The sequence below is a fragment of the Leptopilina heterotoma genome, unplaced genomic scaffold (assembly GCF_015476425.1).
Source record: "Leptopilina heterotoma isolate Lh14 unplaced genomic scaffold, ASM1547642v1 Lhet_316, whole genome shotgun sequence".
Classification (NCBI taxonomy): domain Eukaryota; kingdom Metazoa; phylum Arthropoda; class Insecta; order Hymenoptera; family Figitidae; genus Leptopilina; species Leptopilina heterotoma.
In genome coordinates this window covers 584,079-788,316 of record NW_025111016.1, presented here as the reverse complement: position 1 = coordinate 788,316, position 204,238 = coordinate 584,079, and the positions used below count along the sequence as shown (strand labels likewise).

The window sequence follows — 204,238 nt, the reverse complement described above, 5'->3', positions numbered from 1 at the left end:
TTTTGTGGTGCAAAGGGAATAGATACCGATGGTGGTCAAAGGTTGTAAGACTTGGATTCGCTGGTTACTCTGACATCGCATAACCTTAAAGCTTCCACGTTGGGCTTGATCAATAATAGGGCTTCACAGGACGCTCGTTCACGGAGATCGTAGATTGGGGCGCCTTGAAGGCAGGCGTGAAAAGATGTTGTTGTTTTACACAAATTCCATTCCACGCCCTTAACAAGAGTATGTTCGTTGATCCTCGTCAATTAGGTAATCGTATGCAGATGTTATATGCTCTTCCGGTACCATTCTCGAGCTTTCTTGAGTGGGTCGGGAGTGAGTGTAATTTGAAGGCTTGATAATTATATTTTTCTAGGAGTGGTATGTCGATGAGGACCTTAAGTGATGATTTTCGCACAAATGGTGTGATGGTGGAGATACGCTACAGTTCGTCGATGCTGATCCTAGGCCCGGTCAATGGAAACTGACCATCCTTGAGGTTGTCCTGCACTCTCGCAGAATTGGTTCCAGTTGTTCTGCTGTTATGAGGCGGGGTGTAGATATCCTTTCCTGGCTTCATGAACTGCTTCTAACATAGTGGTAGTGGCCTGCTGTTGTGATCGAGGCCCAATCTTAATGCCTTGGCGATGGCATATGTTAGATTTTTCTCCTCCATTTCAGCCTTCGACTTAGTACTTCCTACGGCAGTCAGACTTGGAGTTGTTCCTGCAGTTCCTTCGTAAAGATCCATGTTGTTGCAACTGGGAGTGCAGCGAATCGAGTTGTGATCTCACTACGTGGGTTTTTTTCCCACCAGGTGTGACAAGTTGGCCTGGGCTTCATTGAGATCTTGAATGGCAGCACTATATTTTTCTCCGTCGTCATAGGTCAAAACGCCGACGATGGTCTGCATCTTTCCCAGGATCCTAATAGTGGAGACTGAACGCCTTGCTCGTAGTTGGGTGGTCATCTTGGTTGGTAAGGTCTTTTTAGTATTTTCAGTTCTTCGATCTGGACTCGAAACTGTTTTTGAAGTTCTGAGGCCATTTCCCATTTATCTTCCCAGTCATAGTATTCGACTAATTCGTTGCACCATTCTTCCTCAGGTTTACACTGCTGTTTTAGTCGCTGCAGCCTGCTCCTTAGGTCGTCAAAGAATCGAGTCTGCTTGCCTACGTCCAGGAATACGGCATCCTCCAGTTGCTGACGGACCTCCTGACTTCTCTCCGATATATTCGATATATCCCGCTGCTGGACTTGAAAGGAGAGTGGATCTGGTAACGATCACTGGAGGTAGTCATCTCCACATCGTGGGAATGGGTCTGCTTCGTTGTCATCACTAAGGTTAGGAAGAGGCATGTCAAAGTTAGATAATTGGTCATCATCGCTTGTTCGTCAATCTAAATCAGAAAGACAAGTTAATATGGGTTTAGAATTTAGTCAGGAATTTCACCAATTGGGCAATCCTGACCTATCCCTAGTTTTGCGAACCTCTCAACCGTTTTGTAGTTTCAAGGATCCCATTGTTATTTTCTGTGAATCCTGCAAGAGTTATGGTCCTTCCTGCTCGCTTGTCGAACTATTAGACCGGACTTCTTTAAAGACATACACCTGGCGCCTTTTTGGCATTCAAAGGTCGTGCCTTACGATCATAGATTTCTTTTGACCGTTTGTTTTGATCGAACTAAATATTTAGCAGCTAAATTTTGTAGTTCTTTCATCCGTGTAATTAAGTCCTTCAGATAGGATCCATACGTTTCGACTTCGGGTCCCTGAGGTAACGAACTAGGTGCTTTAGCTAAATGTCCAAACACGAGTTCGTATGGGGTAAAATTGGTTGCCTCATGAACGGACGTATTATAATTAACATCGCGAACGGAGCAAACGATCCCAATCGTCAAAATCCTTCGCATAATGTTTAATATAATCCGTCAGTTCGATGTGACTTCTCTCAAGTGCCCCGTTAGTTTGTGGGCGGTAACCAGACGTCGTAAGTTGCTTAACACCAAGATTTTTTTCCACTTAGCATCAGGTGCTAACAAACTTGCTCCTCTATCCGTTAAAATGCACGGGGGGTGCTCCAAACACTGAGAACAAGTTCGTAGCTACCGCATGGGCAATTTTTTTGTTTCGATATTCGGAATGGGGACCGCGATAACAGTATTTAGAGAAATTATCCTGCATTGTGAGGATGTGCCGATTTCCGTTTGGGGTGGTTCGCAATTCCCGACGGTTTCTAAGGATACCTGTCAAACGGCATTGCCGGAGTGTCAGTAATTATCATCGGTTCTCTTGTACGGGCCCTAGCGAGTTTGCTTTCGAAACAACTTTCTTGCATCCTCGAATAAATTTGGGTAACGTCGTCACGCATTCGGGGCCAATAGTATCTTTCCCTTATTCGTCGGTAGGTCTTGCCTATACCCTTGTGTCCACCTATCAACCTAGAATGAAATTCGGAAACGATTTTACCGCGTAATTCAACAGGGGGTACTTCAATTTTTTCCGTGGCACAGGGTGATGGTTGCGTCGCCACCGCGGAAAATTCCTGCGACGAGTTCCGACATTTTATTTTGAGGGAGTGTACCTAACAGGTCCCCGGAATTGCCATTCGACAAGAATTTTGATTGTTAGATGCTAAGGCTTTTCTTAAATTTTTTAGTCCGATTATAACATCTTTCAACAAATTTCATCAAAATGACGTCTCTTAACAATGATCGAAAAGACCTTGTATTTACCGTTAGGGGAGATAAAAATTTGTCCTTTGACGGGTCTACTGTCCCTGATGTCCTGTAAGTCGATATTTTCTGTAGCGACTAATAATTTCGAGATTGGATCGATCGGTTCGCAATCTTCAGAAAGGAAATGGGCATAGTTGTCTCGTCTGTACGTTAAAGGTTCTGTCCATTGGTTTGTTACACTACCAAGGTGCTTGCTGTTGTTTGGTTTCAATTCTTGGGGCTCACTGTCACAATCACGATCACTTTCACTGGATGTCCCGGAAGATGATGGAGGATCAAAATATGAATCCTTGAAGTTTAGGAACGAACCGCTAAGAGGCGCGCACTTTCTTTGCTGCATCATTGTCTGTATCCTGTATTCGTCTAGGTTTCATGCCCTGGTTCCTCGCGGTGATTTCCTGGTTAGAGTTGATCCTTTCATCCTTGAATCCCGTGAATGGGGTGGATTGTGCACGTGGGATAGTTGATGGTCCTGGAGTAGATAGTTCGGTTTCCATCTCGAGTGTTTGATCATTTACAGAATGTTCAAAGACTTCTGGGATGTCCTTGAATCTTACCGTACTTTGTCTCCTTGGTTTGGTGGATTACTAGTTAGAGGAGTTTCCTTTTGTGATCCTTCCACCGTGGTGGGCAATTCAGGTTGCTCACTTGAAAACTCTTCTGATTCGGTTAATTTTTTCGCTCTACTCCGGTTGAAGTCGTCCAGAAATTTCTTTACTCTTTTGGAGAGTTCGTCATCGGTTCCAACGGCAGGATCAAGAGTTTCTAAATAGTCCAGATGTTCTTGATCTTCTTCACCGTCAGAAACATATTGTCTTCGTGGACTGTGGTCTAGGCCTTCATAATCCCAAAGTAGAGTATTGTTTGTTGGATTAGAGAGGTTTAATCCAGCATTCGCAATCGATCGATCGAATCTATTGACAGATTCTGATACACTCTGGATCAGTTGTTTAGCGTTGGACGGTGATCGTTCTTCCGCTTTCTGATCATCCGATTCGCTGGTTTCGTTGTCGCTGTTATCAATTTTGCGTCGACCTTCGATGATCATTTCTTCTAGAGGTAACTCTTCAGGTTCCGATTCCGATGATGGCGATGAATCCGGTTCTGGGTTTTTCAGAGCCCCTTCTCTAGCAAGACGATCCGCGTTCTCGTTGCCAATGATTCCCTCATGTCCAGGGATATGCTGCCAAACAACGTCAAGAGGTTCGATAGCCTTAATTAATCGTTCGTAAGGCTTTCTATTCTTCACTGGTTTGTTCTCTGTTGTCCTCCAATCGTTCTGTTTCCATTTCGGTATCCATTCCTCAACGATCTGCACCAAGTATCGGGAATCTGTTTTGATCCTTAGTTTTTTGATACCCGCCTTTTTGGCCTGTCGAGCTGCCATAGTGGCTGCTTCGATTTCGGAAGCGTTATTCGTTTGACGTCCGTTATAACGTCGAGAAATGTTTAAAGGATTGTTTGGACCAAACCACACGCCAATTCCTGCTTTTGGACTGGATCCTCCATTTTCGCAGCAGGCTCCATCAACGAAGACGTCCGTGTACGGGTCGGGACCTTGATTCTGAGGGGCGTTGGTTTTGAGTTTAGGTGATTTAAGTGGAGTAGTATGGACAGGAAGATTAGGGAAAGCACTATAGTCCTTCTCGGAACACCGGGGGATCCGAATCTTCATCTGTTCCTTCCTCCGATTCTTCTTTAGCACTTTCATCACTTGATGATGAATAGGACGGTTCCTTAGTTGTTTCCTCTTTTGGAGCAGTGTTTCCTCGGGGTCGTAGTCTGTTGGCAATGCAGCTTTCGTCCGCTTCATTAACGGGAATGTCCTGCGGGGGTCGATAGGTTTCGTCACTATCAGCCATTGCAGATTTGGTGCTTCCAACAGGTCGCCCTCGACGAGGAGGTTCCTTGGCAGCCGTCTTAGTGGGATTTAACTTAGGTTTAATAGGAGGACCCTTTGAACTGCTTGGTTGTCCCGAGCTGGTACTTGGTTCCGGATCCTTTGGACGTTTTAAGATTGTTTTTCTTGGTTCCGTTACCCCTTTTGGTGCCGTGGTAACGGACGGTCGACGAGGAGGTTCCTTTCCTGAATGTTTTGGGTTAAACAACTTTTGCGTAGTCCCAAGGTTGGAGGAAGGTCCAGGTCGGGGCTTAGTTTGTTTTGGTTTGAGTTTTTCTTGTAAACTACCAAATCGTTGTCGAGTTGTTGACGCGCTGGCCTTTTCAGTTCCTTCGGACTTTCTTTCTTTCTCCTTCGGGTTCACTCGTGCAGTTTCTTTCGCTTCGCTGGTTGAGGAACGCGTTATAGGTAATGCCCGACATGTCTTTACCTTTTCGCTCGGCTCGACATCACTGGATTCCGTTTTACGAGTGATTGTCCTTTTCCGAAGTTTGGGCTTTTCGAGATCCGAGGAGAATGATTCTGACCAACTGGAATCTCAATTCGACCCGTTCTCTTCGTCAACAGGATTTGTTGATAACGCCTCAACAATCCTATTGATTTTTCCGGGCTTATATTCGAACTTATATTGATAATTCTGAAGACGAATTCTCCATCTTTGAATTCGTGGTCCCGGATTATCGATATAGGTCATCCAGTGTACTGGCTCAAAATCACAGGCTAGAACGAACTCGCGACCATATAAATAGGGTTTGAAATGTTCGGTCGCGTACAGTATGGCTAAGCACTCCTTTTCAGCTTTGGGGTAAGATTGTTCTGCACTCTTCAGTACCTTTGAGTAATATGCCACTGGCAAATCAATTCCGTCCCTTGCTTGCGTTAGAATTGCACCTACAGCGTGTTCCGAAGCATCGCACGTTAATTTAAAGGTTTCGCTAAAGTTCGGATACTGCAGAATAGGTTCACGGCACAAATATCGTCTTAGGTAACGAAAACTTCTCTTCTGGGGTTTTTCCCATTTCCACTCGGTGTCCTTTTTTAAGAGTTCAGTCAAAGGTTTAGCCCACTTCGCGTAGTTTTCGATAAACCGTCTATAGTATCCAGAGAGACCAAGAAAACTTTTAATGTCCCTAGGGGTTTTTGGGAGAGGGAATTTTCGAATTGCTGTGATTTTATTTGGATTTGGTTTTATTCCCTCTTCACTAATTATATGTCCAAGATACGCGACTTCGGTTTTTAAGAACTCGCATTTATCTGGCTGAAGTTTCAAATTAGCATCCCTAAGTCGATTGAAAAGTCTACGTGCTCGTCTGTCGTGTTCTTCTAGAGTGTCAGAGTAAATAATAATGTCATCTAAGTACACAAACGCTTCATCATCGAGCATAGTACTTAAAACATTATTTAGCAATCGTTGGAATGTAGGTGGGGCGTTCTTTATGCCCATGGGCATCCGCTTATACTCGTAGTGACCGTTGCGAGACGAGAAGGCAGTTTTATGCCTATCGTCAGGGTGAGTTTCCACCTGATGAAAACCACTGGCAAGGTCAAAAACTGTGAAGTAACGTGCGGTGCCCAACCGGTCAAATATTGAGGTTATGTTGGGCAGTGGGAAAGCGTCTCCTATGATGTTTTCGTTTAGGACTCTGTAGTCTACCACAACACGCCACTTTTTCTCACCCGACGCGTCGAGTTTCTTTGGGACAATCAGCAGTGGCGAATTGTATGGGGAATTAGAATGTCCTATAATTCCGCTATTAAACTGCTTCGATAATTGAACGTCAATTTGTTCAAGGGCCTCGACAGGGGACCTATATTGTTTCTTGTGAATGACCTTATCGTCGATGGTCGGAATTCTATGCTGGATAAGGTGAGTGCACGATAGTAGTTCACCATTTAAATGAAATATATCAGCATAGTCTTCCGCCCATCCTATTACGATTTTCCGCTCGTCTGGAGCCAAATGAGCCAAGTATAACGCATTCTTGACCTTGATGACTCTCTCTGAATTGGTTTGTTGCGAATCGAATTGAGTGCCTTCTGCCTCAGAATCTGTAAATTCTTCACCGGGGAATTTACAGAAATCGAACGGGATTAACTCCTGAGGCTTAAGGGTTATGTCAATGTCATTTTCGGTAGTGTTAATTGCCATGGCGTGGCATACACCGTCTTTATTTGTGACAATGGCCTCACCCAGGTAAAGTCCTTCTGGGGTTTCGATTCGAGGAAGATATCCTTCCTTTAACCCTGTGTTAATTATATCTATCGCGACTGGGGTCTTTGTGCGGGATTTGATGCGTAGGACTCGAGCAAACGGTTTGATTTCAGACCTTAAGGCTTTTTTAGCCTCCAGTGATTCCTTATCAACAAAATTGATAGGGGTCACTGGGGAAGATATGGTCACAAGGGTGTTATGCCTAAAAGAAATTTGGGCTTGGACCTGTCGTAGATATGGTCTTCCAAGAATACCATGAGTCGAAATGGGAAAACAGTTTTTGACAACGTGAAATTCTACCGGAACATTATCGATAGTTAACTGAATGGTTCCCATTGTTCTAACAGCGTGATTAGTTATTCCTGTAATCTCAAGACACTTGTCTGGGACAAGTGTGAGCACGGGATTTAATGCACACATCTTCACGAGGTTAGTGTCCGACCCAGGATCTACGAGGAACCTTATTTTATCATGTCTGAATTCAGGGGCGTTTAATTGGACTACTGGGGAGTCCTCGGCCTCTGATTTTGCTCTAAAGATCCTATTGAGTGTTCCGCAAAGTGCACGTTCTTCGGACGCTGCGGAAGGGGACTCGCTGGTGCGTCCGGACGGCGAGTCTGCTGGTAGTTTAAATTACTAGCAGGTGCTGGAGATACAGCCCGTGGTGGGGTTGTACTAGTCCGATAGTTCTGGGTTGGTCTAGGATATTGGTTCTGCATAGGTGTGGGATTAAGAGGAGCCTGGGGCATCATTTGCGGGTATGCAAAAGGTGTTGGATATTGTGGGTTTTGAGGTGGGATCATGTGGGAAGGTGTAGGATATGTGAAGGGAGGGGGATACTGGGGCATGATGGATCGATAGAAATTCCCAAGTTGCTCTGGGGTAAGATGCAACATGTCAGAGGAAGTAGGCTTAGAGGGATGGTTGACATAATTTGTCTCTCTGTCGGAGTCCGTTCTTCGTCTCGTTGCAATGTTGGGTTTCTCGATTTGTCGCGAGTACGGGCTTGGTGATCTTGTCCGTTCCTCGATCTTGGATATATGATAAGATGACGAACGTGATCTTTCACTGTAGCTTTCGCGATCTTCAGCATGTTTCGCAAATTCTAGGGCTTCGTCCAAGTCACGTGGATTTCTAGCATCTACGAATTTCGATACTTCCGTGTAAAGCCCTCTTACGAATGAGTCTAGGGCGCATTCGCGAATGGGTTGCAAAATAATATTGAACTCCGTGAGTTCTACAGCGTTGTTACCCTCTCTAACTTCCCTAAACGTCCTATTATATTTTGGTTCAAGGGCATGACGGGCGCCTGCGATTAGGCCCTGCAAACGATCATAATAATCACTAGCAGTTTCCGTCTGTTTTTGCCTGAGGGTTATTATACTCTCGAAGTACCATTGATATTTTTTATTCGGGGCAAATCGCTTCCTTAAATGATCAAGCAGCTCGTCTAATTGATCAAAATCTTTGTTTTTACAGCTGTCCCATGCTGCTCCATGCAATCTACTTAAAACGGCCCTAAGAAATTCGGGTTCGGCGGTATCCGTGACGAAAATTCCCGCACGTTGTACGGCTTGTAGGAATTCTTTTAGCGAGGGGTTTCGACCGTCAAACAGGGGGATGTCACTTGCGCTTGTTCGTAAATTTAATCGATCTAAAGCGTTTGCCACGCTAACGTCAAGGTTCGCCGGAGGTTGCTGACCGTTGGGATTTTGGTTTGCCATGTTTATGCGGGGATATTTCAGGTGCATAAAAGTGTTATAACTAAATATATATATATACAAAATTTTTATACTTACGATTTTTATATTTATACAAAAGTGTGAGTGGTTATATATATGTATTAGAAGCAATTGTGATTGTAACTTTTAAAAGAGCGGAAAATTCGCCACCGTAGAAAATTCCTGCAACTTGAGCCTTTTAGGGATTAGATTTGTTTTCGTTGAGGATGCGGTTTCTAACCAAGAAATGGATTTTGCTGAATTCAGGATTAACTTCCGTAAAATTGACAACGAATCTACCGTTTTCTCCTTTAACAACTTTAACTAAGGGTATAGAAAAAGGGGAACGGCCTGTAATTCTTATATTTAGATCCATATTCTAAGGTTCCAAATTTAAATTTCGCGTTAGTTGTTCTAATTCACTTAAGGATTTACAAAAGTCTAATTGCCTACGTTTTGCTTCTATAATTTGGGATTTCAGAAGTACGATCCTAGTTTTGAGTGACTCTATCTTAGTTCTCAATTCAGATTTTGATCTTCTCAAATTTCTACTTTCACGAAAATGGAATGCTAAGAATCTGTTTACGCGTTGTACGTGTTCTTCGGAATTATCAAAAAGTATATTCTTCCATTCAGGCGTCATTGCTAGAACTTAATCGATTTTTAAATTCTCAAGTTTCTTAGTTAAAAGGTCGATGATAGGTTTCATTGTTTTTACTCTTTCTTCGAGACCAGAAACTAGTAAGGCTTGTGCGAAGTTAGCCTGTGTAAACGCGGCTAGGGAACTATTAAGGAATGTTACCTGAGTCTCTAACTCGGACGCTTGTTTGGACAATCTCGAATTTTCTAAAACAAGAAAGCTGTATCTTTCTTCAATCAACTCAACTCCCTCGATTAACTCGGACCATTGGTCCTGGGAGAACCCAGTAACAGTTGCGCTCCTTCGAGGAAACATGAGTTATTCAAAAGGTTACATTTACTTTAAAATTTATTAAATTGAATTTCGTAAATTTATTTAGCCTGTCAGAGTGTTGCTTTGCATTTAGCCAATAATCATGACGTCGCTGTCGTAATCGAGTGTGCTGTCAGAGTCGCCGTCAGGTTGATGGACGTTTTGTTGCTGTACGGGGACAAGTCTCACAAGATTCTCTTGTGCGCGAGCGATCTGTCTCTGTGCTAACGCCTCCTCGATATCGAGGTCGATTTCGATAATTTGAATTTGTGCTAATTGTACCGGAGGTGGTTGGACCGGCTCTGGTTGTCTAGGAGTGGGTGCAACCTTGCACGTAGGTCTGAACTTTGTTAACGTTTTCGTGAGACTGTAATAGATTTCAGATTCTGGTGCCCTATTCGTTCCTTGTTCGATCAAAATGCGTCGCTTACCGGCACGTTTTCCTCTTTTTGTTTTCTTTGGATCGGAAGACATTTAGGATGTCATTTTAGTTAATTTTATTTGGATTGGATTATAATAGTGCGATAAAATACAAGTTCAGCCAGAGATGCTCTCCTAGGCGGGACGATCAGTACTCACAACGGCGCTTCCTAGTGTAAGGGAAAGAAGAAAATAAATTTTCTGCTTTCCGAATTCCAATTGGAACTCACCAGGATTCGACCAGAAGTTTTTCCAATCCTGCGGCCTTGTACCCACAAAACGGCGAGGTTGTATTGCTAGTCGTTAGGATTAGTCGAAACTAGTCCCAACGATTATGCTTTTAAAACACTATTGATAATTAATTTTGATGGATACTTAGGAATTAGGATGTAGTAGGTGGTGAAAATTTTTTTTTTGGATTATTTTAGAAGAAAGCCAAATCGACGCAACTAGTTCGCCCAAGGATAGCCGGGGTGATTATCCAGGTATCTGAATAGAATGAGTCTACGACAAAGAAACAAACTTCTTGATTTTCAATGTGAAAATACACAACGCCTAAAATGTCCACGTAGGTGTCGTTAACGTAGTCTGCAGTCGGGTATCCTAATATGGGGCAGTCTAGTTTTAAAACAGTTTGACAAATGTAGTTATGTTTGTAGAAATTGTTTAGTGATACATTTATTACTTCGTTTTGTAAGAACTCGGAATTAATAACAATGACTCCGAAGTCATTAGAATTTTGTAGGATTGTCATACGGATGTAAAGTAAACTAACAATACACAAGCAAAATTTAATTATTTAATTCGCGTAGCTCTAGGGCTAATTCTTAACTTTCTTCTCTTGTTCTCGCGGGGCTTGCCTCAACGTTACCTTTTCATTGTTAAAATTCTCAATACGTCTAACCCTCAGTTGTAAGATGGGGGTATCCGTAAGAAGGTCAGCAGATTGTACTAACGTTAAGGAGAGCCTTTTCAAGTCGTGATTATTCACAACTGAACCCTTATGAAACGGGAATTTAGGATTGAACACCACAAAATAATGTAATTTATTCGAAATTTCCTTTTCAGAAGTTAAAGTGTTTTGTCGGGGAATATTAGTTCGCCCTAAAGGATGTTCAAAAGAAACTGTATAAGAAGTTTCAAAGTTTAGAGTTTTAGCTGGATTAAGGTCAGAAACCTTACTAGTGCGGTTTCGTTTCGTTGAACGATGACCACGCCGCCTAAATTTATTAGGCATTACCAATGAATTCCATAATCACTAAGCAATTTATATTTCATTCCAATCAAGCTCGTTTCTATTTTTCATCAGTTGTCTGAATTCAATGTTTCAATTATTCGAGTCGTCATCTACAACCTTTCGGTCGGAGAGCCAAGATAAATTAGAAATGAGTCATCATCAACGACGAGTCGGAGAGCCAAACTTCCAATTTATTTAAAACAAGGAATTCTTATTTTCTGATGAGAGACGGAAGAATAAGCGAATAATTAAAATACTAAAAACCAGTGTCTCAATTGATTAAGTCGTCATCAACAACTTTTCAGTTGGAGAGCCAAAATCGAAAACATAGAATAAGTCATCATCAACAACCTTTAGGTTGGAGAGCCAAATTCGTAGTTTCTCTAAGACAGAGATCCTTTATATATTTTATATTTATTATTCTTGTGTTTAAACAATTTTAAGATTCGAATTAAATATTGCTTAGAAACAGTTTAGAGATACATACACTATTTCGTTTTTTTTTAAACGATTACCGCGCCGTCTAAACTTGTTAGGAATTCAAAACCTGACTCATAATCACAAGAAGATTTATTTCTATTTTAATTTAACTCATTTCTATTTTCGATCAATTGTTTAAACTTAATGCTTCAGGAATAAATTAGAATTAAGTCATCATCAACGACTAGTCGGAGAGCCAAATTTCCAATTTCGTTTAAAGCAAGAAGTCTTAATTTTCTGATCGGAATTAGGAGTATAGAAAAATAGGTAAAATACTAAAAGTCAATGTCTTAATTGATTAAGTCGTCATCAACAACCTTTCAGTTGGAGAGCCAAAATCGAAAACATAGAATAAGTCATCATCAACAACCTTTTGGTTGGAGAGCCAAATTCGTAGTTTCTCTAAGACAGTAATCCTTTATATATTTTATATTTATTATTCCTGTGTTTAATGAATTATAAGGTTCGAATTAAATATAGTTTAGAAAATTTTAATAAAGAAAAGACAGGCAAGATATAAGAGGGGAAACAGAGACCCTTGATTTAGCGATTATGTTAAAATTTTTAATTTTGAAAAATGTGAAAATTGGTGCCACTGGTAACAAATGTTACCAGGTAACGGGGCAGGGCGGTAACGCGTAGGAAAATCCCACCGCTGCCACCATCAGCTTGTTACAAACCAGAAATAAATTTATAAATTAGGCTTTTGAGATGGCCCTTTATCTCGATTTGGGGAGGCACCAAGCTGCCAGAATGTTTTATTATTCTGTTTAATTTGTGGGGACGTTATCCTACTTTTAAAAGTTACCTTCTGATTCGTTAAATGCACTATTTTTAAGATGATTTGAATTTAGGGTTTAGTTAGGTAAGTAAAGAAATTGATTCTATGAATACATGATTTATTTTAGAATAGAAAAATACCTTTTTAATACAGAATGATTATAGTGTGTTACAAATAGAAAATGTATGTGTGTTAGAATATGTAAATTGAAACGATACTTATTTACTTACAAACTACCGGCGGAGCTATTCCTCTTTTGAATCACAAAGCATCCGTCGGGCGAAAATTCTTTTGTTCTTGTTTCTACCGAAAATCGCGACGTAAGATTCGCGCAATTTTCTTTCGTTTGCGAGATTGCACTTGTGGCGAGTGGACGCGGGCAATATCTATGCAACCGGCCGTCTCACGCAACTGTGTAAAACTCACTGCGGATCTACCGTTTACCGAATTAGTCCGGGCAATATCTATGCAACCGATAATTCGATAATTGGTTTTGATCGCACTCGTGGGCCACCGATATTTGAGACGGACGCGGGCAATATCTATGCAACCGGCCGGTTATAAATAACAAGATTTTAAAACTGCTAATTAGATTAACAATTCCAAAATCTCACCAAAATCAGCCCGCACTGGACTCCACCGGCTCAGAGAATTTAAAAATTTTAACGTCTGCCCTAATTCATGCAAATCGGGTTCCGGGTCGCGGACGGGCTTTTTGTCGCGAAATTTCTCTGTCCCAAAACACTTTCTAGGTTAGACCCAGGAGAGGTGTCTTCGAGAAGAAGCGAGAATTCGTACTGCGATGATTGAGATTTTGCGACAAGCCTCTAACCCTTGCCTTTGGTGCAAAGCGGGGAAGATTTTAGGAGTAGGAGTTAGTCAGGGGCCCATTGGTCTATGCATTTTCGCTGACGTTTTGGATCTCACGGTAGGTCCGTGAGAACGGAAACAGTCTGTTAACATGATACTTTTTGAAATATTATTTGAAATAACTTAGAATTTAAATAATAATTATATTGTTTAATTAATAAAATTATTATTTATCTTAGTTATTATAATGTATATAATTTATTTATTGTAATTATATTGTTCCTACTTTTTATAGATTGTTTGTATATGCATTTTACATATTGAGCAACATATATACATATACATACAACCTAATGTCCTCCGGCATTTTGTTGTAACAACAATGTTTACAACAAAATGTTTAACTATTGTTAATTGTTTCTATGTGCATCTGACTTGATTCATAAATTCAAGTGTCATAAGGCATGCCGCCTTGTTGTTTACGTCAGCTGTAACGCACGTGCGTTTGTTTTGAAGCTGTAGTCTACAGCTTATGGGCCCCGAGGGGAGAGGAAAGTTCTACGCACAACCAGGCAACGACTAGAGGCAAGCATAGCGCACTTGTATTGGTATCCGTAGCATAAAAGCCGTCAAGGTATTAGTTCTGTAGCCGGGGAAGCCAGTGAGTGTGCTAGTGTTCACAAGCGGCGGCCGCGCAGGCATGTGTGTGTTGCCGCCGACCATCCCCACACACGCGCAACCTCACAGTGTATTTCCTTAGTTGTAGACAGTAATTGACAAATGGAATATATATATTGGCTGCAGCATTGCGCCTCCTTTTATGTTTTACAGAAAATTTTGAAAAGAATTTTACATTTATTATTTACCGCATAATATTGTCGCAAGGTTCGATGTAAGCAGTATTGACTGCGCTGGTACAATTATTAATAACTATTTATTATATTTATTATTTAGTAGAAGGAGAAAAGAAATAATAATTTCTTTTGTCCTTCTAACTATTTTTTATAAGCATTTCTCAGTTAAAGGCATTCTCTCGGTAAGATATTTAACGTTATCAGGGTGTCAAATATCCTCAAGCATAGCGTCGCTGCGTTGCGATGCTTTTATATGCTTGGGTTGATTTGAAATTAATATTTATCGTACATGGTTGCCAAATAATTTATCAAGATTCTAACATACATTCCAAATTGAAAATACTAAAAAATTTTTTGGGGGATTCCAGAAGAGATTACTGAGTACACTTCTTATGAGTTTCATTGCAATAAGGGGGGTAACACACATAAATAATTCAAATTGTTTATAAAATTTTTTTAAATATGTGGAATTTTTAAATTTACAATCATACAAATATTTTTATTTAAAAGAGTGAACAACTTTGTGTAATCAGTATAAGTTTCATTTATTTATTGTAAACGCATTTTGAGTTATTAATTATTTTTAAGAACGTTGTAATATTCTGTTATAATGCAAAAAAATAACAACAATTTAAAATTTCAAAAAACAGTTAAGTGTTTTTTTGTTTTATTGTACACTACAGATTTTTATACAAGTTTTAAGATTTTAGAAAATCAATAAAAAATTTTAACACAGTAAAGCTGGTAAGGCCCAAACACTTAAAAAAAATTTTATGAAAATATGTTATAAAGAAAAGTTGTTTGTATTTTCCTAATCTAAAATAATATAAAGTTAAAAATTCTAAAATTTGAAAAAATTGAGTTTTCAAAATTTTGAAACTACTGTAGTTTTTGTAGTTTTCAACGAAAATAGCTGGTTAACGAACTTAGTCTTCATTTTTACACCAACTTTAAGTGTGTTAAATTTAAAAACAATCCGATAAGTTTTTCAAGAGTTATCGGTGGGAACAACATTACCGTCTACAGACGGACAGACAGATGCACTCGCCGAACCATGTTATTCGTACTCAGAGCACCTCAAAACGTAAAGATTTCATAATATTAGCAAAATTTGACCAAAACTAATACCTTCTCATGTGATGAGAATGTAACAAGTGATACAAATTCAATTAAAAAAAAAAAATTTCTCAAAAAGGACTTTTTTTTTCTTTTTTTATTTGTCCAAGTTGTGAAATGTAAACAAACCAAAAGGTAAACAAACCAAACACAAAAATCGCACTTTTGTAACAGCCATTTCTCCAACAAAAATTAACATTTTTACACTTTCTTTATGAAAATGGAAAATTAGAGTGTCAAAGTTTTCAATGAAATCATTTTTTACTATAAGCAATAAAAAGCAATTAGTAAAATATGTAACTAATTAAAATGACCTGTGAAAAAGCATTTTTGACGCGTCGCAAAAATAAAACTGTTTGACTATATCAACCGCACTGACGATGAAAAAGTTCCAGAGAGCGATTGGACCTTCAACATGTGGAAGGTTTTTTCCCCTTTCCTCCTTGTAATTACAAAAGAAAGGGTAAAAACTTCTTCATCGTCCGTGCGGTTGATATAGTCAAACACTTTAATTTTCCGCGACCTGAGACTCTGTTGCTCTCTGCACTTGCGCAGACCGTAGTAAGAATGCATTGACAGCACCATGTGGAAGTGCACATTTTGTTTTGAATGATACTTAGTTGTTTTCTCGTGCTTTCAGTTATGCAAGGTTTAGTAACCAAATTCGATACTTTAGTTCACTATTTCCATATGGAAAATTTGAATTTATATTTATTTACGCAAATGGGAACCGCGAAAAAATGCTTCATTATAGACCTAATAGTGGAGCATTTTTTCGCGGTTCCCATTTGCGTAAATAAATATAAATTCACATTTTCTTTATGGAAATACTAAAGTAATAATAACTTAATAATAAAATTATAATATATATTATAATATTATTATAATAATATAATAATAATAATAATATAATTATTATTATAATATTATTATTATTATAATATAATACTAAAGTATCGAATTTGGTTACTAAACTTTGCATAACTGAGATCACGAGAAAACAACTAAGTATCATTCAAAACAAAATGTGCACTTTCACATGGTGCTGTCAATGCGTACCTAGTACGGACTCCTCATGCGCAGAAAGCAGCAAAGTTCACGTCGCGAAAGATTAAAGTGTTTGACTATATCAACCGCACGGACGATAAAGAAGTTTTTACCCTTTCTCTTGTAATTTCAAGGAGGAAAGGGAAAAATTTCCCTTTCCACATGTTAAAGGTACAATCGCTCTCTGGAACTTCTTCATCGTCAGTGCGGTTGATATACAAATTAAAAAAATTCAAAATGTCGGATCCAATATGACGGACGACAATATGAGTTTATTATAAATTAAATATAATATTTATATGAGTTTATTTATTTATGAAAATTGTAGACGTAACTCTAATAAAATTCAATTTTGAAATTTCTAAGTAAAACTCTTTATTAAATAATTTATAATGTATAGATTTAAATTTTATTTTTATTTATAATAATTCATATAAACCTACAATATTTATTTTTGAACGATTCTTTAGATTGACTAAAATATTTTATTCAATTTTGAAGTGACAACCCATTGCGCATGTATAAATTCAAAGATGACCGACAAATCGGGGACTAAAGTCTTGATTGTACTTAAAAAATTTTGAATTCTAATGATGCTAATGAAGTCCCATATTGCATACAGTTAGACAGTCTAGATTAGACTGTCCAGATAAATCCCATATAGAATACAGTTAGACCGTCCAGATGCGTCTAGACTGGACTCCAGACTGCCCCGAAATTTTTCTACACGGGCAAGATTTTAAAATTTCCTTAAAAAAAATGATTTCTAAAAAGTCAACGCTATGCAAAATACGACGCACGTTTCTGTTTTTAAATTCAATGAATTATAAAAATGTTATAAATTTTTAAAAACAACACTTTTAGCAAATTTTTTAAAATCTTTGCCATGGACAATATAATTCATTTTTATTTTAAAAATGTCTAAAATCGCCTGAAATCTATTACTCGGGGGTTTTCGGGGTCGCTGATTACAAATATGATGTCAGTTTATCAAAATTCAAAATGGCGGATCCAATATGGCGGACGACTTTTTTTAAAAATTGATCCAAATTACCTGAAATTTGTTACTCAGGGGTTTTCGGGGTCTCTGATTACGAATATGATGATGGTTTTTCAAAATTCAAAATTCAAAATGGCGGATCCAATATGGAGGATGACTTTTTTAAAAATTGATCCAATTTACCTTAAATTTGTTACTCGGGAGTTTTCGAGGTCGCTGATTACAAATATGATGTCGGTTTTTCAAAATTCAAAATGGCGGATCCAATATGGCGGATGACTGTTTTAAAAATTGATTCAATTTACCTGAAATTTGTTACTCGGGGTTTGTCGGTGTCGCTGATTACGAATATGATGATGATTTTTCAAAATTTAAAATGGCGGATCCAATATGGCAGACATTTTTTAAAAAAATTTTGGATTCGCTTGAAAATTATCATTTGGGGGTTTTCGGGGTCGATGATGATGACGAATCCGATGTCAGGTTTTCAAAATTCAAAATTGCGGATCCAATATGGCATACCGTGGAGATCCACTTCACCCATGAACTTGTTGGAAAGGTGAAATGCGTTTGGACATTTCAATGGAATTTTAATTTTTGCACTTTCTTTATAGCTGTTCTATGAAACCGGCATTTGTAAAATTTGTTCTGCTTTTATGATAAAAATAAAATTAAAAAAAAAAATGTCCGCCACATTGGATCCGACATTTTTAATTTTTAAAAACAGACATCCGATTCGTCATCAGCGACCCCGAAAACCCCCTAATGATAATTTTTAAGGGGTTACCCCCACTTGTAGCGCAAAAAAATAAGCCTTTTTTATGAATTTTTTTAAAGAAAACTACAAAACCTTTTTAATCTATAACTATATCATCTTAAAGAACACATATTGAAGAACTTTTAGTAATTTTTTTGTTAAAAAATATTACATAGTTAAGTGTCAAACTGCCGTCAACGAAATAATATTTTTATTTATACGGTTTGCGGTGACCAACATTGCGGCAAAGTGAATCATCGGAATCAAAAAATGTGGATAAATTTAGTCAAATATGAGTATAAACTAGTCTTTAATCGAAGGATTTAAAAAAATATTTATTTTTCACAAAGTGGCTGACAGTCTAAGTTAAAAGTTCGATTTTAACGAAAAAAAACGTCCGTTTTTTGGCTATAAAACGGACATTTTTTTTCGAAAAAGAAAATCGAACGATTAAAGACTACATTTTTATGTATTAAATAAGCCTGCAAAATTTCAAGAAGATCGGTTCATTAGTGTTTGAGTAATCTTGGTCACCGACTTCAGAAATGCCATTTCGAGAAAAACGCGTTTAAAGTTTCAATTTCAGTTTCCACGAAGAAAATAATTTTTTTGTAAAGTTACATAGAATCAACTCCGGTAAGTGGGAGTACGTAATAGTTTGGTTTCCAGAAGTAGGCTGAAAAGTCATGGTGGTAATTAAAAAAAAGATATTCATTTTATCGATGCATATATGTATATACAAATCAGTATATATCAGTCTCTTTCGTCTCTTTCAAAGCTCATATCTCAGTCAATTTTGTTGGAATTGACTTGAAATTTTCAGGACATACTTTCAGTTACTTATGCTTCAAAAAAATGCAATAAAAGAAAAATCGATTTTTTCAAAGTTGCAAGTGGGGGTAACCCCTTAAGCGAATACAAAATTAAAAAAAAAATTTCCGCCATATTGGAGCCGCCATTTTGAATTTTTAAAAACCATCATCATATTCGTAGTCAGCGACACCGACAACCCCCGAGTAACAAATTTCAGGTAAATTGGATCAATTTTTAAAAAAGTCATCCGCCATATTGGATCCGCCATTTTGAATTTTGAAAAACCGACAGCATATTCGTAATCAGCGACCTCGAAAACCCCCGAGTGACAAATTTAAGGTAATTTGGATTAATTTTTAAAAAGCCGTCCGCCATATTGGATCCGACATTTTGAATTTTGAAATACCGACTTCAGATTCGTAATCAGCGACCCCGAAAACCCCTGAGTAACAAGTTTCAGACAAATTGGACGATTTTTTATTTTTGGCATTCTAGGCACATTTAGTGTTTTCCAGCCGGCAGTTAAGGGGTTAATATTTCTGTTCCAGAACACACTTAAAAGTCCCCGGGTGTCGCACACCCAGTGTGCGGTTTAAGGATTTAATCCTTACAATAAAATTAAAATTTGAAATCTACGGGGATTGAAACCTAGGCGTACTTATTTAGCCTAAGACTCTTAACTCTGCCGTACTAAAGAAATAGGAAAATCAAACTACATCGTCAACGGAACCGACTTATTTTATCTAAATATTTTTTTATTTGTTTTCGTTAACTACTTTATTTGCATTAAATAATCCAGTATTTTCATTAAATAATTTAACTAAATAGGGGAGACTGGGGTAAATCCGCTCATTTTTTTTCAAATCGGTAAAAATCTAGGAAATTATTCTCTTAATTTAAGTTAATTTATATCATTTGAAAGCTAATGATTTCTATAAAAAAAAGAGTTTTTGATTTATCATTTTCGGTTTCATGAATTACAACTATGGATTTAAATAATGTTGTATTTTATTTAGAGAAAGTGAAATGTAGTTATAATTTTGGTTTTAAGAATAGTTATAAATTTTATTATTTTATTCTAAATTTTAAATTTAAAACTAAGTGAGCGGCTTTACCCCGAATGTATACCTCTAAAAACATTTGATCGGCTCTGATTCTATGTTGAATTCATAAAACTAAACTAAAGTTCGTTAATATAAGTTGAATGTTAAGTACTATTTGCAGTACCATAATATGAGTTCATAGCGACAAATCGCTAATTAGCGGGATTACCCCAGTCTCTCCTAATGTATGAAAATTATTAATTTTTCTTGAATATTTCAAATATGTAATAAAAATAAAGTTAAAAAATCGAAAACATTAAATAAATTGAAATTTCTTCTAAAAAGTGACTTGTCTCATAACCGAAGTTATCGATTTTTCTCTTTCATTAGAACCTCTCATAAATAAAGAAATTTTTCCAATTTATGCCAAAGTGGTGTTTTTTAGGGTTAAAATGATATTTAAAATTATGTTAGTCGTTAATTTTCTAGCAAGTAAATAAAACTGTTCAACGACTGACATAATTTTAAATATCATTTAAACCCAAAACAACACCTATTTAGCATAGGTGGGAAACATTTCCTTAATATCAGTGATTGTAATGAAAGGAAAAAATCGAAAATCGATAACTTTGGTTTTGAGAAAAATCACTTTTTAAAAGAAATTTCAATTTATTTAATGTTTTTGCTTTTTTAACATTATTTTTAATAACATACCGTCAACTGAGGCTATTTTGTGCACCAAATAGCGTTTTTTGGACTCAATGATTTATTCAAATTCAGAATTAAATGAAAAAAGAAAATCAACTATTGATATATGTTGTAGACATTCTTCTAAAGATTTCCTATGAGTTGGGCAATGAAAATTTTTTTTTGATTAAGTTGTAGTCGTTTAAAGTCGTGCACAAAATAACCCCCGGGATGGGACTATTTTATGCATTAAACTTTGTCTTTTTATAATTTTGCCTAAACATTTTTTTAATTGTTTCTGCTTCAATAAATTTTTTGTCTAGATATTTAAGACATATATTTCCCACTTATAAAATTTTATGAAATTCTTATAAAAGTTAACTAATTAATTTGCGATAATTTGCTTTCTATGTCGAATAGATGCTGCTGCAATTTAAAAAATAGTGAATTACAAAAAATTGTAATATTTATTTTAACCCCTTCGCAGTCCAGTTAAAGACCGCTTATGGTCCAACAACGATCCGAATAAAAAGTTTACAAAACAATATGATTTCATGATATATAAGGTTTTTGGGGTCGCTGAATTCGAATTTGAGGTTAGATTTTTTAAATTCAAAATGGCGGATAATTTTAAAATTGATGCGTTTCAACAGAAATTCATTTTTGGGGGTTTTCTAGGTCGCTGATTACGAATCTGATGTCAGATTAAAAAAATTCGAAATGGCAGACCCAAAATGGCGACTACAAAAATTAAAAATATATTTAGATTCGCTTGAAACTCATTCGTTATCGAATTCAGCGACCCCTTAAACCCCCAAAAAACGAAACCAATATATTCTATTTAATTTATTTCAAATTCGCCGAATTCCAATTTTATCCAATGTTTTTTCTTTAATCTATTTTAAATACGTCAAATTCCAAATTCATCCAATATATTTCTCTTTAATCCATTTTAAATAATTCAAATTCCATCCAATATCCAATCAATCGAAATTTCAATTTTATCCAATATTTCTTTTCTTATCTTTTAAATAAAAAATTCAAATCTTTTTCTAAACAGGAAAAAAAATAAATGTCAATTTCTTTATCCTCTAAATTCAAAATGAAAAAAACTGTATCAAATGATAATATAATATTTAGAAAAATATAACTATACCACTTACGAAACACTTTAATTAACTCTCTACAAATTGTAGAGAAATTATATAAAAAACAGAAAATATCTAATGTTATCCAAAATAAAATAAATATATCAAATAGTAATGTGATATATTCAAAAAATGAATATACCACTCACGAAGCACGATCGTTAACTCTCTACACTACACTGAAAGAATTTTGGGGATACTGCAGGCTTTACATGAGTGCCCCAAGCTCGCAGTTAACCTTAAAAAGGCGAGAATCTACTCCCGAAAGGTAAGCAGCAACTCCTCAGAGGCAGCAGCTCACCTTTCTGGAGTAGATGCTCGCTTTTTTGAGGTGAGCGCGAGCCCTGAGCAAGGAGCACTAATTTCGGACATGAAAATTCAGCAGCCTCCCCAAAAATCTTTTAAAAATCTTTTTTTTTTATTTTATCTTTTATTTTATACAGTTCAAATTGTAGAAAATTAAATTAAAACCCTGACCATCGTGGGGCCCTTTTCTTTATAGTATTATTAATATTAAATTATTATTATTATTTTTTTAAATTTATTTGTTTATACACCCGTCTTAAGCCTACAATCTTGGCTATACAAGTGTTTTTACAACCGTAGAACATTTGTTACAAACATTTCTTAAATTTTACTTAATACTAAATTTTTGCGCCTACAGAGCGACTTAAAAATTAGGAGTACTCGCATTTGCCTGGATCACCCGTCTAATGGGTTTTCTCGCCAGTGGAGAGGGAAACTGTAGAAAACCTCTCCTGAGTACAACCGGTTTATCGACAGTCGAGTTCTAATGGTGTGTACCGGACAATAATCGACGGTGCACATCATTATACCTCGACGTCAAACCTCCCGCTCAGATTGTCTCACGTGCCGCAAAAATACCAAGCCAAAAGGGCGCGAACCAAGGGTACTTACCCTTGGTCCTTAAAACGACCGCCAAGCGAGGCATCTATCCGACTGAGCTAATCTGTCGGTATATTAAACTATTATTATCAATATTAATAATAAAAATGGAAAAAATTGTTTGATTCAATTAAATATTTTATTTGTCTATTATCTATTACTTAGTTATTTTTACCAAATTTGCATTACTTAGGTCAAATAAATGGAATAATTCAAATTAATAAATATTGCTTCAAATCAATTATTATGAAAATTGCTTAATTCAGTAATTCATGTTCTTTTAATTCAAATATTTATTTGACTCAAGAAAATAATTTTTCCAAAGAACTACAGATTTGTTTGTATCAAATATTCATAATAAATCATTATTTTATTTGAGACTAGTATACCATTAATTGGGTAAAATAATTAATTATTATTTATCCCAAATGCTTCTAAGGACTCACATGCTTGAAAATATTAACATTAACCCTTAAACCGAACCCTGGGTGTGCGACACCCATATTCTAGCTTTTTAATCTAATATCTCATTTAAATTCGTAAAAATTGAACATGTGTTGATATTGGACAGTACATTTTGTACTTAACTTCATGTTTCGTGATTGATATTAGTCTGTCAAGTGTCTTTGTGTATTTGATAACTTTATGAAGTTGACGGCGAAAAATTTCTGCTTGTCTGACACCCAGTTTTTGGTTTAAGGTGATTTCAGTAGTTTAAAAAAACTCTTTTTTAATTATTAATATTAAATAAATCATTATGAAACCTATTTTCCTTCAAAATAGATGTACTGAGCAATATAAAATAATTTTTCAAAAAGATAATATCCTATTCCAGCTTAAAGAACACACTTAAAAGTCCCCGGGTGTCGCACACCCAGTGTGCGATTTAAGGATTTTTTCGTAAGTGCACTGAGAAAAAAAAGGGGGCGTTGCAGCACATTTTCGATTCATGTTGCGCGACTCAACCTGATTTCAGATTCGTAATCAGCGACCCTGAAAATCCTCAAGTATTCAGTTTCAAGCCAATCTGATCAATTTTTTATTTCGTTGTCCGCCATATTGGATCCGCTATTTTGAATTTTGGAAAACTAATGTTAGATTCGTAATCAGCGACCCTTAAAACCCCTGAGTAACAAGTTTCAAGCAAATTCGACAAATTTTGAAAAAATTTCCGCCATCTTGGATCCGCCATTTTAAATTTCAAAAAACTGATGTCAGATTTGTAATTAGCGATCCCAGAAACCTTAGGGTACCAAGTTTCATAAAAATGCATTAAAAATTTTTTCAAGAGGTTAAATACGTCAAATTCCAATTTCATCCAATATATTTCTCCTTAATCCATTTTAAATACTTCAAATTCCATCCAACATCCAATCAATCGAAATTTCAATTTTATCCAATATTTCTTTTCTTATCTTTTAAATAAAAAAATCAAATGTTATTCAAAACAGGAAAAAAGTAAATGTCAATTTCTTTATCCTTTAAATTCAAAATGAATAAAACTATATCAAATGGTAATATAATATTTAGAAAAATATAACTATACCACTCAAGAAACACTTTAATTAACTCTCTACAAATTGTAGAGAAATTATATAAAAAACAGAAAATATCTAATGTTATCCAAAATAAAAAAAACTATATCAAATAGTAATGTGATATATTCAAAAAATAAATATACCACTCACGAAGCACTATCGTTATCTCTCTACACTACACTGAAAGAATTTTTGGGAGGCTGCAGGCTTTACATTAGTGCCGCTAGAGCTCGCTGCCTCAAGCTCGCAGTTAACCTCAAAAAGGCGAGAATCTACTCCCGAAAGGTAAGCAGCAACTCCTCAGGGGCAGCAGCTCACCTTTCGGGAGTAGATGCTCGCTTTTTTGAGGTGAGCTGCGAGCCCTGAGCAAGGGGCACTAATTTCGGACATTAAAAGTCAGCAGCCTCCCCAAAAATTCTTTCAGTGTACATACAAGGAGAGATGTCCCAGTTAGTCCCGTGAGGGGAAGTAGCCTTCCCCCACCATACGGCACACCAAGTTGAAACTGAGTCCCGAGCAACCCTCACAGAGGAGATCGCTCGGACCCTTAAACCCTCATTAAGGAAAACTGTTAATGACTTTTTCTATAAAATATAATTTTTTTAAATAGTAACATTTTTTATTTTTCATTAACATATTTAAATTCCTTACTTTCTCACGATTCTATACATATGTTGTTTACCAATAAAAAGTTGAAATTAAAAAAATTAATTATTTTTACTAGATACATAGAATGAAGTTAACTCTACCAAAAACCATATACCTATTATTAAATAAATATTTACTGTTTCACATAGGTTTTACCTAAATCACTTTAATGCTATTTGACCCAATATTTGCAGTATTTGAAGCAAATACCATTTAACTTAATCTTTAAATTTTAACATTTTTTTGGTAAACAACATATGTGACTGTCCACGAGAAAACAAGGCTTAGGTCCAAAAAATCAATTTTGATTTTTTTATGGTAATCGGCAGATATTATGTTGCTTTTTCAAATGCAAAAGTCAAAAGTTAAAAATATCAATTATTTTCGACAATATATCGTTTTAAAGCTGGGTATGTCAAGCGTAGTTAACTTCAATCGTCGACTGTCCACGACAAAACACGGCTTGGTTCCAAAAAATCAATTTGAGTTTTTTATGGTAATCGACAGATTTTATGTTGCTTTTTCAGATGCAAAAGTCGAAAGTTAAAAATATCAATTATTTTCGACAATATATCGTTTTAAAGATGGGTATGTCAAGCGTAGTTAACTTCAATCGTAGTACTTTAATCGCTCGCCCTGTGAAATTCACGTTTGGGAGCTAAGCCGTGTTTTCTCGTGGACAGTCAAATATGTATAAAATCGTAAAAAAGTAAGGAATTTAAATATGTTAATTTAAAAGTTAAAAATGTTACTATTTAAAAATTTATATTTTTCATTATTAATAGAAAAGTCATTAGCAGTTTTCCTTAATGAGGGTTTAAGGGTCCGAGCGACCCCCGCTATGAAGGTTGCTCGGGACTCAATTCCAAGTAGCCCTCGCAGCGGGGGGCTCTATGTCCCTTCTAACGGCGAACAGACAAACTAAATGCGAACAGACAAAATATATATATGCAAACGGAATACGGACTTTAATATTGTTAATTTACTTTTGGAGTGCTCAATTATACAGCCTCTATTATCATTATTACTAATTGAATTAAAATTATTATAATTCTTTTCATTCAAAGAACACTTATCCTTTGACTGCTCCATTGTTACAATTTTATTATTATTTACATTATTCCAAGGGTGTTCCTTCAAAAAATTATAAGAATTTGTTTTTTCATATTTCAAAAGACGCTTCTAATCACACTCTACAATCGAATGTCTCATATTCGATCTTCTCATCTCTGAAAACTGACATAGACGATTATCTTAAAACATTTTTTAAATGCTGCCTCATTTTGTTATTTATGCTTTCGTAATTAACAGTGTTTGGCATAACATTATAAAATAATGATATTGCAAATGCTATTGCATATACTCCGCATTCAACACTACCCATTGGTTGTTGATCAACAGTAACAAAAACTACTGGTGGCTTAAAAGGATATAATCTACTTAAATAATTCAACTGATCTCCATTCAGACATTTTTCATTAAGACTATCAAAAATATAAATTCTTGTTGTAATAAATTTTACGAGGCCTTATACGGTGTAAACAATTTTATTCATTTTGACGACGTTTCGATACATTGAGTATCCTCTTCAGGTCAAATAATTGAAAATAAAAAACAAACAGTCGTTTAGTCATTTCATCGAATAAAATAATAATAATAATAAATTAATGGAAACCCTCTTTATGAGGTGTTTCTGTTTTCTTTTGTTTTTTCGATGAAATGACTGAACGACTGTTTGCTTTTTATTTTCAATTATTTGACCTGAAGAGGATACTCAATGTATCGAAACGTCGTCAAAATAAATAAAATTGTTTAAACCGCATAAGGCCTCGTAAAATTTATTACAACAAAATAAATGAAAACGGATGTAAAATTTATCAAGGAATATAAATTCTTACTCCATCATAATACGTACAAATCCAATGACCCCTCTTATTATGACCACTAAATAGTATTTGAATATGTTTTTCGCCTACTCCAATAGGTCTAATATATTCAAGCAGATCTTCATTTACAAATAAAGTACTTTGCATTCTAAACATAGAATTTGATTCTCTTTCCAAAATTTTTCCAAATTCATAAATATGATTATCACTTAACATTTTTTTATTATTAAGTATTTCTCTATATTCTCTAGCACTTAAATTAACATGGCCTTCTATTCTTGACATTTTTTAATCAATATTTTCTTCTTAATCTAATTTTAATTCCAATTTGTGGGTTTTGATAATAATAATTACGTTTTCCCAATTTATATTTTCTACATCACAATTTCATCAATTCTTACAAAATCATTGTCTCCTATATCAATAATACAAACCAACCAATATTTAACTCATAAAACAATATTCAAGATTTCAACTAATAAAGTGTATTTACTCCATTTCAAATAAGCCACATTCCAATTTTATCCAATATTTAATTATTTAACCAACATATCAATATTTAACCAATCAAATCATATTTAACCCATAAAACAATGTTTTTGAATTCAACAACCAATATTCTATTTAATTCATTTTCAATATGTCAAATTCCAATTTTATTCAATATACATATCCAATAAGCCCTAAATTCAATTTTATCCAATATATATTCTATTTAATATATTTCAAATTCGTCAAATTCCAAATTCATCCAATTTACATATCTAATAAGCCTAAATTCAATATTATCCAATACATTCTATTTAATCTATTTCAAATTCGTCAAATTCCAATTTTATCCAATATATTCTCTTTATTCCATTTTAAATACGTCAAATTCCAATTTCATTCAATATATTTCTCTTTAATCCATTTTAAATGCATCAAATTCTAATTTCATCCAATATATATATTTCTCTTTAATCCATTTTAAATTTTAAATACTTTAAATTCCAATTTCATCCAATATCCAAATTTCAATTTTATCCAATATTTCTTTTCTTATCTTTCATTTCATCCAATATCCAAATTTCAATTTTATCCAATATTTCTTTTTTTATCTTTTATTTCATCCAATATCCAAATTTCAATTTTATCCAATATTTCTTTTCTTATCTTTTATTTCATCCAATATCTAAATTTCAATTTTATCCAATATTTATTTTCTTATCTTTTAAATAAAAAAATCAAATGTTATTCCAAACAGAAAAAAAATGTCAATTTCTTTATCCTTTAAATTCAAAATTAAAAAAACTATATCAAATGATAATATAATATTTAAAAAAATATAACTATACCTCTCTCAAAACACTTTAATTACCTCTCTACAAATTGTAGATAAATTATACAAAAAAAGAAAAGAAAATATCTAATGTTATCCAAAATAAAAAAAAGTATATCAAATAGTAATGTGATATATTCAAAAAATGAATATACCACTCACGAAGCACGATTGTTAACTCTCTACACTACATACAAGGTTAGTGTCCAAGTTAGTCCCGTGAGGGAAAGAAGCCTATCCCCACCATACGGCACACCAAGTCAAAACTGAGTCCTGAGCAACCCTCACAGCAGGGATCGCTCGGACCCTTAAACCCTCATTAAGGAAAACTGTTAATGACTTTTTCTATAAAAATACAAATTTTTTAAAAAGTAACATTTTTTATTTTTCATTAACATATTTAAATTCCTTACTTTCTTACGATTCTATACATATGTTGTTTACCAAAAAATGTTAAAATTAAAAAAATTTATTATTTTTTCAGATACATAGAATGAAGTTAACTCTACCAAAAACCATACCTATTATTAAATAAATATTTAACTTAATCTTTAAATTTTAACATTTTTTTGGTAAACAACATATGTATAAAATCGTGAGAAAGTAAGGAATTTAAATATGTTAATGAAAAATAAAAAATGTTACTGTTTAAAAAATTTATATTTTATAGAAAAAGTCATTAGCAGTTTTTCCTAATGAGGGTTTGAGGGTCCAAGCGACCCCCGCTGTGAAGGTTGCTAGGGACTCAATTCCAAGTAGCCCTCGCAGCGGGGGGCGTTTTGCTCCCTCTAACGGCGAACAGACATACTAAAAGCGAACAGACAAAATATATATATGCAAACGGAATACGGACTTTAATATTGTTAATTTAGCGAACCTTCAGATCGCTGGTCAACACTATTATTGTAAACATAAGAGGGTGATACTCGGTTTATCATTTCATGTCCAATGTCATCGCGAGTTCCGGATTTTCAATCTTCGGGATCACTGCTGAGAGATTGCTTCGTATTCCAACAAGTAATGTGTTTACTTGTAATCATTACGGGTCATACGAAGTGGCAAAAAGGCGAAAGTCCATTGACGAGGACATCAGCTGTCAAAACACTGGCTGCAGCCATCTTGCGAACAGGACGTCGTCGCGCAGTACCCCTCGCGGAGACTAAACGAACTTTCATGAACCCTTTTTGACGGTCGATAAATGACCTGAATGCTTGGTGGCCAAAAGGCTAAATTGCCATTTTGCTAAACCACGCACAGCAAAACTGTTTTACCGACTGAGTGTTTCGAACCTAACCTCTTACTGTGTAAAATTTTAATTTAGCGAAATGGCAATTTAGTCTTTTGGCCACCAAGCGAATTACTTACTGTCGCGCATCGATTACCTACCGAAAATCTTTGTATCGAGTGCGCGTAAGACTCACCACGAAGCCGAGATGTGCGTCCCCGTCGGCCATTTAATTAATTCTCAGTTTGGCGTTCATAAGAGTGACAGGTCGCTTAAGACCTGTCACCTGTTCATTTTCCTAAAAACTAATTAATAAATTAATTTTAAGTTTGCTCCTTTGAAGATGAGTCGGGGAACAAACAGGGACGTCGGCGTATCTCCGGTGAGTCTCGTAATAATTAAATGTGTTGTCTCCTGACAAATAATCGATCAAAAGTGACAATTTCAAATTTGAAAATTTCAATTTTCCTTGTTTCACGACATTTCTGTATTTTTGAACAGGTCCCGTCTGGACCTGTAATTTTCTTGTTATTAAATTAAAATTTTAAACTAACTGGTGATTTCTCTCTCCCCGCGCTCTCCTTGAAGAGATTGAGCTAGCGTAAAATTAATTAAATTATAGGTTTGAATATTTTTCCATAAAATATCTCTGGCGTTCGGGCATAAATTCAAACAATAAAGTAACGTGTGTTTTTATTTAGTTTGTTGATTCGGAAGTAAATAAAAATAAATTAATAAAATAAAATAACCTCATTTAGAGTAATAAAATTAATAATAATTTCACAAATATTAACAACAATAGTAAGACACCCGTTATAATGTATTTTATACTTAATTTAATTTTATATTACTATTGTACGATATGAATACTATAAATAATAGTAATAAACAAAGTTTAGAAAAACGATAGTAAAAATTTTTTTTTAAATTATATAACAATGATAGCGAGAAGGGGGGGATATAACGATTTTGTTACATAGGAGGTGGGTGGGTTCAAAATTTCAATAAAAACTTTGTTACATAATTTATGGACGGCCCCTAATGGAATTTGAATTTTAATGAACCCATGGTAAATTACGATTCTCGCTGTAACCCGGTGTTTTGTCACTGCTTTTCTTAATTTATCAAGCGGGAGGTTTGACGTCGAGGTATTATGATGTGCACTGTCGATTATTGTCCAGTACACACCATTAGAACTCGGCTGTAGATAAACCGGTTATACTCAGGAGAGGTTTTCTACAGTTTCTCTCTCCTCTGGCGAGAAAACCCATTAGACGGGTGATCCAGGCAAATGCGAGTACTCCTAATTTTCAAGGCGTTCTGTAGACGCAAAATTAGTTAAGGTTATTAAAGTATGCAAAGAAATTTAAAAGAGAAAATTGTATAGAAACACTTGTATATCTAAGTTATGTAGGCTGAAGACGGGTGTATAAACAAATTTTTTAAAAAATTTGAATTTTAATGCATCTTATTACCAAATTACTAAAACTATATATTAAATTATTCATACTTGTGAATTTGGTCCCTTTGTTGTTCAATACTTTCTAGTTGAATTACAGTAAAAAGTTGCATTTCTCCATCTCTTCCAAACACACCTCCAGGAATTTTGCGTAAAAACTTTTTTAGAGCACTAGCAATTGTATAAACACTAAAATTATCCATATTGATAAGTCGACCACTCTGTAAAAAATATATGAGCTTCTTCATATTTCCTTGATGTCCTGGAGCACGAAATATATCTTTCCTTAAAGGTGCTTCTTTATTTAATTTTAAAATTAAAACCTAAAATAAATATATGTTAACATTTTTAATTCTTATGAGTAAAAACACTAATAAGGGGGATTACCAGACATTATGTTTAAAAAAACTAATACTTTTCTAAAGTGTAGACACTAGGATACAAACATTTAAAAATTATTATTTTTTCTTATATTTTGCAATTTTATTAATTTATAATTTTCGTATTTAACAATAAGCAAATATGTACATTATTTCTTCAAAGATTTAAGTTTCTGAATTTTTATAAATTATTTATAATTTATTCCATAGTTTCTATATTTTAGTTTTTAACCACCATGTCTGGTGATCCCCTTGTAAGACAGAAACTGAATGATTTAGAATAGAATAGAATAGAATAGAATAGAATAGAATAGAATAGAATAGAATAGAATAGAATAGAATAATACTTTGATTTACAAATTATCACAGCAACTCACATACAGATGACATTTCAATAAAGATACACTCTATATACTCTATACATCCAGCGAAAATAAATATTTATATAATTGTAGTTTAAATGTTTTTGGACTTTCAATATTTGTCATAGAACGAGGAAGAGAGTTCCATAAATTTATGGTAGTAACCATGAACGAGTTTTTATATTTTTCTGTTTTACATTTTGGAGCCCTAAGAATGCAAGGAGATCTTAACTCCCTAGTAGTAATTTCCTCTCTAAAAACAAACTTTTCATACAAGTACGAAGATTTTTTATTGTTTAAAATTACATGTGTAAGACAGCCGATGTACCAAAGTCGTCTGTTACTAACACTAAGCCAAACTAGCTGTAACCTATATGGAGTTACATGTTCATCCCTCTTTAGATCAAATATAAATCTTATACATGAATTCAGGAGTTTCTCAAGTTTATAATTTAATTCTTCAGTCATATCATTATATACAACACAACAGTAATCAAAATGAGGGAAAACCAATGACGTAACAAGTTTCATCTTTAATTCAACCGTAAGGGCTTCCTTATTTGTTTTGAATTGTAATAAGGTGGCATAGAGGCTCTTGCATATTTTGCTAACCTGCTTATCCCAAGAAAGAGTTGGCGTAAAGAAAACACCCAAATTTTTAACTAAATCAACAAAAGGGATGGTATTAAAATTAATTTTTATTACAGAGCAATCACTCAAATTTATTTTATTTACATACCAAGTAGAGCCGATTATCATAGAATAAGCTCACATAGCACAATAGTATGAGGTAAGGTTATGTTGAGTACTAATCGTAAGGCTCATAAGGTTACACGATATTGCTGTGGTAGACCTGAGGTGAACTAAAAACTTCCGCCATGGAGGTAAGGTTACATGTTAGAGTGTAGTAAGTATATATGATAAGGCTATGGTAACCTTACACATTAAGGTTGAGATAACCTTACACGTTAAGGTTGAGGTAACGTTACACGTTAAGGTTGAGTTAAGGTTATATTTCAAGGTTAAGGTAAGGTAATTATTAAGTTGTAAGGTTGAGGTAAGGTTAAGGTAAGGTTGTGATAAGTTTACCAGTTATGGAAAATATTGACAAAATAATTAATAATATAATAAATAAATATTAAATTAAAAAGTTAAGTTTGTTGCTCTTCTCTATTTTGGAAACCTGACATGAAGCAGAAATTTTTGAAAACAAATTTAGGGGGACTGGGATTCGAACCCGGGATCGACGCGCATAAACCTAACAGCCTAACTAACTGAGCTAAGTGGAGAACTGGTAGCAAGAAAATTAATTTTGCCAAGGAGTTAATCATATTCTTGGTTCACCTTAAAGGCAAAATTGATTTTTCTTCTGACAGTTCTGTACTTAGCTCAGTTAGTTAGAATGATTGGTTTATGCGCGTCGATCCCGGGTTCGAATCCGAGTCCCCCCAATTTGTTTTCAACATTTTCTGCTTCATGTCAGGTTTCCAAAATAGAGAAGAGTAACAAACTTAACTTTTTAATTTAATATTTATTTATTAATTATATTATTAATTATTTTGTCAATATTTTTCATAACTGGTAAACTTTTCACAACCTTACCTTAACCTTACCTCAACCTTACAACTTAATAATTACCTTACCTTAACCTTGAAATATAACCTTACCTTAACCTTAACATGTAACGTTACCTCAACCTTAACGTGTAACATTACCTCAACCTTAACGTGTAAGGTTACATCAACCTTAACGTGTAAGGTTATCTCAACCTTAACGTGTAAGGTTACCATAGCCTTATCATATATACTTACCACACCCTAACATGTAACCTTACCTCCATGGCGGAAGTTTTTAGTTCACCTTAGGTCTACCACAGCAATATCGTGTAGGTGTAACCTTATAAGCCTTACGATTAGTATTCAACATAACCTTACCTCATACTATTGTGCTATGTGGGAATCTTGGTGCGCAGAAACTGTGCGCACCAGTCTCAACAATTCTCACCGTCAGTAAGACTTGCGTGCCTTATATATTTATTTTATGCTGAGGTATTTAACTCGCCTGTTTAGCTCAGCTGGATAAGACGCCGGACTTCTATTCTCGGGTACGCGAGTTCTGTTCCAGCCGCCGTCGATTTTTCGCTAATATGGTTTTTTCTATTTCAGAAACTTAATAAAAAATAAAAATTGTATGTAACCTTCAAGGATAAATGTGTGTGTGTGCACACGTGTCAAGGAGGGGAAGTGGGAGGGGGGAAGCAGAATCCATCGAATTCCTCGAACTTTTTTTTTCCGTGTATTATATCTCGTACACTTTAAATCTAGTACAAATTGAACCGTCGGAAACCAAAAGGGCATACGCGTGACTTTCGTTGGCCCCGCGTACAGCGATTCTACGGCTGCGCAAGGGGCCAACGAAAACCGTGCGCATGCCCTTTTGGTCGCCGGCGCCGGCGGTTCAATTTCAAAACACTTTACAATATAAAAAAAATTGGACAAGTGCGAGTTGCACTCGCACTGCAATGGCGGGTCCCGTACACAAATATTAAAACAATACTTGCAACATTTATCGGTAATTAGTAGAATTAAAATAAACAATTAAAAAAATATATTAAAATCATTTGATAAGAAGAAATAACTAAAAAAAATTAAAGTATTGTATATATCTAATATTGTAAACAATAATAAGCAGAGGAACTATAATTTTGAAAATTTTGTTCCTCTGCTTATTATTGTTTACAATATTAGATATATACAATACTTTAATTTTTTTAGTTATTTCTTCTTATCAAATGATTTTAATATATTTTTTTAATTGTTTATTTTAATTCTACTAATTACCGATAAATGTTGCAAGTATTGTTTTAATATTTGTGTACGGAACCCGCCATTGCAGTGCGAGTGCAACTCGCACTTGTCCAATTTTTTTTTATTTTTAGTTAAGAAATTAAAGTCAGAAAACAATCTCTCATTTATTCTCTTAAAATTTCACTCTTCCTTAACATATTTAATGCCACGTGTTTAAATTTAAACCTTTAAACTAAAAAAATTTAAAAAAAATTTTTTTTTTTTGAAAGTTTCTTAAATAAATTTTTTGTCGTCAGACTGTAATAATACACCAGGATACCAATTTCTAGCTCATTAGGTCAAATAATGTAAAAGTTAGGGAAAACAAATTTTTTTTTAAAATTTTTTAGTTTTTCCTTGACAACGCTATGGCCATCATTACATATCAAGTTCTATATATTTTTCCTGTAATATTCGAGTAAGAATACACCAGCATGCAAAATTTCAGCTCTCCATGTCGAATAGTTTAGAAGTTAAGGGGGGGGGAATGGTCACTTTTTATGCATTTTTGGCCAAAAATCTTGTTATTTCCTTGACAACGCTATGGCCATCACCTCCAATCACATTCGCTATATTTTTCCTGTAATCTACGAGTGAAAATACATATCTGGACCAAATTTGAGCTCTTCAGGTCAAATAGTTTAGCCGCTAGGGGGGGGGACACGATTTGGCTACGGACAACAGAGTCTCACCAATAGGGTTCCGCCGATACACCGTAGGTGTACGGAACCCTAAAAACGAGATATCGTAGTAAGCATTTTTCATTTTTAAAATAATCGCATGTAGAAGCCGAAGTTTGAACTTGAATAGTTGAAGATTTTGCATAGCAAAGAGTTATAACATTTTTACCACTTTTAAAGCGTACTCGAAGAAACATTTTTTCAAAATTTAAATAAAATTGTAAAAAAAATCGATTTTTTCAAGAATAGCATCCGAAGAAACACTTTAAATTGTTTATTTATAAAACATTAATAAAAAATGGCGTTTTTTATGTCCCATGAAAAATATAAAAATATTTTCATATTTTATGTAGGTACCTTTTTGAGTTTAGCGTTGAGAAAAAAATTGAATCAGTTATTTTTAAAATTTTTAGGTAACAATTTCGCAAAAAAAATTTGATGATCTTAAAAATTTCAAAAACTTATTTTGATCACAACAATTGTAAAATAATTTATAACATTTAAAATAAATTGTTTTTAAGTTTAATTGATTCCTAAGAGAAATCCTGACTCAGTTATAATATGTATGGTATTAGAATGATAAAAAGTTTTTATATTTATATTTTTTAAGCCACGGGAACGTACATATTGGTATGCCATTCAACAATATGCGAGCGAACATGAACCGGTGGAGGAGGGAGAATTTACCACCAAATCCAGAAAATATGGAGTCATTTGCCAGACTGATAAACAGTAAAGAATGGAATCATTTAAGAAACTACGACAACGGTTCCCTTCAATTCCACTTAACTAAAGACGAAATAGATCCATCAATTGTCTTTCTTGATCCCAATTTTGTCGCAGACCTTTTATCAAACTCAGAGTTGTACATCGATATTTCAAAAGAGGCCATTCCGACCAACATTGGCTGCGAACAAATCCTAACAATTATGAGCGTCAATAACGGCTACGTAAGTAATAATCAGATTATAAATTTTATAACAAAATTTAGACTCTTTTAAATTATATATTAATATTTTGATTTGACAGGGTTGCCGCAAAAATTTAATTTTGCTTTTCCCTGATTTCCATACAAAATTTTGACTTTCTCTCTGACCCTAAGAAATATTTTGTTTTACTCTAAAAATGATCAAATACTCAAAAAATGTTCTATTGTATTTATTAATGAATTTCTTTAATTGGAAAATAATTCGAAAATATCAATAACTTTTTTTTCAAAAAACATTTTAAAAATTAGACTTTTTTTAAAAGTCAAAATTCAAATTGCTCTAACTTTGTCCCTAATTATTCGATTTTGCCCATTTTCTGGATTTACACTCTTGGAAAGTATATAAACCGAACCGACGAAAAGTTGTTTTGCATTTTTATTCATGCAAGGTTGCACACATATTTTTTTATAACATTTTTTCGAATTTTTTCTCTAATTTTGTCCCTAGTTGTCATTTGTCTTATTTTGTGCATCCATACTCTTCTTTTATTTAGAAAGTTAAATTTTTTTCGACAAAATGATAAAAATTATTTGCAAAATGTTTTGCAACTTTAAAACAAATTTTAGAAAATTTTTTTTTATTATTAAAATTACATAGGGTGACCCCCAGAGACGTTTCAGTTCAAAGGAGTTTAAAAAATATTATCTAGTTAAAAAGTTATGGATAAATTTAAAAAAATGACGTCACAAGTTATTTTTCAATTATCCGATTCGTCTCAGCCTTAGTTTTTCTCACTCGTTAGGTTTTTTCTACAAATATCTTTTTTTGTGAAAATTCTCTAAAAAATTTTTTTTATTTTTTGCAAGAAACATTTTAAAAATTAGACTTTTTTAAAAGTTATAATTGAAATTGTTTTATCTTTGTCCCTTATTATTACATTCTGCCCATTATTTTTGGATTTACACTCTTGGGAAGTATAGAAACTTAGATCAATAAGGGCGTCGCAGGGAAAATTTTTTTTCTATTTTTTTGCATGCATTTTTTTTGACAAAATTGGCCAAAAATGGTAATTTTTAGTCTGCAAAAGTACACTTAGCTTATTGCCATCTTTAACCCTTTGAAGCATGGTGGGAATCCCTATTCCCACCTAATTTCTTTCAGATTTTGGCTTATAAAGCATGCCAGAAATAATTTATTTCTAATATTTTGTAATTTTATGTTGCCCAAGATGTTGGCGGATATACCTAACAATACAAAAATCAATATTGTTTAAACTGAAGATTGTTACAAACAAATAAAACATTAAAAAGTGCGTATTTTGCAGCAAAAATTCATTTTTCACGTTGAATTGCATTGAAAATTAATAATAAATGATCATGTAGGTTTTCGGGGTCGCTGATTACGAATCCGATGTCAGTTTTAAAAAATTCAAAATGGCGGATCCAAAATGGCGGATAATTTTTTTTCGAATTCATCGGATTTATTTGAAATTCATAATAGGGGGGTTTTCGGGGTCGCTGATTATGAATTCGAAGTCAGTTTTTAAAAATTCAAAATGGCGGATGATTTTTTTCAAATGTATCGGATTTATTTGAAATTCATAATAGGAGGGATCTTGGGGTCGCTGATTACGAATCCGATGTCAGTTTTTAAAAATTCAAAATGGCGGATCCAAAATGGCGGATAATTTTTTTTCGAATTCATCGGATTTATTTGAAATTCATAATAGGAGGGATCTTGGGGTCGCTGATTACGAATCCGATGTCAGTTTTTAAAAATTCAAAATGGCGGATCCAAAATGGCGTCTGATTGTTTTTCAAATTCCTTATATTCGCTTGAAACTTGTTATTTGGGCGTTTTCAAGGTTGCTGATTGCGAATCTGGAATCAAATTTTTGAAATTCAAAATGGCAGATCTAATAGGACAAAATAGTTTTTCTAAAATTGCTCATTTTCGTTAGTCTTGTTATTTGCAATATTTTGAGGTTACTTGTTATTTGTCGCTCTTAGCATTACCCGGAACTAACGACGAGGACGTGGCGAAATTCTAGTTCCATATTTTTTTTGTATTTTTTGTATTTTTTAAATTTTTTTTAGTTTTAAAATTTTTTTTTTTTATTTTTTGTGTTTTTTAATTTTTTGTTGTATTTAAAATTTTGATGTGCTTTTAGGAATCCAAGCTTTGTTTAATTTATATACAACCACAGTAGTTAAAATCTTTTACAAATTATTTGTGATAATCAGCGAAACAATTTCTTGTAGGAAGTAGACATAAATTCACTTTGCAAATAGAACAACTCCATAACGTCCTTCTTTCATCTTTTTTTGTACTGCACAATGCGCAACGCTTGTAGTGCCCTTTTGGATTGTAAAAAGGCATATGAGCGGACTCTGATCTTCTTTTTTCAAGAGAAATTTGAGGCTTCTGTGGACCTACAACTTCTACTTTCCGTTTTCTACCTTTTGTAGAAGGTAAGTTTTTTGCAACAAGTTTGTCGACAATGTCCAACCTAAATTTTTTTAAAGTTAAACTGGGCTGAAAGTTCTTCTCTTTGTATATAATAAAAGCATTTGTTACAGAAAGATCCAAAAAATGCCAGAACAGTTGTAGCCACCATCTCTTAGATTTTCTGTCAATTTGGTACGCAGATACTAAACGGTCTGAATTATCTACGTAACCCATATGCTTATTATAATCGGAGCACATAAACGGAGAACTAACTTCTTTGAGAGATCCATCTTTTTGCCTTCGAGTAACAGTTATTAGATCTTGAGGATTGTGATAATTCGAGAGAAAATGTACAGGCTTCTTATCAATCCATTTCACCCATCTAATTCCGGTGTTCGATGTTTGAAATTCGCTGTCTCCTATTTTCATATTTTTATCTAACAACTGATTTTTTGGCAATCGCTTTCGATTTTTTTTCACAGTACCACAGGCAAAAATCCTTTCACTTTTTAGCGAAACCATGAGACAAACAGAAGTGAAATAGTTGTCAAAATATACGTGGTGATTACCGTTGACAAGTTCTCGTGTAAGGTCTTTCACGACTCGTGGATCTAATAATTTTTCTGTACTTGCAGTTTTACCCGTATAAATTTGAAAATCACAAACATAACTAGATTCATCTGCACGTACCCAACACTTATAACCTCGTTTTACCGGTTTCGCTGGCATGTATTGCTTCATACTGCTTCTTCCCTTGAAGTTAATCATTGATTCGTCAACAGCCTGGTTTTTTTTCGGTAAGTAATATTTCTTGAATGTCTCATTCAACGTTGTCACCAAAGGACGTATCTTATAAAGTTTATCATATTCTGGACTTCCTCTTGTAGGTTCCTTTGTGTTGTCGCTTAAATGCAAATGGCTAAGAAAAAATCCAAACCGATTTACTGTCATTAATTCACTTATATAATGATCATGCAATTGAGGATTCATCGACCAGCAATCGCGATATGATTTAGGTCTTTTAATTCCCATTAAAATGTTAATTCCTAAAAAAGTTAGTAGTTCGGTTTGATTTACTTCTTTTTGCTTACCTCTTTTTTGCAACAGGTAAATATTAGTTTGTTCAACTAGGAGATTAATAAGTGATTCGGGAAATAAGCAAAAAAATATCTCGATTGGAGAACATACCGCATCCGGAATATTTGGCCCACAATCTTTCGTAAACGGTAGATCAGCTCTCGGTTTACTTACTCTTTTCCATTTTTCTCTTACTTCTAATGAATAATCGTCATCTTCATCAAAATCATTCTCGTCATCAACATCATTGTTGTCAACAGCATTTCTTCTACGTTCCTTACTATTAGTAAGGTCATTCTCTTCAAGATCATCATCGGAGCTGCACAATCCATCAACTGACTCGTTATCACTTGGAATTTCTGCTAATTCGACTTCCATTTGTTTCACTCAATAAAACGTTTTTCTATTATATGTTACTTACAGTCGAATATTTTACAAACACAAATAAAAAATCCTGCGTTTATATCAACCAATTATTTGAGCATTATAATAAAAACATAATATAGACAGGACTAAAATAACAAGGATAAATCGCCGTTGTGTCTGTTATCTATTCGTATGCTTACTTTAGAAGCGCTAAACAATATAAAAATTCAACTAAACATTACTTACCTACACAACATGCAGCAACAATATTGCATTACTTTTGCTCGATAGAAGTGACAATAGTGCAAAGTGAAGAGTGGAAAGAGGAAAGTGGAAAGCAGGATGTAGAAAGTGTGGCGTGGAAAGTAAGAAGTGAAAATTGTGAAGTGAGAATAATACAAAATCATCCAAGTTTTGTAATTTGTTAAAATGACATTCGATATGCAACTCGTGACCTAGAAGAACTCTAAGTAACAAGTTTCTAGTAGAAATGAACAATTATTGCAAAATTCTACCGCTATATTAGATCCGACATTTTGAATTTGAAAAATGTGATTCCGGATTCGCAATCAACAACGTCTCCAAATCACCCACATAAAAAATTTCAAGCAAATCCAATGAATTTAAAAAAGCATCCGCCATTGTGGATCTGACAATTTGAATTTTGGAAAACTGACATCGGGTTCGTAATCAGCTACCCAAAAAACTCATCTGTTATGAATCTTAAGCGAATCTGATAAAATTGAAAAAAAATCTTACCCCATTTTGAATCCGCCATTTTGAATTTTTAAAAACTGACCTCGGATTCGTAATCAGCGACCCCAAGAACCCCCCTGTTATAAATTTCAAGTAAATCCGATGAATTTGAAAAAAATCGGCCGCCATTTTGGATCCGCCATTTTGAATTTTTAAAAACTGACCCCAGATTCATAATCAGGGACCCCAAAAACCCCCGAGTAACAAATTTCAAGTGAATTTGGCCAATTTTAAAAAATAAGTCCGCCATATTGGATTCGCCATTTTGAATTTTGAAAATATGGAAAATCCGACTTCAGATTCTTAATCAGCGACCCTAAAAACCCCCTAAAGTGTACTTGGTTATTAAATCTCTTTACTAGAAAAATGTATGCTTCAAAGGGTTAAATTGTAATGAATTTTTTTCAAATTATCCGATTCGACTCAGGTTACTTTTTGCTCAATCGTTAGTCTTTTCTGCAAAAAACCTTTTTGAAAAATTGTGAAAATAATTTCTTTTTGTTTCTTTTAGTCAAACATGTCAAAAATAGGCATTTTCTCGAAACTCAAATTTTTGAAGCTTTTCTTTAACTTTCGCCATCTTCAAATTGCTCTAACTTTTTTGCTAATTATCCGATTAGACTCAGCCAACGTTTTTCTGACTCGTTAGTCGATTTTTATTAATATTTTTTATTTTTTCCACTTGCGTTCATCAAAACTTAAAGTTTTGTTACCAGAGATTTTTTCTACGATTGTTTAACACCAAATAGAAGCCTTTAAGGTCTGAGGTCTTTAAAAAGATGAAAGAAAAGATTTTTTTTCAGATTCTATTTTATAGTCCGTAACTTATATCATTAAAACCCTTATTTCTAGTCCTTTTTATATTACCACATCTTATACGAGGGCATTGTTCCTTGTTCTTGTAACTTAATTCTTTTATTTCTCAATAATCTTCTCTACCCATTTTATTTTTACAACTCTTAAAACAGGGAGGCCACATGTCAGTAAAGTCAGGAAAAAATTTTTTGGCTGGGAAATTAGGAAAATTGAAACTTTTTCATGTTTTCCTATAAAAAGAATCTGGCACTGATGACTTCAGATTCTCGTCAAAGTCTTCTGAAAGTTTTTTCTTCTTTAAATTAAAATTTTATTGCAATATTATTGCGTTAATTATTAAATAGATGCAAATTATAAAGATTGAAAAATTAAATTTTTTATAACAATCAGTAAATGTCGTTCGATTAAACATTCACAATATGTGGATTATCATAAAATTAACTAATTTTACGATAATCTTTTAAATTTTTTCTGTTTCTGTAGGGACAGTCGAAAACTTATGTCGACTTTTCAAAGAGGATTTGTATTTTGCGCAGGCTTTAACGACGAAAAAATGAGCATTAGGTTTTTTTACAAGGTCGTAACTTATTTTCCCTTTCAAAATACTGACTAAGTGAGCTGATGTTGATAATATGTACTGCTTAACGCAACAATGGAGAAAAGCGGAAAGCAAAGGTACTTTGTGTTCATTGCACGTGACGAAATCCATAAATATTTCTTTTTGTAAATAGCTCACAATAATCCGCTTGATTCCAATCAAAGAGTATACGCTACCCATAATTCTGCGGAGGATGCTTTTTACATCGTTATGTACCTGTTGTAAGCGAGACATCCCTTGATCACCCACTTGATTAGATGAATTGGAAACAACGTTGTTCATGAGACACTTACAGGAAGGACAGGAAGATAAGTAATCACACTGCTTTAAAAGGTGATTAATAACACTAGCAGTGGTTGTTGGTACTGTTCCTTTTTCCGGCAGAGGATCGGTGTTACAAGTTGTAATTTTTGGACGAGATGGTGATAGATTACATGCTGCTTGAGTATGAATAATCGGATCTTGTCCATTTCCAAAACCGAAATAATTTTGATAAGATAAAACAAAATTGCTTCCATCTTCTGCACAGTTTGCACCATCAGAGTGGGTTTTCGTCATATTGTTGACTACCAGTGTTTTAAAAAATCCAATAAATTGGAAACAAGTTGGTTTTCGGTTTGACGTGCCGCAAGATCTAATTCTGCAGAAAAAATTTTCCAACGGGTCTTGGCTGATATGCTTTGTTTTTAAATTTTGAAAACCTAATGTTTTTAGAGTACTCCACAAAATTTTAAAGCCCTTTAAGGTTAAAATTAAATTTTTAATAGTAGGTGGTTGCTTTGTAGGTTTCTTCGTTAATGGATCCACATATCTCATAGACTGTAAATTTCGAATTGCTTCGTTGAAAAAAGAAATATGAAATGAATCATCATTTAAGAGAGTTCTGTACGGACTATTTGGATCAGTTCTGACTTTTCCGTTAAGGGGATCCCACTTATCGACATTGCAGATCTAAAATGATTAAAAATCTGCAACGACCGTTTCTTGGAAAATATAAAATATTATTACCTATAAATTTGGAAAACTCATTTTTTATCATGAATACACAGGATGAGTATTTTATTTGTTGTAATTATTTGAAAAAAATTATTGTTAGAAAGTTAAATATGGGCAGTTTCCCTGTAACACATCTTTGACTACTAGCTCAAACTGCAACGACCATTTCTCGAAAACAACGAAACAAAATAATTTTTCCATTTAGGAAATTTAATTTTGTAGGAAAATACGGAGGATGAGACTCATTTGCCATTCAGGAATAAATAAAAACTTTATTTTTTGTAAAGTGTATATGTGACAGCTGTTCGGTAGCACTTGATATTTAATTTACTAGCATTAACTTTTCTTTAACAATTTGAACAAAATAAATCTCTCTCATTGTGTGTCTTTCATCACTAATGAATTTTTACTCAAAAAGAAAACATTATATTTTATTGTTGTTAATTTAAAGCTAAAAATAATCAAAATTTGTCAGTTTTGGAACCTTTGGCGCCATCTCTTGGTTCTATGAACTACTAAAAGCTGTCACATGTGTTCTTCTTGTTGTAAATTGCTATACAAAACAGTTTACATAAATTAAAGTTTTTTATTGTTGTTTTCATATGTAATGAATCTTATTATGTGTATTTTTTATTAAAATTAAGTTTGCTAAATGGGAAAATTATTTTGTTTTGTTGTTTTCAAGAAAAGGTCGTTGCAGTTTGGGCTCTTGGAAACTGACCATATTTAATTTTCTAACAATATATTTTTTTTAATAATTACAACAAATAAAATACTCATCCTGTGTATCCATGATAAAAAGTGAGTTTTCCAAATTTATAGGTAATAATATCTTATATTTTCCAAGAAACGGTCGTTGCAGATTTTTAACCATTTTTGATCTGCATTGTCGGTATGTGGGATCCCCTTAAACGCGTCGGCCAATTTATTGCAGAAACACAAGAACCATGCAGTGTTTTTGGCTTCAGAAGGCATTTTTCGTGGACCCAATGAAGTATTCCGTTCTGGAAAAGATGTATATATATTATAAAGCTATACATATATAAAAATATGTAAAAGTATGTTGCATAACTCAGGACTGAGTAGAGCAACGTTACTCCAAAATGTGCTGCAAATCGTTCTCTTTTTTAGTGTGTATGTGTATTTTACTGAGTATATTTTTTGTGAAAAATAGAAAAAATACCAGCTCCTCCGGCAAGTCCTTCGATGCGGCTGGCAACAGACAAACTTAAAGTTTGAATAGCGTTTTTAACGCTCATTTTTTTTATCTTGTTCGGATAAATGTGTCGTTCTGTCAATTTCGGGAGAAATCGCTGCTTTTGAAGTCCGTGAACATCAATTTCATACGCAGTTATTATATGGTCCCAGTTAGCAAAAGTTCTATTTTTCTCCTCTTTTTTCGCATGGAAATCAAATTCCAAGTTCTTGTTGAGTAAATTGTTACGTAGTCCTTTAATTAAATGCGGTGCATCAAACAAGGGAATTATTTCAACTTCATGAACTACAAATTTTCCACCTGTAAAATAATTTTAATTATTTTAATTAAAAAATATTTTTAATTTGTTTAGTTGAATATAAAGATTTGTAAATTTAATAAGTGCTAAGAATAATTTTTTTTCAATATTGTTTATCGCTCGGAAGTTAATTATGAAATAATATAAAGAATATAACACTTACGAGTATCAAAGTAATCTTGACCTTTTACTTTGATTGTGTCTTGAATCAATGTATTGATTGCTGACTGATTACTCGATCCTAAATCGCAAACTGTAGCCACGACATTTAAACCAGCATCTTTAACGACTCCAATAATTTCCTTAATGCAGTATAACAATTGAGGTGTCTTGGTTTGTTGCTCGCAAAAGTTAAAAGATATAGGAATAGTGTCGCCAGAATCTATAAGCATTCTTTAACAATTTTTTTAGCGTTGTCATGCTTGGTAAAGGGAGAAAACTTCTTAAATATCTATAGCACTTTGCAGAACTCTTGTAAATTGAGAGACATAGAATTTCTTCTTCTGGAGTGTATCTCCTACCAGTTAAATTCCGATCGCTGTTTCTAATTATCATGTTTATGAAACTTTGTTGAGTGAAAGACAATTTATTGAAAATCTTATGGAATTTTTTAGAAGAACAACATTCACTGGGATTCTTTAATTTTCTTTCGTACCTATGCCGAAGAGGAAGGGGTTTCATCAAAGTGAATAAACATTTACATCAAGTTCTTATTAAAGTAACGTTTATTATCATAGTATCTAAAAAGAATTTTTAAGCATGGAAAAATATTTTGCAATGATCGCATCAATTAATTACAGAATTATGACAAAATATAAATATAGACGAACAGTACTAGTATAGCGTTGATACAATTAACTTACAGCTAACAATTTTCTGGCCTGTATATAATTTTATTCATAAAAAGCAAAGTAGATTGTATATCATCAAAACCTATATTTTTATTCATTTTAAAGAAAAAAATTCATGCTTCTTTGGTAAAAGTAGAAAAAGTCTAATAAAAATAAGTTGTATAAGTGTACTAATTTTATTTCTTCGAAGCATATATATGTTTAAAAATGTTTTAAAAGATTATTTTATAAATATTGAAATACAATTATTTTAACAAAATTGTTTATAAAACTGACCAATTGAACTATTATTTATTAAATTATTTAAAATCCAATATTGCTTTGCGTAGTAATTGCACATTTTCATTGAATACAAGTGCTCTCATTATGGTCATCAAAATTGCCTATGAAAACACTTTATTTTAAAGACAGCGATTGGAGCACAGGAACTGACACAAGTGCGCAGCAATGGTATACATATTTATTATTATTTAAATTAATAGTATTTATTTAAATAATTTACTTTTAAAGGCTTTAAAATTTTTTATGTACAGCTGACTATAAAATACTTGTGTCATAAATTGCAATTTTAATTGCCAAATTAATTTTTTTTTATTGTGAATAAGTAAATAGATTTTAAAAACTATTTATATTTTTGAAAAAATATATTTAATTTATATAAAAATCATAACTTTGATGATATAAATCTTTTCATATTAAATAAATTAATAAGCACAATACTATTTTAAACTACTTTCAATGTGAATAAATTTACTACAATATAATTTAATATTTCTACAAAGATATAATTTTTTAACTAGCATTTACATACAAGCAATGTGTGCCATAGTCATCGTAGATTGCAATTGAGTAAAATCCGATTTTCATAACATGATACCTCTTAAATTTCTTTGACATGTTGTATACCACTTCCCGTTTGTTCTGCAATTCATCGTAGAGCTTACGTTTACGTGGAGAATCCAGATCACTCTGCCTCCAACGTGACCGATTGTTAGGTCTGCTTTTCGGACTTTTTGGAGTAGATGTGAAGTCCTGTTTTGCAGAATCCTCAACAGGAGTTGTCACTCTGACAGGATTTTCTACTGAACGATTATTCAGTTCTGCTGGCAGAGGAATTTGTAAAACAGGAGTTGACACTCTGACAGGATTCTCAACTGACGGATTATTCAGTTCTGCTGACAGAGGAATTTCTAAAGTTTCCTACATAAAAAAATTATTTTTTTATTATTATTGTTATTTTTATTATTATATTAATATTAATTTATATATATATAATATTTTTTTAATTCTATATTTTAAACAAATATTTACAGAAAAATTCGAAAATAAAATTTTTTAAATTGTTCTTATATATAATTTTACTGTATATTTATTTTATATTTATTGATTGAATAATTAATAATAATTGAACAAAAAAAAGAAAAAGAAAAGAAAAATAAATGGACTAAAAAGAACTAGTGAAATCGTCAGAATTAAATTTATATCTCACATTCGTTAACACCGGTGGATTAATTTCTCTAAATTCACTGTCGAATTTATGCAATTCGATTTCAGTTAGTTTCCTAAACCATGGTGATGTAACACTTTGACTTTCGCACAGAGAACTTGGCAAACACAATCCATTATCTATGTCAAGAGGTATATTCTCCAATGTGACATCTTCGGGTAAATATAATGTCGGTACTGCATCGTTTCTTAATCGCAAGGAATCGTTTTGCGTTGTAAAAACAGACTCAGGAGAGATATGTTTTCTGCAGACAAATAATCGCCTTCTTGAAATTTCCTTGTCAGGCAAAGTTCTTAAACCTGCGTGTTTAATGGCATCCATCCATTTGGATCGAATCGATGCTTTTATTGGAATACGATGTCCAAAGTGCTTATTCGTATTATTCTTGACCGAATCACATCCGGGAACAACACACTTCCTGTTGTCGATTTCGAGGTTAACCTCCGACATAATTTTAATCAAACAACACTCACAGCATGTGATAAGGTACTTAAATTTAATTTAATTAAGTGTATAAATTAATTATACACTACTATTTAAATTCTTCATTCAAATTGACAAAATGTCAAATTGAAATTATATTATAAACACTAATTGACACTAATTCAAGCTATAAACATAAACAGCCGGTTGTCACATGGCGACCGTCGCGTTCCACTTACGTCGACTTTCCCCTCGCCCTCAAGATAGCAGCGCTACCTGTGAGAGACCCCGAACTAATCTGAAATTAAATTCGCCATATTTTCTAGTGGAGTTGACCGAGCCTGCTCTTCGCTGAAATCTTTAGTTAACAAAATTTCTATTTCATAGAACGTATGAATATCATAATTTCTATCCAAGAGAATATCAATTTTACAAAATCGTTCCTGTCATCAAATGTTTATTTATTTAAATATTTATTTACGAGAATTTGGATTTAATTGACTATTGTTTTGAAGTTGGTTATCAAAAAGGTTATTTTCAAATACGAAAAAGAGATTAAATCAAAGTAATAGCTTTCTTCAAATCACCAATTTCATTTAAATACAAAATATGTTATTGACAGTTCACAGTGTGACTTGAGGTAAAGAAATAACATTTAAAGTTGTTAAAAATGTTTCCGTTTATTAATGAACAATTAGATTTCTTTTTGGAAACAATGTTATTCTATAACAAAACAAGAGAAACTCACGAGTTATAACATGGAATGAAAATGAGATATTCTATGCTGTGAAAAGTATAAAAATATGGTTTCACTTAAATTCTATTTTATAAAATTCAGTTGAATAGAAATTCGGATTTATGAATTCCGAAATAACAATTTTTACAGGATATTTATGTGTTCCATTATAGTCATTTCATAAATCATAACAGGCTCCTAAAATTTTTTTCTTCTAAATCTCTTATTATGAAACTGGTTATAAAATCTTTAATATTGTTATTCTTTACTCTTCTTTCCAAGGAACTCTATAAGAAAGCTCATCAACTTGGACTGAAAAGAGATTGGGAAGAAGATGATGAAATTCGGACGACAGTTCTTTCGCTAATGGCCTTACCGTTGCTGCCGAGAGAACGAATTAGAATTGCGTTAAATCACATTCGAATTAACGTTAACACCGAAAATGAAGGTGTTAATAATTTTATAGACTACGTTTCGACCACGTGGTTGCAAGGCGTACAACCGCATCGTTTATCAGTAAATCGTCAATTTCGTCGCATCATCAACGTCTTCCAGCCATATAGAAACTGTATAGCATCAAGAATTGGTAGCTTTGTAGAAATTTGGAGTTTCACAAGTAAGTATTATATATTGATTATTAAGTTCAGAAAATTTACACTAATACTTTTCGTATACTCTATTATAGAGTTGCTACGGTCAGGGAAAACCTTGAAAACCTGGAATTGTCAGAGAATTTTTTCTCGGTCAGAGAAAACCTGAAAATGTCAGGGAATTTTATAAAATACTTTTTTTCAAAAATAAATTTGACGTATGTGAATCGCGTAAATTTCAGTTTTTAATTATTTCCTGAAATTTTAATAAATTCTTCAAAACAATACACTTTTTTTCTTAATTCGTTACAAAATTTTTCAAACAAATTCAATTAAAATTTAAAGAGTTTAATTTTCTAGCAAAAATTTTAATAATTGTTTGCAGTATAATTATTAATTATAATTATATGTTAAAAAATCGACATAATCAATAATTTTCTAGAAATTTTAATAAAATTCAATTATTAAGTGTTTCATTTTAATTATTAAAAAACACGATTATTTTAAAAACTTGAAATAAATTGTTGATATTTTTTATTTTTATATTATATGTGACGCGCTCCCAAGAATTCAATTATTTTCAAAAAATTTAATAAAATGCCACACAGACATTTAATTATTCTCATAAATTTTAATAGAATTTTTTTTGTAAAATTTAATTACTTCAATATCTACTATTTTCATAAAATTTCCAAGCAAAATTCAATTATTTAAAAAAAATTTTGTAAACATCTTTGTAAAAATTCAATTCTTTTCATGAACTATCGTCTCAGACTACAAAGAAATCTCTTTGTGCGAATAAAGAGAAAAAATTATTTCTTTGTTTCTTTTGAAAAACATGACAAAAATTAAGCATTTTTTCTATGATCAATTTTAATCAACAGTTGATTTAATCAACTCGTTAGGTTCTTCTGCAAAAATCCTTTTTTATGAAAATTCTATAACAAAATTTTTTTATTTTTTTTGCAAAAAACATTTTAAAAATTGCATTTTTTTCAAAAGTCAAAATTCAAATTGCTCTAACTTTGTCCATAATTATTCGATTTTGCCCATTATCTGGATTTACATTCTAAGAAAGTATAGAAACTCAGATTTATAGGAACGTCACAATTAAAAATTCAAATTGCTCTAACTTTGTCCATAATTATTCGATTTTGCCCATTATCTGGATTTACATTCTAAGAAAGTATAGAAACTCAGATTTATAGGAACGTCACAATTAAAAATTTTTTTGCATTTTTTTCATGCAAGATATGGAAACTTATTTTTTTTATAACATTTTTTTCAATATTTACCCTAACTTTGTCTCTATTTATGCCAATTGGCCCATTCTGTGCGTCTATACTGTTGATTTATTTAGAAAGTCAAATTCTTTTCGACAGCGTGATAAAAAAAAATTTTTTTTATTTTTAATTCACGTAGAGTGGCCTCTAGAAATGCTCCAGTTAAAAGGATTTGAAAAAAGTCTAGTTAAAAAGTTATGGATTTTTAAAATTTTCAAAAAATTTAGGAAAATGACGTCACAAGCCTCATAAATGGCCAGAAATGGGTATAACAATGGTCAATTTTTAGTCTACAAAAAGTGAACTAACAGATAGCCATCTTTATATTGTTACAACTTTTTTTCTAATTATCAAATTCGACTCAGACTACATTTTTCTGACTCGTTAGGCTCTTTTGCAAAAATCCCTCCTTATGTAAATTCTGTAAAAAAAATTTTTAGCTTTTTTTCAATAAAATTTTTAAATTCTTTTAAATTTATTAGCAGGACAAGAAAGAAGTAAATATTTTTGATGAAAATTAGGAAGAAGTCAGGAAATTGAAATATAGAATTTGGTCGTCAAGTTAATTTTTTTGATATTTACTCTTTTACTACTTTTTTTTAGTTTGAAAGATACTTTTTGCTATTTCTTTAAAATGAATTATCGAGTGCGAAGTCTGCAGTTTTTATTAAAAATTTTGGGTGATGAAGAGTTAATCAACAATAATTTACCTATATGGGTGATTCTCCCGAAATACTCCTTTTTGTGAGTTACAAACAGAAAAGAAAAAAAATTATTATTTATGGATTAATGCAGTCAATTATATTGAGCTTTCAAAAATCTACCACCTCTATAGCATGATCATGCTAACTTTTAGCTTTTAAAGTATATATTTTAAATTAAAATTTACAAAAAAATTAAGAGGTTAAAATTTGGCGCCGGCGTTTTTTATTATATATATTTTTCTATTTACAAAAAATTATTTAAAAATTATAATTTATTAATATTATCTGTAAATTTTATAGATTTTGAAATACTTACAGTTATCAAAAATCTCTTTAAACAATTGTCAAAAATTATTTTTCATACATTTTAGGTTCACTTTTCACTGGCAGTTTGTAAACAACCGACAATCATATCAATTTTTAATTTTTATTCAAAAAAGTGAGAGGAATGACGGGTGAGAGGAATGACGATTTCAACATTTTTTAATTTTATTTAATTGACAAATAATTTTCCTCCAGCTTAGAATGCCCTATCATGTTTATAAAGGATAACTTTATGTGAAAAAAATTTGCGATCAATTTATATATATTAATATTGTTTTTATTAGGGGTGAGAGGAATGACGCTTTAGGTTGTGAATCTCTGCTTATGTCTCAATTTTAATTTTTTTAACGCAAAATAATGACATTTTTTAAAAAGTAACTTAAGAAATTAATATTAGAGATGTTAATTTAAATATTGATCACAATAATTAAGCAATATCTCTACCCACAGCAAAAATATTGGATAATATTCAACGAGTGAGAGGAATGACGCGGTACTACATGACAAATTTCATTTTCTATATTTAAAAAAACTACACGACATATTTTATTTATATTTTTGAAAATTATTCTTAAATATCATAACTTTTAGAAAAAATTAATAAAGTACCAATTTTCATGTTTTAAATAATTGTTTTACCTATTGAAAAAATGAAAAGCACTTAGATGACAGGTTAGAAAATCGATTTTGAGGTGGTAAAATATTTTAAAAATGTATTAAACAATAAAATTTTACAACTTTTTCTTGCAGAACATTTAGAAAAAGTGATAAAATAGGGAAATATGACTTGGTATTTTCCCAAATGATTATAATTATTTAGAAAATCTTGATTACATGCAAAATGAGGTTTTTTGGAGAATCACCCATATACTATTTCGTATTTTAGGAAAGTGATTTTACTGCAGAGTCGACTCTTTCTGGACAAGGAAAAAATAACCGGCAGAAGGCATTATGGAATACAATGTTCGAAAGTGGAAAATCGAGGTCTAGAATCTAGAATGAACAACGCATGAAACAATTTAGAGTCAAGAAGATTGTCCATGGCAGAATTTATAGTCAACGCAAAATATATTGTCGTAGAACCTAATCTCGACTTCTTGGGAGTCAACATTCAAAATGATGGCCTAATTCATCTAATTGGTCCAGGTGAAAATGGTTTCAATTTGAAATTTTATATAATTTCAATTTTCAGTTAATTTAATCAGAAATTTTAAAAAACTTATATTTTTGAATAATTTAAATAATACAAATTCTTCCGAAATTTGGTAATTTTTTAAATATTAAATATATATTTCATTAATTTTAAAAAATAATGAACTTATAGGAGAATTTTAGTTAAAAACATTTAAAAAAGTTAAATTTTGGAAAATTTTTTACAGGAATTCAATTAATAATTTTTTTTTACAAATTTCTTTGTAATAATTTCATAATTTTTTTAATTAATGAAATTGTTTACAGAAAATCAATTTTCTTTTGTAAATAATAAAATTGTGCTTAAATTAAAAATCCAACTATTTTAATTATTAATGAAACTCATCAAAAATTTCGAATGTTCAATAAATTATTCATTTTTGTATTCAAAGAAATGAATTCTTTTAAAATTTTCTAATTAATATTGATTTAAAATTTAATTTCAGTAAAAATTTTAAATAATAATTGAATTTTGAAAACATTATAGCGTGAATTTTTATAAATAATTGAATATTGAAAAGGTTTCAAATTAGGGTCTTTGAAAATATGAATTTCTAATACATTTAATTCACAATTCTGTCAAACCTTGGAGTGCGAAATCAAAGGTATCTGTAGGCAGATTTCCCAAAATTCCCTAAGCAAAAAAAGAAAAAATATATATCGATATTATTTCAGAAATAATTGACAATGAAGCCGATCCTGTTGAAGAAGGAGATACCGGAGGTAATTACATTTCTTTGATATAGCCTGTTAATATTTATATTACCCTAGCGGGTTTGGTGAACCGAACTCTGACCAAGTTTGGTCGGAGTTTGGTTTGAGGCAAAATAATTTAAATATTTAGTGAAATATGATGTAAAAATAATAAATAATGTCAAAATAGGCATTCACACCGTGCAGGAAGACAAATATTATCAACTTTCTTTGTGGCAACTTTCTGTTACTATTTTATGATTCTACAAACCTTCCTGATGAAAATGCTACTTTGACCAAAATCGTAAGAGCTAATTTTTCAAAAATATTTGAATATTTATATAAATTTTCGATGCAAGTTAGCGTAGAATATAAAATTATATACATATATATGTTTTTTAATGTCTTTTAAACAAACAAACGTCTCGAATATCGATCGTATCGTTCGTCAAATGTTTCTTTGTGTTTAGACAAAAAAATTATGGTTTAGTTGTCAAAATTAAAAATGGCAATTGCTGTAGTTAATTAAATCAATTTGTGAAATATTTTTGAGTAGCGCTCGTTTAATTCTATAAAGTAGCTAGTTCTAAAATAGTTATTAACATGTCTGAGTTTCTTGGAAAAACTCATGAAGAAAATAGAGGGAAAGTGTGCGCTCCGTGTGGTAAGAAAATCAAATACGGAGGAAAAAGTGCAAATCGTTTTCTTATAACTGATAAAATTTGTGAAAGAATAAAATGTTTCATCGATCCTGATTTCTCTACTCAAAACAGTAAATTTCCAATTGGTATTTGTGCAACATGTTCTACAACTTTGGTTGAACACGAAAAAGGTATCAATAAAAGGCCTCTACCACCAAGGATAAATTACGAGGATATTCATCTAAAAAAGGATACGCGGTCGGGAACTTTTGAAATTTGCACATGTTACATTTGTCTGACGGCAAGATGTAATTATCACAAAAAACCAGAATATTCTCGTCATGAAGGTCGCCAATTTAATACAATAATTGATGAGCATAACGGAAAATACGGAAAAGAAATAAATAGTAAATTATCGATTGCTTCATTTGACGACAACAATCCCGTTAAAATTGATAAAATTTCGAAAAGTATATCACTGTGTAGTAAATGTTATCAACCATTTGGAAAAGGCAAAATGCATTCTTGCAGTGATAAGAGCATGTCTGTAGCCTCGATAAAAAATATTTTAGAAAATTTACCTCAAAAGCAAGTGGAACAAGTGGTTAGTTCAGTTGTGAAAGACTTAAAAAGTAAGGAAGTCCCAGAAAAATCGTCAATTGTGCTGAGTAATGAAAGAGGTAAACCGACAGTTCTTTATACAAAATCTATTTCAAATAAAAATGACTTGTTCTCTAACGATGATCTAGACAATTTCGCAGTTAACTCAAATTCTTCAGTCCGCGGACTCAGAAAATTAACCAATTTCATACGTTCTAAGGTAGGCCGTAATTCAGTTCCTAAAAGATATGCCGAGCATTTTACAGAGAAGCAAAGAAAGTTAGATTACCTCTATAAAAGTGATACGTTTTCTTTTGATACGTCAAAATCAAAAGAGCAGAGGCCTGTAATTTGGGCTGACGCTACAGATTTAGTAGAAGCAGTAGTAGAAGCAAGAAAATTCATTGGATTTTACTCCGTAAAATTAATGGCAGATGGGGGTGGGGATTTTTTCAAACTTTGCCTAACCATACTTCCAGAAGATTATTCTTCTGAAGAATGTGAACAAGATTGCTTCGAAGAACCATCGAAAAAAAGAACGAAATTGTACGCTGAGGGTGGGTCCGCTGGTTGCAAAGCAAAACTGACGAGTGTGAAAAGAACTATTATTCTTGGTATCGTTCCAGACATAAAGGAAACATATGAAAATGTGAAAATTTTATTTGATTTAACGAAAATTAATGATGTTTCATTCAAAATGGTTTGCGATTTTAAATTAATGTTGTTAGTCAACGGAATGCAAACAGCAACATCTACATTTCCGTGTCCGTACTGCTTCGTTACTTTGAAAGAATTGCGCTGTATCGGAGAGGATCATTCTGAAAATGCAGATTGCGAAAAATCGGTTTCTCTTAAAACATACGGAGATTTGAGAAAAGACTTTTATAAATTTGAGAGTATGAAGAAAGTTAAAAAATTTGCTCCTGAGTGCCACAGCACTGTAAATCTGCCTCTTCTCACCGAAGCTGATGATGTATGCGTTCTTGAGAAATGCATTATACCCGAATTACATGTTCTTCTGGGCTTTGTTAATCATTTGTTTTGGGATGGACTCGTACCCATCTTAACAGAACCAGTGGCACTATTATGGCCGAAAAAACTTAACCTTGTTACTAAAAATTACCATGGACGCCAATTTGAAGGTAACGCCTGTCGTGTTCTGCTTAAATCGGCTGATATGCTTAAGGACAAGGACATATGTGGCGAAGTTGGTGAGCTACGTGTATTACCATTCATCAACGCTTTTAAAGCTATGGATAAGATAGTTGGCAACTGCTTTTCAACAAAGAAAATCGAACCAGAAACTGTTCAAAATTTAAATAAATTAAACAAAATTCTACCAGCAACGGAAATTTCGAAGACCTTAAAAATCCATGTTCTGCTAGATCATTTTATGGACTGTGTCAATTTTTTGGATGGAGATGGACTGGGAAATTGGTCTGAACAAGCCGGCGAATCGATCCATCATGAGTTTTTAATTCACTGGAATCGCCGAAAAGTGTCTTCCTTTGATAATCCATCCTACATTAATCAACTAAAGTCCGCTGTCATTTCATTTTCATCTTTAAATCTGTAAAATTTGGTAAGTTTTTTGTAATTAAAATAAAGAAAATAACCTTTTGCAAAGTACAAATAGTAAATATAATTAAAATACATTTTTACGCAATCTTATTAAAATAAAAGTCATTCATATTCATTTATTTTCGATAAATTAGCTCTTACGATTTTGGTCAAAGTAGCATTTTCATCAGGAAGGTTTGTAGAATCATAAAATAATAACAGAAAGTTGCCACAAAGAAAGTTGATAATATTCGTCTTCCTGCACGGTGTGCATTATTTAATTGATTTGGGTGAAAATTATGTTTAATGAAACCGTAATTATGGAATAATTAAGATTTAAAATATTTTGTGTTAATCTGTCAGTTGAAATAGTGTGCAAAATTCACAAATTGTCGATGAAAATTAGTTTAAAACGTCAAGAAAAAGAGCGAATATATATTCTTTAATATTTAAAGTAATTGATTTATTATATAGTTTTGTTAATTACTGCATATTAACAAAAAAAACGTAAATTAAAGCAATAATTTTGTATTCTATTATAAAGTGAAAGTGTATAGTGTCGATAACAGAGGTGTGCAGAAAAATAGCCGCGCTCAAAACACGGTTGGTGGCACTAGTAACAATTTCTCAATACTTAGAGTAGTTGTAATTTAATTATTAAATTTTATTAAAATAGAATATACTGTGAAATAAACTAAAGTTTCAACTATTGAATATATTTATAACGCACCTTCCAAAACCGTCACGCCATCTTGGATTTCCCGACTGACGTTCTTTTGGCGCTTGAATCCCTGGCGCAAGCTTTTGAAGATTCCCGGAATAGCCACGAACTGGTCTGAGACATTTGTCTCATATATTATCGGCTGATTATTGTTTTGGCCCCCCCCAAAAATCCGTGGGGCCTGCGGCGGTGTTCGAAGAGACACCGTCGGGAGTTGGTTGTCCTTTAGTGAAAAGCCCCGCCACCACGGCAAGGTCTACCGAACATATCCAAGATGCCAGTCGTGTCTGGCAGCGAAGCCACTTCTCCCAACTCATCAAAGAAATCAATCATGTCTGGCAGCGGACCCACTTCTCCCAGCCCATCAAAGAAATCAATGATGTTCGGCAGTGGGTCCACTTCTCCCAGTACATCAAAGAAATCAATGACATTTGGCAGTGGATCCGCTTCTCCCAGCACGTCGAAGACATCGATGATGTTCGGTAGTGGACAACCATCGGCGGGGATTATTATTATTATTTTTTTTTTTTTGCTTAGGGACTTTTGGGAAATCTGCCTACAGATACCTTGGATTCCGCACTCCAAGGTTATGTGGGGTTGGTGTGATAAAACAAAAGGAGATAAAAAAAGAAAAATAAATATATAAAATAGTAAACCTAATAAACTGGCGACCCACTGCCAGCCCGACCCACTAAAACCCGTAACCCTTCTTCTGGAGCCCTTTACCCTCCCTCGGAACTGTCGTAAGACTTTAGCCTTCGAGGGTGGCGCTCCAACTCTGTCGCTAATGCGACCTTCTGCTTTTCTCTGCGGTTAACCTGCGTCCATAGTTAAAAAAATTTTTTTTTAACTATTTCAAAGTATAAGCGGAATTTACAGCACAACAATAAAAAAGCAAATTCTAAAAAGTGTAAAAAGTCAAAAGATAAAATTACAAACGGATATATAAAAAAAAGAAAAAATAAACGCGTATAAAATATTGAAAACATAAAACTGTACAAAGATGAATAAAAAACACAAACAATTAAAAAATGTATAAGGACAAATAAATCACAAAATAAATTAATAAAAAACAAACGAACAAAATTAAAAGCTGTTTAAATTACGCTTTTTGGCGGCCGTCGAGATCCTTCCTCGACATAACCCAGATTATGAAGTTCTCGACTTCCCGCCAATTCTCTTCCGACTGGGTCATCAGCGATACCATGTTCTCCGGTGTAACTTGACTGTTTACACCTTCGAACATGGCCCGCCTCTCCAAGTCCCATTTCTTGCATGAGAAGAGGGTGTGCTCCGCGTTGTCCTCAGGGAACTGGCAATATGCACACACCTCGTTCTCGCGTAATTTAAAGCGACACAGGTACGAGTTAAAACACCCGTGACCTGTGAACGCCTGAGTCAAGTAATAGGAAACCTGACCGTGTTTCCTATTTATCCAGGTGGCGAGTGCCGGGATAAGGCGATAAGTCCATCGACCTTTTTCCTCACCATCCCATCTTTCCTGCCATCTTTCTATGAGCCTGTGCCTCGCTTCTTTGCGAATCAGGCCCTTGCTTGGTCTTAATTCCTCATCCAAGGAACTTCTTTCTTTAGAAAAGAGAAACATTTCTTCCCTTTCCCTCGCCAAAAGATCTGCTGGCGGGACACTTGCAAGGACCTGCACAGCACTCGTAGATACTGTCTTATATGCAGAGATGATACGCGTTGTTATCGATCTCTGCGCCGACAGTATCTTTTCACAGATGGTCACACATCTTTTGCACCTCAGGGATGGGGCCCACGCTGGTGCTGCATAGAGCATTTTAGCGTGGGCGACACTTGCCACCAATCTCCGCTTGTGTTCACGGGGTCCGCCTACATTTGGCATTAACCGTGAAAGATTAGCCGCACACTCGATCGCCTTATTTGACGCCGTAGCCATGTGGTGGTGGAAGTTTAACCTTCCATCCAACTCCACACCAAGATATTTAATTTGCTTACTCCACTTGACCTCGAATCCGTCTATCACGATTCGTGGGAGCTCATAACCACGTCTGTCTGTGACCAGCAGTGCCTCGGTCTTTTCCAGGGCCATTTCAAGACCTCTGGTATCCAGCCAGCTTTTTGCTAGTCGCAGACATTCGTTCACCAATGTCTCAAGAGCCTCCTCACTTTCGGCAGTGCACACGAACAACGCGTCGTCCGCAAAGCCGATGATCACCGCACCATCGGGTAGATCCATTCGCAGAAAATCATCGTAAGATACATTCCATACAAATGGACCCACCCTCGAATTTTAAGAAATTCGGATTTTTGAATTTTTGATAATTTTAGATTTTTACCAAAGAGTCGAGACTATTTAATAAGTAAAGTATTTTCCAAAAGCACAAAAATAATGAAGCTAAATCCCATAAAAGAGAAGAAAAAATTTTAAATTTTAAGAAATTTGGATTTTTGAATTTTTGATAATTTTTGATAATTTTAGATTTTTTACTAAAGAGTCGAGCCTATTTAATAAGTAAAGTATTTTCCAAAAGCACAAAAATAATAAAGCTAAATCCCATAAAAGAGAGGAAAAAATGTTGAATTTTAGGAAATTCGGATTTTTGAATTTTTGATAATTTTCTATAATTTTAGATTTTTTACCAAAGGTTGGAGACTATTAAATAAGTAAAGTATTTTCCAAGAGCTCAAAAATAATGAAGCTAAATATTATATATTTTATTATGGAAAAATATATCACATTAAATAACATGACTTTAATTCTGATGTGAACATGAATCAGAATTCAGAAAGTAAATGTTTTAATTTTAGCCTGATGACTAGTAATAATTTTTTATGCTAATTTTTTTGAAAAATTAGGATAAAAAAGAAAGTTTAATATTTTTAATATTAATTTTTTTCCAAATTGTTTAATTATATTTAAAGAATACAGAAAAAAATAATACAAAATTTTAAAAGTTATAAACTGTTGAAGTTTGTAACTGAAAAAATTCTGGTTGACACGATAATTCAAAATCTACTCAACCGATTTACTTCAAATTTTGCAGAAATGTTCTTTGTATATCCCTTTACGATCGGAACTTTGGATTTTGAAAAATATATTTTATTTTATTTTTAAAAAATTCAAAAATGTCAAAAAACACAACTTTTTTCTAAATCGTCGCCATTTTGCTAAAAAAAAATTTTCTCTTTTTCAATGTACCGATCATAGCGAAGCCTGTAATAATCAAGAATTTTTTTTGGGTTTTTTGTTTTAGAGCATTACAAAAGTCTCCACAGTGTCAACCAGTTCGCACTTTCTTTTTTTCAGTCCCCACTTCACCAGTTTATAACTTTAAAAAAATTTTAATTTTTTTTCCTAATTTTTTTCTGTATTCTTTAAACATTAATAAACAATTTGCAACAAAACTAAATACTAAAAGTGTTACACTTTCTTTTTTATCCTACTCGGAAAAACAGACCAGAATACTACCCCAAGAGGTATATTATTTCGGTTGCATTGTATAAACAAATTTCTACTTAATAAAATTTCAAAATTTTTGCGAATAAAAATAAAAGGTTTTTCATTTTTAAATAATTTTAAATCTTTCAATACTTGCTAAAACTGGGTTGCCACAAATATTTAATTTTGTCTTTCTCTGATTTCTAGAAAGAATTTTGACTTTTTTCCTGATCATAAAAAATATTCTGATTCACTCTAAAAATTATTAAATAGGTACACACAAAAAAATCCTGTATTACTTTTATTTACAAATTTTCTTAATTGAAAAATTATTACAGGATTCCTACAGAAATCCGAAATTAAAATTCCATACCTTTTCCATGATTTCCAGGTCAAAGTTTTACGAAGTTCCAGTGGAATTTTAAATCTAATTTCAATATTTTTGGGCTCTTTAAAAACACTTTACTTATTTAATAGTCTCCACCCTTTGGTAAAAATTCTAAAATTATCAAAATTTATCAAAAATTCGAAAAACCGATTTTTTTAAAATTCAACATTTTTTCCTCTCTTTTATGGGATTTAGCTTTATTATTTTTCGGCTCTTGGAAAATACTTTACTTATTAAATAGTCTCCACCCTTTGGTAAAAAATCTAAAAATATCAAAAATTCAAAAATCCGAATTTCTTAAAATTCAACATTTTTTCCTCTCTTTTATGGGATTTAGCTTCATTATTTTTGTGGTTTTAGAAAATACTTTACTTATTACATAGTCTCCACCCTTTGGTAAAAAATCTAAAAATATCAAAAATTCAAAAATCCGAATTTCCTAAAATTCAACATTTTTTCCTCTCTTTTATGGGATTTAGCTTCATTATTTTTGTGCTTTTGGAAAATACTTTACTTATTAAATAGGCTCGACTCTTTGGTAAAAAATCTAAAATTATAAAAAATTATCAAAAATTAAAAAATCCGAATTTCTTAAACTTCAACATTTTTTCCTCTCTTTTATGGGATTTAGCTTCATTATTTTTGTGGTTTTAGAAAATACTTTACTTATTACATAGTCTCCACCCTTTGGTAAAAAATAGAAAATTATCAAAAATTCAAAAATCCGAATTTCTTAAAATTCATCATTTTTTCCTCTCTTTTATGAGATTTAGCATCATTATTTTTGTGCTTTTAGAAAATACTTTACTTATTATATAGTCTCGACTCTTTGGTAAAAAATCTAAAATTATCAAAATTTATCAAAAATTCGAAAAACCGATTTTTTTAAAATTCAACAGTTTTTCTTCTCTTTGAAAGTATTTAGCTTTATTATTTTTGAGCTCTTGGAAAATACTAGACTTATTTATTAGTCTCCACTCTTTGGTTAAAAATAGAAAATTACCAAAATTCAAAAATCCGAATTTCTTAAAATTCAACATAATAATAATAATAATAATAATAATTGTTATTATTATTTTTATTTATTTAATTATTTAAGAAAAATGACAAACAAAAATAGGATGAATTTATTTTTCGGAAATCAATTATGCTATTGCCACTGTATATTGACTATCCGAAAAGCATTGATGTCAGTGCATATACAGAGAATTTTGATTGTTTTAATTTGTTTTATAATAAATTGCAGATAAATGTTAATCACGTATATTAAATAAATATATTCAATAGTTGAAACTTTAGTTTATTTCACAGTATATTCTATTTTAATGAAATTTAATAATTAAATTACAACTACTCTAAGTATTGAGAAATTGTTACTAGTGCCACCAACCGTGTTTTGAGCGCGGCTATTTTTCTGCACACCTCTGTTATCGACACTATACACTTTCACTTTATAATAGAATACAAAATTATTACTTTAATTTACGTTTTTTTTTGTTAATATGCAGTAATTAACAAAACTATATAATAAATCAATTACTTTAAATATTAAAGAATATATATCTACAATTTGTGAATTTTGCACACTATTTCAACTGACAGATTAACACAAAATATTTTAAATCTTAATTATTCCATAATTACTATTTCATTAAACATAATTTTCACCCGAATCAATTAAATAATGCCTATTTTGACATTATTTGTTATTTTTACATCATATTTCACTAAATATTTGCATTATTTTGCCTCAAACCAAACTCCGACCAAACTTGGTCAGAGTTCGGTTCACCAAACCCGTCAGGGTATGAAGAATTTTAAAAACTATTTTGAATAATACAATTTTTTCCAGACGTTATTGCCAATGAACCCGATGTTGTTGAAGGGGAAGGTGATAATATAGGTAAGTGAATTATTTTGTAATTGTAATAGTTATAGTAAAAAAATTTTTAATAACATTTTTCAAATTTATATATTTTTCCAGAAATGATTGTCCTAAATGAAGCTCCTCAAAACATCATCAACAATGCATATAATTGAAGCGTTTTGTGCAGAATCAGCATAAGTCCACAATTTGTAAATGTTAAGATTTTTTAAATTCTGTATTTTTGCATTATATGCTACTAACCTTTAAGCTAAAAAATCCAATGTGAGTAATTTATTATCTTCTTAATATAAGAAATAAAAAAATAAATTAAAATTTGAACTTATGCTGTTTCTGTACAAAATGAAAAACACAGAAAATTGAAGTAAAGTATCAAAGTTTTATTACATATTCAATAACATTTATTACAAATATTGAATTTTGATAGTTTTAAGTAACTACTTTGTAAAATTTCAACCGTGTTCAAAATTTAAAAAAAATTATCGTTAAAATTAAATTATTTTCGTAAATAACAAAAAAATTTCTTCTTTGAAATTTCCTTACTTTCAAAAAATTGAATAAAATTCTTGGTTAAATTTCATTTATTTTCAAAATAATAAAAAAAATTCAATTTTTCTCTTATACAACAGTATTAAGAATTAAAAATTATTTTTAATGTATCGATATTCTTTCAGAAATAATTGACAATGAAGCCGATCCTGTTGAAGAAGGAAATAACGAAGGTAAATACATTTCTTTGATTAGCATGTTAATATTTATATTAAATAAAAATTGTTTTTCTTGTAAATGTTAAGATTTTTTAAATTCTGTTTTTGCATTATATTCTACTAACCTATAAGCTAAAAAATCCAATGTGAGTAATTTATTATCTTCTTAATGTAAGAAATAAACTAACATTTGGTTTTATGCTGTTTCTGCACAAAATGAAATGAAAAACACAGAAAATTGATTGAATCGAGTAAAGTATCAAAGTTTTATTAAATATTTAATAACATTTATTTAAAATATTGAATTTTAATAATTTTTAGTAACATTTTATAAATATTAAAATTGTTTTAAGAATAAATTTAACGAATTTATAATATTTTACCAGATTGAAAAGCTTCATTTAAAGATAAATTTTTAATAAAAAAGTGATTTTTAAAAATAATGGTCTTTTGTGGTTTCTGCACAAACCACTTCAATTTATATTAATATATATTATAAAAAGTTTTAGAAACTATTTTCAATAATAATTCAATAATAATTCAATTTTTTTACAGAAATTATTGACAATCAAAATGGGAACAAAGGTGTAATTTGTTACGAAAACCAGGCAAATTACATTGTTATTAGTTGTGGGCATATTTGTCTGTGCAGGGAGTGTGCCAACAATGAGCATTTTACGACGCCCCCAAACAAAGAATGCCCTATTTGCCGTCAAGAAATTATTATGATAATACGAACTTACAACATGTAAAGGACAAAGGTGTGTTAAAACAATTCTTCTATAATACTAGCGCCTCAGATCGAAGCGAGAAAAAAATTTTCTTTTTGCACGCAAGCTATGCACACATACTATTTTATAACATTTTTCAGAATGTTTCTTCTAACTTTAACTAAATTGTAATAACTTTTTTTCTAATTGACCCATTCGACTTAAATTACTCTTTTTGACTCGTTAGGCTTTTCTGAAAAAAATCCTCTATGCGAAAATTCTGTAAAAAAAATTTTTTTTTCTTTGTAAAACATACCAAAGAGTGACATTTCTTCGAAAATCTTTAACTCGTTAAACTTTTCTGCAAAAATCCATCATTGTTTGAATAAGAAGAAAAAATTTTTTCTTTGCTTTTTTTGTTAAACATTAGAAAAATAGGCATTTTTCATGTGATCAATTTTTGGTTTTTCGACAAATTTAAATTGGTCTAACTTTTTTTCTAATCGTCTGATTCGTCTCAGCCAAGGTTTTTCTGACTCGTTAGGATCTTCTGCAAAGACTCCTCTTTGTGAAAATTCTGTAAACAATTTTTTTCACATTTATTCGATTTGGACCATTTCGTGGCTCTACATTCTAGGAAAGTATAGAAACTCAGGTCTTTAAGAACGTCATAACTTTTTTTATATTTATCCGATTCGGCTCTGCCTAAAATTTTCTGAATCTTTAGGCTTTTCTGAAAAAAACCCTGTATGCAAAAATTCTGTAAAAAAATTATTTAGGTTTCTTTTGGCAAAACATCAAAAAGTGTCATTTTTCGAAAATTTTAATTTAATTTAAATTGCATTTTTTTCAAAAGTCAAAATTCAAATTGCTCTAACTTTGTCCCTAATTATCCGATTTGGCCCATTATTTGGATTTACACTCTTGGGAAGTATATAAACTCCGATCTATAATAGCGAAGCGAGGAAAAATTGTTTTGCATCTTATTGCATGGAATTTTTGCACACATCCTATTTTTTTATAAAATTTTTTGGAATTTTCCTTCTAACTTTGTCCCTAGTTATGACATTTGACTCATTCTGTGCGTCTATTCTCTTGTTTTGTTTATAAAGTCAAATTTTTTTCGTCAACATTATAAAAATATTTTTCGCAATTTTTTGCAAATTTGAAAGACAATTTTAGAAAAAAATTTTATATTAAAATTATCTTTAGGGTGACCCCTAAAGATGCTTCAGTTCAAAGGATTTTAAAAAATCTTATCTAGTTGAAAAGTTATGGGTAAATTTCGAAAAATGAGGTCACAAGTTATTTTCCAATTATCCGATTCGTCTCAACCTTAGTTTTTCTGACTCATTAGGTTTTTCAACAAAGATCACTCTTTGTGAAAAATTTGTAAAAATTTTTTTTACTTTTTTAGGCTTTTCTGAACAAAACCCTATTTGCGATGATTCTGTAAATAATTATTTGCTGGTTTTTTTGGCAAAACATAAAAAAGGTCAATTTTTCGATTTTCGAATTTTCGATTGTTCGAAGCTTTTTTCCAACTTATGCAAACATCAAAGTGTTCTAACTTTTTTCTAATTATCACATTCGGCTCAGTCCTAGTCTTTCTGACTCGTTAGTCTTTTCTCTAAAACATCCTCTTTGTGCGAATAAAGAAAAGATATTTCTTTGGTCTTTTTTGCAAAACGTGACAAAATTAGGCATTTTTTCTATGATCAATTTTTGGTGATCCGACAAATTTAAAGTGCAATAACTTTTTTGTAATTTTTCCGATTCGTGTCAGCTTACGTTTTACTGACTCGTTAGGCTCTTCTACAAAAATTCTTCTTTTTGCAAATTTTATAAACAAAATTTCTACCGTTTTTTTTGCAAAAAACATTTAAAGAATTGGAATTTTTTCAAAAGTCAAAATTCAAATTGCTAACTCTGTCCCTATGTATTCGATTTGGCCCATGTTTTGGCTCTATATTCTAGGGAAGTATAGAAACTCAGATCCATAAGGACGTCACAATTAAAATTTTTTTTGCATTTTTTCTTGCAAGATTTGCACACTTATTTTTTTTGATAAAATTTTTTTTGAATTTTTACCCTAACTTTGTCCTTATTTATGCGAATTAGCCCATTCTGTGCGTCTGTAATCTTGATTTATTTAGAAAGTCAAATTCTTTTCGACATCGTGAGAAAAAATATTTTTCTCAATTTTTTGCAACTTTTAAAAAATTATAAAAAATTTTTTATTTTAAAATTACGTAGAGTGGCCCCAGAGATGCTCTATTTTAGAGGATTATAAAAAATCTTGTCTAGTTAAAAAGTTATGGATTTTGAAAAATTTCGAATAATTTCAAAAAATGACGTCACAAGCCTCAAAAATGGTTAGAAATGAGTAAAAAGATAATCAATTTTTGGTCTGTAAAAGTGCAGTTAACTTATAACCATTTTTAAATTCTTATAACTATTTTGCTAAGTATCCGATTCGACTCAGCCTACGTTTTTTTGACTCGTTAAACTCTTCTGCAAAAGTCCCTTTTTATGTAAATTCTGTAAAATAATTTTTTAGCGTTTTTTTGCAAAAAAATTTAATTGGAATTTAATATATTTAATTTAATAAAATATTTATCAATTGCAAATTTTAATTGAAAAATAAATTTAAAAAATGCATAGAAAATAAAAATATTTAACTCTAAAATTAAATTAAAATTTATTACTGTAAAATTATTGAAAAATATTAATAACTTCTTTTTTCTTTTTTAAATAAAATACAAATTCTAAACAACAGTTTTGACAATCTTGCCATTTCGGAGATATTGACATCTGGACGGTTTGTCCCACTCTCCCCAAATATTATAATATTATTTTAATGATTAACCCATTAACGCCTAAAATAAGAAAATTCTTTGCGCAAATTCAACCTATACTTTTATGAATAAAACAGATTATATTTTATACCGCAAGTATGTTTCTTATAGGTATTGAGTGTGCTCTTTTCGATTCCGGGGTGAAAAAAAAGAATTTCGTTTAAAACAAAAATTAAATATAGCGGTTTTATCTTTAAAAACAGAAAAGAAATTTCATTTTTTCAAGTTTGGTTATTTTTTTACCCATTTACCCATCCAAATATTTGGATTCAGTAACCTCAAAAAGATAAAATATAATGATATCTGGCATTAAAAGAAATAAAAAAATTTAGCAAAGTTGTGACACGAAAACTTTATTTTGACTACTCTGCTAAGGAGTTAAACGTGCGTGAATAATATTCAATTCTCATCCATAGAGGCACAAAAATTGCATACTTTTAAAAAAAGTAAATTAGAATGTAAAATTTAAAGATGGCGGACCAAATATGGCCTAAAATATGAAGGGAACTTTGAAAGGGGTGGTGACTATTTTTCAAAATACTAAAATGTAATTAAATTCGCCTAAGTTTTCCTACTCGAAGGCTTTTGGGGTCGCTGATTACTAATTTAATGTTATTTTTAAGAAATTCAAGAAAGCGGATTTAATATATAGAACAAAATTTTTTAAAATTTATGCAATAAACCTTAATTTTGTCACTCGGGAATTTTTGTGGTTGCTGATTGCAAATTCAATTTTAGTTTCCCATAAATCAAAATGGCGGATCTAATATGGAACAGAATGTTTACTTTATGCAATTAATCTTAATTTTGTCATTCGGTGGTTTTTAGGGTCGCTGATTACGAATGCGATGTTTGTTTTCAAAATTTCAAATGACTAATATAATATGGGAAAGAGAAATTAAAAAAAATTTTCTATACACGCTCGCTGGTCGTGAATCGACGCAAGTGCTAAAATAATTGTCAGTGAGCGCTCCTATGACATTTACAGCTAACTGACTGGTATTAGAACTCTCGAGTAACAAAATTAAGGTCAATTGCATAAATCTAAAAGAAAATTCTGGCATATTGAATACACCATTTTAAATTTATGAAAACTTACATCAAATTCGTAATCAGCGTCCTTAAAAACCACCGAGTGACAAAATTAAGGTCCATTGCATAAAGTAAAAATTTGTGTTCCATATTGGATGGGGGGAGGGTCAAAAATTAATAAAAAATTGTCCTCGTGGTTTATGGACGGCTTATACCTCGACTTATATCATGACTATTAATAAATCTCGGTGTCAATGTTTTGACAAAGAAGGAAGAATACTTCAATAAAATAATTCTTCTGATGTATAATTAATATATATAAAGTTTTTTTATCGCTTGACTGAACTAATCAAAACAAAAACCATTATTTTGTAATTTGACTTGCTTGGTACTTTGAAACGTCTGGCAACACAGCATTTCTTTAGTCGTGTTGCAAATGCTTGGTATGACTTGTTTACATTTAGTTTTGAGTAGAAAATTGTGTGCAATGTTTCCAGATGTTCAAACAGCTGTCCAATATACTGTATAGAACATGAAATTTTTTTACAAATTAATTTATTGCAACTCTCACAGGTACCTAATGACACTTTTTAAACAGATATTTATCCATTATATATCTGTCTCGTATTAAAAAATGTTTTATTAATTTCTTAATTTTAAGTACTTTGTAGTGAGTAAATATGTTTGAAAATGTACTCAATTCCCACAAAACTCAATGTTAAAAGTTAAAAACAAAGACGCTTATAACTTTTTTCACAAGTCCCCACAGGTCTAAAAAATTTAACTACATTTTTTAAAAACTTTTATCTAACAGTGGTACAAATTTCAACAAATTGGTAATGTTAATTCTATTTGCGAAAAAACCTTTCTATTATCTTGAAAAAATCTGTAATTACCTTAACGTTTTATAAACATTTTACAATATAGCTCAGTGTGTTAAATTTAATTTTTGGTTATCGTGTTTTATGTTTTTTAATTCTTCAAAAAAAATTGTAATCTTTTTCCAATATTTTAGAAAAAGAAAAAAACGGATCATAAGGTCTTACATTTTTATATACACACAATAAAATAAGGTCTTGAGCATCCATTTAAAAATGGTCGTCTCAATTTGTCCGTCGCGTCGGTTTCCTGTCACGTCTATATAATCACGTTGTGAGTTTATATTGTGTATGAATAGTGTTATAATTGTTTATTATTTATTATCGTTATTGTCTATTAGTTTTTATGTAAATTCATTTTCATGAAATATGTGTAGAGTATATAAGGAATATTATATGCTCAAATATTGTAGTTGTGTGTATAGTGTAATGGATAGCGTTAGTGTTTAGTATGCGTTAGGTCTAGGGTTCGTGTCTCCCCCATCGGTTAATAATTTATTTCGTTAATATGCGGTTATTCAATAAGTGGTGTGTATTAATTAACAAAAATGTGTATAAAATATCTCAAGTGACATTGAATTTAATTAATTGAGTGATTCCAATTTTTTGTTTCCCATTCCCATTACTATGGATCACCCAACCATAGATCTTTTGCTGCTCCAACAATATACAGCCAGCCATAGAATATGGATGCAGCAACCTTAACTATGGATATCCCGTATTTTTCAATATAATATGGCTGTGATATCCATGTATCTGGATGTGTCAACTATTCCTTTTTCTCCGTGAATAGATATAATATTCAATATACCATTTAGTAAAAATTTCTTTCTGTCTCCCTCTTTCTAGTAACTAAACATAAATCGCTCTCTGTTTATAACGCAGAAGAGTTAACGCATACATATCTTTCTTTCATTCATTGAAAACATTATAAAACTATCTCTCTTTAGGTAACGGTATTGCTTTCTTCCTCTTTTGAAGAGAAATAACATCAGAATGTCTCTCTTTACCTAATTTGCATATCTGCTGATTTCATATAAGGATTGTCATCAAATTTTTAAATAATTATTGAATTCTTTTGACGAATTTTAATACAACTTTAAAGAATAATTACATTTTTCGAGGAATTTTAATATTTCAATTAAATTTTGCATGTTAAAACAGATGTTGTTGTACGCCACTCATTGTTACTACTGCTTTCTTATTACTAACTAATCTACAACGCCCGTTCAACAATAGTTTGGTCTGTCTTCGAAAAAGTGTTTCGTGAAGTGTTTAATTTGTGTTACGATTACCAGACTTTAAGATTATTAGTATTTACGAACTCATGTTTTTACCCACGGTTACATTTTACACCCAACGAGTTATGCGACTTATGCTATCAACGAATCGGAAAACTTCGCTAAAGTTTTCCTCCTTTACGAAAGAGGGGTGTAACAATAGTTAATTTCGAATCAAGTTATTCTGTAAATTTGAAAACTTTGGGTACGCGAATTAATAGTTACGATCCTGCGAATTGCGCGCGCATCGCCCCACCAGACGGCGACGACTAGTCCTGTGTTCCCGACGGCCTATAAAAGCTGGAGCGCAGCACAAAAATTGGGAGACGAAGCGGTTTCTACCGCAGTAAAGGGTTATACCCTAAGTGGTCCTACCACGAGCCGAAGGAGTTCTACTCCAAAATGGTTTTACCATAGGCACCAGGAGACGATAGTCTCAAAGCGGTTTCCACCGCCAACGAATAAAAGTGGCGTTTGTCACGAAACGGTTCTACCGTAATATCCCGATTTACTAAGCAGTTCCACCGCAAGGTAAAAATGCCGTCCCCGCGTTAAATTTCACGAAGTCGCGAATTAAAGAATTCGCGCACCGACCGATAATTACGTTTCCGCTGTTACCGACGTTTCCTTGTTTAATTAGATTCCGTTACGTTTTTCACGCGATTTGACGATTTTTATACGTTTAATTAGTTTCTTTAATATTTGTAAATACTTGTAAATACACGTTTTCTATGTTTCTGTAATTGTACTTGTTAATTTTCAATATTTTAACGAACCCTGACCGACGAGCTAATCCCTCACAATTAACAATCATTACAACGGGTCAAAATATTCTCAAACGGGTTTCTATTATTCGTATATCGGACGGACGTAAAAATATTTCAGAACGGTAACGGAATCGTGGATATATTTTTTTTAAAAGACAACGAAGAATTTTCAATAAAAAAACATAACGTATTTACAAAACTATTCGGACGTAAACGTAAGATATAAATCTTTAATTAACGGTGAACGGGTATCGAAATATACAAATCAGAAATATCGAAGGTGTAATAGACCGAAATAATCTAAACCTACTTCAAAATTTTGCATAAAAAAATGTTTCCTAAAGCGTTACGAAAGTTCGCGACATATTGCTAACTTTTGCCTTCTGTATTCGGAAAATGTTAAGAATCATCATTTCGCGTATGAGGCAAACTATTTTCTTCGGTTCTCAGTAATTACAGAAGTGTCAAAAATCGGAAAAGAGAAACGTAATTCGGATAAGCGAACATATTTTTCAAGGACGTTGTGGATATCGCAAATGATCGGTGCTTATACTCGTAATCGTGGAGTCAAACTAATTAATTAATAACGAATCAATACGGAGGTCTCAAATCAGTAGACGACGTTTTCGTGACAATTAATTTTTCGTTTAATTCGGGTCGTAATAAGGCGTTAATGAACGAACATCGTATGATTAGTTACAAAATATACGTACAGCTAAAACTAATGCTGAGGTTTTTTTGATTCTAGTCGGTTCGATCGCGGGTCAGTTATTTGAGCGGCGTGTAAACAGCTGACGGTGAGTGTACGTATTGCGACGACGTATGCAATAACGTAACTCCGTACGTAAATTTTACAATATGTTATTCCGACGCGGCGGTAAACGTATGCAAAATATCAGTTCGTTGAAATATTTCTTCGACGTTGAAATATTTCTGTAGCGGCGTAGGGTAAGGGAAATGTCTCTTCGACGTCAAGACATCCCTTCGTATTTCGGATTCGTTTTCGGTAACGTTAGATCGCGCACCTGTCTTCCGGTTTGACGATACTAACTGCGTATTCGTGACGTTCGGTGCGTTGAAATATTCTGTCCTTTTCGTAAAAGCAAATCATGATCGTTCGTAATCGTATAAGTGATCAAGTCGAATGAATAATCGCGTTTAAATCCGGTGCGGACAGAACTAGGACCGACGGTTTTGCTATTATTCGATCGCACACTATAACAAATAACGATTCATGTTGCAGATTTATCGGTACGGATACAATAAACGAAAGCCTGGATGTGCGAAAATCTTCTCAAAAATTAATCGCGGCGGTTCGCTTGTTCTCGGTACAGTAACGTAGAAATCGTGATACGGGTCTCGAGGGATAACGAAACAGAAATTCTGGTAAGCGTTGATTTTCATCGTAATAACGGGTACGGGTTTCAATTAAATCGATTTCCAAACATGCGACTTAAAGAAAACGTTAACATGGACGGAACTAAAAATCTTTTTGTAATAACGAAATAATATTTAAAAAAGGTAAATCAGCTGTGCATTACGTGGTCTGTAAACGTGCGCGTAAAAAAGTATAAACATGCGGTATGCGAAACGTTTCGGACGGTTATTCGTAAGTGAAACTGTAAGAACGGACATAAAAATCAAAATCGCGGATATAGACCATTTATTATGTCGCACAATTTTTAAAACGCGTTGATTTTCAAACGAGTACAAAACGAAAAGAACGAAAAACAATAAACCATATTTCAAAATAACAGTGTCTGTTTAAATCAAATCGAGTATGCGTTTTCTTAAAATCATTCGTGAGATAATTGACGAAAAGAAAAACGCTGAACATATAAGACAAAATGACCGAAAAATAAAATTGACTTTAACACGAACGCAGGGTGAATTAAAAATTCAAAAAGACGAAATTACTTTTCAGTCCCTGTTCGGGGAGCCAAATCTGTAATGATTGTTAATTGTGAGGGATTAGCTCGTCGGTCAGGGTTCGTTAAAATATTGAAAATTAACAAGTACAATTACAGAAACATAGAAAACGTGTATTTACAAGTATTTACAAATATTAAAGAAACTAATTAAACGTATAAAAATCGTCAAATCGCGTGAAAAACGTAACGGAATCTAATTAAACAAGGAAACGTCGGTAACAGCGGAAACGTAATTATCGGTCGGTGCGCGAATTCTTTAATTCGCGACTTCGTGAAATTTAACGCGGGGACGGAATTTTTACCTTGCGGTGGAACCGCTTAGTAAATCGGGATATTACGGTAGAACCGTCTCGTGACAAACGCCACTTTTATTCGTTGGCGGTGGAAACCGCTTTGAGACTATCGCCTCCTGGTGCCTATGGTAAAACCATTTTGGAGTAGAACTCCTTCGGCTCGTGGTAGGACCACTTAGGGTATAACCCTTTACTGTGGTAGAAACCGCTTCGTCTCCCAATTTTTGTGCTGCGCTCCAGCTTTTATAGGCCGTCGGGAACACAGGACTAGTCGTCGCCGTCTGGTGGGGCGATGCGCGCGCAATTCGCAGGATCGTAACTATTAATTCGCGTACCCAAAGTTTTCAAATTTACAAAATAACTTGATTCGAAATTAACTATTGTTACAACTGCTAAATAACAATTTTAAAGCAAAATAAATCAATTTTTGAAAAAATGACAGCCACTTTGAATTCTTAAAATCTAAATACAGATTTGTAATCAGAGAGCCCGAAAACCACTAGGTACCAAGTAAAGAAAAAATCTAAATTTTTTTTAATTTCTCCGAAATTTGCATGTAGGGGAAGTGCGCCGGTTGTGGACACCCTCCGGTTGTGGGCACCCCTACGTAAACTTCGACGGCAAGCAGACTTTACTGATCTAAGTATTGCAAGTCGTGTTCGTTGACAATACGGACTTTTCGTATTGATAACGAAACAAATATATGCATTTGTGTAATAGCTGTGAGCATAATAAAGAAAATTTGCATTAAATAAATAAAAAAGTAATTTTGTATTGTTTTCGAAGAGCAACATATGGGTGTAGATTCGTTCAGAAAAAAAGGGTTTAATTTTTTTTTTTCAGTGTTGTCATTATATTTTGTGATTTACCTTCGTGTTTAACCAAAATCCTGCATCACAAAATGTGTTGGTCTTTTTAAAAAATGACTGTCATTCCCGGTTGTGGGCACCTTTATGTTAAGGAGGCTCTACCATCTGACAATGATGAGGACTACTGTCTCATCTGTCTAAACTTTCTGCCAAGGAAAGTGACAGCCGCAAACTCCATTAAATGCGATGAATATAGTCGTTCAGTGCATTAGAAGTGCGTTATGTTATGAGTACTAGCTACTTCACATGCAAGCATTATGCTTTTGTTAGCTATGAGCATAGTGTGAAAACGTGTCATCATTTTTGTTCTTTATCCCAGCAAATTCTCTTAAAATAAAGAAACTTTCATTTCTTCTTTATTTGTGTTGGTTTCCTTTAATATTTTTCCATTTTTAGCGGATTTTTCAAGGGTGCCCACAACCGGGTACAAAATTTTTTTTGTCAAAAAATTCCCATTTCACTAAATTTCTAATAAAACTTTTTTATTTAAAGGAATCAATTTAATTCCTTCACTGACAGTCACCTTAGACCTCTAGCTTTAAATTCGTACACATATATTTGTATAATATGCACATGGACAAATGTTATGAGGCAAAAACAAAAGGGTGCCCACAACCGGAACACTTCCCTTAATTTTTTAAATTTGACTGCAGATTTATAATCAGAGACCTAAAAAACTCATGTGGAACAACTTTCAATTTTATAATTAAGAGGTATTTTAAAAATTACTTCTATCGAATCCCAATCGGAATTTTTTGGAAATTATTAAACATTTGTTCGGAAATCGCACGAATATTGTATAAAATATGTTCGGAAAAGTGGTGGGAAATTATTAAAGAAAGGTACAGCAAACATTACGTGCGGAATTACTATCGAATTCCTAGCAGAATTTTGTCATTTTCGGTAAATATTACGGTTATTCGAATTTTTATGTGGAATGTTTCTTTTATCAATTCTGTGTCCGTTATTCCGCATGAAATTCTGATGAATACTGTTTGAAAGAGCCACACAAATTCCTAACGGAATTTAATACTAATTCTGGGGTGCTATTCTCAAAACCGCACGAATATCGTTCGTATACGAGCAAATTCGATTGGCAAGTTTCGTATACGAATCGTAAGTCTTATTATTCTTAAGCACCGCACGAAACATCGTTCGACTAACATGCACGGAGAAAAATATAAAGTACCTTTTACTACTTTCATAGTGAAAAACTTCCAGTAAAGTATTTCCGGTAATTTTTACTCCAAAAGTAGTAAAAATTACCAGAAATGCTTTACTGGAAATTTTTTACTATAAAAGTAGTAAACAGTGTTGCTTTCATCAACTGATAGTGACTTTCTTATAAATGTCTGAATGAACCAATGAAATTACTTCTGCATGATAGAGTTAATAGTACCAGCTACTTAAAAAAGGCTTTTAGAATAAAATTTTATACAATTTAAGATCAAAAAAATAAATTTTGACAATTTTTTTAAAATTAATTTGTTTAAAAATTTTTAATTTTTGAAAATACAAACGCTCGATTATTCAGAATTATAAAAAAGTGTATAAAAATTGTCAACAAAAAATAATAAAAATACAATTAGGCGATAACTTTAATGACTGTAATTTTACGTGATACTAATAAAAGAATACTTTCTTCAAACAAATTAAGGTAATTTTTAAGAATAGTTTTATTAATAAAGTTGATTTAATTTACTGCACTAACATAATTAAGAGAATTATTGTTTATACATGGACTGTAGAATTTGACTTTAAAATCAAAAAATGATATTCATTTATATTATAATCAGAATCAGTGAAACGTCAAGAAATGTTTTACATGTCTTATACACTTTTTTAGAAAATTTCTCTAAGTTCTTACCTTTATGTCGTTTTAAGTTATACTTGTCTAACTTTGTCTATAATAATCTTTACTTAAAAATCCATTGTTGAAAGAGATTAAGTAATGTCTTAAGGAGAAGTGATCAAATTCTTTTTATTTACTAATTTACTTCGCAATGTAAGTAATAATTAAAGAGTTGTAAAAAGCGTCAAGAATTTTAGACGCAACTACGCTTGCGCTGCAAACGTTCTCTTAATGATTAATTATTAACTATAATAATCGTCGTATTCTGTCCAGTCTGTCCTGGTCTGTCCAGTCTGTCCACACTTGAAGTTAGACTATTGTGCATGCTTTTGTTTTTTTTATATATTCTGATAGATAATATTATACGTCATTATTTTTTCACTAATTTTTTAATTTAATAATATTATTTTTATTTCTCAAATAATTCAAAAATATTTTTATTAATTTAAAAAAATTATTAATGCTATTATATTATTCTGATACACTCTAAAAATGATTAGATACCTACTCAAAAAATGTTCTATTACATTTATTTACCAATTTCTGAAATTATTTAAAAAAAACATCAATAACTTCTTTTCTAAATAAATTTTAATCATTATTATTTTCTCACAGGAATAAATTATTTTTAATAATTTTTGAAAAAAGTTCTTTGAGAATTTTAAAATCCATTTGTTTACAAATCAATTTTACGAAATTTAAATTATTCAGAAATTCTTCAATTAAATACGAATTAAAAAATAAACACTTCAAATAATTTCAGGATAAAATTCAATTAAACTTTTTTAATATAATTAATTTTACAGAATTGTTAGTTATAAGTATGAAAAATACAAATTTTTAAAGAATTTGATTTGAAACCATTTTAAAATTTAATTATTTCTTAAAATTCATGCTATAGGGTCATTTGGGGTAAATGTAAACAGTAGATGTTTCAGCTAAATTTAGAAATTTAAAAATAAGTACGAAGTCAATATTTTTACCTCAGCTCACCTACAAGATGTTCCAATATTTTATTTTGACAATTGGCAATGCCATAGTGTAAGTTATTTTTTAATGCAAAAAAGATTGAAAATCAAAGTTTTACTGTTTCAGTATTTTGTCTCGCATTTGCATAAAAATAAATTTAAAAATCAACCAAAAATATGTAATTATTCCTTATTAATGCACTAACAAAAATTAACTTTGATTTTTGATTTTCGTCAATTTAGTTAATAAATAATTAAGTGTTTACATTTACCCCGAGAATTCAAAAACTCGGGGTAAATGTAAACAGAACTTCAACTACATTTTAAAAGAAAATAATTGAATAAATTTGCTTCTATTTCATAATTTCATTAATTTGTCAATGTAAAATTACATAGAAAAGGAAATTAGGTCCTCTTTAAAAAAAAATTTGAAAAAAAAATTTTTTTTTTTGAAAATTTGATCAATTTTTAAAAATATTTTTAGGTTCATCTGCGATTTTGAAAATTTGAGATTTGACTTCAAATTCGTATTCAGCGACCTTAAAAACTCCCGAGTAGCCAGATTCAAGCAAATTTGATCAATTTTTAACAATATTTTATGTTTGACCGCCATATTGGATCCACCATTTTAAAATTTTAAAATTCGATTTTAGATTCTTATTCATAAAAATAAAAAAAATCTTCTTTTTACCAAGTTGAATGAAAATTTATTAAAATTTGTTAAAGTTATTCAAGTTTTTACATTACTAATTTTGTAATGGTTGATTGTTTATTTTATGTGATACATTATCAGTCAACTGGTTGATTTACTATACATCTACGAAGAATTTTTTTCAGTTTTTCCATCCCTTAAAACAGTAGTATACTTGAAATAACTTGTTTCTTAAACCTCGCTTAACTACAGTGGTGTTTACATTTACCCCGAATTTTAGGAAAATTTCAAAATCTCGGGGTAAATGTAAACAGTCAGTTTTAGGCGATTCAGGTGCATCAATATTTTTTTGTACCTCATAAAATTTTTCTAGGGAAGTAAAGTAACAAGTTCATGCAAAAGAAATCCGTCCGTTTTACCTTTTAACAAAAAAAACTAATGTTTTTGGTCAAAAATAGATATTCCGTTTACATTTACCCCAATTGACCCTAATCCTTTTAATAATCAATTATTATGTAAAACTTTAACTGAAATTCATTTTAAAATAAATTTTTATTAGATAATTCAATAATTTAAATGCAAAAATAAATAATTTATTTAATATTTAAAATTTCTTAGAATTGAAGTCTCATAAAGAATTTTATCAAAACATTTTTAAATCATTGATTTCTTTTAACGATTTTTCATAAAATTTAAGAACAATTTTTAAGAACAATTACATTTTTCGATGAATTTGATTAAAATTGTATTAAAAATAATTTAAACTCTGCCATGAGTTTTATTTATGAAAATAATTAAATTCCTAAAAGAAATTTTATTATTTATAAAAATAATTAAATTATTGAGAAGAAATTTATAAAAATATTGTAAATAATAGATTTCTTATTAAATAAATCTTTAAATAAATCTTTAAATAAATCTTAATTTCTTATTAAATTAATAATTGACATTTTGACGAGACTATTAAAAAATTCTTGAACATAATTGAATTTCTGCAAAAAATTTTATTACTTTTGAAAATAATTGCATTTATGCAATCAGTTATAAATTTTCAAAAATTCAATTTATTATTGGAAGGCTTAAAAATAAATTTTGTGCAAAGTTAGCAAAGCATTCAAAATTTTTGCTCACAAATTTTTTTAGTTTTTTTGTTATTTGTAATAGGAATTTGTCGTAAATTACTGAAATAACATTTCAAAAAACTTTAACTTATTTATTTTTCTACCCCGAGTTAACAACCTGACTCGGGGTGATCGATAATTTCAACTCTATTATTCAATTAATTCATTTTTTAAAGGCACAAGTAAGGCACTTATATAATTTTATGAAAAGTTAGCAAAGCAGTGATAAATTTTGTAAATTCTAATTTTTAACGAAATTTATTTTTCTTACTAAACGAAAAAGTAGACATAATTTGATAATTTCTATTTTATAATCATAATTTTCGCACAAAATTTTGTTTTTTTTAAATATTCGAATTCATTTTTGTGATTACACATGTGTAATCACGTTTTTATTGTTTATAGGCATTATTGTTAATTATCTATTGATACTAAGAGAAACTACACGCGCGCTTTGGCGCGCGTTTGTTTAGCTGTTACATATACAATAATTAAAAAAGATAACATTTTTGTAAGTTTTCATAAATTTTTCGAAGAATTTTTTATTGAAATTTTGTAAAGATAATTTTATTTCTTTTGAGTAATAATAATAATAATAATAATAATAATAATAATAATAATAATAATAATAATAATAATAATAATAATAATAATAATAAATTAAATACTTTATTTGGCGGGCGTGACAGTTGCTACTTATTTATATTACTTAATAAAAAAATTTTAAATACAAATTTCATAAAATTCAAATATTTGTTTAATTTTTAAATAAAAAATTATTCCAAAATAATTCATAAAAAATAATTTTTTCTCGACAGTTTTTCAATAATTAAATTATTTTAAAAAATCAATTTTAAATCTGTAAAGTCTAATTATTGTTAAAAACAGGAAAAGTTTGAAATAAATAAAATCTTTTCAACGCTAAAGAATAACATTCAGAATTTTCTTATGAATTCTTGAAATTGAATATTATTCCAGCACTTTTGACAAAATTCTCTGCCTTTTTTCTGATTTTCCTGAATAAATTTAGAAAAATAGTGATTTTGTGTAGAATACTTCTGAATAATGGAATTTTTTAATGTTAATGACATGAAAATAATATTATTTAATTTTGACTAGAAAACTATTAGAAACAAAATAACAAATAAGTAATTAATTGTAATTAAATGTAATTTATTTTTGATAATTGATAAGTTAAAAATACTGTAATAAACATATCTTCCATTATCGTCTCATTGGCAATCACGCTTTTCTATGAAAAATAGTCAACCTTAAAATATAGCATGCTTAACGGAATAAAAATTTAAGTCTTATTCTCATGTGACATGTAATGTAAAAATTACATTATTGTTATATATGTTAAAAGTAAAACAAGAAATTTCACGCGCGCGTTATTTGTGCTAGTGGTAGAATAAAGCGCGACTGTTTAAAACGCTATACATATATTGTAAGAATACATTGCAAATCATTTTTTTTCTTTCAATATATTATTATATAAAATTTGAAAAATTATTCATAATCATTATTAATTTCTAAAATTTTAAATCATATTATTATTATTAATTAATTATTATTATTAATTTTTAAAATTTTATATAATATTGTATTAAAAGAAAAAGAATTATTTGTTTTCTTAATATTTTAATAATTATAATATATACCGTATAGCTTTTTAAATAGACGCGCTTTATTCTACCATTAGTAGAATGTTTGCAGCGCAAGCACAGTTACGTTTAGTGACGGTCGTTGGCATCTCAGTATCAGGATGTGTGCAATTCTCACGGGACAGTTTGAGCCAATCAGCGGACTATTTGACCCCACTATTCAATATCCTCCCTCCACATCGAACCACAGAGCACCAAGAGAGGAATCGACTATTTACTACATTTATAACTGCCTACGCTTTCTATCGTGTACATATCACCATACTCAAGACTACTTGTTCACATAGGAGACATTCTATGTATCACAAAAATTTTTTAAATTTATATTTTATATAAAAAATTAAAAAAAAATTTTTTCAATTTTTAACCCTTTATGCCCCCTTTGATTTTTTTCAAAATTACCTCAAAATATTCCTGTTTTTATTATCTTTTTATCCCACCAAAAGAAATTTTGGGACAGCAATATTTGTATGAGTTACAAATCAAAAACTAGCTCAGCGCACGCTTTCAATTCGAGAAAATGCTCTCGCGTATAGAATTCTAGTACTCAAAAATGCCACTAGGTGGCACTGATGAATGCTTTCTAACAACCGAGTTTATTTACGCATATTATAAGTATCGCGACTTTTTGTACCTATAAGTCCTATAACATTTTCTACTATTAATGAATGGTAACTTTTTTCCCTGTAAGTAGATTTATAATTTTATTTTTCCTTTCTATTAATTGTCTAAATTTTCTGAAAAATGCCTTTTGTTAAATGTTTTATTCCATTTTAATTTAAAGACCATAAAAATTAAAATGTACTGCAAAATTATTGGAGTACCTCAAAATTTGTGTTTGTGCGACAAATGTCGCAAACAGGTTTCGACAGAAGGTTGACCTGAGATTTTTACTGTTGTACCTAAACCTTCTACTTCTTCAGGAAATTTGAAAAAATCAGCAGAAGTATTACTTTTATTACTAGACTTATTGACCGTATCATACATGTAATCTGAATCAGATTCGTTTTCAGAGTCAAATTTATTATTACCCTCAAATTCGTTTTCGACTTGAAATTCACTCAAATTTCCTGAAGAAGTAGAATGCAGAATGGTAATTCTGCAGAAAAAACTCTCTAAGCGTTTTAAAATCCATTCATTTGGTTTAAAGTTATAGCGGTTCGAAAATTATTTTGGTTAAAAGTTTGACCCCTGACAGTATGGCAACCCCGCATTGCACGGACCTAAAATCATGTTTTTTCTCTTAGTTTTTAGATGTACTAAAAGACATATTATTGCCGAAAAAACTGAGCACTTTTTTTAAGTGGCTTTTTTCAGAGAATGTCTCATACACTGTAAAAAATTTAGGGAGTTAACGGACTCGGGAGTTGGGAGTTAAATTTTTCGAGTTAAAAATCAACTCCAAAAGAGAGTTAATTTCTAACTCCCTTCATTCAACACCCGCGCGAGTTATTTTTTCCATGGGGAGTTAGCATTTGGGTGTGAAATTTTAACTCTCTTTATTTAACTCCCCTGGCATTAACTCTCCAATGGGTGCGACTTTTATAGACCCCCCGGGGGAGTTAAAATTTAACTCCCTTTTTTTACAGTGTATGTGTGTTTATATGTGTGAAAAGAGCCCAGTGTTTGGATACATTTTACTATAAAAAAATAAATGTTGAAAAAACACGCAAAAGTGGTGTACGGTCCCCTTAATATATAAAAGTTTTTTAAGTCAAATATTTTTATTAACCACTTGTTTTACTTAAATTAATAATTTTTAGACGCTATAAATTCACTGAAAAAAAAATTTGACAGAAAAAATTAGAGTCAAAATGTCAGTGGTGTCCCTTGTCCGTACTTCAGAAATCAGAACTTTGCCTATAAAACATGTTGCTTCTAACATTAAAAATATCAAAACAAAATTTTTGTATAGCTAAAAATCTATATTTTTATATAATGATTGTCCTAATAGAATAAGTTTGATCCTGTGCTTGAAAGAAAATTAAAATCGTCCGTCATTAAGTTTAATATTTTTAAGTAAGTGTTACAAATTTTGATTGACTTCGGACAAAGTTTTTTTTGATCGTCATGTACTAATACTTTCGAGTACGTAGCGGATTTTTTTGGTTTCTTTGTTTTTTTAGCATCAGATTTTTTGATAAATTTTCGCCCTAAAAATCGACTTTTTACTTCAAACAACTGCCAAATACACCAAAATTAATATTTTTAAAATATCCTACGTAGTCGAAAGCTAAATCTATCTCAGATTCAGAAAAACTTTGAATTTTTGATTTAGATTAAACGGTCTAACCGATTTGCTCTGCAGAGAAAGGAGACCAACTTCGGCACCCTCTATAGGCAACAAATTTAAACTTTTTTTACGTTTTTGTAAACTTAAAAAGTTAACAAATAAATCCCTCAAAACCAAATTTTGTTTACTTTATTCCCGTGTCTTAAAAAAATTCATGAAATACAGGTTTAAAAGAGGCCTCAAAGGTGTCAATCCCCCTGAAGCAAATCCGATTATTTAAAAAAAATTATCCGCCATATTGGATCCGCCATTTTGAATTTTAAAAATCTGATACGATATTCGTAATTAGCGACCCAAAAAAATCCCAAGTAACGATTTTCAAGCAAATCCAATGATTTTTTTTAAAAATTGTCCATATTTATCAATCAAAACTTTAAGTTCGTTTATCTCAAAATGTCTTTTTTTGATCTGGTAAGAGTGATATCTCGAGTTCTTATGAAGCGATTTTGAAAAATCAAACGGCATTTGATTCATTGAGATCATGTCTATAAGTGGAACCTCAAAAACTGGAAAATTTCCAACTCCCTTTTTATTTATAAGAGAAATTCTTAATAAAAACATGTGTTTTTTTATGTTTTGGGAAAAAAAATACTCTAAAAAAAAAGGAGGGGAAGAAAATTCCACTTTTTTTAGGTTCCACACCTAAAGAAATATCTAACGAAGTGAATGTCACTTCGTTTTTGGTTTTATCTGTTTTAGAAAGTTTCGAATTGATCTTACCATAAGAAATGGACATTTTTGAAAATGGCATATATCGCCGCCATTTTGAAGTAAAAATGAAAAAAAATTCATAAGAAATCGTGTAATATTTCCAAATATTAGGTCTTAGGTTTTGAAGGTATACACACCTCAGCAATATTTACCACCAAAAATTTTGATGAATTTGCAAAGCGTTTTTTTTAAACAAATATTTATTCTCAAAATGAGCCTGTGAGGCAAACCGGCCATAGGATATTTTCATTGTATTAGAGTTTCAAGAAAATTATTATTAATTAGAATGTTTTTTTCATTAAAATATTTACTTTGAATGAAAAATAATTGTCTTCCAATGAGAATTAGACCCTTTAATATTGTTTCCCTGATTATTTCAAACATTTTTTTTTGTTATTAAAGAAAATTATTTATTTAAGGTACTACTACACTTTAGAAGGCTCTTAAAAAACATATTTGGAGAATAAAAATAATGGTTTGTTTTTAATTTTTATTTAATATCATAATCTGCAGACAGCATTCAGATCGAAACTCCAAAAGTTAGTTGTCCAATTGCGGACAGTTTATCTCAATATTGACAAATCGGAAACAAAAAATCCAAACTGGTTTTTAAAAAGGAAGGTGTTTTGCATAGAAATCCACCACCATTAATAAAAAATGGACTAAAATAAAAAAATAGCAGATGTTTCAATAATTTTTGTCAAAATACACTGGTATAAATACTGGTACAAATACACTGGTATAATCAAATACACTATGTTTTTCAATATTTTTCTAGTCTGCATAAATGTTTTTTTTAATTTTTTGACCATTTTCTTATGTCAGACAATGTTACATACATTAGCACCAATGTTTTTATTGGTCGTAACAAAAAGCTGGACCCCACCATCCCCTTAAAGACTTACTTAATTTGTCAATGACTTTTTACATTAATTGAATATTTTTTGAAAAATTTACTTTTATTTTTTACAATTGGTTATGAATACTTTAGGAGGTGTTTTCTGAAGTCATAAGGAGTTAAAAAATACAATAAAAAAAATAAAAATTTTTTAAATTCTAAAGTGTAGGGGAACATAGTCGAGGTCGGCCCACTTTTTGACTTTTGTTTATAACTTTTTTTTAAAAATGAATTTGGACAATTGAAGTATATGGTTGGAAAGTCCTGTTTAATAGGAACATCTTTTCTATACAAAGTAAATTGATTGGTTTTAAAATGAAAAAGTTATAAAGATTAAAAAAAAAAATTGTAGTCCAGGTTGGTCCTTACAGTCAAGGTCGGCCATGTTTAAAATTCAAAGGGCATTAATCGTTAAAAAATAAAATAACATGTTTGGAGTTACGGAAAATTGATTTTTTATTGTTTACAGCTTGTAACTTAATGAAATAATAAAATAATAAAAATAAACAATATAAAAAAATAAATATAAATAAAAAAAATTTTGCACTGAAATATTAATAAAATTAAATAAAAATATTAATAAGATGATCAATTATATTATGAGTTATACAGAATTGCAAATGAAGTAGCTCGTCCTCATCTTTGCGCATTTTAAACACATAGTGGCCGACCTTGACAGTAAGTAACATTACTGAATTGTTGTAACCATAAAGAAATACGTTTCGGGATTCGATTTTTTACTTTGTTTTTCTTTTAACCATGAGTTCAACCTAAAAATTTCAGAGACCTTTAAACACTTTTAACCCTTTTAACTGATAATTTAATAATTATTCCTTTTTAAAATAGCAAATAAAGTCATGAGTGCAGTTATTTGAAAGTAATTGAACATTCTATGTAATGTCAACAATATTAGTATTATATTATTATACTATATTTGTATGAGCATTTGAAAGGATTTGATGCATTATTTTGGTTATGTCAATTACATGCACTGTATTTATCTTATGTATTTTGATATTTGTAACCAAACATTGCTTGAGTTTTGAGGTTTTGATCAGTTTACGTCAAAACACAAGCTCTTTAATGAACGTGTCTGTGTTGTTGCTATGCTACAGTTTACGTGTGACGAGAATCTTGTAACCAATCAGAGCGCGCGTTGGCTCAGTCAAGCCGGCCACAAAAGTCGCTATTCCAGGAAGCAAATTAAATAGGAAAGACCGTACTAGGGATACTAGGCTAGGGATACAGAAAAGTTATTTTTTAAAAACAATATTATAAACCAATGGAGGAAATTTCCAAAAATAGTTTATTTTGCTTGAAATTTGTTACTCGAGGGTTTTTGGGGTTGCTGATGACGAATATGACCTTATTTTTGGAAATTCAAAATGGCGGATCTAATATGGTGAACGAGAAATTTTCATATTATTTTGAACGAGAAATCAATCATATTATTTTAATCCTGGTCACTCGGAGGTTTTTGGGGTCGCTGATTACGAGAATAACCTTAGTTTTACAATATTCAAAATGACGGACTTATTTTTAAAAGTCAATCAACTATTCTTGATACTGATCTTACTTTAACATTTAAAATTTTTTTGAACTGAGGTTATATTCGTATTCAGCGTCTCCAAAAACACCCGCGTGACCAGTATGTGACCAGCGATTTATGTTTATTTACTAGAAAGAGGGAGAAAAAAAAATATTTTCACTAAATGGTATACATAATTATATACATATAAAGCGAAACGAAAGGCCTGCTCGAGTATCTGGAAAAGGGTTTCTTTCAACCAGTGGGCAGTCTATTGAGTAACCAGTGAGCAGAGAAAGAGAAAGAGAGTATGAATTAGTGGTAACCCAAGTGCGAAATGCCAAGACTGATAAAAACGGCCCATCATTGGTCGAGTAATGTCTGACGAGAATTGTCAGTAATTACTGGGCCATTACTGGTGTTCAAAACGTACCATTGCTGGGCCAGTGATGGCGCCGATGGTGAGATTTTCAAATTATCTAAGACTGGGCTGGCTCTCGGCCCAATAATGGTACATTCACGGCAAAATTGATCAATCTTTAATGGCAAAAGACAATTGCCAATGATGTGACGTAGATCAGCCCATTAATGGCACATGAGTGTCATTTTAATGGCAAAAATTTTGTATCTTTGATGGCAAATTACAATTGCCAGTATTGAGGTGGCGCTTGGCCCAAAAACGGCATCTTATTGGCAAAGTTGGTTAATCTTTAATAACAAAATTTAATTGTCAGTGATGCGACGAAGATCGGCCCAGTAATTTCACATTAGTAGCACTTTAGTGGCAAAAATTTTGTATCTTTGATGGCAAATTATAATTGCCAATAATGGGACGTAGCTTGGCTCAGAAATGGCACATTAATGGCTATCATTTTGCATTTATGATCGGCCAGTGTAGTGCAGCTTATAAAACCCCTTTGCTTCCTCGACTTCACGTCAGAGTAGCAGAGTGGTCAGAGTGTTAGGCTTTGGTGCGTCAGGTTGGGGTATCTATCCCCGCGAGCGGCAAGTTTTTAAATATTTATAAGTTTGCTTTTAATTTAGGGAAATATTATTAATTAATTAGTTAATTAAATAAAAAATATATTTATTTTTATTATTTTTTAAATTTTGTCAACACTGGGAGAGTAATAACAGCTAATATTGGGCCACTAATGTCTGCCGAGATATTGCAGCCAATAATGGGCCATTAATGTCTGCGAGATCTGGCTACCAATATTGGGCCATTAATGTCTGCCGACATCTGGCTGCCAAGCCTCGATGCCAGCTTTGCAATAATGGGCCAGTGTTTGGCCGCGTTGGTTTTCGCACTTGTGGAGCATGAGCATGAGTGAGATTCGAACAAATTACATATGGTTGATTCTCCACGTAGCGCCGATAAATGTTGCAAGTATTGTTTTAATATTTGTGTACGGAACCCGCCATTGCAGTGCGAGTTCAACTCGCACTTGTCCGATTTTTTTAAATTTTATTTTTAAATTTTTGTAAAAATTTTTTAAAAAATCTAAAAAAAAAAAATTTTTTTTAATTTTTTTCTTTTTTAGATTTTTTAATATATTTTTTGTTATCAGACTGTAAAAATATACTAATAAACCCATTTTTAGTTAATTAGATCAAATAATGTGGAAATTAGAAAAAAAAAATTTTCCATAAATTTTTTTAGTTTTTTCTTGACATAGCTATGGCCATTATTACGTAGCAAGTTCTCTATATTTTTCCTGTAATATTTGCGTTAAAATACACCAGTATACCAAATTTTAGCCTTCAATGTTGAATAGTTTAGAAGTTAAGGGGGGAATGGACACTTTTTATGCATTTTTGGCCAAAAATCTTTTTATTTCCTTGACAACGCTATGGCCATCACCTCCAATCACATTCTCTATATTTTTCCTATATTCTACGTGTGAAAATACGTATCTGTACTAAATTTGAGCTTTCTAGGTCAAATAGTTTAGCCGCTAGGGGGGGGGGGCACGACACAAAAGCCTCACCAATAGAGTTCCGCCGATACACCGTAGGTGTACGGAACCCTAAAAATTCTGAAAATGTTTATAAATGCAAAAGAAAATAGATTATTGGTTATATAAATAATAACAATTATATTAATAACAATGAGAATTATTAACTTTAAAATCGTTTTTTTACAAAATAGACATACATTACTTAAATAAACATAAATTTGGCTACAAAAAACAATTTAAAAAAAAAGACTTAAGTTATCTATTTGTTAATTAAAATTGTTTTTTTAACAATTTAAATAAACTGTATTATGCATTATTATTTGTTGTGTGGTCATACTAGACTAATTTAAATTGATTTCGATCTTGTGCAAAGGTAAAATAAAAAATAAACAGTATTTTTTACAAAAATATTGCAAATTGTTAACTTTGATTAACAGAAAAATAAATAAACAATTAAAAATTCAAAAATCGGTTTCAAGGGATCTCTTAGAAATTTTATCCCCTTTGATTTAAGACCAAGAACATCAAAATCCAATAAAATTTGTAGGCTCTAGACAATTTTGAAGAGTAAATTATAAAAAATCCCACTGTGAGGCGTCCCGGGTAAAAGATACTGCGCTCGCACTGAAACGTGGTCGCGCTTCCACAAAAATTGCAATATCTCGAAAACTATTGAAATCTCCATCGTTTTCTTTTTTTTTAAATGAAAGGTGAAATTATAAGGAATATTTTATTATATATCGAGAAATACTCAAAAATCGGTCCCGTGCTTAATAAATCGATTCAAAAAATTTTTTTTTACTCTTTTTTGAAAAAAAAATTTTCTTTTGAAAAATTCTGAAAGGACATGATTTTAAGTATAACATATTTAAATTTTATAAAAATCCGTTATATTGATTCGTAAATATTCACATTTAAAAAAATCATATAAACAAATTCAAAATGGCGTAACTTTTACAATTTTGAAAATTTTTAAAAAACCTTTGGTACACTTGTTTTTGTCATCAAATATAACAACTTCACTTAATTGCAGGATAATCCGAAGACCGCATGCAAATTGTAATTTTTTTGACGGAGTCTTACCCAACTGATATTACATTTTTAATCTACGGCATCAATGAACCCCAAGTTACAAGTTTTAAGTAAATCTGATAAGTTTTTTAAAATAGCGCCCGCCATATTAGATTCGCCATTTTGAATTTTTTAAATCTGATATCGGATTCGTAATCAGCGATCCCGAAAACCCCTGAGTTACAAGTTTCAAGTGAATCCGAGGAATTTTTGAAAATGGCGCCCGCCATTTGGAAAACGCCACATTCAATTTTTAAAATCTGATGCTATATTCGTAATCAGCGGCCCCGAAAACCCCTGAGTAACAAGTTTTAAGTGAATCCGATGAATTTTTATAAATGTCGTCCGCCATATTTGATCCGCCATTTTGAAATTTTAAAATCTGAAATCGAATTCGTAATCAGAGACCCCGAAAACCTCTGAGTAATAAGTTCCAAGTAAATCCGATGAATTTTTGAAAATGTCCGCCATATTGGATTCGCCATTTTGAATTTTTAAAATGTAATATCGGATTCATAATCAGCGACCCCGAAAACCCTTGAGTAACAAGTTTCAGGTGAATCCGATGAATTTTTGAAAATGTCGTCCGCCATATTGGATCCGCCATTTTGAATTTTGAAAATCTGATATCGGATTCGTAATCAGCGACCCCGAAAACCCCCGAATATCAATTTGTGGACGAATCTGTGTGTTTTTGTAGCCAAAAATCTGCTTGCGTCTATACACGTCATCGAAAGTTTGAGCCCACATTTTGAGCCCCATTTTCTGTAGATTTACAGTTTTTTACAGGAATTTGTAAAATACCACCTTTGAAAGTCGCGAATTTATAATCCCTTTAATAAAATTACTACTTTCAGCTTGTCAATTTTACAATTTTCTGTAAATTTACTACTATGAAAGTAGGTAATAATCAGTAATAATTTTGTCCTTTTATTACCTACTTTCATAGTAGTAAATTTACAGAAAATTGTAAAATTGACGCGCTGAAAGTAGTAATGTTACTAAAGGGATTGTAAATTCGCTACATTTAAAGATGTTATTTTACAAATTCCTGTTAAAAACTGTAAATCTACAGAGAATTTTTTTTACAGTGTGTATGATATGATTTTAATTTGAGGTTAACTTTAAAGTGCAATCGAGACACAATGTGTGTCATAACGGATATATATATAGAAATAATGTGAGTGATTATTAAATTAAGTGTTATTCAAATAATTAAAAATTCCGAAAACGTGCTGTGTGAAAAGTTGTAACAAGAAGAAAGATAAACACAGCACTATGACTATTACTTTTTGTTAACTTTTAATACACTTCATGCTATAGTTTACACATTTTTTTGATTTAAAAACTTTTTTTTTAATAACTAAAAGATGTTTGAAAATATAAACACTTATATTTCATATTGTATTTGTATAGAATATATTTTCCTGTGTTTACGTGTGTAGCTGCGCAGAAGTCCGTGTGGTCTATTGCGGCAAAAACTTTTTTTGAAAGTAAACGCCTGACCATACATCAGCTGAGCGACTCAGCATTACCATACCCCCACTACCGAAGTTTTACCTCCTGTCTCTAGTCTTCTTGAGTCAAATAAACATTTCTTAACTGAAATAAATCATTCTGGACAGAATTAAATATTTCTTGGGTAAAAAAAATATTTCTTGAGTCTAATAAACATTTCTTGGATCAATTAAATAATTCTGGACAGAATTAAATATTTTTTGAGTAAAAAAAATATTTCCTGAGTCAAATAAATAATTTATATTTTCCTAAGAAATATTTTTTTTCATCCAAGAATTATTTCTTTTTGAGTCAAAAAATATTTATTAGACTCAAGAAATATTTCACAATGATAACAAATATTTATAAGAGTCAAGAAGCATTTATTTGAGTCAAGAAATATTTATTTAAATCAAACAATCTCTATTTGACTCAATAAATATTTATTTCACTAAAGGAATATTTTAGTCAAGAATTGTTTGATAGACTTAAACAAAATTTATTTTAGTCGAGAAATATTTTTCTTTATTCAAAAGTAAAAAAATTATTTATTTGACTCAGGAGATATTTTTTTTACTCAAGAAATATTTAATTCTGTCCAGAATTATTTAATTTATCCAAGAAATGTTTATTAGACTCAAGAAATATTTTCTTACCCAAGAAATATTTAATTCTGTCCAGAATGATTTATTATTATTATTATTATTTTTTTTTTTTTTGCTTAGGGAATTTTGGGAAATCTGCCTACAGATACCATGGATTCCGCGCGATTCCCTACCGATTTTCCTAATTTCAACGTTTCCTAAAAACGAATTTCCTAAATTTGAAATTCCTAAAACAATTTTCCTAAGCGAAAATTCCTAAAGTTATTAAATTTTCCTAATTTCCTAAAAATTTTAATTTAAAAATGAAGTGGAAATAATTTAAAATTAATTACTAAAATTTAGAGAACAATTGTATGTGACAAATTTTCTAGATATTTCAGAACTTCGTCTGGTTTATAAACTTCGTTCTATCCATATTTTTTTTCATACCAATCTCCATTGTTTTTATTTAAAATATAAATTTTTTTATTTTATTTATAAATTACACTTTTAATTTAGACTCGAAATATTAATTTTCATTCAAAATTTTGGAACTTTTGACATTTATATTTGTTGCTATTGAAAAAACAATTGCAGATCGCATATCGTCATAAAAAATATATATTAGGAAAAATGATATTGTTCGGAAAAAAAGACTTTAGTAAAAAAAGACTTTAGGAAAATTGAGTTCGGAAAAATGATTTAGGAAAATAGTTTTAGGAAAAATTAACTATTAGGAAAAGTAGTTGTTAGGAAAATACGTTTAGGAATCTAAGATTAGGAAATTCGTCGGGGAACGATTCCGCGCTCCAAGGTTATGTGGGGTTGGTATGATAAAACAAAAGGAAATAAAAAAAAAGAAAAATAAATCTATAAAAAATTAAATTTAATACACTGGCGACCTACTACCAGCCCGACCCACTAAAACCAGTAACCCTTCTTCTGGAGCCCTTTACCCTCCCTCGGAACTGTCGTAAGACTTTAGCCTTCGAGGGTGGCGCTCCAACTCTGTCGCTAATGCGACCTTCTTCTTCTTTCTGCGGTTTCCTGCGTCCGTAGTTAAAAAAAGATTAAAACTATTTCATAGTCTAAGCGGAATTTACAGCACAACAATAATTAAAAAAAAAAATTTTTTTTAAAGAAGTTTAAAAAGTCAAAAGATAAAATTACAAACGGATATATAAAAAAAAGAAAAAATAAACGCGTATAAAATATTGAAAACACAAAACTGTACAAAGATGAACAAAAAACACAAACAATTAAAAAATGTATAAGGACAAATAAATTAATAAAAAACAAACGTACAAAATTAAAAGCTGTTTAAATTACGCTTTTTGGCGGCCGTCGAGATCCTTCCTCGACATAACCGAGATTATGAAGTTCTCGACTTGCCGCCAATTGTCTTCTGACTGGGTTTAACCTTCCATCCAACTCCACACCAAGATATTTAATTTGCTTACTCCACTTGACCCCAAATCCGTCTATCACGATTCGTGGGAGCTCATAACCACGTCTGTCTGTGACCAGCAGTGCCTCGGTCTTTTCCAGGGCCATTTCAAGACCTCTGGTATCCAGCCAGCTTTTAGCTAGTCGCAGAAATTCGTTCACCAATGTCCCAAGAGCCTCCTCACTTTCGGCAGTGCACACGAACAACGCGTCGTCCGCAAAGCCGATGATCACCGCACCTTCGGGTAGATCCATTCGCAGAAAATCATCGTAAGATACATTCCATACAGATGGACCCACCCTCGAGCCTTGAGGAGCCCCACGCTGCATCTCTTCCTTGAGAGTGCAGGTGTCTCCCTCATATATAACCCACCTGTCGCTAAGATAATTATCCATTATCCGCAACAAGTAGGGCGGCATGTTTTTCTTTTCCATCGACTCGATGAGATCTTTCCATCTTGCGGAATTAAACGCGTTGCGTATGTCAATTGCTACCAACGCGCAGAAGCTCTTCTTTTTTCCGGGTCCCAACTTGTTTTTTCCTGCTTTGGCTATGTCCACAACTGCCTGGATGGCATCAACTGTGGACTTGCCTTTACGGAAACCAAATTGGTGATCCGATAGACTATTCTCTCCGGTCAAGTGGCCTTGCATTCTCTGCAGAACCATATCCTCTAGAAGTTTACCCATCGTATCTAGCAGGCATATAGGCCTGTATGATGAGACTTTATCTAGAGGTTTTTCACCTTTCCTCAGGAGGACTAACCTCTGTCGCTTCCAGTCGCGGAAGAACTCTCCTCTCTTAAGGCAAAGATTGAAGCATCGAAGCACAATCTGGGGTGAAGTGTCGATTACCAACTTTAGGATCTCGTTACTTATCCCATCGATTCCAGGCGCCTTGCCTGTTTTCAATCTTTTGCCTGCTTTTTGCAGTTCACTAAGTGTGAAGAGTTCTTCCTCTTCGACTTTGCAAAAACTCCAGTCCCTTCTAAGGTATGGCTCTGTAGGAGGAAACAAAGAATTTATTATCTTTCTGACCCAATTGGGATTGTCCAGGCCGGGGGTCTTTTGCCTCGTCACTAATTTCTTAGTCACGATTTTAAAAGCCAGACCCCATGGGTCCTTATCGACTTCCTCGATTAGGTCCTTCCAGCTACGGCGTCGCGACCTGCGGATCTCTTTCTTGAAGTCCTTTTTCGCCTCCTTGAAAGCCTCTTTCAGCAAAGGATCTCCCTTAGATCGGGTGTATGTCCTTCTTACTTTGAGGCATTCCTTTCTCAAGGAGGCCAGCTTCTCTGACCACCAGTGCAAGGATTTTTTCCTTGGAAAGGCGCCTTTGCGACGTGGCATCGACGCATTGCAAGCGGTGACGATTATATCTCGCACCGCTCGCACCTCTCCATTTAGACTTTTCGATCTCCTCACCCAACCAGAATCCTCAATTAAGATAGGTTCTTCTAGGGACCGGCTGAACTTCTCCTTGTCGAGTTTCTTAATGTTCCATGAGGAGGTTTTGCGACTAGGAGCTTCCTGTCTTTTTCCTCCTCGTGTGTCTCCCATTAAGACTGAGAACTCAATGTACTGGTGGTCACTTGCTGTATATTCCTCGGAATTTTTGCTTTTATTATTATTATTATTATTATTATTATTATTATTATTATTATTAATTATTATAGTAAAACGACCAGATATTCATAATAATTGTAATAAAACGGCTTTTTTGGTCGAAATAATTTATTTTATTTTGCCAACGTTTCGTCCGTCGGAACTATGTAGACACACAAGTATTGCAATTTCTTTTGTGTTTGTGTTTTTATGTTTTAGAAGAATTTGTTAATGCCCTGAAGATGAACTGGTACCAGTTCGAAACGTTGGCAAAACAAAATAAATTATTTCGACCAAAAAAGCCGTTTTATTACAATTATTATTATTATTATTATTATTATTATTATTTCCGTGCCCGGTTGGAACTTTTGTTCTAATTGGAACTTTTGTTCTACCTGGGGCGCATTAGAGCTGTTCTTTTGCGCGGGGTTGCTGGTCCTCTATCGGACGCTTGCCAGGTGGCGGATAGGTTAGCTTCCTAGAAATAGGTGGTATCGAGGAAATCAAATACTCGACGCGGACCAAAACCAGCAAACAAGAAACATCCATCATGAGCGATTGTAAAAACGAGGAAGAGTACCTGCGGGGTAATGCTACGGCTAAATCCCTCACTGGTTCCGATCGTCAAGCGCTTTCGAGCGTGAGGGCGGTGGCCAGTGGCCCAAGGATGCAGGAGGGCAACAACGCGTTGGTAGTGCCACAGATCATCGTGGACAGGTCGGAGAGACGAGGGAGTACGACCAGCGTGACGAGTCAAGCCAGCTGCATTTCTGTCTTCAGTAATGCCTCGGCAAAGGACATTGCAAGCTGCAACCAAGATCGAGATGAATGCATTAAGCTGCGGGAGGAAGAGGCAACATGCATTCTAGCAATGGAGGAAGAGGTTAACAAGATGATGAAGTCCTGCGAGGTCCAGAAGAATGTCAATATGACAATTAAGGACGGACTCAAAAGCATGAAATCGCTCATACAGGAGATCAAGGAGAAGCACGTAGCAGCTACGAAAAAGGATGAGAGTCTCTACCAGGGATTGACTTGGTCGGAAGAGGCCAGACAGGATCGTAGAGTTAGACGAGATCGCTGTAACGCGATCGTGTTGAGAAACGTCGTCTTGGATGCTCAGAAGCGAAAGAGAAGTGATCCTGAGCTTGCGAAGGATCCAAAAAGGAAAAGGGAGGAGGGACCTCCTAAAAGATCCAAAGGCAAGGAGATGAAAACGGCACCAAAGACAACTTCAGATAAGAAGGGAAGAGCCACAATGGTCGTCAAAGTGGCTGAAGGAACTACCTTTGCCGAGGTGCTGGCAAAGGTTCGAAAAGAGGCTGACTTGGAGGCCAGCCAGACAAGGGTTGTAGGAGCTGTACCCACTAAAAAGGGAGACCTCCTTATTAAGATTGGCGGGTCTTCGAACAGGAAGTTGTTCACCGAGGAGGTGACAAAGGTGATCGGCGATCTAGGTAAGGTGCAGATGGCGGATCGGCAGACTGTGCTGGAGATCCGCGACATGGACACCCTTACCGAACAGGAGGATGTCAAAGAAGCCCTGGACAAACTATCTACGGTGCCAGCAGGAAGCAGAAAGGTGACGGTCCTCGGACCAAATAAGCGAGGTATTAAGCTCGCTGTCGTGGTCACCTCCCAAGAGGACGCTAACAAGCTGGAGGAGATAGGGCACATTAAAATCGGTTTTGTGTCCTGCAGAATAAGTAGAAGAGTTATGGTCACAAGGTGCCACAGGTGCCTTGGCTATGGCCATATAGGTCGAGACTGCCAAGCAGTAGATAGGTCAGCTGCGTGCTTCAAGTGCGGAGAAGCCGGCCATAAGGTAGCAGATTGTAAGAAGAGCCCATGCTGCTTCTTATGCAAGGCGAAGTACGGCGAAAAGGAGAACATCCAACACGTCGCTGGATCAGGTCGGTGCAAGGTCTTCAGGACTGCCTTAGAGGAAGCTAAGAAGACCCTGTCAAGAACAAGGAGAAAATAATGGCCAAAAGAAGAGCGGCACGGAAGAGTCGCGCCAGCGACTAAATGGGACCATCCATCTGCGAAGTCTGAAGCCGAAAGGTAGTTCCGTAGGTGGATAGAAGGTTCGAAACCCAGGGGAATCAAGAAGAGGTTTTAGTCGGTATTGTGACTGCCGTAAAAGCAGGTATGTGAGGTTTCTTTTTTTCCTTGCGTTTTGTGCGAGTCCGACATACCCCAGGTAAGTGGGATCTTCCTGGGCATGCGTTAATGCATTTCCTCTTCTCCCCCGTGAATAAAAAAAAATTATTATTATTATTATTATTATTATTATTATTATTATTATTATTATTATTATTATTATTATTATTATTATTATTATTATTATTATTATTATTATTATTATGGGTCAAAATAAGTGAAACCGGCCACTTGAAAAATTTTTATCTCCAATTTTCAAGTTATCTATGATTTTTAGTAGATATATGAGTACACTTTTTCCCCCTAAAATATTTTTCAAAAAAAAATTTTATTTTTGAAGTAATCAGGTATTGAAGTTTTAGGTCATTTTATTTTCATTTTATTATTACTTTGAAACAAATAAAGATAATTAAGTAATTTTTTTTTAAATTAAAGCTTAAAGTCTATACTTTAAAGATGAAATAAAGCGATTGCTAAAAAATGAAAATTTATAATTGTTATTAACAATTCTTTTAAACAATTGCAAATTGAAGAATGTTCTCAATGTTTTTGAAAGATTAAATTACGATATATTGATGCGCAAAACTATAAGGATTCATTTAAAAAAAAGAAAAATGAGTAACCTCCAATATTATAGAAATTGTGTAGATTTTTCTGCCAAAATGCAGGCCAAAATCGATTTTTAATCTTAAAAATCCGCTTGAAAGCGTGAAGTTTCTAACAAAACAAAAGAAGATCTTATTTATTCGTTTGCAATTTTATCTTTTTCCAGGAACTTGAGTCAATTTTTGCTTGCATTTTGTCAGCAAAATTTACATAATTTCTATAATATTAAAAGTTACTCATTTTTCTTTCTTTTAAATGAATCCTTATAGTTTTGCGCATCAATATATCGTAATTTAATCTTTCAAAAACATTGAGAACATTCTTCAATTTGCAATTGTTTAAAAGAATTGTTAATAACAATTATAAATTTTCATTTTTTAGCAATCGCTTTATTTTATCTTTAAAGTATAGACTTTAAGCTTTAATTTAAAAAAAAATTACTTAATTATCTTTATTTGTTTCAAAGTAATAATAAAATGAAAATAAAATGACCTAAAACTTCAATACCTGATTACTTCAAAAATAAAATTTTTTTTTGAAAAATATTTTAGGGGGAAAAAGTGTACTCATATATCTACTAAAAATCATAGATAACTTGAAAATTGGAGATAAAAATTTTTCAAGTTGCCGGTTTCACTTATTTTGACCCTTATTATTATTATTATTATTATTATTTTTAATTAATTTTTTATAGGACGTTTGTGCACTGCAAATGGATTCTAATGTGATTCGTCTAATTGCCGAATCTTCATCGGGCAATAAGCTTACTGCCTAGGCAAATAGACAAATCTGAACGATTTCGTCATGTATCGTCTAATTACCGGCAGTAAGCTTATTGCCTAGGAATTAAGCTTAATGCCGGATTCTTCTAGTTGCCTACGACATATACACGTCATGCTTCTGAAAAAAGTGTTTTTTTAAAGCACCGAGAATGATAAGTTTATTTAATATACTATTTTGTAAAGGTAAAACATTTTATACTTTTACCAACAGATATTTATGAATTTAATGCAAGGAATTTTTGGTTGTTTATTTGGAGTCCTTTCTATTTATAAAACGTATAAAACAATTTTATTCTGTTCATCAATATGGCCGCCAAGTATTAAGCACGTGTCGTGAGTTGTTCTGTATTCGATCGCATTTTTTTGGTGTTCGGAGTACTTTTTACACCTTATATTTGAGTTTATCTTGTGTAATTAAGTGTTTGGTTTTGATTGTGATAACCGGTTGTGTGGTTTTTCACCTGATTTGTGAACAATTTGTTTAAAGAGGTGTCGCTTGTTTTTCGGTGTACTAACCATTTCAAATTATTCAGACTCGCTTATAGGGCCGTATTCTGACTTTGTTGGTCCCTGTTGTTTTTTGATTTGATTGTCAACAGTCATGTCAGACCCGCGAGTTTGTCGACATTGCAATTTGGCCGTAATTGGTGATGCTTCCTCATGCTCATGTGGTGCATTTTACCATCCTGAATGCTTGGTCTTGCAGTGCGTAAAGCGTCCGGTAAGAGACGTTGTTGTTCTAATAAACCATCAACTAGGTCTTTGTCTCCAAGCTCTGCTGCAGTTATCTCTATCGATCAGATTAGCAAAGTATTAGATGATCATTATGCAAAGGCTAAAATTGAATCTGAGGAATTTATTGGTAATAAACTGGGAGCCGTTGAGGAGAAAATATCTGTATTGACTTCTATAGTATCATCTTATTCTGCAAAGTTATGTGATGCTGTGGAGAGGATTGTGGTTCTCGAAGACAAAGTGCAAGTACTTCAGGATGGAAATAACAACGCTATTGCCTTGAGTAAATCAGCTTCTTCGAATTGTATGACAGAGTTATCTAATAGGCTAGAACGAAGATGCAACCTTATCATGTTTGGTTATCCTGAAAATTTGGACAAAGAAATTGCAAGTAAGAGTGTATCAGATGATTTGGATCTTATTAAACTTAACGATTTTCTTAAATCAATTAATGGCATGCATGATCCTAACTTAACGAAATTTAAAAGATTGGGAAAACGTCAAATCAACAATGTTCTTCCTCGTCCGATTCAAATTAAATTTGCCAACGAATTCCAGATGAGAAAAACACTGCAGGCTTACTGGAAGGGGAAGAAAAATATGATAGGAACAAACAGTACGGCGATTTCGTTGTCCAGAGACTTAACCCCTCTACAGAGAGAACATCTAAAGAAGATCCACATGGAATTGAAAGAGCGTCAGGAGAAGGGAGAACAGGATCTTGTTATAAGGCATGTGGGAGGAGAGCCAACAATTATGAAGAGGAGAAAATCAGCTGTTCAACAGCCGCCAAAGTAGGAATATCTCATAGTGGCAAATCATCGTTCCCTTCTCTTGGGCCTAGTCCAATTAAAAATGTTGTATATATTTTTTTATTGGAAATTAAATTACCTTTAATTTGCTTCAAAGAAAATTGAAATCGATCGACTAGATTCGGAAATAATGGTATATTAGTGAATCCACTTTTTGTCGAAATTCAAAAATTTGAAATTTACCCATATCTCGAAAACTGTTCTACTTTCTTAATATCTGACTTCAGATTCGGATTCAGGAGCAAATTTTACATAAGAAATGACATTATAATACCGCGGATCAAAATCTTTGTCAACTAGTGTAATAAAAAAAAAAATTTTTTTGCAAACATTTTTTAAAATAAATAGTTTTTTGCAATTTTGTGCAAGTTCGGTAGTTTTTATTTTCTTTTTAATAATCTCAAATGAAAGCTTGGAAATTCCCCTAAAAGAAGATATAAGTCTGAAAATGGGCCGAAACAATTTGCCAAAGATATAGTGTAATAAGTAAAATTTGTCCGTCCGCTCGCGCACTCCAGCGCGATGAACAGTGGGATTTTTTTTCAACTTACTATTGAAAATTGTCTAGAAACTACAAATTTTATCGGATGTTGATGTTCTTGATTTAAAATTACTAAGAGATCCATCAAAGTCGATTTTTGAATTTTTAATTGTTTATTTTTTTCTTGTTACTCAAAAATTTGACAAATTACAATATTTTTAGAAAAAAATCATGTTAGTTTTTTTATTTTTCCATTACACATGATCCAAATCAATTTAAATTAGTCTAGTATGACCACCGGACAATTAATAAAGCATAATACAATTTATTTAAATTGTTGCAAACAATGTTAATTAACAAATAGATTACTTCGGACCTTCTTCATAAAAAAATTGGTTTTTTTTGCAGACAAGTTTAAATTTATGTCTAATTTAGTAAAAAACTATTTTACAGTTAAGAATTATCATTAATATTAACAATTACAGTACCGTCCGAAATTGTCAGTCCACCCATTATCAAAGGAATGACAAACATTTTTTAACATAAAATTCATGAAAAGTAAAATTTTTTTTGGTTTATATTTTGAAAGACGATAAAATTTTGAAAAGAATAAGACCTTACAGAAGTCATTTGGCCAAAATTTGTAGAAGATATTCTTAAAAATCGTCATTTTCAATGTTTTACAAAAATTTGAATAACTTCTAAAATAATGAACGCTTTTTAATAATCTTAGGCTTATTTTAAAGACAATTTTCTACAGAATAAGAATTACTTATAGGCATTAACCTGTAATTTTTAACTTAGAATAAGCTTGACGTCAAAGTTGGACAAAAAAATTAAAAAAAATTTGAAATAATATTATTAAAAGAAAAATAATTTTTGAAATTCAAACATATATTTTTATTAAATTTTCTTGAAAAATCTACACCATATCATGTTTATATATGTTCTAGAATAGTTTTTAGTACAAAAAATTGATTTCAAATTTCTACAATTTTTTTGTCTAATTTTGACGTCATGCTTATTCCAAGTTAAAAATGACAGGTTAATGCCTATAAGTGATTCTTATTCCGTAGAAAAAGACCTTTAAAATAAGCCTAAGATTATTAAAAAGCGTTCATTATTTTAGAAGTTATTTAAATTTTTGTAAAACATTGAAAATGACGATTTTTAGGAATATCTTCTACAAATTTTGGCCAAATGACTTCTGTAAGGTCTTATTCTTTTCAAAATTTTATCGTCTTTCAAAATACAAACCAAAAAAAATTTTAGTTTTCATGAATTTTATGTTAAAAAACTTTTGTCATTCCTTTAAAAATGGGTGGACTGACAATTGCTGACGGTACTGTAGTCCTGTTTAATGTGATAGAGGCATATTCATCAAGCTTGTAAGTGGAGCAAATACTTTCAAAAAAATTTGGAAAAATTTAAGGTTTTACCTCTTATCATGTACTAAAAGAACCCAAAGTTAGAGAATTTTAAATAAATTTGTATAAGCTAGAAAAAACTTTTTGTGATTTCTAGGAAAAATTACATGTATTTTCCATTTAAATTTTCAGTCGACTAGAGGCACCTGTTAATATTGTTCGATTTGCTTCAAACTTTCAGGAAAATTTTTTTTATACCTTGATTAATTTTTTGGGGTGAGACCGAAGATTTGGAAACATCGCCCAAATAAGAACTACCCTAATGTATATAAGGCATTTTCTTTAACATTTTAATTTTTGAAAAATTGCAGCTTGGGACACATAGTTACTTTTGCCTTATGGCTTCTTTTAGTTAAAATTTTTTATAAGACAATATAGCGTTATAAATAAATAAATGCTAACAAACAAAATTAATAGATTGTTTCAAAATTATCAAATTTGATCAGATTCGCTTAAAACTTGTTACTCAGGGGTGTTCAGTCCAAAAGATGTCTAAAAGACGTTAAAAAGATATCTTGCGGACGTCCTTTTCAAATCCCTTTAGATCGAACTCTGAAACCTCGGGCCTGAAGTACTGGGCCTTAAACACATTAGCAGTTTAAGAGAGATATAAACCTCTACATAGTTTACGATCTAACTTCTCAATAAAATGAATTTAATTTAGAAAACTTCCAATAACTTTAATATTTATCAGTTTTTAAGTCCAAGTTGAATTTAGAAAATAATATTTTCTATTTATGAAAATTTTTCTATTTTTAAAGGTTTAATCAGAAGGACGTCTTTTAGACATCTTAAAGACATCTAATGGGCAATACATAAAACATTTTTAAGACATCTTTTGTCAGAGTCCAAAAAACATCCATATAACGTCTTTTAAACAAACTTGAGAAATTTTCAAATTTAATGCGATTCCCTTATAACTTGTTACTTGGGGGTTTTTGGGTCGATGATAACGAATCTGAAATCACTTTTTAGAAATAGGAAACGGTGGATACAATATGGCTGATAGTTTTTAAAATTTGATTAGGTTCGTTTAAATCTTATTATTCGGGGGTTAATGGGGTTGCTGGTTATGACTCTGAAGTGAATTTTGAGAAATTCTAGCTTCATATTATTCGTTAATGAAAATAAATTATATTATTATTACAAATTTCAAGCGAATTGCATCAAATTTTGACATTTTTCAGTTATATTATATCCGCCATTTTTAATTTGTAAAAAGTGATTTCAGATACGTAATCAGTGATCTCTTAAAAGTAATTGTTTTAAGTTCTAATAATTATAATGCTTTTTTTGCAAACTACAGTATAGAATATATTTTAATTTTATTGTACCACTACTCAAGAGTACAAATGTAAAATATAAGTTAAAAATATTAAAAAATAGCTGCCGTACCCGTCTTCGACGGGTTTTAGTTTCTACCAATACATTTAACAGTGTGTCTATCAATCTGGAAAATCAGGAAATAACTCGGGAATTTAATTTGACCGGAAAAAAATAATAATTAGTTACTATTAGCTATTTCAGTAGGAAAATATTACCATTTGAATCAGTGATTGACTTTTTATTATCAAATTAATTATTTTAACCAATTTAAATGCAGAGAACAATATTTGTCAATTTGTAGTACTTTAATTAATGTATTAAAAATTTATCAAATTTTCCACCCAGTTTTTGGAGTTATAATAGAGTCTAATTTGAACTAATTGTATCGCAAGTAGACCTTACGTTACGACTGCCAGAACCTAACATAAGACATATATTTTAGGCTGAAATTAGGGCTTAAATTTTGACTTAATTAAAGTAAAAAGCAATTTTTTAAAAGCAAATTAATATAATGAAACTTTTTCTTAATTTGATAGGAAAATTCTCGGTTCGGCATATTCCCAACTTTTTCCAGTTTTTCCCGTTTGGTAGATCCCCTGTTAAATGTATTAGTAGAAACAGAAAACTGCCGAAGACGGGTACGACAGCTAGTAATATAATCTATATTTATATGAACTTAGCTTCCGTTTCCGGTACCGTTTCGGTGTACACGCGCTTGGAAAGAGTTAAGAGTTTTTTGAGAAATATAAAGGTTTTAAAAAAGGGTGGGTAGTGTAGAGTGCTGAGTGTGTAGTGTAATTTGCGGTAGTGTAAAGGAAAGGTATGTTTGGTATAGAGTAGTGAATGTATAAGTAATAAAAAAGGTAAAAAAGAGAAGTGTGTTTTGTGAGGTTAGGTTGCTTGAAGTGAGAGAGAGGAGAGAGAGACAGTGGAAAAATTTTGAGCATTTGAGTGATAAGGCAGATTTCTGGAATGGCTGAGTTTGACTCAAGTAGTGTTAGCGAGAATGAGAAAAAGGCGCGGGTATTTGAAAGGGGAATAGGAAAGAATGGAAAAAAGATGACGTGTGAGGATTGCATGGATTTGTTAGAATTAGTATGGATGATGAAGGACGCGATGGATGAAGGAGCGAAAAGAGTAAAGGAAAATTTGATGGATATATGTGAGGATGGGGAATCAAGGGACAAAGAGATAGTGGAAATTGAAGAGAGGTTGGAGAAATTGCAGGAAATGTGGAATGAATGGGATAGTATGTGGAAAAAGGATAAGGAAAGCATGTGGAGAAGAATGAATGGATTAGAAAAATTTATAAAGGAAGTGAATGAGGGGACAGAGAAAGTTGAGGGAAGTGAACATGATAGGTTGAAGTGGAAAATGGCGGATTTGACAAGGCGAGTGGATGTAGTTGAAAAGGAGAAAAGAAAAAAGAATGTAGTGATCAGAGGTATGAATGTAGGTGTGTTGGAGGGTAAAAGGGCGGTGGAAAAAGTGTTGGCTTGGGTGGGGGTTAATGTCTCGGTGAAAATGGTACAAGCGTTAGGAAGGGGTGAATATGGTTTGCCAAAGTTATGGTTGGTGGAGTTAAGTAGTAAGGAAGAGAAAATGGAGGTGATGAGGGTGAAAGGAAGACTGAAAGGAAGTGTAATAAGAATAGATGAGGATAGAAGTTGGAGAGAGAGAAGAATGATATGGTTATTGAGAGAAAGAGCGGGGACGGAGAGAGTGACTGGAAAAAAGGTAAGAATGGGTAAGGATTGTATTTTGGGTGGATGGGGTAAAGTATGTTGTGGGGGAGGATATGGGTGGAGTGATGGAAGTGTGTAAAGTGTGATAGACAGGGATAGGCTGAGAATGAGGTGAGAAGATTTTGCTTGGATGGATGGATGGATAAAAGTGGATGACTGGAGCGTGTAAGAGAGGTGAGAAAGCAGGTTTTTGAAAAAGGGTGGGCGAATTGGGTTGAAGCCAGCATGGGCATAGAAGGAACTGGAAACGGAAGCCCGGCACTGGCGATGGGTTAAGAGCGTAAGGTTGAGAGCGTGGAGAGAGTTGCGTTTTAGGTTAAGTTGTATGTAGAGAATGTTTAGTTGTAAGGATTTTTGTAAATATAGGTTAAGATTATTATGTATGTACTTGGGAGTCTCGAACCCTACCTATTGTAGGGAGTGTAAATAAATAAAAAAAAAAATATTTATATGAACTTAAGAAAGAGTATATTTTCATTAAATAAGTAAATTTTTATAGCCATTTGTAGATTTATTAATGGATAAAATCAAGTAAATTTAAATTTGACAAAAAAGATAATCCCTGAAAAATTTGGGCAAAGCATGAAATTTTGTTAAATAAAAATAGACACCGTGTTAACTTTTGTCTTTACATTGCTCAAAACATCTCTAAAAGTTAAATCTAGAGTTTAAATAAAAAAACGTTTTAACATATAAGTTTTTGCCTAGTGGCATAATATGCTTGTATTGTATCACAGGTGACTTACAATTCTTGACATCTTGCAATATCATTTTAATCATAAAAAATTTCCATTTCCAATATTTCTGAAGTTCTTGCAAATACTAAATTAATTTGATAAATAATTCTGAATTACATTATTTCAACGTCAAAATATTAATCAGAGACTCCAAAAATACTACTGAATTAAACTTAATAGTAATTAGTATCGATTTTTTGAAATTGAAAATATTTTTATATTTACTTATAGGATCGTATTTTTTGCAAAATAATGCTAAAATATGACTAAATAATATATAATATTTAATTTTAGAAAGTTTAAAAGTTATCCATTAAAAATTTTAAGTTTGGAAATTTTTCATTTTTTGAAGTTTTTAAAAATATTTTTATATTTACATCTTAGTTGTAGGATAGTATTTTTTGCAAAATTATGCTAAAATGTGACCAAATAACATGTAATACTCAAATATAGAAAGTTTAAAAGCAATCCATGAAAAAATGTAAAATTTTGAAATTTTCGACTTTTTGAAAAAATTGAATATCTCCCGTTCTAATTAATATTTTTTAAATATGTAAATTTATAAACCTTCCTTGGGTCAATACCTAATAACCTACAAAGTTAGACTTAAATCGATTCACATGTTTTTGTGTGATTAGGGTACAAAGTTTTTGTGACAGACATACGTACATACATACATACGTAAATACATTAAATTTTTTAAAAATATTTTTGGAATCTCTGATGTCCATAATAATTAATCATGTTAACATTTTGAAGTTTTATTAATAAGGATTACAAAACTACAATTTTTTAAAAATCTAATTTTTGTCGTTTTTCTGAAAAATTGTCTACTTTTAGAATTTTTTCTATAATAAAATATTTATAATGAAACTTTTCTATTGTAAAAACTTATTCTTTAATGTTTAAAAAGTATTAAACAATTTTTTTATGTAAATTGAATGATAAGTTTGTAACGATGGGCTATGTATTAATATATAGAGAAATAGAATACGTCTCACACACAGCCATCGTAGTCGCGTTCAGCGTAAGAGCTACGTGAGAGTAGCGACCGCGCACGAAACTTGCGTCGCCTGCCTCCGCTCCCCCCCCACTCACTCTCTTGCCGTCGCGGCATAGGAACTGATATACCTCGCTGAACGATCCCAGATCGTCAGTTCGTCTACCGTCTTGGCTCGAGGTGCTCTTCGGGGTTAACAGGTACGAACTCACTTTGGGCATTAGACTCAGACAGAGGTGCTCTTCTGGTAAGTAAAATGCTGTCAAGGGAAATGTTCGTTTTACCCAGGTGCTCTTAGGTCGAACGAACTTTCTTTTACCAGGTACAAGGTAACTGACCAGGGGTGCTCTCGTGGAAAGTTGACAAGTACACCTAGTTTAATTAATTTCCTTTCCTCGTAATTCATATTCACTCGTTACCGCATACGGCAAGGATTTCGGCAGCATCCGGAATTTGAATTAACCCCTATGTACTCCTTGGTTAACTCTCAGATGTGCGCGCGCCATAGATATCGTCGGAGTCGCGTAACGTGGAAACCGATTCTAGAACTGTCTCGCGAATATGAATTAAATCCCTGCATCGGAAATGCAAACTGAAGCGCGTATTACTTGTAACTAAAATCTAATGCGAACAAAGTATTAAGACTTAACTCCGCGAGAACCACACAAAGAGATAAAAAAGTAAGCGGCTCTACCTGTCGGTAGAGCGGTTGCGTTAAATGCGAAACAGCCGTTCAACTTGAGGTTAAGCACGCTGCTTACTCTCGAGGGGAGAACGGTTCTCCTTTTTGGGGAAAGCGGGTACACTTTTTGGAAAGTAAGCGGCTCTATTGGAGAAGAGAACCGATACTCCTCAAAAAGTATAACCGTTCGACGTTTGCGGCGCTACTGCTGCGCTTTATAAAGGGAAAACAGCGCTCTCTTGCCAAATCAAACGGCTCTCTTTTTCTTCTCTCCGTGCAATAATTATAAGAATTAGTATCATTTGTTTAAATGAATTTTTAATGTTAACTAAAGTATTTCTTTCGACGAGAAACAAATGTTAAGTTACTTTTCTTACTAATTTATGTTTCACTATTTTTATAATTATATTTATTGTTTTCTTATATTTCTTATTTTTTATTGTTTGTTAAATATTTTCTTTTGTTTTACAATATATTCACTTTCGAAGGTTTAAAATTAAGACTCGTTACTGACTACACCTCTCCTCGATTTCACAGCACAAATCATAATTACGTAATGCTCAACCTAAGATTTACTAATTATTAGTTAAAGAAACTACGATAGGTACCCGGACTCCATCCGGCGAGCGAATTCTGTAGCAAATAAAAATCATATCATTACAAGTTTATAAACGGTACAGTTTTTAAAAGTGACATTTTTCCAATTTCGGTAGTGGATACAGAACAGAAATTTTCCACTCATTTTCTACTTTTTTCGTCGTTTAATGATAAGTTAATAAATATTGAGTTTTCTCATCGAACAATCAGTGAACTGTAAGTTATTTCCACATAATAAATTATAAATTTTTTTCAATTTATATAGATAGAGCAAACAAATATTTCTAGTCAAAATTAAATGAAAAATAATATTACCTCAAATTTTTTTGTTGATTCTGTATCCTAGCCCTATATAGACATATCTTATGAAGAAACGAAAATTGCAAGCTTAGCGCTTTTTTTTAACGACGTCAATTACATTTTTTGATAATTTTTACATTTTTCAACATATTTTATATCATTTTACTTCCTTATAGAGGAAGTATTGTAATACCAAAATTTTTCGAGTTTGATTTTTTGACATATCTTTATGTCGTTCGAACTCAGATAGTTTATCCGGATGTACAGGATGACAATTAATTAAAATTCTTGTAAATAATTGGCGAAGTGAATCCGCATCATCCATAATGCAGCTTCTTCCATTGCCCTAATCAACTCACTATCATCTTCTACAAGTCCTAATGCAAATCAAGCAGTTGTAAAAGATTCATAAACAACTCCATTATCATTTCTCAAACTTTGAAAAGAAGTTGCTCCTTTTACTGTAAGCAACAATAATCTAAGGTGAAATAACTCCAATTGATGTACATTAACTGAATACATTCTGCCCAATACTTTTTCTTTACGAATTCTTGGTTTCCATTCAAGAGATTTTGTTACCCATGTGTAATGCTCTGGTATTTCAGAATAACAATACTTTTGAGCATTACTATCTCGTTGGTTAACTTTAAAATAATCCAAAAAGTTTTTTATTTTTATTTAAATCGAAAGAAATGCCGTTACTATCTTTTTCTTCTCGAATAATAACATTCTGTTCATTTGGTAAATGTATGGGTAAGCGATTAACGCATCATGCTCTTTGAGAATATATTTATATAAATATTTAACAGACTTGATACTCGAAACTATTACTACATTAATATTGCAATTAAATATTTCTGAAAGTTTAGGGCAATACGAAACAACATTAGAATTATCAACAATAAATCTATTTGGTCGTTTATACGCTTTATTATTATTTCTTCGACGACAATGAACATAGCAATTTTATTCAATTGTAGTTTCTTCATGGTAACTTTTTGGAAATTTTTTTGAACATTTCCCATCAATTAAACACCAATCTCCACAAGGTCCGTGAATATTTTTTTGCATCATTATTTTATGTAAAATAGGATTGATATTTTCATAAGGAATTTCTGCAGAAATATAACGATCAACACTTTCAACTGTTAATATTTTAGAATTTTCTTTCAATATAACTAACAAATGAATGTGTGGCAATCCTCGCTTTTGAAATTCAATACCATAAGCATAAGATTTGACTTCTCCAAATAATTTATTATCAACAACAAGTTTAAGTAGATGTTTTACTTTTAATGCGAAAACCCTAGTTACTATATCAGGTATATCAGCAGCAGTTTGATAGGGGAATAAATTTTCCTGTATCTCTTTCTAATTTGTATTACACGTCATTGTGATAAATAAATCTGGTCCACCATGACGAGCAACAATAGCCATCGAATCCTGATATTGTTGCATTATATTGCGAGGTGATCCTTTAAAAGTAGAAGGCAATATAACCGTTTTTCCCACGTGTACATCATTTTCTAACTCATGATTGTGTAAATAATCCATCAGTCCTTTATATGTTTCTCTTCTCAATTGAGCTTGATTATTTGCACAAAATCTTAATCTATCTTTTTCTATTTTTACATAATTGTCAACTACCCATTGTTGAAACAATCTCCCTCCATATAAAAATTGATTAAATTCTTTATCTCTTACATCAATTTTGTATTTAATGTAGGAAGACCTAAAAATAGTATGATTTCTACATCTGTAATCACTATCACTACGAATCATATTAATATTATAACCCTTATTTCCAAGTGGATAAAATATGGGATAAATCCATGGTTCAACATTCGGATCTAAATTACTAACCAATTTCAATTCATTTGTAGATTTATTATAAACCGTTACATAAGATTCTGGTGTTTCTCCTTCAGAGTTTGTATTAAAAATTACAGCAACTTCATTAAAACTTTGAAAATTGTATGTATTTTTATCAATCAAAGCCTTTTTTCAACGTGAACAATAATTGTAACTCATTAATTTCTTTAATTTTTTTGTCTTGCTAATTCAGCTTCTATTTGAATTACCTCTGACATCATCATGTAAGATTTTGTGTATGCATTAGAATTTCTCAAAATATTTTCTATAGATTTTAAAACGTCTTAATCCAAATTTCCGTTACTTTTTAATCTGTATCTGATTGATTCCTCAGGGTCATAAATAAATAATTGACCAAAACATGGATCCTCACCTTTATCCGGATATAAAGCACAATTAATTTGATAGTAAATTTGACCTTAAATTTTGTAACAGAATGGTCCTCTTCTTCTGCCATTAAAATTAATTACATTAGCATTTAAAGATGCAAAAGAAAAAGAATTATTATACAGCCTTATATTCTTTTTAAACTGACCTGATTTTTTTTATGAAACCCTTCTAACAAAAGCATTAATTCATCTGGATATTGTATTGAAGTTAACACAACACCTCCATGACTACAGCAGTTATTAAAACTAACTTTTTTACCAGCAACTAATTTCTTTGACATCGAGTATTCTTTGTTTTTTACAAAGAACTTGTAACACTATTTTTATTTTTTAATTTAAGGTTCTCAGCATATTCTATTTTGGATTCGACTTGAAGTTTTTTCTTAGTTGAAGTGTGTTTTTCACCTAAATAATTTACGTTATCAATTCTACGTTTTAATTTTTGCCTCTTACGATAATTTTTCTGCATTTCAGCCCTACTTTCTTTAAGTGTTTTTGATTCAATATTTCCTTCATTTATTTCATTTATTACACAGCCAAACAAAAAAAATAAAGTATCTTGATCTGGGGTCGAGGCATATGTATTCCGATGTATTTCGATGCGCTGGATCCGAATCCACCATCAGAATTTGGCCAATGGGTCCTGGTTTCGCCCTAACTGTAAAAAATACCCTAATAACGTTAAAATTGTCACTTTTGATTTATCAAAATTAAATCTAACCGCATGTTGATAATTTTTTAAGATCTCCTAATTTAAATAAACTATTCTATAAGCTTTTCAATTGAAAATTCATATAAAACATTCAATCTATCGAACCTAACCTCAAAAACACATCTAAGATTCCAAACAAACAAATTATACCATACAAAGCGCAATAAAAATAGGTAAGCTCATCATGAAAGTTCCAACTTAGGTGTTTCTATGACTGCTGATTACGAAGACGGTGTTAGTTTATCAAAATTCAAAATGGCGGATCCAATATGGCGAACAATATAATTAAAATTTTTTAACCGACAGATTAGCTCAGTCGGATAGATGCCTCGCTTGGAGGTCGTTTAAGGACCGAGGGTATAAGTACCCTTGGTTCGCGCCCATTTGGCTTGGTATTTTTCCGGCACGTGAGATAATCTGAGCGGGAGGTTTGACGTCGAGGTATAATGATGTGCACCGTCGATTATTGTCCGGTACACACCATTAGAACTCGACTGTCGATAAACCGGTTGTACTCAGGAGAGGTTTTCTACAGTTTCCCTCTTCTCTGGCGAGAAAACCCATTAACGGGTGGTCCAGGCGCAATGCGAGTACTCCTAATAAAAGTCGGCTGTAGACGCAAATTAGGTTAATATGTAGAAAATTTATGTAGAATGGTTATGCTTAATCCAAAAAAGTATTTCTCGGGGACTCTTGTCGAAGTGTGTAAGGCCAATAGGGCAGGAGTATAAACAATAAACAATAATTAAAATTTGTTTGGATTGGCTTGAAAATCGTTACTAGGTGGTTTTTGGGGTCGCTGATGACGAATCCCATGTCGGTTTATAAAAATTCAAAATGGCGGATCCAATATGGCGGTCTTTATTATTTTAACGATTTTTTAAAATTTATTACTCGCGGTTTTTCGGGACTTTTGATAACGAATCCTATATAAATGTTTATAATCTTAGTCTTACAAATTGTTTTCTAACAATTTTTTCTAACAATTCGTAAGTCTAAGATTTTAAAAATTGATATACGATTCGTTATTAAAGGTCCCGAAAAACCGCAAGTAATAAATTAAGAATAATCGTTAAAATAATAAAGACCGCCATTTTGAATTTTTAGAAACCGACATGGGATTCGTCATTAGCGACCCCTGAAAACCCCCGAGTAACGATTTTCAAGCCAATCCAAACAAATTTTAATTATATTGTTTACCATATTGGATCCGCCATTTTAAATTTTGATAAACTAACACCGGATTCGTAATCAGCAATCATAAAAACACCTAAGTTGTAACTTTCATGAGCTTACATAATTTATATTGCGCTGTGTATGGTATAATTTGTTTATTTGGAATCTTTGATGTGTTTTTGAGGTTAGGTTCAATATATGTAATGTTTTATATGAATTTCAATTGAAAAGCTTATAGAATAGTTTATTTAAATTAAGGAATCTGAGAAAATTATCAATATGCGGTTAGATTCAATTTGATTCAATTTTGATAAATCAAAAGTGACCATTTTAAAGATTTTAGGGTATTTTTTGAGGTTAGGGCGAAACCACCCTATTGAAAATCCCCATATGGGACACCACATGAGATCCTATGTCAAAAGCATGTAAAACCCTACTTCCATGAAGGAAACCAGGTGGTTTACCATGTGGTTTCCCATGTCAAACCATATGGGAAATTGAGACAGGATTTTAGATAGGATTAATCATAGGAGATTTGAACAGTTTGTCTATACATAAAACCATATCAAATCCCACATGAAATCCTGCATATTTTTCCCAGTAAAATCCTAAACCAAATCCCATGTGAAAAACAGTATCATTTATTTATAATTATTTTCCCAAGTCAATCCCTAAGTGAAATCCTTTTTTCTTTTTTTTAAATTTTCCCATGTCAAATCCTATACCAAATCCCATGTGAAAAACATTATCCGCCTTATTAAATATCCCTACATGGGAATCCACTTGGAATTTTACAAGGGATTTCACATAGGATTTTATATGGGAATTGACATAGGATTTCATGCAAGATTTCACCTAGGATTTAATATGAGATATCACATAGTATTTTATTAAAGATCCAATGAAGAAATTTCCAATGGATTAAAAATTATTTAATAAAAAATTAAATAATAAATAGTCTTAGTGTTACAAGTCATCAAAAAAGTAAAAAAATTGATAATTTGAAACACGTCCTCTGTGCTACAGGTTCTCAGCTCTTATATACTTCCAGAATCGTCTCAACAGCAAGAGAAGTCACTTGCGCCACCTAGCGGTGAAAGTATAGGAGCGACAGTAATCTTTAACATTACTAAGGAAACTATGTGGAATACCACGTAGGATTCCATGTGGTTTTCTATGTGGGGATTTACATGGGATTTTACTTAGAAATTCATTTGGAAATTTATTTCTACGTAAATTCGTAAGTTTAATTCCATGTAAATCCCCACATAGAAAACTACGTGGTATTCCACATGGTTTCCTTAGTAATGTTAAAGATTACTGTCGCTCCAATACTTTCACCGCTAGGTGGCGAAAGTGACTTCTCTTGCTGTTGAGACGATTCTGGAAGTATATAAGAGCTGAGAACCTGTAGCACAGAGAACGTGTTTCAAATTATCAATTTTTTTACTTTTTTGATGACTTGTAACACTAAGACTATTTATTATTTAATTTTTTATTAAATAATTTTTAATCCTTTGAAAATTTCTTCATTGGATCTTTAATTAAATACTATGTGATATCTCATATTAAATCCTAGGTGAAATATTGCATGAAATCCTATGTCAATTCCCATATAAAATCCTATGTGAAATCCCTTGTAAAATTCCAAGTGGATTCCCATGTAGGGATATTCAATAAGGCGGATAATGTTTATCACATGGGATTTGGTTTAGGATTTGACATGGGAAAATTAAAAAAAAAGGAAAAAGGATTTCATTTTGGGATTGACTTGGGAAAATAATTATAAATAAATGATACTGTTTTTCACATGAGATTTGGTTTAGGATTTGACAGGGAAAAACATGCAGGATTTCATGTGGGATTTGATATGGTTTTATGCATAGACAAACTGTTCAAATCTCCTATGATTATTCCTATCTAAAATCCTGTCTCAATTTCCCATATGGTTTGACATGGGAAACTAAGTGGTAAACGACGTGGTTTCCTTCATGGAAGTAGGGTTTTTCATGGTTTTTGACATAGGATCCCATGTGGTTTTCCATATGGGGATTGGTTGGCTAATTGGGCAAATTCTGATGGCGGATTCGGATTCAGCGCATCGAAATCGGAAATCTCATTTTACCTACAAATTTCATAGACTTTCCAACAGTTTTAAAAAAATTTATTGTAAAATGAGAATAACTTGTGTAAGCATTAACCTGTCATTTTAGAAGAAAATTCAATCCTTTAAAATTTTGAGGTTATAAATATGTATAAATTTTATAGTCTTTGATTAACTAAAACGAAAATCATTAACTAAGTGCCAAAAGTTGGAATCAAAGATTCCATATTCCGCAACACTGAAATATTTTATTACAAAATTGACCATTTTAGATGAATTCGGAAACACTCACGAATTATTTCAATTGCATTGAAACGTGCTGTCATAGTCAACGCATGCGCTCACACGTTAAACTTCGACAATACTTGATAGTAGTGACTACAATCAGAGAGTTAACAAAAGTAGGGGGAAGTCCCAGGGACATAACAAGGAACGAATAGGCCCCCCCGCAACATTCCTCTTGAGGCCCTCTTAAGGCGACTAATATTTCAAATTTACAATTATTAATGAAAAAATTAAACGTAATTTTTGAAATATTTTTAATAATATTTAATTAAATGCACTAAAAATATAAAAGTAATTACGAGTGTTTTAAAGTTTCTTAACGTATTTGATGATTTTTTAAGGAGAATAAAATAATCAGCAATTCAGAAGTATAAAATAAAATGTGATAAAAATATTAATAATAAAAAGTTAGACTGCTTTAAAAAATATTTTGAAATATAATATTTTTTTTACAAAATTTATATAATTTTATTATTCGCTCTAAAATTTTCAAAAAAAATTTGTTGCCGAGGCCCCCTGCAACCAGAGGCCCCCTCGCAATGCGGGATTTTGCTGCGTGGTAGTTACGTCCCTGGTATGTCCTCTAGTACCGGACAGCTAAGGGTTTCATAAAATAAAACTACTTCAAAAAATATGACTTCATGTATGAATTAATTAACTCTACAATATATAACATCAAAATCAATTAACAAAAATACAATATTTTCATAAACTTTTTTTAAGTTCAATTTAGTTTTGGTGAAAAAATACTGCAATTTTGATATTGTTTCCTAGTACCAGACAGTCTAAAACTTTTAATTTTTACTATCCATTTCCTTCTTACTATCCATTTCTCACAGTGTAGGATTTAAATATTATATTATTAACTTCTAATAAGCTTTAATTAAATTTTTCAGCAGGAAGCAATAAAAAATTATCTTTTTTACTTTATAAGTCCAAAATATCTGACACATGTCCGACTGTAGAAAAAATGTGTCCGACTACTGAAGCTTTTATTATTTTTTATTAAAATGATTATATTTTATTAAATACTTGAGTATTTGTAACAAATTTTTTTTTTTTTTTTTTTTTTTTTTTTTATTGTTTATACTCCTGCCCTATTGGCCTTACGCACTTCGACAAGAGTCCCCGAGAAATACTTTTTTTTGGATTAAGCATAACCATTCTGCTTAGAAGTTTTCTATATATTAACCTAATTTGCGTCTACAGCCGACTTTATTAGGAGTACTCGCATTACGCCTGGACCACCTGTCAATGGGTTTTCTCGCCAGAGAAGAGGGAAACTGTAGAAAACCTCTCTGAGTACAACCGGTTTATCGACAGTCGAGTTCTGATGGTGTGTACCGGACAATAATCGACGGTGCACATCATTATACCTCGACGTCAAACCTCCCGCTCAGATTGTCTCACGTGCCGGAAAAATACCAAGCCAAGTGGGCGCGAACCAAGGGTACTTATACCCTTGGTCCTTAAACGACCACCAACGCCAGGCATCTATCCGACTGAGCCAATCTGTCGGTCGTATTTGTAACAAATTTATATAGTTTTTATTCTTGAAAGACTCCTGAGTCAGGTTACGTAACTTAAGTGACCATCTTAGAATATCTCGTTTAGCACAATTGTCAACTTTTTGAAAAGTTAAAGATAACTATCGGAAAAGATGACCATCAACCAAATCTATTAAATCCTCATAATGTCAATGAAACCATGTAATCAATTCACAGCGTTAGAATGCTAGAGTGTTAGGACTGTAATCGTTTTTGATAAACTCAGTATAAGCATGAGTGCTTGGATACAACAAGGGGACGTACGCTCGGCGAGCCGCTTTAAAGTCAGTCAAAGGTACCGTAAAGTGTAAAAAATGAAAATTCAAAATTTTGAATTTTGAAAACTGCCATCTTATAGGAAATAAAAATGCGCATCTTTTTTTTCTTTGAAATTTCTTTGAATAATTAATATTTTTATATGATAATGGAAAAAATGTGATTAATTTTCAATGTTAAATTTCATTGAATTTTAAAACATAAATTGTCGTATCTCCGACAAAAATTAATAAATTCTTTTGATTTTTGGTATACAAATGCATTTGGACCTATAGAAGACGATAATATTACGAAAATGTTAAAAGCAATTAATTATTTATTGATTTTTAATTGTTAATACTGACCGGTCAAAAATAATTTTTTCTTATCTTTGGCTGCAAAAAGTATGCGGGGAACTTTAAAATTCAAACAACTTTCAGTGAGACATTTGTTTATTACGATGTGAAGAAGTTTTCTGTAAAATTGCAGAGAGATTAGTTTTATATTTACAGAAATACAATAGTTTTAAGAAAAATGCTCGCGCCGCCAACGATCCCTATACTGCACAGATGTTAAGGTTAGTTGCACGGTAAAGTTTTATTTATGTATAAATATATGTGTGTAATATTTGCATTGAATTATTTATTAACTATTACATACTATACAACATAGGTATAAGCTTTTTTAATAATTTTGTAAAACATTATGTGTATGAATATAAATATTACAAATAATTCTAGCAGATATTTAATTAAATTAAGATTAATATCTGTGTTAAAAGAAATGTTTTTATTTTAAACATTATTAAATTTATAAAACGTTTTTAGATGTTAATATTATTGTTTAAAAACTAGGAAAAATTTTTATTTTAAACAATTTTTGACAATTGTGATATTTTGAACTATTATATTTTAATAGATATTATTAGATTATACTAGATTCAACATAGTATGTAATTAAAAAGGACATTAAGTGTTGTTGCAGAATATTGAGTAATAGTTTTAATACATTATAGAGTCGATAAAAATTGAGTTGTAAATAAACGATATACTAACAAAAATAAATATCAGAAATAATCTTAATTTAATTAAATATTGCTAGAATTATTTGTAATATTTATATTCATACACATAATATTTTACAAAATTATTAAAAAAGTGTATACCTATGTTGTATAGTATGTAATAGTTAATAAATAATTCAATGCAAATATTACACACATATATTTATACATAAATAAAACTTTACCGTGCAACTAACCTTAAAATCTGTGCGGTAGGGATCGTTGGCGGCGCGAGCATTTTTCTTAAAACTATTGTATTTCTGTAAATATAAAACTAATCTCTCTGCAATTTTACAGAAAACTTCTTCACATCGTAATAAACAAATGTCTCACTGGAAGTTGTTTGAATTTTAAAGTTCCCCGCATACTTTTTGCAGCCAAAGATAAGAAAAAATTATTTTTGACCGGTCAGTATTAACAATTAAAAATCAATAAATAATTAATTGCTTTTAACATTTTCGTAATATTATCGTCTTCTATAGGTCCAAATGCATTTGTATACCAAAAATCAAAAGAATTTATTAATTTTTGTCGGAGATACGACAATTTATGTTTTAAGATTCAATGAAATTTAACATTGAAAATTAATCACATTTTTTCCATTATCATATAAAAATATTAATTATTCAAAGAAATTTCAAAGAAAAAAAAGATGCGCATTTTTATTTCCTATAAGATGGCAGTTTTCAAAATTCAAAATTTTGAATTTTCATTTTTACACTTTACGGTACCTTTGACTGACTTTAAAGCGGCTCGCCGAGCGTACGTCCCCTTGTTGTATCCAAGCACTCGCATGATAACCTCAAAATGTACACTGAGAGACCTTTGGGACTATAGCGGAACAATGTATGTGAAGTCAACTTTTTCAAAAGTTAATGTCATCTTTTTGAAAAGTTAAAGTTAATTTGACTAGTATCATTGTTTTCTTAAAATAAAGATTGTAGTTATTAAGAAAAAAATGTTACGAGTCAAAATGAAGTTAACATTTGGAAAAGTTAAAGTTAACTTTTGGAATAGTTTAAGTCAACTTTTTGAAAAGTTAAAGTTAATTTGACTGGTATCATTGTTTCCTTTTAATATAAAGATTGTACATGAAGTTGAATGAATGTTAACAATGAAGTTAACATTTGAAACACCGCGTCAGGATACATTTGGGGCATTCCAGGTCAAATCGGAAATTATTTTGCTTTTCCATCTCAAATTTTTTTAAACATTTTTTTTCTTTTAGTACTCTTTAAAATGAGCTACCTTGATTTTTTCAAATTTTTTCATAAAACGGTTCAGGAGATACAGATTTTTGAAAAATGACGTTTTTTATGTAAATTTTTTTTAAATGCATATAACTCGGTCAAAAATTGATCAAATTGACGTTTTTATAATGAAAAGTTTTGTTTTCACGCGTAGTTTTCAATTAAAATATTTAAAAAATTTTTTTAAATAATTTAAGATAAGATTTTTAAATTTTTAAAATAAAATTTCATTTTTAACAATGTATGTATCAATGAATTTTTTTCAAAATTTTTTGTAAGAAACTAGCACTAAATTAACAATTTTTAAGCCTTGTCCGATCGTGGGCAAACGATGGGATCTATTTATTTTGAAATTTTTAATTTTTATATACGCAGTGGTGGACAAATGACTAACTTGCCATTTGACAAAATCACACAAATTTTTCACAGCAAATGTGTTTTCAGACTAAGCCTCTCCAAACTTAACCTTCTTTCTGTGTAAAATTGTGATTTAGTCAAATGACAAGTAAGGCCTACCGTTTTCACTGTGTACATAAAAATTTTTAAGTAAATAGATTCCATCGTTTGCCCACGATCGGACAAAGCTTAAAAATTGTTAATTTAGTGCTAGTTTCTTACAAAAAATTTGGAAAAAAATTGATCGATACATACATTGTTAAAAATGAAATTTTATTTTAAAAATTTAAAAATCTTATCTTAAATTATTTAAAAAATTTTTTTTAATATTTTTATTGAAAACTACGCGTGAAAACAAAACTTTTCATTATAAAAACGTCAATTTGATCAATTTTTGACCGAGTTATATGCATTTAAAAAAAATTTACATAAAAAACGTCATTTTTCAAAAATCTGTATCTCCTGAACCGCTTTATGAAAAAATTTGAAAAAATCAACGTAGCTCATTTCAAAGAGTACTAAAAGAAAAAAAATGTTTAAAAAAAATTTGAGATGCAAAAGCAAAATAATTTCCGATTTGGCCTGGAATACACCATGTATATGTTGTTTACAAGGAATTCACTCTGCTCCTTCACCCCGGTAAGAAGCGTAGAATAGAAAAGAATTCAATTTCTATAAAATATGCTTGAAAACGAGAATTTTTAATTATTCTGAATACGCGAATTTACCTCGAAGCTCTATTCCACGGGAACTATCAAAATTTTAGAAAAATCAATTCTTCTCTATTGCTCACGTTGATTTGCAGATAGAAAAGAATCCAAATTTTCTATTTTTCTTAATGCGCAAAGTTTTATGGTATTAAAAGTTCTTGAAAAAAATATGGAGTTCTATTCTTTTGTATTGACTGGATTGACTTTTAACGATTCTAGGTAAGTCAATTCAAAAGAATAGAATGTTCGACGAGTAAATATGAAATGTTTATTCTTCTCAATAGACTGCTTCGAATTTCAGAAGCGCATTAAAAGGAATACAACTTTTGACAAACAATTTGGAAAAGCCTAATCTTTCCAATTGTCTGTAGGAGCTCCTCTAGTTATTGTCTTAAAATAAAACGCAGTGACAGTTATGTTTCGCGTCGTGTGAATTTCATTGTAATTTCAGTGCTAAACTATTAAAATTAAATATTAAAACTAATGAAAATATGGTTAAAAAACGCAAAGTGCTTACGGTAAAATATAAAATGCTCTTACTGAAAGGAATTTTCATATGTTCAATGTTTAACATCAAGTTTTGAAACCTAACCTCACTTACTAGTGAAATCTTGAGTAGTAGTGAGTCAATTCAGTAGAATAGAAATTTCTACTGATTTGCTGTAGATTCTGATTCTTTTGAATGCGCGTTTCATATTTTTGTGAAGTCAATTTTTGAATGGAGGATGTTAAAAAAGGGTCGATTTTTGCCTCGAACCGAGAAGTAAATTTCAAGTGAATCCTTATACATGTTGAGCCCAGGAATCGAGTAGTAACCTTCATTTCCCCCCATACCCTCGGGAAAGTGGTGAAAATGAGGAAAAACCATGAAAAGTCCGAAAAATAAGAATTAAGTTGGAATAAGAGCAAGAGGGATAAAAACATATCATAAAATATTTTAAAATATTTTCTGGTCTACAAATAACTGCCACATACTTGGTTACTGTCGGAAAAGTCGGAAAATTTATGGAAATCCCTTTAAAAATGTAAGAAATTCTTTTTAAGTGGTCAGAATCGGTTTAGGGTAGAGTAAAGTTAATTTAGACTAATTACAAAACAATTTTATATCTACAATGATATCTAGACTTTTCTCTGATGTACGAAGAATGTGTAAAAATCTCGGAAAACTCAGAAAAAGTCAAAATAATAAAAATAATCTATTTACGTTGTTTCAGAACTGACAGAAGTAATTCAAATTCATTTTTAAATTATTTTTTTGGACTATAGGAATAACTGTTGTGAATTTTAATATTGACGAAAAAGTCGGAAAATATATGGAAAAATTATGAAAATTGTAACAAATTGAGCTTTGGCAGTCAGTATCAATTTATAGTTGAATAAAGTTTTCATCTTTCAGTTTTTTCTTCAAATTTTTTTCTAAATTATTTCTTGGACTAGAAATAACTGTTGTAGGTTTTTTACTGACGAGAAAGTCGGAAAATCTATGGAAAAATTGAAACAAAAAAAATGGTAACCAAAAATTGAGCTTTGGTAGTCAAAAACAGTTTAGAGTTGAACAAAGTTAACTGAATTTAGTTCTAAAATGATGTTAGATCTACCATCATACCTAGATTTTTCTTTAATATCGGAAAATGTGTGAAAATCGCGGAAAACTCAGGAAAAGTCAAATATTTGTATTGAATTGAAACCTACAACAGTTCCGGGCCAAAAAAATAATTTGGAAATAAATTTGATTAAAATTTGTCATTTCTAAAATAACATCAATACATAATCCGCGATTTTCACACATTTTCCGATATTAAAGAAAAATCTAGATATGATGGTAGATCTAAAATCATTTTAGAACTAAATTCAGTTAACTGTGTTTAACCCTAAACTGTTTTTGACTACCAAAGCTCAATTTTTTGTTACAATTTTTTTTGTTTTAATTTATCTATAGATTTTCCGACTTTCCCGTCAGTAAAAAAAACAACAACAGTTATTTCTAGTCCAAGAAATAATTTCGAAAAAAATTTGAAGAAAAAACTGAAATAGAAAACTTTATTCAACTCTAAGTTGATTCTGACTGCCAAAGCTTCCATAGATTTTCCGATTTTCTCGTCAGTAAAAAAACCAACAACAGTTATTTCTAGTCCAAGAAATAATTTAGAAAAAAATTTGAAGAAAAAACTGAAATAGAAAACATTATTCAACTCTAAGTTGATTCCGACTGCCAAAGCTCAATTTGTTACAATTTTCATAATTTTTCCATATATTTTCCGACTTTTTCGTCAATATTAAAACTCACAACAGTTATTCCTAGTCCAAAAAAATAATTTAGAAATGAATTTGAATTACTTCTGTCAGTTCTGAAACAACGTAAATAGATTATTTTTATTATTTTGAATTTTCCTGAGTTTTCCGAGATTTTCACACATTCTTCAGACATCAGGGAAAAGACTAGGGCTGTTTTCGGCATTCACCCAGGGTTAACCCCGAGTTAACAATTATCCAATCATCAACAACATTCTGTTGGATCTAACCAATCACCGTTAACCGGGAGTTAACCCGGGGCGAGTGCCGAAAACGGCCTAGATATCATTGTAGATATAAAATTGTTTTGGAATTAGTCTAAATTAACTTTACTCTACTCTAAACCGATTCTGACCACTTAAAAAGAATTTGTTACATTTTTAAAGGGATTTCCATAAATTTTCCGACTTTTCCGACAGTAACCAAGTATGTGGCAGTTATTTGTAGACCAGAAAATATTTTAAAATATTTTATGATATGTTTTTATCCCTCTTGCTCTTATTCCAACTTAATTCTTATTTTTCGGACTTTTCATGGTTTTTCCTCATATTCACCACTTTCCCGAGGGTATGGGGGGAAATAAAGGTTACTACTCGATTCCTGGGCTCAAAATGTATAAGGATTCATTTGAAATTTACTTCTCGGTTCGGGGCAAAAATCGATCCTTTTTTAACATCCTCCTTTGGTGGTTCCCGTAGAATAGAGTTCTGATGTAAATTCGCCTATTAAGAAGAATACAACTTTTGAATTCTTTTCAATTCTACGTTTCTTACCAGAACACTGAGAAAACTGGATAGCCAAAGTTAGAGGGTTAGGTTTTGAGTTTTAGTCACGGGGGTGACACTCTTGAGTTGAAACTAACCTGAGAGTTGACCGTCGCCACCGGTGGCGCTGGCTGGACATTGGACCGAGATTAAGTGAAATGCATGGGATTGCAAAGAAAAATTTACTTTACAATCATTAATATTAATTTGATGGTATTTATTTGTACATAATATTGATTCAGTAACTTTTTTGCATATTTTATAATATCAAAAACTTAGAAAAAGTGTTCAATATTTTATTTATAATGAAAATTGTACAACAATTAATGGCGCGAAATTCAAATTAAATTCTAAATAATATTATAATAAATAAATTATATAAAATATTTCTATTTATACTGGTAAAATATTATTGAACAGTAGCTAATAACAATAATTGAAATAACCAAAAATAATTATAATATTATTAATTTGAATTTCGCGCCATTAATTGTTGCACAATTTTCATTATAAATAAAATATTTAACACTTTTTCTAAGTTTTTGATATTATAAAATAAAATATGCTAAAAAGTTACTGAATCAATATTATGTACAAATGAATACCATTAAATTAATATTAATGATTGTAAATTAAGTTTTTCTTTGCAATCCCATGCATTTCACTCAATATCGGTCCAATGTCCAGCCAGCGCCACCAGTGGCGACGGTCAAATCTCAGGTTAGTTTATTCTTATGGGAACTGCAGCAGTGTCACCCCTGTGGTTTTAGTCTGATTCTCTAGATAGTTAACTTTTCCCTCCGAGATAGTCAAATTTATCATCGGAGTATCTATTTATTACGGAAGCGCTCATGCGCAAACCCTAGCAAGTGTGCTTGCCTACCGCTCTGAGCATCTCGAAGCATCTCGGCATGTGTGCATATAGGCACACCTGCACGTATGCTTTGAATGTTTTGATTCTCATCATTTTTCATAAATTAATAAAAACTAAGTGCCTTATTTAATTAAACTGTTAACAATAATTATAAATATTGCTTAAAGTAATAAATAAAATATATTTTATTGAAAAGCGCTTAATTTAATTTATTTCACTGATTTTTTTTCAAAAAAATTTACATAACCTCAATATAATTTAACATCTACTTTATGTTAAAAGAAAGAACTTTATTTTGTTTTAAGATAATTCTATAACATTGTTGTTCAAAGTATATAATATAATTATAATGAAATTTAAAAAATTTAATTTTATTTGTTATGAAAATATTTATTATCAAAAAAAAATTATAATACTATAACATGCGACACAATTTTAGATGGAGTTTGCGAAGGAAAAAATAAAAATAGAATACAAAGAGGAAAAGCAATGCATTTTTGTAATTGACAATAAAGTGAAAAAAGCTATGATGGATGGATTTTACTTCAAAGGAGAAAAATTAATGTATAAAAAAATGGAGAAACTGTTTCATTGGGATTTGACAAAAATTATATTTATTTGGAACCAAGTATAAAAGAGTATTGTGTTATTGCTTCGAAAGGTAAAAAAAGGTTTTTAACATTCCCGTGTGGAAATTGCCAAGGTTTGCCAATATTGATTATTGGGTCTATAATGGTCCTAGCTTGGAATGTACCTTAACCTGGCCCTAGCTTGGTGATAGCTAGAACTTCTTGTTAGATTATAAGTTATAAATATATTTAAAAATATGTATCAGTAATTGTTTATGTGTAATTTGAAGTAATATTTAAACATCTCATAGCAAGATTGAGACAATATTGAACTGAAATGTTTACTTTTAACTTTTCATTTGTAAAATTTGACAGATTATCAGTAGAATTCTACTAATTGCTATTATCAGAATTGAGTTACTGATAATTAGTAGAAAGTTACTGATTCGATTAGTAAAATATAAGTTACTGATTCAATCTGTTGTATAAAAATATGACATAGTCAAATTTACTAATTTATCAGTTGAATTTAAAGGTTATGTGGATTTCTCTTTGGCCACCAGTATATTTACAGCATATCCCAGTAAAAAAAATTCGATACACGGAACCTGGAGTTCGTATACGAGCTCGGTAGCTCGTTTGAGAAATATGAGAAAACTCTCATACGAGCCTTTTCCGTAATGAGAAGTGTATAGATGCTTGTATACGAGGTGACTTTTGAAGCATTTTTCTTAATATAACACTATTTTAAAGTAAATGTAGATAATAGAAATGAATTTTCAAAGTAAAACAAAGCTAAATTTATAAGGGAAATAAAGTTTTAAGAAAGAAGGATAATTTTATTCAAAAAATTTATTTACACTGAAAAAAGGTTAGAATTTGATAATTCCTTGTTACTCTAACTAACCGACATTAGATATTTCTCGTATACGGTAAGCAGATTTTGTATTAAATTTAATTATTTTATATAAGAACATTTATATAATAAATAAATAATAATATATTATTAATTAGTAATGAAAAAAACTTATTTATTCTACCGCCAATACAAAATCGTGCTTACCGCATCCGAGAAATATCTAATGTCGGTAAGTTAGAGTAACAAGGAATTGTCAAATTCTAACCTTTTTTCAGTGTGAATAAATTTTTTTAACAAAATTATCCTTTTTTTCTTAAAACTTTATTTCCTTTATAAATTTAGCTTTGTTTTACTTTGAAAATTCATTTCTATTATCTACATTTACTTTAAAATAGTGTTATATTAAGAAAAATGCTTTAAAAGTCACCTCGTATACAAGCATCTATACACTTCTCATTACGGAAAAGGCTCGTATGAGAGTTTTCTCATATTTCTCATACGAGCTACCGAGCTCGTATACGAACTCCGCGGTCCGTGTATCGAATTTTTTTTACTGGGATCCTTAGTTTCGAAGCTTATGAAAGTTAAAATAAATCTTTAAATGTCTTCAGTTTTTTCAATGTTGGGCGCATAAGTTGACTAAACATTGCATGAATGTTTACAATTTTCTTTAATTTTTTAAGTTTTTCAAAACTTTTTAAAATTGTCTTTAAACTTCCTCCTTTAAAGAAAAAATTCATTTAAATTAAAAAAAATTTTTACTTCATGCAACGTTCAGTTAACTTTTGCGCCCAACATTGAAAAACTGCTGACATTAAAGATTTATTTAAAGTTTCATAAGCTTTGATTTAAGCTTCAGTTTATTAACTCAATTAAAATTTTCATTACAATATATTTTTCAAGTTAAATTTTTAAAACCGTTCACGGATTTGTTAACTTCTGTTAAAATCATATTTTGTTGAATGAAACTGAAGTTTCCAACGTTTACGTCGACGAAATGAGATAAAAACTTCAATTTTTAAATAACAATTGACTTTCCCTCCCCGATTGGATTAAAAATCTATGCAGGATGTAATGAAAAGAACAATTAAGTTCTTTTTATCAGAAATTATTTGCATCTTGATCTTTAAAAAAATTCTTTTCTCATTTTGCGTCAACGAAAATGTTACTGACTTTAGTTTTATTATTTTGAGGCATTTATAATGAAATAGTTCATATGACTTATGATGACAAGAATAACCTGAAGTATCATGCAACGCATCGTACCGAGCGAGCGTGGTTAAGTGGTTTGGTTATCGGTTTACGAATGTTAGGGTCGTGCGTTCAGCTCCCAACGTGTGGGGATTTTTTCTCTGTTAGTATATAGGAATTAAGTATTATAAATTACATGATAACAAAAGTAGGTAAAAAAAGATGAAATAATGAATCTCAATAATAATAAATAAGAATAAATAATTTTTTTTAAATAGTTAATTAAACTGTTCCTTTTATTGGGCCTAACTAGATTCTCTAGGTAGAACCAGGCTAGAAGAGCGTGACGTTTCAACCTAGGGCCTACAAGGATAAACAAGCTAGGACCAAGTTAATAAAGGGGAAATCTAGGTAGAACCAATAAAGGGCCATTAGAAAATTTCCACACGGGTTGGAATTTTTTTTTTCCTTTTAGCATTTCTTAAAGGTGAAGGTTCTACATTCTCTGTAATTTTGCTCCTTTGAAGTAAAATCCATCCATCATAGCTTTTTTCACTTTATTGTCAATTACAAAAATGCATTCCATCTGAAATTGTGTCGCATGTTGAGTCCAACGCACAATAGGTTCGCGAAAGTCGATCGCGAACGAGACGCATGAGATAGACAAGGAAACAAATATATCTCTGTCCTTTTCTAACTCATGCTTTGCGTTCGCGAACGACTTTCGCGAACTTATTGTGCTTAGGCCTTTATAGTATTATAATTTTTTTTTGATAATAAATATTTTCATAACAAATAAAATTAAATTTTTTAAATTTTATTATAATTATATATTATATACTTTGAACAAAAATGTTATAGAATTATCTTAAAACAAAATAAAGTTCTTGCTTTTAACATAAAGTAAATATTAAATTATATTGAGGTTATGTAAATTTTGTTTTGAAAAAAATCAGTGAAATAAATTAAAATTAAGCGCTTTTCAATAAAATATATTTTATTTATTACTTTAAGCAATATTTATAATTATTGTTAACAGTTTAATTAAATAAGGCACTTAGTTTTTATTAATTTATGAAAAATGATGAGAATCAAAACATTCAAAGCATACGTGCAGGTGTGCCTATATGCACACATGCCGAGCTGCTTCGAGATGCTCAGAGCCAAGAAGACTATTCTTGCTCAGAGCGGTAGGCAAGCACACTTGCTAGGGTTTGCGCATGAGCGCTTCCGTAGAAACGAGTGGTGACTGTTGCACGAGCTGACGATGAGGGGCGCAATAACGTCACTCTTATATAAACTCCGCTTTCGAGAACGAGTGTCATATACTACTTTCAAGAAGACTAGAGACAGGAGGTAAAACTTCGGTAGTGGGGGTATGGGAATGCTGAGTCGCTCAGCTGATGTATGGTCAGGCGATTACTTTCAAAAAAAGTTTTCGCCGCAATAGACCACACGGACTTCTTCGCAGCTACACACGTAAACACAGGAAAATATATTCTAAACAGACACAATATGAAATATAAGTGTTTATATTTTCAAACATCTTTTAGTTATTAAAAAAAAAGTTTTTAAATCAAAAAAATGTGTAAACTATAGCATGAAGTGTATTAAAAGTTAACAAAAAGTAATAGTCATAGTGCTGTGTTTATCTTTCTTCTTGTTTCAACTTTTCACACAGCACGTTTTCGGAATTTTTAATTATTTGAATAACACTTAATTTAGTAATCACTCACATTATTTCTATATATATATATCCGTTATGACACACATTGTGTCTCGATTGCACTTTAAAGTTAACCTCAAATTAAAATCATATCATACACACTGTAAAAAAAATTCTCTGTAGATTTACAGTTTTTAACAGAAATTTGTAAAATAACATCTTTAACCCGTAAACCGCACACTGCCGAATCCATCCTTAAACCGCACACTGGGTGTGCGACACCCGGGGACTTTTAAGTGTGTTCTCCAAGCTGGAATAGGATATTATCTTTCGGAAAAATTATCTTGTATAGCTCATTACATCTATTTTGAAGGAAAATAGGTTTCATAATGATTTATTTAATTTTAATAATTAAAAAATTGTTTTTTAAAACTACTGAAATTACCTTAAACCAAAAACTGGGTGTCAAACAAGCAGAAATTTTTCGCCGACAACTTCATAAAGTTATCAAATACACAAAGACACTTGGAAGACTAATGTCCCTCACGGAATATAAAGTTAAGTACAAAATGTATCGTCCAATAACGACACATGTTCAATTTTTACGAACTTAACCGAAATATTAGAGTAAAAAGCTAGAATATGGGTGTCGCACACCCAGGGTGCGGTTTAAGGGTTAAAAGTAGCGAATTTACAATCCCTTTAGTAAAATTACTACTTTCAGCGCGTCAATTTTACAATTTTCTGTAAATTTACTACTATGAAAGTAGGTAATAAAAGGACAAAATTATTACTGATTATTACCTACTTTCATAGTAGTAAATTTACAGAAAATTGTAAAATTGACACGCTGAAAGTAGTAATTTTATTAAAGGGATTGTAAATTCGCTACTTTCAAAGGTGGTATTTTACAAATTCCTGTAAAAAACTGTAAATCTACAGAAAATTTTTTTTACAGTGCACATGTGAAACACGGTATACAAGAATTTGAATGTGTGAGTGATGTGCAGAAGCACCGCGCCGGCGACTTTTCGAAACGAAAAACGCCTGGTTGAAGGAAGACTCTTGACTCATCCCCACTACCGAAGTTTTACCTCCTGTCTCTAGTCTTCTTGACTACTTTATATAATAAATGCATAAAAAGTCAAAGAAATTGCACGCATATACAATGAAGGACACAAACAATTGCACTGTTATACTATCAAGTCCTCATAAACGCTTGGTCGCGCGGGGGGTTCAGGGGGTCTCCCCCCGACGGGGCCCAGGGGCAGAGACCCGGCCAGGGGGTTCGGGGGCGGAGCCCCCCGACTACAAAACTACTATTGTTATCTTGAAAAAAAAGCAAGTTGAAACTTGCTTACATATTTTTTGACAATACATTTATCCCTATGGTGCTGTTGTACCAGTAAAGCACACTGCAAGAGTCAGACCCTACTAAAAATAAAATCAGGAATGGTCAGACAAATGGTCAGGCCGCCTGACCACTTTAATCCAGTTTTCTTACGATTCTGGATGGATCTCGTCAGAAATCTATCACAACTGATCAGGAGGAAGTTTAAAGTGGTCACAAGTTTGCTACTATCCCCTCCTCTTTGTTGACCACGCCCATAATTGGTGACTATTTGAGACCATTTGTATCTCATTTTTGACCATATTTTTAAGACACTTCTGTTTTATTTATTTAAACAATATGCAAAAAGTTGCAACAAATTAATTTTAAAAAATATATTTTATTAATTAATATCAGTTTGTTTACATACGGAACAACTTGAAACTAATTCCCGGAATTAAATTAAAATTTGGAACATACGGGGATCGAACCCCGACGCATGACCTAACCTAGTGCCTAAACTAACTGCCCTAACGACTGCGACTACCGAACCGACTTACATATTTCTGGATTCAACTGTCTATATAAAGAGCAACTGTAAAATAGTAAAATTCAATTACCAATATTATCAATAAATCAGAATAAACTGTTAAATAATTTTTATAAATTAATTATATTTCAATTTAGTCATAATAGGTTATGTGAATTAATAAAAATTAACATTATTAATTGAATCAATAATAAATTAAGTCTTTACTTTACAATTTAGAATGTTTCATAAACTATAATACGAATACAGATTAATAATAATTATTATTATATCTGCATTTAAAATGAATTTAGTATTTAATATTAATTTAATTTAACATTATAATTTATAATAATAATGAATTATTAATGCAATATTGAAATTTTTATAAATTTTAAATTTAAATTATTAATAATCATTATAGTAAGAAATTATTCTATTAATGATTAATAATAATTTAAATATAACTGTATTTCAATTATAATGCAAATACTTCTCATAATAAGTACTGACTGGTATAGTAAATTACTAATATTATGAAACAAAATTTATTATTAATTAACTATATTAAATAATTACAAGTAAATATACATATATTAAATTAATATATTATAAATATACATTAAATAAATATATTAAATAATGTTAAAAGAATGGTCCGAATGTTTTGATTTATTTACCTACTTTTGCTGTATAATTAATGCAATAATTATACCAATTTGAAAAATGAGAACTTTTGTTAAGTTAAAAGAACAATTTTTATAATAGAATAATGTATTCTGAAATGTAAAAAATAAATTTGAAAGATTTTATATGTATACATATATATAAATTTTTATAAGACTTTACCAAAATTAGAAAGATGTACCAAAATTTTTATAGGTTATGTGTTCACACATTTCAGAAATAGTCAAGAATTTCAGAAATGGTCAGGAATTTCAGAAATGGTCACAGCTTCGAAAATGGTGGGAGTAAAGTGGGAGGAGCTTGGAAAGTATTTGGTTAGGAATGGTGAGAAACGTTCGAAAACGTCAGAAGTGGTGAGACTGTTCAGGAATGTTCAGAAATTCTGACCATTCATGACGATTCCTGATTTTATTTTTAGTAGGGGACAGACAGGTCTAACGCGTGGCACTTTCACTCACTCAACGCGGTAATCGTACACGAGAAAAAATTTTGTGTATTACACTGAAAGAATTTTGGGCAGGCTGCAGGCTTTACATGAGTGCCGCTAGAGCTCGCTGCCTCAAGGTCGCAGTTAACCTCAAAAAGGCGAGAATCTACTCCCGAAAGGTAAGCAGCAACTCCTCAGGGGCAGCTGCTCACCTTTCGGGAGTAGATGCTCGCTTTTTTGAGGTGAGCTGCGAGCCCTGTGCAAGGGGCACTAATTTCGGACATGAAAAGCCAGCAGCCTGGCTAAAATTCTTTCAGTGTAGCTGCCCACTAGTGGCCACGCGCTGCTGTCTATGCCTTGTGTGTAGCTGGTATCCAACTTCAGGACATGAGATACCCACTAACAGCGCATTGGTATCCAACTTCGGGACATGAGATGTCCATTAACAGCGCACGCGCTGTACGAAAATGCCTAACCCATGTAAAATGTGTACGAGTTGTCTGTAACATGGGTAGCTGATGCCCATAATCTGAGCCGCTACTATACGTAGTCTGTAGAAACGCCGCTGCACAGTAAAAAATACAGCGCTTACCCAAAATTTTTTCCCGTGTACGCGCACTTCTGCTGCGCACTGGGCCTTACCGCACTACCCACAACGCCCGCGCGGTAACTCGCGAACGCTTTGTCCCTCGCGGTTCTCCATACGATTTTTGAAATTTCTGGTTTGTACTAAGGGTGGTAATATTGGAAATATACATATAAAGGAAAAAAGTGGGTGGGAGGGGGTGGTTAACTAAGAGCAATGTATTTTACATAGGTAACAGGTGAGTGGGTGGTGGGAGGAGGTGGTTGCAAAGAAAAAAACGTATGCAAAATATGTTGAATCTAAAAAGAGGGGGGAGTGGGTGGTGTTTGCATATTCCACGTCTAAAAGGGTGGAATTTGCATAAAACTTAAAGAGGGAGAGTGAAAAGTATTTGCATATTTAAATTTGCATATTTTAATTTGCATATTCCGCATCCAAAAGGGTGGATTGTGGGTGAAATTTGCATAAACTAAAAGGGGTAACAATGTAAATTAAATAATAAACAATAGAAAACGTATGCAAATTAAAAGGGTTAACTAATTTAAATATATGCAAATCAGGTACCCCACCAACGCTCGGTAACTTATCCACATATTTAAATATATGCAAATTAAAAGGGTTAACTAATTTACATACATGCAAATTAGGATATTTAAATATATGCAAATTAAAAGGGTTAACTAATTTACATATGTGCAAATTAGGTACCCCACCAACGCTCGATAACTTAACCACACGGAGAGAAGAGTTATAGTGGGTTGTACTATTACGCGTTTAGTAAGAAAATTTGAGTTGCGATAAATGAATATAAGGTAAAGGTTACAAAACAGCGTTCAATTTTTTTGTTGTCGATCGAACTAAACATAGTAGTAAAGATGAATGTCTGCTTAGTAAAGCAGACAAAACTGATTCTATTCTAGATTTTTTAATCAGATTATTAATTTAGATAAAAAATATATTAAAATTTTTAATTAATTAAAAAACTTTTTAAAAAAATCAAACGAAATCTTGATAAAATGTCAGTTTTCAAAACATTTATATTTGCTATGATACTTATTATTTATACTTATTATTACAATAACTATTAAATTAGGTTATTGTTATTATAATTATAAAAATTAATTTTAAACTGTTTATTTAATTATGCCACAAATATAAAAAAAATCTTTTATAATTTTCTTCATTAAACTAAACAATTATAACAAAATTATAGTTTTTAAATTAATTTAGTATTTTAACCTTATATCGCCGTCAGTTCTTTTTTGTAAAATATTTCTTGATTTTCATTGCGATCACCATAAAACAAAAATTCTCGGGAAATAATTAATATTTAGTTATTTAATTAATACCATATTTGACAAAATTATTTTTAGCAAGTGTTAATAACTCTCATATTTATTAAAAAAGAGGTTAATTTTTATTTTTTTATATTGTTAACTGAAACGTGAATATGACAGTTCATATCGTAGACGTTACTTATCAAATTGGTAGTCTTGGTAACTAAACTACTGTTTAGTGAAGCTTACTTTTTGTTTTGTTGAACGAAAATGTCACCATATTGTTTAGTAACTATGACTCAGGGCTGAGTAAGATTAACTACTTTCTTCTCTCCGTGCACATATACCCCACCAACGGCCGATAACTTATCCTATCGGTCGGTAATGCAGATTCCTACTTACCGACTGAAATCCCGTAGAACCAGCCTAGCTACACTACTCTCGCACGCAGGAAACTTTATCTCTTTCTATCTCAGAGATAAAAAAATATTCAAAGAGATAGGATTTCTATCCCTTTACTTCCAGCAGGGTTGTTCTCTTTCTAATCATGTGTAAAAATGGTTAATTAATATTATTCTTTAATAACCATGTAAAATTTTTACAAAAATACAATTTCGAGGATTTGCATAAAGTATTTAAAAGTAATCAAAATATATACATTTCTAACCTCAAATTAATAAGATCTGGCGTATGAGCAAATGTATAAACATAATTTTTTTCTAATTTAGATAGCAGCGTGGATGAATATCAATTCTATTTATTAGATAGAGCACGAATTTTATTAATTTTAAGAGTGTAGAAGAAGCTAACATGTGAACACGCGGTCCGGTGTGCATAAAGCCGTCCCTGCTTTCTCTCCCTTTCGGTCGCAACACGGCTTCACATTCTTAATGATAAATCGATGATGGATTAACCTTTTTTAATTTCCGAAGGCTGAAATTCTAACGAAAATTTCTGTGTTATTAAAAAATTTTATCTAAATTTTTCTAGATTTTTGAAAAAGTTGAAGTTAATTGGAAAACCAGACAGATTTCGGACTAATCCGAAATTTGTCCGAAACAATGCGGTTTATGGTCACGTTTTTGTCACCCGAAATTAATCCGGGAAAATCCGAACTCTATACGGTTTGTGAACAACTAGTGAATCCTTATCCGGAGTTGGTCCGATGAAGTCCAAAATTAATCAGTTAATTTTAACTAGTGAATCCGGAATTAGTCCGAAACAACAGTCAAAAATTAGTCCAGCCAATTTAGTGAATGTTAATAAAAAATAATTATACAAGTTACACATATTAATTATTAATTAAGGAAGATTTCGACTATATCAGCAATTAGTGACATCTATTAGACGTCAATTGAACTCTTTGGTTTAGAGTCAGGTGTTATTCTAAACCAAAGAGTTCAATTGACGTCTAATAGATGTCACTAATTGCTGATATAGTCGAAATCTTCCTTAATTAAAATTCTTCATCAGCAAATAATTTCCTACATTAACATATTAATTATTATTACATTATGGTACATTCAACATATTTTTCGATTTACCTTATCGCAATTCTATTTACATTAATTTAAAATTTCTAACGCTTAAGGATTCGAACATACACCTATCTAACATTATATCGGACCGAAATCGAATACACTAACCACTATACCACGCTCGCATGGGAGTTCAAATTCATAGTAGAATTTACGAAGTGCCACGAAAAGAAATAACAAGAAACTAACACATCAGTGTTAATTTTAATATTGAAACAAGATAACTAATAATACTAGTAAATTTGTAAAAACAAATTGACTGCAGAATTAAATATTTTATTTACCATTAGTAAATACCCTGAATAAAAAGTGGGATTGATTACCCTGTAAAAAAAAAGTATTGGGAGGTACGGGATTCCGTATTGTAAGTGCCAACCTGCCAATGCGGTATTCGCGAATTACCGCATTGGGTGTACGGAAATCGGAAATCAAGGGGTCCCAATGCGGTGCCAGTTTTAAGCTTTAAAAAACGAAAATACGTGACAGGAGGAAAAGTGTCAGTGGAGAAATATGCGAGTTAAAGGAATGAGAAAACAATAATAGTGAGTGTAAAAATGAAATTTCAAGAAAAAAAGGTAAGTTGAACTGTCAAATATGGGCCCAATGCGGCATAGGCTGATTTCAATGCGCCACAGCAAAAGCAACTTTGACTGGTTTGAATGGCGTGAAATAGGTAAACAAACATTTTCTAACACATTTGTCTCCGTACACAGACACTTTTCACTAAATCTGCCAACGTACAATTGGTAAGCATCTTCTAAATTACAATAATCGAAAATATTGTTTAGATTCATGCAGAAACGTGGTTATAAAATAAAAAATTGGAAAGTAATGTAATGCAAATCATATGTCAGCTGGGCCACTGTGTTCGCTCGATTTGCTCTGCTTGCTTCTGCCCTCTACTGGCGACTTGCACTATGTACCGATTGTGTACCGCATTGAAAGCAGCCTACGCCGCATTGGACTCATATTTGACAGTTCAACTTACCTTTTTTCTTAAAATTTCATTTTTACACTCACTATTATTATTTTCTCATTCCTTTAACTCGCATATTTCTCCACTGACACTAATTATTTCCTCCTGTCACGTATTTTCGTTTTTTTTAAAGCTTAAAACTTGCACCGCATTGGGACCCCTTGATTTCCGTCTCACTCTACAACTCAAGAAATAGTTAACGAAATGACTTCAAAGACGGCTTATTTTACGCAGAATTTAATCAGCTTTCTAACCGTATTTAAGTTTTTTTTGTATCTCCTTTTATTTCCGAGATATGATTGAAAAAGTGATGATATGTTTTTTTATAGAATCGCGTGCAATCGTCCTGATACTCGTGGACGGTAGTGTATTATTTCTTTAAATGAACCAGAAAATATGTTTCAATTAAATTTAAATATGGTTGATTAAAACAAAATTTGTTTTAATCAAATAAATCGTTTTCTCAGTGAATTGTATTCCAGCAGCTGACAAATAAATTTTACGTTGATACTTTCAAATTTATCCGCAAGTATTCGCTAGTGAATACACTGAAACAACTTGATCTCAAATTGAGTAAGAATCTGAGTTAATTTGATACTTATCAAAAATGAGTATGCAGATGACGCAACGTTTCACATACTCATTTTTAGATGTAACAAATATGAGTACAAGTTTTTTCTGTGTAGACTTCTAATTCTCTTATGATTGCAAGAAACTTGGCACACCTTTTGCCAAAAATCTTCTGTAAATTGTAAACTCTTTATACTAGTCCATAATCGTGATTCTGGCGATATCATCAATATCACTCCATCATTTTTAAAAAAAATATTTATCTGTAATGGCGAAACATTTCTTATTGTCGGTTGTACTAAAATAGCTAAACATGTTACAAATATGAATTTGTGAATCTATAAGTAAGTCATTCAATTTCTGTCATACCTTATCGTAAATGCTTTAATTAACTAAAACATGTTTACCAATAAAGGTCCTGGAATGTCGTTCTTACATACTTCGTTCAGAGGTACACCAAATTTTACTCTGTAAATAAACACAAAACATGATGAAACGTAATTTAATAATGTATTTACAGTCTTACATAGCTGATAAGCCTTCACTTTTCTATACGTGTCGTATTTTGCCCAATAACGGAAAAACTGCGGTAAGTGCCATTGTCGCTTTGGTTGATTTCTGTTTCTTTACACTGCACAAAAACTGAAACTTTAGCGACAAAGTCATATTGAGATTTTAAATTATAGGGAAATATTTTAGTATATAAGTAACATAAAAGTGTTGACATATCAGCTTATGGCTAATAAATAATGTAATTAAAAAGTATTATATTGTTAAAATATATTAAAATTAGCGAATTTAAAAAAAATCAAATATACAATGCGGAAATTTTATTTAAATGGAAAAACCTAGTCTCAAAATGAGTATCGTACGCTACACATTTTGAGCTGCAACAGAAATATGACTCTTAGGTAGCGCCACGTTTTATGGCGTTTAACATTGTCTCATTTTGAGATGCTACAAAAATTAGACTGGGTATTGTGTTGCGACTTAACAAATTAACCTTTTTTAATTTACTACCCGTCATTTTAAAGCTATTTCTAAACTCTACAACTTTCAATCACACCTTATTTCCTTAAAGTGTGAAAAGAAGCAACGTTCACCGAAAAAACAATATTTTTTAAATTTTAACGATTGTTTATAACATGTTCCGCAACTTCAAATCGAGAGAAAATAATGAGGCTTTTATATGGAGCCCCAAACTATCAGAAACTGATGAGATATTGCTGCTTTCAATTTATTTCACTGCTTCACCTGGTTTCACCAACCATCGTTTTAATGAAGAATTATGTCACTATTGTTTATGTAATTTTGTTTTAAATCAGAAGGAGTTACCAAAGGATAATCCCCAGGGAATCGTTGACAGAGCCTTCGGAAATCTCTCTCATTTTACTCCTCAGACATTATTCACTAAATTAACGTCTGCTTTTGGCCCTGATTCAGAGATTTTAAAAATTTTAAACAAATTCTTCAAATTATCTGTTGTGAAAGAGCTGAAACTATCGGAAACAGATAAGAACGTTTACTCAAGGAATTGCCTAATAAGAATATTCAAGGAGACCTTCGTACTGTTCCTCCCAGCGGAGAATATTTGTTCGATAAAAGTAATCTACAGTCGTTAGTTCAGTCTTTAGGAGGATCTCAGACGTGGCTAACCCTTCTTATCTGTCAAATGAAGAAAAATAAATGACAATCGATTGACGCAGCCCAAGTCATTCCAGTCATTTTAAAATTTCTGAAAGGAGTCAGAATTCCTCTGCCTTTGAAACGTCATAAACAATTGTCGACAGTCCAAATTGAAGACGCGTCCCTCGCCGGAGATGTCAACTCAGATCAACCTTTTAAAGAGTCAGAAGGTTCTCGAACGACCACTTACACCGAACGCAAGCTTCATCTCATCGATGTTTTTAATCAACAAAGCAGTGGAAGAGTGAGACCCATATTCGACCTAAGCGGACTCAACAGGCATGTGAAGGTAAGGAAATTTCAACTTATCTTTTACTTCAAAATTCCACAATTTTTTCAGAAAGAAAATTGGTTCGCTTAAAAATTTCTTTAGCTTACCTTCATGTACCGATCGCACTCTCACATCGACCTCTAGCTGCTCCTCAAATCTTTGCGACCATCACGAATTGGATTGCGGAAATCCTTCGTGCGCGAGGAATGAGGGTAGTGGTCTACTTAGACGATTTCTTCATTGCCTCTCAGAGCAAGATCAAATTGACCCAACAGATAAAATCAGCGATCGACCTTCTGGATTATTTGGGTTGGAAGGCCAACGATCATAAGAGTATCACGGTTTCTTGTTAAGAGATGGAATTTTTGGGTGTCTCGTGAAACACCAAACTCAATCAAATGATCATAAACTCGAGCTGTACCCTAAACTAGCTTCAGTATCTTCTGGGACACTTAAATTTTGCAAGTTTCGTCGTCTTCAGAAGTGGTCTTCACTACCTCCAAAGATTTTTCAAGACCATTCGCCAGAACAGACATCGACAGAGGAAATCGATCCCTTCTGTAGTGAGAAAATGGTGGCGCGAAGCAACAGCTTTCACTTCTCCTCTTCACAAGAGCGAAGTCACCCACTTACTGTCGATAGACGCATCAGATTTCGGATGGAAAGGCAAATTTAGTGGCATCCATATTTCGGGATCTTGGACAGAAGAACAACGCAATTGGCACTCGAACAGGAAAGAAATGTTTGCCTTATTCAAATCCTTGTTACACCTATCCCAGGAACTTCAAGGAGCTCACGTTTTAGTGCAAACACAACAGGACATTAGTAGCTTATCTACAGAAGGAGAGAGACACCAAATCCTTGGAACTATTCAGCCAAATACACATTCCAAATACTCGAATTAATCGACAGCAAACCATCAAAGAATTTATCCTCTTTCGAAATATCTAGAAGAACAGCAGCTCTATTACTCCTTGCATCCAGTCGACGGATAATAATTTAACATAATTTAACACTCCTTAAAATTTCCAAGGATTTCATCACAAATTTGGGAGATCAAATTATATTATGGCCAGCATTCGGATCAAAAACAGATCGTCATAAGCTTCGACATCTGTACTGCGAGATGCCGGAATTGATGCTTTCCCAGGCAGCATCAGGTCAGCGGTTGCTTCCAGAAGATGGCTCCCAGTTCAAGAGATTTTGAATAGAGGAAACTGGAAATCATTTGGGACTTTCAGAAGGCATTATTGCAAACAAATTACAGACCGGGTATCTTATTCTAATTCTATTTTATTTAACAACTTTTCAGCTACGTAAGTGATTGTTTATTTTCACTATTTTACATAACATTACATTTCGATTGTAGGACACATTTCCCAATCCATTATTCCCACTCCAACCTTCTCGACGGACATATTTCCCGCAACCAATAATTCCCAAAGAAAGATTTTTCCAATATGCTTCCAATACCCAATGCTAGAATTTTTCCCAATATGGGGCAAAATTCCTCAACTGTCAGGGTCAAAAAAATGGATTTTCTCGAAACTTTGTCAAAATGTTACTATTATTAGCAGAAGTGTAAATATGAATTATTATTGCTTTTGATAAAATATTTTTGGAGGTGCGGAGTTTCAAAATTTTGACTTTTGAAAATATCTTTTTTCGATCCCATTAACGCCCACCAGGACGCAAAATGTACCATGATTTCACGATTCTTATTTTGTATGAAATAATTAGTTTAAAATTTTAAAAAATTTTCAAAATTATAGTTCCTCTGCTTATTATTGTTTACAATATTAGATATACAATACTTTAATTTTTTTAGTTATTCTTTTTTATCAAATGATTTTAATATATTTTTTAATTGTTTATTTTAATTCTACTAATTACCGATAAATGTTGCTAGTATTGTTTTAATATTTGTGTACGGAACCCGCCATTGCAGTGCGAGTACAACTCGCACTTGTCCAATTTTTTTTTATTTTTAGTTAAGAAATTAAAGTCAGAAAACAATCTCTCATTTATTCTCTTAAAATTTCACTCTTCCTTAAAATATTTAATGCCACGTGTTTAAACTAAAAAAAATTAAAAAAATTTTTTTTTTTGAAAAAAAAATTTAAAAAAAATTTTTTTTTAAAAAGTTTCTTAAATAAATTTTTTGTCGTCAGACTGTAATAATACACCAGGATACTAATTTCTAGCTCATTAGGTCAAATAATGTAAAAGTTAGGGAAAACAAATTTTTTTTTTAATTTTTTAGTTTTGCCTTGACAACGCTATGGCCATCATTACATATCAAGTTCTCTATATTTTTCCTGTAATATTCGAGTAAAAATACACCAGCATGCAAAATTTCAGCTCTCCATGTCGAATAGTTTCGAAGTTAAGGGGGGGGGGGGAATGGTCACTTTTTATGCATTTTTGGCCAAAAATCTTGTTCTTTCCTTGACAACGATATGCCCATCACGTCCAATCACATTCGCTATATTTTTCCTGTAATCTACGAGTGAAAATACATATCTGGACCAAATTTGAGCTCTTTAGGTCAAATAGTTTAGCCGCTAGGGGGGGGGACACGATTTGGCTACGGACAACAGAGTCTCACCAATAGGGTTCCGCCGATACACCGTAGGTGTACGGAACCCTAAAAACACACTTTTTTACGAAAAAAAATTTTTTCAATTATTATTTTGACATTAAAAACTGAATATGGTCTCCAAAGCACAAAATATCGCATCCTCGAACTCTCAGCTATAAAAATCCATAATTACTATTTTTAAAATTCAAGATGGTGGATACGAAAATGGCCATTTTTCCAAAATGCAAAAGGCCGAAAAAAAATTTCGGGTAATTTTTTCAAAAGTTATTAGATTTGCTTGAAAATGGTTACTCAGGGATTTTTGGGGTCGCTGATTACGAATCTGATGTTACTTTTATAAAATTCAAAATGGCGGATCCAATATGGCAGACATATTTTTTTAAAAAACTGATTGAATCTGCTTGAAAATAGTTACTCGGGGGTTTTTGGGGTCGCTGATTACGAATCTTATGTTACTTTTATAAAAATCAAAATGGCGGATCCAATATGGCAGACATATTTTTTAAAAGTGATTGGATTTGCTTGAAAATAGTTACTCGGGGGTTTTTGGGGATCCTGATTACGAATCTGATGTTACTTTTTTAAAATTTTAAATGGCGGATCTAATATGGCGGCCAATTTTTTAAAAAATAATTGTTTTTGCTTCAAAATGGTCATTCGGCGGTTTTTGAGGATGCTAATTACGAATCTGACTTCAGAACAATATTATGTTTATCCTCCACGTCCGTTAGCCGTCAACAAAATCTTATTGACGTTGCCCAGCTCTTACGACAAGGAGGTCGACGTGCAAAAAGCTACTTTTTTATTTTATTTAAAAAAATTTTTTTGTTTTTTTTTTATTTAAAAATTTTTTTTTGAATATTTTTTAAAATAAATAATATAAAATTTTAATTCTCCTTTCTAAATCTGAATCAACGATAATTATGACACTTATATAATTATGACATTTTTTATACAATGATAAAAAAGAGACTAACACTACACTGTTAAAAATTTCGGGAATTTTTCCAAACTTTTGCATGGGAATTTTCCTAAAACGTGTTTAGAAAAAATTTTTTCCCAAAAAAATGGTAATTTTCCTGAGTGTTTGGAAATTTTTAGATACGAATTCAAATTTTTCTAAATTCTGTTGGGAAGGGGATTTTTCTAAACGTTTGAGGGAATATTTACAAATTTTTAGGAATTTTTCTAAATCTTTAAAGGAATTTTTCCAAATTGTTGCGGGAATTTTTCTACTTTATATATTATTACATGCACTGTAATGTAATTACAATGCAATTAATTAATTAATATAGTTAGTTATTTTTTACTGATTAAAATTTAAAAACTGCTAAATTAACATAGAGTTATTAGAATAGAGTGCGCGAGTTATACCTTTTACCGTGAGAGGCATTCTTAGGCGCATAGAAAGAGACAAAAGCATGAAAGTAGACCCCTTTTCTTACCTTGTTTATTGGCGCATGTGCAAGAATGAAAGTTTTTGGTTAGATTTTTGTCTAAAAGATCGCATGAAAAATTGTTTTAAATATTATAAATGTTTTATTTTAATTTTAAATTTATTTTAAATTATTTATTTGTCATGTAAATAAAAGAAAAATATAATTGCAAGCAAGCAACAGTTTGTGACGATAATGAAGTGAAATCAAAATATTATTATTTAATTGTTTTTAAAATATGCGTTTTATTCGACGCACGAAATTTGTTGTACGCTCCTGAGTGCCGATTGTGCGCGTGCGCTCAGCCTACGACCAATAGCGAGTGAGTATGTCTCTTCACCGAGATCTTCTCCCTCCAACAACGCACCGAACCGAGGACCCCGAATGCACGGTCCGAGATCTTCACTTCTCGAAGCGGTGTTACCGCAGTAGGAGCTCTCGAAGTGGTTTTACCACAATGAGAGAAAAGTGGTATTACCACAAGCGGTTTTACCGCAAACAGGGCTAAAGAGGTGTTAGTTCTGGTCCTGTAACGCTCTCTCCCGCGAAACTGTCGGTGCCGTTTCGAAAGTCGTCGTTGTCCGAAATGTCGTTATTGTACTGCAACTCGTCGCGTTGCTATACAAAAATCCGCATTCGCTTAATTTTATCGTTTTATCCTTTTGTAACTCGCCGCGTTACTTTTTACCAAAATCAGCGTTACGCACGTTAATGTTTTTTATTGTAAATTAAACTAATCGTCAACGTCGTCGAAATCTCGGTTAACGCACGAATTTATGTCGCTTTACGTACTTCGTTAATGTTCGCGATATTACGTTTACGTCGTTTTTCTCGTCTCCGCGTAGACGAGTTTATTCAATTCTTTGTACTTTTATTTGTGTTTGTAAATATATTTTGAAGTTTCGATTCTGTAATTAAAATGTTAAAATTTTTTAAACGAACCCTGACCGACGAGCAATCCACACCCTTAACATTCATTACAAGTTGTTTCGATGCATCAGCTGTTTCACTATCGCGCATGCGTTATTAGAGAAAGAAAGGAAAGGGGTCTTCTTTTCGTATGGCTGTCTCCGTCTATGCGCCTAAGAAACATTTTGGTCGCTTGCGCACTCTATTCTAATAACTCTATGTAAATTAAATAGAAAAATATTTTTCCATAAAAAGTTTTCTGTGTATAGAGCATTTTTAAAATATTTCTCGAATATCTTAATACATGTCATAAATTTAACAGAAACATGAAGAGAAAAAAATTAAAGAATAAATCGGTTAGTGAAAAATTTTGTAAAATATTGGATCTTTAGAAATTTAGAAGAAGTCATAAAACAGGGTACGGTCCACATGTTTCTTACAACTGATTCTTTGCAAGAGATTTTCATAGCCTCCCCTGGTCGAGTGCGTCTAGGCGCAGCTCCCAAGGTTTGATGGCTCCATACAATACACTATACACAGACAACACTATTACGACTAAGAGTTCAAATCGTGGTGTCGCATTTCCGTAATAATGCTAGTAAAGCTTTTTTTAGTTAATTTTCTTTCATTATAACATAACAGAAAACAATATAAACAGTTTTGATTTTTTATGTAAATATTCAAATAATATTCAAATTTCTCCAAATTCTCAGAAGTTTTCCCAAACTTTTGGGATTTTTTCTATACTATTTCATGGGATTTTTTTTAAATTTATATGAAATTTTCTATAATTTTTTAGAAAAATTCCCTTATTTATGTTAGGAAATTCTTCTAAATAATTAGTGGAATTTGCTTCCTAAATTTTTTGGGAAAATTTCCAAAATTTTGTTTACAGTGTACATGTGGTTTGATTGAAAACAAGTGACGCACATATATATGCCACATTGAATGCACAATTTTTGTGTCCTTTTGTTTAACTTTGCATGAAAGTGTCAATCTTTTTCGAGGCAAAATCCAAAAAAAAAATTTAAAATTAAATTAATTAATTATTAAATTTTTTGCACGTCGACCTCCTTGTGGTAAGAGCTGGGCAACGTCAATAAAATTTTGTTGACGGTTAACGGACGTGGAGAATAAACATAATATCGTTCTGATGTTAGATTCGTAATTAGCATCCGCAAGAACCCCCGAACTTTCAAGCAAATTCAATTACTTTTTAAAAAATTGTCCGCCATATTGGATCCGCCATTTAAAATTTTAAAGAAGTAACATCAGATTCGTAATCAGCGACCCGAAAAACCCCCGAGTAACCATTTTCAAGCAAATTTAATCACTTTTTAAAAATTTGTCCGCCATATTGGATCCGCCATTTTGAATTTTGAAAAAGTGATATCAGATTCGTAATCAGCGACCATAAAAACTCCCGAGTAACTATTTTCAAGAAAATCCAATCACTTTTTAAAAAATATGTCCGCCATATTGGATCCGCCATTGTGAATTTTAAAAAAGTAACATCACATTCGTAATCAGCGACCCCAAAAACCCACGAGTAACCATTTTCAAGCAAATCGAATAACTTTTGAAAAACATTACCCGAAATTTTTTTCCGGCCTTTTGCATTTTGGAAAAATGGCCATTTTCATATCCGCCATCCTGAATTTAAAAAAAGTAATTATGAATTTTTATAGCTGAGAGTTCGAGGATGCGATATTTTGTATTTTAGAGACCATATTCTTTAGTTTTCCATGTCAAAATAATAATTGAAAAATTTTTTTTTCGTAAAAAAGTGTTTTTTTGCAATAAAATTGTTATAAATTTTTTTGCGATAATTATAAACAAATTTTAGCTTCATATTCCGAAAGAGCGATAAATTTTACGTCTGGAATGGTATTTCCTAAAATTTTTAACTAATTATTTCATACAAAATAAGAGTCGTGAAATCATGGTACATTTAGCGTCCTGGTGGGAGTTAATGGGTTAATATATTGATAAGTAAAATTAATCATGGCTCATATGAAAAACTCCAAAAATATTTTATCAAATTCAATAATAATTCATATACTCTTTTACTAATAATAGTAACATTTTGACAAAGTTTCGAGAATGTGAAAACAATAGATTGGAAAAAGAATACTTTTGGTAAACAATACTTCGGGAAAATAATAGGTTGGGAAAAATTGATTATGGGAAAAAGAAAGATTGGTAATTTTAACTATTGGGAAAAATGGATTCGGAAATGTGTCCACCAACTTTACATTTTTTACTATTCGGAATCGAAATTTGTTAAATTCCATTATATTTCTCACATAATCTCCAGCAAATAACAAACACGTCTTTCATGTGGTTGACGTGTATCGGCCGATAGCATATAATATAAATGTTTTGTAATAAAACAAAACATGTATTATATTATATGCGAAAGCCGATACACGGTATCCCGGTAAGTATCTTGCTGGTTGAAATACTATGACGAAAGACACAGTATTCACTAAGCAGGAGATCACAAACAAATATATCAATCTGAAAGTTCAATATGTCATTTACATTTACATTTACATTTATCATTTACATTTTTATTGACAATGCTTATATTTTAAAACAGCCCTTAAATGTAAGTGTTGCGTACTTGTTCATAACAAAATTCAAAGTGACGAAAGTTAATTATTTCGAATTATTTCGAAATGTAATTTAGTATAGGGAAATGTTCATTAAAACGTTATCTTTCAGTAGCCACAAACACCTTCTGCCACTTTTCGATTTTCTCGTGTTTAAGGAGGTCGTTTACAGGTATGCAGACATTCAGAAAAAATATTGAATTGACAATAAAGAATTTTTTAATATTATTGTTATTCCTATCTTCTGTAAGAAAAAATATCAAATTTCAAGAAAAAAATTTAAAACTTACAAAAATTGTTTATTTAGTTATTTTTTATATGATGAAACTTTTCTTCATATTAAAAGGTTAAACTTTTTCAAAACTGATTTGATTTAAATCAATGATGGCTTATTTTCTTCAAAAAATGATTCTCTATAACTTGACCGCTCAGATTTATAAACAAATACACCGTTTTGAAAATATGCTTATTTGTTTAAAAAAAGTGATTTAATTTAAAAAATTTTCTTTAAACAAATAAGCATATTTTCAAAACGATGTATTTGTTTATAAATCTGAGCGGTCAAGTTATAGAGAACCATTTTCTAAAAAAAATAAGCCATCATTGACTTAAATCGAAACAGTTTTTAAAAAGTTTAACCTTTTAATACACAGGTTTACAAATTAATAACTTTTTTTTGTCAATTGAACAAAACATTTTTTTTTCGAATAGTAGGTGTTTTTTGAGTGAGAAAATCATAGTTTTAATTTTTTTCCCTCGTGCAGTTTTTCTGTAGCTTCAAATTTTGCATTTTCGAGGTTAAACGTCACTTAAACTTACCTGTAGGAAAATTAGCTTATCAAAATATAATAAATGAGGTATCATTGGAAAGGTTATTAAATTACCTTTCGATCCATAGGTTCCTACCAAAAAAAAGCATGAAGGCATAGGCAAGATCGAATATCGAAAATATCGAAGAGAACTCGCAGCGCGATTAGGAAAAAAGCATTGGAGAAAGGCATACTCATAAGCAAAGTGCATGTTGCAGATGGAGCTGCGGTTGTCCAATTGTTGGCGCTAACTTTTAAAATGTTGATAGCCTTTTTTGAAATTGATAAAAAATAAATATTTATTTTTATTCATTTTTTAATTAAAAGTAATTAAGAAAATTAAATAAACAAAAAACTTTTTTTAATATTATTAATAACAATGAACATACATTCTAATTCAGCATCAGATAATTAAAACTAGACAAATGGTATATAATTATCAATTTATGTTTATTAAAAAAGAAATTAGAATAAATAAATTGAAATCAATATTATTGAAAATAATAAGTAATTATTAATAATAGTAACAAAGAATATAATTATAATAGGGCAGGAGTTTAAATCTTATATTTAAATGTAATGAAATTAAAGTTATTAGAATTAATTCCAAATTAGGCAGCAAACTAAATTTAGAAATGGCGTAGAACAGTTAAAGATAATTCCCTATTTAATGCTTAGCGTTCGCCAGTTTCATATGCCTTACGCTTATATGTTTGTGCAAGTTTAATTGTATATGAAATTCACAAAGAAAAAAGAAAAATTGTAATTAATTAAAAATTAGGCAGGGAACTGAATTGAGAAATGGCAGAGAACGGCAAAGGAGACGGCCGCTTGCGGCCGTCGACTGCGCTAGTACAGAATAAAATTCAATGAAAATTAAGAAAGTTACAGTCGATTACAGATCAAATTTCATGCCAATTTTGATGATTTTTTGACACTTAAGTAACTTCTACTATTTTTTTCTACATCAAACAGGAAAAAATGTTTAGATTTTAATTTTTTTATTGATAGACTATATAATTACAAAAATTTTGAGCCCTTGTGGACCTCGATTAGATTAAAAATGACAATTCTACACTAAATTTAGTGAACGAAACTACTTTCTTCATTTTTAGTATCCCATAAACATTTGCAGCAAAAATGCAAGTAATAAAATTTAGTTAAGCCCTAAAGTGACTAAAATCACTAATCAAGGGTTTCTGATGTCGTAGATTTTGAATCCAATGTTAGTTTTTCAAATTTCAAAATGGCGGATCCAATATAGCGGACAAGTTTTTAAAAATCGATAAAATTCGTCTTAAATTCGTTACTCGGGGGTTTTCGGGGTCGCTGATTACGAATCCGATGTCAGATTACAAACATTTAAAATGGCGGATCCAATAGGTGCGAATTCGATGGATTTTTAAAAACTCGTTCACCATTATGAATCCATCATTTTGAATTTTTGTAATCTGACATCGGATTCCTATTCAGCGACCCCGAAAACCCCCGAGTAACGAATTTAAGACGAATTTCATCGATTTTTAAAAACTTGTCCGCCATATTGAATCCGCCATTTTGAAATTTGAAAAACTAACATTGGACTCAAAATCTACGACATCAGAAACCCTTGATTAGTGATTTTAGTCACTTTAGGGCTTAACTAAATTTTATTATTTAAATTTTTGCTGCAAATGTTTATGGGATACTAAAAATAAAGAAAGTAGTTTCGTTCACTAAATTTAGTGTAGAATTGTCATTTTTAATCTAATCGAGGTCTACAAGGGCTCAAAATTTTTGTAATTATATAGTCTATCAATAAAAAAATTAAAATCTAAACATTTTTTCCTGTTTGATGTAGAAAAAAATAGTAGAAGTTACTTAAGTGTCAAAAAATCATCAAAATTGGCATAAAATTTGATCTGTAATCGACTGTAACTTTCTTAATTTTCATTGAATTTTATTGTATGATATATGGATCGAAAGGTAATTTAATAACCTTTCCCTCATTTATTATATTTTGATAAGCTAATTTTCCTACAGGAAAGTTTAAGTGACGTTTAACCTCGAAAATACAAAATTTGAAGCTACAGAAAAACTGCACGAGGGAAAAAAATTAAAACTACGATTTTCTTACTCAAAAAACGCCTACTATTCGAAAAAAAATGTTTCTTTCGATTGACAATTTCACTGTAAACCAGATATGAAGAAAACTTTGATCGTATGCAAAATGACTAAATAAACAATTTTTGTAAGATTCAAATTTTTTTCTTGAAAATTGATATTTGTTCTTCCAGAAGATACAAGTAACAATAATATTAAAAAATTATTTAATGTCAATTCAATATTTTTTCTAAAGGTCTGCATACCTGTAAACAACCTCCTTAACGTGTGCGACACTTCTCAAAAGTGGTCTGAACAGCGAATCTAGCTGGACAAAAACAAGTTTATTAAACTTACTATGAAGGAGTTTACACCGTAAGCCTTAAATATAAGCCACCGCGAGCATAAACGGATATGCCTCCATGAGCATATACTTGCGTCTGCGCAAAGTGTTTGCCTGCAGCTGTGTTGTGAAAGAGTTTGCCTTGACCACGTGTTCGCGCAGGCGCAAATATATGCTCCTGGAGGTATATTCGTTTATGCGCGCGGAGGCTTATATTTAAGGCTTACGGTGTAAACTCCTTCTATAATAGATTTTTACAGCACAACGTTTCTAACATTTTCTGGGGTTACTAATTAGGAATCTGAAGCCAGTTGAGGCATTTCACGTCAGAAATATCACGATTTGCAAAGGGTCTGCCGATTTTCGCGGGATTATAGTTCTATATAAGAGACTTCTTTCCCCCAAATTTAAAAAAAAAAAATTCAAAATTGTTGAAGATACGCCATTTTGAATTTTAATATTAATTTTATAAAATTTTAAATATCTCGAAATATTGTTTATGGATTTTTATGAAATTTACACATTTTTCAGGTAAAAGTATGTACTTTAGAATGCAAATAAAGTTAATAAAAAAAAATTAATTTTTAAATAAAAAAATTATCAGTATTATTATTATTATCAGTATCAAGCATGCGCAGTAGTTGTATGTCAATGTCAGACATGCGCAGTAGTGTTCTACCAATGTCAGGCATGCGCAGTAGTGTTCGGACAATGTTACGCATGCGCAGTAGTGTTCTGTCAATGTCAAGCATGCGCAGTAGTGTTCTACCAATGTCAGGCATGCGCAGTAGTGTTCTGTCAATGTCAGACATGCGCAGTAGTGTTCTACCAATGTCAGGCATGCGCAGTAGTGTTCTGTCAATGTCAGACATGTGCAGTAGTGTTCTACCTATGTCAGGCATGCGCAGTAGTGTTCTGTCAATGTCAGACATGTGCAGTAGTGTTCTACCTATGTCAGGCATTCGCAGTAGTGTTTTATCAGTATAATGCATGCGGAGTAGTGTTTTATCACTATAACGCATACGCAGTAGTGTTCTATCACTATAACGCATGCGCAGTAGTGTTCTATCACTATAAAGCATGCACAGTAGTGTTCTATCACTATAAAGCATGCGATGTCAATGTTTTACAAAAATTTAAATAACTTCTAAAAACATGAATACTTTTAATGATCTTAAGCTTACTTTAAAGGTTATTTTCTACAGAATGGGAAGTACTTGTAGACATTAACGTGTAATTTTCTCTTAGAAATTGCAGATCGGCAAAGTTATACACAAAAATTTCAATTTGAAATAATTCTTTTGTACAAAAAACTATCCTTCAAAAAATTTGAAACATGATATGATGTAAATTTTTCTAGAAAATTTAGTAAAAAATATGTTTGAATTTTAAAAATTACTTTTCTGTTAACCCGTTGCCTGTTAACGACCGTTGGGTAGTAAACTTCTTAGAGCAATATAAATGCAATTTCTTATGTAAATTATAAAATAAATTGTTATATATCATTATTAACACACTATTGATTGCAATGATACTAAATTAAGTAATAAATAGATGATTATTTTTTATTTTTAAATAATATAACAATTTAAAAACAAGTAAAATTTATTAAAATTTATTTTAAATTTAAGTCACATTTAGTGTATAAGGGTTTTTGGAGTCGGTGAATATAATTAATTTTAAAAAATTCAAAATGGCGGACATCATTTTTGAAATTCATTTGGATTTTTATCAATTTCAGTACCTAAGGGTGTTACGTATGACTATTATATATTAAAAAAAATTGGGAATTTTGTAATTAGATTTAAGTTATTAAAAAAATTAAAAAATTAAAATTAAAAAGTTATTTTCCAGTGGAAAACTCTAAATGTATTGGTTTAAATACCAAGAAAAGAAACATGCATATTAAAAGTATAGTGGATTTAGAGCATTGAACTCGTGTTAGCCAACTTTAGGAATTTGCAAGCTTGCTAAAAGCTTGCCTGGCAACAAAGAAGTTTAATGAACTGTGTGTAACAGTCTCCCCACTATTAACATTTTAATGCAATTTCAGGGTGTGATCCATAACTTCGATCGATTAAACGATTGAGTCTGAATTTGTTCTTCCCACAGTAAGGCTGCGTAATATATTGTTTCTACCAAAAATTGGTAGAGTTTATATTTTGTATTTCCCGCAAAGTCAGAGGTTTATATTTTATCCCCAAAGGAAGGGTTGATTTGTGAATTTAATAATTATAGTGAATTTATACGACATAAATTGTGAAGTGAAATATTTATAAAAAAAGTTGATTTAAATATTAAATTGAAGTTTTGTGAAAGAAAGTGATTTGAGTATTAATAAAATAGTAAAGAAATAGTTTGAATTAAATAAAATAAATTAAAATAATTAAAGTCTCACTGATATTAAAAATATCAACCTCCGTCTAATGCACTTAAAATCGATTGATTAAATAATATCATCAACCAAATATTTAAATGCAGTGACCCTGTAGTTTGAATATTGTAAGTTGATTTGAAGTTATTAATTTATTATTGTTGGAACAAATTAAAGAAGATTCTTTATAAAGAAATTAGAGAAAATAAGCGATAAGCAATTTTGATGACAATAGTGTTATTTTTCAAGTGACATAACTTGGATTATTTGAGGAAAAACACAGAAGTCTAAGGGTAATAACAATATATAAAATATGTTATTTTTATTGGTGATTAAAATTGTCAAATAACTACTATTATTCACACGCACATTGAGAGTCATACACAATACTATTTTACATGAATTTAATAAATTCTAAAAAACCTTTTTCTGTTTATATTAACTAAATATAAAATGTGCAATAACTATTGCTAAAGAGTTATAAAGAGTTATAGCTAATTATTTGGAATAACTATAATTGTCAATATATGTAAAAATTTAAGATACACACACAGGTTTACAAATTAAAAACTTTTTTTTGCCAATCGAACAAAACAATTTTTTTTCGAATAGTAGGTGTTTTTTGAGTAAGAAAATCATAGTTTTAATTTTTTTCCCTCGTGCAGTTTTTCTGTAGCTTCAAATTTTGCATTTTCGAGGTGCGACCATAGGTCCATAGGATCACAGGATCCAAATTGGCGAACATACTTTTTGAAAATTTTTTAAAATTCATTTGAATTTTGTCCGCCATATTCAATCCGACATTTTAGAATTAAAAAAAAAACTTTAGATTTATATTCGGGGACCTTAAAAAACTGTTAAAGAATGAGTTACAGAATAATTTACCTCGTTTTTTGCTTTTAATTCATAAAAGTATTTTGAAATCTTTAGACCATTTGATTTTTGACAGCTCTATTGGCATCGGAAATGAAAATTTGCAAAAAACGCCCATCGCCATCTTAATAAGTACATGAATGTAGAAATCTTTTAAGCCCTAGAACGTTTAAATCTATCAAAGCAATTTTTGTTCAGAGCTCTGTCCGTGTTGACGTGCGGAATGTCCCATAAATATTTAGTTATTTAAAAAAAATTATTTTATTGATGCAAATAAATGTTTATTTGAATTAAAATCCATGCATTACTGAATCAAGTAATTTTCCTAATTGATTTAAAGCAATATTTATTAGATCCAATTATTCCATTTATTTGACTTAAATAATTCGAATTTGCTACAAATAAATATTTATTTGATACTAGGTACAAATTTAAATTTTTAAATCAAGGGCAGTTCCATACGAAAAGTAAATGGTGGATCACCGATTTTTCTTAAAGTTTGTAATTTTGTAGTATTTGGGGTACTTTAATAACTGTGCCAAACAGTTTTGAAAAAAAAAATTTTGGAAGATATTTAGATTTGAAAAATCGGAAACTGAAAATAAATAAATAAATGTCAATTTTCTATAATATTAAAAAAAGTTAAGAAAAATTAAATTTTCAATAATTTGTTTAAACAATAGTTTTTTATTGTTAAAAAAATATGCTAAGGACATCATGGAGTTTCCTAAAAAAATTATTTTCTGAAAATTTAAACCTTCCTTAATAAGTGGTTAAATTTTTAAAGAAGTGCATTTTGAAGTTTTTGAGAAAAAATTTTTTGAAGTTTGCGCTACGAGTTTTTGTGCGTTGCGCCAACTAAGTAGCGCCTATATCAGTGTATTTTAAAAGATGATATGACCTTTACTGCTCGCCTCTAATACATTTATTAATTATATACGTATATATTATTATTATAAACAGTTTAACTATATATTTTTAACTTTTTTATAAAAATTATTTTCCTTTTTTATTGTAAAAAATCTTTTCCTCCACACTTTATCCAGGCTTATATTTTTAATTTTTTATTTTTATGGTCTTCAGTGGAACAAAAGTCAAACGTTATTGTGTCAAATTTATTTTCTACTAACTGAAAAAATGCTTTAAGGAAAAGATTTTTTACATTAATCCATTGATGCTTATAGGCAAAGAAATGCAGATATAATTAAAGTAACTATTGGAATCCTGGCATGGGATCTAATGATAATTTTTGTCGTAGAATGTTAAAAAAATATTTTCTTAACAATTTTTTTTATAAACAAATGAAGAAAAGTTGATTTTTATAAAAAACTTATAGCTCTATTTGATTCTACGCTAAAAACCACTACGAAAACATATATTATTTAATTTTTTAAAAAAGACCTATTGGTGTAAATATGTTATAAACAATTAGCCTGCATTCATACTGTATGAGGTATAAGGATCGTTTTTGAAGTTAAAGATTTTTTTTACACAATATAAGCTTAATCAGGAGAGTTTTTAACGTTAAAAAATTTTTAAACAAAATTTTTACCTCAAAAACTATTTATGTAAGTGGAAATAAATAAGTAAAATGTCTTTCGAGCGAGCGTTAGCGAGCGAGGAATATGACGCTAGTAGAACTATAATCCCACGAAGTTTTGCGGAAATCGGCATACCCTTTGCAAATCGTGATATTTCTGACGTGAAATGCCTCAGTTGTTAAAAATTCAAAATGGCGGATTCAATATGGCGACCGAAAAGGTACAAAATCAATTAGATTTGCTTGAAATTTGCCATTTAGGGGTTTTTATACAAATATGAAGTTAAATTTGAAAGAAGTTAGCAATTTTTTTTTCAAATATGAAGTTAGTTTATGTATGGGGCAAAATTCCTCACCTGACCAGGTCAAAAAATCTATGTTGTTGAATTTTCTTGAAACTTTGCCAAAATGTTACTATTATTTGTGGAAGTGTAAATATAAATTATTATTAAATTTGATATAATATTTTTTGAGTTACGGAATTTCAAAATTTTGACTTTTCAGAAAATATATTTTTTTCGATTTAATATAATATTGATAAGTAGGGGAGAGTGGTGCAAACCGGACAGGTGGGTAAACCGGACCCCTCTCAATATTTCCGAAATAGCGAAATTGGAAAAAGTGTTGTTTACAAATTTAAAACAACCATATTTAATATACCTTATTTTTTCAATCTGACAGTTTTAGCTTGCGTTTGTGCGACGAAGGGAGTAAAAGTTTTTTTTTAGTTTTTTTTTACACTTTTACGAATTTTTTCTTAAGGAAATTCTGAGGAATTCGTGTAATGTTTCCAAATATTAGGTCTTGGGTTTTGAAGGTATTCACCTCAGGAATATGGTGGTAAATACCACCAAAAAACTTTGATGAATTTGCAAAGCGTTTCTTTTTGACAAACATTTATTCTCAAAATGGGCCTGTGGGGCAAACCGGCCATAGGATATTTCCATTGAATTAAAGTTTCATAAAAATTATTTTTAAATAAAATGTTTCTTTCATTAAAATATTTACTTACAATGAAATAGTATATTAAGCAACAAGGGTATAAAGGCAGCCATTTGTTTACGGTGATTCTTGTGACACGAGTGGAGGTCGAGGGCGCCCCGAGACTTCCACTCGTGTCACAAAAATCATCGTAAACAAGTTGGCTGCCTTTATTCCCGTGTTACTTACGATATTTTTTATTTCTAATGCACAAAAGTGGCGATTTCAGATACACCGAAAAAAATGCCTAGGACCCGTATACCAGGAATTGACTAGGTTTCCTAGTTACGAGAGAAGCCAACTATAGAATCCTAGTCAAAGTAATAAAATTCAAGCATAGTTAAAGTGACCAGGAAAATTAGTCGATGTAGTCAGGAAAAAATAGTCAAATTGACTAGGAGAATAATATTAGATTTACACTGTGTTTCATAATTATTTGAAATTGCTAATCAAATTCTTATTATCAAATAAAAGAGAAAAACTAATTAAAAGAAAAAAATAAATATTGTATTTGAACATATTTATATTTGACTTTGTATTTATATACCTTAGAATTAATTTAAACTTATGAAATAAATATTTGACGCAGGGGGGACGCGAACACCTGAACCTAACGAATACGCACTTTGAAACCCGGAACTATAACCACTACACTAAACACGACTTGGTATTTTAATTTTTTAATAGACACTAGATTTTCGAGTCAAAATACAATACTTACCCACACAGCACATGATATTTCCTAAATATTTCCTGAATATTTCACTGAAAGATTGAAATATTTCAGTGCAAAGTTCTAGAAATATTTCTGCAAACAGGAAAATGTCCGCGGAAATATTGACGCGAAAGTTGAGAAAACATTTCATTGAAATATTTTGGAAATATTCAACTGAAATGATGCGCACTGATCGAACTCAGTTTCTATGGCCTGTACCCTAGTAGAAATTTGTCGTGGCATGACTAGATTTATTCAAGTTACTGTACAGTTTTAGTCATGGAAGTTTAATCTAGCTTAACTGGCGAATTACTAGACAGCTACTGCATAACACTGTTAAAGAAAATATAAAGTTGAACTTGATTATTACTGCATAGAAGTCCTGTACAGTTATTTTCATGGCACTGTCGAGGCGTTCCGAGAAATGATGTTCCAAAGTTTGTCGTGGCGTTAGCGCTACCGCCAGTTTCAGTAACTAAACAGTTGTGTATTGACATTTTCGAAATATTTTCTATAAAATAAATCTTTTGGTTTTACAGTTTATAGTTTTTATAATTTTAATTTTGTTCTTTTATTTTACTGTTGACAACTAAATAACAAATTTTTTAAATTATTTAATATTAAAATTTTGATTTAATAATAAAAATTTCTTTTCAATCAAAATTTATTTTTAATGACAATTCCTTTAGAAAAAAAAAATTTTTTTAAAATTCGCTTCAATTAATTGAGTTAATTAAAATAACTAATTTTTTAAATTCAGAAGACAATTTCTTTTCAAGATTATATACTCTTATTATATGTATAAATATTAATTTAACAAACCTGTTACATACAAAAAGTTAGAATTGGTCCAATAAAGTGAGGTTATGTTTTACATTGATGAATTGACGTTGACATATGTATAGCTCTCCGATCTGAATAACAGAACTGTCTATAATTAATGACAGTAGACAGTAACAATTTATTACTAATTCCTTACGGAAAAAATAGACATAATTCTAGTTACACCCGCGAATTATTTCTTTCAGTGTATACTCTGATGTATTTATGGAAAATGTCTACACAACACTGTTCAGTTGCTGGACTGACGGTAGCGCTAACGCCACGACAAACTTTGAAACATAATTTCACGGAACGCCTAGACAGTACCATGAGAATAACTGGACAGACAGAACTTCTATACAGTAATAATCAATAAGTTCAACTTTAGAGTGTTATGCAGTAGCTGTCCAGTAATTCGCCAGTTGAGCTAGAAAAGATGAAAAAGGGAACTGCTTTACCTGCCGGTAGAGTATGGTTCTTATTTTTCCGGAATCGTCCATCGACTAGAACGGCCGTGATGCGTAAAGCGTGCGTTTAGGTATTTCGTCCCAGTGTGACCCGAGTTCGCTCCCCGAAACCGCTAGATATTTTTCGTTTGAACTGAATTAATTCTTCATATTAGGGTTTACTTATAAGTTTGTAGTGTGATAAAATAATAATATTTATTTCAGTGTTGTGCTTAATTAAAGGAAAAAGTGAATGTTGTTTAATGTAAAAAAATGACATGTGTTCAAGAATCAGTAATTTTTATATTTTTTTTTAATTATGTAGTTATTTAAAAATAATTTTACAGATAATTTATTATAAATCATTTATTATACGGAACAATAGATACACCAACAGTAAAAATATAGTTTCGTAAAATTTTAATTTATTTAATTTGTTGACAAAAAAATTTAACGTTATATTTTCAAATTTGTACGTGTTTAATACGTAACGTCAATATAAAGAAAGTTTTGACATTTCCAAGTGAATTATTTTGTATAGTTTTTCTACAGGACTGATGATCAGAAACTGTAAAATTTGACTGGACAATAACTTGAAGAAATTAGCGTGACATCACTTTATAGTTTTTAGCCAGTTTAACTGTAAAGTGCCTCGAAATTTTCCAGTGGAACTGTCCAGTGCCCTTAAAGATACTATGACAAATTTCTACTAGGGTAGAGCTGCGCAGTAGTTTTTGGCTTACTATATCCTATGGGTTTTAAAATATTTCAGAAAATTCCTATTGGTTTGAGGTGTTTAACAAATTTTTCCATTTTGTGAAATATTTTCACAATATTGCAGAATCTTTATGTGTAATATTGCAGGAATATTTCAATGAAATATTTTCTCAACTTTCGCGTCAATATTCCCACATAAGCGGACATTTTCCTGTTTGCAGAAATATTTCTAGAACTTTGCACTGAAATATTTCAATCTTTCAGTGAAATATTCAGGAAATATTTAGGAAATATCATGTGCTGTGTGGGTAATCAGATGATGTTTTATACATTTCGAGTACACAATTTTATACACTTGTCAAAAACTATTTATTTTTAATTATTTATGACATTTAAATGAAAATAAATTTAAATACACAAATTATTGCAAAAGTAAATTTTCAAACACAGTGCGCGATTAAAATAGTAAAAATGTTGTCACCACGTGCGTAAAAATTTCGACGATTTATATTGAAACCTAACCAGAAAAGTCTGAAAGAATTGACTAATATATAATTAAATAGTTTACTTTCTAAAACATGGACTATCTATATTTCCAGAGGTTCCGAGAAACCAGCAATTTTGATGTATGTAAGAACTCCATTTTATGTACAAAGAATAGACGCGAGTAATGATAAAAAATCGTTTTACGAAATCACGACAAATGACACGAAAGATATAGAGGTAAACACTGTCAGAACAGAAGCAGACGCGTGCGCGTTATGGAAATAGGCAAAATTACTAAAATCCTAGTAATTTAGCTTGAATTTGTTGAATCAACCTAGCGATCCTAACCATAATGATTAGGCATCCTTATTACTTTTACTAGATTAAGAAAAACTATAGAGTCATAGTTAATAATACCATCGAGATTTTTTTCGGTGTAGCAGACGATAGGCAATAAAAGTCAGTCACTTGTTCGACTTATATGAAAATGGCGGCCGTTTTCTCTCCCTTGGGAAAAATAACGCATTGGATCAGCGGTTATGTTTGCACATGGGAGAAAATGGACGTTATTTTCATCCCTGGTTAAAAAACCAGGCAGATTTCGGACTAATCCGAAATTTGTCCGAAACAATGCGGTTTATGGTCAGGTTTTTGTCACCCGAAATTAATCCGGAAAAATCCGAACTCTATACGGTTTGTGAACAACTAGTGAATCCGGAGTTGGTCCGATGAAATCCAAAATTAATATCAGTTAATTTTAACTAGTGAATCCGGAATTAGTCCCAAGCAATAAAAAATTAGTCCGGACAATTTAGTGAATGTTAATAAAAAAATAATTATACAAGTTACACATATTAACTATTATTACTTTATGGTACATTCAACATATTTTTCGATTTACCTATCGCAGTTTTATTTACATTAACTTAAAATTTCTAACGCTTGGGGATTCCAACCTACACCTATCTAACATTATAACGCACCGAAATCGAATACACTAACCACTATGCCACGCTCGCATGGGAGTTCAAATTCATAATAGAATTTATAAAGTGCCACGAAAAGAAATGACAAGAAACTAACACATAGTCAGTGTTAATTTTAATATTGAAGCAAGATAACTAATAATACTAGTAAATTTGTAAAAACAAATTCTGACTGCAGATTTAAATATTTTATTTACCATAAGTAAATACCCTGAATAAAAAGTAGAACCGATTTCGGACTAATCCAGAATTTTTCCGCAACAGTACGGCCCAGTAAAAAAAAAGTATTCAGAATAGAGAAAAAGTATTGGTGGAGACGTTCGGTGAATGCGTTTTCGCGACAAAACCGTATTGGTGGGTCACGGTGAATACATTTCGCTTACCGTGAATACTTTTTTTAAAAACTTTCGATTTAAAGATTCCTAAGCAAAGTTGAGAATATTTATAAAGAGCGTAAGTGACCTGAAGTATAAAAATGACTATTGCGAGAAGGAAATAAGAAATTTAAAAAAAAACGAAAAATTAAATGTGACAAACAGATTGTCAAATGTTGATCAATTACCATATGCTTTTCTGTGCCTACAACGTATGATGATTAAAAGTAACTTTGACGTTACCGGCGGAACTTACTGTTTCACATACATTTACTTGGATTTCTCAAGTTTCTGTCGGTATCGTCAATGTTCCTTTTCATCATCATACGCTGTAGGTTTGTCACATTTAATTTTTCGTTTTTTCTCAAAATTTCTTATTTCCTTCTCGCAATCGTCATTTTTATACTTCAGATCACTTACGCTCTTTATAAATATTCTCAACTTTGCTTAGGAATCTTTAAATCGAGAGTTTAAAAAAAAAGTATTCACGGTAAGCGAAATGTATTCACCGTGACCCACCAATACGGTTTTGTCGCGAAAACGCATTCACCGAACGTCTCCACCAATACTTTTTCTCTATTCTGAATACTTTTTTTTTACTGGGGGTTTATTGCGTGGAGTTTTTTCACCATGATTTAAGTTTGAAATCAATACCGTTCTTTATCACTATTGAATCCGTAATTAGTCCGGTTTAGTCTGCACTTAGTCAGATCATATGCAACTAGTAAATGTATATAAGTAATCCGGTTGGTTTAACTAGTGAATCCGCAGCTAATCCGAAACAGTCTGCTTATGGTCAGGTTTTTGTTCTAAAATCATTCCGTCTTTGAATTGGATTGAATATGGATTGTATTGAACTGTCTGTGGATTGTATATATTTACAAATTCTTATAATAATAAGACTTATTTTCGGACTGGGGTGTTTGATCGGATATTATTCGGATTGACGCTGACTATTACCGGATTCTTTGCATACAAATTTTGGATTGTTCCATACTTCCCAATGGGAAGTAAACGATTGGTTCAATAATGGGCCATGCTTGGCGAACTCCGTTCCATTATTGGAACATTAATGGCAACCATCATTGGACCACCAATGGTTTAAACTTGGGATGATCACGCTACTGCCAATGATCGGTAGCCAAGCATCGGGCCAATATTAGTTGCCAAGGAATTGCCAAGAAAACAAAATCGATTTTTAAAAGCTTGATTTTTTATTGGCAGCCAACAAAAAACCAAGGTTTTGAAAATTGATTTTTTTTAATTATTAATTAAAATTTATTTTCAAAAAATATATTTTTCAAAAATTAATTTAAAAAAAATATATTTTTCAAAAATATATATTTTTTTAAATTAATAGAACATATTAATTTAATTTGTCACCTCTGGTAAAACAAAGATGAAAGACTGATAAATTCCCTCACTTTATATCTTACAGTGGAGGGATAACTGTGAATGTCTTTGCGAGAGAGGAGCAGGTACTTATATAGAGCCAGTGAAACAGGTCACAAGCGAGAAGAAATCACTAGCATGCACTTGTCGGCGCTTGTCGGAAGTGGCGCAACGTTGATTGCCGAGCGCTGTGTCGATAACGTCAGGATATCCATGCGCGCCAGAAAACAGTTCCGACAAGCGCCGCCAGAGTGCATGCTAGTGATTTTTTCTCGCTTGTGACCTGTTTCACTGGCTCTATATAAGTACCTGCTCCTCTCTCGCAAAGACATTCACAGTTATCCCTCCACTGTAAGATATAAAGTGAGGGAATTTATCAGTCTTTCATCTTTGTTTTACCAGAGGTGACAAATTAAATTAATATGTTCTATTAATTTAAAAAAATATATATTTTTAAAAAATAAATTTTTGAAAAATATATTTTTTAAAAATAAATTTTAATTAATAATTAAAAAAAATCAATTTTCAAAACCTTGGTTTTTTGTTGGCTGCCAATAAAAAATCAAGCTTTTAAAAATCGATTTTGTTTCCTTGGCAATTCCTTGGCAACTAATATTGGCCCGATGCTTGGCTACCGATCATTGGCAGTAGCGTGATCATCCCAAGTTTAAACCATTGGTGGTCCAATGATGGTTGCCAATTGTTTTGCCAAGAAAAAACCATTGGGCACCAAGCATGGCCCATTATTGAACCAATCGTTAACATTGGCAACTTCCCGTTGGGTTGTTTCGGATTAAATCTTTTAACTTGATTAAATTCGGAATATTGCGGACTGATTTCGTATTCTTTACATATTGATTTCGGATTATTTCGTATTTATTTTAGATGAGTTTTTTGACGGACATAATTACGGATTGTTGCGTAATAATTACGGACTTAATTCAGACATTTAAGATTATTCCAGACTGATTTAGAATTCACAATTTTACTCGGATTGATCTTAGATTAACGCGGATCATTTTTGTACAATTATCGGACTAATCCACACTATTATGCCCGGATTTAATTCGGATTAGTCCGAAATTTTTACCGGGGATTTTCATTCGGGATTTTTATTATTTTTTTATTTGGGTGACCGTCTATTACTGGATTCTTAACATAAATAGTTCGGATTGTTTCGTATTTGTTTCGGAATATGATTTTGCCACATTTAATTTCAAATTATTGCGGACTAATACCGGATTTCTAGCTTACAGAGTTCGGATTGCTCCGGACATTTTGCGGATTAAGTTTTTTTAACTAGATTAAACTCGGATTGTTGCGGACTGATTCCGTATTCTTTACATATTGATATCGGATAATTCCGTACTTATTTCAGAAGTATTTTTCACGGGCCATAAATTCAGATTATTGCGGACTAATTACGGACTGAATTCGTAGACATTCAGGATTACTCCGGAGTGTTTTCGGGTTCAGGTTTTCGTTCGAATTTATATCAGACTAGCGCGGATCATTTGCGGACCTTTTTCATACAATTTTCGGACTAATCCGTACTAATCTGTCCGTATTTAATCCGGAATTAGTCCGAAATTTTTACCAGGGATATGGTCGAACAAATATGAGTGACTTTACTCCCTCTGTCGTCAGCTATCTAAAAGCGCCATTTTTGTGCATGTGGGATAAAAAATAATTGTCTTCCAATGAAAATTGGACCCTGAAATATTGTTTCTCTGATAATGACAAACATTTTTATTTTTTTATTAAAAATAGTATATTAAGCAACAAGAGGATAAAGGCAGCCATTTCTTTACGGTGATTTTTGTGACACGAGTGGAGGTCGAGGGCGCCCCGAGACCGGAACAAGTGTCACAAAAATCGTCGTAAAGAAATTGGCTGCCTTTATTCTCGTGTTACTTACGATATTTTTTATTCCTAATGCACAAAAGCGGCGATTTCAGTTAGCAGACGACAGGGGGTAAAAGTCATTCACTTGTTCGACTTGTATGAAAATGGCGGTCGTTTTCTCCCATGGGCAAGAAAAATACATGTGAACAGCTAATTTTCTTGCCCTTGGGAGAACACGGCCGCCATTTTCATACGGTCGAAGAAATGAATGACTTTCCTCCCTGTCGTCTGCTATCAGAAAGCGCCATTTTCGTGCATGTGGGACCATTGTTTACATGATTTTTTATGATTTCTTTTATTGTAGATTATGTAAATGCATGAACCTAGAATCGGGTTTCAGAAGACACGAGATCACAAGGAGGGTAGCGTTGGGGAACCCTAATAAAATAATATAAAATAAACCAAGTGACTTCAAGGAACAAATAAATTTATTAAAACAAAATCAAAGAAACATTAATTAATTACGTGAAGTCGATCAAATATCGACTCTTGTCGATCACACAAAATATTCTCTCTAAAAGTAGTCGAATTTCTCCACACAGGATTGTCAGATCAAACACTCACTCCGTGATTTTATTCACACGGTCGAACAAAGAGTAACACGATGCACGATCATTTCAAAGTTTTGGTAATGCGACAATTGATCAAAATATTGGCTCTTCTATCGATGTAAGGTCGCAGGGGCGAACTATTGACCTCACAACCCTTACCCTTATTCTAGGATATTCGATCAAATATTACTTGAATTAACTTCAGAATGATCTTCCCGTTACAATTTTTTTCTTTTTCATTTTAGGCTACGAAACCCCAAGATGTAGGCGTAATGCGACTACTTCGCTCACTGATTTTTTATAATTTTTTTAAACAACTTTTAATTTAATTCAAATTAAATTCATCGCAAAACAATTTTCTATGTGCTCTTCAAACTTATGTCGAAAAGATTTCTGCCTAAATAATGTTTTTTTTCTATTATTTTATTTTTCTATTGTTTTCTTATTATTTTTCGCACCTTCTCATGTATATCCCAGATAGCACGTAATGTTGCAGCAAGCTTGTGGCAAGCTTGCCGCGTAAGATTGCCAATATTGCCGAGCAAGCTTGCGGCAATATTGTGGCAAGCTTCAAATGTCCCACCTACAGGAAGCTTGCCGCGTAAGCTTGCAGCAATATTGCCTTGTAAGCTTGCTGTAATATTGCACGACAATATTGCCGCAATGTTGCACTGTAAGGTTGTGGTAAGGTTACACGTAAGGTTGTTGTAAGGTTGAGGTGAGGTTGTGGTAAGTTTACAAATTATGGAAAAAAATTAACAAAATAATTAATAATTTAAATAATTAATAAATATTAATTAAAAAAATGAATTTTGTTGCTATTAAGGTGCACCAAGAAGCTAACTAACTCCTTAAAAGCAAAATTGAGTTTCTCTTCCTCAGTTCCCCACTTAGCTCAGTTAGTTAGGATATTAGGTTTATGCGCGTCGAACCCGGGTTCGAATCCCAGTGCCGCCAAATTTGTTTTCAAAATTTTCTGTTTCATGTTAGGTTTCAAAAATAAAGAAGAGCAACAAAATTCATTTTTTTAATTAATATTTATTAATTATTTAAATTATTAATTATTTTGTTAATTTTTTTCCATAATTTGTAAACTTACCACAACCTCACCTCAACCTTACAACAACCTTACGTGTAACCTTACCACAACCTTACAGTGCAACATTGCGGCAATATTTATATTTATAATAATTTAACGTGTTTTTGCGGTATAATATCAATGTTTGAACGTTTTTTTGTTGGATCTTGTGTTTACTTAGTATTCAAAGTATTCTGAATTGCTTTATATAGTTTAATGCCAATTGTTTAAACAATTTTAGTTTGTTTAAATAATTTGTTTAAACAAAAAATTTTTTCAAAACTATTTTTTTGCACTTTGAGCAACAATTGTAAACACCAAGATGAATTAAGTTTTCTCTCCCAAGTGCGAAAACCAACGCGGCCCAACACTGGCCCAGTATTGGCAAAGCTGGGATCGAGACTTGGCAGACAATATTGGCCCGACTTTGCGCCAACTCTTGTGGTGTTAACAGCGGTTGGACGTCGGCAGCCAGATCTCGGCAGACATTAATGGCCCAATATTAGCAGCCAGATCTCGGCAGACATTAATGGCCCATTATTGGCAGCCAGATCTCAGCAGACATTAATGGCCCAATATTGGCTGCCATTACTCCCCCAGTGTTGACAAAATTAGAAAAAAATAAAAATAAATTTTTTTTATTCAATTAACTAATTAATTTATAACATTTATACGGCTTATTTCCCTAAATTAAACGCAAACTTACAAATATTTGAAAAATTCTTACCTCTCGCGGGGATCGATACCTGAACCTGACGCACCACAGCCTAACACTCTGACCACTCTGCTACTCTGACTTGAAGTCGAGGAAGCAAAAGGGTTCTTATAAGCTACACTACACTGACCGATACTGTGCCATTATTGAGCCGAGCTACGTCCCAATATTGGCAATTATAATTTGCCATCATAGATACAAAATAATAGACATTAATGTGCCATTCCTGGGCCAAGCTACACCCCAATTCTGGCAATTATATTTTGCCATCAAAGATACAAAATTTTTGCCATTAAAGTGCCACTAATGAGCCATTAATGGACCGATCTTCGTCACATCACTGGCAATTGAATTTTGCCATTAAAGATTGATCAACTTTGCCATGAATGTGCCATTATTGGGCCAAGCTACGCCCCAATACTGGCAATTATAATTTGCCATGAAAGATACAAATTTTTTGACATTAAAGTGCCAATAATGAGCCATTAATGGACCGATCTTCGTCACATCATTGGCAATTGAATTTAAAAAAATTTTAATATCAAAATTCATGGTATATTTTTAATATTTAATTATTATCTAAAAATTTGACTAGAATCCATTTTGAAATAAATTTTTACTAGAAAATTCTACGAGAATTTAATTATTTAAATGCAAAAATAAATAATTTATTGAATAACTAAATGTTTCTAAAAATTGAATTATGAGAATTAAATTTTAAAAAACATTCATTTATTCAATAAATTTTCTTAAGGAAATAATTTGCATCATTTCTGTTTCTTAATTACAATTGCTTTAAGAAAAATTCAAAGATTTTTAAAAAATAAAGGAAAAAAATGTTTATAAATTCTATTTGTCAATTGCAAATATTAATTGAAAGTGAAATTGAAAATTTCTTAATTTTTAGATAATAAAGGAAAAATTTTACTCAAAAAAAGGTTTCTGTTACATTTATTCACGAATTTTTTTAATTGTAAAACTATTTGAAAACATTAATAATTTCTTTTTTAAATTAATACTTAATTAAACTTTTTAAAAAAAATTAATTCTTTAAAATTGACAGTTAAAAATATAGAAAATTCAAAGTTTCAAATATTTTAATTTGAATCCTCTTCAAGCTTATTCAATTATTTAAATACAAAATAAATAATTTATTGAATAACTGAATGTTTCTTAAAATTAAATTCTTATAAAAAATTTTACCAAATTAAAATGCCATTAATGTACCTTTAATGGGCCGATCTTCGTCACATTACTGTCAATTGTCGTTTGCCATTAAAGATTGATCAACTTTGCCGTGAATGTGCCGTTATTGGGCCAAGCTACGCCCCAATACTGGCAATTATAATTTGCCATCAAAGATACAAAATATTTGCCATTAAAGTGCCACTAATGTGCCATTAATGGTCCGATCTTCGTGACATGACTGGCAATTGAATTTTGCCATTAAAGATTGATCAACTTTGCCAATATTGTGCCGTTATTGAGCTAAGCTACTCCCCAATACTGATAATTATAATTTGCCATGAACGATACAAATTTTTTGCCATTAAAGTGCCAATAATGAGCCATTACTGGGCCGATGGTCGGCACATCACTGGCAATTGTCTTTTGTCATTAAACATTGATAAACTTTGCCATGAATGTGCCATTATTGGGCCGAGAGCTGGCCCAGTCTTAAAAAATTTGAAATTGTGACCATCGGCGCCATCATTGGCCCAGTAATGGGACGTTTTGGACACCAATAATGGCCCAGTAACTACTGCCAATTCTCGGCAGACATTACTGCACCAATGATGGGCCGTTTTTGCAGTCTTGGCATTTCGCACTTGGGAATACATTTATTAATGTTTTAAATAATTAATTGTTATTTAATTTCCAATTCTCGTAAAATTACCCTAAAAACATGGTTTTTTCTATTATTAATATGTTTAACTAGGGGAGAGTTGTCAGAGTTGGGCAGGGTTTAGGGTAGGGCCACCACGTTTATTTCGTTTTATCGCACTAGCGCCATCTATCTTTTTACAAAAATTCTTGCTACTAATGTCAGCCATCCTTTCATATGAGTCGCAGTTTAGTATACGAACCTATACTTGACCAGCGTACCAATTTGTGATATAGGCTCAGCAAACACTTTTTTGTGGTGTCAAAAAAAGAGAACTAAATGTAGAAGAAATTTGCCAAAGACAAAATAAGTTTACAGAAATTGCCCACTAAGATGATATGTAAAAATGTGTAAAGTAATTTGGTGTTTGTGTCACACGTTTGTGTTTTGTGCGCCTATGACGCAAAACGACGCGTGAGTCAGAGTTGGGCCATGAGGGAAATTTTGCAATTACAAAGCGTACTTGCAACAGAAATTCATTTTTTCACTTAAGGAGGTGTTAGAAACTCCATTTTCATTGTAAAGAAAAAAAAATTTTTTTTGATAACCTTTTTCTATTTTTTCAATTTTGGATTTCGTTCATGAGGAATAAATTATCTAAAGTTATATAAAAATGCATAATATGGGATTTTATTTTAATTTCATGGTTCCTTTCCTCATTCCCAAGTGTCAGTCTATCATTTGAAGGTCATTCTTAATCATTTACCTAAATATTTCATTGATTTTCTACAGTGTCCCAACTCTGGCAACCATGATCAACTCTGGCAACATTTTTTTTTTTAATTGCTTATAACTCTGAAACTTTTGGTCCGATTTTTTTACAATGTTTAGCAAAAACATTGCATTTGAGTTGATCTTTCCAAAAATATGCGCAAAATGTCATAAAATTAGATAAACATTTACACGGAGAGAAGAGTTGCAGTAAATGTAACAGAACGCGTTTAGTACATCATTTAGTGCACCGGTTAGTGGCGCCAACTGTATGTTTAGTATAATACACTACGACACCTCTCTGTTTAGTAGAATATACTGTTTGCTCAGTGTATCTTACTATCTTACTAAACAGTGCAGTAGATGGCACTGTCTGTACCGTCAGTCCAAACCTAACGATTCTGTTTAGTAGATTTAACTGCCATGTCAGTAGAATCTACTACGCCCTTCTCTCCGTGTACCTTACAGAAATTCTGCATGTATGAAAAGACAATTGTGTTAGAAAATCTAAAAAGAAAATAATTTATCTTTTGAAATAATTGTTTAAACAGTTTGTAATTATTTGAATAATTATTTATTAATTGATAAAATTTTTTAAATAATTTATATAGTTAAACGTATTAATAATAGAAAAACCATTTTTAGGGTAATTTTAAGAAAATTGGAAATTAAATAACAATTACTTATTTAAAACATTAATAAATGTTTTAGAGAAAACTTAATTTATCTTAGAGTTCACAATTGTTGCTGTAAGTACAAAAAAATAGTTTTGAAAAAATATTTGTTTAAACAAATTATTTAAACAATTGGCATTAAATTATATAAAGTAATTCAGAATACTTTGAATACTAAGTAAACACAAGATCCGACAAAAAAACGTTCAAAAATTAATATTATACCGCAAAAACACGTAAATTATAAATATCCAAAAAGGGGTAACTTTGGGGTAGTGCTGTTGAGAGTTGGGATGGTCAAAATTTAAAGTTATATAGGTCAAATTACTCGGCAGAGAGCCCTCTATAAATCCTAGAAATTTATTGTTAACTTTTTTGAAACCCTCGCGAATGCTTTTGATTTTTCCCATGCATTTTACATGGGAAATTTGAAATGCTCGGTGGCACGTGTTAATATTAATATTTTTTTAAATAAAAAAATACGTATTAATTTTTTTTTTGCATTGGAACAAATTGCGGGGCATTCTTGCTTTTTTCCACGAAAAATTTTTATACAATGCATTTTTGGGACACCCTAATGCCACAATAAGTTTTTCTAAATAGACGATAAAAAATCGAACATTTTAAGACCTTTTTCATTAGTGTGCCTATATTTGTATTCCTGTAGAAACAATTTAAAGATTTTAATACAAATCGTGATTTTATTTAAATTTATACATTTTTGAAAGGCACAATTACAATTTTACTTTTAACAAGTCCATGTATAGTGTGATCAAAGCATTGCCTTACAGATATTAAAAAAAAGTATGCCGCTCAAGGATTTTGAAAACTATCAATTTTATTAAGTTAAGAATATGCTTAAAATTTCAGAAGTTGAATTCTTATAAATCAAAAAGTTCAATTAATCATTTTAAATTTAAACTTTAAATTCGTAATCAGAGACCCCAAAGACCCCTGAGTAACGCCCAATGGGAAATCTCTGTACAATGCCAGTAGTGACAAATGGCGCAGTACAGAACCATTTGTTCTTCCAGCGTTTTGCCAAGTCTTGGCAGGGAAATCTTGGCGCAGGACAGAATAAATGGTTCCGCCATAGTTATGCCAAGTCTTGGCAGGGAAATCTTGGCTTTTTCTATTTTGATAGGAAATTTGACTCCAAAATTATGTTTTTAAGAAAATTCAAATATATTCTTATATTCTCATAAAAAATTAAATATTTTTATTTTGTAAAAAATCATAGTAAATTATTATTATTATTATTATTATTATTATTATTATTATTATTATTATTATTATTATTATGTTTATTATTATTTCTATTATTATTATTTAAATTTTTTATTTTTCCGCTCAAATTTGAGACATGCGCTGTAAGACACGCGCTGTGTTCAGAGTGTGCGCCAAATTAAGTGCTACGCGGTGACGTCTCGATCACAGCCATTTTGTGTTTCGTCGCTGGCTTCATGGTCGCTGGTCTCCGTCCTCACATGTGCAGTTTGTGTTTTTTCGACAAATTAAATTGATAAAGCATTATTATTAAAGGTAAATATATTTTTCAAGATTAATGTATTTTTTAATATGTTTTAAATTCGTTTTTAGAAATATAGAAATAATTCTAATTATCAATTATGCTTCTTTTTGTTTTTAAGGTTAGGTTAAATTTTTTAGGTTAAATTAAAGAAAGTAAAAAATAAATTGTGTGAATAAGATCAAATTCAAATAAAAATAGTTATTTTATTTTTCATTTACTTATTTATTGTATACATAATTTAATATTTATCTATTCTAGTAGAATAATAACGGAAATTCTTAAGGAGATCAATCGCGGCGTTTTGGGCATGGTCACGAATTTCTGAGGAGTGAATAAAACTTATATCTAATCCAAAATATTTGCAAAAGCTTCTGGAGGTAAATAAATATTTTTTAAACATTTTTTTAATTGATACTATTAGTTTAATTAAGTATTTATAACTAATTGTAGCTAACTCTACATAAGCAATAAAAAATCGCTTATAAATGAATCCCACGCAGAGACAAAAAAATATCGCATTTTAAGACGACAATCGTCTAGTGAGGAAAGTTTATTTGAAAATGTGTCAAATTCAAATAGTTCTTTAAATTTTGATTCCCATGAATTAGTCAATGCACAAATTTTTACCACTGAGGCTCCCAACAACGACAGTTTACTTTTATCTTCTGAAACTTTTTCAAATAATGATTCAAGGATTGATTCCTTTGAGAGCACTCCAACTCCTTCAGGTTCACTATACGAAAGCGATATTTCTTTGCCTGTAAATATCAATGCAATAAATATTCCGCAAAATTTTTCAGAAAAAATTCAAATATGGGCCAATAAAAATATTAAAAATGATTGTAGGACACTTTTCCCAAAATAATTTTCCCAACGATTTTTTTTCCCAATGAATTTTTTTCCCAATCAAAACTTTTCCCAATAAAATATTATTTTCCCAAAACCTTTTCCCAAAAATTTTTTCAACCTAATTATTGTTCTTCAAAAATATAAATTTCGATTTTTATTTTATAACAAATTCGCATTTGTTTTTGCAACTACCTTCATTTGCGTGTCAGTTCCGCTGTCGAAATTTTGGTTACCTTTGGCTTTTCGATTTAATTTCTAAATTTCTAGTAAATAGTGGCCCTCGTTGATTTCTAAATTTGTTGTAAATAATGGGTACCATTCCATTTATGTCAAGCCGTTTATCGTCACGTCGTAAGCGAAGGTCTTCAGACGCTGTACAACAGTGATGATCGCACGATTAAAAAGGCAGTTCACATTATGTGTGCTTTAGCTTTTGTTCCTGTTGATAAAGTCGTTCAGCATTTTTTAGAAATTCGTGATCAAATGCCTGCTGCATTGGAACCTATTATCGATTACTTCGAGGTTAATTACGTCCGTCGATTGAGTGCTAGAAGACGAAGTGGAGGCGTTAGATTCACCAGCCGTCCAGCACGATATGCTCGAAATTTATGGAACCAATATAATTCTGTCATAGACGGCAGTGCACGGACAAACAACTTATCCGAAGGCTGGCATAATAGATTCCAAATAGTTGTCGGTAAAAATCATCCGAGCTTGTATGTTTTTTTGAAAGAGTTGCAGAAGGAACAAGCGGACACGGAAATTATGATGCGCCAATTGCAGTTGGGTCAACGCGTAAGAAAAGGGATTGATCGAAAGAGAAGAGAGTATTAGGAACATCTTGCAGCTGTTGTGCAAAATTATTCAAAATACATTGAAGACAATGATGTTCTATCTTACTTACGTACAGTTGGATACCACATAAAGTTCTAAAGTAATAATAAAAAAATAAATTACAAACTTTTTTTTGGGAAAGTAGTCTATGGGAAAAGTTTTGATTGGGAAAAAAATTCATTGGGAAAAAAAATCGTTGGGAAACTTATTTTGGGAAAAGTGTCCCCCTACCATTAAAAATATGACAAGAGCTTGTCTTACAGATTTATTAAAATTATTAAAACAAGAAGGTTACAATGTATACCTATTTCAGCAGCGACACTTCTAAAAACTAGAAAATATTTAAAAGGAACGAGGCCAATGGAAAGTCTGAAAGGGAAAATGGGGAAGTTTGTTTATTTTCCAATTGAAGAAACTTTAAAATCTATTATTCGAGAAGATTACAATAAAGAAACTATTAAATTATTATTTAACGTGGATGGATTGCCTCTCTTCAAACGGTCTTCTACTCAATTTTGGACAATACTTGGAAAAGTAATGGACAATGATTATTGCTCGTCACCATATGTCGTCGCCATATTTTGTGGCAATTCCAAACCAATTTCTGTTCGAAAATTTTTAGAAGATTTTGTTCAAGAATTGAATGTTCTTGTGCTAGAAGGTATAAAAATTAGACAAACTATATTTCAAGTAAAAATTTCGGGGTTCTCCTGTGATACTCCTGCAAGGGCGTTTATTAAATGTGTTAAGGGTCATACAGGTTTTTATTGTTGCGAGCGGTGTGTGACTAAAGGAAAAACGATAAACAAAAAAAGAGTGTTTTCAAATCAGAATGCAGACTTAAGGACCAATGAAAGTTTTCGAAGACAAATTCAAAAAGAACATCATATAGGACGGTCGCCACTGTTGGATTTGACAAATTTTGATCTTTGTTAAAGCAATTTTTCTCGAATCACTGCATTTAAGAGATTTAGGCATCGGAAAATTTCTCTTAGAAGAATGGTTAGGAAATAAAAAAAGGAAGAGACGACAAGCAAAACTAGGACTCAGGCAAATTACACGTTTGGATCAGGCGTTGAAAATTATGGCTTCAAGTATTACCGATGAATTTCAAAGAAAGACTTTGAATTTAGACGAATTCGCACATTGGAAGGGAACACAATTCAGATTTTTTTTATTATATTGTGGAGTTATTGTTCTACATGACATTCTTCCAATCAATATGTATAAACATTATCGTTTGTTGGTCGTTGCCTTCAGAATACTTTGTGATCGTGACTTAGCAGTAAACAATGCTCCTTTTGCAAGAGAGCAGTTGAGAAAATTTGTTTACCTTCTACCAAATTTTTATGGAACAGACTCTCAAGTTATAAACAATCACAATTTAATTCATGTTCCAGATGATGTGGAATTTATAAATGGACCTTTATCGGATTATTCTTCGTATTGCTTTGAAAACTTTCTTGGTTATTTGAAATCCCTTATTAGAGGACGCAAAAACCCACTAGAACAAATAATAGCAAGACTCTCAGAACTAAAATCTGGACCGGAATCAAAAGAAAAATTTATTTTACACAGAAAAAAAGATATTGTTATAGATTCTGAATTTTTAAATAGAAATGACGTTGACTTAGAGAAAATTATATTCCATGATTTTACAACAAAACATTCAGAACCAGATAACTTTGTTCAATTCAATAATGAACACATTTTGAAAATAAACCGAATTAGGAAACAAGGAGAACATATTTTTTTAGAAGGTAATGAATTTACATTAGTGGCAGACATTTTTGACAACCCTTGTAAATCGACTGATATTGGAATAATGGAATTAGGACACATCTCATGCCTAAAAAAAGTTATAGAATTACATCGAGTAAATAGAAAATGTTTAGTTTACAATTATGAAGACAAAAAATTTGCTATTACTCTTCTTCATTCAAAGACAGGTTTGAAAACAATATTTTTAAATTTTAATGTATAGTTTTGAAAATTATAATTGATTAACATATTCATCTTAAAAAGTAATATTTGAGAAAATAATTAGCAACTACAAATTAATACCATTTTTTAAAATAATAATCATAAAAATTAAAAAAATAATGTTTTATTTGATGATAAATATCGTATAATTTTTTTTACCATTTTCAACTGACACATTTTTTTATTTCAGATTAAAATGTATTTAAAACGATCTACTACTTATGTGGTCATTCAATTCAAGGAAAAAAGTAAGGATGGAAAATTATGGGTGGAATTGTTACCAAAATCCTGGTTATTTGAAGAAAATAATCTCAATTATTGCAAATATCCTCCAGAGAAAGATTACTACAAACTTCGAAAGTGGACAAAAGAAGGAGTAAAACCTAAAGCAAATTGGAAGGATTACGAAGTATCGTCTATATTAGCAGAAGCTCGTAAGAAATTTCTATACTTCTTTCTTTCATATATTTCTTTTAATCTATACTTTTTTCTTTCAAATTAAATATTGCTTTTTTAAAATATTAAATTTTATACAGATGATTTTAATCAAGGATCACGGAGATTAGAACGATCCTATACTGATAGCAATATTGTTAGTAGCAACAAGGATGAGAGTAGCTGTAGTTCTAGTTACTCCACTTTAGAAGAAAGCGATGAAGACGTCAGTAATATAACAAACGATAAAGTAGACAAAATATTGAGCAAAAGTCCAATTTCAAGTTTGAAGAAAAAAAGTTTACTTCTAGGAATTCTCTAGAAAAATTAAATCCTTTTAGAAGAAATTTTGAGTCTAGCACTGAATCAGAGAGCTCATTTGACTCGCAAAAATCACAATCTTTGAAACGGAAGAATGAAGGTAAATTTCATTGATTTTTATTAATATATCTAAATAGGAGTTTTTATGATTTCGCTTCTTCGCTTACAGATATTTCGATACTAGAATCTGACTCATTGGAAAGACTGAAGAGAGCGAACAAGCAATCGTCTTCATCATTACTTGAGACGGAACAGAACTCATTTTCATCATTAATTGAGGAAAAACAGAAATCATCTCCATTAAAAGATTGTTCTTCTATATCAAAAACTCCATATAAAAGTGACAAGCAAATGACGAAAAGTAAGTATTCTCAGACCTCGAATATTATGATTTTTTCGACATATTTTAAAAAATTGCGACTTTTTCGACTTTTCTTCAAAATATTGCAACAAATACTACATTTTTAGAATAAATTGCAAATTATTTCAAATTTTCTAATGTAAAAAATAACTACAGGCAAATCATTCAAATATTATTTTTGAATAAATTTTCTAATTAAATTTTCGAAATATACAATAAAAATGATTTGGAATAATTAAAATTTTATAAAATTTATTTGAAAAAAACTGATTTTTTTCAAGTATTATTATGACAATGTTTGAAAATCAACTTTTGAAGAAATTTAATTGCAAATTTTGTGAAAATAATTAAAGTCTTAAAAAAATTTAATGAAAAATCTTTAGTGTAAATTTATGAAAATAAAAATTAATGAAAACTAGCTTCTAAAAACTAATATTAAATTTTTTAAAAAGGAATTCTTAGATTTTTTTTAATTATAAACTTTTAAAATTACAATTCTCAAAAATTCAAATAAAAGGTACAAAAAATAATACAAACATTAAAATTTTTTTAAATTATATTTAACATTTTAGAGAAATCAATTATTACGGAAATTTTAAATTATAATTTGAGGCCTGTATTCTCATAATTTGCAACAATTTTTATAATAAACAAATAATTTGTTAGAATTATTTTTAAACTTGTAATATAAAAATACGTTTCTTTTAATATTTAAAAAAAATTCATCGCAAATTCTGTCGAAAATCAGTCGTTGGTTATCAGGAGCTGCCGATAGAGAAGGAGGAAAAAAGGAAAGACTCGTTAATCTAGCAACGATTCCACAAAACAACTTAAATCTTAGATGAAAAAGAAAAAAGACTCCATCATTCACGACCATTACCAAAGTAATTTAAAAATATTTTTATTAATGTTTCATATTATATTATTTTTAATTTTTAAAAATGCTTAAAAGTTGTCTAATATATTGGGTGATTGCACTGAAATTATTGGTTTCGGTTACAGTAAACCAACATATTTTAAATAAAATATATTATAGATATAATGTGTTTTACACTTTATATATTTGCTTTAAAAGTTAATATTTATTTCCTTAAAATTCCGAACATTTAAATAAATAAAAATTCTTTTTTACGTAACATTTTCGAGTTCAAATTTTATTTCAAAATAATACTTTGCATATTAAAAATAATTTTTTTTATTTAAGGAATTGAAAATTAAATTTTCCATTCTCTTTAGAGTAAGCAATGTTAAAAAATATTTTGGAAATAATATTAGTAACAAAATTTTGTTGATTTAATCTTTTAGATATACATATTTTATCATTAAAAAAATTTATATTTAGTATATTTCATGCTGAATACGCTTCAGTGCAAACACCACAATATTTTCAGAGTATGTTATTTTATTTATTGTTGACACAAACTGCCTAAACTTTACGTTAGAAAAATGTATATAAGTGTAAAAATTTATTTAAATAAATATTTATCATTGTGACTACTCTAAAATTGATTTTCATTTATATATTTTTTATATAAAAATAAAAGTACCATCGGCGTGACACTGAAAATATGTATTCACCTGTACTGCCACACCACTAACATTCTACATTGACAGCCAGTACTGAGTTAGTACCGTCTGTCACTACAGAACATTGTCTACATGCCTACGTTATATCAGTATTGTACCAGTACTGACATTCAGTGTAGCCCCGATGCTGCCAACGATGGTATAGTACTGCGCCCGTGGTGCATTTCCCATTGGGCGAGTTTCAATCAAATCCAACTATTTAAATTTGTCATCCGTCATAATGGAGCCGCCATTTTGAATTTTGAAAAACCGACTTCAGATTGTCCAGCGGCGACCCCAAAAATCTCCGAGTAAAAAGTTTCAACTGATTTAATTGATGGGAAGATCTTACACAATTTTTGTTCGCTTTACAATATTTCAGTTCCGGAAGGGGTTAATAATAAGTGTTAAACATTGGGGGCATGGGTTAAAAATGAATCACGCATACGAATTTGTGGTGCTAAAACATTCTTGAACACGTATACAAAGTGACATCTATGTGCATACAAATTAATAAAAAAAAATTTTTTCTTAAAAGTCAAAAGTTCTATGGATTTGTCCAAGTACCCAGTGGGGAAAAAACCATCATTGTTTTCGAAACGTTCCAAAAAAGTTTTTAGAACGTTTCATGTCTGCTAACCCTGGCGGGTTGGGCTACCGTAAATCTACCCAAGTTATGGTTAGTGATGCCGCAAGACTCGAGATTTTCAAGACGAGACGAGACAATAACTGTCAAGACCAAGACAAGATTCAAGACCCGAAAACTATCGTTAAATACAGTGTATGATTAAAAAATACGAAAAAATAACACTTGAATAAGTTGTTGTACTATACAATATAGTAATATTACATCTATATTTTATGAAATTACTCTGATTTTTAGTTATTAATCTAAAATTTTAGTTTAATGTGAAATATAAGACCAACATTTTTATCAATTTAAAATCTTTATTTATGAAAAAAATAAAATGTTTTAACACTTAACTTCATTTGCATTTTTTCAATCTACCATATAAGTGTTTAATGATTTAAAGGAAGAAAATAGTTTTTAAATTATTGATCATATAGCAAAATCTAAAGATAAATTTAAAACCTTTTGAAATTCCATAATTTATACCTATAAATTGAATGTAAATTCAACTATTCTAAAATCCAATTATTTTTCAATTTTTAAGTAAAATTATTCTCTGAATATTTTATAAATAACAATTTTATAAATAACAATTTTATGCAACTTTTTTAAGATTTAACTTATTTAAAATAAATTCAATTTCAGATTCTGTAAAGATCAATTTTATTGTTAGAAATGGAAAAAATTTAAAGCATTAATATTTGTGGTTGATTTTAAACATGGAAAATTTGAAAATAATTAAATGTTTTTAATATCTTCAAAGGTTCCCAGATAGCACGCAAGCTTGCTGCAAACTTGCACTGCAAGTTTTGCAAGATTGCAGTGCAAGCTTTCTGCAAGTTTGCAGCAAGCTTGAAATGTCTGGACTGCTGCAAACTTGCAGCAAGTTTTCACAGCAAGTTTGTGGAAAGTTTGCACAGCAAGCTTGTCGCATGTTTGTCGAAAGTTTGTGGAACGCTTTCAGCAAACTTGCTGCAATCTTGATGCAAAGTTGCAAATTTTTTTTATATATTCATAAAAAATTCTGGTTTTTGTACCTTTTTTAAATTCAATAAAATTAAAAATATTTGCAAAAAAGGGTAAAAAAACATAATTTTTTATGCATACAAAAAAATTTTGCAACTTTGCATCAAGATTTCAGCAAGTTCGCTGAAAGCGTTCTACAAACTTGCTGTGCAAACTTGCTGCAAGTTTGTAGCAGTCCAGACATTTCAAGCTTGCTGCAAACTTGCAGGAAGCTTGCACTGCAATCTTGCAAAACTTGCAGTGCAAGTTTGGAGCAAGCTTGCGTGCTATCTTGGTTGCTGGACACAAAAAATTAAACCTTTTTCTTCAATTCTAGAAAGTTAATACTTATTCCAGTATTTTTGATAAAATTCTCTGATTTCCTTGAATAATTTTTGTTTTCCTATCTCTCTTAATTTGAATCAGTTAAAAATCGTGGTTTTAACTGACAATCAGTGACTGACTTTTTGCTTCTGAATTAGTTAAAAATTACTGATTTTCAGTAAAAAAATAACTAATTTTCAGTAAAAAAATTACTGAAAAAATAGTTAACATTCGCGCTACCGGCTGGCCACACGGTGTGGCCAAGTAATACATAATGTTGTATATCTGCTCGACTTTTGTATCAATCCAGTCGCCATTTTAACTCACTGAACAAAATTTTATCTACTTTCGAAAAATACAAAAATAAATTTTTTTTTCACATTTCTTCTTGTTTATTTTGATACCAGTCACTGTGTAGGGGACTGACTGGCTCAAGGAATCTCGTAAATTCGCGGACAAAAGGGTAATGCGCGAATAAACCCAACAACACAAATAATTTTTTAGAATGAATATTAGTAGAAAATTAAAAGTAAAATTATAAAATTTTAGAATTAATATTCACGGACACTATTGCACACGGAATACACGAGGAGGCAACCAGCCTCGTGCCGACGTGAAAGGTTTAAATGAATTAAAATGTCCTTTTTATATAATTTAATAATTTATTCAACCAATTTATTTACAATGATTCGTACAGAATGGGAAACCATCAAAATAATGTGGAAAGGTTTAACTTTATTCGGTCTCTTTTTGGGGTGGAGAGTTGGAGGAAATCAGGTCGTAGCCGAACAGCTTCCGGAGTGATTTCAGGTGAGGGGACAAACAAGATGTCGGGTTGTCGTAATACTTCATCTAACACATCATTGATCTCGTCGTCGCTAAAAAGTCGATCGTCGTCTTTCGGAACTGACGGCTTAGACGGTGGGGACGGAGATTGAGAAACGCTGACGTCACTGGGACTAAAACATCCTTCCTCGATGGGGTTCAATTCCTTGACCCCTGCAGGAACTAATTCGCCGGAACGCTCGAAGTGCGGAGTTGGCGACGGAGGATTTTTTTCCGGACAAAAAGGTAGCGGCAACGCTGGCGTTGGTCGGGCGACGGGTCGAATTACGGCTCTAGGACGTGGGTAATTTCTAGATACGTAATCCCAACGGCGCTCGCCAATCCTCCGGTATGGCTGCACAGCAGGAGCAGGTGCGACGACAGGACTCGCCGAGATAATCGGGACCGGCGGCTTGCCGAACGGCGGTATAGGCAGAGCTAATAGGCTGCGGGGCGTAGACGCTATCAAGCGTGAGCGGTAGCGTTGGTATAAAGTTGGCTCACGGCCTTCGAGCGGAACTCCTTCAGTCTCAGCCGTAGTACATGTAGTCTCCTGAGTTTGTTGTAGGCCGTGAAACTGACGACTTCTTCTCCACGATCGTGCTTTGCCCTGGAGAATAAATCGATAAAGGGTTAACCGAAGCGTGCATTAAACCGCATAGACATAAGAGACTCCTGTTGTTTATGGAACTGGTCCCACTAGGGAAAGAGGCATCCAACTTTCCGTAGAAGGAAGAATAATTATTGAGGAGGCAACCAGCCCCAATAATCACGGTTGTCCAGTTTCACAAACAAGGGGAAGTCAATCAATGTTCTAAGGGAAGAGGCACCCAGCTTCCCGTAGAGGTACGGTTAACGAGAAATAACTTCTCGATAGAGTTGAGGGAAAAGACTTAGTGCTCCGCCTCGTGGGAACCAACAACCTAATTCAATACCGAAAGAGGCAACCAATTTCAATATTAAATCGTGAATTACTGGGGAGGCAACCAACCTTAGTAATTTCGGTAGTCAGGATCCAACGAAATACGGTCCACTAAGGCTCACACTCAATTGAGAGGCAACCAGCTCAATAGTAATAAAAGTGAGAGGCAACCAGCTCACTAATATTTAGGGACTTAGATAGTTCCCTGTTTAATAATTTATCTCAAAACTTATTATCATTTATCATAGGAGGAGAGGCAACCAATACTCATATGACTGTTGGTACGTAGTTATGGAGGAGGCAACCAACCTCAATAGCTATGATACCCAATGACAAAAGTTTTGAGATAAGTTCTTGGTACTTAATTGTTTTGGTAGTTACTTACCATGGTAAAAAGTGTAGACTCGGGCAGGAAGTTAAATTAAAAAAACACTCGATCTTAGTAAAGAATATTTATTGCAATTAACTGGAAGTTCAATGTCACAAAAATATTCTAAGTCCGCAGGAGGCGAAAATTTTCTAAGTTCGATGTCACAAAAAAATAATCTAAGTCCGTAAGTGGCGAAAAATATTCTAAGTGCCACTTCACAAAAAATAATCTAAGTCCGTAAGTGGCGAAAAATATTCTAAGTGTCACTTCACAAAAAATATTCTAAGTCCGAAACCGGAGAAATTATTCTAAGTCCGAAACGGGTAAAAGTTTCTAAGTATGAAAGTTGGAATTTTTTCTAAGTGCGAAAGAGTTTTGCCGTGGTAGGTAGGCTAGGCAGGGGAGGCATCCAACCCCAAGTGAGTTCGCAGATAGAACTGACGTTTTGGGTCCGTGCAACGAGCTCCCTCGATTGCGCTTTCCCAAAATGTCCTAAGAGGGAGAAAATCTTAAGAGAGAGGGTAAAACTTCGTGCGGGGGTGCGCAAATTGCTGCGCTTTCTCTAACTGACGCAAACTTGGATGCGCCTACGGTTCACGCGTTTCGCGTGAGGCAAGGACTTGTTCACGCGTCGTACTCGCGGTTTTACCCTGTCTCCCAAATTCATATCTCTCTCTCTCTCCTGCCTAGCCTTTCCTAATTTGCAATTAACAAATCTACTTAATTACTAAATAAAACACGCACTAACACATAAAACAGAAATTCGTAAAATAACAAAACTTAAATGCAAATTTAACTCTAACTTAACTATCATCCTTAAGGAACATATCCCATACACAAGTAAAACATTCACACTCAAAGAGATTAAGGTTAATCAATTAACGGTTAATAAAAATGATAACAAAATAATAGGTACTAAAGATTATTTATAGAACTGATACACAGTACTGCGTTATGGCTATATATATATATATATATATGTGACGCTCCACGAGAAAAGGGACCTTATTTACTCTTGTCATAAGGTCCCTTTTCTCGTGGAGCGTCACATATATATATATATATATATTTCCACGCGGAGAGGTGTATAGGGTTCTCAGATATATCATTCTGACATTACATAGAACATAAATGTATATCGCGTATGTGGGATCTTCGGAAAAACATACATTATTTAAATGAAACGTGGTAAATAACTAGTCGAAATTATCCGGGGAATAGGAAGGGAAGGAAGTATGAGAGTTCGGTTTAGTGAGTTAAAGGTACGGGAGGAAATTGGAGAGGGAAAGAAAGGGCCGTACGCCGGGGTAGAGTATAGGGAGTGGAAAAGTGAAAAGGAGGCGAAGTAAGAAGGAAAGATAAAAGAAACCTCTAAAGAACATGCGGTTGTGGGCTCAGCCAAAGTCAGGAAATTATGAAGTAGCGATGGTTGTGCACATTTCTTGGCCAGAGAATTGACACTTCCATAACTCTCACAATTTCCCGTCTCTTCTATCAGTGACGTATATCAATTTATAACAATTAAAAAAGTATGTACGAGAATACTGAAAATTGACCAGGTACTTTTTTTTGTATATTGCAAAAAATAAAAATAAAATCATTAAACTTATACAGTAAAACTGTTTTATATCGATAAATACAATATATTTTAATGTTACAATACATTTTTTATTTGTTTAAACAAATTAATGTTGTTATTCACCAACTTTTTCTGGAATGCACCTATAGAAAGTTGCAGTTTTTTCCTAATTTTGCAATTTACTAAATTTTATATGATTACAGATAAAGAATAAAAGTTGAATAAAAATTGAACTATTGTTTAAACAATTTTTAAACAAATTATTGTTGATATTTACCAACTTTTTCCAGAATGCACTTAGAAAGTTGCAATTTTTTCCTAATTTTGCAATTTACTAAATCTTATATGATTACAGATTACAATTTATAAACAAATTATTAATTTGTTTAAAAATTGTTTAAATAATACAGTACCGTCCGAAATTGTCAGTCCACCCATTTTCAAAGGAATGACAAAATTTTTTTAACATAAAATTCATGAAAAGTAAAATTTTTTTTGGTTTATATTTTGAAAGACGATAAAATTTTGAAAAGAATAAGACCTTACAGAAGTCATTTGGCCAAAATTTGTAGAAGATATTCTTAAAAATCGTCATTTTCAATGTTTTACAAAAATTTGAATAACTTCTAAAATAATGAACGCTTTTTAATAATCTTAGGCTTATATTAAAGACCATTTTCTACAGAATAAGAATTACTTATAGGCATTAACCTGTCATTTTTAACTTGGAATAAGCATGACGTCAAAGTTGGACAAAAAAATTCAAAAAATTTGAAATAATATTATTAAAAGAAAAATAATTTTTGAAATTCAAACATATATTTTTATTAAATTTTCTTGAAAAATCTACACCATATTATGTTTTATATATGTTCTAGAATAGTTTTTAGTACAAAAAATTGATTTCAAATTTTTCCAATTTTTTTGTCCAATTTTGACGTCATGCTTATTCCAAGTTAAAAATGACAGGTTAATGCCTATAAGTAATTCTTATTCCGTAGAAAATACCTTTAAAATAAGCCTAAGATTATTAAAAAGCGTTCATTATTTTAGAAGTTATGTATTTAAATTTTTGTAAAACATTGAAAATGACGATTTTTAGGAATATCTTCTACAAATTTTGGCCAAATGACTTCTGTAAGGTCTTATTCTTTTCAAAATTTTATCGTCTTTCAAAATATAAACCAAAAAAAATTTTAGTTTTCATGAATTTTATGTTAAAAAATTTTTGTCATTCCTTTAAAAATGGGTGGACTGACAATTGCGGACGGTACTGTAATTCAATTTTTATTTTTTACCTGTAATAATATAGAATTAAGTAAATTGCAAAATTAGGAAAAAACTGCAACTTTTTAAGTGCATTCTTGAAAAAGTTGGTAAATAACAACAATAATTTATTTAAAAATTGTTAAACAATAGTTCAATTTTTATTCAACTTTTATTCTTTATCTGTAATCATATAAGATATAGCAAATTGCAAAATTAGGAAAAAGCTGCAACTTTCTAGGTGTATTCTGGGAAAAGTTGGTAAATAACAACAATAATTTGTTTAAAAATTGTTTAAACACTAGTTCAATTTTTATTCAACTTTTATTCTTTATCTGTAATCATATAAAATGTAGTAAATTGCAAAATTAGGAAAAAACTGCAACTTTCTAGGTGTATTCTGGAAAAAAGTTGGTAAATAACAACAATAATTTGTTTAAATAATTTTTAATAATACTTATGACTCGTTTTAGTAAATGTTGCAATAAAACATTATTAAAATACAGTATTTGTATTAACACATAATTATATACAATAAGTTTGATAAATTTTAATCGTTTTGGGAACATAAAAATAAAATAGCGTTTGGTCACACCGTGTGGCCAGCCGGTAGTCCGCGTATACAAAAATCTTTGGTAGCGCGAAGGTTAAACTTGACTAATTGAATCAATCAAAAAAAAATTTACTGAAAATTCAGTTATTTTTAACTAATTGTCAGTAGAAATATTACTATTTGAACTAGTGACTGACTTTTTGTTTCTGAATCAGTTATTTTTAACTGATTCAAATTTAGAGAGTAATTTTCTATTAAATTTCCTGTTTTCCGAACCTGTAGCAGCCTTATTAATTGAAAAAATATCGAGACTTCAAGACGAGACGAGATTCTATGTCTCAAGACGAGACTTTTTCGAGACAAGACTCTTTGTTGGTCTTGACATTTCAAGACGAGACGAGATTGAAAAGAATCTCGTCTTGTCTCGTCTTGCGGCAACACTAGTTATGGTAGATTTAAGGTAGGTTTTGGGTAGACTCAAAAAATTGCTATTATTCAATGAAATATTATAAAATAAATTATTGGGAATAATAAAGTAACATTTGTAGATTAAATTTTTGAATTATTTTATGTAAACTGAACAATTATAAATAAATTATTGATATGAAAAAGTGACAAAGTAGTTTCCAGTGAATATAGTGTGTTTTCAATAGCATATTTAGTGAATAATAAAAAGAAAAAAACCGGACAAGTGCGAGTAGAACTCGTACTAAAACCGAGGGTTCCGTACCCACGTTTAAAACTTCTACTTTTTTGCTGAAAAAATATAAAGATCAACTCCAATATTTTTCACTGTATTTTTTCTGTAATCTACAGGTAAAAATAAATAAATAACCAATTTTCATCTCTTCAGATAAAAAAATGTAGGCGCTAGGGTAAAAAACACGCATTTTTGACGTTAAAAACTTTGAATTTTTCGCTAAAAAATATGAAGATAAAATCCAATCATGTTCGGTGTATTTTTCCTGAAATCGACACATGCAAAGTCATAACATAAGCAAAACTATAGTCCAATAGGCCAAGAATTGTGAAAACCAAGGGGGGTGTTGAAATCTACACGAAAAAATAAATAAAAATGTATAACGCCAGTCCACTAGACTAAGAATTGAGAGAACTAGCATAGGTATAATTATTATCAAAAATTTAAAAAAAAAAATTAGGTTTTCGCTCAAAACGCAATTAAGATCATCATTTCTAATCATTTCCACTATATTTTTCCTGTAATTTACACGTGAAAATACAAAAGTGTACCAATTTTCAGCTCATTAGGTAAAAAACTGTAAGTGCTAGGGTGAAATACACGCTTTTTTGACGAAATTTTCAAAAACTTTGAGTTTTTCGCTGAAAAAAATATGAAGATCAAATCCAATTATGTTCGCTATATTTTTCCTAAAATCTACACACGAAAATACATAAAATAGGCAAAACTGCAGTTCAATAGGCCAATAATTGTGAAAACCAAGGGGGGGGGGTACACACTTTTTTTATAAAACGAAATTTTTTTTTAGTTTTTCGAAAAAAAAATATAAAGATGAGTTCCAATAATTTTTTCTGTATGTTTGTTGAAATCTTCACGAAAAAATAAATAAAAATGTATAACGCCAGTCCACTAGATTAGGAATTGAGAGAACCAGCATGGGTTACAGAATTTTCGAGCTTGCAAAAAGAGATTTTAGTTTTTCGATGAAAACCCCATGAAAATAAATTCGTATCACTTCCGCTATATTTTTCCCTTACGAAAAAAATGACACTCATGAGTGTCGTATTTTGAGTGTGGTTATTTCGCTACCACACTCAAAAAATGACACTCAAAAAACGACATGGAAAATGATACTTGATAAACATCGCTTCAAAAATTATAATTATAATCAATAATAATACACGGAGAGAAATCTGTTGCTATTATTGCTTGCAGAATTTTTACAAATTTTATTAGTCACTGCTGAATAGAATTTTAGCTTGAGGTTATAATAATTTATATACGAAATCATCTATTTAATGTAATGGAGAGTTCGATGCAATAAAAACAAAAAGCAGCTGCTAATTTTGCACGAAATCTTTATTATAAATATAAAGAGAACGTGCTATAAAAGTATTAGATTCTTCTTATAAGAATCGCTCGAACTCCGACTGATTTTCAGGCGGACTTTATACAACACAATCTTACTTGTGACGACTCGATTCTGGCTTCACGCGGCAGTGAATGAGAGAAAACAGGATGAGGCTGAAGTTCGAAACGTTTTTGAAAACGAAAAATTAAAAATAAAAAAAGTAAATTTTTTTCAACATGAGATTGTCCCAAATGATAACCAACACCTAAAAATAAATTTTTGTCCCCCTACCCTCTTCGGTTCCCTTCGTTTATGGGGTAAAATGGTCCAAAAAATTAAAAAAAATTTCTTAAAAATAGAAAAAGGCTCGGGGGAAAAATTTTATTGCACTAATCGATTGCATTCACAGCCAGGAAGCTGTAAAAAAATTTGCGCCCCCCTACACCCTTCGGTTCCCTTCGTTTATGGGGTAAAATGGTCCCAAAAATTAAAAAAAATTTCTTAAAAATAGAAAAAGGCTCGGGGGAAAAATTTTATTGCACAAATCAGTTGCATTCGATACCAGTAAGCTATAAAAAAATTTGCATGCCCCCACCCCCTTCGGTTCCCTTCGTTTATGGGGTAAAATGGTCCCAAAAATTAAAAAAAATTTCTTAAAAATAGAAAAAGGCTCGGGGGAAAAATTTTATTGCACAAATCAGTTGCATTCGATACCAGTAAGCTATAAAAAAATTTGCATGCCCCCACCCCCTTCGGTTCCCTTCGTTTATGGGGTAAAATGGTCCCAAAAATTCTTAAAAAATTTCTTAAAAATAGAAAAAGGCTCGGGGGAAAAATTTTATTGCACAATCAAGTTGCATTTGATTCCAGTAAGCTGTGAAAAAATTTGCGTGCCCTTAAACCCTTCGCTTCCCTTCGTTTATAAAGTAAATTGACCCAAAAATTAAAAAAAAATTAAAAAAAAATTTCTTAAAAATAGAAAAAGGCTCGGGGGAAAAATTTTATTGCACAATCAAGTTGCATTTGATTCCAGTAAGCTGTGAAAAAATTTGCGTGCCCTTAAACCCTTCGCTTCCCTTCGTTTATAAAGTAAATTGACCCAAAAATTAAAAAAAAATTAAAAAAAAATTTCTTAAAAATTGGAAAAGGCTCGGGGGAAAAATTTTATTGAACAATCAAGTTGCATTTGATACCAGTAAGCTGTGAAAAAATTTGCGTGCCCTTAAACCCTTCGCTTTCCTTCGTTTATAAAGTAAATTGTCCCAAAAATTAAAAAAAAATTAATAAAAAATTTCTTAAAAATTGGAAAAGGCTGGGGGGAAAAATTTTATTGAACAATCAAGTTGCATTTGATACCAGTAAGCTGTGAAAAAATTTGCGTGCCCTTAAACCCTTCGCTTTCCTTCGTTTATAAAGTAAATTGTCCCAAAAATTAAAAAAAAAATTCTTAAAAAATTTCTTAAAAATTGGAAAAGGCTGGGGGGAAAAATTTTATTGAACAATCAAGTTGCATTTGATACCAGGAAGATGTAAAAAAATTTGCGTGCCCTTAAATCCTTCGCTTCCCTTCGTTTATGGAGTAAAATAGTCCCAAAAATTAAAAAAAAATTAATAAAAATTTTTTTAAAAATTGGAAAAGGCTCGGGGGAAAAATTTTATTGAACAATCAAGTTGCATTTGATACCAGTAAGCTGTAAAAAAATTTGCGTGCCCTTAAACCCTTCGCTTCCCTTTGTTTATGGAGTAAAATAGTCCCAAAAATTAAAAAAAAATTCTTAAAAAATTTCTTAAAAATTGGAAAAGGCTCGGGGGAAAAATTTTATTGAACAATCAAGTTGCATTCGATGCCAGTAAGCTGTAAAAAAATTTGCATGCCCTTAAACCTTTCGCTTCCCTTCGTTTATGGAGTAAATTGACCCAAAAATTAAAAAAAAAATTAATAAAAAATTTCTTAAAAATTGGAAAAGGCTGGGGGGAAAAATTTTATTGAACAATCAAGTTGCATTTGATACCAGTAAGCTGTGAAAAAATTTGCGTGCCCTTAAACCCTTCGCTTTCCTTCGTTTATAAAGTAAATTGTCCCAAAAATTAAAAAAAAATTAATAAAAAATTTTTTAAAAATTGGAAAAGGCTCGGGGGAAAAATTTTATTGCACAACTTAGTTGCATTCGATGCCAGTAAGCTGTAAAAAAATTTGCATGCCCTTAAACCCTTCGCTTCCCTTCGTTTATGGAGTAAATTGACCCAAAAATTAAAAAAAAAATTAATAAAAAATTTCTTAAAAATTGGAAAAGGCTGGGGGGAAAAATTTTATTGAACAATCAAGTTGCATTTGATACCAGTAAGCTGTGAAAAGATTTGCGTGCCCTTAAACCCTTCGCTTCCCTTCGTTTATGGAGTAAATTGACCCAAAAATTAAAAAAAAAATTAATAAAAAATTTCTTAAAAATTGGAAAAGGCTGGGGGGAAAAATTTTATTGAACAATCAAGTTGCATTTGATACCAGTAAGCTGTGAAAAAATTTGCGTGCCCTTAAACCCTTCGCTTTCCTTCGTTTATAAAGTAAATTGTCCCAAAAATTAAAAAAAAATTCATAAAAAATTTTTTAAAAATTGGAAAAGGCTGGGGGGAAAAATTTTATTGAACAATCAAGTTGCATTTGATACCAGTAAGCTGTGAAAAGATTTGCGTGCCCTTAAACCCTTCGCTTCCCTTCGTTTATGGAGTAAATTGACCCAAAAATTAAAAAAAAAATTAATAAAAAATTTCTTAAAAATTGGAAAAGGCTGGGGGGAAAAATTTTATTGAACAACTTAGTTGCATTTGATACCAGTAAGCTGTGAAAAAATTTGCGTGCCCTTAAACCCTTCGCTTTCCTTCGTTTATAAAGTAAATTGTCCCAAAAATTAAAAAAAAATTAATAAAAAATTTTTTAAAAATTGGAAAAGGCTCGGGGGAAAAATTTTATTGCACAACTTAGTTGCATTCGATGCCAGTAAGCTGTAAAAAAATTTGCATGCCCTTAAACCCTTCGCTTCCCTTCGTTTATGGAGTAAATTGACCCAAAAATTAAAAAAAAAATTAATAAAAAATTTCTTAAAAATTGGAAAAGGCTGGGGGGAAAAATTTTATTGAACAATCAAGTTGCATTTGATACCAGTAAGCTGTGAAAAGATTTGCGTGCCCTTAAACCCTTCGCTTCCCTTCGTTTATGGAGTAAATTGACCCAAAAATTAAAAAAAAAATTAATAAAAAATTTCTTAAAAATTGGAAAAGGCTGGGGGGAAAAATTTTATTGAACAATCAAGTTGCATTTGATACCAGTAAGCTGTGAAAAAATTTGCGTGCCCTTAAACCCTTCGCTTTCCTTCGTTTATAAAGTAAATTGTCCCAAAAATTAAAAAAAAATTCATAAAAAATTTTTTAAAAATTGGAAAAGGCTGGGGGGAAAAATTTTATTGAACAATCAAGTTGCATTTGATACCAGTAAGCTGTGAAAAGATTTGCGTGCCCTTAAACCCTTCGCTTCCCTTCGTTTATGGAGTAAATTGACCCAAAAATTAAAAAAAAAATTAATAAAAAATTTCTTAAAAATTGGAAAAGGCTGGGGGGAAAAATTTTATTGAACAACTTAGTTGCATTTGATACCAGTAAGCTGTGAAAAAATTTGCGTGCCCTTAAACCCTTCGCTTTCCTTCGTTTATAAAGTAAATTGTCCCAAAAATTAAAAAAAAATTAATAAAAAATTTTTTAAAAATTGGAAAAGGCTCGGGGGAAAAATTTTATTGCACAACTTAGTTGCATTCGATGCCAGTAAGCTGTAAAAAAATTTGCATGCCCTTAAACCCTTCGCTTCCCTTCGTTTATGGAGTAAATTGACCCAAAAATTAAAAAAAAAATTAATAAAAAATTTCTTAAAAATTGGAAAAGGCTGGGGGGAAAAATTTTATTGAACAATCAAGTTGCATTTGATACCAGTAAGCTGTGAAAAGATTTGCGTGCCCTTAAACCCTTCGCTTCCCTTCGTTTATGGAGTAAATTGACCCAAAAATTAAAAAAAAAATTAATAAAAAATTTCTTAAAAATTGGAAAAGGCTGGGGGGAAAAATTTTATTGAACAACTTAGTTGCATTCGATGCCAGGAATATGTAAAAAAATTTGCGTTCCCTTAAACCCTTCGCTTCCCTTCGTTTATAAAGTAAATTGTCCCAAAAATTAAAAAAAAAATTCTTAAAAAATTTCTTAAAAATTGGAAAAGGCTGGGGGAAAAAATTTTATTGAACAATCAAGTTGCATTTGATTCCAGTAAGCTGTAAAAAAATTTGGGTGCCCTTAAACCCTTCGCTTCCCTTCGTTTATAAAATAAATTGACCCAAAAATTAAAAAAAAATTAATAAAAATTTTGTTAAAAATTGGAAAAGGCTCAGGGAAAAATTTTATTGCACAACTTAGTTGCATTTGATACCAGTAAGCTGTGAAAAAATTTGCGTGCCCTTAAACCCTTTGCTTTCCTTCGTTTATAAAGTAAATTGTCCCAAAAATTAAAAAAAAAATTCTTAAAAAATTTCTTAAAAATTGGAAAAGGCTGGGGGGAAAAATTTTATTGAACAATCAAGTTGCATTTGATACCAGGAAGATGTAAAAAAATTTGCGTGCCCTTAAATCCTTCGCTTCCCTTCGTTTATGGAGTAAAATAGTCCCAAAAATTAAAAAAAAATTAATAAAAAATTTTTTAAAAATTGGAAAAGGCTCGGGGGAAAAATTTTATTGAACAATCAAGTTGCATTTGATACCAGTAAGCTGTAAAAAAATTTGCGTGCCCTTGAACCCTTCGCTTCCCTTCGTTTATGGAGTAAAATAGTCCCAAAAATTAAAAAAAAATTCTTAAAAAATTTCTTAAAAATTGGAAAAGGCTCGGGGGAAAAATTTTATTGCACAACTTAGTTGCATTCGATGCCAGGAATATGTGAAAAAATTTGCGTGCCTTAAACCCTTCGCTTCCCTTCGTTTATGGAGTAAAATAGTCCCAAAAATTAAAAAAAAAAATAATAAAAATTTTTTTAAAAATTGGAAAAGGCTGGGGGGAAAAATTTTATTGAACAATCAAGTTGCATTTGATACCTGTAAGCTGTAAAAAAATTTGCATGCCCCCACCCCCTTCGGTTCCCTTCGTTTATGGAGTAAATTGACCCAAAAATTAAAAAAAAAATTCCTTAAAAATTTCTTAAAAATTGGAAAAGGCTCAGGGGAAAAATTTTAATGCACAACTTAGTTGCATTCGATGCCAGTAAGCTGTAAAAAAATTTGCATGCCCTTAAACCCTTCGCTTCCCTTCGTTTATGGAGTAAATTGACCCAAAAATTAAAAAAAAAATTCCTAAAAAATTTCTTAAAAATTGGAAAAGGCTGGGGGGAAAAATTTTATTGAACAATCAAGTTGCATTTGATACCAGTAAGCTCTGAAAAAATTTGCGTGCCCTTAAACCCTTCGCTTCCCTTCGTTTATGGAGTAAAATAGTCCCAAAAATTAAAAAAAAATTAATAAAAAATTTTTTAAAAATTGGAAAAGGCTCAGGGGAAAAATTTTAATGCACAACTTAGTTGCATGCCAGTAAGCTGTGAAAAAATTTGCGTGCCCTTAAACCCTTCGCTTCCCTTCGTTTATGGAGTAAAATAGTCCCAAAAATTAAAAAAAAATTAATAAAAAATTTCTTAAAAATTGGAAAACACTCGGGGGAAAAATTTTATTGCACAACTTAGTTGCATTCGATACCAGTAAGCTGAGAAAAAATTTGCGTGTCCCTAAACCCTTTGCTTCCCTTCGTTTATGGGGTAAAATGGACAAAAAACGAAAAGAAATTTAGCAAAATTACAGATGGTCTTACAGTTGTAATTTTTTTTTTGAAATCACTTTATATTAGACCCCACTAAACTACAAAAAGAGTTTCGCCCTTGCAACCCTTTCAGATTCTTTCGTTAATGGGGTAAAATGGTGAAAAAACGAAAAAAATTCATCAATATTATAGATGGTCTTACAGTTGCAATTTTTTTCAGAAATCACTTGTACAAGATTCCACTAGACTACAAGAAAAGTTTCGCCCTTCTTACCCTTTCGGATCCTTTCGTTTATGGGATAAATGACCCAGAAAACGAAAAGAAATTCATCAAAATTAAAGATGGTCTTACAGTTGTAATTTTTTTTAAAAAATCACTTGTATTAGACCCCAATTGACTGCAAAAAATGTGTTATTCTCCCAACCCTTTCGGACACTTTCGTTTATGGGTTAAAATGACCAAGAATCGTTAAAAAAATTCAGCAAAATTACAAATTGTCTTAAAGTTGTAATTTTTTTATGTAATTTGCTTTTATTAGGACCCACTAGCCCAACATTAGTAATTTTTTGCATAGATTTTTTACACAATAGTGTGTTAAAAAAATTTTTAAACCCTATTCAAGAATCTATTTAATTTAGAGAAACGTACATTGATTAAATAGTTTTTTCTTTTTTGTATTTAAATAATTGAATGCTTGTAGAATTTTTTATTAAAACATGAATTTGAGTTAAAATTTTTGATAATAATTGAATAATAAAAGCATTATAGCTTGATTTTTAGAAATAAGTGTATTTTGAAATGTTTAATTAAATTTTTTTAAAAAATTATTTCTAGTTTTTATTTTCTAAATATTTAATAATTGGAGAATAAACGAATAATTAAAATTTTGTCAAATTTTATTGTGAACAAATAGATTTGAAAATTCTCTATGAACTTTTGCTAAAATTATTAAATATAATTGTTAATTGTTCATTTTTTTCGAAAAGATTTTATACAATATTTGAACATAATTAAGTTTTTCAAAGTCTTTACTTAAAATTGTATTAAAACAAGTTGTAAATCCAGATGTTCATTACATGAACATTTTGCTTCCTCTTTACGATCAGCAAACAAATTTTGCTTCTTCGTGCAGAAAGCATTAACGACAAATATATTTAATTTTTAAATCATTTTCAATACAATTTAACATTTATAAAATAAAGTGCATTCGTCTTAATAGAAAGAATAAAATTTTCTTACACAGTAATATGAATCTAAATAAACAAAAAAATTTTTAGTAAAAAAGTGAATTTTTCCACTTAATTGTAATTAATTCTATAATTTTTGAATATAATATATACTTTACATACACTAATCGATTCGTCTTGATACAAAGAATAAGAGTTTTGATTTTTTTCGATAAATAATAACATTTTATTATATAGCAACATAATTTCGCGGAAAGAACTAACTTTTTGATAAAAATGCGAATATTTCAGATTTAATTGTGATTAACTCTATAAATTCTAATACAATTTATACTTTGTATAGACTAATTAATTCGTCTTGATGCAAAAGAAAAGATTTTATTATATATTAACTTTAAAAACCAACTTATAAAAATTTTTTTAGAAAAAAGTTAAATAAAAATTTTTTTTCCGAGGATTTTTCAAAGTCCATAAATCTATTTCGAGATAGTTTTATGATAATTATATCTGGCAAATTTTTGACAAATTCGTTAAAACCTCTTCGAGTTATTATGTTCACAAAAAACGGGATCCACACACACATACACAGTAAAAAGAAAGTCTTATTTTAAGGCAGAAAAGCAGCCTTAAATTAAGATACAACATTTTTAAGGCAGTCAATACTGGATTTACGCACGTATTTTGCATCCTTTAACATTATAGCAGACAGTGATGAATGCGGACAATTTCAGGGTCTTATACATATAACATAGTCCTATATAGAAGAAAATTTGTTTAAAGGATTTTTAAAAATTTTGTAAATTAAACGACTACGAAGCTTCCTCCACGAGGAAGCAAAATGACTAATTTTCAGAAAACATTAATTGGAAAATTAGTTATATTTGTCAAATTAAATCAATTAAAAAAATTTTTCGCTTATCAAAATTTTTCACAAATAGAAAAGAATATCTATTCTTTTCTATTAGTTAACAAATTAAAAACTTAGAAGAAAAAAAAAAAATTTAAAAATAGAATTTGTAAATAAGAAAAAATAAAATCTTAACTAAATATTAAAAATTTTTAAAAAAGAAAGTTTCACATTAATTATGTGGAGGATCGTATTGCTGAAAAATAAAAAAGTATGAGTTGTCCATACGCCGATCAAAACAAAGTATTGCGTAGAGTTCCGAATGTATGTAGTACAACGGCGGAGAGAAGTGAAATACACCGTTCGGATGTACTCGGTACATTTCGGCCACACGATAGGATCCAAAGTCCCGCCTCACTCCTCAGAGAGCACGCCAAGGCATTAGAAACGAAAAACTCTTTTCGCTTGCCTTTCACTACGTTCGCTTATCCCCACTCTACTCAATCTTCTACGCGATTCGCATGTGTGCGCGCACACCACTCTAGAAACAGTAACGTGTTCGTGTAAACGAATCCCCAAATGAGCAAATTGTAGTTTATGATTTTTACATTAATTAAGAAAAAAAATTAATAACAATTTTGTTTATAAAGAAAATAACTGTTTTCTTTTTTCATCATTCGTAGAATACCTTAAGACGCATTTTATTTTTTGTTTCATTGAAAAATTTTTAAAATTGTCTGAAATATCGCGAGTTGAAGTGAAAAATGTCATTAAATTTACAGTTTCAAAAAAACAGTTTTTTCCAAATATTTCGAAAACGTTAATAGATACAAAAAAATTGCATAAGTGAAAAAGATGCGGAATGAAATTTCCTATAAGGATGTGTATTTAAAATAGTTAAATTCAAAAGTTGAATTTTGAGTATCTACGATCCAGGCGCTCATTTGGGGATTCGTTTATACGAACACGTTACTGTTTCTAGAGTGGTGTGCGCGCACACATGCGAATCGCGTAGAAGATTGAGTAGAGTGGGGATAAGCGAACGTAGTGAAAGGCAAGCGAAAAGAGTTTTTCGTTTCTAATGCCTTGGCGTGCTCTTTGAGGAGTGAGGCGGGACTTTGGATCCTATCGTGTGGCCGAAATGTACCGAGTACAACCGAACGGTCTATTTCACTTCTCTCCGCTGTTGTACTACATACATTCGGAACTCTACGCAATACTTTGTTTTGATCGGCGTATGGACAACTCATACTTTTTTATTTTTCAGCAATACGATCCTCCACATAATTAATGTGAAACTTTCTTTTTTAAAAATTTTTAATATTTAGTTAAGATTTTATTTTTTCTTATTTACAAATTCTATTTTTAAATTTTTTCCTTCCCAGAAGAAAAATTAGTTTCTAATTTTTTAACAAATAAAAAGGAATATCTACAAAATTTTGATAAGCAAAAATATTTTTTAATTGATTCAATTTGTCAAATCTATAGCTAATTGTACAATTAATGTTTTCTGAAAATTAGTCATTTTTTTCACTGATAACCAATTATATTATTTTTAACTGCTTTTAAAACATAGAGAAATATAAGATATTAGATTGGGCAAGCTTAACAGTTTTCCATAAACAAATTTTTTTCATTGTTTTTCTATATAAAAAGATTATCTCGGCTAATGTTTGACAAATTAAAATTATACAGATTTATTGTTTTTCTAATAAAACAAATTGTTTAATGATTAAAATTAAGAACTAGAAAACAAATACGTTTTGCGTATTTTTTATTTTCCAATCACAATTTCAATCTCTCTCTCTCTCTCTCTCTCTCTCTCTCTCTCTCTCTCTCTCTCTCTCTCTCTCTCTCTCTCTCTCTCTCTCTCTCTCTCTCTCTCTCTCTCTCTCTCTCTCTCTCTCTCTCTCTCTCTCTCTCTCTCTCTCTCTCTCTCTCTCTCTCTCTCTCTCTCTCTCTCTCCTCTCTCTCTCTCTCTCTCTCTCTCTCTTTCAGCCGACGCTCGAAGACACGCGCTAATACCAGCCGGATAGCAGTAAATGCTTCTAATTTAAAATACGCATGTGACAGGGACAGTTAAAAGGGACCCACGGTCCGAAAAAATATTTCGAGGAAATAACGACTGCGAAGTTTTCCAAGTTGGTTTTTTTGTCAAACTGAATCAGTGAAATTTGACTGAGAATCAGTAACTCTATTCTCGCGATTTAAATTAGTGAAATTCCACTGATTCAAATCCCGAGAATAAAGTCACTGATTCTCAGTCAAATTTAACTGATTTTCAGTAGAATTTCACTGATTCAGATTTAGAGAGTATACAATTTTTTAAAATATTATTGAAAATAATCATTAAAAATTTTTTTAGAAATCAAAGTTTTCAAAATTATTTATATAATTCTTCAAAAAATTAATTACTTTTTAAAATTTTTACTGCTATGGGGTCGTCCATATACCACGTGGACACTTTGGGGGGAGGGGGGGGGGTTAAAAAAGTTTGAAAATGTCCACGATCCCATGTATTTTTGTGTCCACAAGGGGGGAGGGGTAAAAAATCTTTGAAAAACTGTTCACGTGGTATATGGACAACCCCTATGCCATTTATTAATTTAAAAAAAAAATTATCAATCTTTGGTAAAACCTAAAAAATAAACGAAGGGTGCCAAAGGGATCTAATGAAACAGATTTATGCAATTTAGGCAAGAATATTTATTATAAAACATGAAGATAGCTCGATATCTTCATGTTTATAATAATTTATATTTCTACAAAATTTAAAAAAAATTTAATTATTTACAAAAATTTTAATAAAATCCTTCGTAAGAATTCAACTATTATTAAAAGTAATACAATTTTTTTTACATCAATTCAATTATTTAAAAAAATATAATAAAATTCCTTTCATGAATTCAATCATTTTCATAAATAATAAAATTTTTCACAGGATTTCAATTATTTAAAAGAAATGTAATAAAATTCGTTGCAAGACTTCAATTATTTTCACAAATAATAAAATTTTTCACAGGATTTTAATTATTTTTTAATATAATTTTAAGTAAAGTCTTCGAAAAACGTAATTAATTTCAAAAATTTATTAAAATTTGTCGACAGAAATAAATGAACAATGAACAATTATTTTTAATAAATTTTGCAAAAGTTCCTAGAGAATTTTCAAACCCATATTAGTTCAAAATAAAATTTATCGAAATTCCCATTATTCGGAAATTCTCCAATTAAATATTTAAAAAAATAAAAACTAGAAATAATTTCAAAAGAAACATTCAATTAAACTACTTTTCAAAATACAATTATTAAAATTATTTCTAAAAATTCAAGCTATAATGCTTTCAATAGGGGAGAGTGGGGCAAGACGGCCATACTAACATTTTTTTTTACTCTTGTGACTAAATGAATCAACCGATTTGATTTTTCGATGTTTTCTTGGTAAGATCATTTAATTGCGAAAATTTTTGGAAAATTTTTCCAAGAGACACCTATATACTTTATCTTTTATTGTTTAGTTCCTGCGTTAACTTTAAAAAACCTAAGACATAATATTTGGAAATATTACATGATTCCCTCAGAATTTTCTTAAGAGGTGTATTCCACGTCAGTTCAACACAAAAAATTTTATTAGGTTTTGGGATTTGGTTGAAATTGGGTAGATTATATCCTCTGGTGGTAGTAAATAAAATCCCCAAGCGATTTTAAAAAATTTCAAAAATTGGCGGACATATTGGATTTTTAATTTTTTTGTACCTTTTTTTTGAAAAATATATATCTCTGCTTCTTCTTAACGGATTTTAGTTTATGACCTCTTAAATTGTTCGTATTGAAATATACTTTTATTTAAAAAATTAAAATTAAAAAAATTATTTAAATTTTTTGTTTAAAAAATTAATTTAATTTTTTGAAAAGCCATAGAAAAAATATGCTACCTTCAATTTTGATCATTTTTTTACCATTTGTAGCCATAAATGTGTTGAACTTGTCCTGAAATTTTCATCGTGGGACAGCCAGTAGTTTTTGAGAAAAAAAATAAAACGTAAATCCTCGCATAGCGCTGTAGCGCTCAGTTTTAATGCCGCACGATTGTAAATGGAATTTTAATGAAAGTACGAGTTTTTATTAACCCTAGAACTAAAATATGATTTTTTTTATGGACTAACGAAAAACTGGGGTGGTTTGGTACCCTAGATTTGAAACAATTGTAAAAGGTTACCTTTTTTGTAATTTTTTTAATTTGTCAACAATGTGGCTAATTTGAAAAAATTAAACGGATTTTGAAAGGTAAATAGAGACAATTTTATTTTGTTTAAGGCAACTTGAAAATTTAAATATTATTTACAATATATACAAATGTTAAATGATTTTAAAATAGAATAAAAATTATTTATTACAAAGGAGGTTTCTATTTTTTACGGGGGAGTTTCCGAGGTCTTACAGTTTATCTTTATTTACCTTTTAAAATCCGTTTAATTTTTTCAAATTAGCCACATTGTTGACAAATTAAAAAAATTACAAAAAAGGTAACCTTTTACAATTGTTTCAAATCTGGGATACCAAACCACCCCAGTTTTTCGTTAGTCCATAAAAAAATCATATTTTAGTTCTAGGGTTAATAAAAACTCGTACTTTCATTAAAATTCCATTTACAATCGTGCGGCATTAAAACTGAGCGCTACAGCGCTATGCGAGGATTTACGTTTTATTTTTTTTCTCAAAAACTACTGGCTGTCCCACGATGAAAATTTCAGGACAAGTTCAACACATTTATGGCTACAAATGGTAAAAAAATGATCAAAATTCAAGGTAGCATATTTTTTCTATGGCTTTTCAAAAAATTAAATTAATTTTTTAAACAAAAAATTTAAATAATTTTTTTAATTTTAATTTTTTAAATAAAAGTATATTTCAATACGAACAATTTAAGAGGTCATAAACTAAAATCCGTTAAGAAGAAGCAGAGATATATATTTTTCAAAAAAAAGGTACAAAAAAATTAAAAATCCAATATGTCCGCCAATTTTTGAAATTTTTTAAAATCGCTTAGGGATTTTATTTACTACCACCAGAGGATATAATCTACCCAATTTCAACCGAATCCCAAAACCTAATAAAATTTTTTGTGTTGAACTGACGTGGAATACACCTATATTAGTAAATCCACTTTTTGTCGAAACTCAAAAATTTGAAATTTACTCATATCTCGAAAACTGTTCTACGTTCTTAATATCTGACTTCAGATTCGGATTCGGGAGCAAATTTTACATAAGAAATGATAGTGAAATGCCGCGGATCAGAAAATTTTTTTAATTTTGTAAACTAGTGTAATTTTGGCACATATCACATCAAAATCACAAAAAATTAATAAAGAACATAAAACAGTTTCAAACCAATTTATTGTCAATTTATTTCCATAAAAATGGTAAACTGACATTAAAAATATAAAAAACAGGCAGTCCAATCATGGTTATAAACAGTGGTCCACTCATGGTGACATGCAACTTTTTATGGCAGACACCAAAATTTTTTTTTGTATCAAAATTATCACTTAATAAAACTAAGACAATCAATTCCAATGTCCAAAGTAGTAGGAAAAAAATTAGTTACCTTTTAAAACTTAAATTTTGCACTACTTTTACGCTTCCGAATCACTTTACTCATTGTAAGAGCGACTTCTTTTTTGGTTTGTGTTCTTAAAAATGCGTTACATCAAACAATAACGTGTATGATTATCGCGGAACATAAATTCTTACTGTTTCTAGGTGCGGTGCTGCTATTCGTTTTATTTATTTCACGTTTCCGCTGTCAGATAACTTAAAAACTCAGGTGGTCCACTCAAAGTGGCGGTCCACTCAATGTGACATTACCCTACTCTATACTAAAGTTTTACGTATTATCATGTTTATGAATAAAATAAAATAAATTTAACGTCGCATCAAAACGCATAATTTTTTTTCATCGCACAATTTTTGAATTATCGCATAATTGTGCATAATTATATTTTTTGTGCAAGAAATATAAAAATATTTCACAGTCTAAATCTGCATTAACGAAATATCTGTTTATAAATACATTTTATCATAAATTTATGAATAAAATTAATCATCCATAATTAAAAGGGCAATCCTAGTTGTAATTTTCAAAAAACCGGTTTTTCTTTTCTTGTATTTTTTCTAAGTTTACCCACACAACACCGAAAATTTCCTAAATATTTACTAAAAATTTACTTGCAAGCTTAGAAGTATTTACTTGCAAAGTTTAGTGAAAATTCTGCAAAGATTTAAATGTCCCACTTCAATAAATGTTGAGCTAACTTTGCAAGTAAATTCTTCGAAGTTTGCAAGTAAATCTTTAATAAATTTTTAGGAAAGTTTCGGTACTGTGTGGGTAGGGTCTCAGACATATGTTTGTAAAATAATAAGTTGATATTTTAAAAATTGAGTGAGATATAAAGCTTTAAAGATCTGAAGTAAGGTTCAGTTAAGTCCGGCTTCCTGTAGCCCGCAACAAAATTTCGTCTAATGAAAGAGTATGATAAAATTTTAAACTCGTTTTTCTTAAAACAGCATTTTGAAAATCGGTGATCGCACTATTTCTCAAAAACTACTGCACTGAATCTCCGATTTTTCTTGAGTTTAGTGGGCTTTTTTAATACATAAAAATCTACTCCTCACCTCAATAGAATGATTTCTTTTTTTAAGAAAGGGGTCGTCCATAAAGCATGTGATATTTGAAGGAGTAGGGGGGTCCATAAAATATCATGCTTCATATTAATCATTATTGAAAAAAGTATCAAGATGGGGGGGATAAAATTTCGGAAATTAAGTATGCTTTATGGATGACCCCAAACAATATCTTTTTACAGCTGAGAACCCACAGCATTTTTTTATCTTTTACTTTAACTAAATTCGTTTGAATTTTGTATTTCTGAGAAACCAGCTCCTTGTTACCGTGGTCATCGCAAAACATATTTCTTATGATGACCTTTACTCTATATTTATAGAGCATAAGTTGCTTTATTTAAAAATGTTGGTGGTTTTTTTTCTTAAAAAAAATTAACATAATGTTAAAAGCTTTATTTGGATCCTTAATAACGTTTTTCTTTCAAAAGCATCAATTTGCACTTTTTAATTTTTCAACGCATAATTTCGCATAATAATCAGTTTTTCAGGGCATAATCCAGTAATTTTCAGCGTCATAAAATACTGTCCTTAAAAATAAGTATTTGTATTTGAAAGTACTAGTATCTCTGTATCTAGTAATATTTTCACGGAGTATTTCAAAAATATTTAAATTATTTATATTTTTTATTGTTAATTAAAGATTTTTGAACCCTTTTAATAAAATAATTTTAACTAATTGAGTTTTTGAAAAAATTGAACAAAAATTTATGGTTATATCAGTGAGTTAATGTACTTTCGAATAATAAAATAAAAATTTGAAAAAATTATTTTTTTTTATTTTTTAATAATTTTTTTATAAACAAATCCAGTTTTAAGTGCTTTCTACACGCGATTAAAAAAAATTTTTGTTTGCTAAATGTTCTTTAGAATGTAGGTAAACAAGAACTGAAAAGAAATCTTAGTGCAAATGAAAAGGTTTTTCATAATTTGACTATTTGTCGAGCGCTGCATACTGCGCGCATGCACCGCACAGTGGAATTTTTTTACAATTTACTGTTCAAAAATTTTCTACAGCCTACAATTTTTAACCGATTTGAGTGTTCTTTGTTTTAAATTAAAGGAAAATAAATTCTTAAGACATCCCTCGAGGCCGATGTTTGAGTTATTAATTGTTTATAATTTTTTGTTTTAAACAAATTAATACAATTTTTTTTAAAAAGGACGTTTATTTTCTTATTCCGTTATTGCACATGATTTAAATCAGTTCAAATTAGTCTAGTATGACCACCAGACAATTAATAAAACATAAAATAATTTATTTCAATTGTTATAAACAATATTAATTAACAAATAGATAACTTTGATTCCTTTCCACTAAAAAAGGTTTTTTTACACATTTTTTAAAATTTAAGTTCATTACAAGAATATATGTCCTTTTCGTTTAAAAGTAAGTTATTTAAATTGTTATAAACAATATTAATTAACAAAAAGATAACTTTGATTTTTCTTCACTAAAAATTTGTTTTATGCTTACTTTTTTATTTAAGTTCATTTAAAGAATATATGTCCTTCTTGTTTAAAAAAATTTATTTAAATTGTTATAAACATTATTAATTAAGAAATAGTTAACTTTTGTTCCTCTCCAACAAAAAATGTTTTTCATGTTTACTTTTTTTATTTAGGTTCATTTAAAGAATATATATGCTTCTTGCTTAAAAAAACTTATTTAAATTGTTATAAACATTATTAATTAAGAAATAGTTAACTTTTGTTCCTCTCCACCAAAAAATTTTTTTCACGTTTACTTTTTTAATTTAGGTTTATTTGATTAATATAGGAATGTAAGTATATATGTACTTAGTTTAATTTCACAGACTATTTGAAATAAGTAGTTACACTTACATTCTTATATTTTTTAGATGAACCTAAACAAAAAAGTACGGGTGAAAAAAAAATTTTTTGTGAAGAGGATCAAAAGTTAACTATTTGTTAATTAATAATGTTTATAACAATTTAAATAAGTTATTTTTTAAACAAGGGAAGGACATATTTTCTTTAAATAAACCTAAATAAAAAATTATTCATAAAAAAACATTTTTAGTGGAGAGGAATTAAAGTTAACTATCTGTTAATTAATATTGTTTATAGCAATTTAAATAAATTATTTTATGTTTTATTAATTGTCTGGTGGTCATTATAGAATAATTTGAACTGATTTAAATCATGTGCAATAACGGAATAAGAAAATAAACGTCCTTTTTAAAAAAATTGTATGTCTCGGAAAATTTTTAAACTCACAGAGCACCTAGTTGTAAGTATATATACTATCACCACAAAAAAATTAACTAGGGTAAGTGTGTCAATTGTGGCGGGTGCTCCAATTATGGCGACTTTGTGAAAAATAGAATTATTTACTATTTTAGAATAAAATAGTTATTTGAAAATGATAGAAAAAGTTATTTTTGATCTTACTCGATATAATTGTACGAAAAAAAACACATTTGAACTATTATTGGTTTAATTATTTAAGTACAAAAATTGTGCCCCGCCATAATTGGCACATTTTCATTGAATGTGCGTGCTCCAGTTATGGCGCGCAACACAACCTCTAAATACACGATATTTTCCCCGCCGTAATTGGCGCGCCGAAATTGACTCAACCGCGCCATAATTGACGTTTTTAATCCTAATTCTTATTGCTTTAATTTTGTTTAAATAATTAATTTTTATAAAGTTTTTATAAAAGTTTTATTATCTATATGACACGGGCTTTTAGTTTAATAAGCCATAAATTTACTTCTTTCATTATAATTTTTGAATTTTCTATTTCAAAGACGGCTAAACCAGAACCGCGCCATAATTGTCACACTTACCCTATAAAAGAAATGATGATTTTCCAAAAATCGAAAATAAAATTTTTTTTTCTTAATATCAACAAAGTATTGAATAAATTTTCTTTCAAAAATTTTTCAATAGAAAGTGCGTCTTTTTATAAACAATTTGAAAAAAATTGATCTCAATATATTTACCAATAAAAAGTTATGCGGTTTCCCAGAAAAAATGCTAAAAGATTCCAAAGGTGTATTTTTTGCATATTGTGTCAATCAATCGTTTTGAGTTTAAATTCAAGCTATTTAAAGTTTCACTAAAAAATTCAAGTAATTAAAAAAATAACTTAGTTTTTACAACATGTAGTACATCCTTTTATATTAATAATGTTTTTGTTAAGGGGACTTTCTGGTGCAGAATTGGTAATAACACACTTTTTTAATCTCTTATTGTAAAAAATGTATTATGCGAATTGCAAAAATTCCTTTTAAATATTGTCACGTATTACAAAATTTGTTAAGTTTTTTAATTCATTTTCGCAACTGTGGGTAGCGTTAGAGGTTTGTAGTGTAGTTTTTTTAGATAAAGAATCAAATAATTTTTTGTTTTTTTAAGTCGGTTCAGTAGATTTTGAGAAAAGTGTCTCCCCGTTTTCAAAAATGCATTTTTGAGTGTAAAGAAATAGTCATAAAATTGCTGTAACTATTTTTCTTTTGCATATTTTTTCTAAAATGTTTTGGGACAGTAATTTTATGATACTAAGGAACATTTTATGCAATTGAAAAGAGAAACCATTTCCTTCTAAAACAATAATTTTACTAGACTAGTAAGCTGAAAGTGTCTTTCAACTCATAATCTATCGGGTTTCCTTTATAATGAGTTGTAATGTATCATGAAAATTTTATCATTTATCATCTGGAAATTCTGGAGTTTCATAAGGAGTATTTTGTAAAAACCCTGATCTTTATTATTTACAATGAACTCTACAAGATCAATAATTTTTAAATGAAAATAAAATTAAGAAAATTGCTTAAAATGGAATAAGAGTGTGGTTATAGAAAAGAATACTAACTTTTCAAGTCGTCTGGAATAAGGAGATACAGAGGAAGGATGACCACAACTTGCAACAACATTTCCAAATGTAGCCGCGCGACGATGTATTCTTTTAGTCCAAGTACTCATTTTTGTAATAGAAGATGAGCGTAGAATTTTTCTTAATACGATTTACTATTACTTTATATTACATTCTTATAATCAAGTATGTATTCGATATATACACACTTTTTTAAAAAAACTTTATATTTCTTCCTTAATTAGAATTTATTTGGTCTCTTCTAGATATTAAATTTAACATAATGTGCTTTTGTTTTGCAGACAGTCTTATAAGTGTTGGAATTTCTTTTTATCACATTAAAAAGAATTCAAAACTATTAAGTAATTCCTTAACCTAGGTTAGTGAACGGGAGCGGTCAGTCATGCCCATTCATCTATAGGTTCAATATTCGAAGTAAACTTAACCTAATAACAACGAAATTCCCTTCAGCATCCATTCTAAGTAATAATCAACTATAATTTATACACATCCTTATTGTTCTTTGCTAATGTCTATAAATAAAATTATATTGAAACATAAAACTTTTTCATAAATAGTGAAGGATATAAGGTTTGTCTAATTTTCACGCTCTATTGAATGTTTTTTAAATTTTGCTTTCCTTTTCTAAAAAAAACAGTATAAAAACACCCCAGTGACATGAGTTGAAAATTGGACAACTGTTGGCTGACCATTCCCACCGACGGCGCTGACTGTATACTGCTGTTACGAGCCGAGTTACCTTTTATTACGCAACTCTAATGCTGATTCCACACTTACCCAGTCGCTCCGCTTTTCCGTGGCGCTTCGCGTGAGACAGAAAAAGATAGAGATAGTCTCTGTCTTTTTCTATCTCACGCAAAGCGCCACGGAAAAGCGGAGCGCTGGGTAAGTGTGGAATCAGCATGACAATGGCATTTGATTGGTCGGATTCTCATTAGTTGTGACGAGCGACTATTATCTTGCTCGAATCACACTTCGAGATTAATCGAATCGCGATTGTACGTCGCGGTGAAATCAAAATTATTAAAATAAAGTATTCGAATTCATATTTCAATAAATATAAACCTGAGACTGAGAATGGCAAAGGAATAGTATAATAAAGTACCTAAACATATTTTAATGCTTTAGCGGATGTTATTTCAAACATTCTAAAGAATGAGTAATTGTACTTTAAGAAACTCAAAATATTTCTAAAACATCATAAAGATAATCTGGATTAAGAAACAGATGTTTTAATAAAATCTAAACTCTTCCATTTCCTTCCAAACCAATCTGTTTTTCTAACACTAGGTACAATTGTAAAATACCCAAAAAGTATACTCCTTTAAGGACGCTGCACGGTGGGAAATATTTAAAAGTACGCATAGGCGTAGCGAGCGATTTCTCCTCACCTTCCACTCTTTTCCCCTCGTTTCACCTGTCTTGGTGCAATTTTTTGACTTTGATAATTAATTAAAAAAAATCCAGATTGAAAATGAAAAGAAGGGCGATTTAAGGAAAAATAATATTTAATAGTGAATATAAAACAAGTTTTCTTATGACGATTAGATGTTTCTATAGGCGTGAATATCAATCCGCGTTTTACAAAACATAGCAAACTGACAGCTCAATATGGGAGGTTAGTCATGGCCGACTATATCAGGCTGCACCGTTTGCGTAGTACAGTAGGAATGAACGTGAGGAACAAAAATATTAAATATCAATTACTCTTATTGTTTTCTATTATATTTATTATTTGTTTATTTATTTATTATTGTTATTATATCTATTATTATTTATTATTATACTTACTTTTTAAAACTATTTTTATGAAAAAGTATTAAAACAATAAAGGAAAATTTTTTATGAAAATATTATTAAACAAATAAAATTACTAAACAAAAAAAAGTAAATAATAAAAAATTATGAAATGTATAATTTTTTAAATTATATTAGTTATACAAATTTTTTTAAACAAAATTATTTCAAATACCAAGATTAACTTTTTTTATAGACAATTTGA

The 204,238-nt window shown here is 31.3% G+C and overlaps 2 protein-coding genes across 3 annotated transcripts; one reads left to right on the top strand and one right to left on the bottom strand.

Annotated features, from left to right (window-relative positions):
• Positions 1-30,501: 30,501 nt before the first annotated feature.
• LOC122504775 (rho GTPase-activating protein 20) lies at positions 30,502-202,921 on the bottom strand. Its single transcript, XM_043616014.1, has 4 exons — positions 202,216-202,921; positions 134,844-134,904; positions 30,736-31,007; positions 30,502-30,545 (listed from the first exon to the last, which is right to left on the bottom strand). Exons 1-4 carry the CDS (start codon positions 202,323-202,325, stop codon positions 30,536-30,538), a joined length of 453 nt encoding a protein of 150 aa, XP_043471949.1. The 5' UTR covers positions 202,326-202,921; the 3' UTR covers positions 30,502-30,535.
• LOC122504776 lies at positions 35,871-52,000 on the top strand. Of its 2 annotated transcripts, XM_043616016.1 has the most exons (3): positions 35,871-35,902; positions 48,252-48,585; positions 51,757-52,000. In XM_043616016.1, the coding sequence occupies exons 1-3, from the start codon at positions 35,882-35,884 to the stop codon at positions 51,762-51,764; spliced, it is 363 nt and encodes a 120-aa protein (XP_043471951.1). In that variant the 5' UTR covers positions 35,871-35,881; the 3' UTR covers positions 51,765-52,000. The 2 variants fall into 2 exon arrangements, with proteins under 2 accessions (XP_043471951.1, XP_043471950.1); XM_043616015.1 differs by lacking the exon at positions 35,871-35,902 and having other exon boundaries at positions 48,169-48,585.
• Positions 202,922-204,238: the final 1,317 nt, after the last annotated feature.

What these genes read in the sequence shown, in the direction of transcription:
- LOC122504776 (XM_043616015.1), top strand. Translation starts at nt 48,198, where the DNA reads ATGAAACTGGTTATAAAATCTTTAATATTGTTATTCTTTACTCTTCTT.
- LOC122504775 (XM_043616014.1), bottom strand. Translation starts at nt 202,325, where the DNA reads ATGAGTACTTGGACTAAAAGAATACATCGTCGCGCGGCTACATTTGGA. An exon ending in TATTCCAGACGACTTGAAAA is followed by an intron (nt 134,905 to 202,215) that starts GTTAGTATTCTT and finishes GTTTATTTACAG; the next exon opens with AGTAAAATTTGGTGTACCTC. An exon ending in ACATTCCAGGACCTTTATTG is followed by an intron (nt 31,008 to 134,843) that starts GTAAACATGTTT and finishes TATTTATTTTAG; the next exon opens with GTTTTAATTTTAAAATTAAA.